Below are 288,358 nucleotides of genomic sequence, written 5' to 3' on the forward strand. Positions count from 1 at the left end.
CCAGGAGACATGAAGCAAGCGGAAAAACAACACCAACAACCTCTCAGTAACGTCTCTTTCCACGATGCAGATATTTTCCACAGCACCGTCACCCGGGAAAAGAGCCTTTTCTGGACGTGCCCTGGTTGCTGGCTGACACCGGACCTTAGCTACCAGCCACAGTTCCGAAAACTCCGTTACTGCTCGGCGTCCCAAAGCAAAATCACTCCCTCTTCCTCAGCTTTTCCTCTCGCTCCCGATCGGACCGGAAGGTGGCGCCATACCGGCGGCGGGAATATCGCTGATAGAGCCACACGGCTCAGAGTCATTCAATAATATTATATGGACTCGCTTACCAAAAAATGTTTTTGTTGGAATGAAGACACTGAAGTGGGGAGGGGGGGGGGGTCAGTGATGCTGTTATTGCTTTTAATGATAGCAACATTGCTGGGGCGTAAGGGCTACCGCATATGGGAATTAATCCTGGAGCACACTTCATCAGAGAATTTGAACGGACGGACAAAGTTCGCATTGATAAAGCAGAGTATGAAGCACAGTTGGCCACTAAGGAGTCTAGAAAGAAGAAAAGAAGGAAAAACTTGCAAGGAGATCAAGAGGATTATATACAGTATGGTGCAGGGTGCTTCTGAGTCACTAAAAATAAAAAAATTAATCATATATTAACTGAGTTAGAGTCTTTTGGAACTTTAGAAGCCGTTCCTGAAAATTTACATTTTCTGTTGCATTTTTCCCTGAATCTCAGAATACTCAGTAGAGTATGCAAATTTTCGGGGAGCCTACTGAACCAAAAGAAGAACATAATGTTATGTATAATTAAAATTATTTTGGATAGCGTACACAAAAATACACAACATTTTAACAGTGTAATTAAAAATTTTATTTCCGAAAACAGTGGCTGAAATGTAATTATTGAAGTTCAGTGGACTCAGAACATACAGTTTAATGTCCTGTAAAAGTTTCATGTCAGTGGCTACAGTGGTTCCTGAAATACAGGGAAGCCAAGTCACTAAATTTAACACTGTCGGGATAAGGCGTTCCAACTCCCCTGAAGCACCTGTGCGTTGCTTCAACAACAAACACGTGGACAGGAAATGAAAGAAACTGTTTACCCGTCACATTGGTAAACGCCCAACAGTTTTTGTTGGCACATGGTACCCATATTTTTATTGCTTGCTGTAACAAACATTACCTTACACAGTCATTTCTCTTGCTCATTGTATCATCCTCTCTAAGTTTCGCCAGAGGCAGGTAGTGGCAACGTGTGACGTATCTCATGGAATTTATAGCAATTTTCTGCTTTTTTTGACAAAGATGCATATTTCGGCGATATATCTGTGGATGGTATGACGTTACAGTATAGAGCCCCTCCAGTCACGAAATAATTTCTGCCCCGAAAGTGTTTCAGGAGACGTCTAATTACCAGTGTTACACTCTCGCTTGCAGCCATTTACACTGTCTGAAAGCTTGGTGTTCACGGAAGTAAATTAAAACTTTATAATCATAGAAGGCTGTTTGGGCCTGTAACGTAAATCGTGTGTACAATTTACTCTGTTCGTTACGAGATACTCTCTAGATGTGTCACGCCAATGAGCTTGCAAATACACGAGTTGAATCAAATACAACATACTGTGGTATACAAAATATGATAAGAGTTAACCCCAGCGTACTGAAACTTACATGTTATTAATCTCTAATCTAATGAATCTAAAGTAATTGCTTTTCCTAGCCGTATCTCGTGTCTTCGCAGCGTTGGCATGTTAGTCGGGATTTTGCAGTGAGAAAAGGTGGATGCCTGTCCTACCTGTCGCCACCACTCCACCCCTGGACGGAGTGTTATCCTACGTGAAAGCATGTGTACGTTATCGAAAATGTTTTAGAATCATGTAGATGAGGTGGACGACGGTATCAGCCCGGTATTCACCTTGTCTGATGTGGAAACAGTCTAAAAGTCAGATTTTGCCGCGCGGGATTAGTCGAGCGGTCTACGGCGTTGCAGTCATGGACTGTGCGGCTGGTCCCGGCGGAGGTTCGAGTCCTCCCTCGGACATGTGTGTGTGTGTGTGTGTGTGTGTGTGTTCGTCCTTAGGATAATTTAGGTTAAGTAGTGTGTAAGCTTAGGGACTGATGACCTTAGCAGTTAAGTCCCATAAGATTTCACACACATTTTTCTCTGAAAATCACGCGCTGGCTGACCGTTACACCACCTCTTGTGGTTAACTGACCGAGCTGATTCGATCCGAGAGCAGTGTACTAACGCGCACGACTATCTGACGGGGTATATAATCAACTCACAGTGACACAGACACTTGCCAGAAACCAACAGATTTTTGGATGTGCATTAGAACCTGAATTATAAGGCGCCTATCAGTCACTGCAGTATCAGACAAAGTGGGTGTTATTGCAGATAGGCATATGCCATTCGTGTCAATCACTTGTTCCTGTGCCGGCGATTTCCACTATTTACACCTTAAGGCTAGGGGGACGGTTAAGGACACTGATTATCACACGCAGGTTTCAAACGCATCACCTTCTGTTGCCTGCCGCTGCTTGACAAGCATATATACACTGCATACAGTTCCAAGGGTATATTCTATAGGATAACTATCCGATTGCAGGATATACGTAGAGTCTTGAGAACTTTTATGACACATGTCAGCCGCGCGGGGTATCCGCGCGGTCTTGGGCATCTTGCCAAGGTTCGTGCGGCTCCTCCCGCCGGTAGATCGAGTCCTCCCTCGGGCATGGGTGTGTTTGTTGTTCTTATCATAAGTTAGTCTAAGCTAGTTTAAGTAGTATGTAAGACTAGGGATCGATAACCTTAACAGTTTGGTCCCTTAGGATTTCACACACTTTTGAACATTTTGACACATGTCGTCCCGCACTAATATCATTACGCAACGAGAGTGGCGCATTATCTGATCCACACACTGTTCTGCTGTAGTACGGATAAAAAGTACATCACATTGTGCGAGTGAAATGGCGCAGCAACTGAAAACATACACCAAAGTTGAAGTGCACGGGACAGTACGATTCTTGTGGACAAAACGTCTAAACTGGACAAAGATCACCGTGAAGTTCTGGTGGTATGCAGATCAAATGCAATGTCTCATCCAGCTGTAGTGAAATGGTGCCAAAAATTTTACCAGGATCGCACAGACGAGAGTGATGCTTATCCACCATACAGTCCAGATCTTGCATCATACGAGTTCCATCTTTCGGGCAAGCTGAAAGAATATCTGAGGAGAAAGAGATTTCATAACGATGAGAATGTTCATACAGCTGTTATCGAACGGCTCCGTGCCCAGAAGTGAATTTCTGTCGTTGAGTTAATACGCGATTGGTAGAACGTTCCGACTGCTGTGTACAATGACCTGGTGACTATCTTGAAAATAGTGTAACGTTTCTTCGTCCCTTTCAAGTGTAGTGCAGCATTTAGTTTAAGTTACTTGGTCTCCCATGCAAATGTGTAACTTACTTTCTGAAATCTCAAAAGAACGAATTCTTAACTTGATCATAACTTCTTATAACGAATGACCTCTCAATTTTCAACAGTCGATACTTTGACATAACTGCGTTTATCCACAATGTCAATGAACACTTATAAATAATGTGATTCAAATGTATTCACGACTGGCAGCGAAGTATTATATGATTTATGAACTGAAAAAAGTACACTGAAAGGAAAGTATATTATTATACTATATTATTATACTATCGAAACCGTCGCTTGCAAGATCTGATTCACTTGGCACCTATTCCATGTGATAACTAAGAATATAACAAATCAGGACTGATTGGCTGGCAAGCGACGACAGTCCTACAGTTATTCAAATGTATTCTGGTAGTTGTCTGACAAGCCGATAGGGTAACCGGACCGCTGATGCGCTGCTTCTCGGACTCGGGTAGGTGCACCGGCCCCAGATCGAATCCGCCCGGCGGATTTATGACGAGGATATGGTTTTTAGGTGGTTTTCCACATCTCGCTACTTGAATACCGGACCAGTCCCCTCGTTCTGCCTCAGGTACTAGACTCGCAGACATTTGAAAACGTTCGAACTATTTCGTGGCTTACACTAGACCCACACCGCTGGAGTACACTAATTCCGTTCTTGGGGGGGGGGGGGGGGGGGCGGTTGGGGTGGCTACAGGAATGGCATCCGGCCACCCTCTGCAACGAACACTCCTAATTCCGTAGTAACACGGCCGACCCCGCGTTTAAGCGGGATAAAGGCCCAAAGGACATGATGATGATGATGATGATTCTGGTAGTTGTCTGATACTTGAATATACTTAGAGAAATTGTGAGGCGGAAGAATTTTTTCTCATATTTTTTATAAATTACAAATACCGTACACAGGACGTTCTATTTCAGGACAATTGATCTGAATATGAAACCAGTAGAGTCTGCTTTGTTCTCGGTGCTTTGCTAGGAGCTAGCAAGCGGAGTTCTAAATTAAAGGTTTCCATACCTTAGGGCCAGTCCATGCGCAGCGATCTATCTGTCCAGATTTCTGTGCACATCACACCTGCGCAGAGAGATCATAGAGTAGGGACAGGAGATCTGCGTAGATAGAGATGTGCGCAAACCCGGAACTTTGAGCGAAACTGCTCAAATCTGTGGCATTAACCACATGTGCGCAGAGGAATCGCTGCGTATGGACAGCAGATCCACGCAAAATTTGGCACGAAACATGTTTACGTCAGCTGTCTGTTCGGTAAAGTGTTCGTCGTCTGTGTGTGCACATTGAATTTTAAAATGGTAGTTACACATCAACTGAAATGTATAGGAGACACAGAAGTTTCTGTAAAATTAAGAGCAAGGAATACAGCGATCGAGATAGAAAGGTAGTTGCTTATAACTTTTAGATAGTGAAGTTACGATCCTGCAACAGTGAACAGTGCCTCCAGGAACATAAGGATTCTTACACTTCTACTGCTTCCTAATATAACATATGGTTCATAACAAGAATGTATTAGTGGTAACTGTAGAGTTCACTACCACAGTACCAGTACAAAATTTTCTAGATACTCTACAATCCCTGTCTATAGTTCAGAATGGAGTTTTTTTTATTCTTGTGCAAAGGTCTGTAACAGATTGCTGGTAGAGATCATGCAGTCAATTGAAAATCCAGACTCGGTAACAAACTTAACTATAGCTTATCAGCCACACCTGTTGTTTCGCAGAATATACTGAGTTTAAAACACATTTAAAACTGTAAAAATGTAATACAGTTATCTGTAACTTGTCAGAACTGATACATCACAGACCTCCTCCTTTTGGAAAGCGTAAATAACTTCCCATTTTTTGGGTATGATTTCATTCAATGCTTGTTTTTGAAATTGCAGTAGAAAATTCTGTATCCTTGTATCTTCTTCCTGTTTCCATGAATCTTCATGTAACCGTCAGCCGCTCGTGTTACGGGATTAGGAGGATTAGGATTGATTTTCATTCCAGACGGGCGTCAACAGATAATTACGTGTCTCGAAATCCGTCCACAAATAACTACGCCCGGCAACTCGCGAATCACATTTATGTGCAAAAACTGACTTCAATTACGCAGCCAGTGTCTAGACCATTTTGAGCAGTCTTCCTGTTCCTTCCACTTTTCTGCATTTGTATTGCGCATCATACCATAACAGAATTTTCTGCGTTACAAATTTCCGAATAAGTGAAACAAACTTTACTGTTGTGAGAGCGTAGTTGCTTGCTGTTGTATTCTCTGTTCTAGACCTACAGACGACGGGTTAGCAGTAGACTGCAACTCGTGTCGTGTAGACACGCCACATTTGCAGCACTTAATTGCATGTACAGACATTTGCGCCGATATTTCTGCAGACAGACTGTTGTGTGTGGACGGGCCTTTAGGTTAGCGCTGGGCAAATGTGAGAATGCGATCGCGCGTTTGCAGTGTCTGCCCGTAGTTTCACCACACCTTCGTCCTTCACACCTCCCACGCAGCGGGCTGTGAGTTCCCCCTACACCATCGTAAACACGAGCGCGACAACGTTAACTGTTGACCCAGTGTTTTAGATATCTTGAGGTCTCATTTGTTTTAATACGACAGAATTAGTGAGGAAGAAAATGGTCGAGAAGGAGTTAACAACCTATAAAAAATGTCCAACGAATCAGTATGCTTCAACACACATTGGTATGAAAATGACTTTTCTATTGAAGAACAAAGCGGCTCCCATAGATTATTTTGCAACATAAAATTACTGGTCTCCGAGAAGTACAATGTGAAGGGACATTTTCAAATGTTTCATCAGAATTTCGTCACCTGCTTGAATACAAACAAAGGAAAGTCAAACTTCTCTTGATAAGATAGAACGGACAGAAAGAAGTAAGTATTCATGTAGGTAGACACCTCATATTTTTAAATTATCACTAAAATTGATAATGTTTTATGTTGTTTGTCCTAGGTTTTACCTTCTCCTTTTAACGTAGTTAGCCGGCCCAAGTGGCCGTGCGATTAAAGGCGCTTCAGTCTGGAACCGCAAGACCGCTACGGTCGCAGGTTCGAATCCTGCCTCGGGCATGGATGTTTGTGATGTCCTTAGGTTAGTTAGGTTTAACTAGTTCTAAGTTCTAGGGGACTAATGACCCCAGCAGTTGAGTCCCATAGTGCTCAGAGCCATTTGAACCATTTTTAACGTAGTTACGAGAAGAAAATTACGCGATGCGTAATGGTGCTGCAATGAAACGCACTTTCAGCATTGAAAAGTTTTTGGAATCATACTTTGTGTCTAATGCAACAGTTTTATGTCCAGTGGAAATTCGTCTTTTCGAAATATTTTCTCATCGAAGGAGAACTTTCTACAGACGTACTGAATAAATGGTTAACGACGTTGAGTCGCAGAAAAAAAGCAAGAATATGAGATTTGTTGAAGCTGAATTCAGCGTAATGGAGGAACTTCTTCATTTAATTTAAATACTTGACACAACTACAGCCAATAACATTTTTCTGGCTTAGAAAACATAATCGATAAGCGTCGCCTTGGTTGGGAAAACCTTTCGTGAGTCGTAAGGTACGGAATTCCTTCAATGAAGATGTGAAATGATCGTTTGGCTGTGATGGCCGGGGATCCCACGTGGGGAATTTCGACTGTCGAACTGCAAACCTTTTCAGTTGACGCCACATTAGACGACTTGTGAGTCGATAATAATGAAATGATTACGACGACAACACAAGACTCAGTCCCCAGCAGAAGAAAATCTTCGATCTGGGTGGGAATCGAACCCGGGCCCCGTGGAGGGAAGTCATACGCGCTGACCACTGACTTAAGACGGCTGGCTCCAGCAATAATTGGTCACAACTATGAAGTCGTTGTTTTGGCAAGAAGCAAGTTGAAAGAATTTGATATCAAAGGAAATATATCAGCAATAAATTGCGTTCCATATCACTTTAAACTGCCAGCACAAAAAAAAAGGTTCAAATGGCTCTCAGCTCTATGGTACTCAACATCTGAGGTCATAAGTCCCCTAGAACTTAGAACTACTTAAACCTAACTAACCTAAGGACATCACACACATCCATGCCCGAGGCAGGATTCGAACCTGCGATCGTAGTGGTCACGCGGTTCCAAACTGAAGCGCCTAGAACCGCACGGCCACACCGGCCGGCTCTGCCAGCAAAACTCTTCGTTGTAAATCACAAATCATATAGCCATATCGCATGGTTTGGGCCGTCTGAATTCGATTTTAATATTTTTTTAACCAATTTTGTAGGGGAAATTGAAAATGCATAGAGAAACTGACATTGAACTGCAGCCAACCTGGAAATGTTTTACCATAATACTTCCCGTGAATAGTTCCCGCCGGTGTTTATAGGTTACTCGACTGTGTAGCCTGCTTCGAGAGAAACACATATGTGAAAGCATTTTTTTTTTCAGTAATCAGACTAGCGAAATGAAACGTTAGGTGTTGTCTCATTTTCGTTTATCTACCGGAGCAATTCGTCTGATGAGCAATAACTTCACTCCAACATAGCGATGTTCCTAAGAAGACATTTCAACTGCTGTGTGGTATATAGACTGAATGTAGTATGTTGATAGGAGGTTAATAAGTAGTTGGTCTTCTTTTTTTATTACCATATCTGTGTCTTTTATTTGTGGTAAACAAATTAATAATATTTTGCAAGTTTCTGAAACTGTGTGGACTAAAACTGTAGGTAAATATAGGCACATACTGCCACTAGCAGACAGTTGCTGCAGCAGGAAAACTATTCCCGTGACAGAAATGCGGCACACGCATGGCGCTCTGAAGGAGACTGCCTGTCCACGGTGACCGCAAGCCACCAATGGGGCAGCTCTCTGGCCGAGCCCTGCCGTAGACACCTATAGTCGTGTAACATTCATTGTGGATGATTTGCAGAGTATAATACAATTACTCACTGTCCAATTGTATTTATTTGCCGATGTACAGAAAAAAGCTGTAGTTTTTTTAAATAATTTGTGCAAGAATCAAATATCCTATATTTCAGTTTTAGATAACAAGCTCTAATGTAAGAAGTAAATAAAGAAATAAATGTCCAAACGTATTTGTCGACTTGTGGATCTGGACGTCAATTCTAGTCTTCATACGATTATACCAAAACAGTTTCTTCATTTGCGTCTTAACTCTGGAACAGAGAAAAATGGTTCAAATGGCTCTGAGCACTATGGGACTTAACATCTGAGGTCATCAGTCCCCTACATCTTAGAAGTACTTAAACCTAACTAACCAAAGGACATCACACACATCCATGCCAGAGGCAGGATTCGAACCTGCGATCGTAGCGGTCACGCCGTTCCGGACTGAAGTGCCTAGAACCAGCTGGAACGGAAACTTACACAATATAGGAATAGCCCAAAAGGTGATCATGTTTCCTATATATAAGAACAGAGGCTCAGATGATCAGGACAAAGGCTTTTCCTATAACCACGACTTGCTTGCAGAAGGAAAACATTGTCGCAAATTATGTCCCTGGTGTGACCTAAGATCTTCCACTGCTGGCAACAAAAGCCAAAACATCGTATGTTTGAACTGTAGGTAAAATGCTATAATGTAATAAATAAATAAGAAATTATCCAGTCATGTTTCTCGACTTATGGACGGTCCATCAAATAAATTCAAGTAAAGAAACTGACTCACAATGTGAATGCGACTGGAGACGAATACTGAGCACTGGGTTGACTCAGAAAGTTTCTCGCCCCTGAGCTAAAAAACTGTACCAGATGGTTGAAAAATGAGCTAACGTTAAGAGCATTGGCGCACAGGAAGCAACATGACTTACTATATCTATGCATATAAAATGCAGTAAATTTCAGTGCATTATAGTTTCTTCTTTAAGAGATATTTGCATTTATATTTCAGTCTCACGGTTTGATGTCTTGTGAGAATCACATAGTATAAGAAATCAAATGCACAAGAAAATCATGAAAATCTCACATACTGCCACACAGAGCATGTGATACTTAAACTGTTAAATATTTAAAAAATCAAGGCTTGTTTATGTAGTGTTTAAATGACATTACAGTTTCCCCAGTGAAAATGAAAATTCATGAAACACGTTCTCCAGGCGACTACGGAGTAATAATCATCTAACAAGTTAATGTAACTGAAGTAGTAATAAAACTGAAAGTAGGGCAACGAAGGTTTAGTCCAGAAGAAATACCTAGCGTAAATTTCAAAGCCCATTCGAAAAAGCGTATAATAATTTCAGTCTCTTGAAGTACTTGTAAGTTTAATGTAAGGGGCGATCAAAAAATTTCAGTTCGAAAGCCGTACAGTCCATAATCTGTATACCAAAACGGCATAATCGCCGTGAGCACTGAGGCAATCACCCCATCGACGCACCATGTTGGTAAATAACGTGACCTGCCGCGTGAAGAAGTCCGTAACTGCCTGCAGCACGTCCTCGTCCGACGGGAATCGTCGACCCTTCAAGGCCTTTTTTAAGAGGTCGAAGGCATAATAATGGCACGGGGAGAGATCGGGACTATTGGGCGGGTGCTCGAGTGTCTCGCACTGCAGTTGGTGGAGCTTCTGTGTTACTACACTCCTGGAAATGGAAAAAAGAACACATTGACACCGGTGTGTCAGACCCACCATACTTGCTCCGGACACTGCGAGAGGGCTGTACAAGCAATGATCACACGCACGGCACAGCGGACACACCAGGAACCGCGGTGTTGGCCGTCGAATGGCGCTAGCTGCGCAGCATTTGTGCACCACCGCCGTCAGTGTCAGCCAGTTTGCCGTGGCATACGGAGCTCTATCGCAGTCTTTAACACTGGTAGCATGCCGCGATAGCGTGGACGTGAACAGTATGTGCAGTTGACGGACTTTGAGCGAGGGCGTATAGTGGGCATGCGGGAGGCCGGGTGGACGTACCGCCGAATTGCTCAACACGTGGGGCGTGAGGTCTCCACAGTACATCGATGTTGTCGCCAGTGGTCGGCGGAAGGTGCACGTGCCCGTCGACCTGGGACCGGACCGCAGCGACGCACGGATGCACACCAAGACCGTAGGATCCTACGCAGTGCCGTAGGGGACCGCACCGCCACTTCCCAGCAAATTAGGGACACTGTTGCTCCTGGGGTATCGGCGAGGACCACTCGCAACCGTCTCCATGAAGCTGGGCTATGGTCCCGCACACCGTTAGGCCGTCTTCCGCTCACGCCCCAACATCGTGCAGCCCGCCTCCAGTGGTGTCGCGACAGGCGTGAATGGAGGGACGAATGGAGACGTGTCGTCTTCAGCGATGAGAGTCGCTTCTGCCTTGGTGCCAATGATGGTCGTATGCGTGTTTGGCGCCGTGCAGGTGAGCGCCACAATCAGGACTGCATACGACCGAGGCACACAGGGCCAACACCCAGCATCATGGTGTGGGGAGCGATCTCCTACACTGGCCGTACACCACTGGTGATCGTCGAGGGGACACTGAATAGTGCACGGTACATCCAAACCGTCATCGAACCTATCGTTCTACCATTCCTAGACCGACAAGGGAACTTGCTGTTCCAACAGAACAATGCACGTCCGCATGTATCCCGTGCCACCCAACGTGCTCTAGAAGGTGTAAGTCAACTACCCTGGCCAGCAAGATCTCCGGATCTGTCCCCCACTGAGCATGTTTGGGACTGGATGAAGCGTCGTCTCACGCGGTCTGCACGTCCAGCACGAACGCTGGTCCAACTGAGGCGCCAGGTGGAAATGGCATGGCAAGCCGTTCCACAGGACTACATCCAGCATCTCTACGATCGTCTCCATGGGAGAATAGCAGCCTGCATTGCTGCGAAAGGTGGATATACACTGTACTAGTGCCGACATTGTGCATGCTCTGTTGCCTGTGTCTATGTGCGTGTGGTTCTGTCAGTGTGATCATGTGATGTATCTGACCCCAGGAATGTGTCAATAAAGTTTCCCCTTCCTGGGACAATGAATTCACGGTGTTCTTATTTCAATTTCCAGGAGTGTACATTTGCGGTATTGGAATGTGCATTATCATGTATCAGCAGCACCCATCGTCGCAATTTCAGATAGACATACTACTAGTACATACATATTTTTCATTCTCTGATGAATGTCTACCTGCGTCTGCCCTTCGGCATCCAAAAAATGAATAACAATACGCTGGTCCTGTTTAGATGTATTTGGTAATAACGTTGTCATAGTTCACGTTTCCGCATTTTTACTGCACGGACGTAGGAAACGCGCGAAAGCCACACTAATCACTTGCTTACATGTCGGTGCTTATATACCTGCACCGAAGTCGTACTGCGTTGCATACACGCTGAATCAGCGCCTGAAAAACGGAAACTTTTCCTCACCCCTTACAGCAGACTTAGAAATGAGCTCCGTTGCAGTAATATGAAAGTACAGGGAATCATTAAGTAACCATAATCATCCCGGGATTCATCAACTCCAGTTTCTGTCTTGTAAAAACCTTCTGAAACGAGAGACTTCCATGCTGATATTCATACAACGATTTGGAAGTGGAACAGTTCCATTACTAGCCTTTGCAGGAAACGATTGGTGCTATATTTTGCAACTTCTGTATGACCTGAGAGGAGAAAAAATGTTTCCCCCAGACAATGAAGCCTCAGAGCCCTATTGTAGTTCACAGAGAGTGTTTGACGTTTATCAAGTAACAGACAGTGCACAAACTACGAGCCAAAGTTCTGTCAAAAGACCATAAAATCTTACGACAATATAGGATATGAATTTTTGTCTCGGTGGAGCTGTGGAATCCTTTTAGAAGGACATTAACGAAGCAAATCTGTTTTATGCACGTCAACTTCTCCAGTCAACGTTCCATTTTTCTCCGAGTGAGTAATAATGGACATCCAGAAATACGTAATTATTTTTAAATCATCGTTTCTTGTGGAAGAATGGATTCGTTATTGCTTAAATAATTAATTTATGGAAACATATTAACTCCTCTTGTAAAGGAAATACCTTTAGTTTAGGAATGATCCTAAATAGATAATTTCATACAAAGAGTTGTTGTATAATAACTCCCATACATTTCTGCTTATGCAAGATATAATCTTGCCACTGCTCCAGTCAAATGCATTACTTTAATTAGTCATTCCCATTAGAATTCGTTGCACTTAGGTGCGTTATTTGTTAAATAATTTCTAGATTAACACTGCTTTCGCAACACATAACAAACTGCAGTACTCACTGAAGCACAACATACATTCACAAACAGCTAAACTCACGCAATCAGACATTTACAGAATAGTATTTTTACATGCAAAGCCTTCACTGTAGAGGGCCTGTTAGAAACTTTCAAAAAAGATACAATGGACACATAAAGCCTACCACACACCATAAACAGCCACCCGCATAAGGAACGCTGGCCACCCATTACGTGTTATCTTGAGTGTTCTTCATACATTACATAAAATGGTCAACGGATACCAAATGGATTTTTACGAGAAACTGGAATATTTCGCAACGGGTTGCTAAATGATAAGTAAGAAAGTAAAAATGTAAATTTCTTGAAAAATTTCTCCAATTCTGAATCCCTATTTTTCACATAAAAATGTCTTAACATTACTGTAACCAAGAAATACTAAATAATTATGCTATTTAATCCGTGCCATGACATAAATATACATATATATAAAAGTTTCATATTCACCCTTTGTGCTGTATAAGAAATGGAAATTAGTATATCTTAGCAGTTAGGAGTCTCTGGAATTACACTACTGGCCATTAAAATTGCTACACCAAGAAGAAATGCAGATGATAAATGGGTATTCATTGGACAAATATACTATAGTAGAACTAACATGTGGTTACATTTTCACGCAATTTGGCTGCATAGATCCTGAGAAATAATGACCCAGAACAACCACCTCTGACCGTAATAACGGCCTTGATACGCCTGGGCATTGAGTCAAACAGAGCTTGGATGGCGTGTACATGTACAGCTGCCCATGCAGCTTCAACACGATACCACAGTTCATCATGAGTAGTGAATGGCGTATTGTGACGAGCCAGTTGCTCAAGCACCATTGACCAGACGTTTTCAGTTGGTGAGAGATCTGGAGAATGTGCTGGTCAGGGCAGCAGTCGAACATTTTCTGTATCCAGAGAGGCCCGTACAGGACCTGCAACATGCGGGTTTCGCAGGGTTCGAATGAAGAGTAGAGCCACGGGTCTAACACATCTGAAATGTAACGTCCACTGTTCAAAGTGCCGTCAATGCGAACAAGAGGCGACCGAGACGTGTAACCAATGGCACCCCATACCATCACGCCGGGTGATGCGCCAGTATGGCGATGACGAATACATGCTTCCAATGTGCGTTCACCGTGATGTCGCCAAACACGGAAGCGATCACCATGATGTGTAAACAGAACCTGGATTCATCCGAAAAAATGACATTTTGCCATTCGTGCACCCAGGTTCGTCGTTGAGTACACCATCGCAGGCGCTCCTGTCTGTGATGCAGCGTCAAGGGTAACCACAGCCATGGTCTCCAAGCTGATAGTCCATGCTGCTGCAAACGTCGTCGAACTGTTCGTGCAGATGGTTGTTGTCTTGCAAACGTCCCCATCTGTTGACTCAGGGATCGAGACGTGGCTGCACGATCCGTTACAGCCCTGCGGATAAGATGCTTGTCATCTCGACTGCTAGTGATACGAGGCCGTTGGGATCCAGCACGACGTTCCGTATTGTCATCCTGAACCCACCGATTCCATATTCTGCTGACAGTCATTGGATCTCGTCCAACGCGAGCAGCAATGTCGCGATACGATAAACCGCAATCGCGATAGACTACAATCCGACCTTTATCAAAGTCGGAGACGTGATGGTACGCATTTCTCCTCCTTACACGATGCATCACAACAACGTTTCACCGGGCAACGCCGGTCAACTTCTATTTGTGTATGAGAAACCGGTTGGAAACTTTCCTCATGTCAGCAGGTAGGAGGTGTCGCCACCGGTGCCAACCTTGTGTGAATGCTCTGAAAAACTATTCATTTGCATAACACAGCATCTTCTTCCTGTCGCTTAAATTTCGCGTCTGTAGCACGTCATCTTCGTGGTGTAGCAATTTTAATGGCCAGTAGTGTATGTAAACATTTGTGAGTGTCAAGTGATGATGTGTTTTTTACTTTGCTTTGTGTGTCAGAAAAACAAATATCCAGCGAAACGTAAGCAAACACACTAATGGAATGATTTAAACATACAGCTAATCTAAGATACACAGTAAAATAAATGTAGCTTCGTGCACATGGCTATATTTCGTAACATGACATGACTGAGATACCTAGCTAATGAACCTCATCAGCCTTCAGATTAATGTAATGTACATGTGACATTAACACACCTGATGATCAAATGGCTCCGAGCACTATGGGACTTAACATCTGTGGTCATCAGTCCCCTAGAACTTAGAACTACTTAAACCTAACTAACCTAAGGACGTCACACAACACCAAGTCATCACGAGGCAGAGAAGATCCCTGACCCCGCCGGGAATCGAACCCGGGAACCCGGGCGTGGGAAGCGAGAACGCTACCGCACGACCACGAGCTGCGGACCACACCTGATGATAGCAGCATGCTGCCGAAACGCGTCATGCTAATAAATATTAGTAAAAAGTGACAGTACAAATTATATCATAAATCTACGATACTGTCGCAAACGTCACGCATTTCCACATAACATGGACAAAATGAAGATAATTGCGTAATTTTTATTTGAATAATTGGCTACACAAGTTGGATAGCATAAAATAATGAAATGATCAATGGCATTGATGGCCGGGAGCCAGACCTGTGTAAGTTCGGTCACCGAGTTGCAAGCCTTTTCAGTCGACGCCAAACTGGACGACTTGTGTGTCGATTATGAAGAAGTGATGATGAGGTCAACAGAATACCCGCTTCTCGAGGGGAAGAAATCTCAGACCAGGCGGGGTATCAAACTCAGGCCCTCTGCATGGTTCTCAGATACTGTGACCCGTTTCATATTTTTTTTTTTTTTTTTTTTTTTTCATAGGAACCTTCCTGGCGTCCTGAGGGAGGAGTGGGCCCAAGCCGGGCAGGGGTCAGAACACGAACGCGATTCCTGGCCACCATGTTCAGATCCACCCTCCAGGAACGAAGAAGTGTGAAGGCAACGCGAGTAGCAGGAAACCTGCGCGGCGAGTAGGAGGTCGCAGCAAGATTTAAGACTCACGGACACTATAGACGTACAATTTTTCCGAGAAGAACATTCCGATAAACAGAGAACATATAGGTCCTAAGTGTAGAAGACAGGGGAATCAACTCTTCATGACAGGAACACCCCAAGTTTGGGATGAGTTAAGAAAGACACTGCAAAGGAAACAGGGAAAAATTATCTGAATTTTGGGTTGCGGACAACTGGACAGTGACGGTCATTAATGATTTGCCAAAAAATCAAGGATACTTTCTTAGCCATCATCAAACAAGTAGTGAGCTAAGTGTCCACAAATTCACTCCACGAAATTCGTCTTCGCTTGCGGGAAGTATTCCACAGTTGATTAGGTATCTGATGAGCAGTCGTACGGTTAATTGAGGAGAACGACTGTCGCACCAATAACCAGACACCTCTTGCCAATCTACACACAAGACGATGCTCGTCTGTCTCCAAAACATCACAGGCGATACACAACGCTGTGTCTGCGTGCTGAATCCCGTGAAAGCGTGGCCGGCGTACTTGCTTCCCATTGGCAGTAAGATACCAAGCAGACTGGACGTCAGTGTCAAGAAAAGAAGCGCACACCGATTGCCAAACAGCACGCCAGTCAACGTGGGGATGCTTCCCCTCATCCATATTCACTAAGCTGTGGTGCTGAAGAAAGCCACAGTTGACCTCCGTGGATGTCATGTGCGCTGGCATTATGGCAGTACGGATATTGCTCAGTTCGTGGAAGAATTGGCGGAAGTAAAAGAAGGACTTCGGGTCGTTCGAAAGAGGGATAACTGCTGAGAGAGATTGTGGTGCAACGGCCTCCAGCAGTTGGCTGGTAAGGCACGTAGGTCAACAGCGCCACAATGCCTTATGAAAGCCAATGAAAAGGGCTATCGCTCTCTCAGACACATAATGCAGACCTAAACCGCCCCCGCACCGCGGAAGGGTGAAGGTCTCGTACCTTATCTTGAACAGCAATCCATGCCAAAAAAATCAACCCAATGCCGCTGCATGCAACGCGACATGGATGGCGGAATAGGAAGTGTCTGTACCACGTGGGGGATACGTGAGTCCAAATATACATTTATATATTGTGTTCGTTGCAGAAGATCGAGTGCTCGTAAACGTTGACCTAAGAGCACAGCACGTAGCTGTAAGAGTAGTCGCCGGCAGTTGAGGGCAATCGTGCGCTCAGATCACTTGCAAAATCGAGTCCTAAGCTTCGGACAGTATCAGCAACACGTAAAGGAGCAACGCTGTCTGTAGGAAGCCCCGAAACTATAGCTATGGCGCTCGATTTGTGGATGTTAAGGCAGCTAGCAGAAGCTTCGCCGTATGCGGTAACCCATGCCAGTGACTCCCTGACCTCAGCACCGCTACGAAGAACGATGACGAGATCGTCTGCACAAACAGTGCAGCTGAATACATTGTTTCCAAGAGACATCATAGAGATGCGTTGACGGAGGACGCGGAACAACAGTTCCACGCCGAAAGCATACAACAGTATAGAGAGCTGGCAGCCTTGACGCACTAATCGACGGATCGAGATAGGTGGAGTGAGACGGCCATTACACCGTACACGAGACGTAGCTCCACGAAGGAGACGCATTACGACGTCGACGGTAGTATCAGGGTATCCCATACTGCAGAGTATCCCTTCCAGGTAGTCGTGATAGACCCGAACGAACGCCTGTCTCAATTCAAGAGCTGCCAAACGTCCAGGCGTACGACGAGCCTGAGCAAGAGCGTTTATGTCCCAATATCGACAGAGGGCAGTGCGGATGTTATGGGGTGGCAGATGGGCCTAGTCAGGACCCGCACGGCGAGGCAGCTGCAGCAACCGTCATGAATGCGGTCTAGTGGGCGACGAGCGGAGCCCTCTCACCTCCATGGTCACACGAGGCGGTATGGTGCAGGAGGCTGCGAACGGAAGAAGCCTGTCACACCACTAGTGCTCTCGTACCCGGCAGCACACTGCGGAGTGTCTTAATTACTTTGTGATTGCAGTATACGAAGTCAAGATGCGATCCGAAATTAAACAAGAGTATCCCTGTACTACGAAGTGAAAATTATGTCCTCCTCAGAGCATAATTCACCGACTTCCTGTCCTCTGAATTTTTTTGCGATCTCGACCAGCTATTGCCATTTTATAAACAATTTCCAACAACAATTTCCATTAATATTACGCTCTCCGAATTGACAAGTCAATTGCACAGCGAAAATTCGGAATTGCCGCCAAAATTCGAAATTCCCGCCAGTAGTGTAGGTGGGGGATGGGGAGGGATAGGTAGGGAGGAGGTGGCTGGGATCCACGTGCAGGCTGACGAAAACACATGGCATCATCTGGGGGTGGGGGTGCTCAGGGGTGGTAAGTAATTCATCAATTTAATTAATTTTCATATCAGTTTGATATCAAAATTACACCCTTGCCGCCAACTCGCTACTACTTTCGCTTTCATCATCTCTTCGCTCAAGCATAAATCATTCTAATGTGATAGACTGTGTCTTTGAAGATTTCGCAGCCCTTACTTCTTGAAGCACCACAACTGCATGAGTTTGTGGAATGGGTGTTAAGAAAAACATCGACATTCTTAACTTAAGTGAAAATGCGTCATGGGACTGAAATCAAAATCCTGTGTCAGTTAGTCTAATTCAGAAACGATGATACAGAATACATGAGAGTAGCCCAGAGGCAAAAGCCGGAAACTGCCTGACAAGCGAAACTGAGAAAATCGTGAAAAGCTATTGAAGTTAAAAAGTTCACATCTTTTCTAAAAGTCAGTAAAAAATATTTTGTAACACAATATTACTGGTTGAAATCTGTGATTATATTCTATACGTTAAAATCTTAAGTATTGACTTAGTAGTTTTTGCACCCGATTTATGCAGTTAGCAGGTTGTTCAAACGTATCGATCCAATTACAAAACAAATGTTAGGTTGCAAAATCCTCTGTTCGCTGATATGTTAGGAAAGACAGAAATGTGAAATTCAATTATTGCGAATATAAACAGAATACATTTTATTTCAAAGAGATGTCTGAAAATTCAAAAAATTGGCATATAAAAATACGAATGCGACATTATTTTACAAGGAAAAACTGACTTATTTAACGTCAAAAAGAGAAAAAATATGAATGTTTAACATTAGATTTAAAAGAAATACACCATCGCGGTTTTGAGATCACAAGATATTGCAGAGAATAAAATCTGCTCCAAATTGCATCTTAGTAAAACAATGACAAAATTTTAGAAAATAATAAAATTGGCGGAAAACTTTGTCTTGGTCAAAACAGTGACAAAAAATTCTAGAAAATAAAAGTAGTTGAAATTTGCTTTTAAGTAACATCGACCTCAAGACTGCCCATCGACTTGAAATTGCTTCTGGCCTCTTCTGATAGTGAGCAGCGGCAGAAGCGACTCTAGGAGCGCATCCCCTCTCGTCTAAACCTCAGTGTAGAATTTGAGATTGTTGTTGGTCGCCCAGTCTTCACCAAAGTGATGCTCCAGAAGCTTTGAAGTCTCCGAATTTGGTTTCTGAAAGTTCTACACCAGCTGTGATCGGTGCTGGGCCGTTTACTTTGTTGAAATTTTTTCCACTCTTCGGGATGTTCCTCCACACTCCATCTTCAAAGTTGTCTTCTTGTTTTTGCTTTTCGTGGACTCGATTTTTTTGGTTCTTTAAGTCTGGAAGTGCCGGTACCCAGTAATTTTCACTAATCCGTCCACGTATGTCATAACAATTAGTGTCGACACAGTTTTCATTGTGTAACGTTGCTTTAATGATATTTTTAATATTCTTACCTTTTTGTTTTGGAAATATTTCTTTTCCACTGATCACGGCTCCCTTTTTCGGGAGGTATCGTTGTCATCGGTCTCGTTCTGGTCATTTGCTACTGTGTGTGTGTGAAATCTTATGGGACTTAACTGCTAAGTTCATCAGTCCCTAAGCTTACACACTACTTAACCTAAATTATCCTAAGGACAAACACACACACCCATGCCTGAGGGAGGACTCGAACCTCCGCCGGGACCAGCCGCACAGTCCATGACTGCAGCGCCTCAGACCGCTCGGCTAATCCCGCGCGGCTCATTTGCAACTACTACGATGGGTTTGACTTCTTGCAGAATTGCTACAATTTCAATTGCTCCCACTTCGTTTGTACCACCTTCTGCAGTTAAACCACCTATAAATCACTTATTCTCTTCAAAACACCCACGCAGATACATCAGCAAACATCCTACTCATCAGCTCAACTGTGCTTACCAGCGTATATTTCGACAACGCATCGGTAGCGAGAGCTTCGTTGATGCGTATAGCGCAGCCAACCTAACTCTTAATAAGAAAAATATCCCTTCTAATCGTAACAGACTGAAAGGTAGCTTTGAATATCTAGACTGGTAAGTCTGACGTCAGTTGGCGTGTTTTGCATCCGGACATAGCACGGCGACCGTTATGGCTGCTGAATTTGCAGAGTATTGCAAATAATGGATATTTAGCGGGCTTTGCACTCGAAGACAATGTACAGTTAGCGGCTTGCGCAACCGAACACGATTTTCTGCAGCCATTTTCAATGGTTTGCAGCGGGTCTTGCACGCTGGAACCTATTCCACCCTCTAGGCCCTGAAAAACTCTATACGGTAGTGTACTCAACTCAAAATCGATAAAAAGTGCATTTAGCGGCTTTTGTATCTGGGCTATATAGCCACTCGTCTCTAGTCTTACCATAACTTGGGGAGTGATGGCTTAGAGATGTAATTACTGGAGAAACCAAACGTGACACACAGGCAACTGCTGAGTTAGATAATATACGGTCTAGACTCTCTTTTACTCAAATAAGTTTCGATAATATAGTATTTAGTATGTATGAATTAACTGTATTCATAATATCGTCACTAGGAACATATGGCTGGATAAAGTGAAAATAATTTTTTAACTGTTCAGTATCTGTCAACAACTTTGGATGTGTTGCAAACGAACCATTGATACAAAATAAGGAACAACAGGTATCTCTTAGTAACAGAACCTGAAAAAAAAAATTGGAACATTAATGGGAATGTTCACTGAACGATGATCCAATCACAGAAATCAGAGAAAATCTGAAAATAAATGTTTTTAACGTAGTCCGTGAAGCCAGCCTCGCCATGTTTAACAAATGTTCTTCAAACATATTTACAAAATGCTATCTTTAGAGGATGGTAAGTCATGAGATATGTTGAATGATAATGAGTAGTCATGTGTAGTAGATTGTATTTATTTAATAATTACGTCTCTAAAGAGACAGTAGCATTTAAAATTGGATAATTTAGATTTTAAAATGATGGAACTTAGTGTAGAACAAGTTTATACCCTAGATTATAAAATTATAAGAACTAATGTAACTAAGAAAGACATAAGAACAATATCAAATTTAGAAAGTAACTCTAGTGAAAGAGTTTCAGAGGAATGGAAGTAGTCTAATATATTTTAGAGTTTCAATCATGGAGCTGGACTTTGTGATCTACGTCAAGGCTGAAAAACAACGAAAATATCAAAGACGATAAAATAAGGAAAAGGGAAGGATGAATGAATGGAGTTTAACGTGTCATCCAAGTGTTTCTTCTTTTAAATATCGTAGCAAGTAGACCACCCACACTATGGGATACCATAATCAGTACCAGTGATGTTAGCTAACACAAAAGTCAAAAATGTTATCTTAATACTAGGTGGAAGGAATAAGCAGCAGAACATACTAGAAAGCAATTGTATCTACATGTAACATATACTCCTAAGAAACATGAACGGAAATTACGCATTTTGTTAACAGTGTCGGTCCAGCGAGTTTGGGAAAAGTGTTGGTAGCGAAAATAATCTCGTCAGTATATAGCATGGAGGACTTTACTGCTAATTTAGTCAAGAATCATCAGCAGTTGTGGCACTGATTAACAAGAAACTGAAATAACCTGTACTGCAATTGAGGAGATGTTCTAAAGCAGATTTGGCCACGGTGGGCAAAACTTCCCCGCCGGCCGGAGTGGCCAAGCGGTTCTAGGCGCTACATTCTGGACCCGCGCGACTGCTACAGTCGCAGGTTCGAATCCTGCCTCGGGCATGGATGTGTGTAATGTCCTTAGGTTAGTTAGGTTTAAGTAGTTCTAAGTTCTAGGGAGCTGATGACCTCAGAAGTTAAGTCCTATAGTGCTCAGAGCCATTTGAACCATTTTGAAAACTTCCCCCCTACACGCGTGAGCTCAGTGACTCGGCCAATCTCGCCGCTATTCGATTCATCTTGACTTCGTTAGGACCGACTTGGCAATGACACGTACAGTCGATGACAGAAATAGTGAGACCCCACGCCTATTCGTTATGCTCAACTGCAAAGGTTTGCTGTCTGGTACATAGCGTAACAGACTAGGAGACACAGTGCTACCAACACATAGTCATATGCTAACGAGTAAATCTTACGCGAAACGAAAGCTGAGAGGAAAACAGTTATCATCGACGATTACGGCCAGGAAAATACCGCACTCATTTCTTTCTGCAGAGGACATCGCAAACGGATTTTCAAACTGTTTTGCACGTTTCACCATGGTGTTATGTATTAAGCTATTCACGAATGACACATTCTTTTAACATCCTTTTTGTCGTAGTTTCAGTAAATTAAGAAAGCAATAAAAGTTAAAACGCTACACATCTGTTAACACTATTCTGATATTCGAATGGAAAAAGTGTTTAAATAACACGAAATCCCGTGAAATAGATGACGGAGAAGAATTATGTTATACTTAAAGTAGTCTTGATTACACCTGATCGGATCGACAAACGTTTTGTGATAGCTACACGGGCACACATGCTGAAGCCACGCTAACGACACTTACTCGTTGACGGGACAAACTAAACGGCTCTTTATCGACACCCTTTGTTAAGAATCGCTAGGGGCCACACTGCACCACGATGTTCGGCCGGGTCTTGCGACGGTTTCCGTCTACCAGTTTTCTCATTCAGTAGAATGGTGACAACTGTTTGGCGTGGCGGATGGCTGGTGGTTTTATCGAGCGTAAAGATTTCATTCTAACGGTCATTCCCAATGTCTCGTCCACTGGTTTCAACATATTCTGTTGATGTTTGTAAGTAGGCTGTTTATGTTTTCTCTATGTAAGTCGGCTTTTTATGTTTTCTCTATGTAAGTAGGCTGTTTATGTTTTCTCTATGTAAGTAGGCTGTTTATGTTTTCTCTATGTAAGTAGGCTGTTTATGTTTTCTTATTGGCAACGTTACGTAGCGCTCAATATGAAAATCACTGGCTGTGCTGTGTGCAGTCTGTGGCTGCTTTGCATTGTTGTAATACTCGCCATTGTAGTGTTAGGCAGCTGGCTGTGAACAGCGCGTAGCGTTGCGCAGTTGGAGGTGAGCCGCCAGCAGTGGTGGATGTGGGGAGAGAGATGGCGGAGTTTTGAAATTTGTCATGAACTGCTATATTTATATATGATGATATCAAGGTAAATACATTGTTTGTTCTCTATTAATATCTTTCATTTGCTAACTATCCCTATCAGTAGTTAGTGCCTTCAGTAGTTTGAATCTTTTATTTAGCTGGCAGTAGTGGCGCTCGCTGTATTGCAGTAGCTTGAGCAGCGAAGATTTTTGTGAGGTAAGTGATTTGTGAAAGGTATAGTTTAATGTTAGTCAGGGCCATTCTTTTGTAGGGAATTTTGAAAGTCAGATTGCGTTGCGCTAACAAAATATTGTGTGTCAGTTTAAGCACAGTCTTGTATAATTGTTGAAAGGGGACGTTTCATATGGCGACCCTTAGCCTAGGATACCTCACTGGAATCTTCTGATTTTTCTTGTAGTTTGTGTAATTAGTGTAGATTTTGTTTATTGCTAGCGCATAACTGTAGAGAGAATTTCCTTTGTAGTTGTAGTTTTTCATTGTTGTATAGTAAAACAGTTGTGGCATGCATGTAGATTTGCAGCAAGTATTTCGCAGCTGCAATTAACTAGATATTATTTTCAGTGCTATTTTAATGTGTTCTCTTATTTTTGATCTTCAAATTGTGTTTTTCTGTGTTGTCGTGTGAAATATTGTGACAAAATGGCGTGTGAAAAACGTAATACTAGGCTCCAAAGTAAACTGAGAAATGACAGTGAAAATGAAAGCAGTGTGTTAGCGCCACCGAGTAATGAATTAACTGATGTTCAAAGTAGTAATTTGGTAATTGTGCATAGGGAAATGGAGCGGGCGGCAAACAATGGCGTGGACAGTGAAACAATTAGTGAAGAGGGAAGCATTATCGATCGATCGGTCGGCAATAGCTCGCCTCAGGAAGCCGAAATGACACGACACGATCTCGCAAATACTGTAGATTCAGGTTTTGGATCCTCACCGTTTTCTCAAATAAGTCAAGACACATTTTCTGCTGGTCAAAATGTGAATGTTGCCGGTGCAAATTCATTGCCGAAAAGCACTGAGGAACATGTTTCAGACACCAATGCATTGTTATTACAATTAATACAACAAATGGGACAAACACAGCAAAAGCTTCAAAAGTTAGACTCAATGGAACAAAATCTTAAAAAGTTAGACGCAATGGAACAAAATCTTCAAAAGTTAGACTCATTGGAACAAACTCTTGAACAAACACGTGAGGATTTAACTACTGAGTTACATCACATTGAATCGAAATGTCAAAAAGTCTGTAATGACGTAAAAACACAAATTTGTGAGCATTTCCAACCTATGTTTTCGCGTCATGAAAATGCATTACAGAATCATGAAGCAGCCATAAAAGAACTGCAAACTATTGTTCATGAAAATCACAACACCTTGCAAGCTAAAATTGACTCAGTTGCATCTACCGATTCGGTTACGCAACTTGCAAAAACTCAGGAAAACTTAAAGGACACAGTAGATACTCTGAAACTTGGTTCAGAAAAACATACAGAGGAAATAATTTCACTATCGGATAAAGTAGCAGAACTTTCAGATCAGTTCACTAACTTATCTACAAAGGTAGATGATGATCTGAATAACACAACACCTGTAGCCTTCACTGACACTGAAGAGTATGTAGAAATTAGAAAATTCAAACAAAATCAAAATCAAATCAATACACAGTACAAAAGAGAAATCCGGGAAGTACAAGATCAGCTGACACAGGTAATACAAGAATTACGTATTTCAGAGGACACTCGCGCTCCAACACGGGAAGAGGGACTTAGAAATACGGAAAAGACGCAAAATAATAACACAGGGCATTTCGGAAGTTATGAAAGGAACTGGCAATGTGCACCGAATTTCGAGATGGAACGGCCGACACGACCTAACAATGACCGATATGCGACTCGCCGACATGATGATTTTGACTATAAGCTGTTCATTACTACACGTAAATTCAAAACATTTAAGAATTCTGGCAACGACATTCATCCACAAGCATGGCTCCATCAATTCTCGCATTGTTTTCCTCCCAACTGGTCGTTAGAACACAGATTAGAATTTATTTGTGGCTACTTAGAGAATGAACCAGCTGTAAAAATGCGATCGGTCATTCACGATTGCCACAGTGAGGGAGAATTTTACCTTGCCTTCCTCTCAGCATATTGGTTTCAAGCCACACAAGACCGTGTAAAACATAGCATCATGATGATGAAACACTTTGAACAGTCTGAATTTTCCAGTCTTGTGAAATATTTTGAAGACATGTTGCACAAGAATCAGTATCTTTCAAACCCATACAGCCCCTCAGAACTCATCCGCATTTGCTTACTCAAATTGCCTGAACATTTACGACATATTATTTTGGCAGGACGTTGCAAAGACGACATTGAAGCTTTTCAGGGACTGTTACAAGAATTGGAAATTGACACTGACAATCGCGGAGCGCGAAAACAGGATCACAATAATTACAGGTCACATCCGTCACAATTCCGTGACGACAGAAACAATAACTGGCCACGACAAGCCTATTCTTACAACGCAAATCGTGATCGAAACAGGCACCACCCGTATTACAACCTTTGGCAGAGTAGTAATAGTTACAGAGAAAGATCGCATTTCCGTAGTAATGAATATGACAGAGATAACCATAGAAACAGACAATATGGTAATCAGAACTATTATTATCAAGGGAGACAGAATAACTTCAGACGCAACAGTTCAGCGCGCAGTTACGATTCAGGGAGAAATTCTCCACCACTTAACCGACAAGAAAGAAACTACAGGAACTATCGACATGACGACAGACGATGTGATCGTAACGACAGACCTGAATTGCATCAGAACTGGCGGGATTCAAACAGAGCAGGGCCTTCTCGTCACGGTGAATTTGTAGAAGTTAGGTCTCCAAATCCCAATAACGACGCGCGGCAACAAAGAGACAGACAATGACTCGCACAGCAGGCAGCCGCGTGCGCCAGGTGGCTCAGAGAAAAATAACATAGACGCTAACCTTGAGAAAAACTCCAGTATTCTTTACCGACGTATACCGCCTGACAATTGCATTCAAGTTCAAACCCTGAGTACTATGAAGAGTAAATGTTTACACCACATTTCACATGTAAAACCGTTTATTGAAAGATAATCTGCTTTTTAACTTTGTCTTTGCCATAAAACTTTTCACTTCACATTTCTAGTATGCTTTGTCAGACTTAGAATCTGTTAACATACAACAATGTTTGAAGTTAAATATCCAGTCTAGAACCTAGGGAACATTTTTAAACAGAAATTACGATTGCATTGTTATAGTGAACAGACGACACAGTGTTGTAGTTGTACATTCTTGCTTGTTAGTTGCACGACTACGTAATGACTATCAGGCTTACATACTTAGGACACATACTGGTACTGCTAATGAGATTTTAATGCAACATTTTGGTTTACTTGAAAATACATTCTGAATTTAAAGTGCTTTCTGAGAGATACCAGATGACACAGAGGTTAGTTATGTGACAGCTACACGATTTTTATCACGACGCTACTAATGAGTGACAATTTACAATGTTGCTTTTGCGGTGTATCTGTTTTATATCTGCACAGTTTTCTGAATTCTTCTGGAAAGAAAAACATGTTCTAGTAGTAACTTTTGTAGTATAGCTACAATGAGACAGGGTTTTCCGTAGCACAACAATACGTTATAGTACAGTACTTTCTTCATCACAACAATAAGCGTAATAACTATGATATCTATACACAAAGCATTTCACTTTCGTTTCTGATGGGGTAAGTACATTGACTTCTGCAGAACTTAGCTTTTGGAGGACGATAATTACGACACTTCCACAGAATTATCTTACAGCAAGACGCACATTTAGCGCTACAGGACACGCATTTGAGTGATTAATTTTGTACTTAAAACATTTATTTTTAAAGATATTTGAAGTACAATGATACAAAAGTGTTCCGTGATATATTTCATTCCATTGGTGTAATCTGTAACACCTGAGGTTATAATTACATTAATCCTCAGGGGGGTACACACTTACTTTGTGTACCATGTGTGTGGCAACCACAAGGAACCCTAGCTAATATGGTATTTGCTTATACAACTTTACACATCGGTACCATATTTCTCTAACACACAAATTACACAGCTATCTGATCATTTAACTGAGACAGACAAACGTTTTTACTACATCAGTGACAGATGTTTACGTAATTACACAGTTGGATAACTTCACACTTACGAAATTGTATTTTGTCTGTACTTTGAGAAATGCTCACATTTTTCGGAACCATTGTGATACTATGAGAGCTTTGAATGATATATTTGGTAAGGGAGCATGATTTTAAAGTACGTTTGAGGTAGATGACACTATTGAAATGAGCAGAGAATTTTTTTTAGGCTTAGAAATTATTGGAGGAAGCTACGACGATTTTGAGATTTGACTGAAGTGTTATGATGTTATTATTACAATGACGATGTGTATTATGTTGTTGAGGAATGTTTATTATGCTACGTATTTCTCATGATGAAATATTGAAGAAGTGTCGACGAATATGTATATGTATAATGAGGTAAGGAATAATGAGTAGTGTTTAAGGACTCTGATTTATGAAAAGGATGTTGGAAACCAAGAAACGTACTTTAAGAGTTATGAAATGTGTGTGTATATTCGTGAATGTATTACAATGCAGACGAAAATTTTTTTGGACACTGTTATATCAATAGCATTTTGTTTCTACAGATTTGTAACGCAAATTCTTGACCTGTGAAATATTTTTACGTGAGACTGTCACTGTAGCGGAAACTGTTGTCGTAAATATTTCCGTAAGAAAATTAAGTGACCACCTGCACGTAATGCGTCGTGGGCACCCAGCTGTGTCAGATGCCTGGAGAAAAAGCCATTAGCGCGTGCCTTTCAGAGCACAGGAAGGAAAAAAAAAGGGAGGCCATTATCCTGGCCATTGTCATTCCTTTAGAGAAAGCATCGCAAATCCGACACGCTAATTACTTGGAAACATATCGTACTTTCTGATATTTACTGAAATGCCTAATGAAATGACAAGAAATAGTTTGTCTACACACCTGACTATGACTACTGTCTTTCTAGATGAGAGATTTTTTTACTACTTATGAAATGCCACATGACTATTGAACGATGTTCTTACGCTTTGCTTTGTACATAGTTGCTTATTTCATTTGATATCTAGTTTCTAGCTGCACTGCAGCATTGGTTAAAATAAAATTTTATAGATGTACTAATATAAATATTTTCTGTCTACAGATCGAGTAAATAATAATTTTTTTCAAAAAAATGAGGGAGTACAAAATGACATTTACCTTCACAGGAACTGAATTCATAATTTTCTTTTCAAGTAATTGGTAACTTTTTGGTAGAATAACTTCTTGTGGTGCACCACTTTAATTACTTAGACATTGAGATGTGATTATACATTTCCCTTATCTGCATTGTTATCTTTAGTGTACTATTTTTTCTGCTTGAGCTATGTCATGTTTAGATATAAGCTGCTGTTTGCCAGGCATAGTGCTACTGAACTTTAATTTGTGTTACTCTGCTAAGCCAGATTTATTTTTTTTGTTTTGTTTGCTGCTCATTGCCTTATATTAGTTGTAATTTATGCTGCTTGCTTTGCCTTTTGTATTTTTTATCATTGCTGTTTGTATTAATTGTTTTGTGCTGCTGCATTGCCTCGTCCCTTAGTTTAATATCTGAGCTCAGTAGATTTAAGTTAGCTTAAGAGGGGGTAGACTATATAAGAAACGAACTATGGAGAATAGGGGAAGAATGCTTTGAAAGTTAAATGAAAACGGTTTGGGCCTAAATAAGTATTGTACACTGAGAAATAATTATTTTGAAAGAAATATGAATAGAATACAGAAAGCAGGTATAGATAGGACTCTTTGGGAATAACGACGAATGAAGGGAGATCTTCGAGAAATAATGCAAAATACTGCAGTACAACAAACCCTGTCCTTTCCTTTTGGTGTTATCCCACTATGTGTGTGTGTACCCTTGTGTGTTTGTTTTCTTCCTGTCTCTGTGTAGTTTCATAGAATTTTTTCTTCTTTTAATATTACGCTACATTCACTATGATGAGGAATACTGTTATCCTCGAATATAATTAGCATTAATAATATGTTATTTACTTTGTAAAGATGTTAGACATTATTAATTCCGTTCTGTTTAATACTCATGTGTAAAGTTGATGTTCCAAAAGTTATTCTGATCTTTTATGTATGTACTCATGTCATAATTCCTGTAACACTGATGTGTATGTTTATTTCTATTCTTTTGTATAAGCCTGTACTACAAATGTTATCTATATTGTTATGTTTTTAATGATGTATTTTGTACCTTTATTGTATTCTTATGTTATAAAATTGTAATTGTCACCAGTTCATGATATTATTAACTTGTTAGTTACATTTCACTGCACACGTTTCTGTTGGTCGTAGTATATGGACAGTATGTGAGAAGTTGGGACTGTTAGTGTTTGCACGTGTGTTACTAATTCAGCAAGGGACTGGATAACAGCATTGCTGGTTCTAAGGACAATTCCAAAAACTTTGTGAGCGCACAAGTGGTGGTTATGGACTTGCTACATTATCCGCAAGACTCTTCAGTGGTGATTGTGCACCTGCACAGTCGCAACAGATGGCTGCTGGCCGTGTCTACAAGGACTACAGTAGGTCTACATCTTTGATGATCCATCAATACCATTATTTCTACAAGGACTACAGTGGGTCTGCATCTTTGATGACCCACCAATACCATTATCTCTACAAGGACTACAGTGGGTCTGCACCTCTGGTGGCCCACCAATACCACAATCTCTACCAAGACTCCAGTGGGTCTGCTCTGTGATGACCTACCTACCAATATTCTTCAAAACTTCCGACTGACTCCGCTGTGGGTTTGCTCTGTTGTGGCCCATTACTTGTCTGCATGTCGAGAGTCAGCACTGTCTTTCCGTTGGAAGGACAACACTACTTCTTCAAGACAGCATGGAAATCCACTACTTCCGTGTGCCTTTTCTTCTACTGCTCAGACTTTGAGAAAAACACTATATTTTACCGTAATGAATGATCAGGACTGTCTTTATGGACTGTGACAAAATTTTAACTTTTGACCAACGTTGTATCAATAAGTGTGTGCATTTGATTTCTTTGTTATTGTAATTATGAAAAATTTTATCAAATCATTATTGGCCACTGCCCAAAAAAAAATTTGTAAAATTTTTTGTGGGGAGCATGGGGGCTATGTAAGTAGGCTGTTTATGTTTTCTCTATGTAAGTAGGCTGTTTATGTTTTCTCTATGTAAGTAGGCTGTTTATGTTTTCTCTATGTAAGTAGGCTGTCTATGTTTTCTCTATGTAAGTAGGCTGTTTATGTTTTCTTATTGGCAACGTTACGTAGCGCTCAATATGAAAATCACTGGCTGTGCTGTGTGCAGTCTGTGGCTGCTTTGCATTGTTGTAATACTCGCCATTGTAGTGTTAGGCAGCTGGCTGTGAACAGCGCGTAGCGTTGCGCAGTTGGAGGTGAGCCGCCAGCAGTGGTGGATGTGGGGAGAGAGATGGCGGAGTTTTGAAATTTGTCATGAACTGCTATATTTATATATGATGATATCAAGGTAAATACATTGTTTGTTCTCTATTAATATCTTTCATTTGCTAACTATCCCTATCAGTAGTTAGTGCCTTCAGTAGTTTGAATCTTTTATTTAGCTGGCAGTAGTGGCGCTCGCTGTATTGCAGTAGCTTGAGCAGCGAAGATTTTTGTGAGGTAAGTGATTTGTGAAAGGTATAGTTTAATGTTAGTCAGGGCCATTCTTTTGTAGGGAATTTTGAAAGTCAGATTGCGTTGCGCTAACAAAATATTGTGTGTCAGTTTAAGCACAGTTCAAACGGTTCAAATGGCTCTGAGCACTATGGGACTTAACATCTATGGTCATCAGTCCCCTAGAACTTAGAACTACTTAAACCTAACTAACCTAAGGACATCACACAACACCCAGTCATCACGAGGCAGAGAAAATCCCTGACCCCGCCGGAAATCGAACCCGGGAACCCGGGCGTGGGAAGCAAGAACTCTACCGCACGACCACGAGCTGCGGACTTAAGCACAGTCTTGTATAATTGTTGAAAGGGGACGTTTCATGTTGTAACTAAAGTATTATCGCAAATCTAACAAGCATAAACAAGCTATGTTACCAAAAGCGACAGTTAGCTCTACAGATCCGTAATTAATATAATAAGCTACCGTTTGTCATGGATCGATCTCGAAACAAGCGTTCTAACGGTACCCAAAGAAAATTAAACTTGCACTCCATATTTGCACTCCATATATTTGATATTCAGTTATAGATATGCTCGAACAGTCCACGGGTATACTGCCAGTTCATAGTGTCCAACGGGGACAATATTTCGGCGATCAGACATGTCGCCATCGTCTGGTGCGCTGACGAACTGAGCTCCTGAGGGCGGGCGACCGACTTAAGGGGGGGGCGGGGGGGGGGGGGGGTAGGACGTCAAACGGGCCGACTTCGTCCAAGAGAGGCACCACGAGACATTTTAATTTCTACTGTCTATACTTTTACAAATAAATTCATAAAACTTTGTCAGCATGACCAGGAATGATTGAGGACTCACACTCATAGCAGTGGAAGTTCAAAAACGTATCAAAATACCCTTTTTTTTTACATGTGAAATTTCATCATTTTTTCACTTACTACTAGCTGCATTTTTTTCTGTAGGTACACTTTTCTTCCTAAGTAAGAGAGATTCTTCGATGAATTTTGCCCAGCATACAAGCAGTACTTACAGGAGTATGAAACTCTAGAATTTTCCAAATCTATTAAATACTGTGGTAAAAATTTAGATAAGTAACTATAAAATTTAAGTTTTTTCTAAAGAAGAAGTTTAAAATGAAACAGTTCATTCATTTTTTTCATAAATTAAATAAACTCTAGAGTTTCATACACATGTAACTATAGTTTGTATGCTATGCAAAATTCATCGAAGAATCTCTCTTACTTAGGAAGAATAGTGTACCTATAGCAACAAATGCAGCCAGTAGTAAGTGAAAAAATGATGAAATTTCACATGTAAAAAAATGTATTTTGTTACGGTCTTGAGCTTCCACTGCTACGAGTATGAATCCTAAACCCTTCCTGAACATGCTTTCAAAGTTTTATGAATTTATTTGTAAAAGTCTAGACAATGGAAACTAAAATGTCCTGTGGTGCCTCTCCTGCTCCAAGTCGGCCCGTTTGACGTCCTAACCCCCCTAAATCCCCACCCCCCCTGCGGGCCGCTCTCTTCGCCGTCCGCGCCCGAGCGCCGGCGGTCGCGAAGACGTGGGCGACGGAATCTGTCATAGCGTCGATGTGCTTCCTACATCCGCCCTGGTCGCTAGTTCGTACTTCTTGCTGAGAGTCTTCTTAATTACATTCAATGCCGGGTCCCAAGCCTTGCTCGGATTGTAGCCGCTACGACAGATTCCGACGCCCACGTCTTCGCGACCGCCGGCGAAGAGAGCGGCCCGCGGAGGGAGGGGATTTAAATCGGCCGCCTGCCCTCAGGAGCTTAGTTCGTCAGCGCACCTGACGATGGTGACATGTCTGATCGCCGAAATATTGTGCCCGTTGGACACTATGAACCGACAGTATATCCGTGGACTGTTCGAGCAACAAATACGCCAGGAGAAACTGAAGAATCACAGTTATAGATATTTTATGTGCCCAATGACTACGTTTTAAGGGAAGGTAGTATCTAAAAATTTGAACCGTTCAGTCAACGTATTGATATTACTTTTCAAGGGAATAATATACGTAGAATATTCAACTGTCTACTCAAAGGGCTCATATGATTCATATTCGCGTAATTACTGTGAAAACTTTTGGATGACTAACCAAAATATCATCAGGTTACCTTCCATTCAGAAGGCTGTTGCACGCAGCGACTGTTATTGACTCGTAAATAATAGATTTCAGCTGTCAGTCGTCATTTTTAAATTTTATTGGCAGATCTAGGTTTCAGCTAGATACGAGCCATTCTCAATGCACTATCATTTTTGATCAATGCATGAAATGCCTGTTGGTCGGTCTTCATCCACAGTTCATTCAACTGTAGATGAATCCCGACCAAAGGCATTACATGCATTGATTAAAAATGATAGTGCATTGAGAATGGCTAGTTTTTAGCTGAATTCTAGATCTGCCAATAAAATTTAAAAATGACGACTGATAGCTGAAATCTATTATATAACCAAAATATATTTTCCAGTCGCTGGATGAAGTTGTCTCGTTAGTTCACTGCCACTATAAATGGAAAATCTGTCTGCGTGCAAATGTTGTGAGTAGATCATCACAGTCACCGAGAGAATGGAACAGAGACGCTATGAATCACAGCATGAATGTGTTCCACGGACAGATCATATTTATACATGAAGGATTTGCTTAAACAGAAGATTCAGAACACATAACGTGTCGTATGCCTTTACAAATAACAAATACAACAGTAAAGATAGTATACTTGCTCAGTTGAGTACAAGGTGAAAAAATTAGCTTGTATACATAACTTGGTATCTGCATGCAAGGGCAGAGCGCTTACTGCTGAGCCTCTACTGGCCCAGCGTGACCAGTACATACCAAGGGTAAAAGACCTGCGCTATCAATCTTTGATTTTCTTTTCTTTTTCAAAAGAGGTTGAGTATTGCCCCCTAATGCTTTTGAGTATTGAAATACTGAATCATGATTTTTACGTATGCTGAATGAGGATCGGTTCATTGAGGGAAAAGTCGCGTTCCTTCTTATTATTGAATATTCAATGAGTGATAATGAGCGAGAATATCCTCGGTGTAGTGTACGCTGACTGAGACATGTCGGGATAGTTAAATCCAGTGTCACCGTCCATTCGCAGCTTCAACCAAATAACTGTCGCAACAAAGACATCAGTCTTTTTAAATTCGTGAAGATGGGATTAGTCTGCTGTATCTATCAATGCTTAATCTACAAAACAGTTATGAATCTGAATTTTTAATATTGGCATGTTTTCAAGGTACTGTGTCTTGTGACTGAAAATTTACTTATAGTCGAAAGACACATGCATTAACGGGACGACGGTTCAATCCCGCGTCCGGCCATCCTGATTTAAGTTTTCCGTGATTTCCCTAAATCACTCCAGGCAATTGCCGGGATGGTTCCTCTGAAAGGGCACGTCCGACTTCCTTCCCCATCCTTCCCTATTCCGATGAGACCGATGACCACGCTGCCTAGTCTCCTTCCCCAAACCAACCAACCAACCAACCAACCATTAACGGGAAAGTAATTTTGTTCAATACGTAAGTCAAGAAGTTCTATATCCTATAAACCAGTCGGGTTTCAAAATACAAAGAAGTAGCATCTTGGTACGCCGAAATGTCCATTCTACTGTCATCAGGTATTGCATTTCCTGCGACTGTAAAGACAACAGGATAACTATTTATTTATAAACGATATATGTAAAGTTATCACAGACTTTTTCAGTTGTTATGACACGTTGAGCTAACAATTAAGAGCTTTATATTACTGGTAAACCAGAAGCATTTCGCCGGCCGCGGTGGCCGTGCGGTTCTGGCGCTGCAGTCCGAAACCGCGGGACTGCTACGGTCGCAGGTTCGAATCCTGCCTCGGGCATGGATGTGTGTGATGTCCTTAGGTTAGTTAGGTTTAAGTAGTTCTAAGTTCTAGGGGACTGATGACCTAAGATGTTAAGTCCCATAGTGCTCAGAGCCATTTGAACCATTTTGAACCAGAAGCATTTCTAAGACGTCTGTGAAAGACTGGAGTTCATTCCATGAATTGTAGCAGCAGTAGGTTGCCGTGTAAGAAGCAGATTTTGTTTATCGCCGCTCACCGTGTTGTCTAATATCGCATATTAGTCTGAGGCAAAGCGACTTGCACTGTAATTGAGTAGAGTAGCGAATCCTTCGATTGTCCACAAACGTGTTTGGAAATTTCCTTTCTTTTCCAAAAAGTTTGCTTTATTAAGCCTGGTTACCACGATAATGATTTGCTAATGGACTCTGTTCCTACTTTATATTATTATGTAATGAATCTACTGCGATGAAAAAAACCGAGATTTTATGTTTGGTTATTTTCGGATAGCCTGCTTATTATCTGCCACAGTTCGCGATAATTCTTTCGTTGTTAAACGACACGTTTTGAATAACCTCTTTAACGTGGTAACATAAATAACGAGACGTTATGCTTAAAAAACGTTGCGAGTGGTCCAATAAAATTATATTTTGTAGACTGTGGAATACATTTAACCTGAAAGTTGGGGCCAGTAGAAACTTTTAAAAGTTACTCGCTGATTTCATTATTTGTCAATTTATTATTTTTGTTTTTATACAACACGCTTAATGGCCTGCAAGTAAAACTGAAAGAAAATGTGATGTGTGAACAGGAAAACAAAAAGACTGGAACTATTTGTTATAGTATCGCTCTATCTGCCAACGTCTTCAGAAGTTGATATTAAAGACGATTTTTCTGTATTGGGAAGGTGATGGCGCAGAAGGCCTCGAACAGAAGAGTAATGTAATCTAGTAAAAGTTCCGCGATCTAAATATCAGAGTTGCTGGCGATACAGTTTACCGCCATAGATCGGAAACATTATGCCAAAATATGAGATGCCAAAAGTTTCGCTGTCAGTTTCGGAAAAAAGTATTTTGAGTAAGTCAGAATTTTCTGTATGATACACACCATTAAAGTCCACGACTGATAAACACAAAGACAGTAGACAGATTCTGGAACTGAAGACAGTGCGAGGATTTTTAAAATATCTATTCGCTCAAATTACAATATTACTAAAATAATGAAAATACATTTAATACAAGTAGCTATCATAAATGGAGTTAACTGTTTAATACGTTTAGCGAACCATGTTTTGGTGGTAGTATTATTTGGTTTTATGGATGTAAACGCCAATGATTCATACAGTAAACATAGCTTGCGGTTATTTCGAATAGTCTATGTACGTCTATTAAAATATCTCATTTCAGCATTAAAATAGAGATTTGGTAATCGCTTTTGCCACTATTTGCCTAGATGGGTGTAAAAAATCTATAAATCATACACAGACTTGTATGGACCCAACCAACTCTTTCCCGTCCAAATTAGCAGCACAGGGAGGAGATGTGATCACTCGCTTTCACCAGTAGGTTGGTGGTCATGATGAACGGAATGGGATAATAAGGCAACTGGTGAGAAATTCTAATGTAGATATTTAAAAACTAAGAAGAATCTTTAGTTGCTAGAATCGATGTTAGATCTGTTCGTTTGGTCCAATGTTCTTGTAAGCTGCATGACATGCTCCGAGACTAATGCACATTCTGCAAAGGACCGTAGATGAAGTCCCAATATCTTCATAAAAGTTTTCGTGCCATAATATTTCACTGAGAGAACACCATAATCCGAGCTTACCGATATCCTGCCATATCCCTCCCGCGTAGTTTAAATTGTTTCCATTGGTTGTTGACGTTTGTAGCCTGTACTTGTGAATGAGAACTGATTTGTTGCGATTAAAGCTAAACTAGGGAATGATCAGTGGCCCTTCATGCCGTTTTGAAACCTGTTCCGATTTTTCTCTCAGTAAAGTCAGATCAAATCCAAATATCATACTTCGGGTGCCAGCACGAACTGGAAAATTCCTGAACTGTTCACGACAACTGTGCATTTTTTGCTTCGCAGATGTGCTCCCTTTACTGACCAAGTGGCACTTGTGCTGTAGTGCCAAGCGCAGTGCAGCCTCCCGTCTCACAAGATCGCAAATAACGATAAAGGGTAGTTTCAAGTAAAGAAACCATGAAAAAATTTATAAATTTCTAGTGTCTAGTCTGCGTCAGGAGCAAATTTTTGGTAGCTGGGTGTTGTCTGACGTTAATTACCATCTAACTAAAATTAAATGAAGACATATTAAGACAAGACAACAAGGACCAGTCCCTTTGAAGCAATATCACAGAATATAAGTTGCTCCTCTTTGTAATGATAGTGATACAGGTTTGAAATTCCTCGTTGCTGTCGTCCATTTCCGTTCTTTACTATCACTAATTTCTATGTTACATACTTCAATGGTCAGTATTGTGTCTGCAGTAGCGATGTGGGGCAAATTGACTGAGCGCTGGAGTAGTGTGTTTCCCTCTGGCAACGTATTCGCAGCGTATGTTATACGCAACGGAGGATTTAGTCAACGCTAAATATATCATTTGGATAAATGAGACAAGGATGCTATAACAGCACTACATGAACAAGAAATTTCAGATAGCTATATAGCAAAGACGATGGGCCTTCAGAAGTCGACGATTGCGAGGCGGGTCAGACGAAAAGAAGAAGATAGTAACCTGAACAAACGGCTTGATAGTGGTGCTCGTCACAAAGTAACAACAGCTGGTAATCGGCTGATATGCTGTTTCAGTGAAAACCATCCTTCCGTCAACGCACGGTAAATTCAACAAGCTTTGAGCCTCCCTATTCGTCGTCTAAGAGAAGGTGGACTTAGAGCAAGAAATGCTGCTCAAAAAAGCGACACTGTCAGTTTCCCTCAGAGAAGCCCGTCTGGCTTTTTCTGTTGCTAATGTCGGTAAAACTGTCCAGATGTGGAAAGAGATGAAAACGTTTTCTGTACGGCCTCGACAGCAACCTATAATAACGGAAGAGTACTTGTTTGTCGGCCAAAAGGACGTTGGTATGATCAAATAGCTGAAAAAGTGGTAGGGAATCAGTAACGGCATGGATATCAGCCGAAGGATATGGGCTCCTGTGGGAACTGGAAGGGAAACTGGATGCGAAGAGCTATATTTCCGTTCTGGAGAATATCGTGTTGCCTTCTGTAACCGACAGACATCGTAATGATCAGATCATGTTACAACACGATCGATCGCCCGTTTATATGTCATGAGTGGTTAAGAGCTGGTTCTACGACCACAGAAATGTTACTGTTTTACAGTGCCCACCTAAAGGAGTTGACACGAATCCAATTGAGAATATTTGGACAGCAATTGTTAGAATTATAAAGGAAAAGGGACATTCACTGTCTACTAGCCGCCAGCTTTATAATACGGTTCATGACGCTTGTAACGAGTTGGCTGATTGTCCAAATTATATTGCTGGAGTTGTGGGCTCAAAGACCAATAGAATTCGAGCCGTTGTGGAAGCAGAAGGCGGCTGTACGCCATACTGAGCAGCATTAGCAGAGATGTTATTTTTTGTTACCAGTAAGATTTAGAAGATGCCTATAATTTATTTTTTTATGAAGAAGTATAATCTCATGTCATTTTAAGGGAAATCTGCAAGTTTGCACTAATTAAAAAAATAGCCGAGAACCTCGCCGATGAAGGCGTAATTGGAGAGCGGAGGTCGGACTGGAAATGTAGGTTAGAAGCCCCGGAAAAAAAGAAATGAAAGTATCCAGTAGACTTCAAGTCACTGTGAAAGTGGAAGGGGGCAATACACGTTCATGAGCAGCATTAGAAGAAGAGTTTTACTTACTGATTTATTTATTTATATGTGCTTAGTTTCTTACTGTAAACAGTACTACTTCATAAGACCCAACGTTCGTTTACCATAGGCAGCACGGTAACTGTGTCAAACATTTTCAGAGGTACCTATGTTCTCTGAAAGAGTACCAAGTTTTCCAAAAGAAAACGACATGATTTTTAGTTCATTACATTTAAAACGTTTCCAGTGTGCTTTGACATTTTCATCTAAATTTTGGTTTTTGGTTCTGTTTCGATAAAAGAGGACAGTACTAAGTTTCAAGATATAATAATTAAATGAAAGTTTTCAATTTAGGTACTACAGTAGTTAAAAGTTTATATATTGCAAAGATCTGTAGTTATAACACAGACGAAGAAGAAGAAAGTCGAAAAAGACGTAAAAAGAGCAGGCGGGTCAGTAAAAGGTGGCGGAGGTCAAATAAAAAAAATATAAAACGCAGTTGGTAAGAACTATTGTTTATGGTGGGAAGCCATAGTCGATATCCCACTTTTTCCCATTCTGAGACTTTTTTGAAACTTTTTTCATCCCTGGGACTGAAAATTGATATCCTATTGTATGTGAAGAATATAACAACCAATGCAGTTTACGTAGTAGCACAGAATTTTAATGCACAGCAAACAGATCAGGAACCTATTAAAAGTTTGTTTTATTTTCTAACTGATGACATTGAAAGGAATAACATTACTGTCAAATACAGATTCCTAGTGGACCCAGAAGTTTTTTGTAATACCGACTAACTGCTTTCAGTGAGTCCTTCATGCCTACGTTTTCTGCGTCAACCAATGTTTGAGACTAGGAGTAGTCAGGTTAAGCATTTTTCGCAAATGGCCAGAATTAGAAGACGAACAGAACGTTACTGAGATTGTGCAGATGCCGTTGTTTTAGCAGGCCTCGAGAAAGAAAGTAGAGTCGAACATTCTCACAGCAGCAAATCCCGGAAAGTTCTTGACTGATTGATCTGAAATTTTGACACCACGTTGCATTGGAAAAAGTCTGTGGTTTTATACGTTCTTTTAATACGTTTGCAGAAAGTGTTCACAAATGGCTTTAATAGCGAATAAGTAATAAAACAGAATGTCATGCCTGACGCAACAGTTTTTTATGCATCTCAACGTTTATGACGTCATATCTCCAGAACCTATACTTCTTCCATCTAAGTATCAAACGAAAATGGAAAAAATACGCAAGCACTCAACAAACTTCTTAGAATGCATTATCTATGGTAGATATGCTGGCGAAAAAGTATGTTAGTGCGCAGCTGCAAGTTTACCAGCGTTTTCTTCTTTTTCTACTTGAGTGATACACTCATTTTTTCTTTTGTGTTCAGAATTTGATTTTTTACTCCATCACGCCATTGTATTAGTCTTTCACCCCCAATATCTCCCCATTTTAATGGTATTCATGAAATTCTGGTTATGTATGATACATGTCCGGACGTAATACAATCGATTTTAGGACAACACTGCGAGATATTTGACGTTTTACTGACAGTCAACATCTACATGATTATTCTGCAATTCACATTTAAGTGCTTGGCAGAGGGTTCATGGAACCACAATCATATTATCTCTCTACCATTCCACTCCCGAACAGCGCGCGGGAAAAACGAACACCTAAACCTTTCTGTTCGAGCTCTGAAATCTCTTATTTTATTTTGATGATCATACCTACCTATGTAGGCTGGGCTCAACAAAATATTTTCGCATTCGGAAGAGAAAGCTGGTGACTGAAATTTCGTAAATAGATCTCGCCGCGACGAAAAACGTCTTTGCTTTAATGACTTCCATCCCAACTCGCGTATCATATCTGCCACACTCTCTCCCCTATTACGTGATAATACAAAACGAGCTGCCCTTTTTTGCACCCTTTCGATGGCCTCCGTCAATCCCACCTGGTAAGGATCCCACACCACGCAGCAATATTCTAACAGAGGACGAACGAGTGTAGTGTAAGGTGTCTCTTTAGTGGACTTGTTGCATCTTCTAAGTGTCCTGCCAATGAAACGCAACCTTTGGCTCGCCTTCCCCACAATATTATCTATGTGGTCTTTCCAACTGAAGTTGTTCGTAATTTTAACACCCAGGTACTTAGTTGAATTGACAGCTTTGAGAATTGTACTATTTATCGAGTAATCGAATTCCAACGGATTTCTTTTGGAACTCATGTGGATCACCTCACACTTTTCGTTATTTGGCGTCAACTGCCACTTGCCACACCATACAGCAATCTTTTCTAAATCGCTTTGCTACTGATACTGGTCTTCGGATGACCTTAATAGACGGTAAATTGCGAACAACCTAAGGGAACTGCTCAGATTGTCACCCAGGTCATTTATATAGATCAGGAACAGCAGAGGTCCCAGGACGCTTCCCTGGGGAACACCTGATATCACTTCAGTTTTACTCGACGATTTGCCGTCTATTACTACGAACTGCGACCTTCCTGACAGAAAATCACGAATCCAGTCGCACAACTGAGACGATACCCCATAGGCCCGCAGCTTGATTAGAAGTCGCTTGTGAGGAACGGTATCAAAAGCTTTCCCGAAATCTAGAAATACGGAATCAACTTGAGATCCCCTGTCGATAGCGGCCATTACTTGGTGCGAATAAAGTGCTAGCTGCGTTGCACAAGAACGATGTTTTCAGAAACCATGCTGATTACGTATCAATAGATCGTTCCCTTCGAGGTGATTCATAATGTATAAATACAGTATATGCTCCAAAACCCTACTGCAAACCGACGTCAATGATATAGGTCTGTAGTTCGATTGATTACTCCTACTACCCTTCTTAAACACTGGTGCAACCTGCGCAATTTCCCAATCTGTAGGTACACATCTATCGGTGAGCGAGCGATTGTATATGATTGCTAAGTAGGGAGCTATTGTATCAGCGTAATCTGAAAGGAACCTAATCGGTATACAATCTGGACCTGAAGACTTGCCCGTATCAAGCGCTTTGAGTTGCTTCGCAACCCCTAAGGTATCTACTTCTAAGAAACTCATGCTAGCAGCTGTTCGTGTTTCAAGTTCTGGAATATTCCATTCGTCTTCCATGGTGAAGGAATTTCGGAAAACTGCGTTCAATAACTCCGCTTTAGCGGCACAGTCGTCGGTAACAGTACCATCGGCACTGCGCAGCGAAGGTATTGACTGCGTCTTGCCGCTTGTGTACTTTACATACGACCAGAATTTCTTCGGATTTTCTACCAAATTTCGAGACAATGTTTCGTTGTGGAACCTATTAAAGGTATCTCGCATTGAAGTCCGTGCCAAATTTCGCGCGTCTGTAAATTTTAGCCAATCTTCAGGATTTCGGGTTTTTCTGAACTTCGCATGCTTTTTCCGTTGCCTCTGCAACAGCGTTGGGACCTGTTTTGTGTACCATGGACTAAATCATTTTTCACGCAATGTCAGTTTTGTTACAATAACCTTTCACCACAAACCGAAGAGCATAAATGTGCAGTTCATTTGAATTTTTCGATTATCTAATCTACTGTCGGTTTGCAGCCATATCTTAGACCAGCTCAGTAAGCAAACACATTAGGGCATCCATAAGTCAGGTTTTTAGCTTTCTTGGTCTTTCATCTTGAAGGCATGGCTGCCCAGTTTGAGCTCCACCACCAGTCGTGAACTCCACTGTTCCCACCATCTGCACCAGAGAGTCTTAGACCAGTGTCTGCTAGCGCAGCTCCGAAGCAGGCTACGGATAGCAGTCAGGACGTTGCTGCCTGTTCCTGAAGTTCTTCAGATGGCTAGTGCTGTAGCGACGTAGCATTACTGCTGGTATTTCTTTGATCGTTCACTCACTTTCGGGAATTTTTCTGAGTGATCCTGCTAGATTCTCGTAATATTCTTTCCATTTTGATGAAGTAATCTGATTAATCAGAACAGTTACTGTACTGATATTTAAAACAAATGCCATATATTCTTCACTCTCAGTTCCACAGCCTTAAAAAATTTGCACCTATGGCCGGAGAATAAAGAGAATAACTTTAAATCTCTCTAGGAAGGTCACTGCACGCTTAGATGGCAACTGAATCTTTATTTCATGTTATGAGTTGTCTGCGTTAACTACCTTCAGAGCATTGAAAGAAGTTGAAAGTATCAGCTTCATGTGAGCTCAATGACACTATGCTAATCCTGTGATGTAACGTGCCTACTTAAGATCTCGTTAGACTACAGATAGGTATCGAGTCAGGTTTTCTTTTCTGTTTGCAAACATCAAGAACCAAATACATTAACAAAATGAGAAGGACCCCTTTGCTTTACTACAACTGAACGATCAGTCTATTTTTTTTTTTTTTTTTAACCATCAACTCTCTTCTCAAATGCGATAAATTTCATTCGTTATTGGTTTGTTACTGTTTACATTACTATTGTTAGTCTTTCAGTTGCAGGAGATTTCGTATCCCTATTTTGTGCACGTGACCACTGAATCTGTAAGAATGGAATGTTGGCTGTTTTGCCGCGCAGAATATACATATTTATCTCGGCGTCTTGTGTTCAGTACAATAGGAAAAACCCAATAAAAACAAACGACAACCGACGACGCAGGCAATACTCTGCGAAAATTTTTGTTGATTTCACACCGTGTTGGCAGATAAATTTCCGTCGCAGAGTATTACTCAACAATCGAATATGTAGTAAGGACTCTGTGACTGCTACAGATACCTAGGAATTTGTAAGCATGGCCATTGTTTACTCTTGGCTCAGCTACTGGTTATAGTGGGATAACTCTGAATGGAATACTATGTTTGATAATTTTGTTGTGCTGCTATTCGATTAAGTTATGGCAGTGCATTAATTAGAGTTTCTTCTTGCTCTTGCTTACGCACCAGTGTAATGTGTTACTTAAATTCTAGGTAATCATGTGCTTGTTTCACTTGTGACATTCCATTTCGAATGCAGTTAGTAAGTCTTATAGCCATCTTGACCCAATACCGTGGGAGCAAGTGTGCTGGTCTACTTCCCGAAAACCAAGCAACAACACGGAAGAAAACGTCGCTACAACGATTCGAAGGAACAGTAAACGACTTGGATTTGGATTCTTTTTATCATTTACGGACCAGTCTAGGTGGAAAACACTAAGAAAGCAATGAACAGACGATTTGGTATACATTTCCGTGTTAATGAACATATTTTTCACTTTCTTTCCTTCTAAATCCTCAAGTGAATTCATTACTACATTGCATCGAATAATAGTGAACTATGTTTGTTCTTGCTTCCATCCCCACAAACATACATAAGGTTTTTGTACGACCATCATGTGACTGGAAGTTTGAGGGACCTCGGCCGTTCACTTATGCAAGGAAATGCTACTCCTGCTGCCGTCCTTACGATGTTATTTATTATATGGCACCGAAACTGGTAGCCATATAATAAACAACGTCCTAAGAACGGCTGTAGGTGTTGCATTTCATTACATAACATACATAAGAGTGCACACTGACAGTCGATTTCGAGGTGTAAGGTATTTAGTATCTTATTTGGTCACATCTGTAAAGAGCGAAATACCTACAGTCAAGAAATGAAATTTTTCTTCTCAGTGTCTCGTCTTAAATTAATGTTATACAGCGTAGGTCACCAATGTGGAAGGTAAATGTTAAGTGCTTGATGTGCTCGTCTTATACGGACTATCAGCGGGGAAGCGCGCGAGCGTTTTAATTTATGCGGCGTTATCTACTGAATCCTTCTAACATCGCCTTCTAGGCTTTCTATATTTAAGTCATTTTCTAATATTTCCAACGTGAAAGACGATTGTGAAGCTCGGTGTTACGTAGTTTTAATGTAGGGATATGAAGCTAGTGATATTAGTTTCGCTCATGCAGGATCTGGCAAGCGAAGTATTGAGGTACTTAATTTTTCACCAAGATTACAATTGTCCCAGAATACAAAGGAATAATGCACTTACACTGACAGTTTGCAACGAAGCTTATATAAATGAAATAGAAAGTATCTGGATATCAGCCTTTCTTCACATGTTCGGTCAGAGGGCTGGCTGCCCTCTGTAATAAAAAGAGCTGAGTGAAGTAATTAACGATCAACTGAAAGGGGCGTCATTTGAGGTCCGGCCACTACAAACAACGAACACAATAACGAACAAAATTATACAAAAAAAAGTGGCTCTGCATGGGCGTTACCATCCGACGTCAGTGTGGGTTGTTAGTTCTAATCGCTGTGGGTACCAGGGCACTCAGAGTTTTTTTTCCGTTTCACTTAATGGAAATGAAAGTTACTAAAGTCTTTAACGAAATCCGAAGAAATGTTTTTACGTTAAGTCTTCTCACACTCTCAATTTAGTAAGCTGTATTAAGACCATAAATGACCGTTCTGCAAATAGCAAGCTGCAGCATTACACAAACGTCTCTGAAGACGACCGTCAACGATACGAATTTGAGTTTTGTTTGTCGGGTAGCACCCATATACCAGGAGAATAATTATGAAGTTAACATAATGATTAATATACTTCCTCTGTCTTTCATTTACGTAATGCCTGTTAGCAACACCTCTAGACGTTTGTTGACACCGGCGTTTGCAATTTCCATCCACTCAGGATAGCTTCGAATATCGGTAGTTTTGTTGGTTTAAATCTAATTGAATACTTAAATATACTTTCAATTAGAGTTAAGTTCTCCATCGCCCATATACACTCCTGGAAATGGAAAAAAGAACACATTGACACCGGTGTGTCAGACCCACCATACTTGCTCCGGACACTGCGAGAGGGCTGTACAAGCAATGATCACACGCACGGCACAGCGGACACACCAGGAACCGCTGTGTTGGCCGTCGAATGGCGCTAGCTGCGCAGCATTTATGCACCGCCGCCGTCAGTGTCAGCCAGTTTGCCGTGGCATACGGAGCTCCATCGCAGTCTTTAACACTGGTAGCATGCCGCGACAGCGTGGACGTGAACCGTATGTGCAGTTGACGGACTTTGAGCGAGGGCGTATAGTGGGCATGCGGGAGGCCGGGTGGACGTACCGCCGAATTGCTCAACACGTGGGGCGTGAGGTCTCCACAGTACATCGATGTTGTCGCCAGTGGTCGGCGGAAGGTGCACGTGCCCGTCGACCTGGGACCGGACCGCAGCGACGCACGGATGCACGCCAAGACCGTAGGATCCTACGCAGTGCCGTAGGGGACCGCACCGCCACTTCCCAGCAAATTAGGGACACTGTTGATCCTGGGGTATCGGCGAGGACCATTCGCAACCGTCTCCATGAAGCTGGGCTACGGTCCCGCACACCGTTAGGCCGTCTTCCGCTCACGCCCCAACATCATGCAGCTCGCCTCCAGTGGTGTCGCGACAGGCGTGAATGGAGGGACGAATGGAGACGTGTCGTCTTCAGCGATGGGAGTCGCTTCTGCCTTGGTGCCAATGATGGTCGTATGCGTGTTTGGCGCCGTGCAGGTGAGCGTCACAATCAGGACTGCATACGACCGAGGCAAACAGGGCCAACACCCGGCATCATGGTGTGGGGAGCGATCTCCTACACTGGCCGTACACCACTGGTGATCGTCGAGGGGACACTGAATAGTGCACAGTACATCCAAACCGTCATCGAACCCATCGTTCTACCATTCCTAGACCGGCAAGGGAACTTGCTGTTCCAACAGGACAATGCACGTCCGCATGTATCCCGTGCCACCCAACGTGCTCTAGAAGGTGTAAGTCAACTACCCTGGCCAGCAAGATCTCCGGATCTGTCCCCCATTGAGCATGTTTGGGACTGGATGAAGCGTCGTCTCACGCGGTCTGCACGTCCAGCACGAACGCTGGTCCAACTGAGGCGCCAGGTGGAAATGGCATGGCAAGCCATTCCACAGGACTACATCCAGCATCTCTACGATCGTCTCCATGGGAGAATAGCAGCCTGCATTGCTGCGAAAGGTGGATATACACTGTACTAGTGCCGACATTGTGCATGCTCTGTTGCCTGTGTCTATGTGCCTGTGGTTCTGTCAGTGTGATCATGTGATGTATCTGACCCCAGGAATGTGTCAATAAAGTTTCCCCTTCCTGGGACAATGAATTCATGGTGTTCTTATTTCAATTTCCAGGAGTGTATGATCCGCAAGCTGTGCGGTGTGCCTGTGTTGCAACACATCATGCACTGCAAGGTATTCACACTGCTTATCGGATACATTTATCCTAAAGAATGAAACAACAACAGTGAAACACATTACACCACTGTTACTAACTGAGGTTCAAAATGGTTCAAATGGCTTTGAGCACTATGGGACTTAACATCTGTGGTCATCAGTCCCCTAGAACTTGGAACTACTTAAACCTAACTAACCTAAGGACATCACACACATCCATGCCCGAGGCAGCATTCGAACCTGCGACCGTAGCAGTCGCGCGTTTCCGGACTGAGCGCCTGAACCGCTAGACCACCGCGGCCGGCTACTAACTGAGGGTTGAAGAAAATACACGAACTCGTGAATAAATCATTGTATACAGAACCGGCCCTAAGTGGAAAAGAAGCGAGATATAAAACATTAACAATAACATTAAACAACGTGGTGACGTATTTTAAGTTAATCACAAACTATAAAATCAGTTTCGTGCCATACTCACGTCTTACATATTAGTGTAGTAGAAAAATCATCATGTGTCGTCTGCCTCCGTTGCTACAAGTGTGAAATACCAGTCGTAGACTTTTCTGTGGAACATTATTCAAGAACAATAAAGAATCTTATACTATGCAAAGCAATGAGCGTAGAGGTCGCTGTCGCCAAGGGCGACGGAGTGCAGTTCCTCTGCTGCAATGGCTGCCGGGCGACACTAAATCGGCCGCGGATAGTGTAGTCGTAGAAAACACGACCAACTTGAACTGAAGATAAGACATCCTCCATGAAATACCGCAGCCTACAACAGTGCTGCAGATTGTGCAGATAGCCAGACTTAGACGTTTCAGTGCAACCTGTTTAATGTCCCATCTCGCGATCGGCGATTGCTTAGAATCTGTGACGACAGGCTGCCAGTCACATTTTATATCGAAAAGTATACTGTGTATCGTAGGGAAAGTTATTAATCTTTCAAAGTATGTTTCCTCGAAACTGACTGTGAAGTGCTTGTACACTACCGACCGAGTTGGCGGAGTGATTAGCACAGTGGACTCGCATTCAGAAAAACCAGAGTTCAAACCCGCGTGCGGTTATACTGATTTAGGTTTCCGGTGATTTCACTTAATCGCTTCGGGTAAATTACGGGATGGTTCCTGTGAAAGAGCACGGCCGGCTTGTTTTCCTAATCCGATGGGACTGGCGACCCCGCTGTTTCGTCCCCTCCACCGAATCAAAGAGCCTACCCTTTTACACTAATGTATAAGCGTAACATTTCCTGTTACGTTACATTAAATTACAAACTGTAATCGCCACAGATTCTGCTCTTTTTACCGTGGAACTTTTGTAAGGTTACTTTCAGATTCTGTTTGAAATCGCCTGCAGTACACACTTTTGAACCAGCCAGCAGATATAGCGACTCTGAGACAAGTCGGTCGAAGCATATTGTAATTTGTGTGCATACAATTCCCCACTTTGTTTCAGTACCAGCTTCCATGCACTCAAAGTGTTTGTCTGAAGCCAAAAATAACAAAATAAAAACCAATAAGAGCAGGAAAAGCCACGAAATTCAAGTCAAAATGTAGAAGACATGTCATAATTAAGATGATATCGTAATGATTCACGATTACGATATGACTGTGACTACATGCAACTTTCGAGTTTACTGAGTTACGCATTCAACAGCATTCAATTTTAGTGGACAGTTCACCTTCCTTAAAGCATCACAATTCGTTAGCAAGTTGTAAAATAATTATAATCTTGTCGTTTAGCAACGAAAGGAAGTATTATGACGAAACAAGCTAACTAACGAGTAGACTATGTTATAATAACAGAATACACATTTACGGTTGAATTCGTAGCAGTAGGTGCGTTGCACAACAATATTAACTAGGGGTCCTAGTTTCTCCATTAGTAGATCGTTACCAGGATAATGTGGCCTCATATCGCAAAATGTCAGTATAAGAAGCGCAGTATCCGCAAACGTCATTGAGCAGTTGAGGAAAGGCGATGCTTTCCTCTGTTCTACTCAATCGCAGCGCATGTCACGCCTTAGTTCCGCGTAAGGCCGCGTTCCACGTACGAGTCAAAAACGACCAACAGCGCACGAATACGCTTGGGTGTTCTGCCGCAAGATGGCTACTACAGCAAGCCAGCTATTCCTATAAAACGGAGCCCATAAATCGTAGAATATTGTAACTCAAGAGTAATGCAACAAAATTAGCCTTAGTTAGGAAAGTAAGGCCATAAAGTAGTGCTGTGCATTAAATTTACAAAGCGAGGAATCTTCATGGAGAATTTCATAATTATGTATATCGTCAGCCACTAAGATCACCACACAAACTATTCAAATATATGAAGATGAGCAGAGACACTGTGGGGCGGCGATTAATTTGTAAAAATTAAATGATTGCTGTATAAATGCTTGCATCTTGAATCAGTTTCAGGCTTTTAGAATGTTATTAAAGCTGTCTTTCGCCGTTCTCAACACTGGCTCTCTATTTACCTTTTAGCCCCCAGAAAGTGATTTAAGAATACGTGAAGCTTGTAATTGGAGTTCCTAGTGCCCACTTCATCTGAGAATACCATTATAGTTGCAGCTTATAGCTCTGAGGAATTAGGAGATTGTCCGGGATTTCTAATCAAAAAGGTTTTCCAATATAGTTGAGTATATTCTGAAATTCACTGATAAAAAAAACACAAGTATTCCTACAACCTAACTAACAGAGCAGTTCAGAGTCTAATGCGCTTATGCAACTATAAATGTCCGAATTAAATGTTAAAAAGAATGCTCGCCATAATTTGATGAGAATATTTCATCAAACGCCACGCTAAATAATTGGTAGAATGTCTGTCCCGCGACGGCACGTGAAAATACGACAATACGCAAACTGAAGCTAGTTAATAAAAATCATCCCAGAATTAACACTTCACTTGAAATGTTTTCATGGTTCCACGTATCTCTAGTAACTTAATACGGCACCCGAGGCTGTTTGTAGCAGTGATACCGATGCGACGCGACTCCCGACACAGATGGCGGGTCATTCAGCGTCTGGAGAGAACTGGGTCCTTCCTTCCTCGCGCAGCGTTCTTATATATAAAGCCGCGGTGCGGACGGCTAAGGGAACGCCTGATTAAATCGGCTCTCCCGACTAGCCGCTGGGCTAGTAACGCACCACTTCAAGTTACATAATAATTTATAGCTTCTTTGGCTGATGGCCGATGAAGCTCTTAATTTAAGCGTGCATTCAGCACGCAGGTAAGTATTGATAATAAAATTTTGACGTGGCTAAGTTAAATATTTTGGGTGAGAGAATTAATTAAATTACACTGCACGCAGTAGATGAACTCTGAACTGGCCCTTTTGAGATCCACTATCGCTATAATTTTATAGGTATTCAAAAGAAACTTTTCACATCTTCATAGTCATAGTGGACGTCAAACCTATATAAATCTAAACATCCTAGCCTTATTTATTAACCTACTTAATCTATCTTGCTTCCTTCAGTTTTGAGACGAAAACCACAAAATCATGAATTTCCACTAAAATTTTAATTTGTGAAATCCAAAGTACTGTTTTTATTAAATCATTCTGAAAGATGAATCTAAATATAAATTTTGAAGTCTCTAGCTCTTTTCTGTTGCGCCAATGATTATTTCAGAAAAACGTCCAAATTTCGAGAATGGCTGAAGTTATCGAACTGATATTTAACACACATTAATTTAGTATTATTCCTGACATGCTAGAAAAGTTTTAGGTCATTTGCTTGATTTTTAGGGTATTGCACAATATTTATGACGTCAGAGCTAGTTACAGCAGACTGGCTGGCACACAATGGAAACTGATGTGAATTTACTACAGCGTGAGTAGGCTGCTTCCCTACATCACCCTCTACTTAAATTTTTTGTTTATGAATGTTAATGAATGAAAAAAAAAATTTAATTACAAAAAGGGAAGAAAGAGTACAGTTTAACTCCCTATGAAAAATCAAGATTGAAATATAAAACTGTAGAAACATTAAAGAAAACTGATTACCTACATTAATTATTTAAATTGTAGGCATGTTCACTGCCTTTTAAACAATGTCATTACTCAAAATTTTTAAGCAAAGTCAATGAAATATTTTGGCATACATATTGCCTTAGACAAACAAACAAATACAAATTGAAAAATTATAAAATCCTAGATCCATTAAATACATTAAATACATTTTTACATACACAAATTCAAAGAAAATAACATGATACATAAACAGATGATTATCTCTTAGCAGTCTTTTCCAAACCTGAAAGAAAATTTCACAAATAATTTTTACACACGTAGTTGTAGCCGCTTTGGCTGGCGTCCTACACTTCCATTCACAAGGGTAGAGGAGGGGAAGTTGCTATGGTGTGCGTCCTTCACATTCTCTCTAAATTACATGGGGGAAAGGGGAGGGGTCACTGTGAGTTGTTTCCAAGTCACTCCACGCTTTCACGCAGCTACCAGGCTGCCATTATCTGGTTTGTTCTGTAGAACAAACAAAAAGAGTGCCTCAGACTCTGTTCACTTAATATCTATGGGTGGGTCACAATGAAATAGGGATATATACATTTTATCCTTCAACATTTTTCTGGAACAAAGTTAACAGAACCTTTTCAATTTTACTCTCGTGGTTACTTAACTGTCATAAAATCGGTAAACAAATGGCTCAAAACGCCGTTAGTCACTTACTAGAGAAAATTTATGCTCAAGGCATACAATCATAAATCTTATTTAATCTCAATTTATCATTTCTGGGCCGGAACACTGAACCAATGCTCGGTACAGTCCTGATACATTTGTATTTTAAGCACTTAACTGACTCATCTTTGATTACCTTATTCTTAGAGATAGTATGAGTATGATTAGTGGTTGTTTTCTCAGCTTCTTTGCACATGTAACTTTTGGTAATAGTACAGTTGTGAGTGTTCAAAACACACTACGTTTAGTTGACTACTAAATCCACTTATTGGTCCTCTGCTGTTGTCAGTTCCACATCTGCAATTAGGTACTTACTTACTTTGAAGTGTATTTATGCTGAGCTAAAATAATGTTTCACGTCTGTCAGTATGTTATTTATTTATTTTGCTAGTGTATGTACTTATTTAACACTCACTTTATTAATATTTAAAGCATAGGATAGCACATTTATTTCATATTCATAGTGTATTGCAGATGATTAGTTTGCTCACGTGGCAATCCATTTCCACTCGATCAGACGCTGAAACCTCAGGTAGTCTCTCTCGACCTACCACTAAAGTGCATCAAGTAATTATGGACGAGCGTAATGCTAAATTCCTTAAACCTATAGGACACCATGAGCTGCTCTGTCTCATCTAACATAAGGGTACCTATGGTCGCATTCACGCCTCCAACTCATAACCTCAATACGTTAAGGTGTATCCTGTCACACACTACACTAAAATAATGGCCAGCTCCAACCTTATAAATACTTCAGGGACGTGTCCTTCACGTCTCAACCACAAACGCTGCTCAATTCTATTACACTGCCTTTCCTTGCTATAACAGGTGAGTTTAATCTTACAACTTATCTGCATATTTTTCCTAACACTAAGCAATCTCTTTTACTATTTCTTAGTTAGCTCTAATGCATACACTAGGTTTCACTACCACTTCAGATCCTGCTTGTACATGAATTCATATATCTTTTTAAATTACTGTTGGTGAACCATTTCCAATAAAACAACACTTTGTAGTTACTATATTACCAGGGTTCTATACATACTTGTTACTCAAATACATTTTATATCTTAATTACATCATACTTCTCTATTGTTTGTCACTGTTAGGTTTGTCACATTAGGTATTTTTCTTCACTAATCGGTAGATAGAATGGTTACATAACTCATGGCTAGATAGCCATGACAGAAAATTTTCATGTCTGGAAAGAAGAGGTCGAAATTTTTGTGGATAGGAAAGATGAAGAATGAGTGAGACCTGAAATGGAAAGAAGATCTCACACAGCTGCCACACTGTGTAGAGGTTACAGAACAACCACCTCCCTACAGCATTCATTGGTTTCATGCTGTATTGATAACCATACCAGAAAATTTAATGTATGAAAGAAGAGGTCGAAATTTTTGTAGATAGGAAAGATGAAGAATGAGTGAGACCTGAAATGGGAAAGAAGATCTCACACAGCTGGGACTGCACAGCTGCCACACTGTGTAGAGGTTACAGAACAACCTCCTCCCTACAGCATTCATTGGTTTAATGCTGTATTGATAACCATACCGGAAAATTTAATGTGTGAAAGAAGAGGTCGAAATTTTTGAGGACAGGAAAGAGGAAGAATGAGTGAGATCTGAAATGGGAAAGAAGATCTCACACAGCTGGGACTGCACAGCTGCCACACTGTGTAGAGGTTACAGAACAACCTCCTCCCTACAGCATTCATTCATAACCTTTGACCACGCCACGTCGATCTGAAAATACTTTATGATGCCTGTTTAGAACCTGTCTCAGTTCTTCCTTTTGATTGTCTGAAATCTTATAGATTTCCTGCAATTTAGCTTTTATTTTGTCTAAAATAATTGCTGCTTCTTCTTCTTCTTCTGTGTTCAGCTTACTTGTACCAAGATTAACATCCTCGTCCCAATACCTCCTATTTTTCAGAACTCGTATAGGCAGCTCCCAAGTTCCATCATCAGTTACTACATGTTTATCACGAAAAGGGACTGTAATTACTCCGGTTATTGGCAAGACCATTTTTAACTGGCTTCTTTCAAAGTCAACAACACTCTGATATTTTGACAAGAAATCTATGCCAATTAAAACCTCAATACTGAGATTATTTACAATTAAACATGGATGATCAATTAAATTATCACTTATGTTAAAGGGCAGCAAAGCTTCTTGCTTTACTGTTTTTGACACCTTGCCAGTAGCACCAATTATTCTTAGTCCTGATACCCTCATTACTGTAAGCTTGTCTTTACCAGGTTATTGCATCAAAGAAGGACTGAGATATTGCACTCACCTCACTTCCACTGTCTAAGAGACAACGTACATTGATACCCAACATATTCACTATTATTATAGGGTGGCTTATTCTAGGTTGTACAGGTGGTTCCTCAAATTCATCTAATAGTCCCTTTTGGATTTGTCTCCAACTAAAGTGATCAACATCTGTCTTCATTACATTAAGGTCACAGTGTGTAGGGGTTTCCTGAATTACATTTTCAGCTGCCTTTTCCAGTCGGTCTATTAATTTTAAATCGAAACACCGCACGACTTCATTACGCTTAGTTTGCTGAACATGACCCAAATTACTGTAGTCTGGGCGATTCTGCGCCTCCAGACCGGGCATAACATTAGTTACAGCTAAAACACCTTCACCATTATCGTCGGTTTCCTTCTCAAGTGACAGCTGGTCACAGCTACTGGGTTCATCGACCCCCAACAGCCTACCCTCTACATTCTCACTTATCTCCTGCCCTAAATCTATTAGTACATTATCAACATCCTGCACAGGCACTTTAGATAAGAGCACATCATCCTCATCGTAAATATAACCATGAATTTCTTCTGCTTCTTCACCTGACAATTCAATATTTTGTAGCTCTTCCCTACTGTTACACTGCTGCGCCTTCTCTTTCTCTTCCCACTTAGAAAGCGTCTCTAACACGGTATCTATCAAATACTGTGAGTGATCTAATATTTCTGTTGTATCCTTAGATGCTACCGACACTTCATCCATCTGTTCAGTTTGAGTATTCTGATTTGTCTTACCAATTTCCGTAACTACTGGCTTAGGAAAAGTAACCGCCTGGTGAGCGCCAGTGTCCTCATAGACGGGAACTAGTTTTCCTGCCTCGGCCTACTACTGTTTCCTTTATTTTCATTATAGTTGACTGGCACAGCATTACTTTCTGTACTGTTGTTTACATGCATATTTCTGTTTGGAACAAAATTATTATCCCTTGGACGCCATTGTTGGTTTTGATAATTATTTCCCCAATTCCTACCTCTCTTAGGATGGCGAACACCTACTGTTCCGATGTTTACATTGCCATTTTGCTCGTTCCTAAAATTATTACTATTGTTATTAGCATTTCTGTTATTACGTGCTAGCTCCTCAATGGCAGCAACACGTTCTACACGTTCCAAATACTCAATGAAACGATCCAGATTGTCTCTAGGGGCTGATATAATTCTAGTTTGCCAATACCATGGCAGTTTGGCTTCAACACCTAGTATTATCATTTCACGTTTCAGCTTTTCGTCCAAATGTGACAAACGTGAAATCCATAACCTAGCAAACTCTTTAATGGACTCCTTGCCTGCATTGAAGCGTTTTCCACTCCAAAATTCTCTCAACACTTCATTTTGCTTATTGCTAGACCAATACTCATTAATGAAAGCTGTTTTAAACTCCGCTAATGTTTTACACTTTAACATAACATCAGCTGACCAACGCATGGCGTCACCTGCTAAATGGCTTCTAATAAATGAGATTTCCTCTCGTTCAGACCAAGTTGGTGGAATCACGTCTTCAAAATCGTTCCAGAAATCTAGCGGGTGGATATTTTTATCTGGATCAAACCGCAAGAACTGCCGACACCCGATAAAAGCGGCATTTGCAGCTACAACTTGTTGTATACTACCATTACCAGAAGTTACTGAAGCTACTTTACTCTCAATGTTAGCAATGTTAGTACTGATATTTTCTACTTTCATTTCAACATTATCTACTCTTTGTACAATATGAGTAGTGTCAGTTTTGATTGCTTCTACTTCTGCTTGACGTATGTTTACTTTTATATTAACATCTTTAAATCTATCTGAGCACAGTTCAGATTCCGCCTCGATCTTTTCTGTTAACTTGTGCTCCAGCTTCGCATCTTCCATTTGGAAGTCTTTGCGAACCTCAGCGACTTCGGATTTTATAGTCTTATACATTTCAGAAAATTGTTGAGCAACCTTTTTCTTAATATCCTCATGATTGTAATCAATTTTATAATTCAAACTGTCTAGATCCTCTTTCAACTTATTGCAACCAGCCTTGAAGGTATCGTCCATTACCTCCAATCGTTTATTAAAATTTGTTTGGCTGGCCACAATCTCAGACTTTAATTCAGCATTATTGGATTCTAATTTATTGTTCATTGCCTCAAACCGTTTATTAAAATTTGTTTGGCTGGCCACAATCCTGTTATTTACCTCAATTATATCAGATTTTAAATCAGCGGTCATTTTTGCATTACTGGCAGCTATTACTTGTAATATAACATTTAAATCAACAGCCCCAGCATCTTTGGGTTGCTCACTGGCTGGCTTTTTATCACACTCAGGTGACGAAAAACTAGCTCCAAAACCAGAATCATCAAAACTAAATGAAACTTCTGATTGATTAGTCATATCTAACTTCTCCTGTTTAAACTCTACCATCTCTGATGACTGTTTCATTATTAACTCATCAGAGAAACTATCATCCAATAAATTTACAATTTCTGCTTTCTGCTTTACTACAGGGATCTCTATTATTGAATCATTGCCCCTTCCCACACTACTGTCAGGAGACAATATTTCATATTTCACCTTTACATTACTACTTCCATGCATATTTACACTTGAACCGTTGTCTGGATTTACAGTTCCCTCAACAGACATAGGTTCTGATATATGTTTAACCTCAGTTTCTTTTAGCGGTTCCATCGCCGACAGTCTTTTAGTGCAGGTTAGTAAAATTTTTAACAGCTTTTCAATTAACTTAGTTCCTTCTGCACGACGTATGGCGTTGCCGGCGCGGCGTACCAGGATTCCTGATGCGACGTGGCACGTTGAACTGCAGACGGCTCTCCAACGGCTGTTGTGTGTTTGCGTGGCCCACAATTGCAGGCGCTGCGCCGGCTGCTCCAGCAGACGACTGCGGTGCGGCGAGACTGGCTTCTCGCGATACCGGCAGCACCGCTAGACTCAGTGCCAGCTCCGTCAATCCAGATGTGTTGTTAATCCAATTGCGTCGTCCACATACACACGTAACACATTCCCTGTTCTATACTCAGTTGCGTGTCGCATTTCACTCGCGAATCCGAATAGTTAAAAATCACTTTCACTTAGTTGATTTCCCGGGCCGATGCACCATATGTGGAGCGGCGATTAATTTGTAAAAATTAAATGATTGCTGTATAAATGATTGCATGTTGAATCAGTTTCAGGCTTTTAGAATGTTAGTAATGCTGTCTTTCGCCGTTCTCAACACTGGCTCTCTATTTACTATTTAGCCCCCAGATAGTGATTTAACAATACGTGAAGCTTGTAATTGGAGTTCCTAGTGCCCACTTCATCTGAGAATACCATTATAGTTGCAGCTTATAGCTCTGAGGAATTAGGAGATTGTCCGGGATTTCTACTCAAAACGATTTTCCAAAATAGTTGAGTATATTCTGAAATTCACTGATAAAAAAAACACAAGTATCCCTACAACCTAACTAACAGAGCAGTTCAGAGTCTAATGCGCTTATGCAACTATAAATGTCCGAATTAAATGTTAAAAAGAATGCTCGCCATAATTTGATGAGAATATTTCATCAAACGCCACGCTAAATAATTGGTAGAATGTCTGTCCCGCGACGGCACGTGAAAATACGACAATACGCAAACTGAAACTAGTTAATAAAAATCATCCCAGAATTAACACTTCACTTGAAATGTTTTCATGGTTCCACGTATCTCTAGTAACTTAATACGGCACCCGAGGCTGTTTGTAGCAGTGGTACCGATGCGACGCGACTCCCGACACTGATGGCGTGTCATTCAGCGTCTGGAGAGAACTGGGGCCTTCCTTCCTCGCACAGCGTTCTTATATATAAAGCCGTGGTGCGGACGGCTAAGGGAACGCCTGATTAAATCGGCTCTCCCGACTAGCCGCTGGGCTAGTAACGCACCACTTCAAGTTACATAATAATTTATAGCTTCTTTGGCTGATGGCCGATGAAGCTCTTAATTTAAACGTGCATTCAGCACGCAGGTAAGTATTGATAATAAAATTTTGACGTGGCTAAGTTAAATATTTTGGGTGAGAGAATTAATTAAATTACACTGCACGCAGTAGATGAACTCTGAACTGGCCCTTTTGAGATCCGCTATCGCTATAATTTTATAGGTATTCAAAAGAAACTTTTCACATCTTCATAGTCATAGCGGACCTCCAACCTATTTAAATCTAAACATCCTAGCCTTATTTGTTAGCCTACTTAATCTATCTTGCTTCCTTCAGTTTTGAGACGAAAACCACAAAATCCTGAATTTCCACTAAAATCTTAATTTGTGAAATCCAAAGTACTGTTTTTATTAAATCATTCTGAAAGATGAATCTAAATATAAATTTTGAAGTCTCTAGCTCTTTTCTGTTGCGCCAATGATTTTTTCAGAAAAACGTCCAAATTTCGAAAATGGCTGAAGTTATCGAACTGATATTTAACACACATTAATTTAGTATTATTCCTGACATGCTAGAAAAGTTTTAGGTCATTTGCTTGATTTTTAGGGTATTGTGCAATATTTATGACGTCAGAGCTAGTTACAGCAGACTGGCTGGCACACAATGGAAACTGATGTGAATTTACTACAGCGTGAGTAGGCTGCTTCCCTACATCACCCTCTACTTAAATTTTTTGTTTATGAATGTTAATGAATGAAAAAAAATTTAATTACAAAAAGGGAAGAAAGAGTACAGTTTAACTCCCTATGAAAAATCAAGATTGAAATATAAACCTGTAGAAACATTAAAGAAAACTGATTACCTACATTAATTATTTAAATTGTAGGCATGTTCACTGCCTTTTAAACAATGTCATTACTCAAAATTTTTAAGCAAAGTCAATGAAATATTTTGGCATACATATTGCCTTAGACAAACAAACAAATACAAATTGAAAAATTATAAAATCCTAGATCCATTAAATACATTAAATACATTTTTACATACACAAATTCAAAGAAAATAACATGATACATAAACAGATGATTATCTCTTAGCAGTCTTTTCCAAACCTGAAAGAAAATTTCACAAATAATTTTTACACACGTAGTTGTAGCCGCTTTGGCTGGCGTCCTACACTTCCATTCACAAGGGTAGAGGAGGGGAAGTTGCTATGGTGTGCGTCCTTCACATTCTCTCTAAATTACATGGGGGAAAGGGGAGGGGTCACTGTGAGTTGTTTCCAAGTCACTCCACGCTTTCACGCAGCTACCAGGCTGCCATTATCTGGTTTGTTCTGTAGAACAAACAAAAAGAGTGCCTCAGACTCTGTTCACTTAATATCTATGGGTGGGTCACAATGAAATAGGGATATATACATTTTATCCTTCAACATTTTTCTGGAACAAAGTTAACAGAACCTTTTCAATTTTACTCTCGTGGTTACTTAACTGTCATAAAATCGGTAAACAAATGGCTCAAAACGCCGTTAGTCACTTACTAGAGAAAATTTATGCTCAAGGCATACAATCATAAATCTTATTTAATCTCAATTTATCATTTCTGGGCCGGAACACTGAACCAATGCTCGGTACAGTCCTGATACATTTGTATTTTAAGCACTTAACTGACTCATCTTTGATTACCTTATTCTTAGAGATAGTATGAGTATGATTAGTGGTTGTTTTCTCAGCTTCTTTGCACATGTAACTTTTGGTAATAGTACAGTTGTGAGTGTTCAAAACACACTACGTTTAGTTGACTACTAAATCCACTTATTGGTCCTCTGCTGTTGTCAGTTCCACATCTGCAATTAGGTACTTACTTACTTTGAAGTGTATTTATGCTGAGCTAAAATAATGTTTCACGTCTGTCAGTATGTTATTTATTTATTTTGCTAGTGTATGTACTTATTTAACACTCACTCTATTAATATTTAAAGCATAGGATAACACATTTATTTCATATTCATAGTGTATTGCAGCTGATTAGTTTGCTCACGTGGCAATCAATTTCCACTCGATCGGACGCTGAAACCTCAGGTAGTCTCTCTCGACCTACCACTAAAGTGCATCAAGTAATTATGGACGAGCGTAATGCTAAATTCCTTAAACCTATAGGACACCATGAGCTGCTCTGTCTCATCTAACATAAGGGTACCTATGGTCGCATTCACGCCTCCAACTCATAACCTCAATACGTGAAGGTGTATCCTGTCACACACTACACTAAAATAATGGCCAGCTCCAACCTTATAAATACTTCAGGGACGTGTCCTTCACGTCTCAACCACAAACGCTGCTCAATTCTATTACACTGCCTTTCCTTGCTATAACAGGTGAGTTTAATCTTACAACTTATCTGCATATTTTTCCTAACACTAAGCAATCTCTTTTACTATTTCTTAGTTAGCTCTAATGCATACACTAGGTTTCACTACCACTTCAGATCCTGCTTGTACATGAATTCATATATCTTTTTAAATTACTGTTGGTGAACCATTTCCAATAAAACAACACTTTGTAGTTACTATATTACCAGGGTTCTATACATACTTGTTACTCAAATACATTTTATATCTTAATTACATCATACTTCTCTATTGTTTGTCACTGTTAGGTTTGTCACATTAGGTATTTTTCTTCACTAATCGGTAGATAGAATGGTTACATAACTCATGGCTAGATAGCCATGACAGAAAATTTTCATGTCTGGAAAGAAGAGGTCGAAATTTTTCTGGATAGGAAAGATGAAGAATGAGTGAGACCTGAAATGGAAAGAAGATCTCACACAGCTGCCACACTGTGTAGAGGTTACAGAACAACCACCTCCCTACAGCATTCATTGGTTTCATGCTGTATTGATAACCATACCAGAAAATTTAATGTATGAAAGAAGAGGTCGAAATTTTTGTAGATAGGAAAGATGAAGAATGAGTGAGACCTGAAATGGGAAAGAAGATCTCACACAGCTGGGACTGCACAGCTGCCACACTGTGTAGAGGTTACAGAACAACCTCCTCCCTACAGCATTCATTGGTTTAATGTCCGCCCCAGTAGCTGAGTGGTCAGCGTGACGGATTGCCGTCCTCTGGGCCCGGGTTCGATTCCCGGCTGGGTCGGAGATTTTCTCCGCTCAGGGACTGGGTGTTGTGTTGTGTTCATCATCATTTCATCCCCATCCGGCGTGCAGGTCGCCCAATGTGGCGCCGAATGTAATAAGACCTGCGATATGGCGGCCGGACCTGCCCCGCGAGGGGTCTCCCGGCCAATGACGCCAAACGCTCATTTCCATTGGTTTAATGCTGTATTGATAACCATACCGGAAAATTTAATGTGTGAAAGAAGAGGTCGAAATTTTTGAGGACAGGAAAGAGGAAGAATGAGTGAGATCTGAAATGGGAAAGAAGATCTCACACAGCTGGGACTGCACAGCTGCCACACTGTGTAGAGGTTACAGAACAACCTCCTCCCTACAGCATTCATTCATAACCTTTGACCACGCCACGTCGATCTGAAAATACTTTATGATGCCTTTTTAGAACCTGTCTCAGTTCTTCCTTTTGATTGTCTGAAATCTTATAGATTTCCTGCAATTTAGCTTTTATTTTGTCTAAAATAATTGCTGCTTCTTCTTCTTCTGTGTTCAGCTTACTTGTACCAAGATTAACATCCTCGTCCCAATACCTCCTATTTTTCAGAACTCGTATAGGCAGCTCCCAAGTTCCATCATCAGTTACTACATGTTTATCACGAAAAGGGACTGTAATTACTCCGGTTATTGGCAAGACCATTTTTAACTGGCTTCTTTCAAAGTCAACAACACTCTGATATTTTGACAAGAAATCTATGCCAATTAAAACCTCAATACTGAGATTATTTACAATTAAACATGGATGATCAATTAAATTACCACTTATGTTAAAGGGCAGCAAAGCTTCTTGCTTTACTGTTTTTGACACCTTGCCAGTAGCACCAATTATTCTTAGTCCTGATACCCTCATTACTGTAAGCTTGTCTTTACCAGGTAATGCATCAAAGAAGGACTGAGATATTGCACTCACCTCACTTCCACTGTCTAAGAGACAACGTACATTGATACCCAACATATTCACTATTATTATAGGGTGGCTTATTCTAGGTTGTACAGGTGGTTCCTCAAATTCATCTAATAGTCCCTTTTGGATTTGTCTCCAACTAAAGTGATCAACATCTGTCTTCATTACATTAAGGTCACAGTGTGTAGGGGTTTCCTGAATTACATTTTCAGCTGCCTTTTCCAGTCGGTCTATTAATTTTAAATCGAAACACCGCACGACTTCATTACGCTTAGTTTGCTGAACATGACCCAAATTACTGTAGTCTGGGCGATTCTGCGCCTCCAGACCGGGCATAACATTAGTTACAGCTAAAACACCTTCACCATTATCGTCGGTTTCCTTCTCAAGTGACAGCTGGTCACAGCTACTGGGTTCATCGACCCCCAACAGCCTACCCTCTACATTCTCACTTATCTCCTGCCCTAAATCTATTAGTACATTATCAACATCCTGCACAGGCACTTTAGATAAGAGCACATCATCCTCATCGTAAATATAACCATGAATTTCTTCTGCTTCTTCACCTGACAATTCAATATTTTGTAGCTCTTCCCTACTGTTACACTGCTGCGCCTTCTCTTTCTCTTCCCACTTAGAAAGCGTCTCTAACACGGTATCTATCAAATACTGTGAGTGATCTAATATTTCTGTTGTATCCTTAGATGCTACCGACACTTCATCCATCTGTTCAGTTTGAGTATTCTGATTTGTCTTACCAATTTCCGTAACTACTGGCTTAGGAAAAGTAACCGCCTGGTGAGCGCCAGTGTCCTCATAGACGGGAACTAGTTTTCCTGCCTCGGCCTACTACTGTTTCCTTTATTTTCATTATAGTTGACTGGCACAGCATTACTTTCTGTACTGTTGTTTACATGCATATTTCTGTTTGGAACAAAATTATTATCCCTTGGACGCCATTGTTGGTTTTGATAATTATTTCCCCAATTCCTACCTCTCTTAGGATGGCGAACACCTACTGTTCCGATGTTTACATTGCCATTTTGCTCGTTCCTAAAATTATTACTATTGTTATTAGCATTTCTGTTATTACGTGCTAGCTCCTCAATGGCAGCAACACGTTCTACACGTTCCAAATACTCAATGAAACGATCCAGATTGTCTCTAGGGGCTGATATAATTCTAGTTTGCCAATACCATGGCAGTTTGGCTTCAACACCTAGTATTATCATTTCACGTTTCAGCTTTTCGTCCAAATGTGACAAACGTGAAATCCATAACCTAGCAAACTCTTTAATGGACTCCTTGCCTGCATTGAAGCGTTTTCCACTCCAAAATTCTCTCAACACTTCATTTTGCTTATTGCTAGACCAATACTCATTAATGAAAGCTGTTTTAAACTCCGCTAATGTTTTACACTTTAACATAACATCAGCTGACCAACGCATGGCGTCACCTGCTAAATGGCTTCTAATAAATGAGATTTCCTCTCGTTCAGACCAAGTTGGTGGAATCACGTCTTCAAAATCGTTCCAGAAATCTAGCGGGTGGATATTTTTATCTGGATCAAACCGCAAGAACTGCCGACACCCGATAAAAGCGGCATTTGCAGCTACAACTTGTTGTATACTACCATTACCAGAAGTTACTGAAGCTACTTTACTCTCAATGTTAGCAATGTTAGTACTGATATTTTCTACTTTCATTTCAACATTATCTACTCTTTGTACAATATGAGTAGTGTCAGTTTTGATTGCTTCTACTTCTGCTTGACGTATGTTTACTTTTATATTAACATCTTTAAATCTATCTGAGCACAGTTCAGATTCCGCCTCGATCTTTTCTGTTAACTTGTGCTCCAGCTTCGCATCTTCCATTTGGAAGTCTTTGCGAACCTCAGCGACTTCGGATTTTATAGTCTTATACATTTCAGAAAATTGTTGAGCAACCTTTTTCTTAATATCCTCATGATTGTAATCAATTTTATAATTCAAACTGTCTAGATCCTCTTTCAACTTATTGCAACCAGCCTTGAAGGTATCGTCCATTACCTCCAATCGTTTATTAAAATTTGTTTGGCTGGCCACAATCTCAGACTTTAATTCAGCATTATTGGATTCTAATTTATTGTTCATTGCCTCAAACCGTTTATTAAAATTTGTTTGGCTGGCCACAATCCTGTTATTTGCCTCAATTATATCAGATTTTAAATCAGCAGTCATTTTTGCATTACTAGCAGCTATTACTTGTAATATAACATTTAAATCAACAGCCCCAGTATCTTTGGGTTGCTCACTGGCTGGCTTTTTATCACACTCAGGTGACGAAAAACTAGCTCCAACACCAGAATCATCAAAACTAAATGAAACTTCTGATTGATTAGTCATATCTAACTTCTCCTGTTTAAACTCTACCATCTCTGATGACTGTTTCATTATTAACTCATCAGAGAAACTATCATCCAATAAATTTACAATTTCTGCTTTCTGCTTTACTACAGGGATCTCTATTATTGAATCATTGCCCCTTCCCACACTACTGTCAGGAGACAATATTTCATATTTCACCTTTACATTACTACTTCCATGCATATTTACACTTGAACCGTTGTCTGGATTTACAGTTCCCTCAACAGACATAGGTTCTGATATACACTCCTGGAAATGGAAAAAAGAACACATTGACACCGGTGTGTCAGACCCACCATACTTGCTCCGCACACTGCGAGAGGGCTGTACAAGCAATGATCACACGCACGGCACAGCGGACACACCAGGAACCGCGGTGTTGGCCGTCGAATGGCGCTAGCTGCGCAGCATTTGTGCACCGCCGCCGTCAGTGTCAGCCAGTTTGCCGTGGCATACGGAGCTCCATCGCAGTCTTTAACACTGGTAGCATCCCGCGACAGCGTGGACGTGAACCGTATGTGCAGTTGACAGACTTTGAGCGAGGGCGTATAGTGGGCATGCGGGAGGCCGGGTGGACGTACCGCCGAATTGCTCAACACGTGGGGCGTGAGGTCTCCACAGTACATCGATGTTGTCGCCAGTGGTCGGCGGAAGGTGCACGTACCCGTCGACCTGGGACCGGACCGCAGCGACGCACGGATGCACGCCAAGACCGTAGGATCCAATGCAGTGCCGTAGGGGACCGCACCGCCACTTCCCAGCAAATTAGGGACACTGTTGCTCCTGGGGTATCGGCGAGGACCATTCGCAACCGTCTCCATGAAGCTGGGCTACGGTCCCGCACACCGTTAGGCCGTCTTCCGCTCACGCCCCAACATCGAGCAGCCCGCCTCCAGTGGTTGTGTGACAGGCGTGAATGGAGGGACGAATGGAGACGTGTCGTCTTCAGCGATGCGAGTCGCTTCTGCCTTGGTGCCAATGATGGTCGTATGCGTGTTTGGCGCCGTGCAGGTGAGCGCCACAATCAGGACTGCATACGACCGAGGCACACAGGGCCAACACCCGGCATCATGGTGTGGGGAGCGATCTCCTGCACTGGCCGTACACCACTGGTGATCGTCGAGGGGACACTGAATAGTGCACGGTACATCCAAACCGTCATCGAACCCATCGTTCTACCATTCCTAGACCGGCAAGGGAACTTGCTGTTCCAACAGGACAATGCACGTCCGCATGTATCCCGTGCCACCCAACGTGCTCTAGAAGGTGTAAGTCAACTACCCTGGCCAGCAAGATCTCCGGATCTGTCCCCCATTGAGCATGTTTGGGACTGGATGAAGCGTCGTCTGACGCGGTCTGCACGTCCAGCACGAACGCTGGTCCAACTGAGGCGCCAGGTGGAAATGGCATGGCAAGCCGTTCCACAGGACTACATCCAGCATCTCTACGATCGTCTCCATGGGAGAATAGCAGCCTGCATTGCTGCGAAAGGTGGATATACACTGTACTAGTGCCGACATTGTGAATGCTCTGTTGCCTGTGTCTATGTGCCTGTGGTTCTGTCAGTGTGATCATGTGATGTATCTGACCCCAGGAATGTGTCAATAAAGTTTCCCCTTCCTGGGACAATGAATTCACGGTGTTCTAATTTCAATTTCCAGGAGTGTATGTTTAACCTCAGTTTCTTTTAGCGGCTCCATCGCCGACAGTCTTTTAGTGCAGGTTAGTAAAATTTTTAACAGCTTTTCACTTAACTTAATTCCTTCTGCACGACGTATGGCGTTGCCGGCGCGGCGTACCAGGATTCCTGATGCGACGTGGCACGTTGAACTGCAGACGGCTCTCCGACGGCTGTTGTGTGTTTGCGTGGCCCACAATTGCAGGCGCTGCGCCGGCTGCTCCAGCGGACGACTGCGGTGCGGCGAGACTGGCTTCTCGCGATGCCGGCAGCACAGCTAGACTCAGTGCCAGCTCTGTCAATCCAGATGTGTTGTTAATCCAATTGCGTCGTCCACATACACACGTAACACATTCCCTGTTCTATACTCAGTTGCGTGTCGCATTTCACTCGCGAATCCGAATAGTTAAAAATCACTTTCACTTAGTTGATTTCCCGGGCCGATGCACCATATGTGGGGCGGCGATTAATTTGTAAAAATTAAATGATTGCTGTATAAATGATTGCATGTTGAATCAGTTTCAGGCTTTTAGAATGTTAGTAATGCTGTCTTTCGCCGTTCTCAACACTGGCTCTCTATTTACTTTTTAGCCCCCAGATAGTGATTTAACAATACGTGAAGCTTGTAATTGGAGTTCCTAGTGCCCACTTCATCTGAGAATACCATTATAGTTGCAGCTTATAGCTCTGAGGAATTAGGAGATTGTCCGGGATTTCTAATCAAAACGATTTTCCAAAATAGTTGAGTATATTCTGAAATTCACTGATAAAAAAAACACAAGTATCCCTACAACCTAACTAACAGAGCAGTTCAGAGTCTAATGCGCTTATGCAACTATAAATGTCCGAATTAAATGTTAAAAAGAATGCTCGCCATAATTTGATGAGAATATTTCACCAAACGCCACGCTAAATAATTGGTAGAATGTCTGTCCCGCGACGGCACGTGAAAATACGACAATACGCAAACTGAAACTAATTAATAAAAATCATCCCAGAATTAACACTTCACTTGAAATGTTTTCATGGTTCCACGTATCTCTAGTAACTTAATACGGCACCCGAGGCTGTTTGTAGCAGTGATACCGATGCGACGCGACTCCCGACACAGATGGCGTGTCATTCAGCGTCTGGAGAGAACTGGGGCCTTCCTTCCTCGCGCAGCGTTCTTATATATAAAGCCGCGGTGCGGACGGCTAAGGGAACGCCTGATTAAATCGGCTCTCCCGACTAGCCGCTGGGCTAGTAACGCACCACTTCAAGTTACATAATAATTTATAGCTTCTTTGGCTGATGGCCGATGAAGCTCTTAATTTAAACGTGCATTCAGCACGCAGGTAAGTATTGATAATAAAATTTTGACGTGGCTAAGTTATATATTTTGGGTGAGAGAATTAATTAAATTACACTGCACGCAGTAGATGAACTCTGAACTGGCCCTTTTGAGATCCGCTATCGCTATAATTTTATAGGTATTCAAAAGAAACTTTTCACATCTTCATAGTCATAGCGGACCTCCAACCTATTTAAATCTAAACATCCTAGCCTTATTTATTAGCCTACTTAATCTATCTTGCTTCCTTCAGTTTTGAGACGAAAACCACAAAATCCTGAATTTCCACTAAAATCTTAATTTGTGAAATCCAGAGTACTGTTTTTATTAAATCATTCTGAAAGACGAATCTAAATATAAATTTTGAAGTATCTAGCTCTTTTCTGTTGCGCCAATGATTTTTTCAGAAAAACGTCCAAATTTCGAAAATGGCTGAAGTTATCGAACTGATATTTAACACACATTAATTTAGTATTATTCCTGACATGCTAGAAAAGTTTTAGGTCATTTGCTTGATTTTTAGGGTATTGCGCAATATTTATGACGTCAGAGCTAGTTACAGCAGACTGGCTGGCACACAATGGAAACTGATGTGAATTTACTACAGCGTGAGTAGGCTGCTTCCCTACAACACGTTCGACTGTCTCATCAACAAATTAATGGAGAGTGTTTCTTATGTGACAATGAACTTTCAGTAGTTGATAAGTGCGGAAGAATGGCTGACTAATACCAAATATTTGACTGCAGTTTGTAGGAGATGTCTGCAGCGTAATGGTAGTCCCTGGGCTCGCCGAGGCTTGTGGTTTCGATCCCAGCTGCTTTCGATAATTTAACTTACTGAAATACACTCCAGTCATCAGGCCTGTATCCTAAGTTTTATTTATACATTCACACTGCATCTCAACGTATATTTTTAAGCTCTTGCCAAAGAACTTCCTCTTTAAGGGCACACACACAAATCCAAGTATATAACCCCTATCAAATTCCTAATAAAACAGAAGAGCTTGAGATATACATAAAGGTCATTATATACTGTTAATAGTAAATATGTGTTTACAATGATCACATACAGTATGTACTTTTATGGACATATGATGGAGAAGGTAGTTACATCTGCTAAACCGACACTAAGTTTCCGAAGATGAAATGACAGTACTTTAAACGTATTGGTCAAATGTTTGAGCGGAGCTAAGGCAAGAGTCGCTATTAATCACACAATGAGTTTTTGTCCGAATTTTAGTAAACAAACAAAGAGTGGGAAATGGGCAAACAGAGTATAAAAGTGATCAATGTGAGGTCTAGTTTTGCAAATAAATATTTGATTGCTTCAAGCCGGCCGCGGTGGCCGTGCGGTTCTGGCGCTGCAGTCCGGAACCGCGGGACTGCTACGGTCGCAGGTTCGAATCCTGCCTCGGGCATGGGTGTGCGTGATGTCCTTAGGTTAGTTAGGTTTAAGTAGTTCTAAGTTCTAGGGGACTTATGACCTAAGATGTTGAGTCCCATAGTGCTCAGTGCCATTTGAACCATTTTTTGATTGCTTCAAAGTGATCAGGGTAATTGAGGGAAACTTAATTAGTGATTTGAGGAAAAATCAAAATATTTCACGAACAGCTGCTGCGAGCTTTGTAAATTCTGTCAAAAAGTTCATCTCTTCAAAACCTGGCTCTTTTTGCACATAAAAAGATACTGTGCTGTGATATTTAACAGTCAAAATGCTCCCTTTGGAATCAAGTTGTAAATTTAGAATTTCTGAGAACAGAAGACGCTAGGAAGATTAATGAGTTGTGAATGTCATGCTTCTGAATAAAACTTCAAGATTAAAAAAATGAAAAAAATCGGTCGAATATTTTGTGAAATGATTTGTCCAAAAAAAAAAAAAAAAACAGATCAGATAAAGATTTGATGTGTCTTTAAATGATGCTCAAAATAATATACAGCAAACGAGGAGCATCAAATGTTTCTCTAATCTCCTTTATTTCTTACTTTTAGGCAAATAATTTCACAAATTAGGCATCTTTGGAAGTTTAGTACCAGTTTAGCAGATGTCAATACCCTCTGCATTGAAACGTAATGCCATTGTAAGACCAGAAAAGTACACATTGTAAGACCAGAAAAGTACACATTGTATGTGAATATTGTAAATAGAGACTGACTATTTACAAAAACTAATGACATTTATTGTGTGGCAAGCTCTTGTGATTTATTAAGATTTACAGGGTGTTTCAAAAATGACCGGTATATTTGAAATGGCAATAAAAACTAAACGAGCAGCGATAGAAATACACCGTTTGTTGCAATATGCTTGGGACAACAGTACATTTTCAGGCGGACAAACTTTCGAAATTACAGTAGTTACAATTTTCAACAACAGATGGCGCTGCAAGTGATGTGAAAGATATAGAAGACAACGCAGTCTGTGGGTGCGCCATTCTGTACGTCATCTTTCTGCTGTAAGCGTGTGCTGTTCACAACGTGCAAGTGTGCTGTAGACAACATGGTTTATTCCTTAGAACAGAAGATTTTTCTGGTGTTGGAATTCCACCGCCTAGAACACAGTGTTGTTGCAACAACACGAAGTTTTCAACGGAGGTTTAATGTAACCAAAGGACCGAAAAGCGATACAATAAAGGATCTGTTTGAAAAATTTCAACGGACTGGGAACGTGACGGATGAACGTGCTGGAAAGGTAGGGCGACCGTGTACGGCAACCACAGAGGGCAATGCACAGCTAGTGCAGCAGGTGATCCAACAGTGGCCTCGGGTTTCCGTTCGCCGTGTTGCAGCTGCGGTCCAAATGACGCCAACGTCCAAGTATCGTCTCATGCGCTAGAGTTTACACCTCTATCCATACAAAATTCAAACATGGCAACCCCTCAGCGCCGCTACCATTGCTGCACGAGAGACATTCGCTAACGATATAGTGCACAGGATTGATGACGGCGATATGCATGTGGGCAGCATTTGGTTTATTGACGAAGCTTATTTTTACCTGGACGGCTTCGTCAATAAACAGAACTGGCGCATATGGGGAACTGAAAAGCCCCATGTTGCAGTCCCATTGTCCCTGAATCCTCAAAAAGTACTGGTCTGGGCCGCCATTTCTTCCAAAGGAATCATTGGCCCATTTTTCAGATCCGAAACGATTACTGCATCACGCTATCTGGACATTCTTCGTGAATTTGTGGCGGTACAAACTGCCTTAGACGACACTGCGAACACCTCGTGGTTTATGCAAGATGGTGCCCGGCCACATCGCACGGCCGACGTCTTTATTTTCCTGAATTAATATTTCGATGATCGTGTGATTGCTTTGGGCTATCCGAAACATGCAGGAGGCAGCGTGGATTGGCCTCCCTATTCGCCAGACATGAACCCCTGTGACTTCTTTCTGTGCGGACACTTGAAAGACCAGGTGTACCGCCAGAATCCAGAAACAATTGAACAGCTGAAGCAGTATATCTCATCTGCATGTGAAGCCATTCCGCCAGACACGTTGTCAAAGATTTCGGGTAATTTCATTCAGAGACTACGCCATATTATTGCTACGCATGGTGGATATGTGGAAAATATCGTACTATAGAGTTTCCCAGACCGCAGCGCCATCTGTTGTTGAAAATTGTAACTACTGTAATTTCGAAAGTTTGTATGCCTGAAAATGTACTTTTGTCCCAAGCATATTGCAGCAAACGGTGTATTTCTATCGCTGCTCGTTTAGTTTTTATTGCCGTTTCAAATATACCGGTCATTTTTGAAACACCCTGTAGATGGGTGTGGTGTGTGCACACTTAGAGATCAAGTACTCTGGTAAGTTCTTAAAAATATACGTTGGATGCAGTGTAAAGGGTATAGATAAAATTTAGTTCACGTAACAGATGACAGAATTGTACACTCCTGGAAATTGAAATAAGAACACCGTGAATTCATTGTCCCAGGAAGGGGAAACTTTATTGACACATTCCTGGGGTCAGATACATCACATGATCACACTTACAGAACCACAGGCACATAGACACAGGCAACAGAGCATGCACAATGTCGGCACTAGTACAGTGTATATCCACCTTTCGCAGCAATGCAGGCTGCTATTCTCCCATGGAGACGATCGTAGAGATGCTGGATGTGGTCCTGTGGAACGGCTTGCCATGCCATTTCCACCTGGCGCCTCAGTTGGACCAGCGTTCGTGCTGGACGTGCAGACCGCGTCAGACGACGCTTCATCCAGTCCCAAACATGCTCAATGGGGGACAGATCCGGAGATCTTGCTGGCCAGGGTAGTTGACGTACACCTTCTAGAGCACGTTGGGTGGCACGGGATACATGCGGACGTACATTGTCATGTTGGAACAGCAAGTTCCCTTGCCGATCTAGGAATGGTAGAACGATGGGTTCGATGACGGTTTGGATGTACCGTGCACTATTCAGTGTCCCCTCGACGATCACCAGTGGTGTACGGCCAGTGTAGGAGATCGCTCCCCACACCATGATGCTGGGTGTTGGCCCTGTGTGCCTCGGTCGTATGCAGTCCTGATTGTGGCGCTCACCTGCACGGCGCCAAACACGCATACGACCATCATTGGCACCAAGGCAGAAGCGACTCTCATCGCTGAAGACGACACGTCTCCATTTGTCCCTCCATTCACGCCTGTCGCGACACCACTGGAGGCGGGCTGCACGATGTTGGGGCGTGAGCGGAAGACGGCCTAACGGTGTGCGGGACCGTAGCCCAGCTTCATGGAGACGGTTGCGAATGGTCCTCGCCGATACCCCAGGAGCAACAGTGTCCCTAATTTGCTGGGAAGTGGCGGTGCGGTCCCCTACGGCACTGCGTAGGATCCTACGGTCTTGGCGTGCATCCGTGCGTCGCTGCGGTCCGGTCCCAGGTCGACGGGCACGTGCACCTTCCGCCGACCACTGGCGACAACATCGATGTACTGTGGAGACCTCACGCCCCACGTGTTGAGCAATTCGGCGGTACGTCCACCCAGCCTCCCGCATGCCCACTATACGCCCTCGCTCAAAGTCCGTCAACTGCACATACGGTTCACGTCCACGCTGTCGCGGCATGCTACCAGTGTTAAAGACTGCGATGGAGCTCCGTATGCCACGGCAAACTGGCTGACACTGACGGCGGCGGTGCACAAATGCTGCGCAGCTAGCGCCATTCGACGGCCAACACCGCGGTTCCTGGTGTGTCCGCTGTGCCGTGCGTGTGATCGTTGCTTGTACAGCCCTCTCGCAGTGTCCGGAGCAAGTATGGTGGGTCTGACACACCGGTGTCAATGTGTTCTTTTCTCCATTTCCAGGAGTGTATTTCAGTCAATTAAGGTACAGAATGCAGCTGGTATCGAACCCAGCACCCTCGGCGAGTCACATTGCTATTCACAGATACTACCATTACACGACAGATATCTATAGAAAATTGCTTACAAATTTTTGTTTGTTATTAGTCAGCAATTCTTCCGCACTTATCAGCAATTGGAAGATCATGCTCACATAAGAAACACTAGTCTTTAATTTATGGATCAGATAGTCGAACGCATCTCTGCTCGGCCTCGTACATTACAATAATTTGTCTGGTGACATTCGTAGCTGATGATATAAATAATTATGAAATTCTCCATGGAGTTTCCTCCCTTTGTAAATTTCATGCACAGCACTCCTTTATCGCCTTACTTTCCAAACTAAGGCTAATTTTGCTGTCTTGCTCTTGAGCTACAAAACTGTACGATTTATGCGTACAGTTTTATGGAAACAATTGGTCTGCTATAGTAGCTATCTTGTAGATGGACAGCAGGGCAGCCGAGCGTAACGTCCGATGCTGCGGCTTGTCGCACACCCATTCACCACACGCTGTTGGTCGCTTTTGACACTTACGTAGGACGCGGCTTTTAACAAAAAAGAAAAACTGCCACACACGACAGCACGACAAGCATGGATAAAAAGAATTTCCTTTTTACACGGCAACCTGCTGCAGCTAAAATTCATGGCATGTTCTTCGGTATACCTCAGACGTTTCAGAAATGCTTCTTGCGTTAGTTTTACTTGTAATATTAAAGCGCAAAATTGCCAAATGATAACTCATGGTGTCATAATAGATAAAGAAGTTTCTGTGAATTTATCCGATTTTTTTAAGAGTGAATAGGTTTCCTAACGTCATTCCAGTGAAGGGAAATGTAACACCTAGTTATAGCAGAATCAACACCTTGACATACTAAGTAAGATATTTCTTGTGGAGAAATCCGACTCGCCTCTATACGTATACACTTTTCATACTAAGTTTTCAGAACGTTACTCTACGGTTAACGCATGTGTCTTTTAACTATAGGTAATTTTCATTAACGAGCCAGAATACCGGTCCGTAGCTCGTGGTCGTGCGGTAGCGTTCTCGTTTCCCGTGCCCGGGTTCCCGGGTTCGATTCCCGGCGGGGTCGGGGATTTTCTCTGCCTCGTGATGACTGGGTGTTCTGTGATGTCCTTAGGTTAGTTAGGTTGAAGAAGTTCTAGAGGACTGATGACCATACATGTTAAGTCCCATAATGCTCAGAGCCATTTGGACCATTTTTTAACAGAATACCGTGAGAAACAAATCCATGTTACAAATTTAGTTTCGTACGTGTTTCGTAGGTCCAGCGATTGTAGACACAGCAGAACATATCTGTCTTGATGAACTTAAAGTCAGAGATGTCTCCATTCACAGTATTTCCACAATTATTTGGTTGAAGCTGCGTATTTAAGAGGACCCTGGATTTCACATTCCCAACACCTCTTAGTCTGCGGACGCTGCACGATGAGCCCACTCCTTGAATTTTCATTAATAAGGTGGGGTGCGAAGGGATGTGAACATTCCCTCAATGATCCAGCCTTCATTCAGCGTATGGGAACTTCATGACTGTGGCGTCCAATACAGATAAGTTCTTCTCGTTCTGGAGAAGTAGAGGCTCAGTGGTAAACATCGCATGCGATGTCGACGTTCTGATTCCTCATTAAGCAGCTTTTTCAGTATTTACTTATTTGATCGAATAGATTACATCTATGTTAATGTGTCAGGATTGGCGAGGTAGGGAAACCAGTAGGCACCCGTTGAGGTGATGAAGTTAAACATTTTATGTAGGCATGATGGTTTATTTCAGTAAAAAGTGGTTGAAGGCAGGGCTAGAGAAGCAGCTGAAACTGAATGGGCTGCTGCCCAAGAGAGCAGGAGAGGAGAGCGTCTAACCGGGTCGGAAGCTACCAGCAGAAGAGAGTGGACGGCGTGTCCGCTCCCGGCGGATGGCCGCTGCTCCTCCCCCACGTAACCACCTCCATATTTCCTTATTGGACAGCCAAATTGTAGACCCGCGGTTCGGTAGCGTAACCTCGTCAGCAACACATGAGTTTAGCTGCTGATGGTTCAACACGTGATTTTCGAAGTGGTTCTGTCCGGTATAATGCAATGTGACTTACGAGCTGACACTAGCCGCCAGCAGAAGGCACTGGCGAACATCAATTGAAATATAAAAAATTAAACTTTTATAATAATACATCTACTCAGTAACGGCCCCCAGTGTACACCCTTCTCCCCTCCGCAGGAGTGAAGCATGGGGAGCAAATTGACAGTTACTATGGGGCTCCTGCGAAGGACAGCTATACATATTTTTTGGCCATAGATTTTTGCTTAGGACAAGTACTGAAAGAATGACAATATTTTTTGTATTAATATCTTGCGTGACAAAACTTGGGCGACGGCGGATGGTGCGGCGATGTCGTGAGGTGCTACGAGTGGCAGCGCAATGTGCGGCGATCAGCTGTTGACGCTGGCAGCGGCGGAGGTCGATGGCCGCGGCGGGCAGCGGGGGCTGTAGCGCATTGCAACTTCCGCCGGAGCGTATAAGCGGGGGGTTCCGGAAGGGACGAAGCACAGATCACAAGTGTGGAAGGGGATTAACAATTTTGCATTAATTAAAACGCATACGGTGATTCATTTTGTTGATTATGCCTAAAGGAGCGAAATTGCCTTTTCTTTTTGGAGATATTTTATTTATTTATTACTCCTTTTGTATCCAAGTGATATTCAGACCATGGCAATTTTCTACTGGACTACTGGTATGGGGTAACAAGAAACATTCCTGTTCCCATTACAAAAAACTGGGACAGCAGGAAGGGGCGACCGAAGTCGCGCAAAAAGTCAATTTCTAAAAGCTACCCAAACCAATAAACCAATAAGGATAATTATTAGAGGTGTACATACAGAACTGAAATACTGGTGGTTGTACCAATCCGTGATAGGCGCAGTGGCACGATCTAGTGTGATCTGCCCTGACTCTTTGTTTACCAGATCGGTTAAAGATTGAATCAGCTGGGAATGGGAGTGACTGGGGAGGGATGGCCAATTGTCAGGCGACGGTAGTACCATCGTTTGTCTGGTAAATACCACATGAGAGTGGGGAGTCGCACGTTATGTGCATAAGATAAGTGTGCAGGCACTTCCTCGGTGGGGGTAGTGATATCACAGTGAGAACAATTAAATAATAAACCGCTGCCATTGAGTAGCACATGGTATGGCTGGGTTGGTCGAAAGTACTCGTAACACACGATAGCGGGTGCTTCAATCTTATTACGTCATGGGTGTATTTATTTGAATAAACATACGGTTGTCTCTCACATCCTAAACACACGGCGGAGCACTGTATCCAGATGGTAGCAATGCCGATTTCCGTGCTCGTTCGTAACATCTTCATCACTAAATTACTTCGTAAAAAGTAGAGTGAACAACAACAAAATTTGAGTTCGTCTGGGTGAAATGTGCAAAACGCACATGGGGTGCGAACTACAATTCTTCACTTACTTGGATGAAACTTATTTAGTTTGATCCCATCACAAAATCTATTTCGCTTACCGCTCAACAGGGAGAGGGTAGCGCCCTTCTTCTCAACTTCGCCGGCCGCTGTGGCCGAGCGGTTCTAGGCACTTCAGTCTGGAACCGCACAACCGCTACGGTCGCAGGTTCGAATTCTGTCTCAGGCATGGACGTGTGTGATGTCCTTAGGTTAGTTAGGTTTAAGTAGTTCTAAGTTCTAGGGGACTGATGACCTCAGATGTTAAGTCCCATAGTGCTCAGAGCCATTTCTCAACTTCAGGAGCGCATTCGACTCTTCCCTATTGAGTATCTTAGATAACTCGGGTGCTTCCTTTCTTATAAACATACCAGTCCGGCTCTGGGCATGAACATAGTGCATAATACGATTCCGGAATCGCTAACTCTCAAAATCGTGTATCACGCCTGAAGGGGGATCCTACGTAATGGGAGTATTGCTATAGTGCAACATATCTAGATTCCAGGGCTGTGGTGGGCCTTTACATACTGGGGTCATAAATATATAATACAAGTGCATATTGTACAAAACAAATGGCATAAACTATAAAAATACATTCATGATATAACATGTAGGGTGTAGCAAGGGCTTTGCTTTGCATCAAAATGGCTGTGAAATGCTTAAACATAACACAGAATCATAAGGGGACAAAAAATACAAATCATTGGGTATCAATTATTAATCAGCTAGCAGCTGGCAACGCATAGTGGGTCAGACATTGCTTAACACCTCTAATCATACAAAATGTGCATAATACTGACCCTTCTGGTATATATCTGGGTGGGAAAGAAGAGGTTAGGCACCGTTTACTGGTGGGGTGTACTTGTTTTAGTGTTCTGGTGGTGCATTATGTTGTAGGGACAGGATGGACTTAATTGTAATTATTCTTTTCTTGTCGGCTGTGGCCGAGGCTCGAAGCCTCTTTCTCTTGGGTCGTGTGCTCTCTCCTAATACCTGTAAAGCTGTCAGATGTATAAAGGGGACATAAGTCTTACGTTCAAGGTGCGGGGTATAGTGAATAGGTACGCAATATTTAGTTCGTAGTATTAATTTTTAAACTTGTCTGTTTGGGGGTTTTCTTATTGGTGAAGATACGTGTATGGTAAGAATTTTCAAGGTGCCACCAAATGTGAATGGTAAAACAATTTATCAAACTCGGTACATAGTGAACCAGGTAGCGTTATAAAATTGGCAAGGGGCACAAGAAGACGTGCTTTGACAGAGGCAGGTTTCAGGTTAACGCTGAGATAGTGGAACGGCTATGCAGCGCGCATAGCGCGCCACGGCAACAGCTCCAGCGTGTTGTAAGTGAAAGATTTTCAAGACTCCTTGGGACGTTTTAATTAACCATTTATAAAGTGCTCTTCACGTGAATTAGTAATATTAGAGTGGGATTAGTGACTGTTGCGAATAGTACTCTAACTCCTTTCTAGAAGGAATTGATTTAAACGGGTTTCTTTGGTAAAATTACTGTAGCTCATTTATAAAGAATTATTTTACTCTCATGGTGGCAAAAGTGAATAGGCTGTAGTGGGCACGTAATGGAGAAACCATTTAAGGATTTGGAAAGGGATCAGGTAGTCGCTTCTTAAGATTTGTCACACCAGACGCAGAGGGTATGGTGATACTATACTTCAGAGGCGGCTCAAAAATCAGAGCGCCACCAAGCTAAATGGTGGTGCACGGGAAGACACCCCATAATGGCGCGCTTCGTTATTGCAATGCTTTTCCGCTTTGCGTTCCATCAGCTGGAGATCGCTTGCTTCCAAAGTCCCCTTGGAGTTATAGCCTGGTCAGTGGGCATATTAATTGTTTAGGTGTGCAAGTAAATTTATGGGTGGGATTTCAAGTTGCTGAAGTTACCGAGTATTAAATGGAAGGATGGTAGAAATCATGTTAGAAATAGCTGTTACATAAGAAGATGGTACGTTTCTGCATACAAAGATGGCGCAATGGCGCACCGCACGGCGAGTGGGAAATGGTTGGGGGGGGGGGGGCGGATCAGGTGGTGACACAGCCAGCATGGGCTAGTGGGATGGCGCGGTTTGGGGAGGGGTGGGGAGGTAAGAGCAGTGCCAGGTGTTTGAAGTGACTCTGCCCTTCACATTATGGCCGCCGAACGTGCGACTCTTTGTTGACAGGTTCACCCGGTTCTGACAGGTGGAGTGCACATGTTTACAACTTTGCAGTACTGCCGAGCAGCTGTACTTACCTTCTGAGTTAACCTGAAGAACAGGCATCCGTGAGGGACGGTAGGGGGAATTTGGAGTGGCAGTGTTATATGTAGGCCATGTGGCCATGGTGTAAGAATAATCATTGAGTTATCTAACATTTCTTTTGGTGTCAAAGCGACAAGTTATGTTCCTTTGTTAGGAGCAAATTTCTTAGTTAGTACTGCATGTTATTAATTATCACTCTGGGTGTTCAAATGGGGAAATTACTTACTAAAACATGGTGCCATTTCAGGGAGAAAGTCTTTGGAATGAGAAGGTAGAGACTTAATGCATTCATTACTTCATACAGTATCGTGATACTGATCCATAACTTCTCCATATGATACTTTTATTTAGAATTAAATGTATTGGTATTGAAAATAGAGCTGTTTTCCGGCCACTAGGGGTATCATGGGAACGTAGTAAAAATACTGGTTAAAACTAGGGATTAACTAGAATAGGTCAGCGTTGCAGACCAGGCTGTGTGGGTAAAGCTCTGATAACTTCTTCCAGAGAGGAAGGCTAGGGTGACATCTTAGTTATCACAGCATGGGAACATAAAATACATATTGTATAGGTTGAATGTTCATTTGCAAAGTAAAGTAACAAGGCTGTTGCTTAAGCCTTGTTCGTATATATAACTAGGAGGTAAGAAGCAGTGCCTTGGTGTTTAGTCCCTGGATCTAAGAGCATATAGGTGTTTAGATCTCAGAGAATATCTAGGGCGAGCTGGGGGTGGTGGAACTTCCTGTTTCCGCAGCTTCACAGGGCGGGAAGAACCTGCTGAAGGTCTGGCGCTTGTCTCAGAAGGCGGTGGCAGATGCATGGTACCTGAATATGGTTGTAGTCTATCAGAATGGACGACCACCTTGCAGTCAGGCAGTTGTAATTCGGCGTTGACAGGGGAAGAGAGCCGAATAATTGAATATGGTCTGTCATGCGGAGGGGTAAGTTTCTTCACTCATCCTTTCTCTATACTAGGGTTTTTTAGCAAAACCAAATCACCAGGTTTATGGAGAGGGGGGAGGATGGCATTTTTGTTACTTCTTTCCATCTGTTTCCTGGTTGCTTTGCAGATGTTCCCTTGTACCTTCTTCAAAATGGCCTTAAGGTGGCGGGATAACCCCCTAATGACTGTGTGATCGATTCCCGGAGGTAATTTTTCGATCTAATAGGTAGATTCCTTAGGGCAGCCAAACACTATCTCATAAGGAGTATGGTCAGTGGCTTCATGGAAATGGCTATTGTACACACTTGCCACGTACAGAATGTATCTTTGCCAGTCACTGTGGGCTGAGCTGATGTAGTAGGAGAGTATTCGTTTCACAGTGCAATGGACATGCTCAATGTGGCAATTTGCCTGGGGGTGAAAAGGAGTGGTTCTCCATTTTCTAATTCTCAGCAATTTGCAAATTTGGACAAATAATGTAGACATAAAATTGGTTCCTTGATCGGTTATAATGGCTTCAGGGCTTTCGAAAGGAAGGAAAAGATGATCCTCAAAAGCTCGTGCTACTGTTTCAGCTGACATGTCAGCAATGAGTACCAAAATAAGATATTGGGAATAGTGATCAATAATGGACAGAATATTTTTACTTCCTTGTGTACTTAAGGGAAGTGGCACGACTACATCCAAAGCCACAAACTGAAAGGATTTTGATGCCTCAGGAAGAGACCATAAGGGAATTTTGATTCGTGGGCATGTTGCTCTTTGGGCACGTGGTAGGCACTTTTCTTTATACTTAGCAACATCTCGCCATCTTTTGTCCCACCGATACTTCGTGGCAACGCAGGCATTTGTGGCTCTTCATCTACTATGGCAAGCTTGAATTCTGTCGTGGCACTGGGCAATAATTCTGGATTGTAGGTCCTTAGGTATTACTGTACGTTTATCCAGGGGGTTCTTGCGGTATAGAATTCAATCTTCTGTAACAAAATTCGGATGGGAGCGGTACTGGCAACATTTTGCGTCATTCTTCTGTGATTCTTTTAATATGACAATTGTTTGAGCTACTCTCACTTTTCCATCAAGGGCGTCAGCATTCTGGTGCAATTTTCCAGCTTTGTGTTGCACTTGGTAATCATACTCACTCAGCTTCAGGGCCAAGTGGGTGACACGGCTGCTAGGGTCTTTTAAACTCAATAGCCATTGAAGTGCTGCATGATATGTTACTACTGTAAACTTTCTCCGATAAAGATAGCATATAAAATAGTTGACTCCAAACATTAGTGCCAGGATTCTTTCTCCATAGTACTGTAATTAATTTCCACTTCATTCAGCTGACGGGATGTGTAACCAACTGGACTTTCCTCACCATCACTAATTTGACTCAGAATAGCCCCCACTGCTAAAACGGATGCATTACAGTAAAAAATGAATGGTTTTTTGAAATCGAGACAGATCAATAAGGGGGAACTAGTCAGAACACCTGTGATATGCTGCACAGCAGCTTCACACTCAGGGGTCCATTGATAAGGTAAATCTTTTTTCAACAGGTAAGGGGTTTGGCTACTGTGGCATATTCCTTTACAAAATGCCTATAATAAATGCTGAGTACCATAAAGCTTCCCAATTCTTCAAAATTTTTACGGGAAAGGAGTGTTCTAAATGATTCAGTTAAGTGGGGATCTGGATTTACTCCATCAGCACTAATAATATGCACTAGATACTGTGCTTGACTATCAGCAAAGGTACATTTTTCTATTTTCAAGCTTAAATTTTCACTTCTTAGTCTAGACAAAACATTTGTTAACCTGGTAACATGTTCATCTATTGTTCTGGAAAAGACAATGATATCATCTAGATAAACTGGGCACATTGTAGGTTTCAGTCCTCTTAAAATTAAGTCAGCAAGAGCGGCCCGAATGGCATTCTCAAAAATTCATATAGACTAGAGGGACCTACAAAGGCTGTTTTGCGCCTGTCCTGTGGTGCGATCTGTATTTGGTGATACCCACTCTTCATATCAAGGGTAGTGAAGTATTTGCAGTTTCATAGCCTGTGCAGTGTTTCGTCGATACGTGGGAGAGTGTATGGTTGGTTGGTTGGTTTGGGGAAGGAGACCAGACAGCGTGGTCATCGGTCTCATCGGGTTAGGGAAGGAAGTCGGCCGTGCCCTTTCAGAGGAACCATCCCGGCATTTGCCTGGAGTGATTTAGGGAAATCACGGAAAACCTAAATCAGGATGGCCGGACGCGGGATTGAACCGTCGTCCTTCCGAATGCGAGTCCAGTGTCTAACCACTGCGCCACCTCGCTCGGTCGGAGAGAGTATGTATCAGGTGTGGGTACCTTATTTACTGCTCTCATATCGACACAAAGACGGTAGGTCTTGTCTCCATTGATTGATTTATTTGGGAAGACGACGATTGGAGACAACCATGAGCTTGCGGAGGGTTGTATTATCCCTGCCTCTGGCTGCTGTTGGATAGTTTCCTCCACAACAGGCTGGAGGTGATATGGTAGTCTATATGGTTTCTGCACAGTGGGCCTTGCATCTCCAGTGAGAATATCATGGTAAACAAGGTCAGTAGCCAGCAAATAACGCCTTTCCTCGAATAACCAGGAGTGTTCTTCCAAGACGGAGTACAATTTGTTTTCGTCAGCCGCAGGCAGATGAGCTAAGCTAAATTATCTTCAAATTTTTCTCTGAGCACGGGAGCAATATGACATATGCTACATACCGGAAGCCGATTTAAAAAAAAATAAATAAAAATAAAAAATAAAAAGAATGGCTCTGAGCACTATGGGACTCAACTTCTGAGGTCATCAGTCCCATAGAACTTAAGAACCTAACTAACCTAAGGACATCACACACATCCATGCCAGAGGCAGGATTCTAACCTGCGACCGTAGCGGTCTCGCGGTTCCAGACTGTAGCGCCTAGAACCGCACGGCCCCTCTGGCTGGCGCTGTTTTCAGTTAGGTTTTAACGTCTCTTGTACAGGGTGGTTTTCTTCAATCCTGTGACCGCTAGTTATAATGGTGCCACTAGGAATTTCTACCTCTTTCGTTCCAAAATTGTCCAAACAGATGGGAACATAAAATTTCTTTCGTTGCACTTCCGCTGTCTTTAAGCCACGTACCCGTAATCTGTCGAGGACATTGTTTTGACAGAGAGGATCTACCAGTACGGTTGTTCTCGGTAGTTCACGGGATTTGATCTCAAGCCAGAGAATGCATCCTGTGCCACTGCTGATTCTGACAGAGGCAGTTGTACGTAATGCCCACGATTGCACAGAAGGAACTTGTGAAAGTGGCGGAATGGCGCGGAGGCCACTGGAACGGTGGGTTACCTCACCGAGACGGACAGTTTTCGTCCTGTGATCTACTATACTCTGATAGGGGTGGAGGAAATCATTTCCCAGGACGACGTCATTTTCTCGCCTTCCGTTTTCGGATTACATCCATGTCAAAAGGATAGTGGCTGGCTTCGATTTTCAATTTAACTAGGCAATACCCAGCGGTTATGATTATTTCTTCGCTCAGGCTGTTAATGTGGTAATGGGGTAGTTTTAACACTCGTCTATCCCCATGTCCTACGACTAGTACGCTGGTTTGCGCTCCAGTGTCATTTTTTCCTCGAGCTCTGCCGTTGAGGAGGATATTCGCTGCCTCATTTACGACAACGTTGCAGACTGGGTGTGTGAATTTTACAGAGGGTACGGTCGGGCAGCGTGACTTGCCCCCGACCGTTTCCCGGCTGATTTTGGGGTTGTGGTGAATTGTTGTTGACTTTTTCCCTCAGCTGATTGTGCGAGAGACCCCCGTTTCTGGGGTTCTGCGGGCAGGTTCTACTCATATGCCCTATGGTTCCACTCTGAGAACAATTAGGTGCGTGGCACAGAACGGCAGCATGGCCTGCCTTTCGGCAGCATTGACATACCTGCTCATATTTAAAAATTGGACGCAGTTGTTCGTTCAGACGCACCGAACTGGCAATAACATGCCCTGCCTCCTCTCGCGCCATCGTGAGTCGTGTGGTATCATACAGTGAGGTGGGTGATGCTATTTTGACCTCTCCTCCAACATACGGGTAGATTCCATGTATAAATACGTCAATCGAGCGGGATTCCACCCGCTCAATTAACACCTCATTAGGGTTGGAATCCAAACCCAGCGTGTAAGTTCGGCAAGCCACAGTGCTGATTCGGTCAGCTAATGTCTCTACACCCTCCCCTTGCTTCTGGTGGAGGGTGGACAACTTGTCCCTGTAATAGCTGACATCATGCCTGTCTGAATACATCTCTTTCAATCCAGCCTCTAACGTGGCAAAAGAGGTGGCGTAGCTAAGGGTGTAAACTGATTCGATATAGGTACGGGTGTCACCTGACCGTTTAAGGCGGAGTACATTTAAAACTAAATCGTTTGGCCAAGCGCAAGCGTGTCCTACATCTCGGACAGTTCATAGAAAGGAATTTACTTGTTCAGTAGGTTTCTCCGAAAACGTGGGAATGAAACTGACTGCGGGGAAACTGTTAGCCAAAGTGCTACTTAAGGTACTTGCAGCCGTCATTTGCGGCGCAGCAGGGTTTGTTTCTGACGCACTTAGACCGTCAGACTGGGTTTGAGCCAATTTTTGGCATTCTTCCATCAATTCCATCTTCTCAACATTAACTTATCGACTTCCACTTGAAGCGCAGCTACTGGGTCTCGTTTTTCCGTAGATGGGGAGTTCCCTTTGCCAGTGGCGGTACTACGGGTTTGAGGCATGGTTACAATATTAGGACACCTAGTGCTCGCTGAAAACTTTCAATTAGAGCACAAAGAAAAGGGCCTACCCTCGACAAGGCGACGGCGTAGCTGGCAGCAAGGAGGCAGTTGTGAAGAAAAACTGATCGATGAACATACAGAACCTGTAATTGCTGCGGTGGTGGATCGTCGACAGCTGCATCCCGTTGGACGATGGCAGCAGGAAACAGCGGCGAAGATGTTGTCGACGGCCTCGACGGCTGTGAGACATGCCTCAGTTAGTAGGCCGGAACAGGTGCGTTTCCTGGATGGCGGCCCGCTGCCGGAACATGCCACCGCGCTGCATCGGAGCGACGTGGAAGACGGCTACCTACTACGTGGCGTACCATCGGACTGTGTGGGAATGGCAGTGACGGTGGATGGCTGTGTGGCGTGGCGAGGCACCTGGCCATGCAAGTGGCCTGGCATTCACTGCGGCAACTGTTAGGAGAGATCGCCGAAACGGCAGAAGGCAGCGTGGCGAATCACGAATACGTGCTCTTGTTATTGCGCGTCGCATCTTGTGCATCAACCACGAAGCACTACTGGCAGCTTCATTGGGTACGGCATGTTGAACTTCAGTTAGGTCGATAAGACGGTCCTAACGGTCAGCGATCCCCCTTCTGACACCAGATGTTAATGTGTCAGGATTAGCGAGGAAGAGAAAGCAGTAGGCACCGTTGAGATGATGAAGTTAAACATTTTATGATAGACATGATGGTTTATTTCAGTAAAAAGTGGTTGAAGACACGCCTAGAGAAGCCGCCTAAACTGAATGGGCTGCTGCCCAAGAGAGCAGGAGAAGAGAACGTCTAATCGGGTCAGAAGCTGCCAGCAGAAGAGAGCGGACGGCGTGTCCGCTCCTGGCGGCTGGCCGCGGCTCCACCCCCACGTGACCACCTCCAAACCTCCCTATTGGACAGCCAAATTGTAGATGCGCAGTTACTGATGGTTCAACACGTGACTTTCGAAATAGTTCTGTCCGGTATAACGCAACGTGACTAACGAGATGAAACTAGCCGCCAGACAGAAGGCCCTAGCGAATATCAATTGAAATATAAAAACTTAAATTCTTATAATATTACATCCATTCAGTAACGGCCCCCACTGTACATCTACTACTGTGATTGATATTACTGAATGGATACTATAAGTGCCCCGAACACTCTGTTTAAAAAAATGGCTTTGAGCACTATGAGACTTAACATCTATGGTCATCAGTCCCATAGAACTTAGAACTACTTAAACCTAACTAACCTAAGGACATCACACAACACCCAGTCATCACGAGGCAGAGAAAATCCCTGACCCCGCCGGGAACCGAACCCGGGAACCCGGGCGTGGGAAGCGAGAACGCTACCGCACGACCACGAGCTGCGGACGAACACTCTGTTTAAGGGCATTCTTTATGTAGAAGTGTGATGTGTCCATGGAACACATTCACATTATGATTCGTAGTATCTGTTATTTTTTCTCGGTGGTGGTAATGATCTGCTCAGGACATCTGCACACAGTCAGATTTTCCGTTGGCAGGGGGATTGAAGTAAGAACACAACCTCATCCAGAGGTTGAAAAGTATTTTTTGGTTAGTCGTCCACCTGTTCTCATCGTGATTATGTGAGTCATCAAATGAAAGGGTTGAGTAGAGAGTTCAGATTTTTAGATGTGATATTCCCTTAAAAGTCGTTATTGAACACATGTATTTCTGAATATCAACTATACGGGTAACAAAAGTTGTGACACACAAGGGTGCACATTAATAAATAAAGCTCCAGAATGAGATTTTCACTCTGCAGCGGAGTGTGCGCTGATATGAAACTTCCTGGCAGATTAAAACTGTGTGCCCGACCGAGACTCGAAATCGGGACCTTTGCCTTTCGAGGGCAAGTGCTCTACCATCTGAGCTACCGAAGCACGGCTCACGCCCGGTCCTCACAGCTTTACTTCTACCAGTATCTCGTCTCCTAGGCAAAGGTCCCGAGTTCGAGTCTCGGTCGGGCACACAGTTTTAATCTGCCAGGAAATTTCAAAAAATAAAGCTGTTGGGAGACGGGCTCATCTATCCTAGGACCTTGTTTTATGCATCAGCGTGTTTAACCTGCTCCTCCAATTCCCAAATTTAATCTGAACATATTATGTATTACGAAGAGCATCGATAATTTCTGAATGTGATTTTCTCGAAATTGTCCATAAATAGCACAGCATGCTTCTCTTTTTAGTCTAGGTCATGAACTTGATATAGTTTAAACATGGATCGAATGTATGAGGAAACGTACTATCCTTCTCCCTTAAGAAGATAAGCATTACCGATTTCCGATGTTGTGCAAGAACATAGTATTTATGAAAAAGTGACAGGCGCCATCCGAAAATCACACACACTTTCATCACAGACAGCAGGCCGCAGTATTGATTTGTAGCTACTAACTGAGTCTCACTGCAGAATAGTGCTGTCCTGTTTCATCAGTGCTCGTAGCAGAATTAGTGTCTGCTTCTATATTCAAGGGATAATCGTATGAATCATTTGTCCCTCTAATATTCCTTCATTTTTAGGATTTCGCACCTCAGTCGCTAAAAACGGATACCTTATAGGATAATTTTGTTGTTCGTCTGCCTGCCTGCCAGCCTGCCTGCCTGTCTGTCTGTCTGTCTGTCTGTTTGTCCGATTATGAAGACCTCTTTTCTTCAGAAAAAAGTAGAGGTAACATGTCGAAATTTATTTGATACCCAGAGGTCTACGATCCCATGGCGGTCTGAGAGAATTAAGCTTCTGTGTTAATGCAGTCAAAATACAGAGCCTTTTGTGTCGTATTTCGATACTCGCAAACTCAGTCAGGACCTATTGCGTACTGTCCCGTGGCCTATAAACGTGAAATTTAATTAAAAGTTAGTTTTCACAGTACAAGTAACAGAAAAAGTCCGAAAACTATTAATCTGTAATTATGTCGCATAAAAATATTTTTTTCCATATATTGTTAGTGTTTATACCTTTTAGTCTGTTAAGACCCCTTTTTCTAAAAAACGGACAGAAGTATCAAATTAAAATTTATGTCAAATACAAGGTCTATGGTCCCTGAGTGAGGTACATAATTTAAGCTTCTAAGGCAACGCGGACGAGAGATACGACCGAATGTCACATTTTTATTGATACTCTCAAACTGACTTTTCGAACAATCTTTCTCATACCACATCGGTCCTGATGGTAGTCGCGAGTCAACCGCCGAGCGGGACGGACGTGTGGCGGCTAGGCTGGACGTCATGTTCTCAACCTGTTTACTTACGAGCAGTGTTAGTCGTTTCTTCAAGCGCTATTTCTGCTTTCCGATTCGGTTTAGAAGAAAGCAATGAGTCTACCTAATAACCTGAGAATATACGCGATTTAATTTGTATTTGATCGCAATTTCGTTCGACCGAAAGCTGCAGATATTAAGACTTGGTTTATCCAAAAAGTTAAGATTACTTAAGCTGATGTTTTCGGTGTTCACTTGTCTTTCGTGATGAATGTTGTGTACGTAAAATCTGTTAGTGCTAATTTGTGTGCTTCCATTGTTGATAAATGCGATGGCATCAACCATTCAGGCGGCACTGTTAGTGATGTTCTTGTGTTCCTTGCTAGGATGGGTATACGGACAGTGACGGTGTTTTAACTTCCTTTTTGAGATACCGATTGATCAAATTAACAATATTCTCAGACCGCAAGGCAGGATTATATCCAATGACGTGGAAACATTTTCAGAAATGGACATGTTCTCTATTCTTAATGGTGTCCGCAAGATTAAAACCGAGCTCCACGGGCACATTCCATCTTATGTTAGTGTTTTCTGTTATCGAATCCTGGTTACAGATGACGGTCAGCCAAGAACGTGAGCTTTGTGCAATTCGACAGAGTATGCAGTTTGTTTCAAAAGTGATGGTCAATATTCAGGGATACGACAGGAATGATAATTCGAAACAAAAATGTCAAGTAAACATCGGCTGTAACACGCATACCTTAAGAGCTATGAGATATTCTTGATCTTCAATATTGTGAAACATATCTCATCTACTGGAAGCTCTTTGCTTTCCATATTTTGGGAAGTGGTAGCATGGACCAAAATAAGAAAAAAATACCCGGTAAACATGTGCTCTAACATGCATACCTTTTTCATTAGAAGAGTAGTGTCCCAAAGTACCGAAGATGAACAGGTGCTCATAGCTGCTAAGGTATGCATTTTAGAGTACATGTTTGCTGGTGTTTTTTTTTTCTTGTTTTGGTCCACACTACCACTTCCCAAAATATGGAAAGCAAAGAGATTGCAGTAGAAGAGAATTGCCTCACAGTATGGAAGATCAGGAACTGCTCATAGCTCATAAGATATGCAATTTAGAGCCCATGTTTACTTGACTTTTTTGTTTAGAATAATCATTTCTGCCGGCCGGAGTGGCCGAGCGGTTCTAGGCGCTACAGTCTGGAAACGCGCGACCGCTACGGTGGAGGCGATCGTGCCTCGGACATGAGTGTGTGTGATGTCCTTAGGTTAGTTAGGTTTAAGTAGTTCTAAGGGGTCTGTTGACCTCTGAACTTAAGTCCCATTGTGCTCAGAGCCATTTCTTTGATAATTCCTGTCATATGCCCGAATATTGACAATCACTTCTGAAACACCCTGTATTTGAGCTGAATGCAGCAGAAGAATGGTCCTGTAGTTACAAGGTGCTGAAGGTACAAGCGCATTGCCTGTTGTCCACATTAAGTTAACGTATGTGGCTGACATTTCACATTCCCGATCGATGGAATAGATTTAGGAGCAGGGCGAACCTTCTTTAGTTTAGGAGGAAGTAAGTAAAACTGTAATTAACCAAATCGTGCCCCTAAAGGACGCCACTGACGCCATAAAAATGTCACTAATAAAGAGACACTATTGTTAGTGTAGGTCCCTCTAACATTTTGGATGGAAAATCACCTACATCTGATGTGGGGACCACACAGACATCACTCGAGAGAAAACAACGTGGGAGTACTCTAATAAACACGGCAAATGGCGAGACGCAGAACCAAAAAGAAGGGTCACAGGGAACAGAAATGGGAACAACGCCAAGACTGAACGGCTGGCAGAGGAAGAAAACCTTTTCATCTTATTAGCTGTTGCCGAACAGGGAGAAATCTCCCGTAAAGGAATGGCGAACGACAGTAGAAAACCTGCTGGAAAAGAGGAGAAGTTTCCTTTGACTACCCCATCATCGGAGTCGTCTGATAAGTCCCCAGATTCGTCTCCAGATCGGTCGAGATCAGCTAGTAAATCCAGGAAGCATAAGAAAAAGAGGATATTCTTTCTTCCAGGAGTGCTAGTTTTGCAACGTTCGCAGAAGAGCTTCTGTGAAGTTTGGAGGATAGGAAAAGAGGTACTGGCAGAACTGAAGCTGCGAGGACGGGTCGTTAGTCGTGCTTGGGTACCTCCGTCGGTAGAGCACTTGCCCGCGAAAGGCTAAAGTCTCGAGTTCGAGTCTGGGTCCGGCACACAGCTTCAGTCTGCCAGGAAGTTTAAACAAAAAGAGGAGGCTGGCACAGCTGGCTGTAGAAAGCTTGGCACCAGCTGTAAAGGAGAAGTTACGAAGTATGCAGGAAGATGTAAAGGTGAAAGATAAAGCTGCTATGGAACGAGTTGATATAAGGCTGAAGATGAGTTTCAGCAAGACCATTGCTGACGATACGACCAGCAAAGGACAATCAGAACTGACTCATTCAAGAAGAAAAGGAGAAAATGTATCCCAAACAAGCCACTATCCTCGAGGAAGAAGTTTAGACTGTCTATCCCTGAGTAAGGCAATTGAAATGTAATATTAATAAATACTAACGTTAATGTACATAAGAATACAGAAATGTACCGTGTAATCGAACAGAAGAACCCCTCGAATACCATCTTACTATCAGAACAGCATTTTAAAGTGGGTCAAACATATAATATCACGACTGTAAATGTAAGCTAGATACAGAGCGACACAAAAACGGCCGCGCTCAAAGACTTCATCAGTCCTATACAGATGTCACGCTGTTGCTAAAATTCAATTTTAAAAGCTTTTCTACTGCGGGATATAACGAAATTTTAAATGTGGCCTCACAAAGGTCATGTGGCGCTGCAGTCCTCGTCAAGGATGTCACACATGTATGTTTCTTAGACTCGGAGCGGGGAATCAGGTGCAACTTTAAAACGCAGCTGTTAATAATTCTTACGTTCCTTCCTGAAATAATGCTCGAAATACTACGGCCAATTTTTTAAACATGTTATAGGGTATTTACTAAAGGAAAACCCTGCGGAAGTTATTAATGGCTAAGACTGGAACTGTGTCATACACCGGAAAAATCAACACCCAAGTTTCAGTAACTCCAAAGACTTAGAGAGCCTTGTGAGACATATGCAATGGAAGGACGAATGGGAAACAAAATACCTCCTGTCTGTAAAACATACTTACTTCAGCAATAATGAGCAAAGCTGGATAGATCGCATGTATGTAACATCAAATTTTTAATCAGTGCAGTTGAACTGATAACTACTTCTTTCTCCGATCTATTGCTGTGAGGTGTAGTATTGTAGTTTTAAAACGGAAAAGATACTGGGGTCGTCCATTATGGAAATTCAATACTGATGTGGTGAACAAAGATGTTCTAATCGAACAAATCGAAAGAGCGTGGCAGGTTTCTCTGAGACAATGCCATAGATATAGGTCCACAATTGACTGGAGGACACTGTGTGCAAAAAAGGAACTTCGTCCAACTTTGACATATTATGGAAGGTAAAGAGCTGAGTGGTTTAGAAATACGGTGGAATTTCACTACTGTTGTTTACTTCAACTTTATGACCAGCCGATGTCCGGGGAAGTTAAAATAAATATATGCAAAACTAAGGGTCAAATACTGTGTCTTAAAATGAGACAACTAGACGGACTCAAAATAAATTATCGTGTTCAAACAGCAATTGAAGGATAAAATAAATAGCTCAATCATCTAACACAACATGAGAAAAACAGAAGAAGAACTTTTATAGAGAAAATGCGAGGTGAAGGCCACAGCATTCTGACATATCAACAGGACATTTTACACGTAGCCTATTGATTTGATAATATTTTATACGATGACAATCAGTATAAACCTTCCTCAGCAACAGAACTACATCGCACAAGCGATGCCGACAATCAGATAACTGAAGAACAAAACAGGGTTCTCAATAGTGCAATAATGTGCGAAGACGTTTCAGATAAAATTAAATGCGCACCTTCCAGAAACTCACCAGGTCCTGATGGTTTACCCGCAGAATTTTACTTAAAATACTGGAACGCAATTGATGATAAATTTACAGAAATTTACTGAACACTGAATGGAGTGCATATCCCTGAAGAATTAAAACAGACCGTTACCGTTATAATTCCTAAAGAGAGAAATACGGAATTAAAATACATAACCAAAATGAGACCAATTACTTTAATGAGCTCTGATTATAACATAATTGCGAGGGTAGCGAAGCATAGACATAGACCAGTGGTGGATAAAATAAATGTGTTCCATCAAACATGTCTCCGTGACCGGAATATTTTTAAAACGGTCTGTGAGTACATGGATATAATCGGACTGTTTTCGATCATATCTGCAAAGCCGGTCTTGCAGTCATTGACTTTTCGAAAGCTTTTGTCAGAGTCAACCGCGAATATTTATTCAATAGAATGAAATAAATGTGTTTTAATGGGAAATTTTATTGTTAGTTTAAGAAATCTCCTGCATGGCATAAAAACAAAAATTGTAATTAGCGGTCATTATACCTAAAAGACCCATTCAGGTTAAACATGGCGTCCCGCAAGGACGTTCACTGTCAATGTATTTGTACATCGTAGCTTTAGGACCTTTATTGTGTTGACTGAATAACGAAGTAGAGGACATAACAATACCAGGTGAAAATTGAGTGACCAACGCTTATACCGATGATGTCGGACTAATTGCTAGAAGTTACGAGGATATTCAAAGACTGATTGCACCGATTCGGCTCTTCTGCAGTGCCAAGGGAGCTAAAATAAATGATACTAAATGCTCGTTTGTAAATCTCAGCGTCTTTCGACGCGTAGACTAGGAGTGAGCGAATTCGGTAGAACTACACACTGCTTTAGGTGTAACCTTCTACGGAGATCCACTATAAACAACAACCGGAGGAAGGTATTAGCAGATGTTCGAGGGGATTTGCTTCTGAACCGCATCAGAGATTTAACCTTAACACGGAAAATTAGAGTTGGTTCAAATGGCTCTGAGCACTATGCGACTTAACTTCCGAGGTCATCAGTCGCCTAGAACTTAGAACTAATTAAACCTAACTAACCTAAGGACATCACAAACATCCATGCCCGAGGCAGGATTCGAACCTGCGACCATAGCGGTCACGCGGTTCCAGACTGAAGCGCCTTTAACCGCACGGCCACACCGGCCGGCAAAATTAGAGTAACTAACTGTGTGGTCCTCTACAAAGCAGTATACGTGGTGCAGATATTACCAGTACATAAGAAAATATCAAAAAAACAAATTGACAACTATCTGCAAATTCATCTGGCAATGCGAGAGTTTCAGAGTGGCTGTGGGTACGCTGCCCCTAAACCCTGAAGAAGAAGGCTTAGTGTTGACCGAAGAAGACCGCACTATTTGTTAAACGAACTCTTCAGCTGATTGAGAACTACCAAAATGGAATAACGTCCAAACTACTCAACATATTCAAACCAAAAAGTTTAAGACCCCTATAAGTATGGGTAAAATAAATTATAAATTACAGCATATCCGGCAGTTTCACTTAGAACACAGTTTCCTGGATGGATCATCAAGGAAAAACACAAAGGAACTTCCAGAAACATAATAGATCGTCTTTCATTTAACGAAAAGCGAAATACAATAGAACTCAAGTATCCAAACCAAAATTGGAAAGGCATCTGGTGCGATATACATAACGAAGTCTTGTGAACATACGTACAAAGGAGGGTGGTATAAAGCTGTAAATATCATCGTCTGTACGAATGAGAGACTTTGTTCTATAGGTTTAAGTATCAAAACCGTGTGTCAGAAATGTAATGCAGTTGACTCCATCAGTAATCGTTTCATCTGCAACGACAACCACACTGTCTGGCATAATGTACCGAAAAAAATAGCCTTCATAAAAACGACTGATGGCCGAGACATAACGATTAATACCTTACTTTTGCCACAAAATGTATCGTTTCCTCAACAGAAACATAACGTTATCTTTTGGCTACTTCGTAATTTCGTCCATTATGTCATTAACAATAAAGGCGCCATAACATCCTGGAATGTAACCAATATTTACAAATAAAATACTAGAAAATATGCAGTAAAAATAATCATCAAAACAGTTTGGGAACATGCTACAGACGCCTTTCGAAAAGCAAGGAACTGGATAACTGATTCTAGGAAACGATGGATACATGCTGAAGTAGGGAATAGCTGCTGGGTGTGTAGTACGGTGGGGACTTCGTGGGCCCCGAGGTCGCTACGTTAGCCGTGAAGGCCTCAGCAGAATCCTGAAAAAATATTGCATTTAGTGCCTGAACAACGCAGTTAACATTGTGAGACATTAGAAGAAAGTGCCTCCAATACGTTAGAATACGTTTATCTATTACTTTATTTTGTTTTTCCGTTTATTATTAATTTGTTTTACATTAACGAGTATTCCGCTTATTTCCAAATGGTCGTCTTAGTAGTACTCTTTGTTTATCGTTATTTATTTTCCATCAAAAGACTTCTCCTCAGCTGCGCTGGTCTCCAAGAGGCGCCCTGACTGGAAAATACAAAGAAGGGAAGCCCGATATCTTATAGAAGGGAAGAAATATTTGTTTTAGAAGAGGAGAAACGTTCGTTGCAGGAGAAGAAGCTCATCGCTTTTAGAAGCAGGTTTATGTTTATTATGAAGGGAGACATATCATTGTTCCGGAAGCGGAACTGTTTGTGTTCAAAAAATGGTTAAAATGGCTCTGAGCACTATGGGACTCAACTGCTGAGGTCATTAGTCCCCTAGAACTTAGAACTAGTTAAACCTAACTAACCTAAGGACATCACAAACATCCATGCCCGATGCAGGATTCGAACCTGCGACCGTAGCGGTCTTGCGGTTCCAGACTGCAGCGCCTTTAACCGCACGGCCACTTCGGCCGGCAACTGTTTGTGTCTTTGGAAGAAAAATACTGCTTCGTTTCAGGAGAGACACCTTATTTAAATATCTTATGAATTGAAGAGACACTTTCCATTACTTCAAAGAAGAACCTTATTGTTTATTTCAGTGACTAGAAGTACTACATACTATGCCTTACCGCACTGTCGAACAGAGCACGAGAAGCTAGCCAAACATTTTTGGAGAGAGAAAGAATGGGTTAGAAGGTGAGATGGGAGGCCCTAAAAAGATAAATTAGAAAAGGTGGTCTACCGGTAAAGGACGTTCGTGGATTTACAGAGGTCGCTGGAAAGAATCTTTGTCAACCCATGGAATTTGTTTTAGTCTCCGTTTTAATGGAACCTTCACCTCTCAACAATGTGAAGAGTTCCTAAAAACAACAAATGATATGCATACTATTGGTCCCCTTTACCCAGCTGGGTAAATAGGATATCAAGTCGCCGAAGTGACGTCCAGTAGAGAGAATACCACCAAGGCATTGGTCCACACGAAATTAATGTATACTATTATCAATATATATCTGTACGGAATCGTCAGAGTACAAGACTTACTCGCACTTGTCCGGTTTTTCTCATTTTTTTGACACAGTACGACTGCTGCTACGAAGAACAAACTCCAAAATTTCGAATCTCAGACTCCAATTTTTACTTATTACAAGTTAATGTCTTGGATTTCGTTTCACACAGTATGAAATTAAGGCCTGCTCCCTAGAAATTATGTCCGAGTTCAGTATGAGGCAATCGATGTGTTTACGTTATGTTTGTGGGTGCGAGTGCAGTTCCTCTTCGAGCGTCGACCGGTAAGATTCTTGTTTATTCCACTTGCCGCAGCGTCGCTTCTGTGAAGTTAGTGTTTTTCTGTCTGCCGAATGAACCGTAGCCCCTCCGCTCCGCCTTGCTGTCTGTTTGTGTTCGTCTACTTGAAGCAGAGTCCGCCGCTCCGCTGTGGCTACCATGATTTCCACGTGTATTCCACGAAAAGTCACTGTAAGCTTTACTTTCGATAAAACAACGCGACATGAGCAGCCCGAGTCTCTAGAAATCCACCATTGCCTTGTCGATACAGTTCATGTGAACTCTGATCAGGCCCACACCGCTTATTTTGATGCAGATGAAGACATGTTTTATGTCAAATTTATGGATCCCCTTCACGTTGAAAGATTACTGTCGCGACATGGTTCTCAAGTCCCGTTCAAGCATCGCGATAATTCCGTTAGTATGGTGTGACTCGCAGATGCTGAAACTGACTATACCAATGTTCGAGTGTTCAGACTCACGCCGGAAGTTGATGACAACCTTATCAAGGTGACTTTCCGCCGGCCGCTGTGGCCGAGCGGTTCTAGGCGCTTCTGTCCGGAACCGCGCTGCTGCTACGGTCGCAGATTTGAATCCTGCATCGGGCATGGATGTGTGTGATGTCCTTAGGTTAAGTTTGGTTTAGGTAGTTCTAAGGATAGTGGGCTGACGACCTCAGATGTTAAGTCCCATAGTGCTTAGAGCCGTTTGCACCATTTGGTTACTTTCCTTAAGGTAACGTAAAAACGTCCGTCACGAACGTTGGTCTACTCAACACGGATTACACTGTTATAGTGAAATTCTTTCCGTGGAAATGGATGTCAAACGCAATATTCTATCCCATTTACAAGTGTGTCGTTACCGCGTTCGTGTCATGTATACTGGTCAAGGGAGAACCTGCTTCCTATGTTCGGTCTAATTGCCCACTGGGGTTTTTGTATTAAATCCTTCATTAGTGCAGCGTCGCAAATTGACGGTTGCTGAACTTGTTCCTTCCACTCCCGACGTCGGACCTACTTCTGCTTTGGATAATAATGAGCTAAAAATCAAATCTGATAATCGTGTAAATGACTATCCGCCTTTACCTCCGCTACAGGTTCAGAATTCTATTGCCCCCCAGGACAGATTCTGTAACGGTGACAAACAAACCACGTCGCACTCAAGATGATGACGATGATGAAGATTTGGCTGCGCCTTCTGTGCCAACAACCTCCGCAAAGATTGTCCCACTTTCTCCTCTCGATGCTACGATACCTCCCGTCCGTAGTACGGAGCGTGGCGAAGAAGTTGTCTCCAGCATCTCTCCTACTCGCTAAGTGGCTCCATCTGAGCTGCCTGTGTGGGGAGAGGGAGCGGGGATTTCCCCCCCCCCCCCCCCCCCCCTCCGTTACAGTCTGAGAAAGTGCAATGTTCTCCTGCTCCTTCGTCTTCAGCCGCCGACGGTTTCCTTAACTTGCCGCCTACAGCAACTCCAGAGGAGAATAAAATTAGCGACCAAGTATCACCTGTTGCATTGGCTTCCACAGAAAGCTTTGGCCTTAGTGACTGGAACTGCACTACATGTCCCTCGCTCTGACGGGAAGGAAGCTGTGTCTATGACCCGTCATACACCTCCGTCTGTAGAGGCCACCATGGCAGGTAGCCGACAGATACAGTGTGTACAATCTGACCGTGCGGTGCACGTAAGAAATCTAAGAAAAAGGATTGCGATGATGGAGGGTTCTGGTCTCCCGATGTATGATTCCTCTGTGGATTCCGCAATGGACTTTGACTCTTAGCTGTCACCCCAATTCATCTCGGACTTCCGTACATCCATATATAGCTGTGCCAAGCCTACACGTTACTTTCCTTAAATGTTAATCGTGCAGAATCAGAATTGCTATTGGCTTCGCAGCGTCACTTCATTTATGATTCATGTGCGGACACAGTCTTCCTACGGGAGGTGTTATTTAGGCATATCTCCTTATCAGTTTTCGTGTGATCCATAATGTAGCACCCGAATATTCTACGCCGACCGCCGAAGTCTTTCACGAAGGCATACCTATTGCTGAGATGTAAATGTTGGATTCTGGCAGGGTCATAGGTTGTCAACTTTTTAATCTTACCCTGGTTTTTTCAAATGGTTCTTCTGGCAGTGGTCGCGCAGTAGATCGAACTTGTTTCTATAAAGAGGATATTGTTTATGTGTTGCGTAAGAGTCCTCAGAGTATTCTGTTGGGTGGTGATTTTAACCGTGTGTTGCGTCCTGCAGATCATTCTCCAATTTTTAATTTCTGTCGCGAATTACTTGAATTGGTCCGCTCCTTACGCCTGCAAGACGACTGGATATGTAAATACCCAACGTTAGTTAAATTACCCACTTTACTGCGACTTCTAGTAGCAGGTTAATTAGGTTTTACTTATCAGACTGCCTGTGCGATTGTATTCTTAACGTTGAAGTCATCCCAGCTCCCTTTACGGGTCGCTGTGTTGTCACTACAACCCTCAAATTAGAACGGCAACCAGTCAAATCGTTTCGCGCTCCGTGGATGTTAAATGTCGTTCACCTTGCTGACCCCTCTCTCGATGACGTGATGCGAGCCGTGTGAGAGCGTACTCTGCGATCCACTGGGATGTTCAATTCCATCCTTCACTGGTGGACACAGCTGGCAAAACCTAGTGTCACCGAGCGAGGTGGCGCAGTGGTTAGACATTGGACTCGCATTCGGGAGGACGACGGTTCAATCTCGCGTCCGGCCATCCTGATTTAGGTTTTCCGTGATTTCCCTAAATCACTCCAGGCAAATGCCGGGATGGTTCCTCTGAAAGGGCACGGCCGACTTCCTTCCCCATCCTTCCCTAATCCGATGAGACCGATGACCACGCTGTCTGGTCTCCTTCGCCAAACAACCAAACCAAACCAACCTAGTGTCAGGCTAAATTTTATATTTTTCTGTGCTGCCAAAGCGCGAGACTTTCGGAGAAATTATGAGTATTACTATTCGATCCTTCGTGAACTTTATGATGCTGCGGATCATGACCCTCTGCGAATTGTTGACCTTGAAAAGAATACAAATGGAATGGTTGAAAATGCGATCAAAGTCACGAACATTGGTGATGGAAGAACTGACTTCCTTATATAATTTTCTTCGGCATCAGCTCCGTCGCCGACGCGCTTGTATTCATTCTCTCACTACAAATAATGGGCGTATGGTATCAGAAAAAAATGGCTCTGTGCACTATGGGACTTAACTTCTGAGGTCATCAGTCCCCTAGAACTTAGAACTACTTAAACCTAACTAACCTACGGACATCACACACATCCATGCCCGAGGCAGGATTCGAACCTGCGACCGTAGCGGTCGCGCGGTTCCAGACTGTAACGCCTAGAACCGCTCGGCGACACCGGCCGACTATGGTATCAGAGCAAGCTGATATATTGCGTGTCTTACACCAATAGTATGTAGACATCTACGACATCAATGAGTCCAGTGCAACGTTTTACGACCCACTAGTCAGTATCTTGGATACGAAAATTACACCTGAACAAAATGAAATACTCTTAGCTGCATTTCAGCCTGAGGAAGTTCACAAACTTATTGTGGTATGGACTGCCCTACAGCGCTTTTGACCGCTGTTGGGTGCTACCTTTACATCTCTTTAGAATGAAGTGTTACGGGGTAGAGTAGTACCGACCTCGTTCAAAATGGGAAAAATTGTTTTAATCCCGAAACGCCCTGGATCGGCTTCCCCTGATAACTTTCTCCAAGCTACTTTGTTAAACTTTGATTCTAAAACTGTGGCGACAGCAGATGATAGTAGAATGTCGCCTCTGATGGAGATGATTGTTGCAAAACATCAAAGCTGCGTACCTGGTCGTACCATTCTTACTCCTATAGTCGAGTGTCGTGACGTGATTTCAGATGCTGCTGTAACGTCAGTCCCTTGTGCCCTTGCTTTCCTAGACTTTGATAAGGCATTTGATCTTATTAATCACGACTTCTTGCTTCGGATTCTGGTTTTACTGTTGACACACGGCGAGTGCTCTCAAATTTGTTTACGGGTATTTCAGCTTCGTTGGTTGTTAAATGGCCAACCTCAGAAGGGATCAAAGACCTCTCCGAGTCTTCAGTCGTTCTTATGATTATACGAGGGCGGTTCAGAAAGTAACCTTCGATTGGTCACAGTGCGGGTTGTGGGGGGAGTAGCGACGCCATCTGTGCGTTCACGCACTCAGCAGGTCACTCGGCATCAAGCCGTGGTCGAGTGAACGTCGTACCTGCGCTAGTTTAGTTTTTGTGGCAGTTTGAAATGTGTGCTGCAATAGAAAACCCCGCCAAATGTGAAGTGCGTGCTGTCATAAGGTTTTTTACAGCCAAAGGATATTCTGCAGCAGCTATTCATCGTGAGCTTTGTGCCGTGTACGGACCAAGAGTTATGAGTGAAGGAGTTGTCCGTGAATGGGTATGTTTATTTAAAAGTGGACGAGAAAACGTTCATGATGAAGAGAGGAGTGGTAGACCATCATTGGTGACTGACGAACTCGTTCAGACAGTTGATGCAAAAGTTCGTGAAAATCGACGTTTCTCAATGTCAGAGTTGTCTACTGGTTTTCCACAGATTTCTAAGACTCTCTTGTACGAGATAGTGACAGCAAGATTGGGTTACCGTAAGTTCTGTGCACGATGGGTGCCCAAAATTCTTACCGACCACCACAAAACTCAAAGAATGGCCTCTGCATTAGACTTTCTGTCACGTTATGAGGACGAAGGAGAACCATTGTTAAACAGAATCGTGACCGGTGACGAAACCTGGATTAAGTACGTGAACCCTGAGACAAAAGAACAATCAAAGATGTGGGCACATTCAAATTCGCCTACCAAACCAAGAAAAGCCTCGCAAGATTTTTCTGCCAGAAAACTGATGGCAACGATGTTTTGGGATACCAAAGGGGTGTTGTTGGTTGAATTCATGAAACGTGGTACGACCATTAATCAAGACGTGTACTGTGAAACAATAAAAAAGTTACGACGGGCTATACAGAACAAACGCCGTGGTATGCTGACTTCGGTATCGTTCTTTTGCACGATAACGCCCGCCCTCACTCTGCTCACAGAACAACGGCCCTTCTTGAGTCCTTCAAGTGGGACGTTATCAACCATCCACCTTACAGCCCAGACCTGGCGCCAAGTGATTATCACCTCTTCATGCATTTGAAGAAATGGCTCGGGTCACAGCGGTTTGATGATGACGAAGAGCTCAAAGATGCGGTCACAGGCTGGCTCCAGGCACAAGCGGGTGATTTTTATGCAGAAGGAATTTCAAAGCTTGTGAAGAGATACGATAAGTGCCTCAATCGCTATGGAGACTATGTAGAAAAATAGTGCAAAGATGTAGTTGTAAGATGTATATATTAAAATATTTTTATTTAACTTGGTGTATTTTTTTAAATCAACCGGAGGTTACTTTCTGAACGGCCCTCGTATAATGAATGAATTACCCATTTTCCTGTTGCCCATGAAGTCCAGCCCTCAAGGTGGTACCACTTCAGCAAACAACCACCCAACAAATAATAAAAGGTCTATTTCTTCCGGCATTTGGTGTATCATTTTCCGCTCTGCACAGTTCTCTTCATTACGGCAGAATCTTGATGGTAATGCTTTTTATCCCTAGCTATTTGTTCGTGGTATAAACAAGATTCAAAGACCAAGTGCTCTGAAAGAGAGCCTCGCGGTCTGGGGTGCCATGTCACGGATTGCGCGGCCCTCCCGCCAGAGGTTCGAGTCCTCCCTCGGGCATGCGTGTATGTGCGTTGTTGTTAGCATACGTAGCATACGTTAGTTTAAGTAGTGTGTAAGTCTATGGACCAATGACCTGAGCAGTTTGGTCTGTTAGGAATTCACACACATTTGAACATTTGAAAGAAAGACACTCTGGCGATCTGTCACGACTAGCATTTAAAAATTAGTGGGATAGCAATAATTTTTCGAAGAGGAGATTGAGAATTTACAATATCCGATACCCAATCGCAGAATTAATGAGCACCGAAACTTTTCTATAGAACAACACTGCAACACCATGAGCAAAATGTTTAAAGATTTAGTTCACGATGAAAAAGAACGAACTTACAACACTCAACAAACAATTAGTGTGAGATTCATTGTTTAGTACATCAGAAGCACTTTACCCTAATTTTGCAGGCATTGAGCACATGATGAAATTAGCCGTAAGAATGGTACATTTTTTGAAGTCGCATGTTGTGTTACAACATCAGTTTCCATAGTTTTTCATGGAAATGAACGAAGAGTATGGAAACGTTACATGTATTACTGCTAAGTATGTTAGTTAATTTGAAGGCCACTAGTGAAATGATTTTTTCCATTTAAAACCCACTATTGTAGAATTTATGAAGGTAAAAAGACAGCAGGAACTAATATTAGATGATTGGTAACAGACTGCAGAAGTATCACTTTTAGTGGACTCCACTGCAAACTTGAACATCAGTAGGACGTCACAAAGTAAGAAGCAACTTATATGTAACTAGCTGAGAAACTCGGTGATGTCCGGGCAATTACATAGACGGAAAAAAACCGCAACACCAAGAAAGAATTTCTGTGGAGTAATGAAACTTTTGGAATACATTTGTCTCGGTAACATATTTATGCGATTAACACTGCTAGATCACATGTTAATGTAGACGCGAGATAAGCCATTGCAAATATGAATTGCTCCCCCATTCGTAACAGGTTCAAATGCTAGAATGTTGAATGCAAACATACAAACGTCCTTGCATTGTGTTGTACAGGTGTCCGATGTCAGTTTGTGAGATGGAGTGCCATGCTTGTTGCCTCTGGTCTGTCAATACAGTATGATTACTGCAGTTTGTGGATGGCTGTTGAGTTATCGTCCGGTGACCGACTGGAGACAGATCTGGTGATCGTGCAGGACAAGGCAACATGTCGACACCCTGTAGGAATATTGGGTTAAGACGCCGGTATGTGAGCGAGTGCTATTATGTTGCAAACACCCTCTGGAATTCAGTTCATGAATGACAGCATAGCAGGTCGAATCACCAGACTGACGTACAGTTTTCCAGTCAGGGTCCGTGGGATAACCACGAGAGTGCTCCTGCTGTCATACGAAACCGCTATCCAGATCATCACTCCAGGTGTAGTTCCAGTGTGTCTAGTGCGAAGACAGCTCGGACGCAGGTCCTGAACTGGCCTCGTTTTAACCAACACACGGCAATCACTATTACCGAGGCAGAACCAGTTTTCATCAGGAAACATAACAGATCTCCACCCTCCCTTTCAATGAGCTCTCGCTTGACACGACTGAAGTAACAAATGGCGATGGTTTGGGGTCAGTGAAATGCACAATACAGGGCGTCTGGCTCGGAGCTCTCCTTGAATTTACCGATTTGAAAGAGCTCGTTGTGTCCCTGCTATGTCAACTACTGCTCAAATTGCTGCTGCAGATGCAGTACGATGCGCCAGAGCCATACGCCTAACACGATGGTCTTACCTCACGATATGCCACGTGGCCGTCCAGAGCCCGATCTTCTAGCGATCTTACGTTCTCGTGACATCCGCTGTCAGTAATCAGGTACAGTGGCTATATTACTCCCAAGTCTTTCTGCAGCATCGGAGAAGGAATATCCAGCTTCTCGTAGCCCTATTACACGATCTTGTTTAAATTAGTGAGGTGTTGGTAATGGCGTGTTTGTGGTCTTAAGGACATTCTTGACTAACAGCAACTCACCATGTCCCGTCTCAAAGATAACTACCGCTCACGGCTGTTACTGCGTTTATTTAAAGTAAACCTGATTTGCAGCCTCCTAATGGCGTTATTAGCGTCACTTTTGTGTGACTGTGACTGGCACAGAATTTTCAGTAACATATGTAGAAAAACCCTTTCCGACTTTCGATTCAACTTCTTCCCAGTGTTGCGATTTTTCTCCGTCGGTGTAATTACAGCTGCGCCTGACACTTCGTATGTGTGAAGTCTATATTTGACTTGTCTGAAGGAGTGTGTTTGGAGACATGAATATACACTCCTGGAAATGGAAAAAAGAACACATTGACACCGGTGTGTCAGACCCACCATACTTGCTCCGGACACTGCGAGAGGGCTGTACAAGCAATGATCACACGCACGGCACAGCGGACACACCAGGAACCGCGGTGTTGGCCGTCGAATGGCGCTAGCTGCGCAGCATTTGTGCACCGCCGCCGTCAGTGTCAGCCAGTTTGCCGTGGCATACGGAGCTCCATCGCAGTCTTTAACACTGGTAGCATGCCGCGACAGCGTGGACGTGAACCGTATGTGCAGTTGACGGACTTTGAGCGAGGGCGTATAGTGGGCATGCGGGAGGCCGGGTGGACGTACCGCCGAATTGCTCAACACGTGGGGCGTGAGGTCTTCACAGTACATCGATGTTGTCACCAGTGGTCGGCGGAAGGTGCACGTGCCCGTCGACCTGGGACCGGACCGCAGCGACGCACGGATGCACGCCAAGACCGTAGGATCCTACGCAGTGCCGTAGGGGACCGCACCGCCACTTCCCAGCAAATTAGGGACACTGTTGCTCCTGGGGTATCGGCGAGGACCATTCGCAACCGTCTCCATGAAGCTGGGCTACGGTCCCGCACACCGTTAGGCCGTCTTCCGCTCACGCCCCAACATCGTGCAGCCCGCCTCCAGTGGTGTCGCGACAGGCGTGAATGGAGGGACGAATGGAGACGTGTCGTCTTCAGCGATGAGAGTCGCTTCTGCCTTGGTGCCAATGATGGTCGTATGCGTGTTTGGCGTCGTGCAGGTGAGCGCCACAATCAGGACTGCATACGACCGAGGCACACAGGGCCAACACCCGGCATCATGGTGTGGGGAGCGATCTCCTACACTGGCCGTACACCACTGGTGATCGTCGAGGGGACACTGAATAGTGCACGGTACATCCAAACCGTCATCGAACCCATCGTTCTACCATTCCTAGACCGGCAAGGGAACTTGCTGTTCCAACAGGACAATGCACGTCCGCATGTATCCCGTGCCACCCAACGTGCTCTAGAAGGTGTAAGTCAACTACCCTGGCCAGCAAGATCTCCGGATCTGTCCCCCATTTAGTATGTTTGGGACTGGATGAAGCGTCGTCTCACGCGGTCTGCACGTCCAGCACGAACGCTGGTCCAACTGAGGCGCCAGGTGGAAATGGCATGGCAAGCCGTTCCAGAGGACTACATCCAGCATCTCTACGATCGTCTCCATGGGAGAATAGCAGCCTGCATTGCTGCGAAAGGTGGATATACACTGTACTAGTGCCGACATTGTGCATGCTCTGTTGCCTGTGTCTATGTGCCTGTGGTTCTGTCAGTGTGATCATGTGATGTATCTGACCCCAGGATGTGTCAATAAAGTTTCCCCTTCCTGGGACAATGAATTCACGGTGTTCTTATTTCAATTTCCAGGAGTGTAGAACTTGTGCGCTGCATTTACACTGGAGTAAACCACATAAAACTGGGTGCGCCAAGAGCGGCTGACACTAAGGCCTAATCCTGCAACACACAGCTTCTGGCCTTGTTCTTTGTTTATAGTCATGACATAATATAAGCTCACCCGAATTGTACACCTTTAAAGCAAAATGGTAAATTATTAGGAATAAGCGGAATTTTTGTATGAAAACTCGTTCACGTGTGCTACTTCCCATTAAAAATTTCCTGCTGTCTGATGTTAAATTTAGCCTCTGTGAGTGAAGGGTTCTGAGGAGCGGTATAATCGATGACACTCCCAATAAGAGTTTCGTCGCACCTCACTTTCGTAAGGAGTTTCCAAAGAGCGAGTTAATGGCCAATATTCTCCACCCATCGCAATACTCACCACATGACCTTCACTGCATTCCTTAGACTGCTTAATCCTCAGTCTTCAAGCTGTTTTAGCGTATTCAGAAAGGCTCTAAAATTTTCTAGCCATTTTTATTCGCAAACGAGGCGAAATAAAAATTTAGTGGGTATTAAGTACCCAAATCACAAAGCCAGTTTAGTAAATTCGTCATTATTTTTTCATTTTATTGTTATATCATCCCCTCGCCCCATAATGACGGGGGCAGGAGCTGTCAGCAGTGTATTATTCCATTCTTCAGCCATTCTAGAGACTTTTTAAAAATGTAACAGAGATAACAAAAAACACATTAGGACTGTTTTTCTTTTTAAATTAAAAATCAAGGGTCGACAGCTAAGAAAAAAAGATACATACATGGAGAGAGAGGTATTTTAGGAGGGGATAACATGTTGAGGAGTGCGGGTAGAAAGTTTAGAGGCTAATGAGGTAGAAGAGCTATGGAGATGAAGGTAGGTGTTAGGTGGATAGTGAGAAAACAGAAGGTGGGAAAGACAGGGCGAGAATGAATTTGTTGTGTGAGTAGGGTAGCGGCAGGAAGAGGAAAGGGATGGGGATAGATGGAGAGGGAAAGGGAAAGAGGAGTTCTGATGAGGAAGGGGGATTGGCGGGGAAGAGTCAACGTTGGTAGAAGGGATAACTATCTGGGCATATCTCATTGTCTGGGAGAGGGAGTTGTTTAAAGTTGTGTTGGTATAGGATACGGAGTGAATGGAGGTGTAGGTCAGATGAGAAGTGTTTGTAAGGGCGCAGCAGCATACCAGGGTTGGTGCTCAGAGGGAAGAGAATGTAGTTACTGGAAACTAGTTTGCGAATAGTACAGGAGATAAGTAGGTGTTACATATATGTGAAGAAGGGTCCGAATGTGACGATATAGAAGAGAATCCATGCCAGAGAAGGTAAACAGATGTGAACAGCAAGAACAAGTGCATGCAGTTCAAGGATATGAAGGGACTTAAGGAACTTCGGTGGGGCAGCGATTCATTGTACATTTGCATAGCTGAAGTTGGGTCGGATCAGGATTTTTCAGGTATGAAGAATAAAGGAGAGATATAATCCCCAAGTTACGCTTGTTAGTAAAGTTAGAAGTTTTAGAATAGTGTGGTCTTTCTGTAGGTTGGTTAGGTAAGATAAACGTCATTGAGATATAATGCGTTGGCTGCTCATCCTATAATTATTGCCTGAGTTTTGGAGGGGTTGATCTTGAGGAGCCATTGGTTACACCATGAGGTAAACTTACTGAGGTTGATTTGGAGGGACTGTTGGGATTTATAGAGTGTGAGGTAGGCGGCGGAGAATGTCGTGTCTTCAGTATACTAAAGAACATGGACCTTTTGGAGTCGGTTTGGGCGTATCAACAATGTACGGGAATTAAAGGAGGCGAGGAAGGATGGAGCTTTGGGTACAGCTGTAATGGGATGAAAGGTATGGGAATTGTTAATGTTGGAAATTAGGTAGAACGGGTGCAATAAGGTCGACACAAGTAATTGGAACTTTTATATACAGAGTTTGAACCGAAAACCTGGAGTCAGAACAGAAAATTGGAATGCTATACATGGCCATAGGCTTTCTATACGTCGAAGAGACAAAAATATCAGAGTTACAGGCAATTTTTTTAAATTAGTAAATTCTTGATGTTTCTCTGTATTTTTCCGATACTATGTGAGTGTATCCTGGTCACGAGTTCTTAGGAATGAGAGCTACAATGGCGGTGTTCTCGGAGAAGGAGTCGGTCTCTTCGGGGGGGGGGGGGGGGGGAGAGGGGGAGGAGCGATGAAGATATATGGTCTAGGTCTGACAATGTCTGCTGCAAGAAGGACATGGCATGAGGGAAATTCTCAGGTTGTTGGGAGGTCTGGGGGTGCCTTTCAATCTGGTTTTCTGTGAATTCCCTGTAAGCATTCCAGTCGGCGAGGGAGAAGTCTTGGAGAGTTCTCGGATAGAGACTGGGATGGACACATGGGGATTAGGTATCGTGTCTGGAACAGTGAGGAGAGCAGGTAGGTGGTCACTTCCAATTAGATTGAGGACTTCTGCACTGAAGGCGTGCAAGGGAACTGGGAGATGTTAGACTGAAATCTGAGGAGGAGTTTCTTTCAGGATGGGCGTGGTGTAGGATAGACGCCAAGTCACCAAGCTGGGATTCTGTAAACTGACATCAGTGCTGGATGTCTGTGGGAGATCTAATAATAATGTCGACGGCAGCAGCAGCAATATGGATGGAAAAGGCATTGCTGAAGCGGGTGAGAAAGTCGTAGGAGATGGTTGATTAAATTGGATGTTGACAGCGGCACACGTAATGTGTAGAACATTAAAGAATGGGGTAATGACAACGTGTTTGGTAGGAGAATTGTTTGAAGTTTGTAGCCGAACAGGGTTGTTCTTGTGGTGGCCAATTGCAACTCCATCTCTGGTCAGGGGAAGGAGATTATCTGTACGACTGAGGATTTAGAGAGAGGTGGAGATGATGTAACTGGGTCGAAGGAACGCTTCATTAAGGATGAATGTTTGGACGTACCGTTGGGACAGTGCATGCATTAAGAGATCCTGGTTGATGAATAGGGAACCAATGTTGTGGTACAGGATATTGTAGTGCTGTATCACCATTATAAAGGATAAGGACGTCGTGTGTGGGCGAGGACTAGAAGACTGGGTTTACATGGTTCAGATGGCTCTGAGCACTAAGGGACTTAACTTCTGAGGTCATCAGTACCCTAGAACTTAGAACTACTTAAACCTAACTACCTTAAGAACATCAAACACATGCATGACCGAGGCAGGATTCGAACCTGCGACCATAGCGGTCGCGCGGTTCCAGGCTGTAGCGCCTAGAACCGCGTGGCCACTCCGGCCGTCAGAGTGGGTTTAGATCAGAGCGCTGAGGTGGGTGAAGAGGAAGTGGACCTGGTTGTGGAAGTAGGCAGCTTGGGCGTTGATATGGAAGACAGGACATGCAACAAGCGAGATTTATTGGAGAGTGTGTAGACACTGGGTTGGATGAATATTTTGGAGGGCGATTGTCAGGAATTTTATGATGTCGTCAGCAGTGGAGGTTGTGAAGAGGGAATGGTTGGGATGATGGGGGAGTCAATAGGATGGATTAGGATAGTGAGTCAGGTTTGTTTGGTTGAGGCTTGACATTCCATTTCGAGGAATAGGTCGAGCGGAATTATTCCTGGGTTGCAGGTAGGTGGGGAAGTAACGTTAAGGCACTGTTAAAGACAAGAGGAATCTTTGCAGTGTGGACAGGTGGTGGGTATTTTCAATCTACAGTTATGTGATCATTATAGCGAAGACCCTTTTGAGAGTGGTAAGACTGAGTATGGACCTTGCAAGGTTTGTTTTTGTGGCAGTGGTGATGTACCAATGCAGCGTAGGTCTACAGTGGAGGCGGATTCAGTAAAAACACGGACGAGGCAAGTGGAACCACTGTCACTGTTGGTCCGAAGGTCTTTTCGAACTTCTAGATTCGCCGGCCGGGGTGGCCGAGCGGTTCTAGGCGCTACAGTCTGGAACCGCAAGACCATTACGGTCGCAGGTTCGAATCCTGCCTCGGGCATGGATGTGTGTGATGTCCTTACGTTAGTTCGGTTTAAGTAGTTCTAAGTTCTAGGGGACTGATGACCACAGCTGTTAAGTCCCATAGTGCTCAGAGCTATTTGAACCATTTTGAATCCTGCCTAGGGCATGGATGTGTGTGATGTCCTCAGGTTAGTTAGGTTTAAGTAGTTCTAAGTTATAGGGGACTGTTGACCTCAGAAGTGAAGTCCCATAGTGCTCAGAGCCATTTGAACCGTTTTTGAACTTCTAGATTCAAGTTGTTGTTCAGTTTTGATTCCACTTCCTCATCCGTGATCTGAAGGTCGTATTCAATAATCACTGAGGAGGGGGGCGGGAGGGGGGGGGCAGGATGGCGAGGAGATTGGAATTGTTTGGCACATGGCATTGTGCTAATAGTTGTTAAGGAGGCTTTGGAGCCAAAGGTAACACGTGGAATTCGGAGAACAAGTCTTTCGTTATTGTTAGCAACAAATATGAATAAAACCTATAGCGAGATGTAAGGCAATGTCGTTAACTTTTTAATACGCAGCGTGAAATCAGTAAATAAATATATCCTAACCAAGTAAATTCACGGTTAGTTTTTATTCGTAAGGTTAAGATTACCACCCTTAATTCCGTCACTGATGTAAATTTCCGAAAGTACGTCTGTCACTGAGTTAAAGAAAGAGAAACAGCGTCCTGTATCAGTTCTGTGATGTACTACGGAACTAACAGCGCCATCTATTGGTTCTTTGCAGTTTATCTCTCTCGTGTGTACAGAAAAAGTCGGAAAATTTAGAGGAAAATAAAATGTGGATGGAAAACAATGTCCAAAACCGTCACCAACTGAGGTAACAGAGCATTGTATTAATAGGAGAGAAGGCCTGTCTATGCAGCAGCTATCTCTATCTTCTCCACTGACAGTCACGGCAATCAGTCACAATAACTGAATAGCAATCAACATTGCGAAACTTTCCGCCTATGCTCCGTCAGCGACAAAATCACGTTTTTCTGCTTGGTAGTAACTGAACCACTAAGTGAACTACACCTGTGAGGATAGACTAACAATTTTCTCTCAATACGTGGACACCTCAACACCTGACCTGCTGAAAGGGAAAATAATTATTAATGTTTTTCGGTACAGGTCATCAGTAACCAATAGAATCATCTGCACATAAACTCGTTACACCTTGCATATATCTCCTCCTTCCCTCGCCAAAATCGCTTGCGGCGTCATCGACTTTTCTCGCCATCTAGACTTCTAATTGTTAATTCATATACATTTTGTTGAAAAGTACATCCGTCATCCGCATTTCTGGGTGTTCGCCAGAACCGATGGGAGTCCTTCACGACGTGATTTGAAATTGTAAAAATTAAAGGAGTCTTTACCTGAAATGAAACAAAATAACTCTTGTCTATCTTAACTAGTTTAGTTCTTGAATATGAGTAGCACTCCCGTTGCTGCTTCCGAGGTATCGACTTAGTCTTGGTCGACTGTGCCGCGCGCCGCGCATACCGCCGTGGAAGACGAGACTACATAGCCCACCTGTGCGCCGCCGCAGGCCTCTCTCTCTCTCTCTCTCTCTCCAGGGCTTACCGTCTTCAGAGGATGACGTCACGTACGCCAGCAGACTCACTGCAGCTAAATATACCACTCGGCCGGGTTTTTACGTCGCCGTACAGGGGGCTACGGGCCATCTCTCGGAAGATTTGCTGTCAGGGAAATTGGAACAAGCATGACGCTTCTAATCTAATGCCATTCAGCAAGGGATTGCGCATTGAACTAACAGCCAGTTATCCACGGCATCATACAACTATCACGGTGTTTAACAGCTATACCAAAGAGTAAGAAAGTTATGTATTTACGTATCAGGATCAGCAACTAAATATATTTTTTATTCATCTGTACAGGTGTAAATAAATACGTGCATGTTTTAACCCTTCCATAGATGTGGAAGTGTCTGTGCCAACTCGTGGATCTACGGACACTATAGCTTAAGTCACTGGCGCCTCCCACAGACCAAAAGCGCACTGTAACAAAGCGAATTATAACAGAGAACTGTAAAGTGGCTAAATCTTTTCTGTAGTTTGTTGAAAGGTGGTGGGGGCATTGGGTGGATGGAAGGGAATGGAGTTATGAAAACTGGGTTTGTATCTAATTCGCAGGCGCTTCATTAGATACCAGAGATAGTTGTCAAGTTGTACCCTGCGGTATTCAAGATCGCGATGTGCAGTCTGTAAGATATAGCACAATAAGTGCCCACTCAGCCACACGTAGGTGCAATGTTTGGTGGATTGAAGAAATATCCAGTCTCGTATGACAAATGTGATGCCTTAATTGTGACGCACGGTCCTCGTGATATCATCCAGTTTCTTACACGTCAAATTTCAAATGACATTTTGGTCTCGGCACAAGAAATATTCTTTGTCAACTTGCAGCATGCTGGATGTGTAAAAAGGTCCTCAGCTTGTCTTATAACTGAAATAAATGGTTGCAGCTACGTCACAAGTTCCATTGAGAAGTATATGTTTTTTATTTCTTAATTAGTTGGGGACAGCTGTGCCCGCATTCTCTGATATTTGTCCTATGTGGTGTATTTTGCCGTTATTAAGCCATCCATATACCTCTTTGATTACTTTAGGCGCAGTTTCTGTGGATGTGCTATCGCTTGTATTGGTCACACTTAAAGCACGGATGGTTTGAAAATGGATACAGGTGTCCGAAACTAGTCACCATCAAGAAATAAAACATAGATACTTCTCAATGGAACTTATGACGGAACTACTCGTAGAATTATTTATTTCAACCGTTGTTTGATGGTACAGGAAATTTGAAAATGATTATGATGATGATGTTTGGTTTGTGGCTCGTCACCTTCAAGAATGATGATGAAATGATGAGGACAACAACACCACCCAGTCATCTCGAGGCAGGTGAAAATCTCTGACCCCGCCGGGAATCGGACCCGGGACCTCGTACTCGGGAAGCGAGAACGCGTCCGCGAGAGCACGAGCTGTGGCTAAAAATAATTTGAAAATGGTTGAAGAGCAGACGGCGTGAAAGGTTGGATCGCACCAACTTCTCATGCGCTGTTAGTGTTGGTCACCGTTTCATGTAACATTTCGATACGAAGGTAAGCAGCATCGGCCGAAAGGCGTTGCTCCATATGATGAGCAAACTGAGCAGTGGGAACTTGGCAGCCACAGATTGCGGCGGGAGAGAGCTAGGCAAAATATGACGTGTAGCTGTGAAGCAGTCCCTTGTACATTTGTTTCGGGGGCTAGTAGTAGATGACAACAAAACTCTGGTACATTACGAGCGGCGTCTGGAGACAGAGAGCGGTCTATTTGCTAGTGGAAGGATTCATAGAAGTATTTAGTTGTGTAATTGTTAGTACTACTGGTGATTTTATAAACCTTCTGGAATGAACCTCCGTGCAGTGGATTCCTGGACTTTTAAGTCCACATAGCCCTAACTTACAGGTTGCAGCGGTGATGTGGAAGGTCCCTTGAATACATTGTATTGCCAGATGTACAAAAATATTGAGGTCAGCACTTGCTGTGCGATCGCGTTAGGCATTTGGACAGCACTTCAGCTATATGCTGCATGTATTGGTTGATGAATAAGACTCTTTGGGGACGATTGAGGTACCTCATGTTTTGCCTACGTCAAATGGGTTTTATATTGTGCACCTTAATGTGGTAGTTGATCCTGTCATATCGTGTGGGTAGACAGGAAACAATATCACCTGATGTTCCCGACTGTCTTCTCGCAGCAATCAAGGATTTTGTAGATCGTGCGGATGCCGGCCTGTGGGTATGAATACAGATTTATATACACGATGTGGTCAAAAGTATCCAAACAACCCCAACATACGTTTTCCATATTAGGTGCATTGTGCAGCCACCTACTGCCAGGTACTCCATATCAGCGACCTCAGTAGTCATTAGGCATCGTGAGAGAGCAGTAGGGGAAGCTCCGCGGAACTCACGGATTTCGAACGTGGTCAGGTGATTGGGTGTCACTTGTGTCATACGTCTCTAAGCGAGATTTCCACACATCTGCACATCCCTAGGTCTATTGTTTCCGATAGTGAAGTGGAAAGGTGAAGGGACACGTACAGCACAAAAGCGTACAGGCCGACCTCTTCTGTTGACTGACATAGACCGCCGACCGTTGAAGAGGGTCGTAATGTGGAATAGGCAACCATCTATCCAGACCATCACACAGGAATTCCAAACTGCATCAGGATCCACTGCAAGTACTTTGACAGTTAGGCGGGAGGTGACAAAACTTGAATTTCATCGTCAAGCAGCCGCTCATAAGCCACAAGCCATGTTGGTAAATGCTAAACGACCGGACGATTGAACGGTGCAAAAACGTTGTATGGAGTGACGAATGACAGAACACAATGTGGTGATACGATAACCAGTTGTGGATATGGAGAATGCCCGGTGGACGTCATCTGCCATAGTGTGTATTGCCAACAGTAAAATTTGGAGGCGTTGGTGTTACGGTGTTGTGTTTTTCATAGAGGCGGCTTGCATCCCTTGTTGTTTGCCGTGGTACTATCACAGCACAGGTCTACATTGATGTTTGAAGCACCTTCTTGCCTCCCACTGTTGAAGAGCAATTCGGGGATGGTGATTGCATCTTTCAACAGGATCGAGCACCTGTTCATAATGCACAGCCTGTGGCGGAGTGGTTACACGACAATAACATCTCTGTAATGGACTGTCCTGCACGAAGTCCAGACCTGATTCCTATAGAACACCTTTGGAATGTTTTGGAACGCAGACTTAGGGCCACGCCTCACCGACTGGCATCGATACCTCTCCTCAGTGCAGCACTCCGTGAAAAATGGACTGCCCTTCACCAAGAAAGCATCCAGAACCTGATTGAACGTACGCCTGCGAGAGTGGAAGCTGTCTTCAAAACTAAGGGTGGGCCAACACCATATTGACTTGCAGCATTACCGATGGAGGGCGTCACGAACTTTTAAGTCATTTTCAGCCAGGTGTCCGGATACTTGTGATCACATAGTGTAACGTGACTGTCTTGATGATCCTCTAATCTCACTGCAGTACAGTCGTTTGACTATACAAAATGCATAATACAAGAGATTCCACGAGAACATAGTTCTTTAAGGTAATAAGTAGTGATGGAAATCAAGACCAGAACATTTCAAATACTAGGAAACACGTCATTAGAGATGAGACAGTCCTTAACGCTTGTAAACTCAATTTAATTGCAGTATGTTACGTTTCATAATCACTACCACGATCATTAGAAATTGAGTTAACTAACTCCACCACGTAAGTCATTCCAGGAATATTTAGGCAAAATTAATTATTTTTATGAACAAGTGATTTTCCCACAATTATTGGACCCCCTAAAATTCTATGAAAATTACAAGCATTTTTTATGTATAAAATATTTCCTCACACCCGTAGAACGTCGTGATAGGAGTCATGAAGTGGATGCTGAACTACCCAGTTTAAAGCAACGCGATTAAATGGCTCTGAGCACTATGGGACTTAACATCTGTGGTCATCAGTCCCCTAGAACTTAGAACTACTTAAACCTAACTAACCTAAGGACCTCACACACATCCATGCCCGAGGCAGGATTCGAACCTGCGACCGTAGCGGTCACGCGGTTCCAGACTGAAGCGCCTAGAACCGCACGGCCACAACGGCCGGCCGCAACGCGATTAATAGCGGCAAGTGCTCTATGACAACCTCAAAATTAACTTCGTATCACCAGTAATTTCTCTGTGCTCTTGACTAACCAATTATTTGCGCAGGTTTTTGAACCTTACAAGACATGACGGACTTCTTTGTTCTGGATCTGGATTGAAAGCAAACAATTATAGCCCTTGTAACTGACCAGAGCAATCGTGCCTGTCTGAGACTCGATCACAGTAACGTTCGTCATTGGTGACAGAACGAAAGAGTCGTGGAAGTCGAAGATTTCACCAATACCGGGTAGAAAACAGGAACGTGAAAATTTTTGTGCTCTGCCTCTCAATAACCTTAACTTCCTGTTCACTAACCACGAAAAATGTTTATTATAATTTCGGATTAAAAAGTTGCTTTGTGTTTAAAACGAACTGTCATCACGTATAATTTTGTGATGTGGACTCTAAACCAGCCACGAGATGTCTGAACTAAAATAGAGGATGTAACTTTTTGCCTGACAGTGAATCGGACCAGGCACCTACCGCCATCGCTTCTTTCCACGAACTGTTCTCTCACCAGAAGTGAAATGTGAGCATGTTTGACTCGAAATAACGTCACCTATTGTTTTTGTTAGCAACATGTGAAGGGATGTTGAAAACAAAACCTATTAGTCATTAGTGGTTCGGTGTCTATATGCTACAGCTTGAAATGAAACCATGAATATTTTTGTGGTGGACCTGGATTCGAACTCTCATACGTGCCTTTCGTTGAGACATAGATGAGTTTGCAATCTTGGGGAAACAACTAAATGATTGAACTAAATTGTTTTGTGTATATTAGATACCACGAAACAGGACATCCGAGTTCGAATCCTACTCCAGCATCTAATTTTTCCACGTCTCTAAGTTCAAAAAAGTAAGAGCCCATCTACCTTACACGAACATTGCCTGATTAAGTAAAATAAAGTTTCTAGTATATGGAAGCTCACTGGCGACAGAGTTACTGTTTGTCGCAACATCCGCCTCTGCTGTGGCTCCACCTAAACCGCCTCCACCCCAGTAGGTGGCGAAGCGTATGATGTTTATAATGCGGATTTTCAACTATGGTGCAACCTGACGTTCTTAATTTGTCATTACTAGAGATGAAGGAGATCTGTTCGTATGTGTGTGAAATACACACCTTCAGAGGGAATCGAAACCATATGTTCCAATTATAAAACTACTTTTTTTAAAGCTGATTCAAAAATAAGGAAAGAAAATTTCAACCGTCAGTTTTACCCTAAAAAAGAAAAACAAACTACCACTTCAGGCGTTGGACCCTGTCTAATGCTACTGCCAGTAAGACTAACCTAGAGCTATTAGGGGGAGATACCGGATAAAGGAAAGATAACCACAGGGGAGCCAAGAAAATTTAACATAATTAATTTTATATGTTTCTTATTTTGAAATTTGATTTATTCTATATATATGAGCACCTTGAGTAGCGGGTCCTGCGTCGGCCAGCACGTCAAGAAGTGTCTTCACGTTGAGTAGGATTATATTTCGTTGCCGGTTCTGTTCGGTGCGGATAGGCGGATAGGTTCAAGTCTTGAAAAGTCCTCCTGGTCAATAAAGCCTACCTTTGCTGCTCTGCCGGCCGGAGTGGCCGAGCGGTTCTAGGCGCTATAGTCAGGAACCGCGCGACTTCTACGGTCGCAGGTTCGAATCCTGCCTTGGGCAAGGATGTGTGTGATGTCCTTAGGTTAGTTAGATTTAAGTAGTTCTAAGTTCTAGGGGACTGATGACCTCAGAAGTTAAGTCCCATAGTACTCAGAGCCATTTGAACCATTTGCTGCTCTCATGACTGAGTCGTAACGCATGATGCACATTGCTTACTTGTTAGACACGGTGAAAAAATCTGTTCTTCATTAATTGGTTAATTATCAGCTGGCTTCTGACAGGGAAATTTTGCTAGTCTCGTGTCAAAGGGATGTAAAGACTCTGCTAGCCATCATAACCTCGATTAGAAGCCATTTTGGAATTTTCACTGTTTCAAGACATTTTTAGATCGAGAAACACCATTGGGGAATGTGAAGTTACGAAATACTTCTATCATTACTGCCGTTATCGCTATTAACTTCTTCATTCTGTTGCTGCTACAAGCGTAATTCAAGGAAGGATTTAATACGTCTTTCTCATTATTATAAAAAGTTGCTCGAAAATAAGTAAATATTTAGTTCACAGCAAGTGGTTGTAGCTTCTGTGGCAAATGGACTGTAACATGTAGTTACTCAGTCCTTTTCATGTCTAGGGAATACTTTTCTAATTAACACTCGACCTCTCCAATTATTCACAGATTACACTAAAACTAAATTACTGATGAAGACGTCACTTCATAACAGAATCTGCGCTGCATTACCTCACTTATTTGCGCTTAGCAACGACGATTGTGAAATGCTAACACTGGCGGCGAACTCCACTTTCAAAGGCAGAGGATGTTAATGACTTCTGTTAAATGTCACGATCATTCTCTCCAGATGACTTGATCGACGTCACCTATTTAAAGAGAACAAGAAAGAAAATATTGCAGAAGTCCAACTTCTGTCCTTTGCAACAACTTATTGTACGTGGTCCAAGTTCATATTTTCGCGGAATTACTCCAACCGCAGTATTCACTTCAAGAATGTAGAAAAATTTTTCAACGTTCCAAAACTCCGATCCGACGTCCAGGTGTTACACTTAGTCACCAACGAAGCATTATAAGTCGATGCAACAAAAGTTTCAGTAAACCGATATACCGAAGACTGTTTACCACTGCTCTTTGTCACCGGAAAATACTCAATTTATTTATTGGGTCTACAACTGTACTGCCACAGTGATTTTGTGATCAAGGAATGGATACCAATTGCAGGATTTAATAGTGCCGTGGCATCCAGTTCTGTTTATTCCTGACACTGGCTGTCTCTGCGTCACTTCAGGCCCCAGGTACTACATCGTCATACTAACATCAAGAGTGTGGTTGTGCTGTCATCTTCACTTTTGTTCCACTTAATTTTGTAATCACTAAAATAAAACTCACATTATCTGCCAACATGAGAGGATCCTTTTCGTCCCTTCCTTCCTCCTGGGAGATTAGTTTTCCGGCCAATAAGATTTTTCCCTTATAAAAAGTGATATGCGGAAAATGCAGCTAGTTATCGCTTCACAAAGCGCTATTTAGTGATCTTAAGAAGATTTATTTTATCATTGTTGTAGGCGAAGAAATTCAGCTTAATTTTAAAACATCTTAAGCAACGACGTTCACAGATTGACGGAATTATTAAAACTCATTTTCCAGATAGTAAAAGGTTTATAAGCAAAGTTTGCACAGTCTTGGCCACGTCGATCTTTTCGTCTGATAGCTCCACTTATAACTGAAGTTGTCCTCCTAAACTAACAACTCTCTGTTTACAATGAATCAAAATTTGTAGAAGCGGCAGGATTCGAACACGATAATAAGAGAGTAGAAACCCGACACTTCACTTCCTCCACTGTCCTACCACCTGCTTGTGACGCTGTTACACCCTGCCTTCGTGTGAAATGTGTATCAACGCAGGTGACTAAAATGTGGTTATTTTTGCAACATGACCTCCATCACAACGTTAATCTAAATTTTACCTTTACTCTCTGAAAAAGGCGTACTAGTATTACTACGCGTGATGTTTAGAGATAAAATACATTTACACGATACTGTAAACATTACTGACAAGGAACTAACGAATAAAATCTTCTTCCAAAGCAAGTAATCGAGAATGAATTTGACTTCTAAGACGAGAAACGTTTCCTCCTGCCTTGTCAATTGGTTCTTACTTGCGAAATGTCACAGCTCAGGGACTTTCTTAAAGGTCGCATTCTTGTACTTTCTGAAGGTGGATACTGTATAAACACCATTTCCCCTGCCCTAGGCTACAGCAAATCTACAACACATGGCGGAGGTAGACCACGTCCATCGTCGTCGTTGTCCTGGACATGCACGGACTACAACGCAGGGTCAAGCCAATAGTATGCTCCACTGCAGTGATGAAGATACCTTCAGGACTACCATAGAAATTAGGAACATCCTCCAGCTAAGTGTGAGCAGGTCGACCATTCGTCGTCGTCGTCGTCTCAACGAAAAAGGAAGATGTGGACGAAAATCAGAGATTAAGGACATGCTGAAGAAGGAACATGGCGCTGTCAGATCAAATTTCGCACTGGCTTACGGAAGGAAACCGCTTTTGGATTGCGAGTAAGTTATATATACGTACAACATGGTGTTCTCTGCTGCACCAACTACTTCAGTCCACGTATGTCAACCAAGTGTAGCGAGATTCTACAGTAAATTTGTCCATCAAAGGAAAATGTGTAGTTGAAATGCTGGAACAGTTTGGGGATAAATATCAGCAAGTGGTTGAAACGTTCTGTGCCAACTGGACCGCACCTCCGCTCGTTTTCTAGTCATTTCTACTGCGAAATACTGGATATCGTAACGCTTCCTTCTGTTCGTCAGAGATTTTCGGGAGGCAGAGCAATCTTCCAACATGACCGTTCTCCTGTTCACACCGAGAACTATATAAAACACTGGATCTAAATGAACATTAATGTCGAGCTGCTGAACTGGTCTCCCAAAGATGCTCACAGCAGGTCCTTACAGCACGTGCGCGCGCAGATTGAGAAAATTATTAGATTTGGAAGACCAACACAGACAACCAAGCCCTCACTCGGCGAAGCAGTTCATGACGGATGGAAACAATTGACACACAATAACATATTCATCCAGAAACTTGTTGCCTCTATATCCCAGTAGCGAAATGTAAATGTAGAGGTGGACGAACAAATTCAATTCGATACTGAATTACTGTGTTGTTAAGGACAACATTTAGTTTACGACAATGAGCATTTTGATTCTCCTCGAAGAAATTCGTTTGGTTTATCATTACTTAAATAAAAAGGGATCAAATTACACATAAAAAGTAGGCTGTCTATTTCACTCTTTTCAGTCGTTCAGTAGACTCTGATTTTAACCTGTTTTATGATCGTGTATCAAAAAAGATAATGATGAAACTAATCTCTTTTTGTTACATGGCGTCAATACCGATGATGGCATCAAAGAGAATGTATTTTTTTGTTTCTTTTACGCCGGGAAAAACCATCGTATTAATTAGTGCTTACTTCATTTACATTTAAACAGGACACCAATGCTGTATACTTCTGAATACTTAAAAATTGTGAGTAATTAGTATGTCTCGTTGTCTTCCTTTACCACGAATTAAAATTCATTGAAGTGAAAGGATTCCAACCCCCTACCAGCAGCTTGTAAAATGGCTGCTTTAACAGCTTCACCATTCTATCAAAACGTAATGCTCCGCTATCACTCGGTATATCACTTCTTTTTCGTGGAAAAGGTATGATATAACAGACCATATCAGACCAGTGCAGTGGAAAACACCATGTCGTTCATAAACATAACTCTCTCCCACGACAAAAGCGCATTCCTTCTGTAAGCCAGTGCGAAGTTTAATCTGGCAGTCTTATGTTGTTTCTTCCACATTTCCTTAATCGCCGATTTTTGTACGTACCTTCCTTTCTCGTCGAGACGACGACAAATGATCAGCTTGCTCACAACAGGTGAAGGACGTTCCTAATTTTTATGCAAATAATGAAAGGGTCTTCATCATTTCAGTGGAGTATACTACTGCCTTGATCCTCCTTGGTTGTCCGTGGGCATCCAGGGTGACGCCGACGCTTGACGTGGCCTTCCTCCACCATCCTCTTCGCCATGAGGTGAATACTGGGACCTGGGACATTTTGTAAGTAAAAACTTATTGCGAAGACAGAAGGAAACGAAGAGCGATACAAGTTGGAGAAGACTTACACATATCACATGACGGCAGTGTGTAACAGCACTTCATGCAGGTGATAGGACAGTGGAGCAGGTAAGGCGTCCCGTTTCTACTTTCTTACTATCGGATTCGAATCCCGCCGCATCTACAAGTTTTGATTCATTGTAAACAAAGAGTTGTTGGTTTAGGAAGACAACATCAGTTATAAAGTCAAAAGTACTCGAGGTGCTTTAAGCATTTGTGTCTATGGCTTAGAATGGACGAACTCAGCATTCAGCTGTTAATCGTTTTTGTTTTCAGCGTTACCATACCATTAGATGTCAAAGTTGGTTTCAAATAATGATTCCCACTGGTGCAGGATCGCAAATCTTGCCTCTTAGGCAAACCATAAGGCAGAGCTATAAGACGAAGAGAATGACGTGGCCAAGACTGTGTTGACTTCGTTTTTAAACCTTTTCCTATCTGGACAATATGTTTTAATAATTCCGTTAATCAGCGAACATTGTTGCTTAAGATGTCTTAAAATTAAGCTAAATGCCTTCGCCTACAACAATGATTAAATAAATCTTCTTAAGATCACTAAACAGAACTTTGTGCAGCGGTAACTACCACCATACTCCGCATATCGCTGGTTACAATGGAAAAAGCTAACTGACCGAAAAAATAATATCCCAGAAGGAAAGGGGGCACGAACGGAATCTTCTCATGTTAGGCGATCATGTGAGTTTTGTTTCAGTGATTACTAAATAAATAAATATCGTGTGACTATGGCCTCCCGTCAGGTAAACCGTTCGCCGGGTGCAAGTCTTTCGATTTGGCGCCGATTCGGCGAGTTGCCCGTCGATGAGGATAAAATGATGATTCTTAAGACAACACAACACCCAGTCCCCGAGGGAAGAAAAGCTCCGACCCAGTCGGAAATTGAATCCGGGCCCTTAAGATTGACATTCTGTCACACTGTCCACTCAACTACCGGGAGAGGACATTACAAAATCAACTGGAAGAGAAGTGAAGTTGGCAGCACGACCACACCGTTGGAGTAAATTTGATGTTGCAGTACCTGGTGCCTGAAGTGGTGGAGAGTCAGTCAATGTCAGGAATAAACATAACTGGAAGCCACGGCACTATTAAATCTAGCAATTCGTATGCGCTTACGAAATTACTGTTCCATTATAGTTGTAGAGCACAATAAGTCAACTGAGTATTTTCCGGTGACAAAGAACAGTGGTAAACAGCCTTCGTTACCTGAATGAAGTTTTCAATTTGCAGCGTAGTGTGCGCTGATATGAAACTTCCTGGCAGATAAAAACTGCGTGCCGGACCGAAACTCTAACACCGGACCTTTGCCTTTCGAGGGGACGTGCTCTACCATCTGAGAAACCGAACCATGGCTCACGACCCGTCCTCTCAGCCTTATATTCTTCCAGTACCTAGTATCGTACCTTCCAAACTTCACAGAAGCTCTCCTGCGAACCTTGGAGGACTGGCACTCTCGGAATAAAGTATATGGCGGAGACATGGCTTAGCCTCATCCTGGGGGATGTTTCCAGAATGAAATTTTCACTTTGCGGGCAAGTGTGCACTGAAATTAAACTTCCTGGCAGATTCAAACTGTGTGACGTACCGAGACTCTAACTCGGGACTTTTGCCTTTCGTGGGCTAAGCGCAACTAAGTGAGGCAATGGAGTGCAGTTTCTGTTATGTGGTAACGTCTTCATCAGTTAATTTAATTTTAATGGAATCTGTGAATAATTCGAGATGTCCAGTATTAACTTGAAAAGACACCTAGACATGGAAAGAACTAAATAACTACTTGTTACGGTCCAGTGGCCACAGAAGCTGCAACCATTTGCTGTGAAATAAATGTTTACTTGTTTTTGCGCAACTGCTTTTAATAATGACCAAGAAGCATTAAATGCTTCCTACAAGGACTCGTGTAGAAGAAGCAGAATGAAGAAGTTAATAGCGATAACAGCATTAAAGATCGAAGTATTTGGAAACTTCACACTCCGCAATGGTGTTTCTCGATCTAAAAAGTCTTGAAAGAATGAAAATTTCAAAATGGCTTCGAATCGAGGCTGTGATGGCTAATAGCGTCTTTACATCCCTCTGACACTAGACTAGCACAATTTCACCGTCAGAAGCCAGCTGATAATTAACCATATAATTGAGAACTGACTTTTTTCACCGTGTCTAACTTGTACGCAATGTGCATCATACGTCACAACTCAGTAATAAAAACAGCAAAAGTGAGCGCTGTTGGCCCGGTGGGGTGATCAAAATTGGTTCAAATGGCTCTGAGCACTATGCTACTTAACTTCTGAGGTCATCAACTCCTAGAACTTAGAACTAATTAAACCTAACTAACCTAAGGACATCACACACATCCATGCCCGAGGCAGGATTCGAACCTGCGATCGTAGCGGTCGCTCGGTTCCAGACTGTGGCGCCTAGAACCGCACAGCCACAACGGCCGGCGGTGGGGTGATCTTCCTTTCATAATTGCAAGGTATGGGTTCGATTCCCACTTCAGGTGTGAATTTTATACACCTGCTAACAGATCTCCTTCACCTCTAGTAATGACAAATTAAGGACTTCAGGTTGCACCATAGTTCAAAATCCGCATTATGTACACCAGATGAACTCCACCACTGCCGGTCCCAAGTCCGGGGCCTCATTTCGCAAGTGATGAGGAAGGAGGAGAGGGAGGAGTAACACCTCGTTCAAAAACCTGGGTCCATCTGGCTCCCTGTAAGGGCCCCTGCCTAGGGTTACTAGGTGAAAGCTGGTCAACGGTCTCAAAGGCGGAAGAGGAAGTTCAGATTCCCAACGGCGGAGAGAGCGGAAGAACTACCTCCAGGACTCACAATCTTGGTTGTACATTTTGTGGCCTTTCGGCCACACCCAAAATAACTTTCATCAATCATGGAAGTGTGTGATGTAAACTATTTTACCCCAGGTGGACGATCCACCGTACGCCAGTACGTCAGCAGACATTCGGATTCTGGGGAGTCTGCAACATTGCACAAAGACAAGTCGGAGTGTCTTGGAATCTCATCCAAAATTCAATATAGGCAATCAACGTACCTAGCAACTTTGAATGCAAACTCATTGTTGAAAACCGGAAAACTAAAACATCTAACAGATACGCTAAAGAACCACAACGTACTTATAACAGCCATTCAAGAAACACGATACATGGATACAGATACCTTCGATTCCGAAGGTTTAAATATATACAAAGGGAAAGTGGGACCGAGAGTAATGAAAAATGTACCACATCTTGGGACAGCCTTTATAATCAACAAACAAATCTTGAACTCAATAGTTGGCTTTGATTCCCAATCAGAAAGAATCTCAAGTCTTACATTCACAAGCACAAACAAAATCTACACAATTATCACTGCACATGCCCCTATAAACGAGGATAACAGGAAAAACAAAGAAAAAGTGGAGGCCTTTTGGAATCATCTAGATGACATTATTCAGAAAATTCCAGATAAAAACATCATCATTCTTCTTGGAGACTTTAATGCACAGATTGGTAAAGAAAAAAGATATGAGAAAATTGTTGGAAACTATCCTGCACACAAGAGAAGAAAGAGAAATAGTGTGAGACTAATAGAACTTTGCCAAGCACACAATTTAATTCTTAAATCCACAGCTTTCAAGAAACTACCACGAAGACAAAAGACATGGGTATCCCCAAATCCTAGCCTTGGGAAATTTCAACTTGATCATGTGGCAATCAAGAAGATTTCTAGCAAAGAAATCATGATCGTTAGGGTACTCAGGGGTGCAAACTTGGATTCAGACCATTACCTTTCTAAAATTAAGTTCAAAGTCATCCCAAGCAGGAAACGCAGCATGAAACAAATTAAGGGTCGGAAGCACAGCACAGAAAAGATATTAAAATCAGATGAATTCACAAAAGCAACAGATACCATTCAGACACAAAGCTGGGGGAATATCAAGGAAAACCTCATTACTACAGCTGAACGGATAGCACCTAACGAAAAAAGTAAAAGACATGCCTGGTGGTCGCTGGAATGTGATGCCCTCATTGAAACAAGAAAACAGGCATGGCAAAATTGGCAACCGCAGAAAACAGAAGAAAGTAGACTGAATTTCATTACAGTTAGAAAACTGGCAGATAAAAATATAAAAAGGATTAAGAAGACACATGAAAACAAAACTCTCATCCAAATTGATGAAGAATTTGTTAAAAACAACACAAGGAGCTTTTACAGAACTTTCAAACAAGGATTATCAAGATACAAAGCACCCACCCTCCAATTTCGAGATGTAAATGGGACCATCGCTAACAACAACACGGAAAACTGCAAAATACTAGCAGGCTACTTTGAGAAACTCTTGAATTGTGAACCCATCCTTGAAAAATTCGAATCCATCCCAAACAACCCTGAGAAGCCGGATTCAGAACCACCGACAACTAAAGAACTACATAAAGTCATTTCAGAACTTAAAAACAACAAGGCGTCCGGAGAAAATCAAATAGTGGCCGAACTATGGAAAAAGGCTGACAAAAATGCAGTTACATCCCTAAAGTGTGTTTTTGATCAAATCTGGAAAGAAGAAGATATCCCCGCAGAATGGAGAACAGCTCTCATACACCCTATCCACAAGAAAGGTTTGAAGACAGACCCCAACAATTACTGAGGAATATCACTGCTGGATATAACGTACAAGATTCTTTCTGAAGTCCTTTTGAACAGGGCAGAGCCTCAATTGGATCCGCAAATCGGGGAATACCAGGGAGGTTTTAGAAAGGGTAGATCATGTTCGGAACAAATACTAAACCTCAAAAACGTTATGGCATACCAAAAATCAAGAGCAAAGACATACGTAATCTCCTTCATTGATTTCAAAAAAGCATAAGATTCGATTGATAGAGAATCTCTGTTATCAGTCCTGGAAGAAATGGATTTGGATAAGAAAACAACTAATATTATAAAAGCGAACCTTAGAAATACATTTTCGAAAGTTAAATTTATGGGCGAACTATCGGAACCCTTTGAAATAAAAACTGGAGTGCGACAGAGCGATGAGCTCTCACCGTTGCTGTTCAATTGTGCGCTTGAGAAAGTAGTCAGAGAATGGAACACAAATATTAAGATTGGTATAAGACTGGATTGCAAAAAGAAGAACCTTAAAGTAAATTGCATTGCTTTTGCAGATGATATGGCCCTGTTTGCTGAAACAATGGAAGAAGCACGGGAGCAAATCCTTGAACTAAAGAAACAAGCAGCTAAAATTGGTCTTCACATCTCCTCTGAAAAAACTAAGATATTGACAAACATCAAGCACTCATGTAAATACCTCAAAGTTCAAGAACAGAAGATTGAAATAGTAAAAGAATTCAAATATTTCGGAGAATGGATTAGTTGGAATGCTGGGGAAAGCAAAGCAATGGAATCCAAAAAAAAAAAAAATAAACTTGAATTGGCCTTCCAACTAACAAAAAATACATACAACAAAAAATCCCTTTCATGGGGGTCCAAAATTACACATTACAAGACAGTGATTAAGCCAGAAGCACTGTATGCAGCAGAAACACTTAACATGAATTTCAAAGGCCAAATGGGGAAGCTTGAGGTAAAGGAAAGAAAAATTTTAAGAAAAATCATTGGGCTAAAATTTCAAGACAATAAGATTATATACATCAAAAATGAAACTCTCTACAAGAAAATTGAAAAACTTTCAGAGTCTATGCGAAAAAGGAGAATAAATTTTTATGGTCATCTTCTCAGAATGAATTCCATTAGATTAACTAAACAAATCTTTGACTTCTTCCGTAACTGAAAAACGAAGACCAACTGGTTTACAGAAACTGAGAAAGACCTAGTGGAATTAAATATTTCAGAAAATTCACTTATTGATCGAACTGCTAAATTATTTACTAAAGATGAAAACATAAGGTTCCAAGACAAATCCACACAAAAGTCCAAATCCTTCATCTCGGAAGAAGAGAGGAGGAGAAGATCAGAAAGAATGAAGAAATACTGGGCCCTAAGAAAAGAACAACGCACAAAGAAATGATTGATCCAGCGTACCCCAAAGAGAGTGACACGAAAGAAGAAGAACAGCAGATGGGGTGGAAGCGGTTTAGGTGGAGCCACAACAGAGGAGGAAATCGCGACAAACAGAAACTCTGTCGCCAGTGAGTTTCCTTATACTAGAAACTTTATTTTATTTAATGAGGTAATGTTCATGTAAAGTAGATGGGCTGTCACTTTTTTGAACTTAGAGACGTGGAAAAATTAAGTGCTGGACTAGGATTCGGACTCGGATGTCCTGTATCGTGGTATCTAAACACCACAGAACAATTCAGTTGAATCATTTCGTTGTTTCCCCAAGATTGAAAATTCTTCTACGTCTCAAGAAAAGGCACATATGTGGGTTCGAATCCTGGTCCTCCACAAAAATATTCATGGTTTCATTTCAAACTGTAGCATATAGACACCGAAACACTAATGACTAATAGGTTTCGAATTCAACGTCCATTCACGTGTTCCAACAATAACGATAGGTGCCGTTATTTCTAGTCAAACATGCTCACATTTCATTGCTGGTGATAAAACAGTTCGTGGATAGAAGCGACGGCGATAGGTGCCGGGTTCGATTCGCGGTCAGGCAAAAAGTTGTATCCTCGTTTCTAATTCAGACATCTCGCTGCTGGTCTAGAGTCCACATCACAAAGTTATTCATCATGACAGTTCGTTTTAAACACAAGGTAACTTTTTAACCTAATGTTATATTAAACATTATTCGTGGTTAGTTAACAGGAAGTTAGGGTTGTTGAGAGGCAGTTCACATAAATTTTCACGTTCAGATTTTCTACCTGATACTCGTGCAATCTTCGATTTTCACGAATCTTTCATCTTGTCACCAATGTCTAACGTTTCTGTCATCGAGTCTCAGTCAGACACTATTGCTTTGGTCAGTTACAAGGGCTATAGGTACTTGGTCTCAGTCCAGATCCAGAACAAAGAAGTCCGTCATGTCGTGTAACGTTCAAAAATGTAGGTCAACATTTTCTCAGTCAAGAGCACGGAAAAATTACTGGTGATACGAAGTTAATTTTGAGGGTGCCATAGAGCGCTTGCTGCTGTTAATCGCGTTTCTTCTAACTGGGTACTTCAGCAGCCAATTTATGACTCCTACCACGAACGACGTTTTACTGGTGAGAGGAAACATTTTATACATCAAAAGTGCTTCGAATTTTTATAGCACTTTATGGGTCCAGATATTGTCGCAAAATCACTTGTTCATAAAAATATTTTGCCTAAACACTGCTTTAATGACTTATCTGATAGATTTAATTAATACGGTTTCTAATGATCGTGGTAGTGATTATGAGACGTAACTTACTGTAATTAAGTGAGTTTACAAGCATTAAGGACTGTCTTATCTCTAATGACGTGTCTCCTAGTATTTGAAATATTCTGGTGTTGATTTACGTCTGGACTGATTACCTTAAAGAACAGTGTCCTCTTGGGATCCCTTGTATTATACAATTTGTACAGTCAAGCGACTGTACTGCAAAGACATTAGAGGACCATCAAGACAGTCATGTTACTCTATGTGATCAAAAGTCTCCTGACACCTGGCTGAAAATGACTTACAAGTTCGTAGCGCCCTCCATCGGTAATGCTGGAATTCAATATGGTGTTGGCCCACCCTTAGCCTCGATGACAGCTTCTACTCTCGCACGCATACGTTCAATCAGGTGCTGGATGCTTTCTTGGGGAATGGCAGCCCAGTCTTCACGGAGTGCTGCACAGAGGAAAGTTATCAACGTCGGACGGTGAGGCCTGGCACGATGTCGGCGTTCCAAAACACTCCAAAGGTGTTCTATAGGATTCAAGTCAGGACTTCGTGCTGGCCAGTCGATTACAGGGATGTTAATGTCGTGTAACCACTCCGCCACAGGCCGTGCACTATGAAGAGGTGCTCGATCGTGTTGAAAGATGCAATAGCCATCCCCGAATGGCTCTTCAACAGTGGACAGCAAAAAAGTGTTTAAAACATCAACGTAGTCCTGTGCTGTGTTAGTGCCACGGAAAACAACTAGGGGTGCAAGCCCCTCCATGAAAAACACGACCACACCGTAACAACACCGCCTCTGAATTTTACTGTTGGCTCTACACACTCTGGCACATCACGTCCACCGGGCATTCGCCATACTCACACCCTGCCATCGGATCGCCACTTTGTGTATCGTCAGTCGTCACTCCACACAACGTTTTTCCATTGTTCAATCGTCCGGTGTTTACGCTCCTTACACCAAGCGTGGCGTCGTTTGGCATTTAGCGGCGTGATCTGTGGGTTATGAGCAGCCGTTCAACCCCGTAATCTAAGTTTTCTCTCCTCCCGCCTAACTATCATAGTACTTGAAGTGGATCCTGATGCAGTTTATAATTCCTGTGTGATGGTCTCGGGAGATGTTTGCCTATTACACATTACGATCCTCTTCACCTGTCGGCGGTCTCTGTCAGTCAACAGACGAGGTCGGCATGTACGCTTTAATGCTGTACGTGTCCCTCCACGTTTCCACTTCATTATCACATCGGAAACAGAGGACGTAGGGATGTTTAGGAGTGTGAAATCTGGCGTGCAGGCGTATGACACAAGTGATACCCAAACACCTGACCACGCACGAAGTCAGTTAGTTCCCCGGAGTTACCCATTCTACTCTCTCACGACGTCTAATAACTACTGAGATCGCTGATAGGGAGTACCTGGCAGTAGGTGGCAGCACAATCCACCTATTACGAATAACGTATATTTTTGCGGTGTCCGGATACTTTTGATCACATAGTGTATGTTGGCTGCGTGAAAATGATTTGGGACGTAATACAGGTCGTTCGGATGCTTTTGATTATGATAGTATCTATAAATAAACCTCCGCAACGGCAGAGGTTTACATTTGTGTTAATGTTCCACAGTTTTTACGTTTAATTGACGTTTGTCTCCAGGTGCTAAAGGGTCCAGTGATGCATTCTTACAAATAAAAAAAATGGCTCTGAGAACTGTGGGACTTAACTTCTGAGGTCATCAGTCCCCTAGAACTTAGAACTACTTAAACCTAACTAACCTAACGACATCACACACATCAACGCCCGAGGCAGGATTCGAACCTGCGACCGTAGCGGTCACGCGGCCCCAGACTAAAGCGCCTAGAAACGCTCGGCCACTCCGGCCGGCACTTACAAATATCCGTATATCCGTATTTATCAGTATGTCCGAATTTATCAGTATTATGAATGCATATTACGTGTATTTCAAAAACATCGCAATTTTGATGATTGTGTTGGATTTCGTACCATTTCTCCCATAATGCGCTCCACAGTCGAACTATAATCAGTACAAACGTTACTTACAGAGTCGAAACTACTGATAAAACTTTTCCATGAGTATGAAGCATTATTATGTACATTAAATTGTAATGTATCTATATCACTTTGATATACAGTGTCTAATACTTTTCAGGGCATTTATTGTAATGAAGAAGTAAAGTCACGATGCTTTCTAAAACTTCTGTGTTCCGAGTCTTTCAAGCAATAAGCTTCCTTTTATTTTCTGATATTGTATTTCCGATGCCATATGTTGTTGTTGTTGTGGTCTTCAGTCCTGAGACTGGTTTGATGCAGCTCTCCATGCTACTCTATCCTGTGCAATCTTCTTCATCTCCCAATACCTACTGCAGCCTACATCCTCCTGAATCTGCTTAGTGTATTCATCTCTTGGTCTCCCTCTACGATTTTTACCCTCCACGCTGCCCTTCAGTATTAAATTGGTGATTCCATGATGCCTCAGAACATGTCCTACCAACCGATCCCTTTTTCTGGTCAAATTGTGCCACAAACTCCTCTTCTCCCCAATTCTATTCAATACCTCTTCATTAGTTATGTGATCCACCCATCTAATCCTCAGCATTCTTCTGTAGCACCACATTTCGAAAGCTTCTATTCTCTTCTTGTCTAAACTATTTATCGTCCATGTTTCACTTCCATACATGGCTACACTCCATACAAATACTTTACTGACACTTAAATCTATACTCGATGTTAACAAATTTCTCTTCTTCAGAAACGAAACCGTATCTTACTATCAAAATATTTCTAATTTCAATAAGATATGGAAGTATGGTGAAATCCGTGTATTCCAGAACGACGCTGCCTGATTGCCTGATTGACGTCGAATACCGGTACATGGCGGAATCTTTTGTTCTATAATTTTTGTGGTATCTATTCATTACTTTCACTGTCGAGTTTTTTCTACATTGTTTGCATTCCAGTAGCTCAGAGAAACGTATTTCTAATCCTCAAAATTTAGACAGTTCCTAACTTTGAGTTGATAACTACGTAGAACATCGAAGTTTATTTTTAAGGAGTTCTTGTATGAAGGAAAATATTTTTTAAGATTAAGTTCACTGTCACGAAACAGTTCCAGCATTTCCTTTATTTGTTGCAAGTTAGTTGTCGACATAGACGTTATCAGGTAGGAAGAAGTTTTGGAAGAAGACCAGTCGTCACTTTTGACGGCGAGCGGTTCTTTCGTTTGTCGGGAGCAACATATAGCGAGACTCGATAACTGTATCAGGTAGCAGGGCCGGAAATTGAAAGTGCGCCTAACGCTTTACAAGCACGGTACATTGACAGCTATCCCATCTCACAGCGTAGCACAACTCTCCATGCAGTTTCCGTTCACCTTTCGCAATTTCCTGTAAAGGTTTATTCAGGTTAGGCGACACAGTCTTGATTTTCAGTATGGAAAGTGTACAGGAAAAGTAATAATGTATCATTTCCACAGTCTTCAATGATTTAGAAGGTTTGCGCAGTCAGCTACTTCACTTTTCCCTTGTGTCAATTGCATTAATTTATCTCGTTAAGTGTCACGACCAACTTCTTTATTATCAGCATTCATACGGTATATTACTCTTCGTTAACAAAATTTACTCTTCAACATTATCTTCATTATCATGCAGAACGACATGACTAATCAGCACACACAATCCCCTGATTCGCATGTTCCATGATTCATTTTAGTTAACTTTATGTAATATCACTTCCCATTTTTACATAATTTGCTACCTTATTATGCACATTTTTGTAGCAGAACGTCTGAAACTGAATGCCCAACATTAACAATGGTCAACTGAAGCCTTATAGTGCTGTAGAGTAGAATGTACGAGGATTGGAACTTTAATAGTGGCAACTATTTATGTACAGTTCGTACAAAATAGATGTGTGATTCAAAATTTTATTGACCTTCGAAGTAGTCACCAGCATTGTGTATAACCCGTTGCCAGCGATGCGGAAGTCGTTGGATACACTTAGCAGTGCCAGTTGTGTTGACAGTTCGAGCGGCGCGGTCTATTCCCAGACGAATTTGTAGCAGTTCTGAAGCGAATGCCGTGAAGTGTTTCCTTCAGGTTAGAAATCGAGTTGAACTCACGAGGGCTTATGTCAGGGGAGTGCAGTAGGTGGTGTAGCACTTACCAGCCCCATCAGTCGAACAAATCAGTAACAGCTTGCATTGTACGTGCTTGAGCATTGTCCCGCAAAATGATGGTCAGGTCCTGCAGAAATGTTATCACTTCTGTCTCTATGCTGTTCATTTTTGGAGACAGAGATTATGTGTCTGTTGGCTGGCCTCAATGATACTTCAGTAGCGAGAATGGACTCATGACATAGGCATAGTATGCCAGAAGTAATGTAATATTTCACAGTTGTTATTGTAGCAGTCGTAGTCCAGATTTAGTCCATTTTTATATACTACGTTGATTTAAGGTTTATACATGAGTGCTTCATACATTATGCTAAGAGTAGTGGGATGGCGATATGCATATATGCAGATGCAGACGTCGATAGCGTCCCATACAGAAGATGTAAGAGGGCGGTGAATTGGCGGAACTGTCATTTGACTCAAGTAATTAATATGAAACGGTTTCCGAAGTGATTATGGCCGCCTGACGGGAAATAACATACTTTGAAGGAGCAATGGCAGTTGGAGCTAGAAGCATGGGATATTCCATTTCGGAATTCCCTAGGGAATTCAATATTCCGAGATCTACAGTGTCAAGAGTGTGCCGGAAATGCCAAATTTCAGGCATTACATCTCACCACGGTCATGGCAGTGGCCGACGGCCGTCACTTAACGATCGAGAGCAGCGACGCGACGTTTACGTAGTGTTGTCAGTGCTAACAGACAAGCAACACTGCGTGAAATAACAGCAGAAACTCCATGTGGGACGTACGACGAACGTAACCGTTAGGACAGTGCAGCAGAATCTGGCATTAATGGGCTATGGTTGGTTGGATCCTAGACGACTGGAAAACCGTGGCCTGTTCAAATAAGACCCGATTTCACTTACTAAGGGCTGATGGAAGGTTTACAGTGTGGCAGCGATAACACGAAGCAATGCCCCAAGTTGGCAATAAGGCACTGTGGAAGCTGATGGTGGCTCCATAATGGTGTGGACTGTGTTTACATGGAATTGAATGGGTCCTCTGTATGTTCGGCTACGTGGAGACCATTTGAAGCAATTCGTAAACCTCATGCTCCCATACAACGATGTAATTTTTCCGCATGTCAGTGCCCATGTCACTGGTTCACAACTGTTTGCGATTGGTTTGAAAAACATTCTGGACACTTGGAGCGAGTTGTTTGGCCGCTCATGTCGCCCGACATGAATCCCATAGATCGGGACACAACCGGAAGGTCAGTACGTGCAGAAAATGCTGTATGGGAAAAGCTTTTGCAGTTGTTCACAGCTAAAGAGGCAGCATGGAGCAGTATTTCTGCAGGGATTTCCAACGACTTGTTTAGTCAATGCCAGGTCTAGCTCAATCACTACACCTGAAGAAAGAAGATTCGACACAATATTAGGATGTATCCCATGACTTTTGTCACTTCAGTGTGTATGCTTAGGTGTCTGGTTACTCTCGCACATTTTAGAAATGTGTTGCGTATATCAATCACTAGGTTTTCATTGAAATTTTATGCTGTAGCATCATGTACGTTGTTTCATAGGCAGATACTTTCAGTTAGTTGTCCGCACACCATATATCTGTGAGGTCTAACGTATCATTACATTTTTGTTTCACACTGGCTTTTGAATTTCCTGGTATTACAACTAACAGATCATCATCGTAACTGACAACTGTTTTTATATCCCAGTCATTTTTCAGGAGTGACAGGAGATACTTGAAGACTGTATGTGAGAAGACAGGATGACAATGAGAGCCTCGAGGAAAATGGTTTGCGTCGCGCCACATGATTACCGTTGTCAATGCAGACCACTTTACCACTCTATTTCTGTAGTTATAGACCGCATGCTTAGCTGAGTGGTAACGTATTTGCCTGCCATGCAGCAGGCCCGCGTTCGATTCCCGGCCGGGTTGGAGGTTTTCTCCGTTCGTGGACTGAGTGTTGTGTTGTCCTCATCATCATTTCGTCCTCGTCACCGGCACACATGTCGCCAAATATGGTGTCGACTGAAATAAAATTTGCACTCGGCGGCCGAAATTACACACGCTCATTTTATTTTTTTCATTTTTGCAGTTATCATCACATATATTATGGTGTGACCCTGTGATTCCTATGTCTCTAAGTCTGGTGAAAGGCAGCACTTACCAAATGTTGTCGAATGCATCATCTATATCTGTCATAACGTCCCTTAAGTATTATGGCTCTGAAGCTGTTACGAAACATAGCTCCTTCTTAATTGCACCCTCTATTGACTTTACTTTCAAAAACTCATGTTTTTGGAGAGTAAAATCACTTACTTCCCCATCATCCATGACCCAGTCTCAGAGCACTTTCTCTTCTACTGTAGAAAACATATTTCATAACCTTAAGGACCGGTAAGTCATAGCTTTTATAGGATCCTTCCCTTCATTGTTTATCTACGACGACAGCAATGTTGTTTGCAAATGACAGGTAACTGTCCTAGTGGTATTAACTTCTTCTAAAGTGGTACTCTCTCTACTACTGTCTCCTTAAGTGGTGGTGGTGGTGGTGGTTAGTTGGTTGGGGGTTGGGTTGTTTTGGGGGAAGAGGCCAAACTGCGAGGTCATCGGTCTCATCGGATTAGGGAAGGATGGGGAAGGAAGTCGGCCGTGCCCTTTCAAAGGAACCATCCCGGCATTTGCCTAGAGCGATTTAGGGAAATCACGGAAAACCTAAATCAGGATGGCCGGACGCGGGATTGAACCGTCGTCCTCCCGAATGCGAGTCCAGTGTGCTAACCACTGCGCCACCTCGCTCGGTCTCCGTAAGTACCTTCGCTCGTAAACTTTCAGGTTCGGTGCTTTTCAGTTTTCCATGTTTGTGGTTACCGCATAGATTTCCAGCTGCGTGAATGAATTAGTAGGATATTTGTCGTAATACATATTTTGAGGAAATTTCTGCAGCTTCCCTTGACTTTGTCGCCAGGGAACACCATACTAACAGTTTACTGCTTGACACAGTGAGGTCAATAAAATATGTGGACGTAGCGTTGCAAAACGATATGAAATGGAAAGAGCACGTAGGGGTAGTAGTAGGGAAGACGAGTGATCGGCTTCGGTTTATTGAGGCCGTTGTAAAGGAGACCGCGTTTGAAATACTAATGTGACCCATTCTTGCGTACTGCACAAGTGTTTGGGATCCCCACGGGGTCGGATTGAAGGATGACTTCGAAGCAAGATAGATAACTGCTGGCAATGGTTTGATCAGCACACAAGTATTACGGTGCTGCTCCGTGAACTCAAATGGGAATCCCCGAAGGTAAGACGACGTTATTTTCGCGAGACACTATTGAAAATCTTGAGAGAACTGGTATTTGAAGCTGACTGCAGAAAAATTTTACTGCCACCAACGTACGTTTCACGTAAGGATCACGAAGATAAAACTAGAGATATTAGAGCTCAGACGGCGGTATACAGAGAGTCGTTTTTCCCTCGCTCCATTTGCGCATTAACCTCGAAAGGAAATGACTGGTAGTGGTGCAAGGTACCCTCCGCTATGCACTACTCGGCGGCTTGTGGAATATGTATGTAGATGCAGATGTAGGGAAGAATAATTCGCGAATGAAGAGTAATGCAAAGTCCTTCCAGCTTTGTCATGTGTCCATCGTGCTCTTTCAGGGCTGAAAGCACAGTTAAAAGTATACATTTATCTGTTACAAAAAAAATGGTTCAAATGGCTCTGAGCACTATGGGACTCAACTGCTGAGGTCATTAGTCCCCTAGAACTTAGAACTAGTGAAACCTAACTAACCTAAGGACATCACAAACATCCATGCCCGAGGCAGGATTCGAACCTGCGACCGTAGCGGTCGGTTCCAGACTGCAGCGCCTTTAACCGCACGGCCACTTCGGCCGGCTATCTGTTACAAGTTGAAATGGTGTTCCCAAGATGTTTAACTAAAGCTGTGGGTTTGAACACTTTTCTCACAGTGGCGTTCTTGTCTCAGCAGTTTGTTCTTTGTATCTGATTTTCAAATCTATGAGTAGTGGAGGCCTTGTTTCGTTCGAAGACCATTACAGATCGTTAAAAGGTCTTCGTATGATTTTCATATCTGACAAAGGCTCGATTTGCGAAGTTTTAAGTCTAGATGCGTTTTTGTGACTTGTTATTAATCTGTCTTGTTGCTTTAGCAGCTGTTTCGTAAGCTGCCATGCAACTGCATAAGTTTGGAAACCTGCTCCTGTTGTTAGCTGTAGATGGGGTTCGTCCCTCGAAAGCGTGCAATCTGTCCTAACGTTGAGTGGTGTCTTCTCTGAGCAGTGATTACTTTACCCACCAATACAGATGTAATCAAGTAGAGTTAATTAACAGTAGTATTTTCCAACACGGATGACGAACTGTGTCTTCCAGCAGTGTCACAGTTTGTGACCACATCTACAGCAATACTTTGTAGGCCTAGTATGATTTGTGGGCGAGGATGCTTTGTGTACCACTGTCACTTCTCCAATTTTCTGTTCCAGTAAGCGGCAATTTAATAATGAATTCCTTTTCATTCCTTCCGAGTCTGCAACATGCACTGTGTTTGCTACATGTCCCGTCAGACTGTTGATCAGTGTGTCGACAATATTTTGGAGCTATGCATCTTACCTATTGCGAGAATTCAGTGATCTCGTCTGAGATGTCAAGGTATTTGAACCCGGTTCAGTCAATATGAATACTAGGCACTAGGTTTCGCTTATTCGGGCCACACTACTGACAACGAAAGAAGCACACTATACTCCACACGGCGGGAGAAGAGCTCTGACAGTTGACGCGGCCTTAGTGCACGTACTTCGCTCATCCAAGACGATTAATCAGGTCGTGAGCTTTTGTTTACGTTACCGTGGCAACGCCCCGGTCTTTCCATAGTGCTGGGCGACCGCTGCTTTCAGTCAGTATCGCCACGTGCTACGTTCAGGTTTGTGTGTATACATGTGCGTTCCACTATTTCTGTGAGTTTTTTGATGTGTGTATAAATGGAAAAGTGCGAATAAGTGGAAAATGGCTGCCTGTAGTGCAGAGAAGAGAACTTTTGGGAAAGGAGCTACGCTGATATCCCAAGCACACGAATTTATATACAGATCGAGTGTTTACTTTGAAAGACAAAGGGACAATGGTGGGCCTTCGATATTAGAAAGTAAAATAGCTGACAGAGTGGCGGAAGCACTGAACATCTCTACAGCGACAGTGAAGAGAGTCATAGATGATAAAGAGGCTGCGAATTCAGCTGCGAGCCCTGTTGATGTGACGCCTGGAAAGTCAAGGAAGAGACCATGTCGTGTAACTGAAACAGACAACTTTGACGGAAGTGCTATCAGGCAGCACATATACGTGTAGTTCAGCAGTAAGGAGTATCCGACACTTAAAAAGTTGAAGGCATCACTGGCGGACAGTGGTTTGTTCACAGGCCGAACGACAAGTTTCTCCACCGTTTTGAAAAGAAATTACTTCCATTGGATAAAGTTCTCAGGACGAAAGGTATTAATGGAAAGCGGATACATTGTAGCATGGATATGTTTCCTGCGCAAGTTGCTAGTAATGAATCCGGAAAATGTAATATGGACTGACGAAACATGGGTCGACGTGCATCATGCACGTTCCGTCGCATGGACAGATGACACGCGCCACGGAACTACGAGTGTGCCATCTGGTTAGGGAGGACGACTAATTATAGTTCATGCTGGCTCTATGAACGGTTTTATGCCCGGTGCTATGATGATGTTTCAGTAAAGAAAAACTGTAGACTACTACGAGGAGATTAATGCAGATACATTCAAGGACTGGTTCGTTACTCGTTTGCTACTAAACGTCAGTTCTGGTAGTGTTTTTCTAATGGACAATGCGCCGTACCATTCTGTACAATTAAATAAGGCACCAACGGCTGCTGCAAGGAGAGGAAATAGTCAGCTGGTTGAAAGATAATAAAATAGGCTTTGAACAGAATATGCGGAAAGCGGAACTTCTGGAATTAGTGAAACGCTACCAGGCACAGAAGACGCATTATGTGATTGATACAGTAGCAGAGAACCACGGCCACAACGTTATACGTCTTCCACTGTACTACTGCCAAATGCAACGCAATTGAACCCATCTGGGCTCAAATGAAAGCAGATGTTCCGGAGCGAAACAAAACCTTTACCTTGCGAGACACAGAGAGGCTGGTAAATGAGGCTGCCACGCTAATAACGCCAGAAAATTGGAAGAACGTCGTGAACCACGTGTGGAAAGAGATTACAAGGGCCAACATAAAAGGTGTAAGAGCAGAATCTGTTCATAATATTGCAATTTCTTTACTAGACGTCGAGGACAGCAGCAGCGAAGATACCAAAGACTGTGTGGTCGTAACGAGAGATGACCAATCAGATGACCATGATCGTGGGGTTTCCGTTCTCCCGCACTAAAGGTAGAGGTAACGTCCTTATTCGATATTTTACAGGTAACATTCGTGCAATTTGCTTTACCTTGTTAATGTTAAAAATCTGATTGTGCGTAATTTTTATTTTGGCTGGGACCATAGTCATGGTATTTTTTTTAATGATGCTACCGTCTTTTGTTATTCGATCCAGAGTTTGGTCATAGGCCATTTTCAAGTACAGTAACTTATTTATATGTCAAAAGATATCAGACTGGTATGAAATACAGCGAAATCTGAACCGTATAACAATAAAATAAAAATTGTGACAGTCAAATGGCTGCAACATCATTAAAGAAAATATTTATGTGAGTGTTTGGTAGCGCTTGTGAAAAAATATTCCATCAAGGAACACATCGGTCAGCAGAATGCTGCCCCTACAGGAATGCTGCAGTAAATGACGCGGCATTGTTAGATTCTGAAGGAGCCGAGTGTTACCGCGGGCCGGAGTGTGGACAGTAAGTTCTGTCACCCTGCTCACGCCGCCGCTGGCTCGCTGCCCGTCTGTGTCAAATACCGGCAACTGCGCTCCCAGCTGTCAGAGCTCTTCTCTCGACGCACTGAGTATAGCTGCTGGTTGTTCTGCGTTCGGTGGGGCTGTCGGTTTGACTCTATTAAGCAATTACTCAGACCTTTGTCTAGCGCACAGGATGGAAGCTTGTGAGCAGCACATTTTGATATAATACGGTGAGATGCATAGCGTTTAGTTTCGTTTAAAATGAGCCTCACAGGATTATCGGGTTTTGAGAAAATCATCGGTCTGCTTTCCCTGTGATACTAAATATGCGTCTTTGCTCAACTTAGCTCTTGTTCTACAGCACATATAATCTGATATATATTTCAATAACAGGCATCCTAAACCTTAAATTTCTTAGATTCAGATGGTTCAGACGGCTCTGAGCACTATGGGACTTAACTTTTGAGGTCATCAGTCCCCTTGAACTTAGAACTACTTAAACCTAACTAACCTAAGGACATCACACACATCCATGCCCGAGGCAGGATCCGAACCTGCGACCGTAGCGGTCGCGCGGTTCCAGACTGTAGCACCTAGAAGCGCTCGGCTACCCAGGCGGGCCTTAAATTTCTTACACCTCGTTTTTTTTTCATGCGGAATATTAATTTTCTAATGCAGTTATTGGGACACCGTACAGAAAGCATTTAAAGTCAGACCATGTCAGTGTGTGAGCACAACCACCATAGCTGAATTTTATATTTGGTTCCTTATTCAATTATAGCATTTGTCAGTTTAATTTGAACACAGTTTTACATTAAATTACTTCGCCTTTTCCGTAGTTACAAACTTGCCATGTGGCCATTTATCCATTTTAGAATTCTGAATGAAAACGCTCAACGAGTTCATACAATGCAGGAACACAATGCACTAAGCGTGTTCGTTTTGGACTTATCTTTCGTAAGTAACTTTTTGAGCGTAAGATAAGTTTGACGCTGACACAGCGTGTCTGATATAATGAGGCGGAAGAGACGATCGACTTGCACTTATTAAAAGCGATGAAATAGTGAAGATTTTCAGGTTATTAAGCACTAATGGACAACTTACCTTAAGGGACGTTCATTACTGTTCAACTAAGATCACATTTTCTTTAAAATTGCTTCATCTAACTGTGGGTATATTTCAGGGTATTAATATTTTAGGCTTGCATGAATACTAGTAGCCGGCCGTTGCGGCCGAGCGGTTCTAGGCGCTTCAGTCTGGAACCGCGCGACCGCTACGGTCGCAGGTTCGAATCCTGTCTCAGGCATGGATGCGCATGATGTCCTTAGGTTAGTTAAGTTTAAGTAGTTCTAAGTCCTAGGGGGCTCATGACCTCAGATGTTAAGTCCCATAGTGCTCAGAGCCATTTGAACCATTTTTAAATACTAGTACCAAAGTAAAAGTTCAAAGGATAGGGGGCAGCTTACTTAGTCACGAATTGTCCACGGGAAGAAATAATGTTGGTAAGCCACTGTGTGACCTCCAATCTCTGCAGTTTTATCGTCGTGGCATTTTCCTGAAATATACTTAGCGGGAATTAATACGTCGGTTGACTCAGCTAGTATCGTACGGTCTTGGAATTTTAAAGGCAAACCACACTGTGATGCGCAACACCTCTTTTGTAGCGTCTACCACTGGAGTTGTATGAACGTATCCGTGACATTTTCGCGCTTACTAAATGAACATGTAACGAAACTGTCTGTCTGGATGTTACCTATTTTCTTTACAAAGCCTATCCGTACAGATTTCAGACTGACGAACAACATTCAAGTGTTGGTCGAACTAGGGTTTTGTGAGCTACTTCCGTGGATGGAATACACTTCCTAAGGATTCTGCCGATAAAACTCAGTCTGGCATCTGCCCTCCATGCGATTAGTTTTATTTGGGCTTTCCACTTTAAATCTCTTCTTCATAATCTCAGACATTTAATGGATGTGACTGCTTTCAATGATTGTTCTGCAGTCGTGTTATCTTACATTAATGGGTCTTCCTGCCTATTTATCCTCTATATGCTTCATTTATATTGAGGATGCACTGCCAGCAGCTGCACCGAGCGTCGATCCTCAGTAGGGCTTCCTGCATTTTACTACAGTCTTCTACCTTTGCAACTTCTGTATACTAATATGTAACAGCATCATTCGCTAGAAATCTCAAGGAACTTCCAACGTAATCCAATAACTCGTTTACATAATTTGTAAAAAGTTATGGTGCTGTAACACTCCCATGGGGTACCCCAGATATTACATTTACGTCTGAAGATGTATCTCCGTTAAGAATGACATGCTGCCTGCTGTTCGCTAGGAGCTCTCCAGACAATTCACCAAGCTAATAATCCGTGCGCTCTCCTTAATTTACTAGGCGGCAACGCAAACTCTACTGTGCGCCTTACGACGGTCATGGAACACGTCATCGCCGGCGGGGGTGGCCGAGCGGCTCTAGCTGCTACAGTCTGGAACCGTGCGACCGCTACGGTCGCAGATTCGAATCCTGCCTCGGGCATGGATGTGTGTGATGTCCTTAGGTTAGTTAGGTTTAAGTGGTACTAAGTTCTAGGGGACTGATGACCTTAGAAGTTAAGTCCCACAGAAAAAAAAATATTTACACGTCATCAACCTGACAGCCGGCATCTGCTGATTTCTGGGTCTCGTACACGAACAGGGCGAGCTGGGTTTCACATGATGTTTGTTTTCGCAGTCTATGTTTATTTCTACCGAGTAGTCTTTCAGTCTCTTAAAATATCATAATAAGCCAGCATAAAACACATTCCAAAAGTCTGGAACAAACTGACGTCAACGATATAGGCTTTGTGTTCTCTTCGACGTCCTTTCTTGGAAACGTGAATCACTTGTGGACTTTTCCAGTTACCAGGAACGCTCAGCTCCTCAACCGACGTACAGTTCAGTAATGCTATAAGTGAAGCAAGTTCTTTCACACATTCTGTTTAGAATGCGTATATTTGTACTTCGTCGTATCCACCTTTCGCGTATTTACCAGGTCTAATTTATTAATTAACATAGCCTGAATACCGCGAACTACTGTTAATCTACAGGGCCAGATAAATGATTTTGCGTAAGCTGTAAAAACAATTTTGGTTTTTACAGTATAGGTCGTATAGTATGATTTGCTGGAATAGGCCAACGGCACATCAGCCGCTTGATTGGAAATCTGCTCGTTGTTTCCAACATTAATGTCGACACTAAGTGTTGTCTCGAAATTATGCTGTAAACTGTTATGGATCATAATCGGTGTGTTCGATTTCCCGTTTATAAGAAATTAATATGTGATGTCCTTTTCTGGGATTGCTATATCCCACGTGCGTTGAAGAACAGTAGTACTAAAATTGAGCATTTTTCGCATGACTAAAATAATGACTAGTTGACGCCACCTTGGTATATCAGATGAATGAAGATATCGCTGGACAAAGGAAACGATAATAAACACACACACAGAAGCTGGAATGTGTGCAAAGCAATGCTGGAATATTGTCAGAGGTCATGATGAAACCAGAGATTGTGTCGCCGTTATACATCGACCGGATATCTCTTTAGCTAACAGACAGGATTGATCCCAGCGAAGCGAGTCTTCTATTTTGAGAACCGCTAACCCCACTTTATCCGGCTATGGATGTTTATCAGCTGTAGCGCAGCGTGGGCAGGCACGTGTTTGAAGACCGACTGGCCGCGGCAGATTTGTGGACAATCGTGCTCAAACTGAATATTGTAGCACGTTCGCGCCACGAGTTGGGGAGCGGAGGCGAGCGGCGGTTGGCGCGTGGGCAGGCACGGCACAGCCACGGCCGCACAGACGAGCGATCGATGGCATTCCGGCGCAGTACACCAGCGTCCGCCGACCTCCCAACGCGTCGCCTTCTCATTCCTTCGTCCACGTACACCAACTATCTCAGTCTTCTAATTATCTCATCATTTTGCTTCTTTAAGTTACAGTATGTTGTTCATTCTTGCATCGTTTCTGAATCATCAGGGATGTGAGACGATTAACATTAGTTTTTAACTTTTGAATCAGCACTCACAAGGGGAGGCCACGACGTTTGGAACGCGGATTTACTGCAAACTTCGTACACTCGTAGTACTCCATGAGGACAACAAAATGTGTAAGCAGTAGCGCGTACTTCTCAAGCGTTACTGAGAAAATCGCAAGATAATTTCGGTCGTCAAATATATATATATGTGCGTGGCCATTTTAACCATTAAGCGGCTACAAAACCCGGCACGGTAGCTCAGCGTGTCCGTGAGTCAAGGCATCAACGATCAATTAGAACGGATGCCTTGTGACGTCCGCCCAGACCAAACGCAACGAACTATATCGAACAAAATGAAGAAAAAAAAGCGTGTTCGGCCACTGCCGTAGCTTACCTTTATAATAAAAAAACTGAGCGAACGGATGAACGAACAAAATGAACGGGTGTCATCGGACGTCCGCCCTGAACAAATTCAGCGAGCGATATAGAACAAAATGTGTTTTGTTTTTTTTAAGTGTTTGGCGTTCAAGCCGCTGGATCGCTGGACCGAGTTCCGTTCGTCAGTTTCTTTTATTTTCAACATAGTCATTTTCTTTACTATTTATATAACAATTGATATAATGGAAAAAATACGTGTAATCGGATGAACTTTTATTAAATTTACAATGTTATATGGCAGTCTACTAATTTTTATTATGAGAAATAATATAATATTCGTAACTATCGACTAGTAAACGACCAAACGCATAAAGTGATACCGAAAATGTATGCTTGTCCGTGTCTTCGAAACTGTTCGTATTTAATCGAAAGAGAACGAGAAATTGCTTCTCGGAGGACGCTATTAGAATACACTCGATACTGCATAACCAACTGTCAGCGCCGGTTTTTTAAGGAAATACTGTGTTATGCATGGTTTGCTTCCAAACTATCGTCTGAAAGAGAGGTTTTTGAAAATGTTAACGAGGTTTGTTTTTCCACGGAAAACGTCAAAATACCTTGCGTATGCGGAAACAGCATTTATTCAATGCAGCTGGTGCCGTTTAACTTTATGTTTTCCATGTTTTTAGGAAAAATACCATCCTACAACTTGTACTTCTAATGTCGAAAGCGACGATTAGTTGTACATCTTTCGAAAGCCGTCTGTGCCGGTCAAAACTTGGAGGTAACAAGTCGTTTCGGGCTCCTTCCTGGTATAAGGGATTCCTCAAATGACGGACAAGCATACATTTTCAGTATCACTTTACGCGTTTGGTCGTTTACTTGTCGATAGTTATGAATATTACATTATTTGTGATAATAAAAATTAGTCGACTGCCAAATAACATTGTAAATTTAATAAAAGTACATCCGATTACACGTATTTCCCCATTATATCAATTGTAATATAAATAATAAAGAGAATGACTGTGTTGAAAATAAAAAAAAATGACGAATGGAACTCAATCTAGCGATCCAGCGGCTTGAACGCCAAACACTTTTTTTTTTAAATATTTTGTTCTATATTTTTCGTTGAATTTGTTCAGGGCGGGCGTCCGATGACACTTTTTTTTTTTTTTTTTTTAATGAGCCGCTGCAGGAGCAGGACGACGGGTAGGGCAGGGGTCGACACCCGAAGCCTGGCCATCCCGTCGCCACGCCCAAGCAACGTGTTCGAGTTCGAGGATCGAAGGATCAGGAAGAGGATGTAGTGGGTTTGTCGATGTTGTTTTATTTATTTCTTTAATTTTTTAGAACATTTTTAATTTTTTTTTAAATTTTCATTTTGTATTGTATTTATAGATTTATTTTTGTTTCATTACAAAGGAAGATCCTACAACTGCCGTAGCCGAGCGTCCGAGTCGTCTTCTCGTCTGTTGGGAGGGGTTCTCTCCTATTCCGTCCGTAGAGGATCAATATGCTCCAGGATTCTTCTTCATTTTCAGCGTCTCATACCTGGAACGCCCCAGTGAGCAGGAGGATCCGCAAATAATGAACCTAAATAATTTGCGAAACGAGTTCTGTACTTCGGGTGGCGGCTGAAAGCTGCATGTGTTGTCATCAATAGGGACCAAATGTCGAGTGTGCCTTTGGGAGCATCGCAAAATATGTAGTAAACGGCCATGCCTTTTAGCCAGTTAACGGCGTTCGTTCTGGTTGATGGAAAGTATACGCCGTCGGGGCGCAATACATCATCAGGGGTGATAGACTCCGGCAATCGCCGCAAGAGTAACGCCAGCATGCGCTGCGTCAGTAGCCAGCACTCGCTGGTCGCGGCACACGTCAGACGGTTTGCATCCGAGTCAGCGACTGAGCATGTCGGACACAAGGGGTCGTCCGTCAGATGTATTGAATGTAGCATCTGACGAGTAGCGAACTTCCCATTCACAACCACGTACCACAATGAACGCACCGTCGTAGGTAGAAAAGGCGTGTGTACCGCTCGCCACACCGTGTTCCAGGCAACTTCAGGATGTTTGTGGGCGACCGTATTTACAGGTTGCTGCTGTTGATAGAGGCGATAATAGTCTTTTGTGCTGGGCTTCCGTGTCGTCAGAAGTTCTGACCATAAGTAGCTGAAGTCAACCAACAACTCTCTGACGTGGGTGAGTGCCGGTGAAATGTGTCTTACGGAAACCGGGGGATGCAGAGAGTGTGGTGCCACTTCCGCTGTCAGGGTGCCCGTCAGAGTAGCGTGGGCAGAGGTCCATGTGCGACGCATAGTGTTGAGATAAAGAGGTCGCGCACGGTTATATACATGAATTAAACCGATACCGCCCGCCCGCTGCGGCAGCGTCAGGGTGGCGTATCGGACTTTAAAAACCAGACCGGTGCTTACGAAATGTCCATATGCTGCTTGAAATCTGTCGGCCATCGTAGCCGTCAAGGGAAGGATATGCGCAAAGTAGTTCAGTTTTGAGACAAGATAGGTGTTGACATAACGTGTTCTGAGGAGCATATCAAAGCGACGCAGTTTGTTGTCCTGCAGCAGAGCACGTGTCTGGTGTAGGAGCCGGCGGTACGTAGCCGCCGCCGTGCGGCGGACATTGCTATGGAATTGCACTCCTAAACACTTGAGTACGGGCACCTTGTGAAACGGCACCACCGTTGTGTGGGAGAGCCCCCCTCCGACATCTATGTATTTTGTCTTCTTCACGTTGATGACGCTCCCAGCGACCGCCCCGTACTGGCGTAGCCAGTGTAGCGCCATATGCATTTCATCCTCTGATCTGGCCAGGAACACCACGTCATCGACGAATGCACCACAACGAAAGGTCACGTCCCGCAAGGGGATACCAGTTAATCGCTGCCGTAGACCATGTAAAGCTGGTTCAAGCGCTGCAGCAAATAATATACGCGACAGGGGGCACCCTTGTCGCACTGACCGTCCAACAACAATGTGACCAGACTGATAACCGTTGACCATCATGCGGGAGCGCGCTTCGTGGACCAGTCGGAGGACCACCTGTGCAGACTCCGGAGAGAGGCCCATGTGTTGCAAAACTGCGCGTAAGAAGTCGTGGTCGACGCGGTCGAATGCGTGGTCAAAATCTACGGCGACAAGGGCGCCTCGTATTTTGCAGACCGCCGTCAAAGCAATTACGTCGCGGTATGCTCCTAACGCCGTATGAATGTTGCTGACACCACCTAAACATGTCTGATCGGTGTGGATGGCTTTCCCGAGAGGGGTGTGGAGACGCGCGCGGAGGATACGGGCGAAGATCTTGTAGTCGTTGTTGAGGAGTGTGAGTGGGCGAAAGTCCTGCCACCTACAACCACCATTCGGTTTCGGTACTGGGATCAAGATGCCTTCTGTGAATTATGTGAGGACAGTGAAATAAGGGCGGATCAGGTCTTGAAACATTTGGAGCCACTTGTTGCCCATAAGATCGTAAAAAGTGCGGTAGAATTCTAGGGGTAAACCGTCCGGTCCAGGCGACTTGTTCGATGCTCCACGTGCCAAGCCCGATGTCAGCTCGTCGGGTGTAATGGGCAACAGCAGACTATCATCGGGTGCCACGTCCCGAGGGGCGGGAAAATCGTGCAACGGCTCGTCATAATCACGTTCATTTCGCGGATCTTCCATGTACAAAGTCCCATAGTGTCTGGCGAACGTGTGCGCGATGTCCGTTTGTGCCACTGCGCGGCCGCCCTCCTCCATGTTTACCGCCGTAATGAGCTGACGTTTGAGGTGGCGCCTCTCGCGCACAATGTGATACACTGACGCCGTTTCGTTGGGGATACAGTCTTGCACTCGCGCACGGATGCGGACACCTTCTAGCTCCTCTGTCCTGATGCGAAGTAGATGAGCTTTGATGTGTTGTACGGACATCTGACGTTCGGGAGACGGCGGTTGCGTCGCCAGCTCACGTAACGCTGTATAGTAAATTCCGATGTTGCCCTTTGCCAGTTCGATCTGTCACGCTCGTAGGCTATCAAGGTCTTTCGGAGTGCAGGTTTGACACATCCCAGCCACCACAGCAACGTGGAAGCATACATGGGCAGGCGCCTGATACATCGACGCCACGTGTCAGTGACTGCTCGCCGACACGCTTCCTCGCAAAGGAGGGAGACGTTCAGCGTCCACGGACCCCTGCTGCGTCTTGTGAGTTGTCGGGGTAAGGTGACAGTGCAGATGTACGCGAGATGGTCCGTGAAGGCCGTCGGCCAGAGTTCTGCATCACGGGTTGCTGTACGGAGGGCACGCGAGACGTATATCCGGTCCAGACGACTGCAGAATGGCCGGTAAAGTGCGTATATCCACTCTGGGTCCCATGATGTAAGAGCCATGTGTCGTGGAGCGCGAGGTCACGTATCAGTGCTTGTAGAGCCGGGCATGGGACGTAATGCGGTATCTGGTCCTCGGGCCACAGAACACTGTTAAAATCGCCACCCACTATGTAATGGTCCATATTTCCTTGCAAAAGTGGAGCTACCTCCTCTGAACAGAAGACATGTCTGTCACCACGGTGCGAATTACCGGAGGGAGCGTAGACGTTAATGAGGCGGACTGCGTCAAGTGTGAGTGCGATGCCTCGCCCGTTCCCAAGTACGTCTCGGAGAAGGATGGCCGTTCCTCCTGCGCCATCACCTAAGGGTACGCTGTAGGTGGTGTAGCCATATAGGTCTAAACGCAGCTCGGGACGGACCTCCTGGATAAGGGCAATGTCCAAGTCTGCCGCTCTGATCATGTCGTGTAACATGTGGGTCTTGACAATGAAGTGGACACCATTTACATTGACTGTTCCCACACGGTATGACCGAGACATATCAAGTGGCGGAGGCAGTGTGCCGCTGCAAGCCCACAGTGATCTCACACACCACACAGCCATCCATCTGCATGCTGTGCATTACTGTGCCGTATGAGTCCCTGACTGGCAGAGCCCTCCGGGCTCAATTTCGGCCATGGGCGCTGGTGGAGATATTTATGTTTGCTGTGCATCATCTGCCTCCATATCGTCTGCCCAATCACCAAGAGACGATTGTGATATCATTGGTGGCTAGTCGCTTTCACAGGAGCCCACATTTTGGGAGTCGGCGCAATGCGCCTCGTTTTCTGGGCCACCAAATTTAGGAGAGTGTTCCTTGTCTTCAGGCACCTTCTGGTGAATGATGCCACTGGAGTCCGTTGCTATTGTGGACGAGTCAACGAAGTCGGTGTCACCCGCCGGCTTAACATCCCTGTCCTGTTCTTCAACTGACAATCGCCTCTTCTTGTGTCGCTTGGGTGATTTTTGCTTTCGGGTCCGAGATTCGACATCCACTGGAGGGCGGGGCTCGACACAGTCTCGGTCGCTCTGAATCCCTGTGTCCGATCCCGATAGTGACGGTGGCTGGGTGCCCACGGCGCTGCGGTGGGCAGAGGCTGTAGGAACCTCTGCACCGTTGGTCTGCGGCGTCGTCGACGGCGCTGACTCTCCAACGGAGCTGGCAGCGGCTTGAGGAGGTAGCAGGTCTTGATCATCCATCACATCATGTCGTGCCGCCTCCACATATGTTAGCGGGAGAGAGGTCATGGTGGATCGTTGGGGAAGTTCATTGCGGGGCACCTGAACGAGGCGGCGCTGCAGACACTCAGTTCTAACATGGCCCTCCTGGCCGCAGCCCGAGCAGGTCCTCGGTTGTCCATCATGTATAACAATTGCGCGGCAACCACCAACGAAAATATATGATGGAACGTTTTTCTTAAATTCTATGCGCACTTGTCGTACCCCGTTAAGGACAGGGTACGTTTCGAATGTGTTCCATTTCTCCTCTGTGTGGCTCAGAACTGTGGCGTATGGCCGCAGCGCATCAACGACTAGGTTGGTAGGAACTTCGAACGGTAGTTCAAAGATGCGCACGGTACGCACCCCCAGGCCAGCATGGTCAACTCCTACCACGCTCACATTACCGTCTGCGTGACAGAAGCGAAAGCTGTTAGCAGATCGCTGGAGTAATCTGTCGCAGGCTGCTTCGTCGATCAGTTTGAGGTACACTGTGCTGGTTACAACAGACAGATGAATGCCTATCAGTTCTTGTGGTTCTATGTGCATGATGTCTCGTAGAAACCGTTCAATTTCATGGGCCTTCGGTCCCGTGTACGATGCGTTGAACGTTAGTTTGATTGTAGGTTTTCGATATGAAAACGCCATGGCGGGTCGGTACAGGTACTATAAGGCAATACAACGACGCGACCGCGCGCTAGCGGGTAAACAACAACACCTGCGGAGCACTGCCCGGCGCGCAGAGCCCGTCCGCACGGTATCACGGCTGAGAGCCGACTGCACAGAAATAGTGGGAGTAATTTAAAACAGAAAAACAAGTAAATTAATAATAATTAATATCCGTATTCCCAGTCCGTTACAAGGCCTGTTTGTCACAGCGAATGATTACCGTTACCAGTGGCCCCTGAGAATTTTTCAGTGAGTAAATATGAATTAAGGGGAGATTTACTATCTTTTGCTTCAAAAAATCGATATTTTTGTAAAACTGCATTTTTGGGTCCATAAAAACGTTTAGAATCCACCCCTGAAACGGTTTTTCCGAATACGGAACGCAAATGTTTGTTATTCACGGTTGAACAAAAAAATGCACCTGCCTGAAATCGGCCTTTTTCACGCACTAGTGTTTTCCTTTCGGAGGACGAGCTATTCTACCGGTGCTTGGGAGGATACACACAAAATTCAAATGAAACTGTGAACGCGTGTGTTTGGAAGTTAGCCCCCAAGCATTTGCATTCTGGTGCGAAGACTGTGGAGGTTGCGACTTTCCTGGCAGTGAACAGCTTCAACGAAAGGTATTCAGCAATTCTGAAGACCATGGCAACGATGAACGTCACCCTGGGACTCTGTTCGACGCAGTTCGCCAAGCATTCGGACGACCACCGGATTCAAGCGGCCGAAAACCGCTTGTCACCGACCGTACGAGCGGCTCTGGAGGAGCGCAGGATGGCTCAGATCGAGCAGAACGCCCTCCATGAGGAAGAGGAATGAGTAGTTTATGGACCCGTAATAGCAGATTGGATATAAGTTGCATAATATGGCTTATATGTAGTCAAAACTTCAAACTCGTTTTTCTCGAAATGACATTTTTTATCGCGTGGTATGGTAACTTCAAATATGCTGAACCGATTGGCATGTTTTTTTGTTTCCGACGAAGGTAACTAAATTGTCTAGGAGTTGTACCACTTTTACTCCGATCCATCAATTACAAATATTTTTACTTGACCGACGAAGTCGAAAAATTGACGAAAAAACCCAATTTTTTTCAAATGGCCGCCATTTTGTTTCCTATGGTCCAAATAACTTAAGCGAGGTACAACTCCTATGGAATCTTATATACCTCGCTAACGTCAACTCAGTTTTGATTTCAGACGAGCCGGCTGATCTGTGACATACCGCGAATGGAGGTCTATATTGAAATTTCTTTTCGTTCCGACGGCACTTTCGCCATAGGTCTTCGACATTTCCGATCGAAAAATTCCAGTTTGTAGAGGAAATATCAATAAACATTCTGAACAATTTTGACATTGATATCTATTACATATCCAGAGAAAAAAAAGTCTCAAAGAACGTGCTTTTTACGGCCCAAGATAGTAAACCTCACCTTAAATGACTCACATGCTGGAGACAAACAAGGACATGTGAGGGTCGCTCAACAATTAATGAACACTTTTTCTGTGAAGCAAGTTTTGTTTCAATTAGGATTCCAATACAGCATATTATTCCCCACTCGTTTGGCTACAAAACCCTATTGTTCACCACAGTCAGTGCTGCTGCCGTACGCCATCTTATCGCGCGGTCCTCTTTGCCTGTATGGTGCGACACTACTGGTCGACGTCGGAACCAACGTCCTGCTGCATCAATAACCTCCCGGCCATTCACTTACTGCTTCCCGCGCAGTGCATCCTTCATTCTGCCAAACAGATGGAAGTTGGAACGTGCGATATCAGGGCTGTAGGATGGATGAGGAAGAACAGTTCAACGAAGTTTTATGAGCTCCTCTCGTGTGCGCAAACTTGCGTGAGGCCTTGGATTGTAGTGGAGAAGCAGAAGTTCGTTTGCATTTTTGTGGCGACATACAAGCTGAATTCATTTCTTCAGTTTCCTGAGAGTAGCACAACACTTTACAGAGTTGATCGTTGCACCATGAGGGAGGACGTCAAACACAATAACCCCTGCAGAGTCCCAGATGACCGCGCTATAACTTTACCGGCTGTGGGCGAGGCTTTAAACTTTTCCTTCGGAGCAGAGGTGGTGTGGCCCCCAATATATGGATTACCGTTTTGTTTCGGATACGAAGTGTTGAACCTATGATACATCGCCTTTGACGATGTTTGACAAGAAATTGTCACGATGAGCCTCGTAACGCGCAAGCAATTCCGCACAGATAGTCCTTCGTTGCTCTTTATGGTCTCTGCTAGGAACAGAGGAACCCAGCGGGTACACGCCCTCGAGTACTGGTGGGCAAGTGTGTCAGCAGTATCAACGGACACCTCCAGTTGTACAGTGACGTATTGATTGTGATCTGGCGATCACCTCAAATGTGAGTGTACGAACGTTCCAATAACCCAAGAGTGTCTGCGGCCGGGATATCGAACAGGTTTCCGCGAGAATGTCGCAATGATGACACAAATCTCGCCCAACGACTCACCGTGCTTTTGTTCACTGTCAGTGCTACGTAGACATTCTGAAAGCGCCTATGAATATATCTGGTGCTCTAATTTTCTGCAAAAACCAACTCAATGACAGTTTTCTGCTTGGAACGCACCTCCGTTACAGATGCATGTTAAAAGTAAAGTATAGCGGCGCTACCCATCGTAGCTTCGCGAAACTACAGGTGCTGAAGTGGAAATATTGTACGAAGTCCCACAACGAATTCCACGTTTTTCCAACAGAAATTATCCGAGAAAAAATGTGTTGCACTACTTATTGAACGCCAATCGTATGCATGATGACCTAACATTGCGGAACCTCCTGCTGTCCAAATAGACGATAAGGACCACGCTGTGTGGAAAAATGGCCTACTATGAATGAACTACTGCCTGGAGAAAAGAGTTAATTTCATAACTGTAACTGAAGACGAAGAAAAGACGATGGACGATGTCAATTAAACAGGGGATATTTCGGTCTCAGATGAGACACAACAGTGGCAAACTCAAAGAATACCAGTTAACGTTGAAGCCTTTTTTCAGAGCACGCTGGTAGGTGCATGGCATTCATTTAGAAAGGAAAGGGTGATAAAGATATGTACTTACGACGTAGGTTTATCTAGACGAGAAGTGCCCACCATTCATCTCTTGGCACTTTTGGGCCCTGGTCAGGAAATTGATGAAGGCGGATTGGAGCTGGACTGCTGGAATTGCTGCAGTCTCGTCCGAAATGTTCTGCTGCATTTCTTGAAGACTATGAGGGTCGTTGTGGAACACATTAGACTTGAGGGCTACCCACAAAAAGAGCTCGCACACTGGCAGATCAGGACACCTGGGTGGCCACCTAATGCCGCGATCAGACTGCAGGTCGAGGTGGAGCATTCGTCCGCATGATGTCTCTTGCGAAAGGCGCTGGGTTGATTTAGCAGCGCTCTGAAGCATTTTCTGGTGAACTGCAGCAACATTTTCTTGTGTGTCGCATGTTTCGGAATGTTTTACGACTTGTTCAAAACAAATCCTTTGTGATGCCATTTTCGGACTTAGCGTGTCATGGCACTCTTTGCTGGAAGTTTGACACCATTAAAATTTCCAAGAAACAACTGACCACGCCCTTCTACGACCTTGTTGTCACAAAGCTTTCCACAACGAACACCCTCCGCTCAACTGTGGAGACGATTGACCATCCCCTTTTCACTGCTCCACTCACAATGGCACAGCCCGCACTACGCTCTGAACCGGTGTGGATCACGTAGCCGGCGACACTTGCTCTGCGCTTCACGACGTGTAGCTATATGCATACATTTACGTCAAATCGTATCCACTCTTCCGGCCACTTTTATTTGCCCCACCCTGTATTTCGCAAAAAATAATACATACCGAATTTAGAGTGCAAGAAAAATTTAATAGTCATTAAATAACCAAGAGCCACATATAAATTAGATTTAACTATAATATCAGCAAAGGATTTTCGGCCAGGTTAGATAAGACATTCATGTGTTCTAGCGTCATTCGTAACTGAAATTTCTAATGACAGCTAGATAGGAGTACTGGAAACTACAACCGGTAAATATTGGGCTTCAGTAAAAAAGTTCATAAAGCGTGACTGGACTGATTACCAAAGTATTCGCAGTGAGATACAGAATGCTAATGAGTTGGAATCCATAGGTAACTGAAGAGTTGTTAATACGATAGTTTCCAAACTGTTAAATGTTACATCAGTCCTTTTGACAAAATTTATCAAATGGTTCAAATGGCTCTAAGCACTATGGGACTTAACATCTGAGGTCATCAGTCCCCTAGACTTAGAACTATTTAAACCTAACTAACCTAAGGACATCACACACATCCATGCCCGAGGCAGGATTCGAACCTGCGACCGTAGCAGGAGCGCGGTTTCTGGACTGAAGGGCCTATAACCGCTCGGTCACAGCGGCCGGCCACAATTTATTATTGTCTGTTGTGTTTCAAGTTATATCTAAGAATAAAAACTTTTTTTGTTTTCTGAATTCTGTAATGAACTAACATCAGAACTTTCTCCATCAGCTGATAGTTGTGTAGCCCTACAGGTAAATTTTTTACCTCATTACAGAAGCAAGTCAGTACAGACAAATTCTGTGGTGCTGAAAAAGGATGTTCCTTTATCTCCGTGTAAGGTTCAAACTACATATACATGCACGTTACCAATTAAGAACACTCAAAGTAATTGAAATTTTCCTAGGAGTAAGGAAGGAGTCCCCTCATACCTAGGAGTGGCTTTAGTGCTATAGTGAGTAAAGCAGGTTCAACTGAAGAAGAAAGTTACAGAAGAGACGAGTCTTCTTTTGGTACTCGGTCATCTCATTTGATTACCCTCATGTCAATGCCTCTGAGACACACATAGGCATTGGAAAAATTCTCAGTCTACAATCTTCTATGTGCCTGATTCTTCAGAAACCCTTCATGTATGTTGAAATTTCAGAAGAGTGCTATTTCATAGTACAAATAGTTCAGTAACATTGTAACACAGCAGAAAAACATTTCTTGTTATATTTAAAAAATAAGACTAAATACCACATTTTATGAACTTGGCGATGACTTTGATATCACTAATTATGGGGCAGTAAATTAGTTGTGAAATGTGTAACTTTAATTGCTAGTGTGTTACATCCCTTCATTGTAAAATTAGATAAAAATTGAATTTGAAGAAATTTTCGTCTTGCCTTTAGGCATATATGTTACAATGTAAGCTGCTTAATAGACTTCAAAAGATATTCAAAAGCCATCCAATGTCCTTTACCTAAGTTTAACTTAGACTATAAGAAAACTAATATTGTAAAATATTTTACAGCCTGAACACCACATGGTTTAACTCGCTACATTTCACCCGGATTTGGAGGCTGAAGCGCAGATGTTACTGCTGTATTGGATATCTACGGAAAAGGGAGTGGCAATCTCGCGGCACCTCACGCAAGCGTGCCATCTATATGACCACTAAAGGCCTCAGCCTCGCGAGCTCTCCGTCTCGCAGTCACGATCGGACAACAGGCGGAGGTAACAGAGCTCACAGAGGCCGCCGCTTCCGAGGAACCTATACGCGTCCGCACAACACGCGTTAAGAAAATAGTATCACGAGTATTCCGCCGCCGGCAGCTATAAAGGCCTGCGCATGGACTCCACCAGCCAGTCCTTCCAGCTTCGAGAGCCTCTCCTGGTCTCCTTGCGAGTACTACTCATCTCATTGTGGATGCTCTCGAAATCCACCATATGGACCAACGTCGCTGTTCTCTGCTTTCATAGTTGTTTCTTCTGTAGACTTAGAGTGCATTAAGAATAGACTTTTCTATGCCTGTGCTAGACCTAATCAGGACGACATTCTCATGGATTATATCCCCGCAAGTATATTTTCGTGCCGGCCGGAGTGGCCGTGCCGTTCTAGGCGCTGCAGTCTGGAACCGCGTGGCCGCTACGGTCGCAGGTTCGAATCCTGCCTCGGGCATGGATGTGTGTGATGTCTTTAGGTTAGTTAGGTTTAATTAGTTCTAAGTTCTAGGTGACTGATGACCTCAGAAGTTAAGTCGCATAGTGCTCAGAGCCATATTTTCGTACCAACCTGTTTGCAGTATTACTTCATACTAGAACCAATCAGGCGATTTTTAGGTAGCAGCTATGTCAAGCCTTTATACCAGTAGCTAGTGAGATTCTGTATTTTGTGCTTTTTGTGCTAACCGATGAAACGGACAAATTTTTGATGTTAGTGAACTTGTTGAAACTTGATTACTGTTTCCCCTGTGTCTCCGTGAGGGACACTTCCGTTACCCTTGTAGAAAACTGCAACATTTTGAATAATTTAGATCCTGGTACGTTCGTTCTAGCTGACAACATGTTGAGAAAATGGAAACTCTGAGTGAGAATGGAATAAAATTACTAATATCACCCAGCGTAGCAGCTGCATGCAATTAAAGTAAGACAGAAGGTGGACAGGCAAATTGCATTGCAAGTTCACGAATAAAAGTAAGCTGGAGTAGCTGCAGTCATGAGATAGTCCTTTGAAAGGAAACGTCACAGAGTGTAAAATGTTTTTCCAATTTACTAGTTGCAGCCCTACGCACAGCGGTTTTTAAAATCCTGCTCCTCATAACAGAGGTGTCTGGTGTTTCGGCCACCATGATTGCAGCTACTAATGACCCATCAACAGTTTGACAGTGACTTACTTTAAAAGCCTTGTGTGCTGTTACACGCTCATATCGAAGCTCGTACACCATGATGGTTTTATTTTACTCCCTTGTACATTTTCTATTAATCCTATGGTTTCATTATCTATCATGTCCCTCATATACCGCATAAATACACATAAATCGTTTTTAAATACCTCTCCCTCTTCCGCAAAGAAATGATGCAGGGAAAGTTACTTTGCGTCGTTGTACCTGTAGTCACTCCTATGTTCTAAAAGTTCACTATTTTTAATTTTCTTCAATTTGCTTCCTGAAAAAACTCTGAAAGAACATTTTATTTCTATTACAATGTGGAGTTTCTTTTTCTCCATAGTTGCATTACTGCATTGTACTTTAGTGAAGTCCCCACTCTGGAGAGTTTTGAATTTTGCCGTAGCATTCCACTGAACGAAGTACACAAAGGTTCTTCACTTGTGCCCACGTCAGAAAGATCACTGCGTCTTACTACCACCAGCTGACGCTGTACGATTTTGGCACTAACAACTTACCATTTTACCTTCAATTTCATCTAGAACGAAAGTATCAGAATACGAACTCCTCCTCACTTTGTGTTCAGGGCGTATCTTGAATTTGACAATGCAAAGACCAGTGTTATGATGCAGTTTTACAAAGCTCAAAGAATCGTTTCATGTGATTCTCTTGAGGATCTTTAAAAACAAAAATTAAACATATCTTTTGCAGAGCACATGTACTGTAAATATAGCCCCAGGGTAATTCGCCTTATTTCACTGGCTTCGGTTTGTTATAATTTGCTGCTAATTTCCGAGTAGGTTAAAAGAAATTATTTTCTTAACTGTGGGGTTTAATCCATAATTTGCGGGCGATATTTGCCACAGAACGAATGAGCAACGGACGGAACGAAAATCGAACAGTCTAATGTCAAATACCTCAGTACATACAATAGGATGAAAAATAAAGTGTGCCACCAACACGACTTAGTCTGGGAGGTTGCTTTGTAACCAATGTCGTGCATAATGATTTGTGAACAGCGACAAGTGTGCAAGATGAATTTTCGTATATACACTGATCAATCTGAATGAGAACTGTAACTGCATAGGTGTGTATATATACAGAGCGTTTCACGTGTGACGCAAGAGCTGTGTCCCGCGTTGGACGGAAAGCCAATACCGCGCAGGCAGACTCCGATCTGCAGTGAAGCATTCGAGCGTTTCTCAGACACTGCCAGCTGGCGCATCGGTTTTTGCTGAACACGCAGTTAAATTAATAACACTCGCTCACAGAGATGTACTCAAATTCCAACTGAGACCTTACAAAGTACCGGCAGAGCTTAGAACTAACAACGGTTACATCATGGAAGTTAATACAAGAGGAGCACACGACGAATGCACGTATGATACCATTTCGCAGATATTTTATCAGAAATATCAATCAATTGTGTGTTGCTAGAGTAGTTCTTACCATCGAAAACACCTCGTAATACTGCCATAGACGCGTTGGTAGTGAGTGCTCGTACGCCGTAACGCATGCAACAACCATATGTCATTTTCTTAATTACTCGTCCTCTGAAAAAATAGTTGAAGTATATAGTTGACAAATTTATCGGAAGTTAATGTTAGTTCTGTAAAGATTGGTCCAGAAACAGGTATTACACTAATGGCACGACTCACGTCGCTATCAGACAATCCGTTTCACGCTCTTGATGTAACTAAAGGGGATTTTCGGAATACCAGCGTCCATCGTCCTGCAATACCACGTGGTCATACTTCATCTGAGAAAAAGACATTTCAGTATCAAAATCTCCATCTTGGACTGTCAGCTATTGTCACTTATAGTACCGACTTCGAGCTGCAGTATATGAATTATTCAGTCCATGCATTACACGTAATTTATACGGTTTCAGGTGGAATTTGTGAACATCTCTATTAGCGGGTGCTTGTCGGAGCCTGCCTCCCCGGTATTGGTTCTCGCACGGCGTCGAACACAACTCTTGCGCTGTACATGAAATGCTCTCTACTATCGTAATTTTTACTGTAGCCACTGACGATAATGTCCACTTAAAGGCGAAATGCATTTGATAGAAAAACGATGGCTAAATCCAGGTAGCAATCATTTACGCACACGTGTATGGTGTGTAATAGTTTGTAGTGACTTCGGAGTCAGTCTGTTGACACAGCCAAGTACATTTTCTTTTTTTCAAATAGTATTAAACTATCTCTAGCAATAATTAACTTTAAACTGCTGGTATATTTTACGTACAATGTAGCTTTCATGTTTCTTATTACCGGAACATAAAAATCAGGGATATTCATTAAGAACAAAGAGACGAAAAACACGTCAACTTTTGACAAGTTTCCGTTATTAGCCTTCTCAAAATTGCTTTCTTGAGTCAGTTAAATGCATTGTCCGTCACTAAATAAGAAAAGTGCAGAAAAATTACGGATAAACACTAATAACTTCGGCTAAAATTTCTATAACAGAATAATCGCTGCGTCCTACTCCTAGCGTGTGACGTCACCAGAGCTTTAGCCAATAACAGAGCGTTCTCTATCACATGATCGTATTTTGATATGTAGCGATTTCAAAGCTTTAATTGCACAGAAATAGCAGATTTTTGTGAGAGTATTGATCGAAAGTGCTATTTCAATGTTATAATCAGTCAGAATAATAACAATCCTAACCACATTTTTAACATAGGAAAATAGCCTCTGCAAACTTTTCTATTGGACAAAATTTGATAAAACACATAGTTGCAGACCGTTTCTGTCTATTACCCCAATCTCGGAGAGATCTGAGCAGTATTGGTAATCACGGTAGTTTTTTTTATGAGAAGGGATATTCTTGTAATTGTTGCAAACTTTTCGTTGGTCGGATGTCGGAATGTATACTGCGACTGGCTGCCGAGATTCTGGCGTAAGCAGAACCAACTAGATGATGTCTTTGCTTTGGAGCTTTCCCCCGATAACAGGGCTGAACTTAGAATTCTCAGCCACCAATGCAGCCATCCTCTGCGCCTGAACATCAGCAGAATGTTAAACATGGGCCGCATTTGCTCACGGCGAGATGGAGAGACCATTGAGAAATTTGTTTCAAGTCAAATTTTCGTTCTTCTGCATTAATTCTTACAGCCAGCTAGCTGCACTCAATATGCGCTTAGGCGAGAGAACAAGTGCTTTTTTATACTATTCAGGGTTTTTCCTTAGAGTATCAACTTATTCAATAATCGGTGAGGATTTCGTGGTCAAAATTTTCGTATCTCGAATCCACCCGCCTATGGCAAGGCTTTTGCTACATTTTTCGCATTCTTGTGCTCTTTTGTAACTATTTGTATTGTTTATTCAGTGAATAGAATCACATCAACACATCTAGCAATAAATCGGATTGTTATAGCGTCCAATAGTTCAATTTAGTGGCTTGATGTGAATCCTAATCATTATATTTATGTGAACTGAAGTACCCAAATTTCACGTTCACTTGGGCCACCCCTGTTTAAGTCACATACACAGTTGACTGCCCTTTGAGCAATTTTGCTTTTCCATTTCGCATGATCTCATGGGGAGCGCTCAGTTCGCTCTAGAAGTCACCGATTCCCGATCTCGTAGCATCTCAGGTGCATTCTAATTGCTCAACTGACACCACCCATATGAATTTGGCGACTTCTGGCCACAATTCATTTTGGAATGGCCACCATATTCTGATATACGCAGTTTATGTGTAGGTCAACAAATCAATAATTTGTCCAGTGTTTATCCGAACCATGGCAATTTACCGATGTGCAGATATCCATAGTTTGAATAATTTAACCATTTATTACGTTAGAAGATCAGAAAAGTACTTCCGAATACCATAATAACAACGAACTTAAAATAATTAAAGTAGTATTAAGTTACAGGCCCTGCGCTAATTCGTACTTTTTTTACAGCAAGAAGAGGGAAGGTGAGTGTAGTCAGTCGTTGTCCTGAGTTTCAATGTTCAACTTTTGGGAGACTGATTTAATTGTGTTTGTGCTTTTGATTATGTTTTTATTGTGTTTTCTTGTGTCAGCATCCGGGTATGTCGATATTAACTTCAGCTCACTCACACGATTTGGCGAGGGTGAGCGAAGTTCACAGAGAAGTAGCTGGCCAACCAGTAAGTTACGCTTCATGGATATTATTTTAAAGCTGATCTGTTGTATTTCTGATATGCAACTGTGTGACACTGTTTGACGACAGACACGACATGGGTGACGGACCGCTAACGACATATCGGCACTGCTGAGCGCTTAGTCGGGAGCAGGAAAGCGGTGACCTTCGCCCATCTACCGGTGCCGGCACGTGAAGGATATGAGCTGAGCCCTATCTCGAGGTGTGCTGATAGACTCTGGCTGCTAGGATCTAGCTTTCAATGATGACCATCCCCGGTGGTGCGTACCACTCCACATGATTATGGCTGGTGGCATAAAATCACTAACTGCTGCACAGCCGAGAACAAAACCTATTCGTACCCACTTACAATGATCAGCAGTCATCCACCAGCACTTCCATAATAGCATATAATTATCCATCAATCCTACTGATGGCAGGGTGAAGTGCCAACGCTTGAGATGTCATATTATCTGCTGCCACACCAATAAATACTGGAGAGGCTTGAGTCTATCTGGCGCACGAGCGATACTGTGTTGGGTCTGCACTAACATATAATAGAATTTATCATTGTGTTGCCATACAAGGATACGCTATATCAGTAGGCAATGACTGTCATGTACTACAATGACTATCATCTACAAGTGACACAAGAGTGATAAGATCTTTTGGTAGCATTTACAGTTTTACTACATTTGCCTGCGAGTGTGTTTGCTTGCGACTCACCGCAGCAACAGTTCTCGTGTACCAATCATAAAGACTATTCATGTTAGTTGACTAAGGCAATTAGGACACTCATCAGTCTTTAGATCCGGTAGTCATTAATGATGTAGTGAAAGAAATCGAGAGAAGTAGACATAAAATATGATGGCACTGGTTTGTCACGTAGACAGCTGCTATATGACAAAGATTTATCCAATTGTTTATCACAGGCAGGCTTTGGACATGAAATTTGATCAAAGAAGAGATGAATGACTCTCACCAAAGAAAATCTTAGATCTTTTTGGGCAAGTGACATACTCTGTTCGGCATGCCAATGCCTCACAACTCAAGTCACTGCTTTGGAGTCATATTTCAAGAAAATCTCATTTGCGGCATGCTTCTAGTAGAATTACACAATGTGAACATTAATAAAGTCGACAAACTCCAGGGACGGATTTCTGACTCGAAATGGAGGAAAACAGGTCCCATGAACATGTGTCCAGAAAAGCATCGTTGCCAGTGTAGATTGTGCTGACGAATGAAAGTTCCTCTGACCACGTGCCGTGTTTTCCATGTTTGTTGCAGCTGTGTGACTGAGGCAGCTTATTTTAAGCAGCAGAATGGTCCGGTATTCGTGTTGGAAACAAGCCGAGATAGTGTTTGTACGGTCAAGCACATAGAAACGGTCGAGAGGCTGCACGGCTGTGCCAGAACAGGTACCCTCACAAACACGAATCCCATGACACAACGTTTCAAGCCCTTTTTGGGCATTTGTGTGAAAATGAGTCCTTTCAGACAAACGAACGTGCAGGGAAGTGACGGACTGTGCGTACACCGGCGTACTGTGTGTACACCAGATTTGGAGGACCAGGATCTACAGGACGCTGAGACGAACCCTTGTACAGGCTCCAGCCAAGTGGCTTGCCATCAAGGTGTAAGCCAAAGTACGATTATATGTATCCTGCGTGACAACCGCTATCAACTCCAACGAGTGCAAGGATTATAAGCAGCGGATTTACTTCCATGGGAAGGATTCTGTAGATGGTTTTTGCACTAGACCATCACAATTATGGAGTTTTTGTCATCAGTCCTCTTTACCAACTAAGCAGTCCTTACGATAACTGGCATCATTAACCTGCATAATCGTCATCTGTGGGCTACAGGCAGTCCTCGGGAAATGGTTGAGACGTCTCAGCAGCATCAGTTCAGCATCAATGTGTGAGGTGGGATTCTTGGGACCGCAACGCCTCGATGGAGGAACGTGCCTGGACTTACTGCGGAATACACTGCCTGGGTTGCTTGAGAATGTGATTTTGGGAATACGACAGGCTACCTGGTTACTGCATGATGGAGCACCACCCTACTTCAGCTTTACATTTCACAGACACCTCAACATCTTCCGTGGACGTTGGATAGGACGTGGAGGTCCTGTAGCATAGCCTGCTTGATCACCGGACTGAAACTCCTGGATCTGTACTCCTGCGGCCAGTTGAAAAACATTGGGTATGCTGAACCAGTTCCTCATGTGCATATCCTTCAACAGAGTGTTAACGACGCCTGTGACGCTATTGGGAGAGAGGCTGAAACGTGCGAAAGACTGCGGCAATCCGTGATGCGACGTGTGAAGACGTGCATTGCATCTCATGGACGCCACATTGAACATCTGTTGTGGCATTGACGCGATGCAAATCTTCGTTGTGATCCGAGACGACTTGATGTCGTTGCCGGCAAACCGTCCATTTCCGGACACAGGTTGATAGGACCTTCTTCCGCCATTTCCTGTCAGGAATGTCCCTGCAGTTTGTCGGTTTTATTAATGTTCACCCTGTATGTAGGGATCTATACAATACTAGAAGTATGCTAACCTAATGAAATAAAAAAAAAAATTGTTTTATTATCAACATTAAATGGGTTCTTTTGCTAAGATTCACCATTTGCAACATTCATGTAATAAGTAAAAATCTTTCCACGAAAGTGTTTTGTTTGTTTTCCTTTGCTTTTGCTTACATTGCTGATTTTCTTTCATTTACTCTCTCTTCCTATTAAATACACTCCTGGAAATTGAAATAAGAACACCGTGAATTCATTGTCCCAGGAAGGGGAAACTTTATTGACACATTCCTGGGGTCAGATACAACACATGATCACACTGACAGAACCACAGGCACATAGACACAGGCAACAGAGCATGCACAATGTCGGCACTAGTACAGTGTATATCCACATTTCGCAGCAATGCAGGCTGCTATTCTCCCATGGAGACGATCGTAGACATGCTGGATGTAGTCCTGTGGAACGGCTTGCCATACCATTTCCACCTGGCGCCTCAGTTGGACCAGCGTTCGTGCTGGACGTGCAGACCGCGTGAGACGACGCTTCATCCAGTCCCAAACATGCTCAATGGGGGACAGATCCGGAGATCTTGCTGGCCAGGGTAGTTGACTTACACCTTCTAGAGCACGTTGGGTGGCACGGGATACATGCGGACGTGCATTGTCCTGTTGGAACAGCAAGTTCCCTTGCCGGTCTAGGAATGGTAGAACGATGGGTTCGATGACGGTTTGGATGTACCGTGCACTATTCAGTGTCCCCTCGACGATCACCAGTGGTGTACGGCCAGTGTAGGAGATCGCTCCCCACACCATGATGCCGGGTGTTGGCCCTGTGTGCCTCGGTCGTATGCAGTTCTGATTGTGGCGCTCACCTGCACGGCGCCAAACACGCATACGACCATCATTGGCACCAAGGCAGAAGCGACTCTCATCGCTGAAGACGACACGTCTCCATTCGTCCCTCCATTCACGCCTGTCGCGACACCACTGGAGGCGGGCTGCACGATGTTGGGGCGTGAGCGGAAGACGGCCTAACGGTGTGCGGGACCGTAGCCCAGCTTCATGGAGACGGTTGCGAATGGTCCTCGCCGATACCCCAGGAGCAACAGTGTCCCTAATTTGCTGGGAAGTGGCGGTGCGGTCCCCTACGGCACTGCGTAGGATCCTACGGTCTTGGCGTGCATCCGTGCGTCGCTGCGGTCCGGTCCCAGGTCGACGGGCACGTGCACCTTCCGCCGACCACTGGCGACAACATCGATGTACTGTGGAGACCTCACGCCCCACGTGTTGAGCAATTCGGCGGTACGTCCACCCGGCCTCCCGCATGCCCACTATACGCCCTCGCTCAAAGTCCGTCAACTGCACATACGGTTCACGTCCACGCTGTCGCGGCATGCTACCAGTGTTAAAGACTGCGATGGAGCTCCGTATGCCACGGCAAACTGGCTGACACTGACGGTGGCGGTGCACAAATGCTGCACAGCTAGCGCCATTCGACGGCCAACACCGCGGTTCCTGGTGTGTCCGCTGTGCCGTGCGTGTGATAATTGCTTGTACAGCCCTCTCGCAGTGTCCGGAGCAAGTATGGTGGGTCTGACACACCGGTGTCAATGTGTTCTTTTTTCCATTTCCAGGAGTGTACATCTCATTAACTTGTCCATTACTGCCTTCTCTAGCCGGCCCGGGTGGACGAGCGGTTCTAGGCGCTACAGTCTGGAACCGCGTGACCACTACGGTCGCAGGTTCGAATCCTGCCTCGGGCATGGGTGTCTGTGATGTTCTTAGGTTAGTTAGGTTTAAGTAGTTCTAAGTTCTAGGGGACTGATGACCTCAGAAGTTAAGTCCCATAGTGCTCAGAGCCATTTGAACCATTTGAACTGCCTTCTCTACAATCATCTTCAAGATCTTATTCCTGCTCACTTTCTGAATTATGCTTTCTGCAGTCAACGGTTTCATCTTCTTCATCAGAACTGTCTTGACCTCCATCTGAACACTGCTTCAGCATCGGTAATTGTGATTGGATAGCTCACAAAATTTTTCAGTGGTGGTGTCTTTAAGCGACCTGAACAAGGAAAACTTCTTATGTAGTTTCTAGACCACTTGCATGTGAATCAGACGCAAGACAGTAGCTATACTAGTGGAAGTGGAAAAATTGAACATTAGACTTACATGACCAGACGCGCAACATGTGTTGTACACGAAAAGAGACACACTCACTTTTAAACTTCTCACAGACACACTATATGAACTCTACAACAGACACAACCCATCACCGCACTACTCGAAGCAGTAATGAATGAATGAATGAATGAATAGCTTTTCCCCAGACCCAACGAAGGATCTAAACTGGCAAATCTTATCCTCAGTTTCTATTGGGCGTACTTCGCACGCCAGCGCTTCCCCTGGAGAGTTAATTCGAACTTACGAATAGTTATGTGCTTCGGCGAAATGAAGAGGAAACCTTTGTGAACATTAACCGTTCCGAAATCACGTAATTTCTCACGCCGAACTTTTAATCCAGATTATCCGTGTTTTGGACAATGTGTGTTTGCTGCGAAACAGTGCAGTGTATCTTCGTGTTTTCCTTTTCAGGGGCGTGTTTATAAGGGACGACCAAAAAGTTTCTTTTTGAGTGCGTTACTGCAGCTTAACTGCAACGTAGTGCGATTCCCATGCGTGTATATAATCACAGACATATAAACAACGGACATCTGTGCCTGTCCGACGTTCGTGCGGTAAATGCGTAAAAATGAACGATGGCGACATTACCAAATGCGTCCAAACAGGACTAACATGATATAATTCCTTTCTTTGCTGCCGAAATTCAAATACCGGTAGGCACCCATCGGAGGTCAAAGAATGTGTATGGTCCAGTATGTCTGTCGAAAACCTCCGTTATGGAATATCGTACCAAGGGGTGCAGCTGCTTTATAATAACGCACACCGGCATATCGGAAATGTCGTAAAGTGGGAGACACTCAGACACCAGCCCTATAGTCCTCATAGCCCCTGACGTTATTATCTCGCTTTCGGTTCCTTAAAAACGGCATTGACGGGAAGACGATTCCTGTCGGAAGAGCATGAGTAACAGACAGTTACGGACTTCTTCACATAGTAGAACAGTGTTTTACCAAACGGATATCCTCAACCTGGGACGTCGGTGGAATAATTGCCTCAATGCTCACGGCGAGTTGACCTGACTGGCATCCTGTTTCTGCACTGCACGCCCTTCGAACGGAAAGTTCCTGACCGTTACTTAAATTTTTTTGTGTTAGTGTATTTGTGTTTTTATATAAATGTATTATCAGCTAATGGCCTGCAGGACGATTCTGAGACATCAAGAAGGAAAGAAATAGGTTTGTGTGAAGGCCCATTTTATCTGGATGTGCACAATCAGCTGTGCTGTGAGTTGTGCTGTTCTATAACCTCATGATAATTTGTGGTTGTCATTTTAGGTTAAAATAATTGTAATGTATGTTGAAATTGTCAGTGTTATCAGACCGAAATTTTTACTTTGCGCCGCGAGGGATTAGCCGAGCGGTCTAGGGCGCTGCAGTCATGGACTGTGCGGCTGGTCCCGGCGGAGGTTCGAGTCCTCCCTTGGGCATGGGTGTGTGTGTTTGTCCTTAGGATAATTTAGGTTAAGTAGTGTGTAAGCTTAGGGACTGATAACCTTAGCAGTTAAGTCCCGTAAGATTTCACACACATTTGAACTTTTTTTTTTTTTTTTACTTTGCAGTTGAGTGGGCCCTGATATCAAACTTTCCTGGAAGCTTAAAACTGTGTGATGGACCGAGACTCGAACTCGACACCTCTGCTTTTCGCTGTCAAGTGCTCTACCAACCAGCAATCAAAAGGTCGACCCACGATCCATCCTCACAACTGTACATCCGCCACTACCTCATTTCACACCATCGAAACTTCGCAGAAGCTCTTTTGCTAAACGTGCCAGATTAGCACTCCTGGAAGAAAGGATACTGTCCAAGAGGAGTAGGAGAGTAGTGATCAATATCCCGTCGACAACGAGGTCATTAGAGGCGGCGCAACAGCTTAGAATATGAACAGATGGGGAAGGAAATCGGTCGTGCCCTTTCACAGGAACCATCCCGGCATTTGCTTGAATCGATTTAGGGAAATCACGGAAAACCTAAATCAGGATGGCCGGAGGCGTGTTTGAACCATTGTCCTCCCGAGTGCGAGTCTAGTGCGCTAACCACTGCGCCACCTCGCTCAGATGTCAAGACACAACATAGCCTCAGCTTAGGGGAGGTTTTCCAAATGAAATTTTTACTCTGCAATGGAGTGTGCGCTGAGATTGATAAGCCATATGGAAAATATCTACAGTAAAGGTCCGTCGTCAGTGGCTAAACCAATGTGGTAATCGTTAGCAGCCGCGCGGGATTAGCCGAGCGGTCTCAGGCGCTGCGGTCATGGGCTGTGCGGCTGGTCCCGGCGGAGGTTCGAGTCATGGGTGTGTGTGTTTGTCCTTAGGATAATCTAGGTTACGTAGTGTGTAAGCTTAGGGACTGATGACCTTAGCAGTTAAGTCACATAAGATTCCACACACTTTTTTTTAATCGTTAGTAAACAGGAAGATATCAACGAATGCAAAACTTCACGCAATCTATCTCAATGACTTACTGAAGGCACAACATGCACGTAAATATATAATGAGGGACACAGACTTATACGTTTTAATGTGAAAGAAATTTGGAGACTGGACAGACAGAAGTTAACACCCATCAATAGAACTTCTCCCAGCGTCTTCACCCCAACAGTGTGCCTGACTACACAGGCAGATGTACACCCAAAGACGAAACTAAAATCTGTCACATGGATCAATGGGCACACAATGCATTAGATACTCAAAGAGGTAAACAACAGTAAAGAATATTATTAAAAGCACCTTACTAAATAAGATCACAAGCTTACAAAGGTCAACAATCACGTAAAAAATTATGCCAGTTACCTAAATAGAACCATCACGTAACATGTACTGATGACCTCTGAGAAAAGAGGAAAGATAATTCTGATTTCACCAAAACAAACAATAAAGCCACCGAATACTTAACTTTTTGTGCCGTTAGATAAGTTTTATTGCATAAAAAGAAACGGTAAAACTCTCATTCATTATTATTTTTTTATACAAAGCGATGTGATTGTAATTTTTTTTAAGAAGAAAGACTTTCAGTCCCTACCATGAAGACACCTAAATTACACCTGTATAATTTTACATTCTTTCCGACAGAGAAAACTTTAAGTTCCTTTTCTTCGTGATCTTCTTTTTTATTAACAAGAACATCCTATGACTGCAGACAATATTATCATTTAGTTAAAGATAATTCGCAAATTATTTCAGTAAATTATTACGAATGACCATTAATTCAGGCCAAGAACGCACAAATGTCGAGTGTGAGAATGTGCTAAAAGGGATGGATGGAGGCATGAGTTCGAATCTTGTCTGGTACACAGTTTTAACCTGCCATCAACGTTTCATATCGGCACACAGTCCTCTGCAGAGTGAAAATTTCATTCAGCAAACATCTTCCAGCCTGTGGTTAAGCCGTTTCACCCAATACCCTACTTCCAGGAGTCCTAGTCCTGCAAGTTTCGAAAGAGACCGTCTGTGACGTTTGGTATATATGCCATGAAGTTGGGGCGGCAGTAAATCAGTGAGAATGGGTCATGGGTCGTGCTTGGGTAGCTCATTTCGCACAGTAGCTGCCCATGAAAGACAATATTCCCGACACCTGTCTCGGTTTGGCACACAGGTAAATCTTACAGTGAAGTTTAATATCAGTTCACAATCCGTTACAGAGTGTAAATTTAATTCTGCAAACATTCCCTAGGCTGTGGCTAAGGTATGTCTCCGTAATGTCCTTTTTTCCAAGAGTACTGGACCTGGAAATTTCGTAGAGGACTCCTGCCAAGTTGAGAAGGTAGAAAATGAGGTACTGGCGGAAGTAAACTGGCGCATGTTCTGTGCCGCGTCTGGGGCTGTCTACGTGTGGTGGTACGTAAGCATACTATTGCAGATATTAGGCGTACTTTATATTTCATTTAAAGTCCACAATATGTCGTGCAGTAAAGATGGAGCTTAACGGTAAGGATACTTTTAGTTATTTATCACCGAAGCTTTGCAAAACCAAGTTTTTTCGAAGTTGGGTCATGAATAGAAGAATTTGTCAAAGTACAGTGAAGAGCCAAGGAAACTGGTGCACCTGCGTAATATCCTGTAGGATCCCCGTGAGCACGCAGAAGTACCGCAAGAAGACGTGGCATGGGCTCTACTGATGCCTGAAGCAGTGCTGGAGGGAACTGACACCGTGAATTCTGCAGATCTGTCCATAAATCCGTAAGATTACGAGGGAGACATGTCTTCTGAATAGCACGTTGCAAGGCATCCAAGATATGCTCAATAATGTTCATGTGTGGGGAGTTTAGTGCCCAGCGGAAGTGTTTAAGCTCAGAAGAGCGTTCCTGGAACCACACTGTAGCAATTCTGGACGTCTGGTATGTCGCGTTGTCCTGATGGAATTGCCCAAATCGGTCGGAATGCACAATGAACATGAATCGATGCAGATGATCAGACAGGATGCTTACGTACGTGTCACCTGTCATAGTCGTTTCTAGACGCATCAGGGGTTCCATATCACTCCAACAGCACACGCCCCTCATCACTACAGAGCCTCCACCAGCTTAAACAGCCCCTGCTGACATGTAGGGTCCATAGATTCATGAGTTTGTCTCCATACCCCTACATGTCCATCCGGTCGATACAAATTGAAACGAGACTCGTCCAACCAGGCAGTATTTTTCCAGTCATCAAAAGTCCCATATTGGTGTTGACAGGCCGAGGGGAGGCTTAAAGCTTTGTGTCGTGTAGTTATCAACGGAACACGGGTGAGTCTTCGGCTCTGAAATCCGATATCGATGTTGTTTCGTTGAAGGTTCGCACGCTGACACTTGTTGATGGCCCAGCGTTGAAATCTGCAGCAATTTGCGGAAGGATTGCATTTCTGTCACACTGAACGAGTGTCTTCATTCGTCGTTGGTTCCGTTCTTGCAGGATCTTTTTCCGGCAGCAGCGATGTCGGAAATTTGATGTTTTACAGGATTCAAGGTACACTCGTGAAATGGTCGTACGGGAAAACCCCATTTCATGGCTACTTTGGAGATGCTGTGTCCCATTGCTTCTGGACCGACTAAACACCACGTTCAAACTCACTTAAATTTTGATAACTTGCCACTGTAGCAGCAGAAATCGATCAAACAATTACGCAAGACACTTGTCTTATATAGGCATTGATGACTGCAGCGTTATATTCTGACTGTTTACATACTTCAGTAGTAGAATACGCATGCATACACCAGTTTCTTTGGCCCTTTGGTGTAGAACGTAACGATAATAAAGGCATTCATTTCTCCTTGGTGAATCCCATTGCTTACCTCAAAATGGAAAATTCTAAATTATTAGACATAAATATTAGAATCTTCTGGTGGTAACATAAAATTCAAATAGTGTGACTGAGTATGAGAACAATCAGAATATTTGAGCTTCATTTCAAAGTATCAGCAAATCAGAAAAACTATCAGCAATATTGCTGAAAAGTGGTGTGGCGATCATCAATATCTGGTATTATATGGAGTCAGGCAGTTGAAGGTAGATCTCTGGATACACATGCGGCTACCGCGGAATAGTCGTCTATGACGGGCAACCACGAATGTGCGCTGCATGTAGCTCTCCCGGCCGTGTCCACGCTCAAAGCATGCAACATCATGTTATAACGGTACAGCTTCCCCCAGAACTCATACGAAATGTCAGATACCACGTTTTTATATGCATCCGGATAGTTATCAGACAATTCGTAGCTTCCTAAGGCCTTGTGCGTGTGTGTATATATATATATATACATCATTCTGTCCTATTTGATAAAAAAAACTTGATATTCATTGCGAAGGCATGTGGAATGTTCTGGAAGGATGTGTGTTGTCATAATTATCGGTGGATTGTCGTCATTGATAAAATTATGTACATATACTAAATTAAGTAACCAATCAAGAAATTGAAATAATAGGTCCTTAGAAATAAATAGCTAGAGACTGCAGAGATGTTAGTATGAAAAATCAATGCTTCCAATTAGCAAAATTGAAATCTAAAAATGCAGTAACCTTAGACCTCACTATCTAGAGAAACAGCTTAAAAGTTATTGCCAATAGATGTATTTTCATTTGTTATTTATTTTTATGTCATCCTCTGTAGTTAATATTCTTTGTAATTACATTTCTAATTAACTCTACAATTGTTTACATCTCACAGTTCTCCATTTTCCAGAATTTGAGGAGTTATATGTACGTTGTATGTATTTAGTCAGATAAAGCACGAGCTCTGTACTACCATTACATGTTAATAACCAAATCCAAACTGTAATTAAGTACGTAACCAAAATAATACGAGAGACATTATTGTAATTAAAGTTCAGAATGACTTTCTTATGGGAAACTAAATATATTACTATAAAAGATTATCATTGAATATTGTATTTCATACCTTATTCTGCTACAACATCAGTTTCTTTACGTTTTGTAAATTTTAATTGTAACATCAAAATTGTACAAAATTATTAATGCTTTATTTTGGAAGCTCTAGTTAAAATTGTATATAAAGTGATTGAGCGATGCTGCGACAAGTCAGTTTTAAAGTTATTTTTCGAAGTCAAAGAGATCAGTAAAGTGTGTCCATGTTTTGTTTACATCTCCAGTGTGCAGTTCGGATGTCAATTAATGTGAATAAATTTTGTGAAGCATGAAAATTTCCCATTCATTTATCAATGGACCAGGTGTAAGAAACTTAAGTTAAGTAATATTCAACATGAATCTTTACAACGTGACGCAGATACCACCTGGGGAAACTGTGCCCCCATACCCCCAAAACCCAGCTCCACTCCTGCGATGTCAACGCTGCCTCTATCTTATGTGGCAGTGTTAACCAGATGTACGCCATCACCTAGAAGCTCAGGAACTGCGCCAACTGTAGACGCCAGCAACAGGGGGAACTTCAGCTGAAAGAATATCGCTGCAGAAGCATCCGACCCAGACCATCAAGTAATAGTGATGACTCCTGCTACCGTAACGGAGGAGCTTCTGAAGAATCGTGCAAACCCAGAAACACAAACTAGCTATAAAGGTAATCTCATACGAGATTCAAGTCTCATCTTGGACATAGCTGACACCAATGCGGGACACACTTCACAAAGAAATAAGAAGAAACAGAGGATATTACATGAAGGCGCAGAAAAATTGGCACCCATTACGCGACAAAAACTGAAGCAAATGAACAGCAAAACATCTGCAAAGTCTCACGAGATGTGTAGTATGAGCCAGAATGAATCACAAAACATGCAGACCGAAATCAACACGATCATCATCTCACCCTCCAGATGGGAGTTTTGTGGATAAAAAAATTAAGAGTGAAGGATTGGACATAAATCCTGACGGAAGTGATGAAAGACTAAAAGTATGACATTGTACCACTTTTTCGAGGGAAGTTTGACAATTTCATATTAGCAGGTGACTTTGACTGCGTTATCAATCCCGTTGACCAAACCCAGCATTTTAATAAGTCCATTGAGCTGGAGCGTGAAATAAAGGAACATCACCTAAGCGATACATGGAAGCATAAATAGAGTAGCATGCGTGGCTTCACTCATGTAACAAACTACTTGGCAAGTCGTCTCAACAGTATTTATATTTCACAGCACGGCAAGAACCAAGTCATCAAAGCAAAATTGTGGCCTACGACTTTTTCAGGTCACGCCACATATATCTGCACAAACAATAGGGAGACGCATAAGTGTAACCGAGCCAGAGACCTGTGGAAATTGAAAGCCCCCCACCAAAACGACCCTGCCTGTCATGAAGCTCTCTCTCACACATGGCATAAATGTGAAAGGAAATTCGCCTCTAATGACTCCACTGTCAGCTGCTAGTTGAAATGTGTCTAGACGAAGACGAGAAGCGTGTTCACCAACAAATACTGTGAAAAGAGCTATTGGTATAATAATATAACGGACTCTTATTCCCACTGCCTCCAGAATTTGTATAAATTAGACGCGTCGCCACTTCCAAGACTGTAAGACCCCAGCCAGGGTACCACAAACAGTACATGAAGAATGAACCTCTACATATCACGTCTTCCGTGAAAACGAGGAAGCTATCAGGAAAATAATAACGGAAATTCAGTCAACTGATGGAAGAACTCTCACCAAACAAAACAAAATGAAAGAAGACAGTTTATGTCCAAGATGGTTACAGACGGCAACAACCAAGACGATCTGATAAACAGTCCACACGGGAAACTGAACGCTGAGGAAGCTCAAATGCTCACAGCGGCAGTCGCTGAAGACGAGCTAAAAAGTGGTATTCTTGAGAGCCCCAGTAACAAGGCCCATGGCGCAAATGTTATTCCTGCAAAATTTTATCCAGTATTCTTGACACTAAAGAATTCTAAGCTTTTAACTATGTAAGAGGAATTAATTGCTTTTAACTTCGATATCCCAAGGGAATGTTTAGAAGGAACGGCTGTTTTAATTTCTAAACATCAACGTAGTAAAGCAGTTGACCATCTGTGACCAATCATTCTCCTCAACAGTGATAAGATTTTTCCTCATACTTTAGCCCACAGATTAAAACTGTAATCACTACGATAGCCGGCACCTACGACACAAGGGGTGGAATAGACAGAACAATTTTTTAAACTGTCTGTGCTTTGGGGACGCTAACTGCGTCGCACGAGTCAGAATATATCGCACGGTTGACGGTACGAGGAGCATTCTCTCGATCAAAAATGTAGAGACATATATTCCATTAAAGGTATAATGTATACAGCGTATACTAAATTGATTAATCAGCGACGCTGGAAAATATTATTATTTAAATTTAATGGGTGAGAATGTAAAGTTATCTAATATGATAAGAAATTTGATTTATATTGTACATGCATATCTATATTTCCATTTTTCATAACACTTGCTTACACACTATGTTCGTAGGATGTTGTTCGGACTGTAAATGAACCAATTTTGAAGTGATCATGTGCACACGACGTATAATTGGCAGTGTAAAAATAATGATTAAGTTAACACCACAATATCGCAACGTTTGGCCTTTTGCCTTGTTGATGGTCATGTTGTAAGCAAGTTTTACAGGAAATTACTTAAACTGAAGGGCAGCTCATATGATATTGAAGGTACTCGCGGTATAAATACCGACTGCCCCTTTCGTTTGCCATTCGTTGTAATTGTTTCGACTGATGCTATTTTGCAGCTTTTTGATTCTCTCTTGATCGTTGTTAAAACGTGACTGAAGAAAACGCGCTGACATGTTACTTATGTCGACGATTGAAATTTGATACATTCGATTTCGACATTTTACGGCATTAAGTTATATTCGATTTCGAAAACTGAAGCACTATCGTGATACTTTAGCCTTATAATTATGGATATTAACGGTGTTGTAACCTTCAGCCATATATCTCTTCAATGGTTTTGGAACTTTCTGGAGAGATACTGTTCAGAAGACGCGTTCTAGAAAATTCTGATTACATCTGTGTCCCTTACTGACACGTGAAAACCCACACAAATCATTTGAGACGCTCTTTATAAACACAATGTATGAGAGAGCGATTTTGTCAACCACACTCACCCTCCCCCAGAGCCTCCCCCCCTCCATAACCAAACTTCCTTACTAACAGTGGGATACCAAGGCCTATCTACCACCTGATTCTATATGATGTACGTCATTTCTATTGGAAAGCGTAACAATAGAGATCTGAGAAAGTAGTGTACATTTTCTTACGATCTCAATCAGCACGTTATCTACCACTACTGTTTATGCCCCTTCTCAATCAGTCGTATATTGCCGAACCTCTGATATGGTATCGAGAGAGAACGCGCTACTAATACTATAGAATTATCTAGTTGGGGCTGTGTGAACTTTCAGAGTTCAGTGATTTTATCACGAGGTAGCATCTTGGACGGATAGTAGGCATTCGTACGATCACCGTGACGGTATCTGTCCGGAAAAAAATCTCATTCAGAGGTCATGTCGTATCTCCATTTGTAAAGCGGGTATAAAAATGGTTCAAATGGCTCTGAGCACTATGGGATTTAACATCTGAGGTCATCAGTCCCCTTGAACTTAGAACTACTTAAACCTAACTAACTTAAGGACATCACACACATCCATACCCGAGACAGGATTCGAACCTGCGACCATAGCTGTGGAGCTGCAGTCTGGAAACCCAAGACCGCTACGGTAGCAGGTTCGAATCCTGCCACGGGCATGGATGTTTGTGATGTTCTTAGGTTAGTTAGGTTTAACTAGTTCTAAGTTCTAGGGGACTAATGACCTCAGCCGTTGAGTCCCATAGTGCTCAGAGCCATTTGCACCAAGAGCCATAGCTGCGGAGTGGTTCCTGACTGAAGCTCCTAGAACCGCTCGGCCACACCGGCCAGCAAAGCGGGTATAGCTTTTAACATGGATACTTGTGTAAACCTGTAGAACCAAGACTGCTTAAGACAGTAACATGCAGTAGTTGGTGCAATCGGTTTTTTTCTTTAACAAGATGCCGATTACGTCTCACTTTCTTAAACCCAGTGGTAGGAGTCGCAAGAAAAAAAGACATGCACACCCATCGTTGATTTTCGTTCAGTATTGTCATTGATGGAGAATTATACTTAGTAGTAAGGGATGCGTCATATGTTGGCATTTGAGCATCAGGTTTTATAAAGTATGTGTTTGAGGGAAGGAAATGACTATGTACAGTCGTAAGGATGGTATGGATTTGACTTGGAGTACTGTGATACCAAAGGGAAGAGTTTATCCAGTCGTAAGGAAGTTACAGATATTTCCATTTCCAGAGTCACTGCCGACAGTAGGGTGTATTTCCGATACTTCGCTTATTGTCGAATGCCGTTCAGTTGAGACCGCGATCGTAACGTTTAATTGTAAGTATAGTGGTTCAAATGGCTCTGAGCACTATGGGACTCAACATCTGTTGTCATCAGTCCCCTAGAAATTAGAACTACTTAAACCTAACTAACCTAGGGACATCACACACATCCATGCCCGAGGCAGGATTCGAACCTGCGACTGTAGCGGCCACGCGGTTCCAGACTGTAGCGCCTAGAACCACACGGCCACTCCGGCCGGCTAAGTATAATGATAAACGATATATGTCATGTCCATTATAATTATCCGGGCTGTTATGCTGCGGTCGGTTGATGAATTCTGAGGTGAATTCATCAACCGACCACGGCATAACAGCCCGGATAATTATAATGGACATGATATTTCCGGCAGTGAAAGTTTACATTTTAGTATCAAACGATATATGTGACTGGCTTTCTAGAATGAGTACCTGTATATGCATGGCCTGTGCTGGTAATGATTCAGGTTTCCCGTTAACGGCAGCACCCGCCCGAATGCATAGGCCTGTTGGAGTGTAGGGATGTATCTGAGTTGACGTTGCAGTCATCTAGACGATCGAATAGTGAACAAATACTTAGTATGTGTTTGGCAGATTTCGTGATCAAGTGAAAATTTGAGCAGATGGTGCGTTTGCTTTGGTACGTTATTCCCTCCAATGTAAATTGTTTTGTTGACTGCTTATGCATATTCCGCGCCTTTATTTAGTTGAGAGAAGATCGATTGTGGTGTGTGGAAGACACGTTTGCCTGTTCTCTAGACATGGGAAAGACCTTAGTTGGCTTGTAAATTATAGGGTTGATTTGGGATCTGGTACATGAGCTACATCGGTATTCGTGAGTGGAAATAACAGTTTGCTATACTTGTTTCTAGTTACTCAGTGCTTTACAGTGCGCTGCACCTCGCTAAAGTTTGGGGTTGTAGAGAAATTTTTGAAGTCTATATCTTGGGAATTATGTTGCGCTAGCAATCGGTAGGATGCTGTATAGTGCTTGATATCGAGAAGTACGCGAAAATGGTATAATATAATGGCGACAATATGAGTGTTCTTGTAATTCCCGAGTCTGGAGATGTGTGTAGAAAAAAGCGAGCAAGCAAGGAAGGAGGAACAGTAATGCGTTCGTGCCGAGGGTAAACGAGTGTACGTTAGTACACGTTTATGCACGTTAATATATGTGACACTCTCCTGTTAAAATATACGACTTGGAGTTCATTCTATCATGTAACAGATATAGTTCAATATTCAAGCTCCTGTCCTCAGTGGGAGAACAATGTAGTTAAGTAAGAGTCTTTCTGTATTTGATGATATGTACGACAGTTTGCGAGGTTTAGTTGTCAGTATAGACAGGACTTCCCTAGGACTGAGGAGCATCGTGACATACAGCTGGTATGAGTGTATGCATAAGATAATTTTTTATGGTGCTGTACAGATATGAAAGATAGCTGCACTGTTTGAGTAAAATGTGTATGTGTTGTATTGTAAAGTTACTGTGGCTTATGTTGTGTAAAATTTGTATATATTGCATTGTAAAGTTACTATGGTTTATGTTATAGCATGACTAGAGAGAATGAGTGTGTCCTACGATAAGAGTGTTTCCGTATTTCACGATATGTGTGGTAGTTTGTATGATTTAATTGTCAGTGAAATATTTCGATCTGTGTAAAGTAACCGCTGAAAGTCTCATCTGCAGAAGGAAAAAATAGGCGGACAGTACTTCGATATCGGCGGTATCAGTAAATTCGATAACAGCGAATCAGAATTCTGGATTCATTCACATCGTTTGTGCTGGGATATAGGAGCCTCTATATACAGAGGGAACATTTACGTACGTTGGAAGCATGAAGGGTTTAACATGATGGACTGGGTACCACGTTAGGCCCGCGAGGAAGACTGCATTCGGCGCTATTTTCGTAAACAGGTTCTGTTATAATAAGAAGTTTAGTGCATGCAAGCTGAGACATTTAGAAAGCGAGCGTTGACTATTTCTTGGATATTATACAACTCCCGAGGGGTCGACTTGGATCTTTTTTTTTTTTTTTTTAAGCAATGTGATGTAAGAATAAGATTAGGAACGTTTTAAATGGCAAGTTGCCACGCGGACGTTTCAGATCGAGGTGTCAGTGATGCTGGGGCGGGTACGCAACTCGTAAGTTCCACTAGGGGAAGAGCAGGCTATGCTATTCTATCATCCGCAGTAAAGACAAGTGCTGCCCTGAGGTGTCTCGCGTATGGAGTCTGCGCCTTGGAGTTCTGTGACGTTGGTATATAACAGTAAATGTATACTCGAAAATAGAAGCAGCTTTCACCTGCATCCGGCGGCATGTCGCGTCTGCGCTCCCGCTCGTTCACATCGGCCATGTCGACCACATGCGCGTGCGGGTCAGCTTGGGGCATCCACTTTCTGTAAATAAGTCTTCGCTCCCGTCCGATCGCGCCAAAATGGTTCAAGTGGCTCTGAGCACTACGGGACTTAACTGTTGTGGTCATCAGTCCCCTAGAACTTAGAACTTCTTAAACCTAACTAACCTAGGGACATCACACACATCCATGCCCGAGGCAGGATTCGAACCTGCGACCGTAGCGGCTCCGATCGCGTCAACATCGGCGTCTTGGTGACCACGTATTGCAATAGGAATTTCTCTCATGTCAAGTATGAAAAGGGATGTGGCCACCTCATGCCTGAGGGCACCTGTGTGTAGTTCGAAAGCTGACGGCCGCGCCACTTCATTGGGGTTTCCTGTGCGCTCTACTGCACAGGGGTTGGTGGAGGGTGTTTGCGTGCGTTGATTGCATTATTTTCTAACAGGTCTGTAGGCTGTGGTATGCGTTATTTGGACAGATTAGGAGTACTGAGCCTGTATACACATCCCTGTGCTGCATTATTTAGGAGGAGTCTGCAAGTATGTAATGAAATTATTTCAGAAAATTATGAGTTGTTTGCGTGCCTGGAGGGTGTTATTTAGAAATATTTTACAGGTCTGTGGGCTGTGTGAGATGGCCCCAAGCATTTCTTTTGTACAAATGTGATAAATAAAATGATCAAAAATAAATACAGCGAACCCCTTCCTTACTCTCCCCAGCAGCCCAGCGCAGCATGAGTCATTTTCACGCCATTTTCCGCGTACAGGCCACAATCTGGGGTTCTATGACTTAGAATCACGTGACTAATGCAGTAGTCAATAGGAGAGCAGCATTCTAGGGGTGGGAGTGCAACGTCGTGAATGGACACTGCGCCACAAGTGGGGAAAATTTGAAAATTCTCATTTGTTCATTGAATATCGAAGTGGTACATTAAAATTGAAATGGAATTAAGTACTTAAGTAATTCATACGTTAAATGGGAGATGTGGGTGTTACTTTAGTTAGGATATTTACAGAATACCATCTCCAGTGCGAGTACGAAGGTGCACGCTGGAGACTGCGGCATCAGCAGTCGCGCGCTTGCGTGCCGTTGACGCAACGCGTATGCCATTATGAACGCACGAGAGAGAGAGAGAGAGAGAGAGAGAGAGAGCAGATGATCTTGGGTTATGTAATCGGGCGGTGCAGTGGCCGCGTGTGTCCTAAAGCAAATGGTGAAGAAAATATATGCAGCCATCTTGAATAATGGTACTTGCGTCACCACCCGACGTCATGGTAGCGCCCTCTGGTGGCAATGATATGAACTAAGCCAGTTGGGCTCCGGAGCTCGTGGAGGACACACTGGGTACCGCCATCTTGAATAACGGTACTTGCGTCATGATCTGACGTCACGGTAGCGCCCTCTGGTGGCGCCGATATGAACTAAGCCAGTTGGAGTCCAGACACACTGGCGAACACATCTGCTTGAAATTGGTTAAATAATGAAGACAAGTCCTTTTTCCCACGAATCCTTAGGAGGAGGTCGGGTTAGTACAAGTGTCCCTTCTTTCGTGCCAGCAGCGAAACCCCAAGTGACCTCTCTTCCCGCCAAAATCTGACACCTTGAATGACGTCATCGCCGCCGTCTTGGATAATGGTTTGGACGCGATCGGAACCATAGCTCTTCCTGCAGCGCCCCCTGTGTTACCTCTATCTTACATGTCTGCTGTGGGTCTTCGAGCTGCGTTCACTATGAATCAGTCGGTAATGGCGTTGACTCCTCTCGACAACACGATGGACGTTTTGCCAGTCTCTCCTGCACTGCCGCCATTGACAGTACGAAAGACGATGGCCGTCAGCAGACACAAGCCCTCTGTCTCGAGCCCATTGTTGTTGATCACAGAGCTATACCGACCCCTGCCTGTCTGCCATTTGGCCACATGTCGGATGACAACCGCCTGCCACACAACATGGAACCACATGCTAGGAAGTAACGTTACCGCGGAAGTGGAAGAGACAATGCCTTACACCTTCTGATCACTGCCTCCACTGGATGTGGGGACAGGAAGATGACCCTCGTACTGATGATGTGCTGTTCCTTGAAGCCCCTACAACTGACCTCTGTCTCCAGTCAGCGTCCACCTACAAACACTGGCCTTCCCCACCTGCGTCTGATGCGATTGGTTTCCTTTTTGTGTCTCTACCTGTGGGCGCACTTCTGATAGTGTTCCACTGAAACAACCAAGTGAGATGTCTGTCTCCTGGGAAGACGATGTCGATGGTGAGGATTGACGTTTTGGAGGTATAGAGAGCGATGGACCTCCTAGGTGGGGTCGGCTCCCTCTCCATCAGTGATGAGGACTTCCGTGGGGGCCTAACAGGAAGTTTTCTGTGTTTCCCCCATGTTTGAGTCCCCCATCCTCCTAACGATATCAGCATTCCAAACTTGTTACAAAGCCACAGTCAGTGTCAATACCATTTGCGTACGCCACAAACTGGCACTACTCCTTTATATGATGTATTCTGCAGGCTGTTGACTTTGTCCTACTTTAGGAGATGCATGTTGCAGCCTTTTGTGTTCTCCATGATTTTAGTGTACATGTCTCTCATGCTCCCCCTACTGCTAGTGGGGTGTCTATCCCCCTACATAACGGCATCCTCGCTGATACATTTGCCTATCTACCTGATGCCAAAGATATGGCTCTCTCGTTAGCGGAGTCAGGATCATAAACGTCTGTGCGCCAACTGGTTTGGGTCAGCGCCATGAACGTTCCACTTTCTTCACCGAGGCAGTCACGCCCCTCTTACTGGGTCTTCAGGATGCATTGATGATGCAAGGCGATTTCAATTCCGCCCAGCGGCCCAAAGACGAACTGCCGCATCACTCACTATACGCAGCACTAGCGACTATTCTTCAGCACACCAACCGTGGATCCCGACGGCGTCAGGGATTTTCTCTGCCTCGTGATGACTGGGTGCTGTGTGATGTCCTTAGGTTAGTTAGGTTTAAGTAGTTCTAAGTTCTAAGGGACTGGTGACCATAGATGTTAAGTCCCATAGTGCTCAGAGCCTTGTTGAACCAACCGTGGATTCTTGGGAGCGTGTTCATGGTGTTCGTCCGGGGCTCACGCATTTCACTAACCAATCTTCCAGCCGTCTTGATCGTGTTTGTATCTCCCGAGGTATTGTCAGTGGGGTGCAGGCTACGTAAGTCTGGCCCATTGCATTCTCTGACCATGACGCATGTATCTGCGTCATCAGTCTCTGCCGCCAAAGGGTGTTGCGCGGCCGGTTTCCCTGGAAACTGAACACAATCCACCTAACTCCACCCGACTGCCGGCAGCTCATCGAGACTACGTGGACAGCTTGTCATCGACGCCGTGATGCATATGAGTCTGGTGGGTGCTCTGCGCAAAGCACGCCCTCTGTGGGGCCTTGATTGTTATGAAAGGGAGGTCGTGGCATGGCGGATACGAACCCAGGATTTCTATTTCACCAATCTCTGGGAATGTACTATGATGCCATATTCGCTAGAACGCAAGGAGATGTTGAATCGTGACAAGGAACAACTCACATCCTCCTCTCGCTGTCAACTTGAAGGAGCTATGGTCAGGGCGCGCACACACTGTGGGTTAGCACAGGAGCACCCATCTATGTATCATGTCACAGCTGAACAGCACCACCGTCGGAGGACGTTGATTAATGTTTTTACGACTGATGATGGGCCGCACTTAGATACTGAACGCATATAGAGTCGGACCTCTATGCACATTATGTTACGATTCTAGGCGCTGCAGTCCGGAACCGCGGGACTGCTACGGTCGCAGGTTCAAATCCTGCCTCGGGCATGGATGTGTGCGATGTCCTTAGGTTCGTTAGGTTTAAGTAGTTCTAAGTTCTAGGGGACTGATGACCTAAGATGTTGAGTCCGATAGTGCTCAGAGCCATTTGAACCATTTTTGAACATTTTGTTACGCTGTACTTTGCACAATTACACCTCCCCGCCAACATTGAGGCGGTCTTCTGCCTCTCCTTTGACACAGTTCCTGGGGATCCAATGATGGATCTGCTTACCAACGTCACAGAAGACAAATTCCATTATGCTACCCAGACGGGGTTCTACGAACAAGTCTCTTGGCCCTGACGCCCTCCCACTGGAATTTTATCGGAAATTTCGTTCCCTGATGGCGTCGGTGTGGGTGAAAATTTGTCAGGATCTCATGTCGCCTCTCGTGCAGATCCCAGACGGTTTCCTCGATTGTCTCCTCATTCCCATCCACAAGGATGTGCCATTACCACCACTTGATGTAGCTTAACAGTGACTCAAAGATCTTTACTAGGGTTTTGGTTGCATGGCCTTAACAGACGCCCCAGTATGTGGTTTCCCCTGATCGGACATATTTGGGAAGTGCCAATAACATCCGCACGCCCTCTGTAGCTATCGGGATACAATCGTTCTTGCTCACGCTAGTCGTGTGCCTGCACTTATGGCAGCTCGTGACTTTGATCGGGTCGACCACAGCTACCCGGATGGAGTGATCGGCAGTGTGGGGTACCCTGATACTACCGGTGTTGCCGTAAAGGGTCTCCTTCGTGGAGCTACTTCCTGTGTGCTCTACAGTGGTCGTCTCACTCCTCCCTTCTTGATCTTCCATTTGGTGCGTCAATGCTGCGCGCTCTCTGCACTGTCGTATTATTTAGCCATGGAACCGTTGAAAATAGAGCGCCATGGCTATAGGTCTGAGGTTTCCTGTAGACAGTACTACTGTTCCACTGCATGTAGCTGCTGCTATCCGATGCTTAGGACTCGATTTCCCAAGTAATGTGCGGCGCACGACTGCCCCCAACTGCCGGTGCCTACTGTCCTGTCCTGTCCTGTCCTGTCCTGTCCTGTCTTCTAAATCATCGTTTACGAGTCCTCGATATTCTCCAGCGGTCACAATATGTAAATGTCTATTTGGCGTTACGTATCACCCACGTGGCACAGAAATTTCCTGTTCCGCCTTCCATGGCCCGCCGCATGCTAGCGGCTTTAGGTTCGTGTGTTTGCCATGGCTTGCTATTCAAGATAAGGCATGAGACGCTTAACCACTAACCGCACCCCCTTCCTCCTGTTGAGCAGGGACGGTTTCGGTCTACATCATCTTTCTGACAGAGCGATAGCACATTTTTGCCAGCTCTCCAATGGCGCCGTGGCGCCGCTGTCTTAAGTGCCTTATTACAGTCGGGACGAAACACGATGATCCATGTCTCTGCCTACTGGGCGGGGCGACCGCCCCGGTCGCATAAACGGAAAGCAATCCTGTTGCCGAATAGTTAGTTTGTGCCGGAGAGTATAGCTAACGAAACTTCCTCGGAAATTAAAACTGTGGGCCGGACTTAGCCTCTAACTTGGGACCCTTGCTTTCGCGGGCAAGTGCTCTACCATCTGAGCTGCCCAAGCACGACTCATGCCCTGTCCTCCCAGCTCCACTTCTGCCAGTAACTCGTCTCCTACCTTCCAAACTTCACAGAAGCTCTCCTGCGAACCTTGCAGAACTAAGGAGGTAGTTTGTAAGGTAGGAGACGAGGTACTGGCAGATGTAGAGTTTTGAGGACGGGCGTGAGTCGTGCTTGGGTAGCTCAGATGGTATGCAGGCACAGTAGCTCAGCGTGTTTGGTCAGAGGGATAGCTGCCCTCTGTAATAAAAAACTGAGTGAACGGATTAACGATGAACCATAGCAGGTGTCGTGGGACATCCGCCCCAGGCAAATGCAATGAACATTAACGAACAAAATGAGATCAGAAAAGAAAGATGGTGGAGCACTTTCCCGCAAAAGGCAAATGTCCCGAGTTTAAGTCTCGGTTCGGCACACAGTCTTAACCTGCCAGGAAGTTTCATATCAGTGCACACTCCGCTGCAGAGTGAAAATCTCATTCTGGAAGTATAGCTAACGGTCGGGTCGCGATGGCTAGCGGTGGACGGCAGGTTCTGCATACTCAAGCGAGGGAATTTATTGTTCGTGTGCGGGGTTACTCTGAAAGTGAGAGGCTTAATGAAGGACCTATTCCCACTGTGTCCAATGTAGTGCAATGAACAGCCGAAAGTCTAAGTTTAGCACGACAGGTAAACGCAGGAATCGTACGAAGCGAGTGACAGATATTGACAGCTTTAATCAGTGTGCTATTCGGGACCATATTTACAATTATTACTGTAAAGGTGAATTACCAACAAGGAAAAAACTTATTGCTTCTTTTCATGAGCCAGAGCTGTTTTCCGGAGGTAAGACATCGCTTCCTTCGGTTCTGAATTCTTTAGGCTTCAGGAATAAAACATACAACTATCGTAATGTGTAATGGAGGGGATGGACATAGTAATTCTGCGCTGCAGTTTCCTCAGAAAAATGTGCACTACTGACTTCGACAAAATCTTACGTATGGATGAGACTTGTATTAATACAAACGACAGTGATCCACACATTTGGACTGACGACACGAGTTCTACAGTTCTACGACAACCAACCGGGAAAGGTGGCAGATTAATTGTTTGCCACGCTGGAACACGTGGAGGATTCATAAACGGTGATTTGTAGGCTTTCGTTTCGAAGATGTCGGGAGATTTCCACTATTAAATGAATGCCGCAAGCTACGTATCATGATTTCAGGACAAACTTGTTTCGAATATTCCTCCAGAGTCTATTATAATGATAGACAACGCACCTTATCATTCTACTCAGGTGGACAAAGCGCCGACTATATCAAATAGAAAAGATGATTTGTTAAGTTTGTTGCAGCGACATAATGTTTCTTGCACTGCTGAAATGAAAAAGGTAGAGCTCCTTCAGCTTGTTAAACTTAACAAGCCACAAGCTCTTGTATACACGGTCGACGAAATCGCTAGAGCTGCTGGTCACAAAATTATTCGTTTACCACCATACCATTGCACGTACAATTCGATTAAGCTTATTTGGGCTTAAGTGAAAGGAAATGTAGCAAGAAATAACACGTGTCCATCTTTCTCACAACACAAGGTGTTAAAATTGCATCATGAAGCTTTGAATGAAGTTACACCAGATATGTGGCAATCCGCGGTTCTACAGTACTTCCGAAAACATCACTGAAGACGCTTGGGTGAGAGAAAGAACTGTGGAGACCCATGTGGAAAACATTATTGTTACTCTTGGTGAAGTAGATGATGATACGATCGCCAGAAGCACCTCTGAGGACGAGATATCAGCTGATCGTGAAATTTCCAGCGCCCGCTCCGACTACGAGAATCATGGCGTGTCTCCTTTATCGGATTAACTCTTTGATGCACAGATTTTATGTTTAATTAATTTTTTAATAAAACATGCATTTTCTATGTCTGGTGGGGTTGCTAATAAAGGAAAACATGAATTAAAATTTTTTATTGTATTGATTTTGGTTTTAGATGGTGGTATATATAATATACCACCATGCCACTTAGGGCCGTACCTAAAGTTTTTGAGATATCTTGGTTTGTGCTTGTAACTCACCTTTAAATTCTACTCTAAGCAGTAATAATTAGTATAATTAATGTAAAATAATTTTATTTCTGGCAATTGGTCATTTACAATACAAAATCAAATTACAAACCTTACAAATAAAATATGTTTCTTATTCATTTTTGTGAAAATCTTGAAAGCACCTTTTTGTTTTGCTAAGGCACAAAGGCACTTTGCATTCAGCGCACATCCAGAAAGTGCGCACTTGCTTCTTTTTTGTACTGCATTTCGCACAACGTCTGGCGGTAGTACGCTCTGGCTGGTGGGATGAATTGTCGAGACGCTGGCGTGAGGAAACATATGGCTTGTTTTTCTTTACGTGGACTTGACTCTCATGAAGTCTAGATGGCCTCAATGGTGTTTTCTGGGTTACTAAGCTTTGCAGGATACTCATCCTGAAGACTTTGGCAGTCATTTTTTCTCTATCGCCTAGTTCCTTCCAAATTATATAGCTGTTGACGATACTGACATCAAGCAGGTGAAAGAATATTCGGTGCCACCACTTTTTACTTCTCCGGCTTATTTCATATGATTTTTTCAGTTGGTCGAACTTGTCGACATTGTTCATGTGTGCATTGTAATCCATCACTGCTTGAGGACAAGGTAGCTCTATGCGTGAACCATCTCTTTCACGGCGAGTCACTGTAGTAACTTCAGGACTGTGAAAATTTGAAAGGAGATGAACAGCTCTCTTATCTTTCCACTTCAAGTAGAGGATGCCACAGTTGCTGACCCTCCAGTCAAATTCACCTCTGCTTAATTCTTTGTCTGTTTTTAATTTGGGTAAATGTTTCCTTGTTGGTTGAACTGTCCCACAGGCATATATGTTTCTCTGCTGTAAACCAGCCAACAAGTTATAGCTATTGAAATAGTTGTCGAAATAAAGATAATGGCCTTTATTTACGAGTTCAGAGGACAAACTCAGCACTACATGCTCCCCAAGGCCTGTTTGCACTGTGTCACCTACTTTTCCGGTGTAAATATCAAATTTCAAGTTGTAAGAGGTCTTGTCACACAGCATCCACACTTTGTAACCACGCTTTATGGGTTTATCTCTCATGTATTGTTTCATACTGTTGCGGCCTTTGAATTTGATCATTGACTCATCAATTGCTAGGTGTTTGCTGGGTTGGTAACACTTGGAAAAAGATTCAGATAGTATCTTGATCACTGGTCGCAGCTTGTACAGTTTGTCATAACCTGGGTGTCCTTTTTCTGGATGCAATGTGTTATCATTCAGATGAATGTTCCTCAGTAACCATCCAAACCGATTTACTGCCATCAGAGATGCAATATAACGATCATGAAGTTCTGGGGCACTAGACCAGTAGTCTCTGTATGCTGGCATACGCTTTATACCCATCAAAATGTTGATTCCCAGGAAAGTTCGTATTTCATTGTCAGTTGTTGGAGTGAAAGACTTGCCAGATTGCGTCGCATATAAATTTGTTTGGAAAACGATTAGCTGAACTAGCTCTTTTGGAAATATTTTTTCGAATATATCGATAGGTTCTGGATCATCAATGTCCCTAATAAAAGCACTTGGTCCTGATTCACTGTCGAACTGCATTCCTGAGGTAGCATTGAATTGTTGTCCCCAAGTTGGCGCTGTGTCAGCAGCGCGTTTTGGCGGAGTGGACTCACTTTCTTCCTCGCTCTCTGAAACTTCGCCTTCAGACGACACAATAGCCTCCGCAACAATGCTTGCTTCATAATCAGATTCGTCATCTGTGGTGTCAACAGTGGAATCCTCGTCTGATGGAATTTCACACAATAATCGTTCGATTTCTTCATCTCGTAAGCCTCTTCTTGACATTTTCATTTTCAAACAACAGCCTGAATCCAAGTAAAGAATACGTAAGCAAAACAAAATGGAGAAAGAGCTAAAATAAGTCACAACACAATTAAAAACTAAACTTTGTAGCGGAGGATTTCGAATTTTATACTAGGAAACGAAATGCAATAGAATACTGCTACATGCACGGTGGTACAAATAATATACCACCAAAATAAATTGTATATAAATAACGGAAGATTGTGCATATGAATGTATACATGGGTTCATACCGTAGCTGTGACGTCCAAGATATGGAAAAAACACAGGCGCAACAAGAAATTCGTTATAAACCACTATTCACACGCAAAAACCATGCACAACTCAGCACGCAGCTTTCACAGTTGTAATCTATGCAATTCTTGGCGGGAACTGATTCCTTATAGGCAGTGAGTGCCATCTGTCTGATAAGTAGAGAACTAGGTGAGCATATTAGAGTGGTGGTCGTGCAGTTAAACCACTGTGCAAAGAGCCAAGAAAATTTTCAAAAGGTGGTATACTATGTATACCACCGTGCTCCAAAGAGTTAACACAGTACATGGTGGGTTCACAATTCAGTTATTCTTATGGAACATTCTCGTGCAGAAACGTGAGCTGCCTTCTTACGTAGAGTAAGCATTTCAGGAAACTTATTTCTTTAAGGGCAAGATTTTAATAAATGATACAACTTTGTAATATTCTTTGACGCTTAACTACCGCAATTTGAAAGTAGTTCCTTGATAGAATACGTATTACAAGAACAATCAGTGATAACTTTAGCAAAATTAATAAGTCGCCACAACTATTTACTCTCTGGTATTGCTCTATTTAACCATTAGTTCTTAAGACACGCACACTTATGCTTCTGAACTTGCTTATAAGGTTTATTACATCTATCAGCGCTTTTAACAACGTAAGTCGTACTGCCGAACGGAACCGTTCAATGGCACAACTATCATTAATTAACGTTGGAAATTTTAAGAATAAATAATAACTCACGAATCTTGAACTCTATCATGGTAGCAGTTCACTTTATAGGTAAATATCCTTCAGTAATAATGCTTCTTGCAGGCGATATAAAACAAAAAAAAATGAAATGAAAGAGACACAAAACAAATTCGAAAAGTGTCGATCACGTTTTCTGATCTGTTCTGCCGTATGTGTTTCGTGGAATCAAATTCCACGGCGTTAAAATAAAACGTAGTAAATTATTGAGTATTAACTTGATGATTGCTGTTTTGTTCAGGTGCCTAAGCACAATTTTTCAGGCGCTTTTCAACAAAGCTGAGTACAGGGACTATATCAGCTGCTGTCGCTCTTGTCTGACAGAAGTGTCAAAAGAGCACAACACAGCCGAACGCGCGCATGTGCAGAGTAGCGTTCGCGTTTGATTTACTCCAATGGACTGCTGCCGCAGCAGGCGCTCAATGCCGATTGGCGCAAGTACCAATGATCATCGTATTTCGGCTCGACTTTAGCCTGTTGCTGGAGGCTCTTGCACCACACTCTCTCTCAGCACCTATCCAGCTTGCGGACGTCCCGCCGCCCTCCTTTTAATTCTGCCAATTTTCCTCGAACTGAGCTACGCCCGTACTGCGATACTTCCAACGCTCTTTACGTCCACGAAGGTGATCAATGGTACACGTCAACGAATGTGGTTGAGGCGAAGCGTCCCTACGTCTAATGGCTTGCAGTCTGCCGATCGGTGTGCGCTCCTTACGTTGACACTGATTCCCAGTCTGCATGATAGGTTTAGGTCAATTGGAGCAAGTACGCCACTCACATTTTCACGGGATTCATCTTGCGGACACATCGTTGTGTGTTGCCTGTGATGTTTTGGACACCGACGAGCACGAGCTGTTGTGCAGATCGGTGAGAGGTGTCTGGTTCTTGGTGCAACAGATGCTGACCTTAATTTTCCGTACTACTATTCATCGGATACCACCTCACCTGCTCCACAGTGAAGTGAAATTGTAGAGAGGCAGTTCACTACTTGTTTACTGACGGTGAGAGCAATATAAAAATATTTTTGATTTTTGGCACTTCCTTAATGAGTGCCATTGTGTAGTTGTCCGCAGTCCCAAACACAGACAATTATTCTATAATTTCCTTTGTAGTGTCTTCCCTAATCGACCTCAGAGATGGGGGTGTTACTTCAATGAGGAGCTGATCCACACATTTTACCCTATTAGGACCGGCTACTCTCTGGTCATCAGAATGTTCTCCTCCGAAAAACTATGCGTCGACACTCTCTTCTCACCAAGTCTGAAATAAATAAATAAATCATTGACGTTCTTTGTACCTCTACTCCACGTTCTCTACGCTTTCTTTGGTTCCTATGGAGAGGGAATGGGAAATGGTGGCCAGGCCTCTGCCTTCGGCCCCTGCCCGCTTTGCCCCATCCCTTCATCTGGTTGCCAGGAAAGTTTCTTAAAAAGAAAAAAATGTTGAGGCGACCGCTCGCTATAAGCGGCAAATGCGAATTCGAGTCCTGGTCTGGCACAAGTTTTCACTGTCGTCATTGCATTATACAGCTGATGGTTGACTACATTCGCAACTGCGAACATATTTCATGTACTTTCTTTAGTGTCACAACGGTAAAATCCGTAAATCAAATAAAGTTTCTTATAAGGCGTTTCAAAAAAATAGTTGTTCTGAAAACAAATTTAAAAGAAAGGGAAAGTACATTCGTGTAATAAATGACAAGGACTTGAAGGTAGAAATCCAATTGCATTTCAGATTTGTCTACTATTTTAACACATTTTATTCACAGATGACGACTAAGTGTTTTTATTCCTGTAAGAGAATAATGTTTGGAATAATAAATAAGGGTATCAACTTACTCAGCTATCATTGCGGATTTTCGTAGAACAATTTTCGTATCATTTTACCTCGAAAACACTCACCTGTGTGAATGTCTGTCGTACATGTTTTCGCATCCTTGTGCCCTTCTGTAATTATATAGTTCATTCAGTGACTAGTATCACATTAGTGCATCTAGCAGCAAACTGGATTGTTGTAGTGATGTTCGGTTTTGTTTTGTAGCTTGATGTAGACCATGATCAGTATTTCAGTATGTGTTGCAGTACCCAAATTTCATGTTCACTTGAGCTACCTCTATTTAGATCAGATATTCAAATAGTTATGTACTACTTTGCTTTTTAATTTCACATGACCACATGGACACCGAACGGCTCACTGTACAAATCTCCGAGTTCTGATCTTGCAGCATCTCAGCGGTGTGCTAAAACTTCAACCAACACCTCACAGCACTTATTGAAGAGCGTTTAACCCATCTGTTATTACCCTTCTTTGAAAATAAACACTGAAGGAAAAAATCGCAACACCAAAAAAAGAGTTGTGCGACAGAAACGAAAATTGGTAGACGTGTTTCTACATCTGAAAGCTGATGTATACTAGTTCCATTATGAAGATGCAGATCAGGATTGCTTTAAAGGCACACTGTAACGGTCGTGTGCGTTAGTTACCTTTGAGACTGGACATGGTGAGTTAATGTTAGTCCAGAATGCCTTTAATGCGACAAAGGTGCCATAATTAACATCTCACTGCGTGTGAAAGAGATCGTGTAATGGGGCTAGATGTTCATTCAGCGATATTGCAGAATTATTTGGAGGCAATGTAGCTATTGTACATGACTACTGGCAGCCGTGGTCACGAGAATATACGGTCGCCAGAAGGCTGGATTCCGGACAGCCAGGTGCCACTACAGAGAGGGAAGACCATCGTGTTCAGGGTATGGCTGTGGCGTATCGTACTGCATTCGTAGCAGCAATTTAAGCAGCTGTTGGCATCACAGTGACACAACGAACTGCTAAAAATTAGTTACTTCAAGGACAGCTCCAAGCCACACGCTCTTTAACATGCATCCCACTGACTACAAACCACTGCCATTTGGAACTTCACTGGTGTGAAGCAGGAACTCATTGGAGGGCAGAGTGGATGACTCTTGAGTTTTCTGATGAAAGCTGGTTCTGCCTCAGTGCCAGTGATGGCCATGTGTTGGTTAGAAGGAGACCAGTTGAGGGCATCTTCGATGCGGGTGTATAAGTATCGACACCTGGGGAAGGGTTAAGTGTGGTATTACTGTCTTTCAGCAGTGCATGTAGTAATGTGAACTATGCCGATATTATTACAAAATTCGTCCAAGAGGACCAATGTGCTGCTCTTCTTTTCTTGGGTGCCGAAGGACAAACACCAGTAGATATCCTTCGGAGACTGAAGAATGTGTATGCGGCAGCACGTATGTCGAAAACGACCGATGTGGAATGGTGAGCCAAGCTTATGATAAGGCACATCCCCTTATCACGAATGTCATAAATAAGGAGTTACGCCAACTTACGTTGGAGACATTCGAGACCCGCACTATATTCCTGATGTCTCCCCATGCGATTATCACATCTTCAGTACCTTAAAGAAAGCCTTGAAATATAGACGATTCCATTCGAATAACGATGAACAGTAAGCAGTTGCGGACTTCTTCACGCAGCAGGACTCGGTATTTTACCAAACGGATATCTTCTACTGCTGAAAGTATCCTTGCAACTGACTCCACAAGTGTTTCATGCCCACAGTCTTCAGATGACCGCACAGGAAAACGTCCAGCAGCTTGAGGTCCCGTTTTTTGTCTCAGATACATGCTTCTCAAGCATTTAAAATAGTTTAGCTCACTTGCACATAGATTTTACTCTATAGCAGAGAGATTGGGTACAAGGCTTCTTTGCTGGGGTGGGGTATGTGTGTGAGTAGGAGACTGATAACCTTAGCTGTTTGGTCTCCTTCAATAGTTACTTATGATCAGCAACAAACTTCTGTTGGTACCCCCAGTAATTCTCGCAGCAATTCTCGAACGAACGTTGCATATTTGTCGCCTGGGAGTCTAGGAGAAAGCATGTAGAAGCCAATTAAGTAAACGTACACCATTCCATTCAATAAATTTATGGTAAACTCTTCTCGATGACCTCGTTTTTTGGTGACGTAGTAGTTCCCTTCCAACCAAATATGATAACTGTGAGCGTTGAAGAAACCCTCAGCTTGAAGGATGCCTCGTCTATGAACAAAACGTATGCATTGTAATGTGGTTATGTGGCGCACACCACTGCCCGAACTCCACGTAAGGAACAACATCACCGGCCGAAAGCAACTGTGCCTTCTGAACGTGGAATGATTGCCCTCCCTCCTCATGGGTCTCCCTCCAAACCGTTACGTGGTTGCTTTGCAACGCGTGTGCCACATCACACGTGCCTGTGGATGGGTGTGCGTCGACTCTCTCTAACATATCCCCTTCAAAACTTAGTCAGTATATACGCTTCGCACGTGAAGTCCACCGGTTTGACGTCCTTTGAAACCACCTGTTTCAGGCAGATGATGATGAACACCCGCAAACATATAGTGGTATGGCTGACGCCTATTTAGAATGTGGCTATCTTTTTCCTGGATACGTGTAAAGCTGTGTGCCATTTTCTTTTGCCAAAGCGTAAGTGTAACACATGTCGCGCAATTCGAACCAATTCAAGTTCTCCACGATACGTCTCAACAGCACGAGGCCATCTGCGAATGAGCACTGTTTTCTACCACATACGATTGTCTCTCCCCTCTGCCGCCACTGCTGTTAGCGCTCCCAACACTGTTGTTATGACAGGCGAGGATGCATTCGAAATGCTGTCAGGTCTATTGCGAGACGTTCCGCTTGTGATACGTCAGCGTACAGACTCGCTTCTACTGCCGAAGGGGTGGCATAGTGGCTGACGCCGGCGCCTATAACTTCGATGCTCTGTAGCGTCGTTGGATGACGCTTCGGTACTCGGGTTCCTATCCTTAATTTCCTCCTCAGGAACATGCTCTATACCCCTCAAAGTTTGTAGTATCGCTTAGTAAAAATCTGCAGATCGCTCCGGGCACTTACTCTTACGTATTGTTTGGTAGTCACAAATAGTCAAACCGAACAGTAGTGAATGTCTTCACGTCTATTTGCACAATATTTATTTACGTCCAGCGTCAACTGCCAGTTACTGCACAGATTTTCGACCCCCTGCTATCGAGCGAGGTGGAGCAGTGGTTAGCATACTGGACTCGCATTCGGGAGGACAAGGGTCCAAACCCGCATCCGGCCATCCTGATTTAGGTTTCCCGTGATTTCTCTAAATCGCTTCAGGCAAATACCTGGATGGTTACTTTGAAAGGGCACGGCAGACTTACTTCGCCATCCTTCCCTAATCCGATGGGACCGATGACCTTGCTGTTTCGTCCCCTACTCTCAAGTCAACCAACCAACCGATTCTGTGCTGACCAGCTGAATTTCGTTACAGTATTCCGGCGCTGCAGTCTTAAACACAGGTAACAACGTCGTCCACGAATAACCTCGGCGAGCTTCCAAAGTTATCCACTAGAACTAGAAAACTGATATAAATTATTACAAATAGTAACGGGTCTATCACACTCCCTTCGGGTTCTCCTGGAATTACATTCACGTTTGTCTACTTCGTTTCGTTGAGATAGACGAGTTAAATTCTATCTGATATGAAGTCCTGCATCCAATCATCAATGTGGTCCGATTCTCGGTAAGATCGTATTTTTTTTTTCACTAAACGACAATGCAGAACTGTACTGGATATCTCCTGGCAGTTAAGAAACACATCAATGTGAGTGCTTTTGTCTACAACTCTCCTGAACGTATAGACGAACAGAAAGAGCTGAGTTTCGCAAGACGTGTGTCTGCGGAATCCATGTTGATGTTTATGCCGAAGATTTTCGTTCTCAAGAGACGTCATAATGAGTGCGGGAAAACAAGTTCTGTAAATTTACAACAGACTGACATCAGAAAACATAGGCCTACAACTATGCGCATCTTTCCGTCGACAGATCTTGAAAACGGGAATGAACTGCTCTTTTTTCCAGTGTCTAGGTACTTTCTGTTGCTCCAGTGTCCTTCGGTAAACCACTTTTAAAACACAGCTTGGTTAAAACTAAACTTACATTACTTCAGCCGGTGCAGACGAAAAATCATTTATCGTATGAGCACCCAACTTTATAGAAATGATGTTCAGATTGAAAGCTGCAGGATTTGTGTTGTTAGTATTGTTATTGTCAGTGTCATGACTTGCCAATAGGCTCTGGTACTGGCACAGGGACGTATGATTGTAACACAAGCATCATTGTGCTTTACAGTTGCACAGTCAATATGAGTCTGGACGCGACGAACTCGTGAAGCTGTTTTATCAAAACAACAGCAGTAGTACTGCTGCTCTTAGCGGGTATCGACGCATTAAAGAAATACGGAAAGGTCGTGGAGCACCAGGCTTGAAGAACATGATTGAGAAGTCTGAATTAATTGGTCATATGGGAATTGTTCTTGGGCGAGGCGGCAACAAATTGTTGAAGGAGTTACTGTTTCCATTGCTGAGAATTCTGGACGCATTGTGCTATCATGAAGCAGTGCACGAGCTGTGTCACGACAGCTGAACATTCCACTGCCCGCCATTCGAAAAGTGCTGCGAACAGTTGTGAAATGGAATATTCTCAGCTGCGAATATGGACAACCGTCAGCTGAATAACATAATGACGACAGCGAAAATTTGTGCTCGACCGCTACTCGAACCAGGATCTTGAGCTTATCGTGAGCGGTTGCCTTATCACTATTTTATTTCATTTTTTTCGCTGTTGTTCTCAACATTTGTTCGGGGCGAGCGTTCCATGACACGCGTTCAAGTTAATGATTGATCCGTTCACTAAGTTTATTTATTTTATGTAATTTTTTTTATTACAGAGGGCAGCCAACCCTCTGACCCAACACGCTGAGATACCGTACGGGAACCAATAGGCTATCAGACCACAACTCACAGCCATTAGGAAACTTCCATAGTTCGTCAACTATGTGTCTACAACCCGTGCTCATACATCAACTGTGTACACTCCCGATGAGCGTCGGAGGATAACTACTACACTGTAGTGCCCGTGTTACTCTAAATTACGATGCAATGTTCCTTCGGAGATGCATGCATGTCTCCCGAACGAGATGGCGCAGTGGTTAGCACGCTGGACCCGCATCCGGAGGACGACGGTTCAAACCCGCGTCCGGCCATTCTCATTTAGATATCCCGTGATTTCCCTAAGTCGCTTAAGGCAAATACCGGGATGGTTCCTTTGAAAGGACACGGCCGTCTTCCTTCTCCATCCTTCCCTGATCCAATGAGACTGATGACTTCGCTGTTTGATGCCCTCCCCCAAATGAACCAGCAAACTATGCACGTCTGAAGAAACAGGCATTGCCGCGTCTACAGGCGTTATGAAATGTATTCGTAGTTATGAATATGGATAATCGTCAGACAATTTGTGCCATACCGGAATTCAACCCAAATTTTCCGCTTACCGCGAGTAGTCGCCTTTCATTTTTTTTATTTATGCACTTATTTATTCATTTATTGTTTTTTTCGTTTCGTTCGTCACTGTGCTCGATATTTGGTCTGGGCGATCTGGTTGTCGTTAAGTTCATCGTTGTATACTTCAATTGGACTTTTTTTTTATGGAATGCGCTGTTCTACTTTGCCGTCTACCATTAGGATATCCGAGCACGGTGCACGACCAGACTCAAACTTTCATATGTCGTCAACCATGTGTCTACAACCTGTACTCGTACATCCTTTGTGTATATTCCCGTACGGTGGAGACAATTTATTTGAAAATCACTTGCCTGGTGACGGCAGATAAATACTATATTGCAGTGTCTGTATTATTCCAAATGACGATGGAATGAATTTTTCAGACAAGCTTGCACATACGAAATGGATGTACGAGTTCAAGTTGTAGACACATGGTTGACTACAATGATAGTTTGGGTATGACCATGAGTTGTGCTGGAATAGCCGAATGGTAAGGCGACTTCTCCAGATAAGTGGAAAATCCGGGTTCGAGCTTCGGTCATTGTTGTCATTCCATTACGCAGCTGATGGTGTCCATATTCGAAATTGCAAATAGATTCAACGTATTTCAAAACGGCTAGAGTCGCAGCATTGCATCGTAATTTGGAATAACGCAGGCACTGCTATATAGTACTGAAAAATGTTTCCACAAACTTTCATTATCCTACAATAACTCGTTTTTCATGGGGGTCTTCTCAAGTAGGGAAATTTTAATTGTAAACATCCTATAGTTTGGATACGTTAGCTATACTTTTTACGTACTAAAGTATGACTTTACGCTCAACTGACGTGAAGTCTTAGCGTCTGCAGTCTGTTCAGAAGTACTTGAGGACTGACAGCTACGGCGAAAGTTTTTTGGGGAGGAGACGGAAAGGGGGTCGCACTCGGGAAGCACGGATCGCATTCCAGCAAACCTACGAGACCTGTAGAAGCAGCAAGCATCTGAAGTTGCCAAATCTTCACGCTTCAACCAAAGCACATTCCACTTGCAGTGTGCTTCAGTTGCAATCAGCCTGCTCTCCTGTGTGATCGTTGTACGCAGTGTCTTTCTTTGTGTTCGTTTTTTAGGTTGTGGGAGTTATTTTATTTGTTGTTACTGTTTTTTGCTGTTTGATACAGAACAAGTAGGGAGTTTATATTCTTCATGGGTTTGCAGCCGAATCATGTGGTCGTCCAGACACAATATTTCGGCGGACCAGCTGGCTGCCATCTTTAGGTGAGTTAATGCTAATGCACTGCCTCGCCGGAACTGAATTCCATCAACAACGACAGAAACACTTCTACACCATGAACAGAGCACCGCGCGTGCGTGACATGATGGGCAGCGCCTCTTGGTCCGTCACTCGAGTCAATACAGGATACTTTTGAAGCTGTTGCTTATTTACCCTTTGCGGGAAGTATATCATCCAAAATTTCAAGAATTTTAAGAAAATATAATATTAAAAGTGTTTTTACGCTGGTGGCCAAGACTAGAGCCCTTCTTGGCTCAGTTAAAGATAATTTGGGCTTGAGGAGGCCCGGGGTTAATGAATTCCGCGCCACTGTGGAAAGAAGTATATTGGTCAAACTATTCGAACCATTCAGGACCGGTGCGCGGAACATCATCGGCACACTCGGTTGTTCCTGCCTGAGAAGTCGGTAGTGGCGGAACAATGCCTCTACGAAGGACACAGGATGATGTATGACAAGACACAATTGATCTCACCTGCTTCTCGCTATTGAGAATTTGTTCTTAAAGAATCCATTGAAATTAGATTATCCCGCAATATTATTAACATGGATACAGGTTTTCCTCTAAGTAAGATATGGAATCCGATTTTGTCCGACATTAAACAACAACGGTCTTCTTTTCGATCGTTGGATTCTTCCAACTAGTGCTGTTGCGATTTATCGTTTCTGCCGTCTTCTCCCACCGGCGCGCTGCGTGTCTACGTGCCGCCAGGAGGCGCTGCCCTTCATCTCACGCACGCGCGATGCTCTGTCAGTAGTGTATAAAGGTTTCCGTCGTTGTGGCTGAAATTCAGCTCCGGCGAGGCAGTGCATTAGCATTCACTCACCTGAAGATGACGGCCAGCTGGTCCGCCGAAATATTGTGTCTGGACGACATGATCCGGCTGCAAACCCGTGAAGAATATCAGAAGTTATTACGCCGGGAAAATATACGAAATCACAAGTAGGGAGTTCCTTGAAAGTTACTAGTAGAAAAGTTCAACGTCGTCCTCTTGGCCAGGAAATTTCCGTACGTGTGCAAAGGAGCAGTTTTCCTGTTACGTGCTTACTTTGAGACTAAACAATTTAATGGTGCCTCGCAGCTATCCGTTAACAAGGTAATCAATAGAACTACTGCAGCTCTTAATATAAGCAAAAACGCCGTTGTTAAGGGTTGGAAGGAAATTATCCAGAAAGAAAGAAAGCTAGAGAAACATCGAAACACGAAGTCCCTGTGACAAAACGTTGTATGGATAAGTGGATTACGAACATTGATTCGTTTGCAGAAGGTATCATTCGTCGTCTTGATTACGATTATTATTGCAGAAAGGGGCATCCGACACACTGCAGGCTATTGGTCACATTTATGTTACCTTAACTTTTTACAATCAGTAGCACATCGTTATTCACAGTTTTATGTAACCTAGCCTTTCACTATTGACATTCATTCACGTGGCTGTAAGCTGTTGATGGAGAGGGAAGATGTAGCTGCATCGCGATGACGATTTTTAAGGCAGATCCGTACCATGAATATCGGCGAAGTGGTGTAGCTTCATGAAACGTGGGGCAACCTTGGTCACGATGTCAAGCAAATCTAAGCAGACGATACCACCAAAGGACAATGACAGTGCCTTGCTGCAAAGGGACAGACGTATTCTTCATCACGCAGCCACCTCGCTAGGTTTTCTCCAAAACTGTGGTAAACTCTTTAAATAAAACAAAATGCAGTAGACTGTCATAAAGAAATGAACCGCATTACATTTACAAAGTAGTTCGTAGAATCACAAGTACCAAATCTGAGAAAATCGTTAACAATCCTTCTAGATTGTTGTTGACATGGCACCTACCGTGGCACAGCTAGATGAGGAAATGATTGATTTGTTTCAGTGACGTTAAGTCGATGTAAGTGATAACCTTAAAATGTGTAACTTATGTAAAAAATATCGCTCCATAAACCAGTATCCAAACTATGAAATGGACGAACTTGCAAAAACATGTGGGCATAGTAACCGTGGGGCTACCACCTTACCACTGGCACTCAAGCCCAGTAGCATTCATATGGGACAAAATTACAGGATATGGGGGCAGTAATAATAATAAATTAAATCTTTCTGCAGTGGAAGCAGCCACGCGAGGTAGCCGTGCGGTCTTAGGCGTCTTGTCACGGTTCGCGCGGCTCCCCCCGTCGGAGGTCCAAGTCTTCCCTCGGGCATGGGTGTGTGTGTGTTGTCGTTAGCGTAAGTTAATTTAAGTTAGTTTAATTAATGTGGAATCTTAGGGACTGATAACCTCAGCTGTTTGGTCCCACAGTCCTTACCACGAAAATTTTTGCAGTCGAAGTATTCACAAAAATCGGTTAGGAACGTCATCAACGAAGACTGGAAGAATGTCGTCGAAGATACGCAGAAAACATGGCATACAATACCTGCTTTGGAAATTCCTGTGGAGATGATCATTTAATTTCATTACAACAGTGACAGTGACTGTGACACTTCAAGCATGTTTCATAGCGACGAGAGATGTCAGTGAAGTTTTCCATTATCATAAGAAATGGAGCACAAGTGGATTTAAGAGCAGTTCACATTCTGCGTAGCTACATAACAAAATCATAATGTCGTATGTATTGAAATTTTAAAGAAAGCCATATAAGCAGCCAAACATATGAAGTTCTTCTCACACATAAACATATTACTGTTTATGTCATACATGCAGCAGTAATAAGGCGCTGTTATTTGTATCGCTTTTATTCTTGCTCGCACTAGAGGCTGCTCCATTTAAGATGGGTTTTTTGGTTTGTTACGAATAAGGAGACGGATCAGAAAAATTAATAACAGGTTCATTACATTCTGTTCCTCGTAAGAGACTGTGCAAGCGATTGAATGGTACTTGATGCGATTGCGGATCATTGTGCGTCAAATTTAAGTCAAACTATCTCGCGTTAGAGATGTGCTGCAGAGTTCCCGTTTGGCACAGATGAAAATATGATGTATCCTCAAGATTTACTTCACATACTGTGTTCTCAGAACTTCAATAAAAAAAGTTTCATTCGTGTCTAAAAATGGGATTCGTCGTCAAAAAGTGCATTTTCGTTAACTGTCCGTATATAGTCTTATTAATTTGTTGCCGCAGATAAAACAAAAATCAAAACATAGCGTAACTCTTCCAGAACAAATTATGACATTTACATACATATACAGCGAATAGTTCACGAGTTTGATCGACACGCAGCAACTCTGTCACGGCCCTGGACGTGCTCCTATCGACAGGTGAATGCTAGAGTAATTTTGAACAGACTATACGTATTTCAATGTAAACACTCCAAAAGGGTTATTTAATTTCGAAACATCATAACATATATCACCAATAATGAAAAATTAACTAGACGATTGTCAAGTAGCGATATGAGACTGTATGATGTGCAATTATGATTTTTTTAAGCGAACAGTTTTCTAGAAATGTCATGCGAGAGTACTTGTTCATCTTGGGAGGTAATGATTACTCGCATAGTGTAAAGGCGCAACTGCGCATCAGCGTAGCGCCGTGGAAAACGCAGTGTGCAGCGATCAGGTGGCAGCGCATTAGAAAATGACGCACCGTCGTGGCGCCACCTGGCGCTGGCATCGTTTTTCTTCAGGATTTCTCGTTAACTCTCAATTTGGCATCAAGTTTCAGGTCGTCTGTTGTGTGTACAGGTCAGGAGAATTTTCCGGTTGTGGCTCTGATGAATAATGTGTGTAGCTGAGATGCGCCAGGTGCCTCTTCACGTCCATTTCGAGGATCTCAAATATCTGTGTTGCTCATCCGAGATATCTGGATTCACGGTGCGTTACTATGTGCTGAGACTATAGATGTACTGTTGGATGCGCTTCCAGTTACCTTGTAGGGAGCTGTCGCACCTGAAAAGACGTCGACTGAAAATCTTGAATGTCTACTGATACGTTAAAGTATGTTTCCTGGGTGTTCATCATTAGTTTCTTTTCCCAACGAAAGTTGTACGTGAGACATCGGAAAAATGATCATCATGTACCTGTCCTGCAATATTCCTGATAACTAAAATACTGTTATTATATTATTTTATTCGTAACTAACATCAAACATCTACCACTCAGTTTTGGGCATTATAAAAATGTACAAATCATAAACATTCTACTGAAAACATTTCAGTGTCTATACTAGGCATCAAATGACGTAATGACAGTTTGTACTTCATATCAGAAGCATGTACTTTCGCTTATTGCATAAAACAGTAATACACTGATGAGACTTTATTATCTGTGTATGTAAAGATGTAAGACAATTTTTTTTCAACAACGAAATTTTTCGTGAATTAAAAATACGGGGAAATACTTTTCCACAAGATGTTATTTGGTGGCTAAGTTAGTAATAGCGTGATGAGTTTCCGAAGACACCTTTGATATGAAACTGACATGCAAATTAATTAAATTGATCAATTAATTACCCACCATCACCCCCACTCACAACCCCAGATGACACCATGTGTTTTCCCCAGCTGGCATGTAGATCCCCGCCCCCTCTCCCTCTTCAGCCGTCAACCTCCCCCTCCCCCACCTACCATTTTGATGGTAATTTCGAAAATTGGTGGGAATTAGGAATTTTGGTGTTAAATTAAGAACATAGTGGGAATTTCAAAGATGGCGGGAATTTCTTTGTCCCAAGACTGTGCTCATGTCCCACCCCCCCCCCTCCCTCCGACCCCCAAAACGGTATTTGGGGAAATTCAAAACGACGGTGCCCTTTCTGGGACTCAAACCCCAGTTCTTCTGGATGGAAAGCCCAAGTGCAGCCCACACCACATGGAAGCAGTCCAGATGCAGGAGAGTAAGTTTAGATTAGCGTACTTCATATATTTTTGTTGGGAAACTGAAGTAAAAATTGGTACTGATTACGTAATTAATCATAAAGATCGGTCGTAATTACAGAATAATATGCCTAAAATGGCAATACAGCTCAAATGTCATGACAATGTCATGCAACTGGTGTTATTCTGCTGGGAAAAAATTTCACAATACCACTCGAACCTGGTGGCAGATGTGCTCAACCTCTACATAGGATGGTCACTTCACCTACAAGCTGGCGGGAAAAAGGCTGGAGTGGAATGTACTATCCTTATTTTTGGCGGGAATTGTGTCCAACTGACGAGAAAATGTTCAAATGTGTGTGAAATCTTATAGGACTTAACTGCTGAGGTCATCAGTCCCTAAGCTTACACACTACTTAAATTATCCTAAGGACAAACACACGCACCCATGCCCGAACGAGGACTCTAACCTCCGCCAGGTCCAGCCGCACAGTCCATGACAGCAGCGCCCGAGACCGCTCGGCTAATCCCGCTCGGCAACTGACGAGATGCTACATTTGCACACATAGGTATTTACTGTTACCTGTAAGCATAGAGCTGAGGCCTGAGTCTATCGCTGTTTGATCTCAGAATTTGCTCTATACGACCCCCGCTGCATTGCTCAACAATCAACCTGCAGCCCAGGAAAAATTGGAAATTTGTGGTAAGACCTATGGGACGAAACTGCTGAGGTCATCGGTCCCTAAGCTTACACACTACTTAATGTAACTTAAACTAACTTACGCTAAAAACAACACACACATCCATGCCCGAGGGAGGACTCGAACCTCCGACGAGGGAAGCCGCGCGGACCGCGACAAGGCGCCTTACGACAGCGCGGCTACCCAGCGAGCTGCAGACCAGGTGACCGAAATTAAAAAAAGCCAATCACAACACCACAACTGATGGAAATTGCTTCAATGTTCTAATTAAACATCGAAATTGTCGTGAAAAAAGAAACCAGTACTCATAATCAACAGGTGATAGTGTGACACATGTACTGGGGATCGGGAAAAATCGTCATCCCACAAGAACGCACCAGGAGAGGGTAGCAAGTGTGTTCTTCTCAATGCGAAATCACGAACTAGCCAACTAGGAGGCACTCTTGCCTCCCCTCATCTCTCCTTCTCCCACCCTATCCCCGCCGTAGCTGTGGATACAGGCCTATTCTATCCTGTTGCTGATGGTCCACGAAGAGATCAATCTGGTGGCAGTGATATACTATCTCCGATCTTTGGAACTCATTCATAGACGGTCGCTCCCTGCAGTCTGTGAAACGTATTTCTTGGAAAGCCTGGAACCGCCCCCCCCCCCCCCTCCACCCCTGGAGAACAACGAAATTCGAAATTCTGGAGAACTCTCCAGATCGCCTTTTCAAACGGAGAGCTGCTACCGTTTCAGCGCGCTGCCAGCGCCTACGTTGCAGGCGGACAGCACCTCCGACCAGCTGAGCATGTGGCTGGGTGTTCCAGACAGTCTGTCACCACTAACGATGCTGACATACACAATACGCTGCGACACCAGCGGGTCACAGAACAAAGCGGCTACTCCTACTGCGACTTGTTTGTCTAAACTGCAGCATGTACCCACGCCTCCAGCAGACTGCTCCCGCAAGTGCCCGTCGTTCTGCGATACAGTACCCATCACTTTAACAATTGTATTTAACATCAACGCACCTCTTAATAGTGGGTATGTATTAAGAAAGGAAAACACATTTGCGACGTTAATAAATGTCCTGTTTCCACGATAATAAGCTAAGTCCTATATTCGTTTAGTTTACTAAGCAAAATCGGTATAGTTTGAGAGTATTCAATGTGTTCTAATTATAAATTGTCACGCACGTGGGAAGTTTATCCTTTTTAGATTCTTGAATTACAATATACAACATAGAACGTCACCTATACAGTCATGCTTTTATGTTTGACTCCAGGCTACAATTCGCATCTCTCCCTCTCCCTCGTCTCCCAGTTCTTTTGTGACATACAACCAAAAAAGAAAGAAAAAAAAAACCTACAGCGCTGCCACCGATTAAAGATGAAGGAACTGCAGATGTCGGTGGTACACATCTGACGTATGTATTAATTTATCTCACGTCACCTATACAGGCCCACCATGTGTGAAACCAAAAAAACTTCCACTACATGGCTGCAAAAGCTACTGATCGCTATAGAATGTCCTCGTTATTTCGAAACTTTCATTGAAGGAAAGAGAAAGCGGGAATTTAAACTCCAAGGAAAAATATCTGGCCGGCCGAAGTGGCCGTGCGGTTAAAGGCGCTGCAGTCTGGAACCGCAGGACCGCTACGGTCGCAGGTTCGAATCCTGCCTCGGGCATGGATGTTTGTGATGTCCTTAGGTTAGTTAGGTTTAACTAGTTCTAAGTTCTAGGGGACTAATGACCTCAGCAGTTGAGTCCCATAGTGCTCAGAGCCATTTGAACCATTTTGAAAAATATCTATGTTAAACCATTTCTTTTTAGTTTAATGGTCAAAATTACATGGTTTCAGAGCATGGCAGTTTCAGTTTTACCAATCCATTCCTATATCGCACTGGCAATTCCAAAATGTAAAAAACAAATCTGGAGAGCATGCCTTGCAATGGAATCTCCTAATGCACCTAGTAGAGAATCCCATAAGATTCCAGCAATACTTCGAAAACAAATACTGTATGTGTGCCGACGTCTGATATTTTTAGCGCCATGGCTCGCCTCTAGCGAACTTTGCGCAAAGTTTCTGTCATCCAGCAGACATTATTCGCAATAGCAACAGATTCTTGTGTTGTAGTATTTGTGATAATAATGATAATAAAATAGAGACAGTAGAATGCTATTCGTTTTATGAGCAAAATCGGTATAGTTTGAGAGCATTATGAATGTTCAAATTACAAACTATAATGCACGAGATCATTACATTCATTTCAGATGTATGAAATAACGATACAGATCAGCATCTACACAGTCATTCAGTACATATGAGAGCACTCCTCATCGCAAGTTTGCAACATCCAGAATAGGTAAAAAAAACTATGAACTGCACTCATGCTCATAAATTAAGGATAATGCTGATACATGGTGAAACAACGCTCTGGTGGGCGGTTTGCTGGTTTAAATCACCTCGGGGTATGACCAAGAGGGCCGGCCCTGGTAGCCGAGCGGTTCTAGGTGCTTCAGTCTGGAACCGCGCGACCACTACGGTCGCAGGTTCGAATCCTGCCTCGGGTATGGATGTGTGTGATGTCCTTAGGTTAGTTAGGTTTAAGTAGTTCAAAGTTCGAGGGGACTGATGACCTCAGATATTAAGTCCCATAGTGCTCAGAGCCATTTGAACCATTTTATGACCATGCGGTAGATTTGACCTGCGGTGGCGCTGGCAGCAGTCCACATACGCAGAGGTGTGTTGGTACATGTCAGAGTACGGTGTAGCGAGTAAGTGTTCAGACGTTTTCAGACGTTCTAATGGTGACTGTGTGTTGAAAATGGCTCAAAGAACACATATTGACGACGTTATGAGAAGTAGAATACGAGTGCAACTTGAGGCTGGTCAAACACAGCAGGTCGTAGCACGGGCACTCCGTGTGCCACAGAGTGTGATCTCAAGATTATGCCAACGATTCCAGCAGACAGGAAACGTGTTTAGGCGCTATAGTACGGGACGTCCACAGCGTACAACACCACAAGAAGACCGATATCTCACCATCAGTGCCCGCAGACGGCCACGGAGCACTGCAGGTAGCATTGCTCGGGACGTCACCGCAGCCACTGGAACAGTTATCTCCAGGCACACAGTCTATAGGCGACTGAACAGACATGGTTTATTCGCCCGGAGACCTGCAAGGGGCTTTCCACTGACCCCTGCTCACGGGAGAGCCCATAAAGCCTGGTGTCAAGAGCACAGTATATGGTCGTTTGAACAGTGGTCCCAGGTTATGTTCACGGACGAGTCCAGGTATAGTCTGAACAGTGATTCTCGGCGGGTTTTCATCTGGCGTGAACCAGGAACCAGATGTCGACCCCTTAATGTCCTTGAAAGGAACCCGTATGGAGGTCGTGGTTTGATGGTGTGGAGTGGTATTATGATTGGTGCACGTACACCCCTGCATGTCTTTGACAGAGGAACTGTAACAGGTCATTTTGCACCAATATGTCCGCCTTTTCAGGGGTGCAGTGGGTCCCACCGTCCTCCTGACGGATGATAACGCACGGCCCCACCGAGTTGCCATCGTGGAGGAGTACCTTGAAACAGAAGATATCAGGCGAATGGAGTGGCCTGCCTGTACTCCAGACCTAAACCCCATCGAGCACGTCTGGGATGCTTTCGGTCGACGTGTCGCTGCACGTCATCGAACCCCTACGACACTTGAGGAGCTCCGACAGGCACTGGGGCAAGACTACCCCAGCAGCTGCTCGACCACCTGATCCAGAGTATGCCAATCCTTTGTGCAGCCTGTGTACGTGTGCATGGTGATTGTATCCCATATTGATGTCTGGGTACTTGCGCAGGAAACAGTGGCGTTTTGTAGCACATGCGTTTTGGGACGGTTTTCTCAACTTATCTCCAATACCGTGGACTTACAGACTGTGTCGTGTGTGTTCCCTATGTTCCTGTGCTATTAGGGAGATTTTTGTGTAGTGCCACGTTGTGCCCAAATGGCTCTAAGCACTATAGAACTTAACATCTGAAGTCATCAGTCCCCTAGACTTAGAACTACTTAAACCTAACTAACCTAAGGACATCACACACAACCATGCCCGAGGCAGGATTCGAACCTGTGACCGTAGCAGCAGTGCGGTTCCAGACTGAAGCACCTAGAACAGCTCGGCCACAACGGCCGGCTTGTGTGTAAGAGGAGTGATGCCAGGGCCGTGGTGATGCTACTGTAAACAACGATAACTGCCGGCCGCTGGTGGTCGAGCGGTTCTGGCGCTACAGTCTGGAACCGCGCGACCGCTACGGTCGCCGGTTCGAATCCTGCCTCGGGCATGGATGTGTGTGTTGTCCTTAGGTTAGTTAGGTTTAAGTAGTTCTAAGTTCTAGGGGACTTATGACCTCACCAGTTGAGTCCCATAGTGCTCAGAGCCATTTGAACCAAGCGGCAGATATACAGTAACGATGCCTTTGTAATGAGAAACAGTTCGGTCATTTCGTAGGACGTCACAAAAATGTAGAAGGAAGTATTTTTATAATTTTAAAGTTTGCCACAATAGTGACTGGGGTATAAAACTTGCAGGGTGGTTGTATGTGAGACGTTGGAAATTGTGTCGTGCATTAGAATATGAAGAGTGTTGCATTCCGCACGACTAATACTCCAGGAATTATTTGGGTTTAATGAAATAGCATTTTTAGGTGCAGAACCGTGTGGCCATGGGAGTGTATGTTTATGGTCAATGATAATTTCTATCGTCATGGACCTTCTTGGTACTGACTACAGACACTGGAATAATATTCCAAAATTGCTAGCACGGTTGATTTGAGTGAAATGTTTCAAACTTCATCCGTCTGGAGCTCCATCACGTATAAAGCACATGTTTCTTCTTATCTGGGGAGATCTCGTGCAATTGAATGGCTGCCCTAAGTAAGACTGATGTGGAAAAGTCTTCGCTGAGCAGCAGTTTCTGACACAGCTCACTCTGTTCCTGCACGAGGAATGGAGTGTAGAACCCTCCTACTCTGGGTCAGTTGCAGATTAAAACGGCGACTGTGTTGCTGGGAGGGCTGGTCAAGGACAATTCTGTTGGTTTGTCAATCTCCGACTTTATCCTATGAACACGATAATACTCCACACAGGGAAAGGTGACCTATGAATACGAGAATAATCCACACAGGAAAAGGTGACCAGTCGCAATAGTAAGCTCCACACTATGATCGATGTGCTAGAATTATGTAGATAACTTAATTGCACCAGAATGGAACGCTCTCTGGTGTACTTTGACATATTTGGCCAAATGCATGTAGTGCACATTCATCTATCTGCATTCACAGCCTAGTATATAATACTTACAGAGTAATGAAAGAGTGGTCTATTAATTATACAGAAATTGGGAAGCATTCTGTTGTGTAATTTGTTGACATTGAAATTTAGAACAACTGGGAAACGTGCTAAAATCGATTGTGCTATCAACTGCATCGCTTATTAGACTACATCCCATATCGATGGTGTCTTTTGAATCACATCCATCCACTGGTACACTGTTGATTACTGCATAATGGTTGGGTGACACCATTTGTTTGAGATGGAGAGGACCTTGGAGGAACACTGGACATTTGCTGCTCGTCAGCGTGGAACATGGGATTAAATGTAGAGGACATCACTGTCAGACAGTTGTTTGAAGTAATTCCTCAATGTTGCCGGCCAATCCGATTTCCACATGCTGCGATGCCCTCCACATTTCTCTTTCACTCAATAAGATAACACTACATCTTTTTACTTCCACTGCTCCACACATGTTGTAAACAGCACCTTCTGATGATGGTCAACACCAGAACATTGATCATGTACATAACTGCAAAATGAGGAAACAATGCTCCTCAACATGGGACACCTAAACATCACTGTGGAAGATGAGATGAACTGTGTAGGTTGGATAGCTGTTTGGAAACGCTCCACATTGCCGCAAACTCTTCTAGATTCAATGTGTTGCAATGCCTTCCACATCTTTGCCAATAAGAAACATCACCACTGTGTTTTTTTCCTAACATTTTCTGTGTTGCAGGAGCAGCATACTTTACACCATGTGACATCCAGCTTTCTGTGAAAACCAATGGATCAGAATGTGTTAATGTTGGTTTGGCTCCTGACACAGACCTCGAAGACATGGTCGTAAAACAAAATATATGGCAGTGTACAAATGGTTCAAATGGCTCTGAGCACTATCGGACTTAACTTCTGAGGTCATCAGTCCCCTAGAACTTAGAACTACTTGAACCTAACTGACCTAAAGATATCACACACAACCATGCCCGAGGCAGGATTAGGACCTGCGATCGTAGCGGTCGCGCGGTTCCAGACTGTAGCGCCTAGAACCGTTCGGCCACCCCGGCCGGCGGCAGTGTACAAAGCTGTAGTCATACACTGCTTGGATGTGTTACATCTGAGAAACAATGTATTAAACTGCTTACAGATAAACAACACAGGAACCCATTCTTGTGACTGAGAGTCTGTGGAATATTGGTGTTCCTCCAGTACAGGTTACAAAACTTTGACCGCACCCGTGCAAGCAACTTCAATCACAGGTCATCTGCTCCAATGGAGCAGTACGTGTATATGTAATATGCTCTATGTCAACATGCAGATGGTATTTGTTTTTTGATATATCAGAAGAGAGAGATGTGGCAAAATCTTATAGGAGGTTCTGTTATAAGGAGTGGTACAACTGGTTAAGCTTTGATGCAGATAGTTTGTAGTTTTTTACCTACTCTGGATGTTACAAAATAACAATGAGGAGCCGGCCACGGTGGTCTCGCGGTTCTAGGCGCTCAGTCCGGAACCGCGCGCCTGCTACGGTCACAGGTTCGAGTCCTGCCTCGGGCATGGATGTGTGTGATGTCATTAGGTTAGTTAGGTTTAAGTAGTTCTAAGTTCTAGGGGACTGATGATCACAGATGTTAAGTCCCATAGTGCTCAGAGCCATTTGAACCATTACCAATGAGGAGTTCTTTCAAATGCACAAAATGACTGTACAGTCGCTGATGTACATTGGTATTTCATATGTCTGAAATGAATGCCATGTCCACATTCAATGTAATTTATTATTTAAAAACAATGAATGTTCTCAAACTATACCGATTTTTCTCATAAAACTAAATGAAAATGGACTGCACCTATTTTCTTGGAAACAGGACATCTGTTATTGCCATGACCATGGTTTCTTTTTTAATAGATGCTCGCTTATAATAGGTCCAGTGACATTAAGTGGAATTCTTACAGCAAAGTATTTTCCGTCGCAGAATGGTAGACATTTGCGAGGCAGTATGCTGGTGATGTGAGGCCATGCTGCAGTTTAGCCAAACGAGTCTCACAAGGGGAAGGCCTCAGACAGGGCCAACCGATTCGGCTCAGATTTGGCAGGTCGCTTGTGTACAACCTAAAACGAAAGAATCTAAGATATTTTGGGTCAACACCCCCGCAATTTTGAGAAAATCTCCTCTAAATGTTATGACGGGCAATCGACTCACAATTGGTGGGGTCGATAGATAATTGTAAATGGAGCAATTTTCATCATCAGGTATGGGGTCCGATTACGCAAACTTTTCTAGAAATCGAGGAAAGAAACTTTCCAACTGGCGCTTCTGTACCCACACGGTAAACACTTTTCGCCGATAGCGCAACGGGCAGCGTAATTGACTGAGAATGAAAGAACCCGGGTTCGAATCTCGTAGAAACCTAGCACATGTTCTTGTTTTCGTTTGTATTTTTCCATATCTCAATTGGTAATGATAGGCGGGTTAATAAGGTAAGTAAATCAATAACGAATGACAATAATAAGGTAGGCAAATAAATTTCTCAAACCTCTTGGGATAGTAAACAACTAAAATGCTACTCCAGATCACTTTACAATGGCTCTTCCAGTCACTGTTACGTGTCCTCACTTTTCTTCGAACAACTAGATGGGTGGTACTTATCATATAAACATTCGAAACAAATATACTCACGGCACCAAGAACATCTAAAGAATGCAACCTTTCGACAGCTATACTGTTCCTTCCGAAGAGTCGACGGAAAATAAACTTGGTTTACATTTAAAAATATGTCTTTTTCGGTAATTAATTTTGATGCGTACCACGCATACGATATCATTGCCTGAAAAATCGGTGCTGAAAGTTGGTTATGAATTATGCTGTGAATAGTTGTTGCATTCGTGAGGTTGTGCAATTCCCTCTGGGTTTCCAGAAGCACACTGCAATTCTGAAGCCTGGAAATAAAGTTTTTAACCTGGCGATAGAAATAAACATCACACGGCTGGCACACAGATGTGCAGTTTGGCAGTATTACTTTTACTGTGCAGTTCGACTGACCCTCGCCATCTATTAACATTGTGTCATATACTGTAGTATTAATTTTTCCACACCAGGAATCCAATATTGGACAAAACTTGTTATCAGAAACGTATGGTTTTAAAACATTCTCAAGAAATGTTCTGTAAATCGCATTCGTCAGTTTCCCGGATTTGGAGCAGGTAATGTAGGCTTTTTCAACGAGTCGGTTAAACGATTGATCTCTTCTATAACCGCCGCCAGCCATAATAGTCGGGTGGCTCTAGACGCTTCAGTCTGGTACCACGCGACCGCTACGGTCGCAGGTTCGAATCCTGCCTCGGGCATGGATGTGTGTAATGTCCTTAGGTTACTTAGGTTTAAGTAGCTCTAAGTTCTAGGGGACTGATGACCTCAGCTGTTAAGTTCAATTGTGCTCCGAGCTATTTGAACCATTTTTCTTCTATAAATCGAGGACCAAATGTAACATTCGTACTTGTAAACAAAGGAAAACCTTAGGCAACACTTTCCCAGAGGCTGTGATGGCATATTGCGCCGCGTACGAATGTGTTAGTTTGTACTTACTACCAACTGCGACAAGGGTTCGTTTTTCTCCCTTATGCGATAACGTGCGTCGAATGTTCACCCGATACTCGCATCCTGTTTGATTGGTGTTGATCACGTAATCACGATTAATACCGGTCATAAGTGACGCCGTTTGCGTGCTGAAAAGAGCCGCCACTTTCTGTATATCTTCTATATTTTGTACCTCCTTATGAGAGACTTATTTAGTGACGGGCCGTTGACGAATTTTATACTCCGATTTGAAATTTCTTGCCCAAGATAATGATGCAGCAAACGTAGAATCCTTGTTGGCCGTATATTGAAGCACTGCATCTGAAGCCCACTCCTGAAGTATTCTCGTTGTTACATTCTCGTTACAACAAGATTCGACAAATCGGTCGTATGTACACTTATTTATGGTCTGGTATTTGTCGTATCTTGTCCCTCCTTTAACGACATGACTTTCCCACAATTTCAAGTCCATCTTCCTTTGAAGGGCTGTTGTTGTTCCATTCTTCTGCAGTGTTTGTAAGTTCCAATTTGGATGATTCCTGGTTAGCGCTACCGCCTTTACTTTTACTTTAAGGGGTATAGCGGCGTAGTTCAATCGTTTAGTAACCGTTTCGTAATACTCATCGTGAACAGATGAGGCACATGCAGAATTTCCTGCTTCCGGTAGTACATTGGTAATGCATCTGTCTTGCAACACTTTTACAAACCAAAACACAGCGTCGGTAACTTCCAACTTGCTATCGTCTGTGACAGGCTCCCAACTATATATTACAGCGCTAGTCGAAGGGTGTACATCCTCCATTATTCAGATTATGCACCTGAAAGATATGACACAACGAACAATAACTAGTTACTACGGCATAAACAGACGAGCTAATTACTACAAATTACATACAGTACTCGTCATATGTTACTTACGAAAGAACGTATTTCATTCGGCGCATTAACGATGGAAAAATCACTACATGTATTCGGGAGGTTCGCGGCAGCCTAATGAAGGAAAACAACTCTTTCCGATTGACTTCTATAAGGATCGTGCTGGACACCTCTCTTCCTGGTTCACAACTATGATATGACGAAGAGGCTACCGGGACAACATAACTCTCCCCACGTGCATTCTGTCCCGTGCCTCTCTGTAAACAAGCGTCGTGCGGTTGGCTATCTGTGATCCCTTGTGAGCAATTCGCAGCACTCTTACTCGGAGTTGTTTTCATCTGACAAGGCTTAAAAGTTTTAATACTTTACTAACTCACGGCGTTTGGGAAATTAGTTTGCCTACCTTATTATTATCATTCCTTATTGATTTACTTGCCTTTACAGTTGTAAAAGTTTCTTATCTCGATTTCTGGAAAAGTTTGCGTTTACGGACCCCATACCTGATGATGAAAAACGCTCTATTTACGAATATCTATCGATCCCGCCAATTTTGAGTCGATTGCTCGTCATAACCTTTAGGGGTGATTTTCTCAAAATTGCGGGGGTGTTGACCCAAAATATCTTAGATTCCTTCGTTTTAGGTTGTACACAAGCGACCTGCCAAATCTGAGCCGAATCGGTTGCCCGTGTATGCGGCCTTCCCCTTGTCAGTGGGAGTAGCCATTATTTGTCTTGCTTTCTTCTGTGACCAGCTGCTGTCGTAGCCTATTGTGTCTCTCAGCATCGTTAGTGCTGACCACCTGTCTGGACCACCCAGCCATAAGTTCAGCTGGTCGAAGGTGCTGTCCACGAGCTGGTTGTGACCTTGCCGTGCATGGAAGAGGTAGCAGCTGTCTGTTAGAAAATGTGATGTGGACAGTTCTCTGGAATTTCTTCATTGTTCCAGGCAGGATCCAGTCTTTCCGAGGAATATGTTTAACAGATTGCAGGGGGTGACCATCTGTGACTGGGTTCTGCAGACCAGAGATAGTCTATCACTGCCACGAGATAGATATCTTTGTGGACCATCAGCAACAAGAAAGGACACGCCTGCATCCCTAGCTACAGTGGGGAGAGGATGAGGGGAGGTAAGAGTGGCTCTAAGTTGGTGAGTTTGTGACCTCACATTAAGGAGAACACATATGCAACTCTCTCCTGGTGCAATCTTTTGGGATGACAATTTCAACCAAACCCTAGTACATGTGTTACATGAGCACCTGTTGATCTTGAGTGCTGGTTTTCTTCACGACAGTTTCAATGGGTTATTAGAACAGTGAAGCAATTTCCATCAGTTGTGGTAGCGTGTACTGGCTTTCCTTAGTTCGATCACCTGGGCAGCAGGGTGATTGTTGACCAATGCGGCGGGGGTCGTATAGAGAAAATTGTGACATCAAACAGGGATAGACCTAGTCCTCAGTTGTATGGTTACAGTTAATACACTCAGTATACTCCTCTCTGTCTAACATCAGCATCTCCTCAGGTGAACACATTTCCCACAAAAAATAAGGATAGTACATTCCAATCCAGTATTTTTCCCGCCAGCTTGTAGATGCAGTGATCATCCTATGTGGAGGTTGAGCACATCTGCCACTACGTTTGAGTAATATTGTGAATTTTTTTCCATCTGAATAATACCAGTTGTATGGCATCGTCAATTTTTTAGCTATATTTCGATTTTAGGGGCTCTTTATGTAGTGTTATACATTTGGTTCTGTGATTAGGACCCATCTTTATGACTCAATACGTAATTAGGACCGATCCATACTTCAGTTTCCCAACCAAAATAAATAAAATACACTAACCTAACCTTCCTCTCCTCCATCTGGACAGATTCCATTTGTTGGGGGTTGCACTTGGGCTTTCCATCCAGAAGGACTGAGGTTTCAGTGTCAGACAACTCACCACCATTTTGAATTTCCTGCCAATACGCATGTGGGGGGTTAAGTGGATTGTCAGCACAGCCTTGGCACACAGAAATTCCCGCCATTTTTAAATTCCCACCAAAATTCGAAATTCCCACCAAAATTCTAAAACCCTGCCTGGAGGGTAGGTGGGGAAGAAAGGAGGGGGATAGGTGTGGATGGGAAGAGGACATGGACCAGCGTGCCAGCTGTGGAACGCACATGACATCTTGTGGGGGTGGGGTTGGCGTCAGGTTGAGTGTTATGACTTGATTAATCTAATAAATTTTCATATCAATTTGATGTCAAAAGTATCTTTAGAACCCCATCACCCTACTACTTAAGTTGTTCGACATTACTGAGGTGTTCCTGAGGGGGATTTCACATTTTTCAAGGAGTGTTACATTAATGTAGTAGATATTCCTCACAGAACTGGAATGTTTTCAATAAGATTTAAGTTAGGGATTACGTTTAACATTTTATTGGTTAGCTGATTGATTGGTTGGATGATTAAAGGGAGCTAATTACTAGGTCATCATTTCCTTTTCTCTCGATGAGAAGGTCCACATGGCTGTACATCAGAGATGGCCTACTGTGCAGAAGCCAGGGGAAGAAAACGTCAAGGCCTAGCAAAGGTCAATGTGAGGGCAGGCGGTGACGGAGGAAGCGCAAAAGCGCAGATAGGTTGGGTGACAGGATGGACCAACAAGCCAGACAGCTGCAGCGTTGTCTGGGCAGAGGAGGGAATAGAGTGTTCAGCCAACCCCTTAATGGGCCGATAAGGTTCAGTGGCCCTCCCTTACAGAGAGTGGTAAAAGCCCTCTTACCGATTAAAATATAAAACTAAGTCAGCCGCGGAGGCATCGTCCCCTAACACCAGGGGTAACGAGTCAGGGAGATTAAGAGTCCGCCACAGGGTGGCGGACTTCTTTGGTTTGGTTGGTTTGTGGGATTAAAGGGACTAGACTGCAACGGTCATCGGTCCCTTGTTCCAAAACTTAAAAACTACCACACAGAGTAAAAAATCGGATAATAGAGACAACAGACAACACAGGACAAGAAAAACTCAGACAAAGAACAGACATAAAAAATTAAAATCACACGGAGTGTGGCAGTGTGTAACGCCGGAAATGCTTATCCTCCTATTTCCATCTATTGTACTATAATTTGTTTTCCTTATTTTTGTTACCTGAATATATGACATTTCTGTGTCTTTACATATTGTAATTGTTTTACTATTTGTATATATATATTTATGCATTTATGTCGATGTATAATTGGTTTGTTTCGTAAATATTATTTGTATTTTTACGCTGGGTCTTGCCTAGGGAAAACTGCTATCGAACGATTACATCGATAGGTCGTGTGAAGACTCAAAGTGTGTAGGATCTTTGGTAGTGTTAACTCTGCCGCGTGGAGCGCGGGCAGAGCTTTCGGGGTCTGGCTGGAGTAGCGAGTGGAGCAGGTGTGTTGTGTGACGCTCCCGCGAGTTGCCGCGCTTTCTGGGTTTGGCAGCAAGTAATTGCGCTCGACTCGCGATGATAGTTTCTGACATGGTGTCGCGGACGGGAAGCATTAGCTGGCGGACATCAAGAGCCCGTTTCGCCTGGTGATCGTGTCGAGAAGAAGGCGCGCCAACATCCAGCTTCTGCAACAGCGACGGCCGACAATGAATGACTGTCGCCACCTCCTCGATCGACGGCTTCAAATCTTCAATCAACCAACAAGGAAGGCTAAAAGCACGTAAAGTTTCAGAACTGTATGGCGGACCTCAGCTTTTCAAATTGTTCCATTTGCCTCGCAAAATTACAGCAACTTAGCATGAACCTTTGTTGCTCATTGTCCCAATTGCATTGCCAAGCAAGGTCCCTTCCTTTTCCGAAATGAACCCGAGTGTCGTTGAAATTCAAACGCCAGCATAATTCCATTTCACTGCTTTAATTTCAAAGTTCAATTTAAGCATTAGCTGGCTACAATAGTTAGATTACACAAGCACAAATTAAGAGTGCGAGTTTTGTTACCGTATTTTAGCTTACCTGTGACTGCAGCTCAGCTTGGTACGTACTAAATTTTACTATTGTTAATTGTTCAGAATCGTTTAATTCAAGTTCAAAGTTAAATCTCTTCTTTCTAAATTGCGTAGATTCAAGTAGCTTTAGAAATGATTGTTGAGGTAGTCCAAGACTAACTGTATTTCGATGTGCTTCAGAAAGAAAGCTCACTATTAACTTCAGTCACTAAATTAACTTTCGATTTTCCGGTTTCATTAATTCTTTTGCTAAATTAAGTGTAGCGAAATTTATTACTTCTGACAAACTTTCAGTTTTCACACTACACGTGTCAACCTTCAGTTGCCACGCTTCTAGTGCTAATTATATGTGTAATAACCTTTCTTTTTCAGTTATTATAGTAATTGTCCATAGGACTGGCGACCGTAATTTCCCCCAAATCTCAAATATCTAATTACCGCTAGTTGATTGTTAACGTAACGGCCGCACATTTACTTTCTTTATTAACTTCATCCCTATTTCAAAATTAATTTCCACCAGTTTCACTTGCATTTTTCCTTTCATTAAGATGTAACCCTTTCCTCCCTCTTTACCGACAGGTTAACTTCAGTGACGATTGCTTTTCCAAAATTCCCATGAGGTACACGTGGTTTCATTTTTCACTGTCATTAAGGTCGATAAGTGAGGGGGAGGTTACAAGTGGTTGGCAGACCATAGAATAAAAAAGGAAAAGCCAACCACCGAGAACACATTAAAAACTAAGTTTAAAACCATAGTCCAAAGGCCAGAATCAACACAAAACAATAAAATAAAACATAAACACTCATATTAAATGATAAAAACCTCCTGCCCGAATAAAACGTAAAACTAAGCCAGCCATAGCAGGGTCATCAGTTAAAAGGGCAAGGAGCGTATCAGGCAGCGCAAATGTCCACCTGACCACAGCTAAATGGGGGCAGGCCAACAAAATGTGGGCCACTGTCAAAGCCGCCCCGCAGCGACACAGAGGAGGGTCCTCCCGACGCAGTAAGTAACTGTGTGTCAGCCGGGAGTGGCCAATGCGGAGCTGACAAAGGACGACTGAGTCCCTGCGGTTGGCTCGCATGGATGACCGCCACACAGTCGTCGTCTCCTTAATGGCACGGAGTTTATTGGGCGTGATCCGATGGTGCCATTCAGCGTCCCAAAGCGCAAAAACTTTTCGGCGGAGGACCGCTCGCAAATCAGTCTCTGGGAGGCCAACATCCAGAGATGGTTGCCTGGTGGCCTCTTTCGCCAGGCGGTCAACATGTTCATTGCCCGGGATACCGACATGACCGGGGGTCCACACAAAGACCACAGAGCGGCCGCAACGGGCAAGAGTATGCAGGGACTCCTGGATAGCCATCACCAGACGAGAACGAGGGAAATACTGGTCGAGAGCTCGTAAACCACTCAGGGAATCGCTACAGATCACGAAGGACTCACCTGAGCAGGAGCGGATATACTCTAGGGCTCGAAAGATGGCGACCAGCTCAGCAGTGTAAACGCTGCAGCCAGCCGGCAAGGAACGTTGTTCGGAATGGTCCCCTAGAGTTAGCGCATAACCGACACGACCAGCAACCATCGAACCGTCAGTGTAAACAACGTCAGAGCCCTGATACGTGGCCAGGATGGAATAAAAGCGGCGGCAGAAGGCCTCTGGAGGGACTGAGTCCTTCGGGCCCTGTGCCAAGTCGGGCCGAAGGCAAGGGCGAGGAACGCACCATGGGGGTGTACGCAAAGTGGCCCGAAAAGGAGGTGGAACAGTGAAAACCCTAAGCCCGGAGAGAAGCTCTTTGATGCGGACCGCGATCGTACAACCTGACCGGGGCCGACGTTCTGGCAGATGGACGACCGATCGCGGGAACAGGAGCCGATAGTTTCGATACCCGGGCAAGCTAAAAACATGGGCAGCATAAGCGGCCAGTAAATTTTGGTGCCTGAACCGCAATGGAGGGACACCTGCCTCCGCCAGTATGCTGTCTACTGGGCTGGTCCGGAAAGCACTAGCGGCAAGGCGTATTCCGCTGTGTAGGATTGGGTCCAGTAGCTGCAGTGCATATGGGGATGCTGAGCCATAAGCCAGGCTCCCATAATCCAGGCGAGACTGCATTAACGCCTGGTAGAGTCGTAACAGGGTAGATCGGTCGGCGCCCCAGTGGGTGTGGCTCAAGCATCTCAGAGCATTTAGATGCCGCCTACACGCCTGTTTAAGCTGCCGAATATGAGGCAGCCAAGTCAGCCGGGCATCAAAAACTACATCCAAAAACCTGTGGGTCTCCACCACAGCAAGGAGTTCGTCGGCAAGATAAAGCCGCGGCTCAGGATGGACTGTTCGGCGCCGGCAGAAATGCATAACGCGGGTCTTGGCAGCCAAAAACTGAAAACCATGCGCTACAGCCCAAGACTGAGCCTTGCGGATAGCGCCCTGTAGCTGACGTTCAACAGCTGCAATGCCAGTAGAGCGGTAGTAAAGGCAGAAGTCGTCAGCATACAGGGAAGCGGAGACAGAATTTCCCACCGCCGCAGCGAGCCCGTTTATTGCGATTAAAAACAGGCAGACTCTGAGGACAGATCCCTGTGGTACCCCGTTCTCCTGGACTCGGGAGGAACTATGGGAGGCCGCGACTTGCACGCGGAAGGTACGATACGACAGAAAATTTCGGATAAAGAACGCCAGAGGGCCCCGAAGACCCCATCCATGAAGCGTAGAAAGTATGTGATTACGCCATGTCGTATCGTATGCCTTCCGCATGTCGAAAAAGACAGCGACCAGGTGCTGACGGCGGGAAAAGGTAGCACGGATGGCTGACTCCACACACCAGATTGTCGGTGGCGGAGCGGCCTTTACAGAACCCACCCTGAGACGTAGCCAGAAGGCCCCGAGACTCCAGTACCCAATTCAAGCGCCGGCTCACCATCCGTTCGAGAAGCTTGCAAAGAACGTTGGTGAGGCTAATGGGGCGGTAGCTGTCCACCTCCAAAGGGCTCTTGCCCGGTTTCAAAACGGGTATGACAATGCTTTCCCGCCATTGTGACGGAAACTCACCCTCGACCCAGAGGCGGTTGTAAAGGTCGAGGAGGCATCGCTTGCAGTCCACTGAAAGGTGTTTCAGCATCTGACAGTGGATGCGATCTGGCCCAGGAGCGGTATCAGGGCAAGCAGCAAGGGCACTGTGAAATTCCCACTCACTGAATGGAGCATTGTAAGATTCAGAATGGTGGGTGCGAAAAGAAAGGCTCCGACGTTCCATCCGCTCTTTAATGGAGCGGAAGGCCAGGGGGTAATTGGAAGAAGCGGAACTGAGAGCAAATTGCTCTGCCAAGCGGTTGGCAATTTCGTCGGAGTCTGTACGAACTGCTCCATTCAGTGAGAGCGCAGGGACGCTGACAGGGGTCCGATAGCCATAGAGGCGTCGGATCTTGGCCCAGACCTGCGATGGAGAGACATGAAGGCGTCCACAACCGGGAACCAGTTCATTATCCACCCAGAGCACAGTTTTCGCAGTGGTACCTAGAACAGTGTGAAATGCATCCTACATTTCCATCCTCTGTGTTCTTTACCGATGAAGCAACGTTCGGGAATGATGGAGTCATCAATATGCACAATTCGCATGTTTGGAGTGAGGATAACCCACATGCCACAGTTACTAGCGCTTATTAAATGCTGTTCTTCGTTAATGTGTGGGTTGGTGTTGTTGGGGACTGTTTAATTGGGCCGTATCTGCTACCTAGGCCATTAAATGGCAGGCACTATTACAATTTTCTAGGCAAAGCATTGCCAGAATTGCTGGAAGACGTCCCGCTCCTTACAAGACAATGCGTGTGGTTCGAACATGACGGGGCGCCGGCACATTTCAGTCGACGTGTTCGTCGATTCCTGGACCGACGGTTCCCAGAAATGTGGATTGGCAGAGGTGGTCCTGTACCATGGCGTGCTCGATCCCCAGATATGTCCCCTCTGGACTTTTTTGTGTGGGGAGAGATGCGCAACCTTGTTTACGCAATTCCTGTTGCATCAGAAGAGGATCTGGTTGCCCTGATAGTAGCAGCAGCAGGAACAATTCAGGAGCTTCTGGGGTTTCTGCCCGTGTCGGACAGAACATGATCCGACGGTGTAACCTTTGTTTACGTGTCAATGGAGGCATTTTTCAAAATCTACTGTAATTGAAATTGGGCTGTGTCTCTTGGTCATAAAAATGGACAAGTGTTTGTTGGTTTAATTAATTTGCCGCCAGAGAAATCTACCTCTACCGGTTTAAATACACCTCATAGAAAAAAAATTACATTAGGGAAAAATATTTGTTTTGATGTCCCCTATATGCTCACAGAGTTTGTCGGTTTAAATACTTTTCACCCTGTATTTGGCAGCAATAGCAGTGGAGAGTCTGTACTCTATAAAGTAAGTCATGAGCGGAAGGGCCGAGAGGGGTGGGGGGGCGTGCAAAAGTGCTGTCGTCATAATGTGGAAACGTAGCGGTTTATCTGACGTCCAGAAGTGCGTGATCGCTGGCTTTAGGGCCAAGGGTGGAAGTATTCCGAAGCAGCTAGGACGGTAAGCTGTTCGCTTGCCATTGTCGTTAAAGTACTGTGCGTGGCAAAACAGCAATATCCAAAATCGGCGCCAAGGCAACTTCGGTGCACCACAGGCCATAGATGACAAGGGTGAACGGTGGGTGCAGAGATGTGTGCGGGTGAATAGACGTGCAACTGTTGAGCAACTCAGAGACCAGATGAGGGGAGTGTCTCCTTAACGACAGTTCAGCGAACGTTGCTCAATATGGCCATCCGCTGCAGGCACCAGCTTCATGCACACACGTTGACTGCCGTTCATCGGCGATGAACTTGTATGCCAATACCGCTACTGCACGTCTACTGAGTGGCAGCAGGTGGACTTTTCAGGTGAATCACCTTTCATGCTTCATCAAAGAGATGGCCGTTACTGTGTACTGCGTGAAACGTCTGAAAGCAAATGCCCTGCAACAATCGTCAGAAGGGCCAAGGCCGGAGGAGGGAACGTTATCGTCTGGCAATGTTGTCGCAGCATACTCTGGGTGATCTCTTCATTCTGGAAGGCAAAATGGATAAGGAAAAGTATATATCTATCCTTGGGAACCATGGCCATCCCCATATGCGGTTTATTTTCCCTCGACACAATCGCATTTACCAGCAGGACAATGCAACGTGCCACACAGCTCGCAGTGTACGTGCGTGGTTCGAGGAGCACCAGGACGATTTTTCCGCATTCCCCTTGCCATCACATTCCCCTGACTCAAGCTGAATCGAGAATCTTTGAGACTACATCACTGACTCTCTACCTGTACTTCTCACGGCTGTCTGCGCTGCAAAAGGTGGATACTCAGGCTTTTGCCAGGTGATCACATTTATGTGACTGGACAGTGTAACAATAAATAAACTACAATATATGTTGGTTACTTAACTAACTGCATATATTAGATGTTTAACAGTTATGAATAATACATCTCTATCAGCAGTCTGTTAACGAAATATATGTGACAGTAGAAATAAAGTAAGTTGATAACGATACAGTGAGAACCAATCTTATAGCTTTCCTTGCTGTGCGGTAGTTTGAGAGGCATTTATGTGAGCCAGGCTATAACAACTTCCGTGTGTCGAATTAATGATAGTTTGTTAGGTGTTCATGCAAACATAACGGTAGTTTTTTGGTAGTTTTTCATATAAATCTAGTCCATTCGGTACTGGTTCTCATTCTCTGCCACTGGAATAAAGAAACTGATACAGTAGAGATATAATGTCATGATTGACAGACAGATTGTGCATGCGACTTCCACATCTCAGGCTACGTGAACATCGTGGCGACAGAATCTGTACCCCACCACAGTACATCTGCGTGATGAACCAGAACACCAAGGGAAGCGTGATGAGCAGAGGTTCGTTTTACATGGCGTTCGGAAATTCCCGCTACGATATTCTAGAACTTTTGGAGGGAGTGAATACATAACATTTTGAATAGTAATCCATGTCCGGAAACGTCATCCAACGACGCTACAAAGCGTCGAAGTTACAGGCGCCGGCACTTGCAAAATTATGAATATATAAGGAGATTGCATGATGATATTATAAACTTTCATGGATGATGGAGGCGGTAAATGCATCAGTTTGAGGTAAGGGTCCCTGGTTCGGAAACTAACGAGTCGAAAATTACAAGCGAAAATCATTTTGATACGTTTCAGAGTGGAATACATGTACAGGTACTGTTGCTGATAAGATTGTGGTGTATGAAACTTTTAGAGGTGGGTATGAATCAAAACAAGAAAAAAACCACTAGTAAACATGGACTCCAAAGTATATACCTGAGGAGTTACGAGCACTTGTCCATCTTCACTAATGTGAAACACACCTCCCCTACTGAACATGCTCATAATTCTTAAGGTATACATTTTAGAGCCTGTATTTACTAGATATTTTTCCTTGTTTTGGTCCATACTACCACCACTGAAAGTTGAATTCAAACACTAATTGTTTCAAATCCAGAATAAGTGCAACTGCTCCACCACGCAAAGAAATTATCTCAAAACCTGTATCGAAAACGAATGCCTAACTATTCTAAATCTAAAGAAACACGCGTTTATCATTCTCGGCTGAGTTCTAAGACAATGAGAATGACTGCTGTTTCTTAGTACTATACAAGCTAGGATGTTTGGGGTTCATGAGACATAAAGATGAGTTTCGTTGCCGAGGAGCTTGTATAGGAAAAGGCTAATCGACATATAACAATGGGAGATTGTTAGTCATTAATGGACCTTGCTACAGTCGGACAAACACTGAAGGCATTTGTTATGGATAATTTCTGCACCACACCCGTGCTGTATATTACATCTTTCTAAACAGTCGTTCGGACTACATCGTGTGAACTCAGCAGTTGTGGTTTTAACTGAGTCAACGGTGCAGCGGACATAATATCGGATACCCACTATGGAATAGTGGGTTTAAGTCTTCATCTGCCAATGGTGAATTTCGTTTCCGATAATAGATTAAGGATTAATGCTGTAACTTTCCAATGAACAAGATGTATGTCTATAGTGACCTCGAGTAATTTTACTGAATCTATTCAAATTAATGTCAAGATGGGTCCGTAAGCAAGACGTTGGCCAACTTCCCACATTCTATTCAAGCTTCGACTCAATAACCACCCTGTTAAACCCCAACCTTCATTCTGTCGATCTCCTATTACACTTCTCATGTAAAGCAAGCTTAGTACTGTGAAGCAGCAACTTTGTGGCGGTCTGCAAAACACACTGCATAATATTATATGTAAGCTTAGTAAAAGAATACTTCCATTATGTCCTTGTTGCCTTACTATTGTGTAGTCACAGCGTCCTGAACGTGTAGACAGAAACCTCAAGAAAATGCAGCACCCGAAGGTATGGAAGCGATAAACTGAGTTATTAATGTGCAGAATGACATGTTAACATTCATTATCTTAATTTCACAAATTCTGAAAATCAATATCTGACAATTTCACGCTATTGTAAATTATTCATATATAAATTACACAGTTCTCTTCAGCAGTTTTCATGAATACAATAATTACAATAGCAGCCTTCACTCACTGGCACTATAGTTCCTTCTCAAACATACACCTATATATTTTCATCTGCGGCTTACACACCATCAGTTACATATGCTGTTTCCTCACCATCAAATTAAATACAATACACAAGTGGATAACTTTGTTCATCTAGAAGTCAGACCAATATAGTGACAACTTCAGTACGTAAATATTAGATCCTCTGAAGGATTCGCAAATTAATTTTGTTTACCGGAACATTTAAGATACTGAACAGTCACCAAAATTACATTAATTTTTAATAACTCAGTACTCCATCCTTGGAAGTAAAATTTACACAACCAAGCTAGTCAAGAAGTTTAACACGATAATCAATGGTCTCTACAAGAGCCTCTTCATCATTTCCTGTAACATTTAACTAGATGTACCCACCTCTGGTACCTCAATTATGGGCGCGAACTGCAAACTACACAAAAAAAAGATTCAGCAGCTGAGTGTGTCTATAGTGGCCACAAGGTGTGTTACCTTTATTTCACCTCCCATTTTTCTAAGACTTTTGGTACTCATCGGAGCCATGGACGCATATTCAATACATCTATGTGCAGTATGTCAGTGCATATAGCTTTTCCTCCTATCACCTGATGAATGAAAAGCGTGAATGAGAGTGTACAAGGGAGATTTACAGATCTAGATCTGCCAGAGTAAAAGCAGTCTGCTACTGTGGCAGAATAGCCAACCCCATAAAGCACGTACCAGGTAGCAAAGAGGTTCTGTTCGCCTTGGACGAAGCTCTTGTACAGGTTGGCACCATACAATAGGGAGCTCTCTGGGCATTTCCGGAGCAACGTCACGCGTTGATTCCAAAAGAGTTCGCTCAGCAGTGTTCCGAGAGACACGAGACGGGCGAGTTCGGCTAAGAGTTAGTGTGCCTATTCATACTTAATACATGATCTAATTTTTGTAGATTTCAGCTCTACTCAAAATTAACGTGTCGCTGTCATCGCTCATTGCTCTTTGAGCGGAACATAGAATTTTTCTGGTTGATTTCGAGTCATTAAAACCAGCTGCACTCGGCCACGCCTGCAAGGAATTGTTCTGCTATACGTTTTTCCATACATGTGGACTCGTGATGTGTATCTTCTCAGTTCAGTCTGATTTAGTACGTTGGTGATCTCTCAAGTATAATACATTTGAATAGATTTCTGAAACGTCCCTAGTTTCGATTTCAGTTGTTGTCTTTGTTGTCTTAGAACGTATTAAGTACTGATCTGAGAGCCTTAAGCTCGTGGCTCAAAGTAATGTATCCTGTCCAATTTGGTCAGCTATTCTGAATTTTACCACTCATTTTATGAAGAATTTTTTTCTTTTTTTTGTGACGACCAGATGTTCGCAAATTGCGAGATTCGTTACATGTCACAGTTACTGATTCTTGAGGTAAAACTTCGAAATTAGTTTATGAATTTCTTCTTTGGTGCAGCTGTTAACAGTTTATTCTTATCGATGAATTATTGTTGAATTCGTTGTCAAGCCAAGAGAACGTTCTTTTACCAACACGTGCCCAGAGGTGAGGTTTTCCTTTATTCTTATATTTGTCCTGAATACCTGTTATACGTGTATATGTGCGTGACTGTCATTGAACGATTCCTCTGACCATTCCATAATTAACAATTAATGATAAATCGTACTGGATTATCCAACAGTTGTTGTAAATGTAATTTTGTATCTCAGCTGAGAGCGTTATGAAGAATAGCAAACATTACCCATTTATTAGTTGGCTAGCTTATTAGTTTGTTCAGCTGTTCTTGGATAAAGGTAATATTTTTACTAGAGCACACGCTTACGCATTCCCTCACAAACTTCCATTTTACGTCCTACTGCTATCCGTTGTGCAACAGATAAATATTGCCAAGTTATTTACTTTAATATTTATTCAGCTATCATAAATGTGCAGATCCGGCAACTCAGTCTATCTAAACATAAAAGGTTTTGTTTCATGTATATCCAGATACCGTCTTCCCACCTAATTGTTATGGACACCTCCATCACCAGCACCAATCCCCAACCAGATCCTTCACCGACAGATACTCTGCCATAACCTTAAAATAGTTTAGCGTGTCCAACACAACTTAAATTTCAAATTCTAGTACACAAGCATAGAAACAACAAAAAGTGTCCCTTAAAATGAGAGCTTGCGAAGAGGTCTATTAACGTTCAGTACTCACGCCTATGACAAACGCCGTGAGCTAAAGCTAATATAGTTAGTAGCAGGCATAACCAATAACTGGCATAAACACAACTACTTACATATGGACAATGTTCAAGCCGCACACGGTGTACACCATACACTGACAAGCTGCGCCACTACAACTGACGCCCAGTGCTTAACATGACGCCTGCCTGTAAGCTTTGTTCTAAACCAATTCTTGCACAAGGAAATATAATTAAAAAAAACACGAATCACCATAAAGGTTCAAACGAAATGCTAGTATGCCAACGCGTGGGCAGGAACTTCCTTAAACACAGCTCATAAAATTCAAACCAAAATATATGCCAAAAAGTCACTGTCTAGAGCCCAGTCTTAAGGAGCGCAGCCTCAAGGTTATGTAATATTCATCCACAGTAGTTTCGGCCCACTCACATGTTCAAGCACTTGACAAGAAGGGACAAATTCACTGTCTTAGAGTTGGCAAGCACACAAGTAGTGGGCAAAATAGAACATAGCAATTCAATACACAAAGTTGTTGAGTAAATGGCTTCTATACTCATACATGTTTCCTTCTGGAGATTCATTTACTTTCAAGCAGAAGCACCAAACTCTCGTTGACAACAGCTTGTTCTAGTATAACAGCTGCGGAACGCTCTGAAATTGAGTTCCAGGGCCGATGATGATAAACGTCGCTTTGCCAGAGCCGACACAATCAGTTCCGTAGCTTACAAAGACACTATTATATGCTTACCATTACCCCTGCAATATACTGACACTATAAGTGTTTTCACATTCTAGTCATTTGCTGTGTTCCATCTCTTAGCCTCCAGTACCGCCGAATATCCTTAGTTTTGGCACAGAGGACACTACCGATACTGAACCTACCATTGACTTTACAGGCCCCTACCGAGAATCGCCAAATTTCGACATATACAAGTAAGTGTTTTATAATCGCAGCTTAAGATAAAGAATGTATCGCCTAGCGGCTTATAAATAGAACTCAGAAATATTCCAGAAGTCGTAGCAACAAATAACTGTCTCGGCATAGCTGTAAGGAAAACGTGAAACACTGCTTAAGAGCCTGTCCATTCATTCATGAAAGAGAGGAAAAAAAATTATGTAATTATGTCTGTTTCAATACAAAAATAAATTCTACAAATATTCATATTACTTTCCGTCCATTTTCTTCCACGCACAGAAACAGAATATGGGTGAAACGCAGAAATATCAATTTATTGTGTTCAAAGAGATTTTACCTACAGTGTAAGAAAGCACTTCAGTTATGCCTTTTATGAGACCTTCTAGATATCACAGTTATGGAAAGATTAGCATACTTACTCGCAGAGTTGGTATTGATGCTGTTGCAAGACACACTCGCGCTTTTTAATGCATGTTTTGTTATTCGGCGCAGACTACCCACGCCCCAGGTTTCGCAAGCAAAGCGATATGCTGTGAGCCGTCTTCGACGAAAAGATATATTAAATTCTTGTGACTGTTCTCCTTCCACCAATACTGCTCGCATTTACTTCCGTGTGAAACACCGCGAAGTATCACTTATATGGAGAAGCCTAGTAGTCGTCTAAACAGGGATATGACTCTGGTCTCCTTCGTGAAGAGAACATAATTGTGTAACATAAACTACATAGCAAGATCTCTGCTTATACGACTGTATCCAGTCAGCGGTATGTAAAGTAAGATATCTTTTTGTTACACTAATTACTTTACTTTTTTTAACCGACACAGCGATAGTATTTAAAGAGTTAAAACATCAAAATATATAAGAGAGTGCCTTTACATGAAAAACGCTTTATTGAGTGATTAACATGAAAACGTGGTACATGAAAGCCTTCGATATTTGCAGAACAGTAAGAAAGCTGTATCTACTCTCCGACGCTACCAGACAGTCGAAGATTTCGCAGGAATCCGTCTTGTGGTGCTACCTAAGGCTGACTGCGAGCAGTACGAATGCGGAGCAAGCAATATTAAGATGTCACATTAACGCATAACTTCGTCCCGTGAATACACAAGGACTCGAGCATCTCATAATAGTGAAAGGCGTGATATGACGAACTCAGAGGCTCACGAAGTATGATGGGGAGCTCGACTAAACCAAGGGATTGCAACCTAGGTCAAGAGTAGGTTCCATTCGGGTACATCATCTCGCCACAGGCACAAGTTGTTAACACCATAGCTTGGATTAGACTCATGTTGACATCAGAAAACGCCAATTAGTAACATGTTGCGGGTCGCTGTTTTCGTTGATGATTTTACTATCATTTACGAAATCAGCGGTGTTTACAACAGCTGCCAATTGAAATGACGATATTCTTACTATTGAGGTGACATACTATGGCACCGCCGGCCGAAGTGGCCGTGCGGTTAAAGGCGCTGCAGTCTGGAACCGCAAGACCGCTACGGTCGCAGGTTCGAATCCTGCCTCGGGCATGGATGTTTGTGATGTCCTTAGGTTAGTTAGGTTTAACTAGTTCTAAGTTCTAGGGGACTAATGACCTCAGCAGTTGAGTCCCATAGTGCTTAGAGCCATTTTTTTTACTATGGCACCAGAAGTTCAAGCATAGTTGGGAAAAATACAGAGAAAGCAGAAAGATGAGGAATCATTGTAAACAACTGTTAGAAGTTACTCACTGACCAGAAGTGTGCTATCCTTATAGAAACACACGTGACACTACTTCGATTGGAAAAGATTACAAACATAATGGATTGATCGACGTTATTCAGTCGTGTCTCCCCTATTATTGTTATCAGATTTTCGGACACCCAGAAGTAGCCTCAACAACGTTGCGCGAGCAACAAAACCTCATTTCAAGATTTTGACGACGGGTCCAAGAATCAGAAAGTGTTTGCCTCATGCCAGCAATGGATCGATCAAGAAGAATTAATCATCAATAAATCACATTTCTTTCCCTAACTGCAACATAAAACCGACAAATACCTGTACAGCATGTAGCTACCTCAGAACTTGCTGTTTGCAGACAAACTACGTGGGGAAAATTTCTCATTATGTGAGACGCTCAGTAGGTAGAATTCAGTCAGTGGCAGTGAACAAACGAAGACACACACGCACATAATGGACCCAGCTCCGTAAAGGGTGGATCATTGATTTTCTTTTCACAGATGAAATCGACTTCAATTTTCTGTATTCCTAAGAAGAGAGAAGTTTGGAGCGTGTGGCGCCCTGGTTTTCATAGGTGATGAAATGAATTCTCTTAACTCCCACAGATACAGAGATAAGGTACATTCCATTTGCTCCAAATTTTCTCTACATGGTCGAAAATGCCCGTTGGATCGAAATACTGCGAAGCACAAAAATCTCGCAGTTGGAGATATTCACAGTATAGATCGTCAGGAAGTTCTGCGTATGTGGATCAGACATGAATATCCTGTCAAAATTGAAGATACATTAGCCACAATGTTCTCAGAGAATGTTCGTCCTCGCACATCGGACCTAGGAAAAATTATTATGATGTTTGTAAACAGCAAGAGCATTCAATGAAAGGTCGCAGAAATAGTATCGCTCATTGAAGATTATAATGCGCAGATAGTAACAGGAACAAAACGTTGGTTGAAACCAGAGGCGAATGGCAAAGAAATACAAAGTTCAGACTGGAATATTTATCGAAAGGATAGGTTAATCGCCAGTGGTCGCATCGTGTTTATTGGAGTAAAGAATTCGATAAAATTTAACGAGTTTGTCACGTATTCCTAATATAAATTAAGCTGTATGAAGTTAACCGTCAAAGATGGTTCAAAAATGGTAATGGGATGCTTTCATAGACCATATGGGCTAGGATCTCTCGTGGCAGAATGCTTCAGAGAAAACAGGTAGAATATGGTTGATAACTGGCGTGATCAGGCCGCTGCAATATCGGGCGACTTTCTCTCGCTAGGTAGAGATTGATGGAGTCGTACTATCGAAACTGGCACCAAGGAAAGGGATTCGTGGGCCATAATACTCAATGTCTTGTTCTAAAATTACTTCCAGCAGATAATCAGAGAACCAGCTCCTTAAGGTAGGCCTTCCAGTAACAAACATATCTGAAGTTACCGAATCAGTCACCGTACAAGAGGGTATCAGTGATGATAAGGCTGTTACAGCAACTATGAATACGAGTATTACAAGAAATGTTATGAAATTTGGCACAATATTTCTGCTTAGCAAGAGTGACAGGACGCAAATTACAGAGTATCTGAGTAATCAATATCAAATATTCCGAGCTGACGACGAAGATGTGGAACACAAATGGAAGAAATTCAAAGGCGTCCTTGAACATGCCTTGGACAAATATGTTCCGAGCAAAATCATACAGGATGGGAAAGACCCAACGTGGTTTAAGAGCAGTGTTAGAAAACTTCTACGTAAACAAAGAGAGTTTTATCACAGTTTCAAGAGAAGTCAAGACGTAACGACAAACAAAACTGAGAGAATCGGAAATGAGCCTAAGGAGAGCAATGAGAGAAGTGTTCAGTCACTTTGAAAGTAAAATTATGTCAACTGTTTTGACTAAAACCTCTGAAAGGTTTTGATCTTTCATAAAATCAGTAAGCGGGTCGAAATCATATCTATCCAATCACTCAGTGACCATATAGGCACCGAAACAGGGGATAACAAATAAAAGGCTGAAATACTAAATTTGGTCTTCCGGAACTGCTTCACCGCGGAAGATGATAACACGATCCTTCTTTCAATCACCGTACGAACTTAGAACTGGCATATGTTGAAATAACCGTTCGCGGCACAGAAAAGCAGCAACAATACGTTACTCATGGAAAGGCATCTGGGCCAGAAAAGATACTTGTAAGATTCTGGAAGGATTATTCGACACGACTTGCTCTCCTTTCAGTAGCAGTTTATTGTATTTAGCTGGATCAATGAAGGCTACCTAGTGACTGGAAAATTGCGCACGTTATTTCCGTTTTCAAGAAGGGTTGAAGGATAGATGCACGTAATTGTAGGTCCATATCGTTGACATCTATCTGATGTAGAATTATAGAACATGTTTTATGCCCAAGAATTATGACGTTTTTGAAGAACGAAACTCTCCTCTGTGGAAATCAGCATAGATTCCGCAGACAGACATCTTGAGTAACTGAGCTCGCTCTGATCCTCCATGAGATCTATAGCCCTGTAGACAACGACGACCATGTTGATGTAGTGTTCCCTGACTTCAGGAAGGAATTTGACACAGTCTCACACTGCCGTCTATTGAAAAAAGAAAAAAAAAACAAAAAAACGAGTATTGGACCACATCTGCGACTAGATTAAAGACTCCCTTGCAGATAGGACTCAACACGTTTCTCTAAAAGTTTATTTCCGGCGGACGCCAAGAAACAATAATAGGAACATTATTGTTTACAATGTATATAAGTGAGATTGTAGAAATCGTCGGAAGGTCTCTGCATATCGCAGAGGGTGCAGTTGTCTCTAAGGAGGTATCAACTCCAGTAGACAGTAACGGTTTACAAAATGACCTACAGAGGATTGATGGACGGTGCAGGCATTTGAAGTTGACCCTGAACGTAAATAAATGTGACATATTGCGCGTCCATAGGAAAAGAAATCCACTACTGTACAGCTACACTGTTGATGACAGATTGCTGGAAACAGCATCTTCCGTAAAATATCTAGGAGTAACTACCAGAGCGAACTTAAGTGAAAGAAACACACAAAACAAGTACAAGGAAAAGCAGGCGCTAACTTACTTTCATTAGAAGAATTTTAAGGGAATGCAACTCAGCCACGAAAGAAATGGCTTACAAAGCATTTGTTCGACCTCTTCTTGAGTATTGCTCATTAATCTGGAATCATTGCCAGGTAGGACTGATAGAAGAGGTAGACAAGATCCAACGAACAGCGGCGCGTCTAGTCACGGGATTATTTAGTCGGCGCGAGAGCGTTACAGAGATGCTCAACAATCTCCAGTGGCTGGTGCTAGACGAGAGGCGTTGTGCATTACGGTGAGATTTACTACTGAAATTTCGAGAGAGCAATTGCCAGGAAGAACCAGACAATATATTACTTCCTCCCAGATACATCTCACGAAATGACCACAATCAGAAAAATTAGAGCTAATACAGAGGCTTACCGACAATAATTCTTTGCACACGATACTGCCGAGAAGAACATGGATGGTGGTTCAGTTAGTGTTACCAGAAATACTCTTCGCCACATGCCGTCATGTGGCTTGTGGAGCATTAGTGCAGATGTGGATATTTGTGTAAAGGATGACTGGGATGTATTGAGGTACTCCAATTTCTAATAAGTGTTTTGAACTGCCTTACAGAGAGATATAACATTTCGGTTAAGAAGAAATAGCACCCCGAAGTATTCATATCTCCTATATATTTTTTGGCTGTTGTGTGACCGAGCGAGGTGTTGGAGTGGTAAGAAAATGGGTGTGTATTCTGCAGGAGAGCTATTGAAATCCCCATTCGGTTACTAAAATTTAGGATTTCAATAATTTCCATAACTACTTAAGGCTACGGCCTGTATGGTTACTACTTTGAAAGGACACTGCTGACTTTCTTCCCCAACCTCCCTCTAGTCAACCATGGCTCCATCTCTAATTCTCTCTTCGTTGGAGGGACGTTAAACTCAAATCTTTCTTTGTGCTTTATGTTTTGAAAGAAATACCCTATTCTTCATTCTGGATTCAATTTTTCTATAATTAAATAGATTCTACTGTATTCCGTATGTCTTCCGATTTCGCCTTATCCTCTGTCGTAACCTTATCCAAATCCTTTACTTCTCATGTTCTCTTTTCTTGATCATGCTCAACTTCTGGAGAGTTTTGTTGCTTTTACATCCTTGCTTTTTAATCATAGAAGTTTGAGAAACGAAAATTAATTAGCTTCAAGTTTCATTGTCTCGAGTGAAAAATAGCCCACAGTTGCACTAATTATGTTCATTTCAAACCTTGACCATGGTTTCTGCTTTATAATATAGCCTTCTTTAGAAGTCATGAGCTTTAAAAAATGAAAAATGTCTTAGCCCAGCGGCTGCGTCAAGATCAATAAAATAAAATAACTTCAACAGACATAAGCCTGTTTCGACCATAAGTAAAATTACATATTGCAGAAACCGAGGTCAAACTTTAAAATAAACATAATTACTGCAACTATAGACTGTTTTACATTCGATACAATTTCGTAACGATTGCTGGTGTTGCTGCCATGATGAAAATAATGAAACTTCAAGTTTTACATTAATTTTTGTTTCTGTAATATCACACAAATGTTGCATTGACAAAACACAGGCGCCTGAAAGAAAGCGGTGTACAAAGCGTGTATGGTTTTATCGTAAGGAAATGAATACTACAATTATAGGCAGTCAAACTACTGAGACTTAATCGTAAGCTCACGGTTTTAATAAAACTACCATTTACCTTTCTTCCTTGCCTCGAGCGTCCATTAGTTGTGCTCTGGTGTCGAAGCTAATATGTGGCGTGTGACGTACCACGGTGAGTGCTGTCTTTTGTGGTGGTGCCTTTTGTACCCCATAGTTAACAGGTGGCTCTGAATGAAACGCCTGCTGAATGGTTGTTGCATTCCAGCTCTGAATTCGCAAGTGATTTGCTCTACTCTTACCCGTGTAACTCCATTTACAATCCTCGATAATAGGCGGTTACACTTGCCATTATTATTTTTGACGTCATTAATTTGCCACATTTCCTCTTCTGTTTCTGATTCGCCACTGTTATTGTTTTTTATGTTCTTCATTGACAAAGCAGTATTTATTATGTTTACGTCTTCTGCATGTAACTCTCACTAGGATACTTGATAAGAAATGTAGCTAGCAACATTATAGAATTTTGAGTTAGTTCTCTCTACTACCAAACTACCATTTATGAGTCGTTTTCATTTATTTATTCCATTCGATACACAGATATTCAAGAAACAGAAATTCCGGGTGCAGTTGTAAGGTATGTAGACAAGTACTTTCAGACATCGTTGAATGTCGTCCTGCAGTTAAAATATTGATCCTGTGATTAAGTGGTTACTCGTATCATAAAATGCACTCTTTCACGGCCGCTACTTGTATCCTTGGGTTCATTTGTTGTATGGAATTAGCTACTGCCAAATGCATTTGTCTGTACATAACCTTTCTTCCCCTAATGCGGAAGACCTCCTGAGAGGCTATAAACACATGCGTACTCAATTTACAAATGTGACGAAGCATAACTGCCCAGCTTAATATTTTTAACCACACAGTGTTTGAGTTGTGGCGCTTTTCCGTCTCTGTCAAAGGTAACCAACTCACATTAACGTATGTTGTGGAGGTACGGGAGCAGAAAATACGGCATTGTTTCTTTTAGTACTTCGACTGCTGAAATTTTTCGTTGCTCATGCCCCGTGAAGTAAAAGTCGTGTCGTAATCCGTCACAAAAGATGAGAATGCCTAAGACATTTGCACGTAGGACACAATCTCCGATTTTTCATGTATAGCTGTGGTGGTCACATATCTAGGAGAAGTATTCAGGTAAAATACACACTACACCCGATGAATTAATAGGGTATTATCCGTTAAATTAAGAGGCGAGCAATAGAATAAGAAGGACAACACGCCGCCAAATTACACAGCTTCTCTTCCGTTTATTAGCAACATCTCATTTAAAATAACCACGATCAGCAGCAACGTTAAGATGAATTGCTCCATCATTTAAAACTGGAGACCTTCTTGGATCGGACAAGAATGTTTTATTATTATGAAAGACTGGAGTATATAGAATTCCTTGCCAATGTACAGTGCACAACTCAATTATAGGATCACTTTTTCGATACTGTGTAACTGCCCTCCCGTTGCAGCGCATAAATTTGACATTCGACTCAAAGCTGCCTACAACCTTCTCCTGTAATTGTGGAAAAACGCGATGCCCTGTGTCTTCACCCTCGGGTTCGGCAACGCTTCAAACAGCATAGTGTCAACACATGGGGAAAAAAGGTCACAGCTAACGATTTTACGTGAGGTGTTAGATGACTCAGTGACGTCACATCGCTATGAAGTTTCACGACAATTCCGCGCAAAGGCCCCGTCACGCGTCACACGATGGGAAGGTAGTCACACCACCTATTATCCACAACTTACCCCTTTTTTATATCTCTGCGATGGAGGGCAGGACCGCAATGCTCGGAGCTGAAATCACGTTGTTTTCTTATGGGTGACCGAGGAAAACATTTCAGACACACCGCCGCTCAAAACAGACACAAAATAGCCTCACGGAGTGACGTTAAGGACGTCAATGAAATCATCCCTTTCCTTGGGTCCTTGATTCCGATACATTTCGCTGTCGAAAACTACAGTTCGTGGTGCGATGAGCAACAGTAAGACGTTCTTTACAAGTTTGACGCTGCTGACATCCTCGGGCGTTTCAACTCTTCTATAGGACATTATGGGGCTGCATCCCCTTTGAACGTGATCGCACCCCTTTGGAGTGCAGTGCGAATACAATTTTTGCTTGGGAAACCACTAGGGGCCGTTCAAAAGCATTTGACGTCATTTGAACGTGATCCAAAGCAGCAGTGTATGTTTATGCTGTTTCAGCACTCCTGTTTCGCGCCCCCATTTGGCGTGGTTATCAGGGGGTGCGACGTAATGCGGGCCTGAGCCAGCGTGGTGTGCGCATCGCTGCCGCTGAGAGCTACGCTTTCTCGGCCAAGGAGAGCTCCAGAAGAAGGTTTGTGCTGTAGGTGCCACGAAAAGCAAATTGCCGTGTGTTGTTTTCACAACGCCAGCAAACTGTCGAGTTCTGCGCCCCACAGCATTGGAAAGAAGAACGCGCGGAAGAAACCCGCTGCCATTAGGGGGCCTTCGGTTGTGCGACTCACTTATTCAGCCTACCAAGCAAGGAAGACCCGAGAAGACGAGTCTTAGCCTGTTCCCCCTTTGTACGCCAAGTGCAGAGGCGGGTGGACAGCGCTGTTTGACTTGATGATGAGTTGCGCCAAGAACGTTCAGTGGGCTTGTTCGACCATGATGTCGTTAGAAAAAGGTTTACTCATTCATGGGGTGTCATTAGTGCCAAAGGTTCTCAAGAACATCGTCTTGTTGCTCATCACCCTGCGAACCGTCGTTTTCTACCGCTAAATATGTCGGAATCAGCGCTCCAAGGAAAGGGGGTGGTTTCATTGACGCCCTCAAAGCTAATCTGTGGGGCCATTTTGTGTCTGTTCTGAGCGGTGGTGTGTCAAAAACTTTTTCCTCGGCCACCCATAAGGAAACAACGTGATTTCAGTCCTGGTAGTTGCAGTCCTGTCCTCCATCGCAGAGGCATCAAGAAAGGGGTGAAGTGTGGGTAAGAGTTGGTATGACGACATCCCCCATCGTGTGGCACATCAGCGGTGCAGTTGGCCTTAATTGTGGTGAAATTTGGTGCCACTGTGATATAATTAACCCACCTTACAATTTACGTGATCTTCTGAGCTGTGGCCATTTTTTCGTATGTGTTGGCACCTCGCAGTTTAGTTTAGTTATGTCATGCTGCGTAGATCATTTTTACGGTTATTTTATCGATATGATATGAAACAAGTCAGATTACAAGATATATATACACACATGAATAGTGCTAATATTTATATTTTTGAAATTTTTAGTTCTACACATGCAACTACATTTGTGGCAACGGTCTTGCGCAGAGGATACACCGGTTCCCGTGAGATCGCCGAGTTAAGCGCTGTCGGGCGTGGTCGGCACTTGGATGGGTGACCATCCAGGCCGCCATGCGCTGTTGCCATTTTTCGGGGTGCACTCAGCCTCGTGATGCCAATTGAGGAGCTACTCGACTGAATAGTAGCGGCTTCGGTCAAGAATACCATCTTACGACCGGGAGAGCGGTGTGCTCATCCCACGCCCCTCCTATCCGCATCCTCCACCGAGGATGACACGGCGATCGGATGGTCCCGGTAGGCCACTCGTGGCCTGAAGACAGAGTACATGCAACTACATTTAGAGGTAAAAAAATTTTTTTACCCGTTCTGAAACAGAAACTCGTCCATGGAATAGAAGGAGTTGTCCAAAAGAAATGATTTTAAGCTAGATTTAAAACTTGCCAGACACTTTATGTTTCTGGGCAAATGATCAAAGATTTTTGTTGCTGTACAATGTATTCCTTTTTGAGCAACTGACAGCTTCAATAACAGATAGGAAAGGTCATTTTTCCCTCTAGTGTTGTGCGTATGAACATCACTGTTCTTCGTGAACTGAGATTATTTGTAACGAATTTCATTAGCGAATATATGTACTCTGCTGGTGCAGTTAAAATACCTAACTCCTTGAATAGCTGCCTACATGACGGCCTTGGGTGAACACTACTAATTATTCTCACTGCTCCCTTTTGTGCAATCAATATTTTATGACTAAGTGGTGAGTTACCCCAGAAATCTATTCCATAAGAGGCCGGCCGGAGTGGCCGTGCGGTTCTAGGCGCTACAGTCTGGAACCGAGCGACCGCTCCGGTCGCACGTTCGAATCCTGCCTCGGGCATGGATGTGTGTGATGTCCTTAGGTTAGTTAGGTTTAATTAGTTCTAAGTTCTAGGCGACTGATGACCTCAGAAGTTAAGTCGCATAGTGCTCAGAGCCATTTGAACCATTTATTCCATAAGATATTTTTGAGTGGAAATACGCAAAGTATGTTAGGAGGCAGATCTATTTATTACCCAGACTAGCGATTATACGAAGACCGAAAGAACCTGAACTTGATTATCTGAGAAGTTCGGTAATATGCTTCTTCCAGTTCAAGTTGTCATCAATGTGAACATCCAAAAATTTGGAGAAATCTACCCTGTTAACTGAGCCCTGCTCATATGCTACATCAATTGTTGGTATGAGACTCTATTCGGTGTAGAGAACAGGATATAGTGAGTTTTTTTCAAATTAAGGGAGAGTCCATTTTCTGAGAACCACTTAATAATTCTTTGAAGGACATCTTTAATAATATCTTCAGCTGCTTTTTCTGGAATCGGATTTATTATAACACTCGTGTCATCTGCAAAAAGTACTAGTTTTGCTTGCTAAACGTTAAGTGAGAGGTCATTCACATGGATAAGGAACAGTTGAGAAACCAAAATTGAACCCTGTGGGACTCCCTTTGTAATAACTTCCCATTCACTAGTATTTACCACCATCCCAACATTATTTTTGTTTTTCAACACAACTTTTTGCTTTCTGTTCGTTAAGTATGACTCAAACCAGCTGTGTGTATAGCCTTCAATTCCATAAAACCTGAGTTTTTCTAAGAGTGTGACGTGATCCACACAGACAAATGCTTTGGAAAGATCACAGAAAATACCAACTGGCGATAATTTGTTATTCAGGGCGTGTACTATTCGATGGTAAAATGTGTAGATAGCATTTTCAGTCGATTAACCCTTCTGGAATCCAAACTGTGACATGCCGAGTAAATTATTTTCGCTTAAATGTGAGACTACCTTTGAAGACATAATTTTTTCGAATATTTTAGATAATGAAGTCAGCAATGAGATTAGTCTATAATTATTTAAGTCACTCCTGTCCCCTTTCTTATGAAGAGGTTTGACAGTTGTGTATTTCAATTTATCTGGAAAAATTACTTGTGCCAGTGAAGCATTACATATATCACTAAGGACTCCACTTATTAAATTAGAACAGCACTTCAGAATCCTGTTAGAGACTCCATCAACAGCACACGAGCTCTTGTTTATCAGTATATTTATAATTCCCTCAATTTCAGTGGGGGATGTTGGCGCTATTTCTAAAGACCTAAAGTCCTGGGGAATGACGTTTTTAACATATTTTTTGCTTCTTCAACTGAACCCTTTAACCTTATTTTTTATGCTACTTTCGGAAAGTGATTGTTAAAAATAATTGCAACTTGTGAACGATAACTCAAAACATCATCATTTAGCTTTATTGCTATGGTATGCTGTGCACTGTCAGGCTGCCCCACCTGCCGTTTGACAATATTCCATATAGTTTTAATCTTAGTATCTGCATTATTAATTTCTGTTGGAACACATAAGCTTCTCGACTTCTTAATGACTTTCCTTAAAATATTACAGTATCTTTTGTAGTAAGCAAGTAACGTCGGATCCTGACTTATTCTGGACTGTCCGTATATTTCCCTCTTCCTCTTACACGATATCTTAATTCCCTAAGTAATCTATGCCTTCCTTGACTTTGTAATGACTCTTTTGGAAAACGTTTCAGGAAAGCAACTCTCAAATATTGAGGTCAATTTACGGTGGAATAAACTGAATTTGGCATCAGCATCATTTTCTGTGTATACTTCATCCCATTCTACCTCTTCTAGGCTGCTCTTAAAACTCTGTACCGTGTTCGCATTAATAAGCCTCCCTGCCTTGCATGAACCTGTCTCAAGCCTGTAAGGTGCTATACGTGTTATTTCCATTACCTGTGCATCATGATCAGATAGCCCATTCACAACTGGGTACACATTAATTGTTTCTGCCTGAGCACTGGCTATGAAAATATTATCGATAAGTGACCTACTATCCCGCTGCGCACGAGATGGAAAATTTACAACAGATACTAGATTGAAACAACCAAACAAAGATTCTAGCTCATCGTATATTTTAAGAAATCTACATTAAAATCACCACAAACCACAAACTGCTTCTTTTTGTCTTACAGGTAGCTCAATAACGCATCTAAATTCTTCATGATTAGCTGAAAGTTACCCTGAGGGGATCTGTAGATTGTTACAACTACTATAGAAGTATATTGTAGTAGCAACTCACAAGCACATGCTTCAAGGATATGATCTCCACAAAAACTATTTGTTTCAATATTTTTGACTTTGTGTCCAGTTTTTATATTAGTAGCAACTTCTCCTTTTTCCATGTTGGCTCTACATGAATGAGATGCTAATCTGTAATCCCTTAAATTTCACTTCTCTATCCCTGCAGTTACATGGTGTTCAGAGAGACACAAAACGTCTATACCATCAGAATTTACTCCATTTTCTAGACATACAAGAAGCTCATCTATCTTATTTATAAATCCTCTAATGTTCTGATGAAATACAAGAATTTTATTTCTTTGGATACTGCTACAGACATTATGGAAATGTTCTGTTTTAATCTCTTTCAATACTCTCTGTCTGTAACCTGACTCTAACCTAAAAAATGTGTCCCTGTGACTCCAGTAATCACAGGTATTTTGTCTTGTGTGCATGTGACCCTCTTACATTTTCTGCAAGAAGATAAACTGATCTATCCTTCCCCTCCTGTTCGGGTAGAGGCCATGACTAGTGTAACCCCACCTCCCAACTGCATCTATAGGCACCGCACATATATGAGATTTAGTTTCTGCCAACAGTAACCCCACCCAAGTTCTCTGTGAACACGATTGACAGCCATATCAACCCGGGGCTGGTCATGGCGCTGCAAAACATCCACAAACCCCACACGAGTGTGCAAAACATCGACAAACCCCACACGAGTGTGGGCTGTTGCTGTTAGGTCACACCTAATACTATAGTCCGAATTGCTAGCCAAGCTGTTTCCTGCTCCTCGTACTGTAAGAACATGCTCCTCACCAACAAAATCTTTGCACAAGGCCCCTAGGTTTTCTGGAAACTGGCAAAGCTTAGCACTAGGTTTCACAATGCTTGTGACCTGGTACTCGACTCCTAGCCTATCCTGTAGCAACTGGCCTACACTCTCCCATGACTGCTACCTTACAGCAGGACCCTTTTCTTTCTGCTTGACTTTACTCGCGCCCTAGCATTACAATTATTACTACGAGTCCGGGAAATACGGAAGCGTCCGATCCCACCCGTCTGCTTTGACCCATGGCGTCACAAATATGGCGGAAACAAAAACAAACACACACACTTTCCACAAGAAGCCTAATGACACTAACGGGACAAGCGCGGGAAATGGGGTGTTTTGGGTGGGGGCAAACTAAATATAAACAAATTTAGACGCCTTGCGTAGCTACAACGTGTAAGTGAAAACAGCCATGCATGAATACCCACCCACCTCCCCAGGGGTCGTAACCCCTGCAACCCATAGAAGATAAAGATGCTTCAGTAGCTGATTAGTGTTTTTTGTCTTTTTTAAAAAAAATTTCACGGTATAGAACGAACAGATCAGAAAGATAAATATAATAAACTAAAACAGAAAATCGAGGAAACAGATAATTAAAATAAGTAATAAGTGTTTTTAATTTAAAAAAATCTCACGAGATAGAACGAACAGATCAGAAAAGTAAATAAAATAAGATAAAACAGAACTGGAGACAGCCACACTCAAACCAAACTCCGCGCCGTCATGACGTCACACACGACAACACCCTTACGTCACGGGTCAAAGCCGACGCGTTGGATCGGACGCTTCTGTCGACCCCGAGTCCGCTGCACCCTACTTTGCTCAAAAACTGTTTGAGGCTCTTCTGCTTTAGGTAACAAATCAAACTGATTGCTCACTGGAATCTGAAAAGTGATTTCTGGGGTTTTCTCTTTCTGAATACGACTTGTTACCTGTTACCAGTTCCCATTATCAGTTTTCCCCTTCAACCTGTCTAATTCGAAGTACACCATTTCTAGTTCAACTTGAAGGGCACAAATCTTTTTTCCCTGTTCCACGATTTTCTTGTCACGTCTAAATAATCTACATCTCCATTGGCGAGCCTCATCTGGCACTATAACAGCTTCCCCACTACAATCACCCCAGTGAAACACCAACCTACAATCCTGACATTTCACTCCCGTGCTCACTAATCTCGACAACATCCACATTTGTCACACATGACAGCAAATTAAACAAACCAAATTACACTACAAACCAACAACACAAATACAAACAATACAAATTACACTACAAGCAATTCCGCTACACTAATTAATAATTAGTAGAAAGTAACTTAGCTTCCGGTGAGATGAGCAGAGAACTTCTGGACGTCAGGCGAATGTAGCAGCAGGCGATGTAGGCAGCGCGGAGTTAATAGCTGGCGTAGATTATAGTGGCGGAAATCACGAAACGAGTAAGAAACTGAAGAGGCTCGATATTTTCTAATAACAAATTTGAACAGGCACTATCTCTGAATTATGTATAAGTACTCTAATGGAAACACAAACACCACTTAACGACTTTACTGCACAATATGGAAAATTAACTTTACGTAGGTACAGAAACACAGAAAACACGAACCGAATGCAAACTATACACGCACGATACTCTTGACAATAAAGCTACACAGACATTACGCGGAAATTATTGAACAATCACATAACTTACTGCGGTCGATAACGAAAACAAACACACGCCAAAGGCTTGCACTTTAGAACAGTTATATTTCATGAAAACTACGCAAGTAAAAGCGAAACTTTCAATATATAGATCACAATAGATACTAATTTACTTACTTAAGCTACAATATTGCTTTAATAAATTGTTTTTCAAAGAGTAAACACCTATATTTTCGAGCGCACTGAGTAAACAAACACGCCAACGGCTTGCACTTTAAAACAGTTATCTTTTCACAAAAACTACGGAAGTAAAAGCGAAACCTTCAATATATAGGTCAATAGCTGCTAATTTACTTATTTAAGCTACAATATTGCCTTAATAAATTGTTTTTCCACGAGTAAACACCTATATTTACGATCGCACTGAGTAATCACACACGCCTGCTCCAAAGAACTTAGTAATGGAATGTTTCAGTCTTTGTCGAGTCCAAGGGTGAATCACATAACACTCCGCTTTTGAAATATTACAGAGGAATATTCTAAGCACCTTTAAGCCAAATGTCAAACCAGTGCGTGGCAATGGGAAACAATGGCACCAAAAATGTCGGGAAATACCCTAAAACGAGATGAAAAATATTGAACATATGACGTCACCAGGGAACGTACCTCGTCACACATGCAGCAATAGGGCTTGTCGATTCCCCATTCGCCGGTAGGGGGTAGTGCAACACTTTGCTGCATAATGGTGCAAATTTCGAACACTTTTTCAAAATGCGATGTGTTGTAAACGTAGACGTTACAAAATTTTGGTCTTTGCTGTTATCAACAAACAATTGTTCTTCCTTTTTGTTTCTTTCTTTTTGTCCCTTTTTTGTTTACAGACATTATTTGGTAAAGAAAACGTAGGTTATTAACTGGTAAAGACGAAATTCGGAATTTTACAGGCATTTACTTGTGATTAGATACGGTGGGTTTTTGTTATAGGTGTGCTTTGCAATAGCCCACTGGAGATCGCGAGACCGGTAAGTAAAATAATGTATCTTACCACAATGTAAACATAACTGTCTAACACCATGAAAGAGAATACTGACCGCCATTCCAAGACTCGAACGCTGAGCCCCACGGGCTAAGGTCGCGCAAATTAGTCCCAGAGCCACACCGACATGAATACTTGACTTGGGTTGGGTAATCAAGTGCGACAGACCGACAAGCTAAACTGCTGCACGTGTGGTAACCTACGTCATCTGGTGGCCTCAAATATTTAACTAATGGCTCTGAGCACTATGGAACTTAACTTCTGAGGTCATCAGTCCCATAGAACTTAGAAAGACTTAAACATAACTAACCTAAGGACATCACACACACCCATGCCCCAGGCAGGATTCGAACCTGCGACCGTAGCGGTCGCGCGGTTCCAGGCTGTAGCGCCTAGAACGGCTCGGCCACCAAGACTGGCAATATTTAACATTTGTCGTTAAATTTTGGGTGTTCCCCGACATTTGTGGTACCATGCGTCTTATATTAAATTAGTTGTCACTGTGTCAACTATGTCACGTCAGAAGTTTTTAAACGTTAGTAAAAATCACTTTGTGTAGGTCACACCACAGGCAATGTGCAATAGCGTCAGATAGAACATCAGCGCAGCACTCACCTTTTGCAACCCACAAAGTCTTCCACTGCTGAAAACTGTTTAGCCACAGGCCTTACAACAGAATAGATTTAATTAAACATCAATATTAACTGTTTCTAATTCATTTTGTGCATTCATTATTAAAGTGTCGTCGGAGATAGGCATGACAGAAAGCCTTATTAACTACGAAGACTTTGGCGACGGAGTCCTTGCATAGAAGATCTTGGTTTACTTGCAGCGCCAAATTCGAATAAAATCCCAAGCTTTCAATGATTGCCTCAATCAACGTCGTCATGGACTAAGTCTCACTTTTGTGAAACTGGAGAGTCTCCCATTTTTATGCCCAGAAGACGGCATCCGACTGACTGGATTATTTCATGATGGCATCACAGAAATGTTGCATACAGAAGTAGCGCCGTCTACGACCATAAATTATTTTTGCGTTGTCTCTCCAGCGTCGTTCCCAGTGCCATCAGTCGCATCTGGGGTAAATTTCTCTGTGCTAATTATCAAGTGTACGCTTTCATGCATTGCCAGGTGCATAGCCAATGTCTCTACTAAAGTTGTTTTCACATAATCTAATGGCAGTGCTTTCCTAATCACACAGTCCTTATAGTTCCGTGCCGCGTGGGATTAGCCAAGCGGTCTCAGGCGCTGCAATCATGGACTGTGCGGTTGGTTTGTGCAAATAAGATCTTGTGTTTATTTAACAGGTTGTGGTCGGACACCGCTGATTTTACGAAATTCCTTTATTTAAGGCGGCTGTGAAGCTGAACACAGCGATCGGCCAGTGTCCATATGAAATGACCAACATAACTTTTGGCACACTTGCAATGAATATTATGCATCTCTAACTTTTGGCACACTTGCAATGAATATTATGCATCTCTGGTACTCTAAGACCGAGATTACCTTCAACGAGTCGTACCACTTCTTTAATTTTCCTGGGTGATCGGAATACTGGTCTAATCCTTGGCTGCTTAGGATAATATCTATCTTACTAGTTGTCGGACCTCAGAACAGAAGCCACGCAGTGTGATGTCCTACTGGCTTGGGTGAACGGTATCACATCTTGGTTTCCTCGACAGCATAAACCTAATATAACTCACAGAACGCCCAGTCCTTTAGAACACTGTGGTCAGATGGTTACTCTTGTTGCTTAGGTTGTCTTTATCAGAAGTAGTTCTGGTTCCGTGTACTAGGGTGTTCGGCTTATCTGCCTCCTGAGCTGGAAGTTGAAACCTGTGCCCATTGAGATACGGGTCTGTACGTGTCAGTTTTCTACACGCAGAATGGATGTATCATTAATCTGATTTCCATACGATCAACACATCTAAGAAAGGGAGCTTGCCATTTTTCGGCACCTCTACTGTAAATCTTGTGCTAGGATGTATACCATCATATGGTCGATGAGCTGCTGCAGTACCTCAGTACTATCTGGCTAAATTAAATATGTAATGCCAACGCATCTGAAGAAACAGGTTTGATGGAAGGGAGCACTGTACAGTACTCATTCTTCAAAAGCCTCCATGCGTAAATTAGCTATGGCTGGTGAGAACGGTCAAACCAAGGTTATTTCATCAATGATTTTGTAATAATTTCTACAGTAAAGAAAATTCATGAAGACGCACCAAAATAACTTCATAATTTGTTGGAATGACATATTCACTTTCTTAGCACTGGGTATAACTGCAGTATTCCCCCTGTATGCAGGTGAGACTACCAACTCTTCATTCTTATAAGATTTCAACACTTATTCCTCCACTCCGCTAATATTGGACCATACAACCTAGCTGGCCTAGGTGGTCTTGCACTTAAAATCTTCCCATGTTCGTCAAAGAGGCTGTCGCTAAAATCCGGCTTGTAGCAAGCGTTACCTCATCAGCCACTTCTTGAGGAAGATTCTGTGATGCTTATTTTACTCCACTGATAATCTCGGCAAATGATAGCGTTTGTGGAGCTTGAGCGAAGTTGGGTAATTTACTGAGAACCCAGATGGACGTTTCGTCATCTTCCCTGTTGGAGAAATTGATAACAGTGCGCTGAACGGCGCTGGGTCCAGCGGTTCCTAGTTCACGGTGAAAGCGCTAAACTCTGTCTGCCTGTTTCACCGTTGTCTTGTATAATTTATCTGGTTGATGTGCAGCCGAAGTAATCTCTGCCCATTCTCAATCTCATGGCGAGGCAGCTAAAGACAGTAATAGATGGCAACTAATTAGCATCAAGTTCATACCTCGTATGACGTATCCTCTCCTCTACGATAGCATAGACTGTCTTCTGCAAAATTCTGTTCACTGAAGCAGTTCGTATGCGGTGTTTGACCAATGCAAACTTCGGTACAACCTCTGTGTCACGACAGCGTTGTAGAAAAGCCAGATTACTCAGCGCTGTGACTGTTTCAGGCGCAGTTTCTCCACCCGACGAATGTTGCTCACTGTGTACTGATCATAGTGGATAGCAGTGTGGCTACAAATTCTTTTGCCACGCAGTCCTGCGACAAAAAGTTCTCAGTTTACTTACTTATAGCGTCAAATTCAGGTAAAATTCCAAGTTTTCGATATTTTACATGAAGTATGAATTTGACGCCAATGCGAGCTCCTTTTTTAGTTGTCATCTATTACTGTTTGCAGCAACAACAGTGCTTATGTTGCCTGTACTGAAAGTACTGATTTTAACCTATACGATGGGTGATGCGGAACAAAGGTTGCAAAGCTCGCAGTGAAATGTGTACATTTTATTTCATACAACCAACACAGCCAACTAATAGTATATACATTTGGTTAGTTTTCGACATACTCTCCACATCAAATTAGGCACTTGTCGCTTCGTGGAAATACATCCTCCTGCTGAAATTCCTATCCTTGCGTGTTCAGCCGTATTGTCACGAAGTGTTTCATCTCCTCGTCTGCACCGAAGCGTCTGGGTTCTAGGTGCTAATTCAAGTGATGTGAAAGTCTCTTAGAGCGAGGTCCGGGCTGTAGGGAGGGTGGTCGATGATGTCCCAGAGAAACTGCACCAACAGCGTATTCGTTGTCTTGACCCTTTGATATCGTGAGTTGTCGTGAAGGAAGACGACGCCCTCGGTGAGAAGTTCTGGCTGTTTCCACCTAACAGCTCCGCTCAATCGTTCCACGATTTCGCAGTATCGGTTAGGAGTCACTGTCTTCCCTCTTTCCAAAAACTCTACGATTATGACACCCTCGCCTTCCCGGCTGGTGACGTCATCTTAAACTTCTTAGTCTTTGGAGAGCAGGGGTGTTACCACTCCACTGACGACTACTTACTGATGGAGGTATAGAAGTGGATGCATGTTTCGTCACCCGTGGCAATGTGTTGAATAAAACAGTTTCTTTCCGTGCAGAACCGCTGTAAAAGTTGCACGCTGGCTCCCATGTGCCTTTCTCGATGTTTGTTGGTCGGATTTTGTGGAACACATCATAAGCAAACTTTTCAGTGGTGCAGAACATAGTGAACAATATGTCGAACGTTTTCGGACGGCATTCTCAACTCTTTCGTCATAAGCCGCAAACTGATTCTCCTCCACCAGAGTCGCATTCAGATCTCTTGATACCGTGTTGTGTCATCCACTGTGATCTTCGTTGGTAACGTTTTCTTTACCAACCACAAACTTACTACATATTCTGCAATATGCTGACGAAACATTATAGTTTGTCCATAAAACTCCATCAGCTGCTGGTGAATTTCAGACACGGTTACATGTTTCGCAGACAGAAACCGAATACAGAGACAATTTTTTGCCAGACCAGTTTTCCAGACAAGTCACCATTTGAGTTTACCTACAACTTGCACTGTAAGTGGCAGTTGGGTGAAACTCTGCAGAGGTGCCGACCGCATGTATCAGAATTAGCGCACACGGCTAATTTGTCTATGACAAACGAAACTCATTGTAATCTTACTTTCTGATTACCGCTCGCAAATTAAAACTGAAATGTTAATTGAAGGTAACTCTATATATGCAGTGAGATCAATTGATGTTTGGCCGCCTTAGAAGTTCAAATTTGATGATAAATTTAATGAAAGCGGTAGTTCTATTATTACTAAGAAAACATCAAAGCTATGATATTCCACTGACAGTTATGGCTTTCGAGTCACTATCCATTTACTACGTTTTTCAACGAAGTTCATCCACACATAACATGATATAACGTAAATGCACTGCTTATAGTAAAAATCGCAACACCAAGGACTTGTGCGACACAAACGAAACTTGACAGGCGTGTTTTTTACATCTGAAGGTGATATCTATACAATTTTCGCGCCAGTCGCAGAAGAATGGCCCTAGTGGCCACTATGAGGATAGAAATCAGGTTTGCTTTAAATATGCGCTGTTAACGGTTGTGAGCGTTAGTTGCGTTTGAGATTTGGGTGTGGTGAGTTATTAGTCATGAATGTCTTTAAGGTGACAAACACGGCATTATCAGCCCTTCAATGAGTTCGTAAGAGGGCGCGTAATAGCGCTACGAGAAGCTGGACGTTCCTTCTGTGATATTGCAGGAAGGTTTGGCGGGAATGTTGCCACTGTACATGATCGCTGGCATCGATGGTCAAGGGAATTTACGGTCGCAAGAAGCCCGGGATCCGGACGGCTACGTGCACTACCGGGAGGGAAGACCACCATTTTCGGTGTATGGATATGGCTCATCGTACTGAATCTGCAGCAGTAATATGAAAAGTAGTTGGCAACACAGTGACACGAATAAATGTTAAAAATCGGTTACTTCAAGGACGTCTCCGTGCCAGACGCCCTATAGCGTGCATTCCACTGACCCCAAACCACCGCCGTTTACGACTTCAGTGGTTTCACGCGAGAGCTCATTGGAGGGCAGGATGGAGGTCTGTAGCGTTTTCTGATGAAAGCTGGTTCTGCCTCAGTGCCAATGATGGCCGTATGTTGATTAGAAGGAGGCCAGTTGAGGGTCGGCAACCAAACAGTCGGCTTGCAAGACACACTGGACCTACACCTGGAGTAACGGTCGGAGGTGCGATTTCGTACGCCTGCAGGAGCACTCCCGTAGTTATCCCACCCACCCTGACTGCAAACTTATACGTCAGTATGGTGATTCGACCTGTTGTGCTTCCATTCATGAACAGCATTCCATAGAGTGTTTTCTAACAGGATAACGATCACCCAAACACTGCTTTTGCAACCCAAGACGTTCTACAAAGTGTCGACATGTTGCGTTGCCCTTCTCGATCATCAGATCTGTCTCCAATCGAGCACATATGGGCCTTTATCGGACGACAGCTCTAGCGTCATCCACAACCAGCATTAACCGTCCCTGTCTTGACTGACCAACTGCAGCAGACATGGAACTCCATCCACAAATTGACATTCGGCACCTGTACAACACAATGCATGAACGTTTCCAAGCTGGTATTCAACATTCTTGCTTTTACACCGGTTATTGATTTACTGGCATTTCACATTTGCAGTGGGTTGTATCGCGCTTACATTAATCTGTGATATTGCTGAGTTAATCACTTGCATATTTTACCTTGTCAAATGTATTATCGAAATTTTATTACTCTACATTAATTATTTTTTGGTGTTGCGATTTTTTTCCATTAGTGTGCTTTGATTCAGGGAAGTTTCAAGTCAATAGAACATGTGGAACCATTTGAATACATATATTAACATAAATTCATATTATGCGTGCTCATTTCGTCGCACTCAGTACCACTGCGTAGCCACTTACTGCATTAATTTTATTTTATCTATAGGACTTAACATCTGTGGTCATCCGTCCCCTAGAACTTAGAACTACTTAAACCTAACTAACCTAAGGACATCACACCATCCATGCCCGAGGCAGGATTCGAACCTGCGACCGTAGCGGTCACGCGGTTTCAGACTGAAGCGCCTAGAACCGCACGGCCACACCGGCCGGCTCGTACTACGTTAATATCGTCCGCACTTTCTTTTTGCTTCCAGGCCTCATTAGGTCCAATGATTTTTCCAGAAACTAAAACGAGCCCATTCGAGCTTGATATCATCTGGAATTAGTATAATCCGGCTCCATTTTATCTGCTCAAAAGTACTTCTAACCTCACATGCTGCGCCGACCATGAGCACGCAATGATAGAACTGTTCCACAGTCACTGGCGCGCGCCAGGCACCAGTGCGCTTCCACTACAGACTGGGTTCCCGTAACTTGTCTTTTAGGATTACAGCTGATAGATTCCTATACCACAAGTATAACTAGAGTCAGGTTACACACACATTACAGTATAAAATCTCTTTTATGAGTCCACTAGTACTTTAAACATAACAAATTTAATTCGACGTACAGAACTAGAATAATTATGTGTAATTGATAAATATACATTATACATTTGTAGAGTACCATCAAAGAAAAGGATACTGTTAAAATACACACTGTTTGATCAAAAGTATCCGGACACGTTTTACTGGACATGAATGTGGGGTGTGCCCACCCTTCACTTTTACGACTGCTTCGACCCTGCGTGGAGCATTTTCAGTGTCGGTTCTGAATGTCTGTGGGGAATGGCTACTCATTCTTCTTCAAGAACTGACACCAAGGAGCCGATGTCAGACGCTGGTGTCTGAGCGGACTCCGTCGTTCTAACTTTTCATAAAGGTGTACCATTTATTACTTGTCGTGATTCTGGACAGGCCACACCATTTCAGGAATGTTATTGTCAACAAACCATTACGTCACAGATGCTGCTTCATGACAGGATGCATTTTCATGCTGATACTAACATTCATCAACTCCGAACTGTATCTCTATTGTACGCAGATCTGTAGATTGTATTCATAGCCTTCCTCATTTAATATTTTATTAATCACCTCCAAATCATACTGTTACCTCCTCCGTACTTCACTGTGGACAATAGGCTTGATGGTAGGTACCATTCTTCAGGCATTCCACAACCCCAAACACTTCCATCGGATTTGTGGGGTATAGCGTTATTCAGCCCTCCAAATCAGTCGTTTCCAGTAATCCACAGTCCAGTGACTTCGCTCTGTACACCAGCTCAGTCGTTACTTAGCGTTGACTACAGGTATGTACGGATTATGACGATCTTCTCGACCATTTTACTCCATTCATTTTAACGTGTCCCGCCCACAGTCATTGTGATAGTGGGACTGCTGGTACCACTTCGATCCTCATGACTGATTCCTTCCGATGATTTCATGCGACCTTTTACAACCATCCTCTGCAGTACTCGACAGTTCCAGTCAGTCACTAGATGAAGTCTGCCTGGTCTTGGTTTAGCTATGGTAGTTCCTTCGCCTTTCCACTTCACAATCAGATCAGCCACATTCGGCACGGGAAACTTCAGATGGGTTGAAATGGAATGGTCCCGCTGGATTTATTACCCATCCAACGACATCCAATGACTAATTCATATTCGAAGTCACTGAACTCTCGTGAATTACCCATTCTGTTGTTACTGCTTCACTACTGACAACGCAATGTCCCCAGGTGCTTCTAAACTGGTCTTTCTGTCTCTTGTAACATGTAGTGGTCAGTTCTGCATTACATATTTGTGTCTGAATACTTTTAATCAGATAGTGTGCAACAGTTGTGTTCGCTCAAGGATGGCAGGGACGAGGTCCAGTGGCTCGGGGACGACAGACACAGTGCTAGTGAGACGAGGTACAGCAAGGCATAGGCTCGATGCCGGCCAAGTCGTTGTTCAGCGGAGCATCGGTTTGTGGACGGCAGGGACAAGATGCAGCAAAGTGTGGGCGTGAAAATGGCTCTGAGCACTATGGGACTTAACATCTGAGGTCATCAGTCCCCTAGAACTTAGAACTACTTAAACCTAACTAACCTAAGGGCATCACATACATCCATGCCCGAGGCAGGATTCGAACCTGCGATCGTAGCGGTCTCGCGGTTCCAGACTGTAGCGCCTAGAACCGCACGGCCACTCCGGCCGGCTGTGGGCGTGAGAATGGCAGAGACGAGGCGCTGTGAGGCGTCAACTCGAGTACCGTACGAAAGATATGAAGTCCGGGAATGCATCTGCTCGAGGATGGCAGAGGTCCAATGAGGTTTTGGCTCAAGAATAGCAGAGATGAGTTCCAGGGAGGCACATGCTCAACGATGGCAGTAGCGAGATCCAGTGAGAAACGGGATCGAGGATGGCAGAGACGACGTCCAGCAAATCGTGGGCTAGACAACAGAGGAAATAAGGTCCAGTGAAGTGTGGGCTCGAGCGCACAAGAAACGAGGCGCTGCGAGGCATGGTCCTGAGGAGAATAGCGTGCTGGAAGATGTCAGAGACGACGTACAGTGAGATATGTGCTCGAGGGTAGCAGAGACAAAGCCCAGTGAGGCGGCATCTCGAGGATAACTGAAGCGAACTTGAGTGGTGCTCAAGCGTGAACTCCAATTGATTGTTTGCCGAACACACCCTCTGTAATACCGGAGTGTGCACTGGTTGCAGGGCGGCCTCGCGACACCCTAAATACCGACCTAGCGCTAGGGTATAGGAACAGCGTTCACCAGGTACGTGACATTTCGAAAGAGAAGTGGAGCCCATAGTTGCAGGGCTGCTTAACGAGATAGTGCATCACTTGTGGCAAGGCTGGCTCCACATTGTGTTGTGGCGGCTGCTGGAGGTTCGGTTAAAAAACCATGCTGGGTGTTTGTGTGGAAGCAGAAATGTTTCCGTCGATCTCCTTTCGGCAGCATATCAAGCGTATCTGAGTTGGCGCCAGTGGCAGTACACGCTTGTATGCTTGGTGGAGGCAGCCTTGGTATACAGTGGGCACCGCCTAGGAACACATACGCTTGTATGGTTGGTGGCGATACCTTGGGTATACAGTAGGCACCACCTAGCAACAGACTCTGAAGGACGGAAGAAAATATTAACTAAAAACTCTGTCGGTGTGCCAAATGCTGGCGAAACAGCAAAGGAAATGTAAATACTGTAAAGGAACAAGTGATATTGTGCGTGAAGTAGGACGACGCAAAGAGTAAATAATAGTAAATATATTAGTGATTAGGTTGCAGCAAGTTCACTAGCAGGAATCCAGTGGACACTTTTTTTCCTAACGGGGAAGAAATATAGTGCCACAAACGATAGCCAAAGCCTAACGCTGTAGACAGAGCGCCTAGTTTTGGCCGTTGACTGTCTCAAATCAACGACGTATGCTGACAGAAGCACCTTTCACCTAGCAGCCACTACCGTGAGGAGCTACTGTCAATAGCCAATGACGACCTTGGACCCTTCCCTTTTGGAAGCTACGGTGACAGCAAGAGGTTTCGATGGCATGGGTAATTGTGGCAGTGGTATTCCTCCTACACAACCACCCACCGGGAAGGCGTATTTAAACCGCCCAAGACCAGCCAGTGATTGTCGACTAGCTGAGCCGTATCCTGACTTGCAGTCTGTGCCGGTCGCTGCCCTGATGGCAATACCGTGTTATGACACAGCAGCCAACAATGGTACAGAGCCTCGTACTTCGTACTACTGCCTGACCACCCAAGCATTCTATATCTACATCTACATCTACATCATTACTCTGCAATTCACATTTAAGTGCTTGGCAGAGGGTTCATCGAACCACAATCATACTATTTCTCAACCATTCCTCTCCCGAATAGCGCGCGGGAAAAACGAACACCTAAACCTTTCTGTTCGAGCTCTGACTTCTCTTATTTTATTTTGATGATCATTCCTACCTATGTAGGTTGGGCTCAACAAAATCTTTTCGCATTCGGAAGAGAAAGTTGGTGACTGAAATTTCGTAAATAGATCTCGCCGCGACGAAAAACGTCTTTGCTTTAATGACTTCCATCCCAACTCGCGTATCATATCTGCCACACTCTCTGCCCTATTACGTGATAATACAAAACGAGCTGCCCTTTTTTGCACCCTTTCGATGTCCTCCGTCAATCCCACCTGGTAAGGATCCCACACTGCGCAGCAATATTCTAACAGAGGACGAACGAGTGCAGTGTAAGCTGTCTCTTTAGTGGACTTGTTGCATCTTCTAAGTGTCCTGCCAATGAAACGCAACCTTTGGCTCGCCTTCCCCACAGTATTATCTATGTGGTCTTTCCAACTGAAATTGTTCGTAATTTTAACACCCGGGTACTTAGTTGAATTGACAGCCTTGAGAATTGTACTATTTATCGAGTAATCGAATTCCAACGGATTTCTTTTGGAACTCATGTGGATTACCTCACACTTTTCGTTATTTAGCGTCAACTGCCACCTGCCACACCATACAGCACTGCACTTTGCCACCATCACGAATCTACACCAGTGAGTTCCAGCAGCCTTTTCATGTTCCGGAGCTCTCACTGAGGACCTCCTAGCACTGTCTCGCTGAAGAATGACACAGCTAGCCCCGCCGTCTTCTTTGTAGGAGCCGCGGACACTGCGGCCAGCCTGCTACGGCTGGTTACTCGGGACATTCACTGATATGGCAGCGGCAACTTCTGTAGGCGCCACGACTGTAAAGCCGGCGCTGTGAAATCAATGCAACCAGCACTCAGTGAGATTGCAGGAAGCAACATTTGTAGCTGAAATAATGTAAATAAAAGATAATGTAAGTTTTTTCTGCTGTAGTAACATCCGTCTCTGGTAAAGAATCGCCAGCCATACTTAGACATCCTCCATACTCATTTCCTTTCGAAAAAGCAGAAGGGTTACAGATTTATTTGCAGACCATTTTGTTTTCAAAGCTTCCTTGTGTGTCATTTAGCTTCATCTAATGGGAACAGTGTTACTCGGATGTCGAACGAGCCGGAAATTGAAAACCCAAGAAAACGAACCATAAAAACCTAGTGTTAACAATACCAGAAACATTTTAAAAGCAAATATTGGGCTGAAATAGGCAACAGTCCTCATCATGCTAACCTCACATTTCAAACCATTTCTTCAATGGGAAGCAGTTATTGACGTCCATGTTATTTGCGTTTATAGACCCAGCATTATTATTGTCAAGTGACCAGCTTAGGACAATCACATGTAATTAGCTGCCAGGAAAAATTATCACATTTTATTTGAGTAAGGAACCACAATTTTGTTCTACTTTTTGCTTGGGCTTCGTTAATGGCATCTCTTTAGGACGATAAGTGACCGAGGGGACATTATGGTTTAATATCTTGTAGATGTTCACATCATCAGAAAGAGAGCATAAGGAAAGGATGAGGAAAGAAATCAGCTGTGCCCTTTCAAAGGTATCACCCCAGTATTCGTCTAAAGCGATTTTAGGAAATCACAGAAGATCTTAATCTGAATGGCCGAATGAGGATTTGAACTGCAGCCTTTCCGAATACGACAACATGCAGACTTACTCCGCTGAGAAACTCTTCGCTGTATACAAGACTGTTTCCTAAATACGGCTCAAACCAGTGATAAGAAGCTATTGGAATTTACAGAGTAGCTACAGGCGTGTAGATTGTAGTATTGCTGTAGAAAGGAGATCTTGTCCACAAAAATCAGGATTATGCTTAATTTTCATGCGTGATAGGCGATCATATTTCCCACATCGTCATCCTAACTCAAAATTGATAGTCATACTTTTAGGTTCAAGAATATTCACAGCTCATCTCATGAAGTGGACGAAACCATATTCCATACTATCAGTATCTTCAAAATCAAAAGCTTTTGCTTAGAACTAAATTCTTGCTTTCCGGATCAGTTTGTTTTATGTTGACTGCAGCTTGAAGGTAAATAAAGTGCATCAAATCCATTCTTCTACAGTAAACAAAAGCGTAAAGAACTTCATGAGTTATCGTCATTATGCCTCATCTGCTGGGTATGTACTATAGTATAGTTTAATTATACTCCAGAGCTCAATGTGAGAACGAGTAGAAAAACTGCACACTTTTCTGTGGAAATTAGTACCTATATCGACAGCACGTGTTATAAATTTTGGCGGATAACATCAGAGATGTAGAGAGTTTATTGCCTAAAACTTAAAGATGACCTCTATGTTACGACGACAAAACATCGCAACACAGTATAAAATGCAGATGTGTCTCTGAATGCCGTTGGGACGGCGTCAGCTGCCTCTCAGTTTCGTGCCCTCGCTACTTGTCCTCGGAAGAGTTTTTTCAGCGCTGTTGACGAGCTCTACGCTACTCTTCAGAAGTTTTCATTTTTTCTCTTTCTCAGTTTTCCAACTCTCTGCTTGCGCAGGAACTGTGTATTTCCCTTTAGGATTGTTATAAAAATGAAATTGCACGAGACATCTGTTTACCAAGTTTATCTTTCCACGTTTATTCGGTAAGTCTTTTTGATTAGGAATAGATATTTGAATGAAGTCATGCATTAATTTACAGAGGTTTCTGAATTTGTACTTTGTGAAATCTGGATGTTTCACGTAAAAACCTTCTTATGAAAGAAGGTAGTAGGTTAATAACAGAAAAATTACAATTACATTCCGATTGCTTCTGTAAAACCTTTTGTAATGTAACTGGGAAAGGGGGGGGGGGGATGCGGTTGAGGGTGCGTAAATATCAAATTTCTTTTACAGTAGTAGTTCATACCGATGTTTATAAAAGCTTCCGATACTGATTAGTCCGCCCCGATAACTGAGTGGTCAGTGCCGAGGTCTGTCACGCCAAGGGGCGCGGGTTAGATTCCCGGCTGCGTCGGAGATTTTCACCGCTCACAGACTGGGTGGTGTGTTGTTCTCATTATCATTACATCATCATCGGTGGAAGGCAACGGGAAACCATCACTGGAATCACCTCCCTACAAGCTCATGCGGTGGACCTCTCTGACGAGGCTTCCCCAATGACAAAACCTGCCGTAAGGCAGAACACGAAGTTTTTAAGATACTAATTAATAACTGAATTTTGTGATGACGTATAAGTAATTATGTCATTCAGCATGTACTAGAAGCAATTCTTTTGAGCTATAGTCAAGTGCAGCACCTACGTTTGACATATAGTAACAACGATTCGTCATCAAAAATTTCCATTAACTCTGATTCAAAACAAACAAATTGTACCCAGTGCATAATGTGCCGTCAACTGACTTGCCGAGGCACACTTTTCTCAAAACTGGTAATTTAAAATTGATCACAGAATGGCCATATAACAGCTACAATTTGCAAGCAGGGTGTCAGAGACAGTATTTTCGATGGTCACCTACACACGTCGTTGAAAGTAATATCTGACTCTGATAAAATCGTTCTTGACTCATACAAAACAAACCTTGCTGTGAAAAGCCTGTGTAGTCGCCGTTCCCTAACTCTCCATTGCTGTCTCTAGAAATGGAGGACAGTATTGATGTAATGAACATATCAGATCATGCTGCCATAGGATATATTCCCGAAACAGACCTTGGACATCCAGAATATATCTATGATCTCCATTTCGATCTGCCATCACGCCGATAAAAAAAGCTGTCACCACATAACAGCGGCAACAAGCCAGGAACTCCAATGAAACTAATTTAAATACATTTTACTCCGTAAAACAGTGGAGACTGGCATTTTAGATAAAAGAAAAATCAACATATACATGAGGATAAAGCGAGCAGTGTAACTAGAAGTCATTTCTGCTCGTCATTAAAAGAGCGACAAGAAAAATAGCTAGTCCGCGTCAAGTCAGCAGATAGGTAAATCGTAGGGACACATCTTCCTGTGTAGCAGAAGGAAGTACGAACTGCGCCCATGCAACGAATAGACACATGCCAGAGGATAGAGCATGTCTTCAAGTTCATAACCCACATTATAGGTGCTCAATATGGGCACCGTCTGTGACGGGCAAACATCGGTAGCTACGTAAGATGACATGCGTGCAATTCATTACTGCCCGGGAAGGTGCAACGATAGTAACCTGCTTTGGAATTCTGATTAATGCTCTGCCTATCTGTAGTCGGGAGATAATTCGAAGTGACAATACGAAGCGGATGATTAGAAGAGTGGAAACGGTAAGTGTTGTGGGCTAACTGCCATTTTTTTCACAAAACGGTTTCTCAGCACTATTTTAATCTCGCTACACTTTTGAATGTCCCAAGAGTTGAAGAAGGCGCAAAATCATGGAGGAAATGTTTCAAACATGCGGTGGTAGATGTCTCATAATCTTTGTGCTAAGCAGTGCTTCTCTATAGAATTAGAAAATTAAAAAAGGTAACAAGTGGTTATTCTAACTAGAGTTTTACTAGTTAGAAATCTAGTGCTGCATTTCAATACTTCTATTTTCACAAGCAATACGTAGTGTCTCAGTGTTAATGGTATTTGCAACAAAAACTATGTTGAATGAAATTTTCACTCTACAGCGGAGTGTGCGCTGATATAAAAACTTCTGGCAGATTAAAACACTGTGCCGGACCGAGACTCGAACTCGGGACCTTTGCCTTTCGCGGGGGAGACGAGGTACTGGCGGAATTAAAGCTGTGAGGATGGGGCGTGAGTCGTGCCTGGATAGTTCAGTCGGTAGAGCGCTTGCCCGCGAAAGGCAAAGGTTCCGAGTTCGAGTCTCGGTCCGGCACACAGTTTTAATCTACCATGAAGTTTCATATCAGCGCACACTTCGCTGTAGAGTGAAAATTTCATTCTAGAAACATCCCCCAGGCTGTGGCTAAACCATGTCTCCGCAATATCCTTTGTTCCAGGAGTGCTAGTTCTGCTACGTTCGCAGGAGAGCTTCTGTGAAGTTTGGAAGATAGGAGACGAGGAACTGGCGGAATTAAAGCTGTGAGGACGGGGCGTGAGTAGGTAGAGCGCTTGCCCGCGAAAGGCAAAATTCCCGAGTTCGAGTCTCGGTCCTGCACCCAGTTTAATCTGCCAGGAAGTTTCAAAAACTTTATTGTTGACACGTAGTCCTTGTTGAGTTCCTGCTACGGCGCTTAGAACATTCTTAATAAAGTACTTATTTTCTAATTTGCCTCGTTATTTTTTGCGGTGATGCAATGAGTGGTATAATTTTGTGATATCTGAATACCTTCCCAGTTTTTGGATCAGAATTGGAGTTACAGTGTTTTTTCATTTTCCTGCTAAATGCAAGGTTTGGCAGATAGAACGTTTACCATTTCCACTGTTCATATTTCTACATGTTCTGACATGCCTGCCTGCCTGCCTCCTCAGCGGTGCGCTCAGCAATTACGCATTGGCACGTATTACACATTGCAAGTTGAGGAAATGCTCTGTTCACTGATGTGTGTCATTTCCATTTGTGTCTTGTGGTTTTCACGCAGTCTTCTTCTGAATCCCTATATATGCTGTATCAGACACGGAAAACCAGGACAGCGTTCTCCAGGTCACAGCACAGGCGGTGCTTTCGCGCCTTAACTCTACAGCATGCGGTGCGTAACGCAGCGGGTGATTCCATCCTTGCCCTGCTAGTAGATGCAGCTACTCACACTGCCTACTGATATTCGGATTATCACCACTGCTCACGCTACTAGACTTGATCTTGAATTATTATTCTCTTGTGGCGCTGATAACTGCACGTGGTCACCGATTATGGTGTGACACACCTTCCGATTTTGTGATATTTGTATGAATGTGTTCTCTGTTTCTGTTGTTTATAAACGTCACGTGTTCCAGGGTACAGCATTTGGCAACGTGAGTTTTCGAATTCAAGGTGCGCATCATCTTCACGAATTCAATGCTATCAGAACTTGTTGAACAGCAGCTACCATATCAACTGGAACGTCTACAGCAATAACTAGTAAAAAAAACTTTCAGAAGCTTATGGCGTTCCAAATTATGTCTTATGCCACACCGGCAGTTCTTCATTTTCACCACTTAACGATAACGTAGACGCGTGGAGAAGTTACCTGTATGGTCTTATGCGTCAATTCAAGGCGTATAAGGTAACCGACATTGACAGTTGTAGACCTTTGTTTCTGCCATAGTCTTCACATGTAATGGTGTGTCTGCTTGAGACGTTACGCAGCCTTGTTGATGCGGATAGATTGTTTCCCACAGTATGTTATATCACGGCCGAATATCATGCTTGCAAAACACATACTGTGTTTTATCGACTAGAATTCCATCAGATGCGTAAGTTGTAATCAGAATTATACCAAGAATCGATAGTGAATTTAAAGGATCTGATGCAACGTTGCAGTTTTATTTTCTCGAACAACAAAATTAAGTTATCTTACGTAGATTCTTTAATAAGGAACTTAGTCATTCACTAGGCGCTTTACAAGGAGGTACGTACCATGGCCTTGGCAGTTTCTAACACGTCGATACAACGGCTTCTGTGCATTGAAAAAAGCTTCGAATTTACGCACTACATGTGTCGCTACCTGACAAGCTGTAGCGTGGCTACAGTAATTGTAAATAACGCAGCCCCCTGTTGTACGCTAGCACAGGGCGCATTAAGGAAAAAGAGACGCCATCCCCCGTCTCTGATTGATTATAATTCGTCCATGTCCTCATCGGTTTGTAGGAAGGATAGTACGACAGGGCCAGGGCGTGCTCGACAAACAGTAATCCGTTCCTGTCCTGAGTGTTTCGTTTAACATTCTCGGCACAGTTGTTTGAAAAGGAATGCGATTAGTTTTCGTGCACACAGGTGTGAGCAGCGAAAAGTGTTCACAGGCGTGAATACTACCGAGCCGTCAGTTCAATAACTCACTGCTGCAAGATATTGACACGAATTACATAGGCCAACGATGGAAAAACGTTTTTGCTGAAGTACCTTATTCTTATGTTTTTTAATGTGGGAAATCCAAATATGATACTTAAAAAACTGTATCACCCACCATTTCTTCACTTTTTACAGTTAAATTTATTAAATTAAGCGATTTTTAAAGAATTTAACAGCTTTTATATAGTTAAAATAATTTAAAATGGAGGTGTAATGAATGTAGATGACGTTGGTAGCACTGCTGAAAAAATTTGCTGGCAAAGAAAGGTCGATTCTATTTTTGTCTTAACAGATGGTGTTTTGTTTGCTGTCAGCCTAACCTCACTTTCCTGTTTCCTGTACATATGCTCAGTACAACGTCTAATCGTTGTTTTAAAAACTCTGCTGACAGTTTTTGGTATATTTGTGATGAATTTGTAATTAAAAAACCACAAAGAAACATTATAGACATTGTATCTAAACTTCGTGGTCAAGATAAATCCTGGGCGCCGCATAGCGTATGTGTGTGTTGAAGTTCTGAGAAAATGGCCCCAAAAGGAGAAAACAGCCTTTAGATTTGCTGTTCATATGATATGGAGGGAGCCAAGAAATCATTCCAATGATTGCTATTTTTGCAATGTTGATATTACTGGTCATAGCTCGGAAAACTAGAAGGTAATAAGCTACCCTAACCTTCAGTCCGCCATCCGACGGTGTAGATTTGCTGGTTCCTGAACCACCAGATGATTTAAATTCTATTCCAAGAGAAGTATTTTCTGATGATTTACAGTGTGATTTAGATGAACCAGATGATGAATTCCTTCGTAATACAGAAAGTCTAGAGCCCAAATTGCTTACTCAGACCGAGCTTACCGACTTGGTTAGGGATCCGGGCTTAACGAAATAAAAAGCTGAATTGTTTGGCTCTAGATTAAAAGAAAATAGCTTATTGGTAGTTGGAAACAGCCTATACATGTGTAGAAAGAGAGAGCAGCAACTTTCCAAGATTTTTCAACAAGAAGGTGATTTAGTGTACTGCTCAGACATTCCCAGTCTGATGTATGAGTTTGGTATTGAATACAAAAAGGAAGACTGGAGGCTATTTATTGATTCATCTAAAACTAGTTTGAAGACTGTTTTATTACACAATGGTAATATGTATGCATTCAACATATTAATAAAGATATGTATGCTCTTGGGCATTCTGCACATATGAAAGAAAGCTATGAAAACCTAGAATAGTGCTAAATAAAATAGGCTATTCTGCTCATGGTTGGATAGTATGTGGCGATATAAAAGTAACATGCATGCTCCTTGGTCAGCAAGGTGGCTTTAGCAAACTCCCATGTTTCTCGTGTGAATAGGACAGTAGGATTAAGGATCAACACTGGTGCTGGAAGAACTGGCCTGTGAGGGAGTCCTTAAAACCTTGTGAGAAGAACATTCTACGCAAAAACCTTGTAGATCGAAAAAACGTACTCCTACCACCTCTACATATAAAGTTAGGCCAAATGAAACAGTTTGTGAAGGCTTTGCCTAAAGATGGACCATGTCTTAAGTATCCCTGCCAAATGTTTCCACACGTTTCAGAAGCTAAACTAAAAGAAGGCGTCTTTGTCGGACCTGACATAAGAAAATTGATGTTTGATGTTAACTTTCACTCTACAATGAACTTCAATGAGAAAGAAGCATGGGTATCATTCAAGCAAGTCGTTACAAAGTTCTTAGGACACGAAAAGACCCAGAATATGTTTCTATTATAGCTACAATGTTAAAGAAGTTTAAAACTTTAGGATATTTAATGAGGCTGAACGTTCACTTTTTGAACAGTCACCTTGATTACTTCCCGGACAATATGGGAGATGTTAGTGAGGAGCAGGGAGAGCGTTTTCACCAGGAAATTAAAGTGATGGAAAAACGCTACCAAGGCCTCTGGAACACCAACATGATTGGGGACTACTGTTGGTCACTTCACCGAGAATTTCAGCAAGCGACTCATCGTAGGAAAAGCTACACAAGAAGCTTCAAAGAAAAATTGGTTCAAATGGCTCTAGGTACTATGGGACTTAACATCTGAGGTCATCAGTCCCCTAGACTTAGAACTACTTAAACCTAACTAACCTAAGGACATCACACACATCTATTCCCGAGGCATGATTCGAACCTGCGACCGTAGCAGCAGCGCGGCTCCGGACTGAAGCGCCTAGAACCACTCGGCCACAAAGGCCGGCTTAGAAAAAAAAGAGAAAGAAAATACAAAACAATTCCAACTGACAAGTGAAACCTCTATTAACACGTATCATTATTTTAAGTAGCTTATTGTAAATACAAATCATGCTTATGTTGTAACAAGGCGTTTTATTAATTTCCCCGTTTACCGTATAGCATAGGATTTTTATACTATACAATGAAATGCATATTACTCAAAAACTATGGGTGATACCAAAAAACTAAGGCTAGATTTGGATTCAGCTCATAACAATCTATAAAGATCAGATATCAAAGTAAAAAAAGTTTTTCAAAAAAAATTTTCGTTGGCCTGTGTCATTTAAAGAAGAGGTCGATTTATGGCAAGAGCAGTTTGGGTCCTGAAGTAATTTTGGAACATGAGAGGTAATACTGACCCTGAGATCTCTCTTATATTACGCGCTGAAGAAAATCAAAAATAAGTTTATTAGATTTAGAGAAAGCTTTCGTATGTGTGGACTCGACAACACTCTTTGAATTTTTGAAGGTAGCAGAGACAAAACACAGCGACCGAAAGTTTACTTACAACTTGTGAAAGTAGTGTATTGCAATTTTGGTTCTCTTTGGTAGCAAAGTATCGTAGTGGAGGTCATAAGATCGGATGTGCTTTCGAATCCCTACCATTCTCTGGTTAACCCTAGCATGCATTTTTGTAAACCCTCGTCTCCACTATTGTAACGGCCTCGTCGCTACTACTGCCGAGCCAGAATTGCCACTGTTGTTACTGTAGGCTGAGTTTGTGAGTTCGTAAAACGGCTTCTGATGCAGAGTCTGTCAGCAGCAAACAGAGGCCAGTGCAGTTTCATCTGTGCTTGTAGAGTGACGTGTGCCAGCAGCAGTAGCAGAAACTAGTCGTATATTCAGTTTTTCGTTTTAGTTCCGCAGGTTTAATTCAAATTGCTTTGTGTGTTTGTGTGCTTGTGTGGTAAAATTTTTCGGATCTTTGCGTATTTTCGAATTAGAAAGGGGTAGTACCAAATTTTAATAAGGGCATAGTATAACATCGCGTAGGCGGTTATCATTTGCACCAAGACAGGGGTAGGATCGCATTGTAATATCTGTATAGTGGCGTAGTCATGGTCATTTGATTTCTTAGTTCGTAAGTAACTGTTCGTATATCGCAGCTCAGTCAGGCGTTTGTGACGCAACTGTGCAGTCGCATATTGCTGTTTTATTTGTAGCAACTCTACACGTCCAGATATTAGCAGTAGGATGGATAGGGTGTGTGCGAGCTGTGTGCGGGCGCAGGAGGAACTGGCCGCGGTTCGCGAGCAGCTGAGCATGCTGTTGGCCACGGTCAGCCGCCTTCAGGCTGCTGCCTCGAGGTGCAGCGACGGCAGAGGGTCTGGCGCGTCGCTTGAGACACCCCACGTGTCGCTTGCTGCGTCCGCCGACACAGCAGCCAAGGCACTTTCTAGTGTACCCGGCGCGTTGGGGCCGCCCTCACCTCAGGGTGAGTGGCGGGCTGCAACGCGTTCGCGTCGCTCGAGGCGGAGGGCCAATGTGGAGGCTGGCCGGCTGGCCTCACCCGTTCATCTTGTCACTGGGCAGGTGGCCGCTCCTTCAGCAGGGCCCGAGCAGGCACACGGGGACAAAGGCTTGCTGGTTATTGGGAGGTCCAACGTTAGGCGGGTGATGGAGCCCCTTAGGGAAATAGCGTACAGGGCTGGAAAGAATTTCAACGTGCACTCGGTTTGTCTGCCGGGGGGCCTCATCCAAGATGTGGAGGCGGCCTTGACTGCGGCTATCGAGCGTATGGCGTGCTGTCGTCTGCAAGTAGTTGCTCACGTTGGCACCAATGATGCCTGTCGCTTGGATTCTGAGGCGATCCTCAGTTCGTACGGGCGGTTGGCGGATTTGGTGAAGACCGCTGGCCTCGCAACCGGGGTGCAATCAGAGCTCTCTATTTGCAGCATCGTTCCCAGAGTGGATCGGGGTCCTTTGGTTTAGAGCCGAGTGTAGGGTCTCAACCAGAGGCTTCGTCGACTCTGTGACGGTCTTGGCTGCAGATTTCTAGACTTACGCTATTGGGTGGGGAATTGTAGGGCGCCCCTAGATAGGTCAGGGGTGCACTACACAAAGGAAGCGGCTACTCGGGTAGCAGAGTACTTGTGGCGTGCACATAGGGGTTTTTTAAGCTAGGCAGTAGTGCGAGGTGTCCTGGTGAACACTCACCAGTCGACGTGCAGGCAGGGAAATCAGGACGCGCTCAGTGTAAAGACACTTCAGCTATCAAGATATTAGCAGTAAATTTTCAGAGTGTTCGGAATAAAGTTCCTGAATTTACTGCCCTCCAGGAAGTGTGTGGCGCGCAAATTATTTTCGGGACTGAGACCTGGCTGAACCCTGAGACAGGAAGTTCTGAAATATTTAGTGAGGGTTGGAACGTGTATCGGAAAGACAGATTAGACACCGTAGGAGGTGGTGCCTTCATTGCAGTTGACAAAAATAATGTGTCTACTGAGGTCGAAGTAGAGTGTGATTGTGAAATTGTCTGGACACGTTTAACAGGGCTAGGAGAAATAAAGTTAATTGTTGGGTGTTATTACCGGCCACCAGGTTCCACCGTGACAGTTCTACAATCATTCAAAGGGAGTCTACACTCTGTATTGCAGAAGTACCCGTATCATGCTATATTAGTCGGAGGCGACTTCATCCTACCTAGTATAGACTGGGATGTCTATGGATTCATTACAGGTGGTACAGACAAGCCGTCTTGTGAATTACTTTTGAAGACATTATCCGAAAACTGCCTTGAGCAGCTAAATCGACAGCCAACGCGTAATGGAAATATTTTACATCTGGTAGCCACGAACAGACCAGACCTCATCGACGGTGTCAGTGTTGAGACAGGGATTAGTGATCATGAGGTTGTCATTACGACTATGGTTACGAAAGTTAAAAAGTCGATCAAGAAAGCTAGGAGAGTATTCTTACTAGAAAGAGCAGATAAGCAGTTGTTAGCATCCCACTTAGTAAATGAATCGACTTCATTTACTTCCTGTACGATGAACGTGGAAGAATTATGGGCAAATTTTAAACACATTGTAAATCACGCATTGGAGAAGTATGTGCCGAAAAAGGGGGTTACGGACGGAAAAGACCCACCGTGGTTTAACAGCGCAAGTCGGTGAATGCTCAGGAAGCAAAGACAGTTGCACTCGCGGTACAAGAAAGATCGGTAGAATGAGGGAAGCATACAACCACTACCACCGTTATACCTTAGCAAAAGATCTTGCTGGAAACCCAAGGAAATTCTGGTCTTGCGTAAACTCGGGAAGTGGGTCGAAGGCTTCCATCCAGTCACTCACTGATCAGTCTGGCCTGGCAACGGAAGACAGCAAAACGAAAGCTGAAATTTTAAATTTAGCATTTGAGAAATCTTTCACGCAGGAGGATCGAACAAACATACCGCCGTTTGAGTCTCGTACAGATTCCCGTATGGAAGACATAGTGACAGGCATCCCTGGGATTGTGAAGAAGCTGAATAGGTTGAAAATAAAAAAAATCGCCAGGTCCTGATGGAATTGCAATTCGGTTTTACAAAGAGTGCTCTACTGCATTGGCTCCTTACTTAGCTTGCATTTATCGCGAATCTCTTGCCCAACGTAAAGTCCGGAGTGACTGGAAGAAAGCGCGGGTGACGCGTGTATATACGAAGGGTAGAAGGACGGATCCTAAAAATTACAGACCAATATCCTTAACATCGGTTTGCTGCAGGCTTCTCCAACATATTCTTAGTTCGAATATAGTGAATTTCCTTGAGACAGAGAAGTTGCTGTCCATGCATCAGCACGGCTTTAGAAAGCATCGCTCCTGCGAAACGCAACTCGCCCTTTTTTCACGTGATATCTTGCGAACCACGGATGAAGGGCATCAGACGGATGCCATATTCCTTGACTTCCAGAAAGCGTTTGACTCGGTGCCCCACTGCAGACTCCTAACTAAGGTACGAGCATATGGGATTGGTTCCCAAATATGTGAGTGGCTCGAAGACTTCTTAAGTAATAGAACCCAGTACGTTGTCCTCGATGGTGAGTGTTCATCGTAGGTGAGGGTGTCATCTGGAGTGCCCCAGGGAAGTGTGGTAGGTCCGCTGTTGTTTTCTGTCTACATAAATGATCTTTTCGATAGGGTGGATAGCAATGTGCAGCTGTTTGCCTGATGAACCCCGTGGTGTTTGAATACTCCATTAGTAGTGTAGCGCTTGACACAGTCACGTCGATTAAATATTTGGGCGTAACACTGCAGAGTGATATGAAGTGGGACAAGCATGTAATGGCAGTTGTGGGGAAAGATAGTCGTCTTCGGTTCATTGGTAGAATTTTGGGAAGATGTGGTTCACCTGTATAGGAGACCGCTTATAAAACACTAATACGACCTATTCTTGAGTACTGCTCGAGCGTTTGGGATCCCTATTAGGTCGGATTGAGGGAGGACATAGAAGCAATTCAGAGGCGGGCTGCTAGATTTGTTACTGGTAGGTTTGATCATCACGCGAGTGTTACGGAAATGCTTCAGGAACTCGGATGGGAGTATCTGGAGGAAAGGAGGCATTCTTTTCGTGAATCGCTACTGAGGAAATTTAGAGAACGAACATTTGAGGCTGACTGCAGTACAATTTTACTTCTGCCAACTTATATTTCGCGGAAAGACCACTAAGATAAGATAAGAGAGATTAGGGCTCGTACAAAGGCATATAGGCAGTCATTTTTCCCTCGTTCTGTTTCGGAGTGGAACAGGGAGAGAAGACGCTAGTTGTGGTACGAGGTACCCTCCGCCACGCACCGTATGGTGGATTGTGGAGTATGTATGTAGATGTAGATGTAGATTAACGAAAAATTTTCTGAAATCAGAATCAGGGGACTTATAAATAACAACAGTCAGAAGTTCTTCCTCTAAATTCAGCCACACCTACACATCAGATACCTGTTCTGTGCAGTTCTTTCAAACATCAGTGGACTCAAATGGAATACCGTTTATCACGTACATGGTCACCCCCCACAGCACAAAGAACTCCTAGAAAAACAGCTAGCCGACCTGTATTCTGGTAAAGACAGCATCTGAATTATCACATTATTTGAGAGTTGCTCTGAAACACCAATAACGTCAGAGTCAACACCTATAAACAGTTCATTAGCTTTACCTCTAATACCTTGTATATTTTGATGAAGCAGGTTAATTCTTCATTACTTTGAGACCTAAATTTTGTTAAAAGTGGTTCCTTTGATAGACAGACTTCCTTTAAGAAAGAATAACCAACAGCTGACTCCAGTCTAAAAGAGGTGCAGTTCTAACACCAACTACTACAGGAACTCTCCCATGAGTTATCCCACCATCCCCCATTACGCTGTCACCAACAAGCTCTGCCAACCTCCCCATTTGATACCTATTGAGATGCAGGCCATGCCTAGTGGAACCTAGACTCAATAGCCACCACTGTATTGTGAGCCACGCATTCTCAAGCTCCATGTTAACACTCCTAACAGCATCATTAAAATGACGCCGATCATGACGCTGAAACAGTTGCACGAAGTGCACATTTGTGCCACCAGTCTGAGTGGATATCTTTTCCAGGTCACCACCTACATCATACTCCCCGTATCTATCCACACTATTCCCAGCTCCACTTACAATACTACCTGATCCTCTTTTGCAAAATTTCTACATAACTCCAGTATGATAAGTCGCCTGAGCCAACCCTGAACTACGCTTCACAAAGCTGGTGAAGTGGCACTCACTTCCCAATACTTGCTACAACTCCTGGCCAACACCTCTGCCATGAGTGAGAACTGCCTATCAGCAGAAACTTCCTATTTTTATTAGAATTTGCAGCTTATTTAGTGTCAGTACTACCTGTGGTCTGCTGCATGCTTCCTACACCTACAGTTGCAAGAGATACCTCTCCACTAGACTCAGACAGTTTGTCAAATCTATTGGTAACACACAAAATGCACTTATTTTAACATAGCATTCTCCTAGCAACCTTCTTGCCTGCTGCTAGTTCCCACTCCCCAGACCCTTCTTCCTCATCATCCTAGGGAGTTGCTTCTTTTGTAACTGCACCTGAAGGGCAAAGATCTTAAGCCCCCGCACCTCTGTTAACTTATTCTTGTTACACATTCTGCAAATCAAGCTGAGGATCTCTCTCATATGAGCTTCACATTACATTCCTCCCAAAGAAAATACTTTGAACAAATATATAACCGTAATCCACTACTCACAAACCTACGAGAAAGCCCACACTTACCACTCATGGCATTTTTTTACAGTTACTGAAAAAAACTAAACTTCTATCTTTTCTAAGTTCTGTTATTACAATAAAACGGTTTCAAAAACTAACTAATGTGATCTCAAATGTTCATACGATTTCTTGTCTGAAACAGCAAATTTAAGCGTCCACTGACACACTGATGAAACTCAAAACAGTAAGCGAAACTGAAAGGTTCACTATATTTATTTCACTAGAAACAGCAAGCAAGACCAGCTGAAAAATACTAAATTTAGTAACTAACTAAATGAACAAAATGTTATCAAACACAGAATACAAAAGTTTTCCTATCTCTATTACTACAAAAATATCAAGAAATACCGGTTGAAAACTACTAAATTTGATAAATAACTACACTACACAAACAACTTTATTGACAACAGTGAGCGAAAAATTTTTCAACAGTTGTTTCAACAAAAGCACCCAGAAAAACTATTGAATTTCAAAAAGTATCTTCTCAAACCATTTCATCATAAACAGCAAGGAACACTGTTTGAAGACTGCTAAATTTAATTACTGACTGCAGCGCAGAGACAACTTAAGAGTAATTTGCTCTCTGAAACCGCTACGGCTGCAACTGCTAATCACGGAATGTATTCACACAGCTTAGAGACTCCGATGCAAGACGCAAACACACTCACGAATACCTGGCCGCTCGAAGCAATGAAGGCACAAGAAAGGCTGAGAAGAATGAAAATCGACTAATAAAACACGTATAGTATAAATAGTATCACAAACAATGGTTAAAATAAGTATTTGAAACCTAATACTATATATATAAAAAAATTGGAGAGCGATTTCAAAAGCAGTCTTACATTTGTGACGTGGCCACGCCTAACTGTCAGCTGTATCACATTTTGAGTCGATGGGAAATTGGTAGTATCTGTTACGCAACTGGCAGATTAGCAGGAGCCCAAATCCGGAAATTGGTTACATTAGCAGATCAATTCGCAATTTGGTAGGAAGACAAAATCCGGAAATTGGTTGTATTGACTGTATAATTGGTAAATTTGTAGGACACTAAATGTGGAAACTGGTAACCTGGCGGTATGATTGATAAATTGATTTCGCGACGCCATAAATATAAGCATATGGCGCAGTTATACTACAATTACGTCACATACGCCTTAATTACGCCACAATTACGCCACCATATGCGCATCCACCTCACGTCATTCACAAATACACCATGTATACACTGTACATATGCCGTACATAGGCCATATATACACTTCATATTGACAGTGTATATGTCATACATAGCCCCCCCCCCCCCCCCCAGGAAATTTTCGCATTACAGCATTACAAAATAATGATGTCATCTGTAAAGATGTTAGCAAAGTGTAACCAAATCTGGAAATTGGTAAAATTGGCTAGAAAATTTGGAGTCTCGTGGGTGCCAAATAGGTAACTGTCAAAATTGATTGACTAGACCAAAATGTTGATGTAACTGTAAATAAAGGTGTGTGACTATATCAGTTCTTGCAGATATCCATTTATATTAAATATCCATTTATATTAAATATTCGAGGGCGGTCCAAAGAATGCTTAATTGCTGGCATCCATATCTGTTCTATTGAAAAGCATACGTAAAATTTGTCGAGATGAGACCCTTTGACATTGAAGTATGTGTGACGATATAGCATGCGGCATACAGAAAATGTTGGGGAATATTACTGAAAGATAATTTCATATTACAGTGTGTGACTGCCACAAAAATGTTAGTCTTCTAAGCGAAATGGGTGTCATTGGAACTCCAAATGGCAACTGATTTTATTATTATTAATGGCTTTCGTATCTAGCATCAAAGTATAAAACATTTTATGTAAGTACCCAATAAATATTGAGATTGTGTATTGCATTTATATTACAGATTTGGGTACTGTGAATATGCGTTAGTGATCGCATATTCTAGAGTGTTTGTTTGACATACGTATAAATTAGGCAGCTCGAATTTCCGCTGTCCCTACACTCATGCCTTTCTGTCAAGTCGGTGATTGCTGAAAGTGTTGGCTAAGTTATCTTGCAAGCCCCAACTTGCCAGGACGAACATCATCCCTAATGCTGTGTACAAACCAACGCCAATAGTACTATGCAAGTGTTATATTAAAGCAGTAGGAGAAATTTTTTGTCAAGTCAATACCTTCAAGCTATGTTATTTCGTAGGTCTTAAGAAAAAACTACCAATCTAATAGACCCAAATTATTATCTACTTGTAAACAGAGACACTGTTGTACAGTAGAGGCTATCACGTTTTGCGGCATATAGTTGATGTATTTTTGTGTGTTAACCTTCGATTTATCACTACTGTTTTTATCCAACACATATGAAGATGATAGTATGCTACTGCACTGGAGCGGAGGTTACCGAAAGAAGTGGCGTTAGCATGTCTGCATGTCGCCCTTGTCACGTGTGTCCAGCCTTTAAAAAATGGTGACACAGGCCGACATGCAAGGATTAAAAAATTTGTAGAATTATCTGCTTGACCTTAAGAGAAGACATCTCTTTTTCAGTAATTGCATGGTTGCCTGTAACACGGTTAAGAGCACTCCTTCCACTCTAATATGCTCTGGAAAGAAAGAGAAACATTTACTGCCACCAAATATTTGATGCGTTTCCTATACACACTACACAGTGCAACCACAGACTGTCTATCACAGCCACCTGTTTTAAAGCAACAACCACGGACAAAAAGTTCCATTTATCTCCAACGTGATACGCGTTGTCAAGTGACACACCCAGAAAACGGATAGGTCCTGCGTTGTTTATGTCATAACCATCTTTCCTGGCAAAACTGCCAACTGACCTAACCACTGTAGATGATCCTCCATATGAGTAACAATAACTTCATTTTATAATTCATTTTTCTCCAAAATGCTGAAATAACATGCATCCTGCATCCATGTATGTGTCAGCACCACGTCTTAACGCCTACTAGTAAATTAGCAGAGTGAGCCTGAACAGCACAATGACGTCACACAGCCAGTCAACTCCATACTGCGTGCAGTTCGTGAGGTGTAGCATCCTCCGCCTGCCCCAACTCGCCAGCCACGCCACACACACACACACACACACACACACACACACAGAGTTCTCAGAAGTCTTGACGATGCACGCCAGATACCAGGTCGGCACGCGTCTTCATGAAGTGCAGTCGACTCCCTATTTAGCGTTACGCAAATCTCATAAACTATAACTATCGGTTCATTTATGTGATAACTAAATCTGCTGCTCGAATCGAGACGCCTTCTATATGCTGCTTACTGAGTCACAGCTCCAACATAATGCACTCTCGGAACACTTGAGCACATTGCATTGGTGTCGTTCATGGTTACGCAATATGTCAGGTTGACTAACATGAATTTCCCTGCCGTGTACTACATGTGGTTGGTAGCCAATGAACAGCGGATATTTTAGCTGCATGTGCTTGTAAATACCAAACTGACAGTGGTCACTCATTCAAATGAGAGTCTGAGATGTCACAGCTCTGTTCACAGAGACGTCACATGTATGCTGTCGACTCAACTACCTAACACAGACTGCAGAATAGTAGTTCGTTGTATGCTGTTGTGATCCCGCTGCATCACACTTAACATAAACCACAATGAATATGTAACATGTGTGCAGAATCAGCAAGCGTTTCAGTCTGACAGTTCTTCAGACATATGTATCTGTAATCGCTGGACAGGTTTGCCATCCCCACAGCAAAATAGGATTCCATCATATTTTCTCGTGATAAGTACACACCACATCCCTTAATCCAACACGGTAAGGGTGCCAGGCTGAAGAACAGATCCCGTATTTTGAACATAACATACCACCAAATTCCGAAACATGTTATGCAGGTGATGAACAACTATAGATTAAAACAAGCATAACGGGTAATCACGTGCATTTTTACGACTGCATATTGACATTAGCATAGCGAAATGGAACTGTAGTACATTTACAAATGCAATCTTATCTGTTGTAGCGTTAGAGTACTAAGCCAGCACATCGAAACGAAACGTCTTTGACAGGTGACCAGCTTAAAAGCTTTTGGTAGTTAATACATTAAGAATGCTGGACACATTGACTTCCTTAGGCATTTATATCTTTGCCAGCAAGACAGTCTGGTCACTGGAGATATATATATATACTTGCATTCCCATAGTTATAGTCATGGAGGCACTAAATATTATTTGGTTTTGTCCTCATTCTTAATACTAGCAAAGAAAACCGAGAGGAAGGTCGTATTTTTGGCAGCCACAATAAACACAAATAATAAACGTATTTCCCAGTAAAATCTTCTGACCTAGTCTTGACTATAGCAAGTCACCGACCCCAGTAATCTAGCTGGCAAATAAATTTCCTCGTAGACGACTTTAAAAGTTCTACATGGAAATTCCACGACGAATAGCCAGTCATAAACTCATTACTGCCATTAACAAATACTCTGTTACAAAACAGTTTTGTTCAGCATTAAATCTGAAGTGTGCATTGCTGGCTTGTAGCCAGTTATTTTGCCTGGTTACCTGGCATGTATGTACTTCTACGCAAGTCAACCCTCTACTCACATATATTTAATTTTTTGGAATGTGTGGCTTTAGATCCCATGTCAGTCTTATCTGTTGTACCGTTAGAGTACTAAGCCAGCACATCGAAACGAAACGTCTTTGACAGGTGACCAGCTTAAAAGCTCTTGGTAGTTAATGCATTAAGAATGCTGGACACATTGACTTCCTTAGGCATTTATATCTTTGCCAGCAAGACAGTCTGGTCTCAGGAGATATATATATATTTGCATTCCCATAGTTATAGTCATGGAGGCACTAAATATTACTTGGTTTTGTCCTCATTCTTAATACTAGCAAAGAAAACCGAGAGGACATATGTCATATGACATTTACTGTCAATAACAGTTCCTTTTAGTATAGCAATGTAAACAGAATGGTTATGCTTTATTGCTCATGATGATTATTTGAACTGGTACCAAAAACAAACGTCTGGGTGTAGACCGAGAATGAAACTTCTGTCACATATTCTGCCAGTCAATCCAACTAAAAGTGGTTACACCAAAAATCTGATTACTCTATTTTGTTTGAGTGCTCTTGTGTTGTGTTGTGAAGTGGATCTCTCACTATGGCCACTATGGCCACTTTTTGTTTTATGGAAGCGTTCCACATCAGATTGTACCCAAGTAGTTTACTATTCTACACATACGTTACTTGCAACTTGTGTATATTTGGAGAGAACACCACAGCATTCAGAATCCAAGTACGGAGTATCTTACAAATCTCATTACGCCAGTGATACAACAACTTGAGAAAAGAGGACAGAGTGCATGTCAGCGAGTTTCCTTTCTCCAACTGTATTCCTAAGCGTAGAAGTAGCCAATCACGGGACAGAATGGATCATGGATTTACCCCATTTCAAAGACCAGAAATCTGTACTTACAATGTGCTCCACTGTACTCTGTGCTAATCGCGTCAATGTAATATTAATTAATGACTAGCCGGCCGCGGTGGTCTCACGGTTCTAGGCGCGCAGTCCGGAACCGCGCGACTGCTACGATCGCAGGTTCGAATCCTGCCTCGGGCATGGATGTGTGTGATGTCCTTAGGTTAGTTAGGTTTAAGTAGTTCTAAGTTCTAGGGGACTGATGACCACAGCTGTTAAGTCCCATAGTGCTCAGAGCCATTTTTTTAATTAATGAATAACCTACAGAACACCTCCTGTGTTGTTTAACAGAGTTCTGCAGTTTGTGTACTGGGGTAATAATCACCCAAGCATGGTTAATTTATTATGAATTTGAAAAAGAAAACTAGAAAAGGCGTACATTAAAGTCAAGAACGGAGAAAGAGAAGTATATGCCAGGTATAATTGCCACACAGGAAGAATATAAATTACTACTGGAAAAGGAAGGAATTGTTGCAAATCTGATAGAAAGGTTTACATACTGCGTTAAACATAGGGTATGGGTAGCTCTGACTACAACAGGGGAACGTCAGTTATTAGAATTTACTGTCAATAACAGTGGTAAGTAGCCATACGTTGGAATACTGGCAGAAAATATATATGCCGTACAATTGACATACGGGAAGAATATAAATTACAACTGGAAAAGGAAGAAGCTGTGGCAGATCCGATAGAAAGGTTTACATATTGTGTTAAACTTAGAGTATTAGAATTTACTGTCAGTAGCAGTGGTAAGTAGCCATACTTTCAAAAACTGGCAGAAAATTTATATGCCATACAACTGACATACTGGAATAATATAAATTACAATTGGAAAAGAAGAAATTGTTGCAAATGTGATAGAAACATTCACATATTGCTTTAAACGTAGGGTATGGAGAAATCTGACAAAAACTGGGAAATGTCAGCTATTAGCATTTACCATAAATATCAGCGATAAGTAGCCATATGTTGGAATACTGGCAAAAAATGTGGGAATCGAGACCAGTTAGTACATTAAGGGGCACGTGAAACATCTGTTTGTAAAGTTCCATTCACATCTGAATCTGCTTGTTTTATACTGCATCTAAATGTGAAGGAGTAGATGTAATACTCCTAACCTTATGCACAGAAACAGCGATTTTGCAAATGAATGAAAGCCTACCAGCATCCCATGGTATTGAGCGAACATTATACATCTACCAGAATTAATATGTACACCCAGCAAGTTAAAAAACAAGTTGTGTTAACTCAAGATTCAATGTAACAAATGTTGAGGCCCATGAGTTGCGAAATAAGTGAAATGATAAAATGGAAGATCATGTCTAAGGCTGTGAAACGACACTAACAACATCGAAAGTTTCCTTAACTTCACAAGATGCTGATGCCTGTTAAATCCTAACAGTGCAGCAAGAACAGTCGCAAATCTGGTTGCTGCCTCAGATCACAAACAAACATGAACTGCCCCTACCAATTTCAGAACCAGAATCTGGAGTTCTCTACTGGCCTCTGACTCTGAGTTACTTCCACAGCCCTCCTTAACTGACTTGTCTTTACTTTTCTTTTCTTCAACTGTGGCATCCCAATAAAAGTAATTCTACCAAAAATCAGTGTCAGCCAACCAGGACTCATGCTTATTTGTCTGGCAATTCATGGTAAACTTTTTAAACAGCATAGCATACAAATTAATTAGATTACTTCCACAGTATACAGAGGTGCTATGGGTGTAGGGCATGGGGACAGAGATGTGGAGTATGGGGGCAGGAGGTGAGGGAATGGTACATGGAGCACAGGGGTGGAAGGCAAGGCCTGGAGGTGGCCTCCACAGGTCAATGACATGATAATGTCGTGCACTTGGTGAAACTTTCAGGATTTGATGAAGACAAAAATCCATAAATGCTGATGCTAATGTCATCAATTTCAGTAATGCTGATGCTGACGTCAGCATTTCTTGGTCCAGTTCCGACAGTGACCCTCTACTTATGATAATCAAAATGGTGTAGCCATTCAACAAAAGTCGTTGATGTAATTGACCCCTTTTCTGTCATGCAGCAAACAGCCTGTTGGTAGATCATCAGCAGCCTCTGGTTTTATGCATTTGGTTTTGAATGAGAGTAGTGGAGAAATAACTGCTCCTGTGCACTCACACTAGTGACAAAAATTACGTTTAATCCATATCTATTGCCAGTTATGTGTATTCTATTTGTGCCTTTCATCTGCGAGTGTTTGTGGTTCTTTAAACAAATTTTATCTGCAGCCTTTCTCATTCATGTTGGAAAGTCTTTCAGGATTTCCAAAAGATCACATTCTTCATAAAGAGTTTCAACCTTTTGAAAATGGCCACGCGGGATTAGCCGAGCGGTCTAAGGTGCTGCAGTCACAGGCTGTGCCGGCTGGTCCCAGCAGAGGTTAGAGTCCTTCCTCAGGGATGGGTGTGTGTGTTTGTCCTTAGGGTAATTTAGGTTAAGTAGTGTGTAAGCTTAGGGACTGATGACCTTAGCAGTTAAGTCCCATAAGATTTCACACACATTTGAACATTTTTGAAAATCACCTTGAACAACGACTTTGTTTAACTTCTGTTCCATAGTCCAAATAAGATTTTAAGGATTTCTGATGGAAATTGTAGGGGTATTCTTTAAAAAATTCCCTGCACGTTTCTTGCTTGCAGTCCACTACATCCTGATTTAGGTTTTCCGTGATTTCCCTAAATCACTCCAGGCAAATGCCGGGATGGTTCCTCTGAAAGGGCACGGCCGACTTCCTTCCCTAATCCGATGAGACCGATGACCACGCTGTCTGGTCTTCTTCCCCAAACCAACCAACCAACCAACCAGTCCACTACACTTCATAAAACTGATGAATAATATTTACCTGTGGCCACATAGTTTTAAAATTTTAGTTGCTAGTTTGATATTAGGTAGGCCACTACTGCCAACACTTTTATGAGAGAACAGAGTTCAGCATTTCGTTCTTCAGACAAAGCAAACTTTCACCCTAACTTTGCTTTCAGTTTACATCCAGATTTGCTACACATCGGCGGAGAGTTCTTCATGAGAAACGAAATTAGTTTTCTGCCTTATAATCTAACATTTCGTTCTTGGTGTTGCCTTCTACAGATTTTTATCGGTTATCCTGGTTCCATGGAACCCATATCTTATCATGGTTGGAAGACAAAACTACAAAAAACATATAAAAAGTAGTCAGTCAAGTGTATATACTAAGTAAGGCCTGCTAGGATTTGTTGGATCCGAGTTGTAATAAAACAATTTCACACATGCAACTAAACAAAAGTTATGGCACTGTAAAACTAATTATATGCTTTAAAACAAGCCAAGGAGAAATTAGATTGGGAAATGACACACTAAAAGTAGTAGATGATCTTTGTTATTTGGGCAGAAAAATACTAGGCATAAAATACAGATTGGCAACAGCAAGTAAAACATTGATGGAAAAGAGGAATTTGTAAACATATAAAGTAAATTTAAGACGCAAAGGAATTACAGACATTGGCTACTCGTAGGTATTGATTTAAATCAATAGAGAAAGTTGAAAATCTGAGCCAAACTAGGATTCGAACTTACGTTTCCTGCCTACTAAGCAGATGCTTTGACCACTTAGCCATTCGGACACAGTGCTCACCGCAGCTGCGTGTACTAACCTACGAGGTCACGCATCAGACCCAAATTCTCAACTTATCACCCACTATTAATGTAGCGCCTCTTGCCCATTATCCTAATTACTCGCGGCATTTTCCAGATTCCCGTAAGAGTTCGAGCCTGGTATGCGTCCGTACTGAAGAAATCATTGGCTGTCTTCATCGTAATTATACAGGGTGTTACAAAAAGGTACGGCCAAACTTTCAGGGTCTGCAGCTCGTGGTCGTGCGGTAGCATTCTCGCTTCCCGCGCCCGGGTCCCCGGGTTCGATTCCCGGCGGGGTCAGGGATTTTCTCTGCCTCGTGATGACTGGCTGTTGTGTGATGTCCTGAGGTTAGTTAGGTTTAAGTAGTTCTAAGTTCTAGGGGACTGATGACCACAGCAGTTAAGTCCCATAGTGCTCAGAGCCATTTGAACCAAACTTTCAGGAAACATTCCTCACTCACAAAGAAAGAAAATATGTTATGTGGACATGTGTCCGGAAACGCTTACTTTCCATGTTAGAGCTCACTTAATTACTTCTCTTCAAATCACATTAATCATTGAATGGAAACACACAGCAACAGAACGTACCAGCGTGACTTCAAACACTTTGTTACAGGAAATGTTCAAAATGTCCTCCGTTAGCGAGGATACATGCATCCACCCTCCGTCGCATGGGATCCCTGATGTGCTGATGCAGCCCTGGAGAATGGCGTATTGTATCACAATACGAGCACGAAGAGTCTCTACATTTGGCACTGGGGTTGCGTAGACAATAGCTTTCAAATGCCCCCATAAATGAAAGTCAAGAGGGTTGAGGTCAGGAGAGCGTGGAGGCCATGGAATTGGTCCGCCTCTACCAACCTATTGGTCAACGAATCTGTTGTTGAGAAGCGTAAGAATACTTCAACTGAAATGTGCAGGAGCTCCATCGTGCATGAACCACATGTTGTGTCATACTTGTAAAGGCACATGTTCTAGCAGCACAGGTAGAGTATCCAGTATGAAATCATGATAACGTGCTCCATTGAGCGTAGGTGGAAGAACGTGGGGCCCAATCAAGACATCACCAACAATGCCTGCCCAAACGGTCACAGAAAATCTGTGTTGATGACGTGATTGCACAACTGCGTGCCGATTCTCGTCAGCCCACACATGTTGATTGTGAAAATTTACAATTGGATCACGTTGGAATGAAGCCTCATCCGTAAAGAGAACATTTGCACTGAAATGAGGATTGACAAATGGTTCAAATGGCTCTGAGCACTATGAGACTCAACTGCTTAGATCATTAGTCCCCTAGAACGTAGAACTAGTTAAACCTAACTAACCTAAGGACATCACACACATCCATGCCCGAGGCAGGATTCGAACCTGCGACCGTAGCGGTCTCGCGGTTCCGGACTGCAGCGCCCAGAACCGCACGGCCACTTCGGCCGGCGAGGATTGACACATTGTTGGATGAACCATTCGCAGAAGTGTACCCGTGGAGGCCAATCAGCTGCTGATAGTGCCTGCACACGCTGTGTATAGTGCGGAAACAACTGGTTCTCCCGTAGCACTCTCCATACAGTGACCTGATCAACGTTACCTTGTACAGCAGCAACTTCTCTGACGCTGACATTAGGATTATCGCCAACAGCACGAGGAATTGCCTCGTCCATTGCATGTGTCCTCGTCGTTCTAGGTCTTCCCCAGTCGCTAGTCATAGGCTGGAATGTTCCACGCTCCCTAAGACGCCGATCAGTTGCTTTGAACGTCTTCCTGTCGGGAAATCTTCGTTCTGGAAATCTGTCTCGATACAAACGCACCGCGCCACGGCTATTGCTCGGGCTAATCCATACATCAAATGGGCATCTGCCAACTCCGCATTTGTAAACATTGCTCTGACTGCAAAACCACGTTCGTGATAAACACTAACCTGTTGATGCTACGAACTGATGTGCTTGATGCTAGTACTGTAGAGCAATGAGTCGCATGCCAACACAAGCACCGAAGTCAACATTACCTTCCTTCAATTGGGCCAACTGGCGGTGATTCGAAGAAGTACAGTACATACTGACGAAATTAAAATGAGCTCTAACATGGAAATTAAGCGTTTCCGGACACATGTCCACATAACATCATATATATATATATATATATAGGGTTTTAGGTAATTTTTTCTGCAGATATTTGCCGCCGTATAGTGAGCAGCTCGTGATCTTACAGTTGCTGACGCTCGATCACGAGGCCCCAGGTTCGATTCCCGGCCAGGTTGGGGATTTTCTCGACCCACTACAGGATGTGTGTGTTGTCCTCATCATCATTTCATGATCATCGACGCGCAAGTCGCTGAAGTGGTGTCATATAAAGGAATTGCACAAATTGACCGATTTTCCCACTAGGATGTTCTCAACTAAACATGCCATATAGGTGTTTCATTTTTCTGTCGTGTAGGCTCGTGTGGAAGTGTGATGTGGACGCTAGGCTATTCAGGAAGAAGACAGAAGCTTCTAAAATAAGATTCTATACAAGAATGCGAAAGATTAGATTGGTAGATCGAATAGTAGATGAGAGGAGATAGAAAAGATCCAAAGAAGAGCGGCGCGTTTCGTCACCGGGTTATTTGGTAACCGTGATAGCGTTACGGAGATGTTTAATAAACTCAAGTGGCAGACTCTGCAAGAGAGGCGCTCTGCATCGCGGTGTAGCTTGCTGTCCAGGTTTCGAGAGGGTGCGTTTCTGGATGAGGTATCGAATATATTGCTTCCCCCTACTTATACCTCCCGAGGAGATCACGAATGTAAAATTAGAGAGATTAGAGCGCGCACGGAGGCTTTCAGACAGTCGTTCTTCCCGCGAACCATACGCGACTGGAACAAGAAAGGGAGGTAATGACAGTGGCACGTAAAGTGCCCTCCGCCACACACCGTTGGGTGGCTTGCGGAGTATCAATGTAGATGTAGATGTAGAACGTATTGTATCGAATTGCGAAAAGAAAAAAAATTATGACACAACTTGAGAAAAAGAAGGTATTGGTTGATGTGACACATCCTGAGGCATCAAGGAATTGTCAGTTTGGTAACTCAAGGAAGTGTGAGGGGGGTAAGAACTGTGAGCGGAGAGCAAGGGCTGAATACAGCAAGCAGGTGCAAATGGATGTAGGTTGTTGATGTTATGCAGCGATGTATAAGCTTATACATGATAGAGTAGCATGAAGAGATACACCAGATCAGTCTTTGGACTGATGACGAAAACAACAAGAACAACAACAGCAAGGAGGAAAATTACAAAAACAGTCATAACTTGGCAAAGCATACAGCAAATTTTGCATATTATTACCGCAGCAGCCTTTCAAGACACTATTGCTAGCAAAAAATGTGTGAGTTCTTAAAGGACCAAGCTGTAGAGTTCATCGGTCCCTAGACTTACACAGTACTTAAAATAGCTTAAACTAACCTCTGCTAAGAACAACACACACACCCATAACCATACCCATACCGGAGGGAGGACTCGAACATCTGGCGGGAGGGGCCGCCCAGTCAGTAATATAGCGCCTCTAGGCGCGCAGCCACTTCGCGCACCTATTGCTAGCAACAGTCGAAACTGTAACCCTTTTGTGCCAATCTTGCTTAGAAAAGAACTCAAAGTATATATGTGGGATAGCAAATGGTGCTGAGAAAGGAAGACAAGACAGATGGAATAGGTCGAAGCATCATTTTTAGGACAGTTAGTGACTACGAAGGCCAGTAATAACTGCCGTACATTCAAAGAGTTGGGACCGTGAGACCTTCTCAAATACGACATGCTACTGCTGGAGCCACCGGAATGGTAATATCATTAAGAATTTTAGACATAACAACTTTAATATACGCTATTGGAGCTGGAATCACCGCGGCTGCTGGCACCAGACTTGCCCTCCAATAGATACTCGTTAAAGGATTTAAAGTATACTCATTCCGATTACGGGGCCTCGGATGAGTCCCGTATCGTTATTTTTCATCACTACCTCCCCTTGCCGGGAGTGGGTAATTTGCGCGCCTGCTGCCTTCCTTGGATGTGGTAGCCGTTTCTCAGGCTCCCTCTCCGGAATCGAACCCTGATTCCCCGTTACCTGTTACAACCATGGTAGGCGCAGAACCTACCATCGACAGTTGATAAGGCAGACATTTGAAAGATGCGTCGCCGGTACGAGGACCGTGCGATCAGCCCAAAGTTATTCAGAGTCACCAAGGCAAACCAAATGTCCGAGAGGGAGTGAGGAGAACTCGGACGAGGAAGTAAGTGTGTTGATGATGAGTAACTTTATGAGATACACATGTCCATATCTTCCAATGTGGAACTGTCAATGCGCACGTCTATAGAGATGATACATCTGATTCCTTTTTATGGCTGTATACCGGTATAAATAGTGATCATTTCATCCTTTCTTACGAGAGTGCACGAAGAAAGGGGGCCCGTTTCCCAGATAGCTATCTTCAACAAACACTTGAGCGTTTGGGTTAATCAACTTTATCTGCACAACACAATTCCACAAAGCGTATTTTGAATACTCTCTGGAAGCATTAATTGTTGTTCATAGACCTTTTCCGGAGATCGTCAACACACTGCGACAAGGTTAGCTTCAAAAACCTACGAGGATCTAGAATCAAAATGAACTTTATCAGACGTCTTACATGCTGCACTGTTACTAGAACTTATATTAGTATTGTTACATCACAGTGATACACCCATTTTGTACTGTAAGCCCGAAGATACGTTGTTTTTATGGTATGGATCGTAAGTTTTCTAACTATTAGTGGATCTTAACTTTTGGTAATATCTGTAACATTTGTTATTGTCCTTTAAACATTGAAATCAGCGTGTGTATATGGCGTTTCTGGTAGTTAAAAAAATTGCTTACAAAAAATGGTTCAAATGGGTCTGAGCACTATGGCACTTAACTTCTGAGGTCATCAGTCCCCTAGATTTTAGAACTACTTAAACCTAACTAACCCAAGGACATCACACACATCCATGCCCGAGGCAGGATTCGAACCTGCGACCTTAGCGGACGCGCGGTTCCAGACTGTAGCGCCTAGAACAGCTCGGCCATCCCGGACGGCTTGCTTACAAAGAATTTATTTTTGTTTGTTTGTTTGTTAAGGGAATATGACGTTCACAAGTTAACACAAAACACATATAGACTTCATACTATTTATAAATGTGTGTCCTCATACATCATTGTGTGGCTTGTCTTATGATGTGGAAACAGATGCAGCTGGAAACAAATAGTGAAAAGTTGTGTTAAACTGGTATGAAATGTTCATCGTTCACTTCAGTTATGGTCGACCAGGAAAGCATCAATTACCAGCGTTTATCAGACACTGGCATAAAAGACCAACAACAGGCAGCATGGGGTGAGAAGCCATAGCCTTCAATGAATGTGTCTGAGGTGACAGCAAGAGAACACGAAGGGTTGGAAGATAGATCCAGAACATTATTGCATTTATTCTGTTATGCTTCCTGTGACTTACTACGGAATTTGTCTTCCAGCATACAGTTAATGAGCATACAAAAGATTATTTAATTACTCATCATCATTGCACTCAGTCACCTCGAAAGTACTTCGTCGTCGAGTCACAACACGTTGATGCAACGATGCCGAATGTCTGGATTTGTAAGTCAGCGTCGGTTTCTTAGACGTGTGGTTGACGGAGCGAAGACCGCTAGTCAAAATCGCAAAGAGGAAGCTAGCTGCGCGCTTTGTAGCGTCGTGTAAGCCGAAAGCTAGGTAATTAACTAAACTAATGTTGTATGTCATTCACATTTGTACCCTTTCTTATATACATGCGAAGATGTTCTATGAAACAACGACAGAAACTAAGTTGTATGGATCACCCAGTCTCAAACTAGAAATCCCTACTATTCTGTTATGATGAAGGTCGAGGAACACCTGTTTGGTCGTCAGACGCAATAAAACAGGATAAATTATTAATTCATTTGTCTGTGAATAGGCCTAAGTAGGGGGACAAGTGGCGCGCCAGGCCATGCTGCATTGTTGCCAAATTTATTCAAGATGTCGGCGATGACGTCATCCAAGATGGCGGCATGTAGACTTGGCAACATCGCATGACATCATCCAAGATGGCGGCTTTTGTCGGGAAAATAGGTCAATTGTGCTACGTCCACTAACCTAACCTCAAGAAAAAATAGTGGCAGTTTTGAATTTTGACGGGAAAATAGCCCAGTTGTGCTATGTCCACTAACCTAAGCCTCCAGAGGAAAAAAAATTGGTGGGGAGTTTGAATTCCAACAGGATAATGCATGTAAAGACCGTACTTGTCTTTATTATTATTGATTATCATTCATTAACAATAATTATCATTCATTATCATTTATTATCATTTATTATTATTTATTATCATTTATTATTATTTATTATTATTGACCTGCCTCCACTAGAAATTCCCTCCAAATTCAAATTCCAATACGATAATGCCTGCAAAATCTAACTTTTGTTTCTTGTTATTCATTATCATTTATTAACATTCATTGTCATTCATTGTCATTCATTATCATTTATTATCATTCATTATCATTTATTATTATAGGCCTACATCCACTAGAAAATTGCGCGAAATTCAAATTCCAACATGATATTCTCTCGAAAACTGTACTTCTATGTATTATTCTCATTAATTATTCATTCAAGATCTCCGATTTTCTAGGTGAGAAAGCCATTTTCCTTACATCCATAACAAAAATCTATCACAAGTTCAAATCCTCAACACCATAATTGATCACACGTATGAGCATTCTCCGTCACTTATCTTTTTTTTCACTGGTAGCCTATCATAATCGAGTCAAATAATAAACTGCTCTTATAGTAATGTAAGTCACGGCCTTTGATTTTGCAGGGGGGAAGGGACTGAAGACTTTATTTCAAGCAGTATGGTCATCACTTAATCTCCACACAGTCAGCACACACATCTTTGATATCGCAGTGCAGTCACCACGACGTCCGCATTCCAACTGAATTAGTTCAAATCCTCGTCACCCCCTTGCCAGCGCGCGGAGACACTGCTACGCCTATCACGTGAGGCGGCCGGCCACTAGCGCGGGAGCAGAGCCCAGCGATCGCTTCTACGTCGTCAACATGTTTTCGCTGGACGTGCTGGAACTTGTCGAGTTTGACGTCAAGCGACCAACGGTGCCCGCACAGCCCCTCCACGGCCAACGCACCAGGTAGGAGGTGAGCGGCGCCACAAACGGTCCCGCTACGTAAACATCCTCACCTGCCTGCGAGCACTTAACGCTGGACAGGATGGAACCTGTCGACCACATGTTGGACAAAGGACACGTTCCACCCCAATTACTTATTTGCTGAACAGGTTCCAACCTGCCGATACCTACCTCACACAACCGCCCGAGATGTTCGCAAATTCCCAGCACCGACGGACAGGAACCGACACGCTTGCTTTGCACAAACCACCGTCACGCCACATGCCCGCGACTCCACGGCGCCACCAGCACGTGTGATGATGGAGCACAAACTACGCTCTCACCCCATAAACTCTGCAATTCTCTCACCGACAGACAGGATCCGACACGCTCGAACTGGAATGTTTGCTACCGAGTTGGAAACTTCCTTGACATCAGAACGGGCGATCGACCACGTGGCTCTGTGGGACAAAGAACGCTCTCACTAAGTTAACTGATCACCCGATTCTCATTATTCACCCCACATACCCCGATTACCTAATCCAGGATCTTCACGATAACACACACATACGCGTGAACTGTCGCTCCCGTCAAGATACGTACCTCCACAAGTAAATTTAACACGAAGCTCTCAACTCAAATAAAAAATTAAACAAGTCAATATCACGCGCACATGCGGGAGCCATCGCACGCTCCTAGCAAACTTCTCAACTCACATACTTATCAACTCACTCAAGTTCTATATGGTCCCAAAGTACTTAACCTCCCCTTTATTTATTCAAAATACATTCGCTCCCTACCATAAACTCCTCCCCAATAAAATAACAGCTAACAATATTCATCTCCAAAAACATTATCTTCAACGCCATTCTTAACACCATCAACCTCCAATTACGCCTATATAACACACTTTTAAATAATAATAATAATAATCATTCATCCTAACACACACATAATGATTTCACTATCATCCTCTCTCTAATCTAAATAAATTCTTCACTGATACTATGAATTATTTGTGTATAATTTTATAAATTATAAAATGCTCAGCCCTCCACCATGTCCAGGAACCATCTGATTAGTTCAGCATTCAGCTACTAGGGGCTAGTGAACTCATTCACCACCCCCATAGAATTCTCAACAGCCATTCGTTCATCCTAAGATCATTTGATACTACGTCATCACATCTTTCTCACTCTTCAGTTGTCCGCCGCATCGTGCGTTTGTTCTCGTGTGTGTGTGTGTGTGTGTGTATCTGTTTTATTAAGATGAAGGGAATTAACAACACCCAGGAGTCTGCTGCGAAGAGACTTAGACTCCACGATTCGCCATTATCGAGTAAGTAAGTAATTTTTATTTTTAATTATCATTTTTACTTTATATCTTATATATTCTCCTTATTAATTATATATCTCATTGTTATAGCTGAACTCGCGGACTTTATCATCGAGTCTGAGGAGTCAGCAGGTGGCGTCAATCAGCCTTGTCCTGAACAAGTTCCATTACCTGGTAAGTACATTTTTTCAATGTTTTGATATCTCTACCCATTAACTCCGTGTACGAGCGCTACATCTGTTTTGGATAGCTCTATATAAAGATCCGCTTTCCACTTGGTGTGTGTGTTATACTCGCTCTCTATAAAGATTTCATTTTTTTTTAATACGAGGGCCGTTCAGAAAGTAACCTCCGGTTGATTTAAAAAAATACACCAAGTTAAATAAAAATATTTTAATATGTACATCTTACAACTACATCTTTGCACTATTTTTCTACATAGTCTCCATAGCGATTGAGGCACTTATCGTATCTCTTCACAAGCTTTGAAATTCCTTCTGCATAAAAATCACCCGCTTGTGCCTGGAGCCAGCCTGTGACCGCATCTTTGAGCTCTTCGTCGTCATCAAACCGCTGTGACCCGAGCCATTTCTTCAAATGCATGAAGAGGTGATAATCACTTGGCGCCAGGTCTGGGCTGTAAGGTGGATGGTTGATAACGTCCTACTTGAAGGACTCAAGAAGGGCCGTTGTTCTGCGAGCAGAGTGAGGACGGGCGTTATCGTGCAAAAAAACGATACCGGAAGTCAGCATACCACGGCGTTTGTTCTGTATAGCCCGTCGTAACTTTTTTATTGTTTCACAGTACACGTCTTGATTAATAGTCGTACCACGTTCCATGAATTCAACCAACAACACCCCTTTGGCATCCCAAAACACCGTTGCCATCAGTTTTCTGGCAGAAAAATCTTGCGAGGCTTTTCTTGGTTTGGTAGGCGAATTTTAATGTGCCCACATCTTTGATTGTTCTTTTGTCTCAGGGTTCACGTACTTAATCCAGGTTTCGTCACCGGTCACGATTCTGTTTAACAATGGTTCTCCTTCGTCCTCATAACGTGACAGGAAGTCTAATGCAGAGGCCATTCTTTGAGTTCTGTGGTGGTCGGTAAGAATTTTGGGCACCCATCGTGCACAGAACTTACGGTAACCCAATCTTGCTGTCACTATCTCGTACAAGAGAGTCTTAGAAATCTGTGGAAAACCAGTAGACAACTCCGACATTGAGAAACGTCGATTTTCACGAACTTTTGCATCAACTGTCTGAACGAGTTCGTCAGTCACCAATGATGGTCTACCACTCCTCTCTTCATCATGAACGTTTTCTCGTCCACTTTTAAATAAACGTACCCATTCACAGACAACTCCTTCACTCATAACTCTTGGTCCGTACACGGCACAAAGCTCACGATGAATAGCTGCTGCAGAATATCCTTTGGCTGTAAAAAACCTCATGACAGCACGCACTTCACATTTTGCGGGGTTTTCTATTGCAGCACACATTTCAAACTGCCACAAAAACTAAACTAGCGCAGGTACGACGTTCACTCGACCACGGCTTGATGCCGACTGACCTGTTGAGTGCGTGAACGCACAGATGGCGTCGCTACTCCCCCCACAACCCGCACTGTGACCAATCGGAGGTTACTTTCTGAACCGCCCTCGTATATATATATATCTGCCTTCGTCCTCTCATTTCTATATCACCAAACTACTTCTACAAACATTTTTTACTTTATATTATACTCATTATATTCCATCTTTCTAGATTACATCGGCCCAGCGCTAGAAGAGCTTGATCGCCAACTCGAAATGGAGAGAGTTCGTCGTGAATGTAAGTACATCTCTAATAATAATAAAAATCATACTCACTAAATAATTAAATAATTTTTTCTTCTTGTTCGGTTAATATATACCCTCCTTCCCAGTCTATTGATCTAGCCTTAACATATATTTAGTTTCTAGATCGTCCTAATTCCACGCAGAGCGAGGGAGCCGAACACAGTAATAACTTTTTAGATGAGGACGAACTGGACATGCCTGACTGGCTTGAGGGGCTTGTCGAATGCGGCAATGAACTGCTGAAGCCGTGGAATGAGATCGGAGAAGGTGAACAGTTTTCATCATTAGTCCAAAATAATTACCATTATTTACTGTTAAAATAATAATTATTATTACTTATCCCTCTTTTAAATCCAGATCGTTAAATTTATATTTATGTTACAGGTATATCACACGGCATTTCCCGTGTTCCGCGAGTGGCGGTTGCAGGTGCGGGGCTCGAGGGTGGGCGAGGACACGCCCCACCTTGCATCGCACCAATCACCGCAGCTCGACAGGCCGCGGCGGCGGCGGCCCAAACTATCTTGCATCC

This window comes from Schistocerca serialis, chromosome 3 (genome assembly GCF_023864345.2).
Source record: "Schistocerca serialis cubense isolate TAMUIC-IGC-003099 chromosome 3, iqSchSeri2.2, whole genome shotgun sequence".
In the NCBI taxonomy this organism is placed as follows: Eukaryota; Metazoa; Arthropoda; class Insecta; order Orthoptera; family Acrididae; genus Schistocerca; species Schistocerca serialis.